The sequence below is a fragment of the Sinohyriopsis cumingii genome, chromosome 4, assembly GCF_028554795.1.
Source record: "Sinohyriopsis cumingii isolate HCF-2022 chromosome 4, ASM2855479v2, whole genome shotgun sequence".
Lineage (NCBI taxonomy): Eukaryota > Metazoa > Mollusca > Bivalvia > Unionida > Unionidae > Sinohyriopsis > Sinohyriopsis cumingii.
The window spans coordinates 78,127,534-78,415,891 of NC_142964.1; the positions used below are offsets into that span (position 1 = coordinate 78,127,534).

The 288,358-nt window shown below is 35.7% G+C and overlaps 2 protein-coding genes across 2 annotated transcripts; one reads left to right on the forward strand and one right to left on the reverse strand.

Moving 5' to 3' along the window:
* Nucleotides 1-5,542: 5,542 nt before the first annotated feature.
* On the reverse strand, nt 5,543-236,367 carry LOC149801503 (scavenger receptor cysteine-rich domain-containing protein DMBT1-like). Its single transcript, XM_089955679.1, has 34 exons — nt 236,048-236,367; nt 193,221-193,387; nt 179,546-179,714; nt 175,700-176,068; nt 173,308-173,640; nt 169,740-170,036; nt 166,628-166,948; nt 158,062-158,373; nt 154,727-154,889; nt 151,746-151,906; nt 146,730-147,065; nt 143,949-144,272; nt 133,581-133,744; nt 128,230-128,392; nt 127,046-127,357; nt 121,384-121,534; nt 118,361-118,536; nt 116,443-116,778; nt 111,674-111,994; nt 108,120-108,437; nt 102,684-103,004; nt 99,901-100,014; nt 90,919-91,137; nt 80,767-81,096; nt 77,886-78,209; nt 75,736-76,053; nt 73,246-73,572; nt 61,588-61,932; nt 58,070-58,228; nt 54,111-54,272; nt 32,857-33,180; nt 30,975-31,334; nt 24,429-24,764; nt 5,543-15,765 (listed from the first exon to the last, which is right to left on the reverse strand). The coding sequence occupies exons 1-34, from the start codon at nt 236,127-236,129 to the stop codon at nt 14,951-14,953; spliced, it is 9,429 nt and encodes a 3,142-aa protein (XP_089811805.1). The 5' UTR covers nt 236,130-236,367; the 3' UTR covers nt 5,543-14,950.
* LOC149801504 (beta-2 adrenergic receptor-like) lies at nt 46,721-50,450 on the forward strand. Its single transcript, XM_089955680.1, has one exon. The coding sequence runs from the start codon at nt 46,966-46,968 to the stop codon at nt 47,926-47,928; it is 963 nt and encodes a 320-aa protein (XP_089811806.1). The 5' UTR covers nt 46,721-46,965; the 3' UTR covers nt 47,929-50,450.
* Nucleotides 236,368-288,358: the final 51,991 nt, after the last annotated feature.

A 288,358-nucleotide genomic window follows, 5' to 3' on the forward strand; every position in this document is an offset into this window, starting at 1 on the left:
AACCCAGATAAATATATTTCACACACATGCACACGCACACACACACACACAAAATAACCCGGTTTGAAGTCTCAGTGACGCTTGTATTTTTTCACCCGCCGTAGGAAGCTTTATTTCGGTCTGAAATTTTAGTTTGTTCACTCTCTCTGTAGAGGCCTCGGTTTAGCGTTATGGACGCTTGTATTTCCCTTTTCGTAGGAAGCTTTGTTTATAAAAATGGACTCTCTATAAAATGGTCTGTTCACCCTCTTTGCTGCTTCGCGGTTCTAAATAGTGCGTGTTTCTTTGTTTCTCTTTTTATTTTATATCTCTGATTTTGGAACAATTATTTTATCAGTTTGTGCATAAAACGATAATATAAAGCTGTCATAAAAGGAAAACTGCGTGTACTTGTTTTCTTATTATTATTGTTAAACAATCAATATGGAAAATATAACTACTCTGAATCACGGGCTCCCCAAAAAATTGTTGTGATATAAATTCCAAAGGTAAATACGAAAATGGTTTGACATGCCATTTTTGCATGTATCTTTGTATTCAGATCATTAACATAATTGTCCGCGCATAATTCTTGATAGTTACACTTACACTGTACGGCTATTTAAATTGCTGATTTTCATACACAGTTCATACAGACCGGCATTATTAATAAATCCTTACTAATATGTATTTATTAGTAATATATTAAGCATTAAACTTATGTAAAATTTGTATTAGACACTATTAATAGTAAATGTTATTTTCTTTTAAGTAGTCGCAAATTTCACAATTTTCAGCTATATACGATAATGCATGTCGGTGTTTTCATTGTGTTCCGGCGTTTCAGTGCGTTCCAACGTTTCGGTGTTTCTATGCATCGGTACCGATAAGTTGATTTCATGTTGTCAGATATTTCGTCGTACTTTATTGATAAAATGTTAGACTCCTGTGTACATACACACATAGAGTTTCCTCTGACCCTTGTCACCCTAGTTTTGATATTTGGAAATTTATGTTGGGTACACCCCAACATAAATGTTCAAATAACCAAAAATGGGGTGACAAGGGTCAGAGGAAACTCGGAATGATACACACAGATATACCACCATGTCGGCCAATTCTGCGCGTTGGGTAATTCTGCGCAACGATATATCATTTCTGTAAACATTGGATCACGTATTATTTTGGATGAAAAATCCATCTGGTGTCAAGAAAGAACGACCGTACCGTACTTTAATTCAGAAAAGTGATATTCATAAAGTATACAAAAATATCCCACAATTTGACTCGAAAGGCATTAGCTACGATATCGTACCCTGAACTTGATTTGTTGTGGTTGAGGCTATGAACTGATCCCATATCATGTAATGGAGCACACACAAAAAAAAAACATCGTTAAAGTCAGAAAAACAAATAGTTTTAATATCTACTACATAAGTATATACATGTTGTGAAAGAAGTTTGGCTTATTTTGAATGTATTAAGCCCTCACATGATAAAATAAATTGGCATGGTTACACTAACCTCACCGTGTCCGCCATGACAGATAACGCGAGACTCTCGCCGCTACCTCTTTTCTATATAGGACTTGCCAGACCATATTTGGATATTCTACGCTATGATATTATCAATCAAGTGGCGAATGACGGCTTCTTAGTGGAATTTCAAAGTTGTCGATAAATCGTATTTACTTTTAATGCGCAGAATTTCGGACTCCAACCGCGCCATATTTTTGCTACGATTTGTTTACGTTTCTAAATAAGGCCTCAATGTCCTTCTATGGCACAAAAACAGTCGAGGCTGAGAACGGATGTAATCATTATCTGAACTAATATGGCGGACGACCTAAACAAAAATATCGGATAAGAAAGTAAACGAGATTTTACAACTATTTCTACAATGATTTGCGATACTTCTGGTATTAAATAAGAGGACTACTCAATGTGGTTCATTATATGCAAGGAATATGTTCAAATTGTTGATATCAGGCTAAAAGAGCGCCGGATGTTAATCACACCCGGCTTGCTCCATTGGTACATATATGCTCATGCTAGTACCCTGTCCACGAGGTAGGATCAGGGATACTAATATTAGTACTAGAAATGCATATGAAAATGTAATCTCTAAATGTCAACATGAAAACCCCTCCATGACCTTCTTGAATCTGTAAGATATCACGGTACCAATTGTTTTTCCACAGACCTCAATGCTAATGTTTTGTGAAATAAATATACTTTCTATCCTACCTCAGCATGCCTGTCACACACTGTCATAGGGAACAATGTTAGATTGTCAATTTGACAAGGGCAAAACTAGGTACTCCATTGCATTTAAGAGGGTTAACTCTGCTGGACCTATACACGGGTAAGAGTTATCTAGTCACAACAGACATTTTCAGTCATGTGTACCACATTTTACAAAAATCATAAAAAATACAAAATATGATCTATATATGAATTAACACAATCTCACATGTTGTCAAGAGGCTCAGCTTTTTTTAAGCACAACAGAAAGTACAACTCTTATATAATGCACCAATCACAGCTAGTCTTGTTTATTTCTGAATACAATGTTCCTCCAACTTAAGCTCCGTCCACCTGGACTTTTATAATTGGTACCGTATTAACTGTAACCCAGAAAATACTATTTACTATGTATCTTTTAGAATCATACAAATAAATACATTATTTTAAAGATGTAAATGTTTACGTTAACAAATTCAGTATCTTAATCCAAGTTTCCAATTTTGCAAATAGTTGTCCCACATATACAGAATCGTCTGCTACCCAACATGTCAACTTTCCGTTAGAATGGGATTCTCAAGAAATTACCCGGCGTATAGTCTGTGTCTCAATTCTTTATTAGTTTTTCCCCATAAACGAGACTTAAACACATTACATCCTATTCATTGTTGGTTCTCTTCAACACAATAGCAGCTTTTTTCTAAACTGATGATCGGTTTAGTTTGCTTAATATCTCTTGCCATTTAGTGGCATTGCTACGTTGAATTTTGTAAAACTAGCTACATACCTGACCTTATTACTCGACTGAACTGCTGAAACGAAACAGTCCAAGGTAATGTGTTTCATTTCTATAGGCGGACGGACAAACATTACATCTTTTCAAAGCTGTGTGCAGAACAAGCCGACATCTCGCGAGTCATGAAAACACGCGGGAGGGGGGTATCCCGTGCGTCTCAAATTAGTATTATTTTGAAAAATATTCTGGTGACAATTGCCTCTTTTTATATGGTAAGCATTGCAGTATTTTATTTTCGTCAATCAGTCGAATTCAGTATGCGTTTTGCTTCAGTATTGGTGAAGGAAACCTTGGGTGCGCAGAAATGCCTGATCATATTGGGCTAATTTTTAGTCTCACTTCAGCTATAATTGGCTGATCCTCTCTTGAGGTTAAATGTTTCTTTCAATTTTCAACCAGATTTCACTATTGCTGCCCAAGCTGTGCCTTCATAGTGGAGCACAGTATTGTGCATGGAAACCTGAGTTTTAATTGTCATATCACATGAAGAAAAAAAATAGACAACGAATACACTGTATTAGACTATAAGAAAGGAAAATGCCTATTGTGTGTAGATTCATTTGAAAAACAATTAACTGAGACTAACATTCAGCTCATATAAAAAGGGCAATAATTCTTGCAATCACACTGAATATCTTTAATTACGGTGTTGTCCTGCAGGACTATTTGAAATCACAGGGGCCCCGAGTGGCCGAGTGGTCTAAAGCGCTCTTCGTTACGGATCACTGCCATCTCACCTCTGTCTGCGGCGGTTTGAGTCTAAGATTCAGCCAATGTGGGCATGTGAGAAAGCTTGCCAGTAGCTTCTCGTGGGTCGGTGGTTCTTTCCGGGGTTTTCCGGGTTCTTCCTCCACCATTAATACTGGCCGCCATGTATAGCCTATCGTGCTGAAAAATGGCGTTAAACCCCACAACAACAACATTTGAAATCACAAGAATAAATCAAATATTGTGTAGCCAATAGTAAATGAAAAAGTGCTGTCATAGAAATTAGATGATAACCATTCTATCTGCAGTGGTTCTTCATTGTATTACAGTTCCTCAAAATATAATTACAGAATTTTCAGACCACAATAACCAATCAGGGTTCCCAATCTCTAAACCCCTTTTATAGTTTCCCATGATATTTTCCCCATAGGAGAGTTCTTGCAATCATGTGCACCCATGATTGTAAACTACGTGGGCCCTTGAAACAAGGCTCTGAGACTGCAATGACCAGTCAGGGTTCCCAGCTCTTAAAGCCCCTTTAACTGCCACCAAGCAAAGCTTTTCATGAGAAGTGAAGATTCCACATGCATGTATCTGTGACAGTAGTCTGTCGCAAAGATCTGAGACTGCTGACTTGGCAGTTTTCAGCCTGCATAAAAATGCTTAACATTTTAAATGGTCAAGAGTCATTGGACTCTATTATTACAAAGTACTCTTATTGGCAAAGCTTGTGAAGTCTACACTTCACTATTGGTACAACAAAGTCCTAATGATGTCATTAAGGAATGTATCTTAAAAGGTTATGAACTGGTACCTGAGATATACTGGCAAAGGTTTAGGAACTACAAAAAGTAAAAACTGCACAGACCTGTGTCACATTTGCAAGAGGATTAAAAAAAATATTTGATAGTTGGGGCTCAAGCCATTATAATTGGTCAAGATTATGATATCATCAGACATTGGTTGTAGGGTTCCAGAACTGTGCCATTAGTCACATCAAGACCTGCCTTGATGAGCAAAAGGTCAACACTTTTTAAGATGCTGTTCATATAGCTGACGATTTTTTCTTGACTCACAAAGTTTCATATTTCAATAAGTCTTCTTCTCAGCAGGTTTTGGGGTAAAAAAAACCCATCTGTCTCAGAACAGCACATCCAAAATCTCAATCTGGTGCAACATTTAGGAATCAAATTTCTAATAAGACTGATCAGAAATCCTTATGTGACATGATCTGCAGAGCTCCACAGGTACAGGAAGAGTTTGTGGCCTGGCCCCATTGGAAAAATTTGACTGTACACTGCCCTGTCCTGTCCGGAAATGGTTTAGAGTAGTCTACAGATCTTGTGGAAGACCTCTCATCACCCCATATTGAAATAGCTGTCATGTCCTCTGACAACAGACCTAACCAGACTGGATGTCCATAAGCCAAGCAGACAGCTGGATGTGAAGTGATGTGCATGTACAGTGGAAGTTTATCACTGGCATAGACCTTAACCAACAATTTTGAAGTTGCTTCCAGGTGACGGAGATGAGGAGGAGGAAAGTTGCAGAGTACAGGCAGCCATGGTAAAGGAGTAGGACGTAGTGTTCTAGAGGTTATGTGCATTGCTGTGTTGAACTGGATGTCAATTAATTTGGTATGGAACAAATGAGCCCAGACAGAAGCACAATACTTGGCACTTGAATAACAGAGGGCCAGTGCTGATGTTTTGAATGCCTGAGTATTAGCACCCCAGGCTGAGCCAGCCAGTTTGCAGAGTAGGTTATTTTGAGCACTAATCACTTAATGTTAAGTTACAGAAATCACTTGCATGTATATAATTTAAAATGAATTTTAATCTCTCCAACAGAAAATGAAAATGCTTAATATGTCTCTTTTTTATAAACAAAATTTAATATATACAAAATTCCATTAAAATTTTTTATAGACAAATTATGTAAGTGTTCTACAAAATAAAAATTTAATAAGTAAGCATGGATGAAATTTGACTATAGAAAAATGAACAACTGGACATCAATAACAAGATGTACAAGAGGGTTGCATATTGTTCACCTGACATACACTGGTCTAATGCAGTAGCAATATGGTATATAATGTGTCTTGGAAGACATACATGTTAGGATAATTTCCAAATATTTAGTTGAAATTGCTGGTATTTTACCTGTTGTTTAACTTTTCTACTTTGAGTAACTTTCAGTTGTTCAATTCTAACTTAGCTAAGGAATATTCTTATCATGTTTGATTAAATCCCTCTATCAATTTTGAAGAAGTTGAAAATAGCACACATTCTTGCAAAATATATCCTAACAACTGTTCCTATCCAATCTGACCAAAACTGACTCTGAAATTCCAGAGAAGGACTAAACCAAAAGGGTTTTCCACCTGGTGCCTATGGAAGTGCCACTGTTGCTAGGAGAAACATCATAAATATAGTTCTGGTTCTAAAAATGTTGAAAATAGGTGTTCCACCTGGTTGCTATGGAGCAACTATTGCTAGGGTACCATCATGGAAATAAATGTGGTAGGGCATGCCATTTGAATTGTTTGTACAAAGTTGGATTAAAATGGCCTCGGTTGTTCTAGAAAAGAAGCTGAAAATAGATATCGCTGCTATAGAAGCCACAACACTGCTAGGGAAGATACCAAAAACATAAAATCTGATAGAGCATAACCTATGAAAAACATTTCTATCAAAATTCATCAAGATTAAGTCAGCCATTCTGGAGAAGATAAAAATAGGTTTTCCATTGTGTTGCTGTGGAAAACATATTATTACAGGGAGCCACTCAGATAAAATTTTGCCAAGTGAGATTAAAATTGGCTAAACTGGACAAGAGAAGTTGAAAATAGGTATTTAATATGGTATCTACAAGTCTACACTATTGCCAGTGGAGCCACTCTAAACACAATTTTAATATAGCATGTTCTATTAAACACTCCACAAGTTTTATGAAATATTTGTCAGCTGTTCTCTTGAGAAGTTAAAAATAGTTTTTCAGTCTGGTTAAAAGGGATGGCACACCATTGCCTGGGGTGGCTATATATACACACACAATTTCATTAAGCTTACCCTATGAAGCATGCCAACCAAGCTTTAGCAAAATTGCTTCAACCATTTTGGACAAGAAGTTAAAAATAGCTTTTCCATATGGTTGCTGTGAAATCTATTCTGTAAATAGGGGAGCCACTCCAGATCCAATTGCTAGAAAGCATGAACATGTAGTAAGAAACATTCTGACAGCAGAACTGAATTTAAATCCACTATTCTAAACAAGATGAAAACAGGTGGTACACCTTGTTACCACTGCAGCCCCACCAATGCTATGGAGCCAACTACAACAAACATTTGACAGAGCACGTCATAAGAAAACTCCAATCATGTTTAATTCTTTCAGATATGCTAGAGAAGCTGAAAATAGGTTTTTCATATAACTGCAATGGAAGCCACACCATTGCTAAGGGAGCCACCCAGAATATACTTTTGGCAAAGCATATCCAAAGAAAAATTCTGCTAAGTTTCATCCCAAATAACCCCAAGGTTTTGAGAAAAACTGAAAACAGTGAATGTGGATGGATGAACTGACAGCATGCAAGTCCATGCTACAAAACTAAAAATGAACTTTTATACGAGTCCTGTTTCATTATTATTTCAAGTTATATATTTATGAATTGGCTAAATAAAGTTACAGGCATCAATGTTGGCTTAAAAATCATACAATCTCCAAAATTATACTGTATATATGTGTGCAAAAATCCATTTCAATATCAAACTCCACAGAGACAGATCTACCATTGCATAATGCAATGGCAGATACAAGTCTATGCAATTTGTTAGGTACAATCAGTTGAACAAGCAACACAGCCTCTGTTCTGCAGGCACAGGAGAGACCTATTTGCAGTTGGATTCAGTTTATGAATATATATAATAAATAAGAGTGACAAAATTCATACATAGCAAATTTCAAAATGCACAAAAATAACATTTTTCATAGAATAAAAAAATATCAGAAACCCGAATCATTATTCAAATTAAAGCAATTATGTTAATATTCTCTTACATTTTCAAAGTTATGTGACACTGATAATATCATCTGCAGGACAAAATCTGCCAGAGATTTAACATTTGAGCAAAATGCATTTTTTTATTTACAAGATATTTTTTTATAACCTAAACCAAAACCATGCCAAAAGCCAAAAGCCAAAGATGATAAATGTTATGAGAAAATGAAATAGTCATTATTTTTTAAGTTATAATTTTATAAAATCATTATTATAAACTGATATCATCGTGACTACATAATAAAGATTTCAACATAATTTAATAAAAAATATGCTTTTCAGATACAGTGATAACTATAGACTATAGACTAGAATTATTACCCAAGGACATCTTAGTGCTATTCTTCATTATGGACATAAGCCCAATTCTCTGATGAAGGGTTTTAATTCTGAACTTGTTTAATACGTTTCCTTGGTGATGGCTACTTTTCAACACTGAAAAACAGTTTCAGTCCACTCATGCATGAGAAGACAGAGGAGGAGAAGGCCCAAAGCAACCATTAATGTTTCAAATACAACATCAGCATTACCATCACATTGTGAGGAGTCAAGAATTCTAACAAATTTTACTAGAGAAGAAATTATTTTTCATGTGAAACCTAAATGATATTGATGAAAACGAATGACATAATAAAAGATGCCTTTCAAACTATCATGAAGACCAACAATACTGAGATGTTTTACTAAATCAAGATGGAAACATTGATAGAACACATCATTCTTGAGTATAGGGTGAAATGAAATTACAATCCACAGCCAAGAAATACCAACAAAAGCTGATATAAGCAGTCAGCACCTGCCCTACTTAATTAAACAATTAAGACATTGATTCAGATTGTTTCCTTTGATATCTAGCACCTTGAAATCTCATGAACCCACTTATAACAATGGGTCAGGCATGGATTCAATTTTTTTTAAACTGTAAAATACCCCCCAAAACTGGCCCCATTTTATGGAACATGATGAAAATTGAAATCAAAATCAGTTAATGAAACCTTGCTGGATTGCTCATTTTATCAATGAAAATAGTGGCTAGTACTCAGAAATTTGAATCAACATGATGAAATTCCCAATGTTTAATGAGAAGTCATATATTTTGTTCAATTTTCTTTCCAATTAACATTCTCAGTACACTGCAAACAGTAATAATTTATGAAAGTTTTATCAATGAAAATGTCACCAATCACTACTGGTGGCAATGCTTTAATAAATAAATACAAATTATGTAAGTTTTGTCAAATGAAATTCATATTTTAGCTGTATTGTTGAATTTGGTTTCTGTATACACATCATAAACACAAGATACCATCTTCTGTCCAAATGTGAAAAATGTTATTTTACTATAACGGCCAAGTCTGCAAGTGATTCTATGATAACCTAATTAAGTACTGCCCAATTTTAGATATCTGACTTGCAGAAGTATTTGTTGTAGTTTTACACTCATTTAAAAGCAGACCTGCCTTATTGTTGGTTTGGGCTTGATGCTATTGTTCAGCACATGGCAGCCATTATATCTGGTGGAGAAGGAACACAGGAAGAAACACCTACCCATGGCAAGCTTTATGCCTATGTTGGCTAAGCCAGAGACTGAAACCCATGCAGACAGAGTTGAAATGTCAGTGATCTGTAAAACTGAGCACCTTGGACTACTTGGCCACCCAGGGCCCCCTGATCTGTTTTGTTTTATCAGGTAAATTATTTCTTTAGCATCAAATCAAAAAAGCAGTTTGAAATGAACAAAAAGTAAAATGGCTTGCAAATCCACCCTGCATAAGGGTTAGCAGTCCCAGGAATGGCATCCCCTTCTTAATTTTTGTGAGGTCCCTTGGAAACTCACTCTCTATGTTGTGGTCTATGTTTTTGGACCCTGTTGTGTGCAAATTATCTAGCAAGAGGTGAACAGTGCATTCATTAATTATTATTGATGGTGTGTTTACTTTTTGGTTTCAATAGACACAAATTTTAAAACCCAATGATTTATTTTTTTATAGAAATCCTATCCAAATCTACAAACTTTAAGTGCTAAAAATGCACACACAAAAACGGATACCCATAATAATAAATGAATTTGCAGTAGTTTGTACCAAATGGGAATCATATTTGCAAAACCAGACTCTATATTGGTCAGTCTTGCATTAAGATGCATCAATATATGGAGATTCATAACAGAGGTACAGAGTATTTTCATTGCAAATGACTAGACTGAAGTTAAATACAATTAAAATTTGCATATAAGTGTTAATGAGCTTGAACTACTACAACACACAAACTAAAATCAGTGTCATCTATCTATAACATCTATGAAATATTTTCAAAGAAAACAGCACTGATAAATCATTAAAAAAATATCCATTGGTTTGGAATGCTGAAATGTTGGAAAACAAATTTTTCAAAGTCAATGGTATGAGTTTCAAATAATTTAGAAGTCACTGTCTGGTTACATACATATCCATTGGAATTCATGACAGTATTAAAATAAAGATTTATGCTCCTGCATTTCATAATATTTTTAAGGTTGATAATTACTTTAAATAATGTATCCCCATGCCATGATTTAACATAGAATATACCATTAAAACGACAACTCCATATTCCTTGCCAGCCACTAATTATATACCCTAATTAAAATCAATCTAATACATTGTGAAAGAGCTAATTCAAAGAAACACATCACGATGTAACTTTATATTAAATGTGTCCAGTGCAAGATTTAGTGTATTACTGTTTGTACAATTCTTAAACAAATACTGACATAGCAAGAGGGTAGAGAAAATACTGCATCAACTTTGTCTCAATCTTACAAGGATGGCATTAATTTCTTACAAGTAGTTTTGTAAATAATTATAAAAAAGTTTATTTTCATTCAATAACAATTACATACAAAATAAAACTAAATAAAATTTAAAGTACCTGCATAAATAGGCCATTTTATTTGTCCATTTGAATTTCCAAATTATGATTAAACTATGGTGATATATTTTTTACTTTGAAAGCTGTGCCAATTTTATGAAGTCATTGAGTGATGTAATAAAAATAATTTCATATGTTTTACACAGTCATGACATTTTTTGTTTTCTGTATCGAACAGTCAGTATAGTCCATGCAATAGTTTTGATTTGTTAATTTATTTCCTTTTTGTTCTACATAAATAAGAATTCACAGTCTACATAGATCATGAAAAAATTGATTTTTGTATTTTCTAAATTTAAATGGTATGTGTATGTACAAAAGCATGGGCAATACAAGTTAGTACCAAAAACAAAAACAGTAATAATGGAAAAATCCTAAGATGCTGAAGGCTTGTTACTAAAAGAAGTACCTTGTTAGAAGATCATATAAATTATAATGTTCATTTAAATATTTTTGTTTGCAGCAAAACAAGTGTCTGTGTGATTTGGACATAGCTTTAACATTTTTTCAGGCATACCTCTATGATGTCTGCAGTGTGGCAGTTTATTGTGGTGTTTAGCACTGGAGCATTGTGCCACAGATATGTAACATGATGTCTCATCCAGTTACATGATGCTGACACCAGGATGACCAGTCCTAACACTGACCTCTTAATGCTGAGTGCCTAGTGAGGCAGCTGTTAGTACAATTTTTATAAGCAGCAAAATAAGTAGTGTGTGTGTGTGTAATTAGGATTTTTAACAGTGTGGCAGTTTATAGTGATGTCAAGCACTGGGGCATCAAGCCACAGACATGTAGCATGATGTCCCACCCAGTCATGTTATCCAGACACCAGGTTGACCAGTCCTAACACTAACCTCTTAATGCTGAGTGCCAAGCAAGACAGCTGTTAGGACCATTTTTGTAAGTCTTTGGTATGACTCGGCTGGGGATGCTCTAACCACTAGGTCACCGAAGTGGTCGCAAAACAAGTAGAACAAACGATGTTTTAAAGCATTATCATTTTATAAATATTAACACTGAAATATATGTACCAGGTTAAATGCTGAAAAGTAAATCTGGAGAAGCAATCATCAAAATTAATGCTGATCAAAAACTTCAATATCATAATTATTTCTCCCTTGTAATAATCTCCAATGTTGGTAAGCTATTACTATATTTTTCTTTTCTTCCATCTTTTTTATTTTGACCACAGTCTAATTAACATAGCTACATGTTTTATTTCTTTGTTTATAATTCCTGGAAAAAGAACATCTTTAAAATAATGGGGCAATATGTAATTATTGTTTACTGTATTAAAAAAGGAGTGGATAATCCATAGCAATTTGTGTAAAATTTCTAAGCCCAATATTTTATTTTATTTAAATATCTTATTTTTGGAACAGCTCATAGTCAATTGTTAAGATACATTTTTCATATAAAGATAACGATAATATGGAAAAGTTTACAATCAATTTGAAATAAACAGAACAGCTTGGGTACACTTAAAACAAGAGTAAACACAAACAGTACATGATAAGCATATTTTGCAACTTTTTCCTACTTTTGATTTTGCCATCCAAGTTGGAGACTTGATGTTTGTGGCTCTTGGTAAAGTCCCATCAAAGTGCATGCAAGGTTTACAGAGTGAGAGCTTGGATAAGAAACAGACCAGTGACTTATATTATTCCTTTTTGTGACCTGGGGGGGGGGCAAGATTATGACTAGATGATATACAGACACATCAAGATATGTAACAACTAAAGTTTCATTGAAATATCTTTGTTGGTTCTTAAGTTGATCCCTTACATGGACAGAGGTCACTGAATGATATTTTCCCTTGTCAAAACTTTAACCTTGAGGAAGAAAAAGCTCCCTTAATGTGACCTTCACCGTGAGGCAGGAGACAAAGCCATGGTATGTGATACACCATATATGCATGATTTGTTAATACCTAAAAGTTTAACTGTAATATTTCAGTGGTTTAAAAATTATACACCAGACAAGGATACAAATCTAATAATTGTTTTCCCTTGCTGTGACTTTAACCTTATGACATGTGGTATGATTACTGTATGCAACACACCTAGTTCAGAAGACACATTATCTGCTAATAACAGAAATATTCACATGAAGTGGTATAAGGGAAAGATATAACATGGTTGAAATATATTCAAATAAGTTTTATTTTCCAATGAAACCCAAGTTATAATCACTGGTGAAAATCAGCTGTACATGTTGGGAACTAGCAAAGAAGTTTACAAACCTAGGGGTCTAGGACTACAACAAAATAATGTTTGGGTAGGTGACATATTTTTGTGATGCATAATATATCATAGTGTTGATGATTGGGTCCAAACTGAGGGAAATATTAATAATAATATGTACATTGACACTCTTAACTTGTATTTATTGCCTGTTGTTATAAAACATCTTGAAACAGTCCTGTCTTGTGCATGTAAAGAGGAAAACAATATTTGCAATCTTCATTTGCCATCAGTTATCTGACTGCAACATAACTGAAAATGTATGGCACATGCTCAACATCACAGATTTGTATGCAATTAAAACCTCAACAAGATCTAGTGATGGCTATTGGACATCAATCACTACAGATTGTATAAAATTATTTTACAACAGAGCAGTCCCAGGAGACCCGAAAAAGCCATATGGTTCAGAGGTCATATTAAAAAACACTGAAATCCCAAATAAGTGCCATACTCAGTTTTCAATTTATTAATTTATTCTTTTTTAATACTGAATATTAGGTTTCCTGACATCAACATTATCAACTGTGACATACATCTTTTGTGGCAAGTCACTGTATATATCACAGAGCTTTGAACAGCACAAAATATTTCTGTAGTTTGTGAAGAAAACAAATTTGTAGAAGTTTCCCACAGTATATACTATGAGAAAAGATCAAGTATCATTAGTTAGTCATTAATAAATTCATATATTATTTGCTGTAAGCATAATTGCCTAAATTTGCCCAAGAAAACTGTTTGAAATTTCTTAAGTAAACTGCCTTAAATTGCCTTTAGTGGATTGCCTAAGTTTGCCCAAGTGAACTGCCTTACATTGCCCATGTGAACTGCCTAAATTTGCCTAAGTGAACTGCAATAATTTGGCAAAGTGAACTGCTTTAGTTTACCTGAGTGATTCTGCCTAAATTTGCCTAAGTGAACTGCCTTAATTTGTCTAAGTGAATTGCTTAAATTGGCTTAAGTGAAATGCCTAAAATTTGCCCATGTGAATTGCCTAGTTTGTTTAAGTGAACAGCCTAAATGAACTTCCTGAATGTGCCTAAATGAACTGCTTAAATTTGCCTAATTGAATTGCCTTAATTTGTTTAAGTGAACAGCCTAACTTTGCCTAAGTGAACTGCTTTAATTTGCCTCAGTGAATTGCCTAATTTGCTTATTAAACTGAACTGCATAAATTCGTTTAACTTAAAGGACACTAACATAGTAGTTAATTGCACGTACACATGAACAGCTGGTCAGCTTTGCCTCGTACTTTCTTTTTACAATAATTGAAACAATCACTTCATGGAAGGATACCGTCATTTAAAGTAAGAATCAAACCAAAATTTACATATGAATCTTAATAAATCTGCCAAAATGACCATTCTTTTTATTTAACTTTTATAAGAGAGTATTAAATGGTAGGTATTTTACATTACAAATATTATAACATACAATATTCATCCATACTGCACACACCACTCTGACAACTTCTCATGTGGACAAGAACTCATATACATTATAATGTTGAATAATACAACCTGCTTTCCCTAATGATAGATCATACCAATCTGTGTTTACAAATGAATAATACAACCTGCTCTCCCTAATGATGGACCATGCCAACTTGTGTCTACAAAAATATTTAGATAAACAGCAGATTTATCTAAAGTCCTCTACAGGAATATTGTTTACAGTATACAGTCACTTATCAGTTGAGTCCAAATGCAAGGCAACATGAACCTTGATCTGGCCCTGCATAATACACAGAAGATCGGGGACTTTGTTTTATTTTTCTACTGATTACTCCTAATAAACTGCCAGTGCATTATGTGACAACAAATATGGGTCTATGAAGTTTGCTGCTGGACTCAACTTATAAGAGACTATGTTTAGTAAGTTCTGCTGTGCTTTGCATAAGCAAGCCTAAAAAAACAGCAAGACATTCCATTACTGTCTAACAAAATCTTTTTATGTACTATATACACATCAGCAATGGAACCACCAACATTACAAATAATGACAAACTTCACGTTTGTGTTTCTCTTTCATCATTCATGGAAGAAGCAGCAAAACCAAGTTCCTCATTGACAGGCAAGGTTGCAATATCACCATTATTCAAATTTGTCTCCTGTGCAGATTCATACAAAGGATTTGTAAATGCATTAGAATCCGATTCAAAATGTAAAGGTGATCCTCGCGAATAATATGCATTTCCATTTTGGGAAATGGTCAATTTATCATCTGGTGGAGAGTGAGAAACTCCATTTGCAGAGTGCAAGTCAAACAACTGATTGCTTGCAATAATGCTGCCATCATGTCCATGATCAATGATTGCATCATCAAATCTTTCATGAGGGAATCCTCTCTGCTTCACTCGCCGAATCTTGAAGAGAAATACAAGTGCAAGTGTAATGATGATAGCAATAATAATGACTACTGGAATTGCCACAATCATGGCAAGTTTTGGACCTTCCTCACTTCCGTGTTGAGAAGCTCCAGGAACAGGTTCTGCTAAACTGCTTGAACTTGGTAATGGTGTTGTAGAAGCTGTTCTCCTTGTTGTTGTTGTTGTGGTTCTTGATGTTGTTGATGTTGATGTTGATGCTGTTGTTGAAGCTGATGTTGATGCTGTTACTATAGTTGTTATATTTATTTTTTCTGTTATTGGAATTGTGGTTACATATGGTTTAGCAGTGGTTGTCCTTGTGGTTGTTGATACAGTTGTTGGCTCAGATGTTATTGTGGCCTTGGAGCTAGGAATGGTTGGCTCTGTAGTTGGAATCTTGCTGGTTGCCTTTGGAGTAGTATTAGATATTGCTGAATTGCTTGTTGATGCTGGTGCTGAAAAATACATGAAATTTTTATCATAAATTATATTCTCTAAGAATACTTATCTGATGACATTTAATAAAAGGGAAATAACTTCTGCTACCTTCTGTACAATGTTTCTTTGGCCTCTAAATACAATATCAATTATAAAAACAGCATCAGTCAGAAGGTATAATCTTTCATGATACTACAACTGTCATTACCTAATATTTATGGTGTTCACATTATACTGGATGTACTTCAGTTTGTTTAATTGATATATCAAAGATCACTTGTGTATGTGTGGAGGGGAGGGATTGTTTAATTATGTAATTGGGTAAGTATTCTCAGAGAAACATAATTTATAAAATAAACTTTCTTTTCTATATCAAATGAATTACTCAGTCATGTTGACATTAGGTGGATAAGCAAGAGAAGGACGTTCATTAGCATCCATCTTCTTATTTATTCACCCTTTAGTAATACATATATTATGGTTTGGGTCCAAAAGTGAAAGACAAAAGTACTCTCCTAATGAGAGAAGCACAAACAAGAGATAACTAGCATTATATCCTTATTTGAAGTCATCACATATATTTTCTTCTTAAGGAAAAACTCTCCTTGGATCCAGTGAAAGCTTTAGACCATGATTGTGCTGGCCTTAACAAGATCTATTGGATGTATGGGCATTGTCACTAGCCAAGGTTCTGATATGTTAACCCTATCTACACCTTGGCAGATAATTAAAATATTTCAGAGCTTTGTTCTAGCAACATCTGGTGGAATTACGAGTTGTCTCTCTTAGCATGTAATGCCAACTAACCAAAAGTGTGTAACAGTGGTGCATTGTACATTGGCCAAAAATGGTGGAGACAATTGATTTCAAAACGATACTTTGTAAGTTTAATATCAAAAGTAAGACTATATACCAGAGAGAAACCGTTACATGTGTATTTGAGGGAAAGGATGTATTAGTACAAACACAGACCAGCAGTGGAAAATTGTTTATTTCCAGTTGTGTGCTCTCAATGTCTCAGTCTCGCAGGATAAGTGTTCAAATTTGAACAAACTAATTTTGATTGGATGATGCGGCTTACTGCTGCATCATTTGAAATTTGCAGACACATATCACTAAAATAACTGCAAGATGTAGATAGGATTAGTGACACATCAGAACCTTGGCTAGTTTTGTGAATATGGATGTTGAAGATAACAGCCTGAGAAAGTCGACTGTAATATTGTCCTGAACAGAAAAACTGCAGTGGAATGCAACATTCACAGAAATGGCTCTAATCATGTGTAATAATACTTTCATGAGGTGCATCTGATCCTGCAAGATCTCATAACATGCTGAGTGAATGAATCACTTGATACGAGAGCTAAAACTTGAAGAGTTGTCTTGCATTTCTACTTTCACCAGTAGAAAAAGTTCTTGTTGCATCTGAGAGCAAGAAGTGGATCTTAGAATCTAGCCTGTGTCGAAGGGCCTGTTGATGACAGTGAGCAAATAACCACCTTATTTACTTGTGGATAGCAAATAGTAAATCTCTTGACCATGAATCCTGGTATCATTCGAACCAAAGATTTGTATGAGCAGAACTGAAGATAATTCAGTTTTTCAGAAAGGGCATGCAAATTGACTAATCCTGCAAGCTGAAGTCAAGGCCATCTGGAACACCTCTTCTAAAATAACATATTCAGTGTTATTTTAGTCTAACACATGAAAGATTCTATTTGAGAAACAGTATGTCTAACCAGGGCCAGTAGAGAGCCAAGTTTAGAGAGACCCCTGTCATAGCTTATAACTGGTCTCCCATGATGTTTAAAGGCGTCAAAAGTCATAGAGCAGTAGTCTTTAATCATAACTGAAGAAAATGTATTTCTTCTCTTTGAAGAACCTGGGAAGATATAGGCCACTTAGTAAAAGGGAACATTGTTGTCCCAGCTCCAGCATATAAAAACACTAGACTTTTTTAATATGCTTTCAGAGTGCAAGGTCTTTTACTGTATGCAACCCTCTCCATTACTTTATTGCTGAACTTGCTACCATGCAGGACTTTTCTGGTAACAACGTGGTCCGAAAGAGAAGTCTGTTTGGACGGGGGTGGAGACCTATGATCTCAACTGTCTGGATTTTCCTGGCAATGCCCATCATTAGATGGCACACATCACTAATCCAAGCTATCTGAGAGATGCAATTAGAACTACTTTGCAGGTCAGAACCCTTTTATTCTGAACTGCTCTCAGAAATTGTAGTTGTTGATGTGTAAGCCCAAGTCACATTCCAATTAAATGAGAGGGCAACCACTGTCCAGGCTTCTGGGTCTATTACCAGTGACACAAAGGCAATGTAGTTCCACTTTGTCATGAAAAGATTAATCACTGGCCAGCTCCAAATAATGCAAATGCAATGAAAGACTGACAGGGGGAGAGATCATTTGGTGTGCTGCATTTGATCTGTGATAACAATTTTGGCAAGGACATTCAGCCTGCTCATGGGACAGAGGAGGTTCAAAGTGTCAGGAATGAAAAGCACTAATTATGAACTTTTTCATGAGTTGCTCTTTGGAAAAATAAACAAGCCCAAATGGATAGATCAAAATGTTGGAAAAGTAATAACAGAAGTGTAAAAAGTTGTTTTATTGAGTAGAACATGTCACAAAGTAAACTGACAACTTGCAAATAAATGACTAATGACAACAAGTCACCCCTTCAGATGGATCAGACTTGCAAAATACACTATGATTTATACAAGGGTCAAAGAGAAATTGGCTTTTTATAGCCCTAAAAAGGGGGTGGGGGGAAATTATGGTTGACTTGACTTATAAGTGAGTATATGAGGCAGGGAACAGATCAGATGTATCATTCATTAAAAAACTCAAATGAGGGATAAGGGTGGATGAGCTGTTCAATTTATCTTGAATCTGAATCAGATTCACCATGCAGTCTGTAAAATGTTAACCATGTAGCTGCTGTAAAGGTTGACCAAAGTGTGTAAGGACACAGTCACCTACAATTATGGTGAAGACCCATCGATGGATGTTGAATTTGAACAGGAGTGTTAAAAACTGATACACTGTCCCTTGGAATGCAAACCAAAGTAATAAGTGTAAAGATAAATGAATTGGTATGTGAAAGCATACACCTGTTAAGTATAGACTAATCACAAAATGGTCCTTCTTTATGGAAAGCCACCAGCGGCTTGCTGAACAAAGTCAAAATCACCTTTAAAATGAATGCCTTCTTGGGGTTGGATGGTACATGTGTTACATAAGTGAAGAATAAAAGGGGAGAGGGCTAGATGTATGAAATCCGTAGCCTCTCCAAAGTAGCTTGGTTAACCCTTCATTGACCAAATGAAGGAGCTTGGACTATTAAGGGAGGAGAAAACGTACTTTTCTTCACATTTTAAAACTGATTTTAAAGATTGTTGCCATCTACAATGCTATTGTGGGTGAAACCGTTGCTGCTAATTTGGGTCCATCTGTCTTCTTAGTAATGGTCAGCATGCCTTTGTAGCTGAGATTGATACAAGTGAAAAGGAGAGAGCAAGGTCAGCTGAACAGGCAATTCATCTGCATCCCACTTTCTGACATCCATAACACAGCCTCCAAATAACAAGGACAAACAGTAAGATAATGACTGCAGCATGACAGAATGAAGGAACTTGAGTGAAGACGTATGAAGGAGAGCATCTCATCTCACTAAATCCAAGTTGCAAGAGGCACTTAGGGCATTCACTATAGTGTGGTTAGCTACCTTCTCGCTGTCTTATGCTGACTCCTAACCAAGATCATTACCAGGTATTTCAAACAAAAACTAAAGATTGTGAGTGAAGCCAAGTTAAGCAAAGACAGGGGACCTGCAATATTTCTAACTAACTTCATTCCTGCCTGAAATACTTGATGGTCTGTTTGAGGTAGATATACGTACTGCCACTTTATCTATGTCCAAACTTGGCACTTCTGTACAGTATAAGTATGTGTGTGATCTAGATATTTAATGTAGCTTTAACAATTTTTCCGGCTTATCACTACGATGTCTGCAGTGTGCCAGTTTATAGTGATGTCTAGCACTGAGGCATCATGCCACAAACATGTAGCATGATGTTCTACCCAGTCACATTATCCTGACACCAGGCTGTCCAGTCCTAACACTAACCTCTTAATGATGAACGCCAAGCGAGGCACCTGTTAGTACCATTTTTTAAGTCTTTGGTATGACTTGACTGGGGATCGAACTCATAACCAATCACATCTGAGGTGGACGCTCTAACCACTAGGCCACTGGAGTGGTCAGTATAAGTATGAGTACACTCTGTGCATCAAGTGCAAAATGATACCTGAAGCTGGCTTTCTGAGAAAAAGACATTGGAGCTTATGAGGTCTCAAATATTGTCAGGCAGAGGAGTGGTAATTTCAATGATCTTAAGAGACTGTACAAGTGAATGGAAGGAGGGATGGTCATCTTTTTCATCCACCACAGAGATTCGGACCTGGTACACCAGATTTGAAGAAGGTGGAGACAAAATGTTAAAGATCTCTTCAAACACAGCTTTAAAGGTAAAATCAGTCCTCTTCATGGTATAGTCTGGGTTTATCAGTTGATGGACTTTGTTTCTATATTCACTTGATTGTTGGTTCTCCTCATCAGGCAAGACATTTATATCCAAGAAGATCATGCCTAGAGGAAGGGAAGAAGTAGCTTCATCTAAGGGTGTGTTCTGGTATCTGCATGTAGGTTAAGACAAGAAATGTTGACCTGCCATCTGAACTGATGCCAATCAGCAAAGCTTGCATGGTCAAGGACCCTGTGCTTGAATGGACATATGGACAGACTGACCAGATGGATTTCCATAATAGGCCAGAATGGTTGACTGGTTAGAAGCCCAACTCATTACAACCAGCCATTGATCTAAAGTAATAGTAGCTGACTGGTTCATAATCTAATGAAATGGCTGTGAGCTGGGATGATGGCAGACAGCACATAAAGGCAGCAGAAAACTCACAGACTGGCATTGAGGCTTTGTAGGTTAAATGCTATTTTTCATCACAAGATACATGGCAGCCAGAACATTTTGTGGAGGAATAACTATGGGAAAACCACAGGAAGAACCAATGGCCCAAGGGAATCTACTGGCAAGCTTTCTTACATATCCACGTTGGCCAAGCTGGGATCAAAATCATGCTGACAGAGGTGAAATGTCAGTGATCTGTTAAAGCAAGTGCCTTAGACCACTTGGCTGACTCAGGGCCCCTCTATGACTGTGACCTTGATCCATGGTAAATGGGGCTTGCAAGCATGTTGAAGAATGAATCATCTTAATCTATTATTCAGTTTAGGAGATCCAAGCGAATAAAAAAACAACTTTTACCAATACCTTAACAATCAACTGATGCCATGCCACTTGCTGGCGAAAAAGTTTCCACTATGTTCATTGCTTGCTGGCGGAAGAATTACCATATTGTCTCACTTCTGATTAATGTGGATTTGACACTAAATCCTTTTCTACTTTTAATACTCCCTTTTTTTCCATCACCATATATACTTATGTAAACACACCCAAGTTTAAACAACATAGACTCAGATCTACTGTCGTACGTGCATATCTTCACCATCATAATTTCTAGCCCGCAGCATCAGTGCTGATCTGCTTTGACATTACATGACAAAAGGAAAGGGTGTATGCTGTGCACGTCACTGCATGCATTGGAAATAACAGTCAAACATCCAAGTGATGAGGAATGCCATGTATATTAATTACATGTTTTTAATAATTTTATTTTTAGATTATTCTTACAGACAGGTTCCAGTCTTTATTAAATATCTCAAAATTTCTTGCTTACTCTTGTAATATTAATCATACAATGAAATTTTTCCTGATCATTAAGCACGAGTAAAGATAAATATATATATTATGTCATAATAGCTCTTCTCTGAAGAAAATCTTGGATTTCCTAAAATTCAAGGAATTCATTAATTCCTTCTCTTTAAAGATTAAAAGATTTCACTGTTTACAATTGTTAAAATATAACTTAGTTTTTATCCATTGTACTATTTCTTAGTAAAATCCCTCTATTGCCAGAAGTATCTACTGAAAAAGAACATGAATTCTCAATTCAAGGAGAAATGATGCAAAAATCATCTGCACTTTTCAATCATGTTGACTGACATTGTGTTGTCCATTAAACACATTAAATATGCAGTAAGTAAAGCCTAGGAAGCAAGCACGGCCATCTTTGCAACAGATCTGAATGAAAACATGTGACACAATTGAAATTTGTCACACTGACATGTGATTATTGTTTTCCTGGGCAAAAGAAATAAAACTGCATTAATTGGACTGCAAATTTTTGTTGTCAATGAATGCCCAATATTTGTACCTAGAAAATAAACAGAGTTATTAGACCTTCTAACTACAACCATAATGGAAGAATCATAAACAAAAAAGTTAGAGAAAAGTTGGATATTCAAGAGACATAACTCTTAAGCAATACCAAAAATCCAGTTTAATCAACTGTGTGCCAAAATTGGTTGATATCTGATGGTCCTTGGTAAAGCATTGCTGTCTAAACAAAACCCAGGAAGACAATGGGGGGTGGGATGGATCATCATATTGTTACAATGTCTGTAGTGTTGTAGTAGTTTATAGTGTTGTCTAGCACTGGGGCACCATGTCACAGACATGTAGCATCATGTACCAACCCAGTCACATTATCCTGACATGAGGCCAATCAGTTCCAACACTATCATCTGAGTGCCAAGTGAGGCCACAGCTAGTACCCTATTTTTAAGTCTTGGGTATGACTTGGCCAGGGTTTGAGCTCAGGACCTCCTGCATCCAAAAAAGGCAGAAATGAAACTGTTTCAAGATCTTATCACTATAACACTGCATGCTACATCTGAGTGAAATTCAATAATTCTTTGTAAAGTTATCAAGGGGTCATAACTCCTCTAAATGATGTCATAGAATGATGGAAATCTGACTCGTCAAAATGTACCTGCAATCTGTAGCAAAGTTTTTATATGGAAACACAAATCAGGACAAAACTCCTGTAAATTAATGCTTTGGAATACTGGACATAAATAAATGCATTCAAGGTCTTGTCAATGTGAAATGATTAAGAAATCTGGTCAAAATCAAGAAAACCTTGGCAAAGTCATGCTGTAAAAGACCAAAACTTATGAGGAGCAACAATCCAAAGTCAAGAAGACAGTGCCAATCTGGTGCCATAATTCCTATAAATGATGTCAAAACTAATTCCAGATCTCATCATGAAATGTTCCATGCTAAACTGGATGAAACTCAAGAAGCTCTGATTAAATTATATTGCAGAAATTAAGCTCTGATGGACACAAAACCAAAGTCAGATCTGCAATCAAATACCATACTACCTGTAAATGATACTATGGAATGCAGGAAGTCTAAAACATTCAAATCTTCATCTGTATAGAGCTGCATACTAAATTTTGTTAAAATCCCATAATTCTTATTAAATCTTAAGATGTGGAAACTCAGTTAGCTGGAAGTGCATCCAGGAGCCATAACTCAACAAAATGATTACTGGTACACAGAAAGCTGGAAATCAAATTCTCTTGAGAACGAACATTTAAATTAAAGGATTGCCACTTAAGTGATCTTACAGAAACCAAGCTGCTGACAGATGGGCAGCCTGCTGACTGACTAGATGGACAACATAATTACTACAGGACTGCACAGATATCATCAAGCATGGTCAAAATTATTATTATATTCAGAATGTTTAGACTGGTTTAACAAAAGTTACACACTACATTCCATTGGAGAGTAGAGGTCATGATCTGACCAGTTTATTGATTCTGAGATATTCAGCTTTGTTGCAACATTTCAATTTCTCCTGGATGCAAACTTCCTGTTGATATTTTTTTATCGAATCATACACAACTGAAAATCTGAACATTGATACACATTTTCATGAAGATCAGTCTAACAAAAATATATAATCTGGAACAGGCAAAGCCTAAGACGAGCATAGGCAACTGACTATTGTGATGTCACTGACATCACAAGTGACACTGTGGAGATGTATTGTAACGCAGCTTATTAGTACTTTTAGCATCATACAGGAATTTATCCTATGTTGCATACTAAAAATTGATTCTTTTTATTATTGTCAATTTTTTTTATACAGAGAAATGAATAAGTATGATTGTTTGGAGATTTTCAGCTTTTTTTCTTCCCAAAAATCAACCCCATTTCATGATAAACTTGTAGTTGATAAAAAAAACTTTCAAAGCATACACTATGAAAAATCTGTCTATTAATATACACGCTACCACAAGGTCTCAGGTCATGTATCTTGGTTTTACTTATCATTAATTAGATGATTAATTCTGGGGGCCCAATTCTCTATGTTCAGACCTATCCACCACTTGCTGTCCATTAATTTTTGTAAATGTAAAATTTCAAAGAATCAATGACCAGTTTCATTGTTGGCCATGTATGACTCATTCCATAAAATCACCTTAAATATTCCTTCAATCTAATTTTGAGTCATTTTAGCTGTTATTTAATCATTCATTGATTTGAACACGGTACTTGTTTGTTATAAATACACACCAATGTTGACAGTTGTAACTTTTGATGTTTAATATATATAAATTACCACCTTTTCATAATTTCTCTGTTTAAAAAATAATCAGACATATAATCTTACCAGAGCAGACCACACCAACATCTTGCAAATGTGAGCAGCTTTTGGATGGACTCTTGGTACCAAGTTCACTGAGTTTACAGTCAAACAAAGTGGGCTCTTTCCCTGAACAGAAAACATCCTCATACCAAATAGGACCCTGGCCTAAACTAAATGTGCCTGCCTTCGCAACGATTCCTCCAGAGAAACCAAGCTGCCGACAAACCACTGCTGCATCACTGTCACTGAAATACTTATCACAGACTGTTCCCCACTGATTAGGTCCCTCTACAAAAACCTCGAGGCGACCAGAAAGGCTGTTGTTTTTGTCGTCACTTATTAGTCGTATCTTTGTTGCCTCTGAAAGAGATAGACTTAAACTTTAAAGTCAGGAAGTTTTATATTTCTGGCTGCTGTTGACATATTTATGGAGTGGCAAGTAGTGTTGCACATGTCTGTCTGTGCTGTTCTATACTGTCATACTGATCTGTCAAAATTTTTGTTTCTACTCAATAACCCACATTTTCTGTGAGACTTTACATTGAAAAGTCCTAGGTCAAGTTGGATTTTCATTAATTTTTGACAAAATTTAATTACAGTTCCTGTGGAACACTTGCCATGAACTGCATCACATTTGGTGCATGAAATCAGATCACTGTCCATACAAAAGACTTAGGCTGATTTCGATTTCTACCATTCTCTGAAAAAAGTTTAACAAAGTTAAGGCTCCTGTTCAACATTAAACTTAAATTGCATGCATTCATAATAGCCTAAGTCTCCCATCATGTCATACCATAATTACATACAGTAAAACTCATCTTGAAAGACCAGTGTTACATGGGATCACCTGTCTTGCGGGACTATTCTCAGTGCACAAAATCATTGATAATATATCACTGAAACATGTTATGAGAGACCACCTGTCTTGAGATACCAAACTACAGTGCGACCCCACCATAATGTGCCCTGCAATAATGCGAATTCAGATGTAATGCAGTCGTGGAACAGCTCCCAAATTTTTTTATATTCATTCGCACATGAAAAATACTTTTTGTTCAAAGTATGTGAAATAGTGTACAAAAAATTATTATTATTTTGGGAACAGATTGCATATGAATTCAAATATGATCGTGGCATGATTCCTGAAATTTTAAATACATGTACATGTATTTTTCTAGAACCATTAAAAATGTTTTTTTTTTAAGTATGAGAAATAGTGTGTAAAATGTTTGTTATCATTTTGGGGAAGAGTTCGCATATGAATTTCAATATAATATGATCGTGTCATAGCCTCTGAAGTTTAACAATCTCACCAGGTTCTTGAAGTGTTATGCCAAAATAAGCATTATTGGAAATTTTACTTATTACTGATCCATGAGTAAAGCCAGTAAGTCGTCTTTGTGATTGTCTTCAATTAATTCTGTATACAATCATTGCTCAAACAATAGCCAACATGTGTTTCTTCTTTAGCTGCATAAACAACCAAACAGCAGACAATGCAGTGGTTGATAAAAGATTCTCACAATTTAATAAACACCAAGAAATGAAAGCCATCAACATGTTTGCTGGTCTTGGTGGTGTTATTAGATGCAATCAGTTGACCAGTAAATAATGTCTGCTATATTAGCCAGAAACTGAAAGGGTATGAAATTGTACATGCATTGAGCTTAAATGTTTTTTATAAAAGTGACTCGTGACTATTGCAGGCCTACTGAACATAGTTTTCGGGTTTTACATGTGTATGGTGTTTGCTTATGAACTTGTTATTAATTTCCTATTTTTTATAAAAATATTTTACCACTATGGAAAAGCAAGTTCACAAATGCAAGTAGTTCTCTGTACTTTGCACAATGATTAGTACAGTAGTTTTCACACGTTTCTTTCAATATTCACAAAATCTGAAGTAAAAGTTATATGCACACTGAAAGCATGTGTTGATTATTAATTATTCTTGCTGTAGTCATTCAAACGAATAAGTGTACAAGCGTTAATTAATGGAAATTTACAATGGATAATTTTTTGCAATGGAATTACATGCATTATGGATTAATTGCAAGACCTGACGGTACAATATCAGATGCCAAGTAAACGGTGTTAATACTCTGTTCATGCTATATATTAGACATTGAATTTAGACACAACGATCTGGGACAAAATTACTGAATACTGTAAATCTGCGTGCAATTTTTCAATGCAAATACAGTCATTATGGATGAACTGCAGGCTACAATGGCACGATAGTAAATGGTGTTGATACCCTATTTGTTGTATACATTAGACATGAATACATGTTTATATGCCAATGAGTTGTTCTCTGAAAAAAGTAAAATACTGTAAAACCCCACATTACCGCGACCCTGCTATTAACGTGATCCAAGTTTTTGGACCCCAATTATCGTGTTATAGTGGGGTTCTACTGTATTTGGGCAAAAGTCATGGACATTCAAGACAGGTTCTACTGTATCAGGAAAACACATGGTTCTGGCAAATTATTAATTTGTATGAACCTAAGGTTTTGAATATCAAAGTCCTACATTTTTGTTAACCTAATACAAATTTAGTTTCACTCTGGTCAATTTATCTAGAAGCTTTACTTGTTCCCAAACATTACTCAAAAATATACTGACACTTAAAGGGCTGTACCTAAGATTTCATAGTCTGGAGTTATGTTACGTTACTACTTGAAATATTTAATAAAGTTTCATCGTGGACTGTCATTGTATATGCCAAAGCTTGTTATTTCAGACAGAAAGCATCAAACATCAGTGTTTGCTGGACATGAACTACAATGAATAAATAAAAACAAACACCCATCCCAAAATTGTTGTAGTAATTGGCAGATTATTTTGCTGCTGAAAACATTTCATTCATTATGTATTAAAGGAATTCAAGTTTTGGATTCTATTTATTGTGCATCTGTAACAACTCTTTGTCAATCCTTGATCATGTTGCAAAGTGACGTTACCAGTTTTATGCTTGGACTGTTCCAGTAAAACACGCATCCAGAGAAGGAACTTTTAATGCTGGATAGTCATCCATCAATACAATTTAGACATTCTGTATCATCATCCATAGATGCAATTTAGACATTTTATATTATCATCCATAGATACAATTTTGACATTTTTTATCATCATTCATAGATATAATTTAGAACTTTTGTATCAATTTCACATGAACTCTTTGGGTAATCTGAGGACACTGGCAATAATAATTTCAAAAAAAGTGCCTAAGTCTCTGGGTATCATGTATATATAAGCAGAACAACAATACTGTGTGATGTGTGATATAGATGATGTCATGTAATGAAGTTGTTAATACTAACAAAATATTATGATAAAAATCATGCTGAATTTCAAGAGAAAATACAAAAAAAAGGCCAAATCTCAGTGATGCAACGAGCTAAGAACTATTTGTACACTAGAGAAGACTTCTTAGTTATTCTGTGTTAGATTCAATAGCATCAGAAAAACAAGACTTGTACCTGGTGGGAAGCTGTGAAGAGACATGGTGTTAAAATAATCAATTTACCAATTACATTTTATCTTGTTGCAATTGATATTCATATTTGAGGGGATTATCTTCCTAAATACTTTTACAATTCATTTTTACATTTTCTGAGCTTTACCTTTAGCTGGCAGCAAAGCCACTATTTTTCCAAAGTGCTAATTAAACACTACTATCTCAATATATACCAATTTATCCAAGGTGCTAATTAAACACTACTATCTCAATATATACCAATGAATCCAAGGTGCTAATTAAACACTACTATCTCAATATATACCAATGTATCCAAGGTGCTAATTAAACACTACTATCTCAATATATACCAATGTATCCAAGGTGCTAATTAAACACTACTATCTCAATATATACCAATGTATCCAAGGTGCTAATTAAACACTACTATCTCAATATATACCAATGTATCCAAGGTGCTAATTAAACACTACTATCTCAATATATACCAATGTATCCAAGGTGCTAATTAAACACTACTATTTCAATATATACCAATGTATCCAAGGTGCTAATTAAACACTACTATCTCAATATATACCAATGTATCCAAGGTGCTAATTAAACACTTATCTCAATATATACCAATGTATCCAAGGTCCTAATTAAACACTACTATCTCAATATATACCAATGTATCCAAGGTGCTAATTAAACACTACTATCTCAATATATACCAATGTGTCCAAGGTGCTAATTAAACACTATTATCTCAATATATACCAATGTATCCAAGGTGCTAAAAAAGCACTACTATCTCAATATATACCAATGTATCCAAAGTGCTAATTAAACACTACTATCTCAATCTATACCAATGTATCCAAGGTGCTAATTAAACACTACTATCTCAATATATACCAATGTATCCAAGGTGCTAATTAAACACTACTATCTCAATATATACCAATGTATCCAAGGTGCTAATTAAACACTACTATCTCAATATATACCAATGTATCCAAGGTGCTAATTAAACACTACTATCTCAATATATACCAATGTATCCAAGGTGCTAATTAAACACTATTATCTCAATATATACCAATGTATCCAAGGTGCTAAAAAAACACTACTATCTCAATATATACCAATGTATCCAAGGTGCTAATTAAACACTACTATCTCAATATATACCAATGTATCCAAGGTGCTAATTAAACACTATCTCAATATATACCAATGTATCCAAGGTGCTAATTAAACACTACTATCTCAATATATACCAATGTATCCAAGGTGCTAATTAAACACTATTATCTCAATATATACCAATGTATCCAAGGTGCTAATTAAACACTACTGTCTCAATATATACCAATGTATCCAAAGTGCTAATTAAACACCAATATCTCAATATATACCAATGTATCCAAAGTGCTAATTAAACACTACTATCTCAATATATACCAATGTATCCAAGGTGCTAATTAAACACTACTATCTCAATATATATCAACGTATCCAAAGTGCTAATTAAACACCACTATCACATTATATATCAACGTATCCAAGGTGCTAATTAAACACTACTATCTCAATATATATCAACGTATCCATGATGCTAATTAAACCCTACTATCTCAATATATACCAATATATCATGTACATCTGACTGTAAAAATCAATGACTCAGACCTACCAAGACATAATATGCTGGGAAATCAAGGTCTATGCTGTTCACCGTAAATTATTACTAAGCTAATTTGGTTTTGATATTTGGTGTTTTACGGCACATCAACCCTCTGAAGGTAATATGCCAAGGCATGTAAAGTGCCCTGCCCACAGACACACCATGGTAGCTGATCAAGTCTGATCCAGTGGTTGGAATCAAACCTACACCTTTCTGATCACGAGTCCAATGTCTTAATCACTAAGACACAGCAGCTTCTTGAACAGAATACTCGGATCAGATCTGAGCTGACCCTCTTAACGTCTGGATGCATAAGAAAATGGCAGCATTTGGCAGAAGTCACACTTGCAAGAACTATATTTCAATATTTTATCAAGGATTATTTGCAGAGTTGTTCATAAAAATTTAATAAACTGGATACCTTACTCCAAGGGGTGGAGGGGGAGGGGAAGGATAAGTTTAATTGAGAATAATTCGGGAATAATGTAAAATAAAACTTACATTATGAGGCTGAGTCCTATATGCTGAGATGTTAATCAATATAATTTTAAACATGCATGGGAACAACTGGAACTTAAAATGATTGTTTAGTTTGTATTGACTGAATGTGCCATCATGTAACATGCTGACAACTTTGTGCCATGTGCTTTGCATAAACTGAATGTGCCATCATGTAACATGCTGACAACTTTGTGCCATGTGCTTTGCATAAACTGAATGCATTAAAAATGTTTATCTTGTACTTTTAGATGAAGTGTCTCAGAAAATATGCAGATATGCTGCTTATCTAACGCCCTGTGTTTGCATCAATTATCTCACTGTTTCTAGCCGAAGAGACCACCCATATTCCATCTAAACAAGTGAGTGGAGGCAATTTTCATTAACAGATGAATAATTTGAGTGATGAACAGAGGTTTTAAGCAAAATAAAAGAAACTGTCCAGATATGTTAGGTTTGAATAAATACATCTGGAATCTAAGCATGTTTTTGCTGGCAATAAATACAGCAACAGGGTATGAAAAATCCATTGTTCATCCTCCAAAGTAAAAAAAAATGAGCTGGACAAGTAATTATTGTCCTTTCTTTATGCGTGTGTTTGGGTGGGTGGGTTGTAACAGTCTGAAGTCTGGCTAAAGAGACAAGGTATGGATATATTGTTTCGAGCCCTGAAATACTACATTCTGCTTGTAGATAATGTCCATCCAGTACCAAACAGCATAGGTGAAGAATTGCTGTTCAATAATGTCCACACAGATCTTGGTCTAGATTGTTCAGCAAATCAGGGTCTTTGATAGTTTACAGATCTTGGTATATATTAAGGATCTATGATTGTCATTAAAATTTGTGCATCTTCACAGATGGGTTTGTGGGTTAATACAGCAAAATCCAATCAAGTTAAGTTCCAACACACTTACTGATGGACACATTGTAGCAAGAGACATATGTGCCAGGATCATTCACAATACACTGGTTCCCCCAACCTGTGTATGGGATAGACTTGTTGAGTCCTGTATTAAGACAAGTCATCAGAGTGGCTTCAGTTCCTTCACAGTAGAAAGCATCAACAAATCTCAAAATCTGTGGCAGGGAATTATTGTAGTTATAGGAGATTAGGCCACTGGTAAAATTCATGCTTCTACACACAACGTTAGCCTCTGGTGTGCGCCACAGGCCTGAGCAAACTTGACCCCATTCATCCAGAAAGTTGATTTCCACTCGTCCAGATGAGTTGTTGGGTCCTCCATTTAGTCTGTAGGAGAAGCCAGCTGTTCCATCTGAAGTGTATGAAAACAATTATGAACAAGACTGGTGAAAACAGTAAACACACCCATCGTGTACCAAATAGTATTATAAAACTTATTTTAGGTAAAACTCTCTTTCATTAATTAGAATCTGAAATCAATGGATGTTGTCCATACCTTAAATCCATTAAGCCACAAAATTTAGTCAAGTTAAAAGAAGGTTTTGGGCTGAAACATTTCTCTTCTTTCAAGAGATGGATCTGCAACTTCAAGGTCAATCCAACAGATTGATCATACCTCATATGTCTGCAGAGAGTTGCCATGTGAACCACCTCAACTATTTATAAAACAATGGTTGACAATAAGTCACAAATGCATCAAACTTTTTTTGAAATTCGTAACATCATGGTTAATCCTGCAGTCAGTCTGATTATATAAATAGCTGCAGAAGCCCAAATAACTGCTATATTTCTAAACAGACTGTTGAGGGGTGTTTGAAAACTCAGTGTTTTTAGGTTCCCTCCACCTGACCCCTCAAAACACAATATTGTCCAATCTACAATAAGCTCTCTTTTCATACAAATCCTATATAAAATGGCTGCAAATTCAAATCAGAATAAAATGAAATAACTTGTCTGTTTTTCCTTACATTATTTAATAAACAAATAATGAAAAAATAGTTGGTAGTTTTAGATTTGTCAAATATATCACTACACTGCTCGCATACACATAATCACAACAAGTCTGACATTAAATAAAAATATACACCAAGCTTCTGTCTTCTCTAATCCAATGGATGGCAAAATATAGGCTTAATTATATGCAGCTTTTGCTGATCTCAATATCTCAATATCATCAGTATCTCAATATCATCAATATCTCAATATCTCAATAGTGGGTTTGACAGTAATGCAAGTGTCATTCTTGTTTATCTTTGCAGTTATTTGGGATTGGATGGTACTGCTGTTTAGACTTCCCTGCTGGATTCTCTGAGTGAATCCTGCCTGGAACTGAGCTGTTCTTGCTTCATGGCCATAAAGTTAGCATTGTCAGAATACTGTATTGATGCAGTTTGACCAAGAGATATGCTTGTCTCTATAGGAAAAATAAAATATACATTACCTTTGGGTCTAAGTAGCCTTTCCAGTGGTGGATGAATATAATTTGTTCAGGATTGATAGGGATGTGGAATACAATACATGTATTAGTGAACACCCCTATCTTTTATCAACACAAACCAACTATGTAAACAAGAGCATGTGCTTATTCTTGTTGTTTGATCAATCTATTTCATGGCTAAAAAAGCATGGTTTGATTTATACCATATGCACTCGCTAATAAACAGCACACACCCATATCCGCCATCACATAATGAGCTGGCAGATCTGGTTCTGGGCAGTTTGTTTGGAGTAATCACTAGAACAAACAACACAGACCCTTATCTGCAGGCACATTATGATATGGAATATCAGAATCTTGGTTGTTTGCAATTTGAGTAAACTTATAAGCAAGTATATACGGTAGCCATGAACGAAAATCATCCTGAGTAACGTACTTGTAGTATTATAGCAGATGACCCCAGCGTCATAAGCCCCATGGCTGCAGTTTGCTAGATCCACTTCTTGATTTCTTGGACAGTCTAAAAGTGTAGACTCGTTTCCTTTACATCTCATGCCCCTTAATAAAAATGGTCCTCTGTTTCTCATGATGTGCAGGTAAGCAACTCCACCATCAAATCCCATCTGATGGCAAGCCACATGGGCATCTTTGTCATCAAACTCCTTCAAGCACACCCGCCCCCAAACTCCATTCATTTTCACTTCCAGGATACCATGGGATGGACCTGACATCACATCTTGGGCAATGTGTATATCAAATCCTAAGAAGAAAAAAAATTTATTACATTGTGTGATAAATTCTAGAGTTCTAATTGGCTAACATTGATTTTATTTTAGGACAGTATGCATTATTCCTGACTCTGAAATTCTGCGCATTGCTTATAGTTACCACTGTTCCAACAGACTCTACTGTTACAAACTAATATGATATGACATCACATTATGTTACCTGGAATACTAAATTTTAAATTTTGTATAGCTATCTCCCCTTTGAACTCTTCTACGTCATTGATTGGTAGGCTATAGGGGCTCAGACTCTATACCACACTAATGTCATATGACATCACACTATGTAATTTGGAACACTAAAAATTTGTCATTGCTGTCTCCTGTTTGTGTTGTGTGTGTGTAAATAGGATTTTTTAATGTAGCTTTAACAATTTTTCAGTCATATCACTATGATGTCTGCAGTGTGGCAGTTTATAGTGATGTCTAGCAATGGGGCATCATGCTGCAGACATGTAGGGGCACCCAGTCACATTATCCTGACACCAGGCCGACCAGTCCTAACACTAACTTCTTAATGCTGAGCGCCTAGTGAGTCAGCTGTTAGTACCATTTTTGTAAGTCTTTGGCATGACTTAGCCAGGGTTCAAACCCATAACCTACTGCATCCAAGGCAGACACTCTAACCACTAGGCCACTGGAGTGGTCTTCTCCTGTTTGAACTCTTTTCCTACAGTGTTGTCTGGTGGGGTATAATAGCTCTGGCATTATACCACAAATTGATGTCATATGACTTTGCATAGTGTCATGCAGAATAAAAAAATCTGTCATTTCTTTCTCCCCTGCAAACTCTTTTCCTACAGTGTTGTCTGGTTGGGTATAATAGCTCTGGCATTTGGCGCTCTACAGTTTCATATTTTGCATAGGGTTAGAATTTTAAAGAAAAAGAATTTCCCCGGCTTTCCTCACTGGTTATACTGACTATTTAAAAATAACCTTGTATATCTTAGGTATAATTCAAAGAACCTTTAATTCCCTTTATTTTGGTGTATGATTGATGGGTTATCGAGTATACAGCTTGGCCTTACTCCAGATGTGCTCCTTTTAAAAAAGTGCTAGCTCCACTTAATCATTTTGACTTCCTAAACTTCAGAGGTAAATTGTATAAAAAAGAGACGATAACTTTTTTTACACTTTATATATTTGGTAATTCATTCATTGCACTTTTCATAAGCTGGTGTTGTCTAGTCTGGCAAAATTCATTTTCCCTATTTTAATAGCTGCTATGGATAGTGTACTTTAGACTAATTCAGGCTGATAGTTTAGCACAAGGGAGCAGGCATTTTAGTTAGCAGTGTGCTTAGATCATGTACAATTTCCAAAAGTATAATAGCCAAAGAAATATCATCCAAATTACATTAATGTAGCATATAGGTATGCCAACATTCTCTCCATTGTGCATGTTTTAAATGCAGACAACTTCACCTTACATACGTCACTCTCTCAAAAGTACATAATAACTGGTGAGCGCCCCCTATACCACACACTGATGTCATATGACATTACATTATAAGTGTCATGTGGAATACTAAATCTGTTGCTGCTTTTTCTTCTATGAACTGTTTTCACCTTCACTGTTATCTGGTAGTTATAGTGGCTCAGCACCATACCTACCACACAATAAAACCTTTCTAATACCATTTTAAAAGATGCATTTATATTATGACATTCTGCCATTACACAACAGACATCACATGGTCCTCTGTAATATAGAAACTCTATTATACTCATCTGTTATATACATCTTTTGTGTGCACAGGTTTTGAAGTTGACAGTGCATCACTTTGAAACAATATTTGGTGAATTTTGGGCACCTGATGGTATCATTGTTGTATCAATTCAGGTCTCTTCCAGTGAGAATTACAATATCACAGATCAAGTAAACAACAATAATTGCTTCTCTTTTAAAAGTTATTCCCATTTTGTATCTTTTGATGCAATTTTGAGTTTTTTCCATCTTGTATGTCCTTCCTTTTATAATTGTTCAATCCACTGGAAAATGCCTAAGAACGAAAATAATGAATTTATTTTTCAACAAAATCCTTATCTGTTAAACAATGGGCCCAAGTGGGCCTAATATGACTCACTGGTTATTTTTCTTGAGCTACATTATAATAATAATAATAATAATGACGTTATTTAAAAAGGGTAACACAATTAGCTAAAAACTAATCTACCTTGAGGCCCTCATACAAAGGAATTCATTTATTTAAGCTGCATCTCTGAAGCCACTGGATATATTGGGTTTGGAAGAAGGAAATAGAGTGGGCATTTCTAATCTCAACTGGAATACTATTCCAGAGCAGAGTTCCAGAGTATTGGAAACTTTTTTAAAATAACTCCTTATTTGGTTTGGGAATTTTATACTGTTTGGTAGACATGGATTGCAGGTGGGGAGTATTACCAGGTAGCCTATACTGGAATAGTGATTGTAGATATTCAGGAGCACTATTATGAGATAATCCTGTACATTACAAAACGTTAACATGTGCCATGTCCCTCTACCCTATTTTCAATCTCTGGTACCAACATGTGCATGGATAATTGGTCGGTCATCCATCTGAAGTAAAGTTACTAGCAAATGGCTGTTTTGGCTACCAAAATGGAACAGACCAATGGCCTACATACATTTAGTTATTACCAGTATCCTGAAAAATACAGTTTAACAAAGGTCTAAATGAGTGAACATCTCTGCAGTCCACTGAGTTCAGATAAAACCATTATAATCGTTGGATCAGGACAGTAATCAAAATTAATGGAGATGTTTTGGTCTTGTCTTTAATGATCCATAAATTGTACTTCACCACTAATTACAAGCAACTTGGGTTCAATTACACCTCAATATATTTAATACATCTCAATATTAACACCAATCATGTAGTTTCACATGAGTTGTTGAAATGAATGTATTTCATACACATAAAAGATGTTATCTGCAGTTGTATTTTAGCGATTTCCTTGTGGGACATGACTTCAAAAGCTTTGCAGACTTCATCAAGATGGTGATTCATGTGATGCAATAGCTAACACTGAAACAACAACTTGATGACTCTAGACTATGTTGTTACACCTTTAACATTACCGTACAATATAATAAATGACCTAGTTGCCACAAAAAAATGTTCCAAAAAATAAAATACAATGACTTTATGAATTATTTACATGTTGAGCATTTATTTAAACCACACAAAAGAAATGCATTCTGAATCATGCATGATTCCTGGCAATTTCCATAAGTAATTGGAACATGAGCAGTGTGCAACATCAGAAAAGTTGCTCATTTCCATCGAGTCTCAATTTGAAGTGGGCTATTGGCTACAGTGTCTGCAACAGATGTGGGAGGTCATGGGTTTGATCCCTGGCCGAGTCATACCAAAGACTTACAAAAATGGTACTAACAGCTTCCTCACTTGGTGCCCAGCATTAAGAGGTTATTGTTAGGACTGGTCGGCCTGGTGTCAGGATAATGTGACTAGGTGCGATATCATGCTACATGTATGCAGTATGATGCCCCATTGCTAGATATCACTATAAACTACCACACTGTAGACATTGTAGCGATATGACTGAAAAATTGTTAAAGCTACGTTACAAATCCAAGTCTCTCTCTCACACACACACACACACACACACAAAATCAATTTGAAGTCATCAAAATGCACGTCTGGTCAAAATTTCAATTGGTAGCATCATATAAGAGACTCATATGACTACATCTTATTTGGATTACAATAATTTGCCAAAGTATTGAACTGTGGCCCAGGACAACACAAATACTTCTCTGACATGCCAAGCTGACAAGACTGCCTAGCTAATTAATTTGCATGACTTGGTTTGGTCTTTTGTTAAATTATGAACATAAGTACTAACCATATGAAATTTCTTATTGCTGCCAGTGTGAAGCAATAGTATCAACAAAGTACACGTATATGACAGTCACGGCCAAACTTGTGTGCAGCACATTGTATTTTTCCAGTATATAGCCAGATCTGACCTTGCAGACTGGTGACTATGACCTTGCAGACTGGTGACTATGACCTTGCAGACTGCTGACTATGTCAGTTTCCTGCCAGCCTATAACCAGTATATTGCCACTGTCATTCCAATGTAACCAGTCTGACATTTCTGTCTGCCAATTTCTGGTCAGTATATAGCCAACACGTTGCCACTTTCTTTTCAGTTCATCACCAGATCTGTCAATAAGCTGGGGCTCATTCATGTTGGTAAAGTCAGTCTTTATTATAGTATAAATATATCAGGATTTTTTGTTTTCAATTTTCTATGCTGATGACACAAGCATATTTCTCTCAACTACTCCACTTTTAAAAAGCATGGTCTTTGAAAAAACGATTGGGAAGCAGACGACTGGTGCAAAAGTTAGAATCTGACAATATGACGGCAATACCAGACTGACAATGCAATCACAACAGACCTATATTTGTGATCAGGGTGTAGTACTCTTCATGATCCATTCCTCACCAAATTTCCTGATTCCAGATATAACATGATTCTAGGAAAAACAATATATATGCTGGGTGTCTGGAGCCTATTTTTTCATGAGCTAATACAAAAACTGATCGCAAACTAGTTAATTATGAATGTAATCAGATGCATACAATCTTCTACGTTGATGATTCTAGCATGAAACAGGTCATGAGAAATAAAAATAGAAGATACAATTTAACAAAAGCCATTCGTTACAGCATGTAATGGGGGGGTGGGGAATTTTTTAAATTACACAATACATACCAGTTATTATTAGTATGTTTTCACTTTTCTTGGAAATAATAATAATAATAATAATAATAATAATAAATCCAGTCCAAGGTGAATTTTCTCCTAATATTTATGACTTAAGTAGAGCCACGGTGCTGGATTCACAAATGAGTGAGGGTGCAGGTTCCAATCTTTCCATTGGACCAGCCTGGATCAGCTACTGTGTTGTGTGTATTAATGGGCAAGGAATTTTACTGAGACTGCCTTAAAGCACCAAAAAGCACTGACTCAATGTGTGCACATGCATTCATGTGTGTGGGTATGTGATTTAGATTTTTAACGTAGTTTTAACAATCTTTCAGTCATATCACTTAGATGTCTGCTGCAGTGTGGCAGTTTATAGTAATGTCTATCACTGAAGCATCATGCCGCAGACATGTAGCATAAAGTCCATCAAGTCACATTATTCTGACACCAGGCCCACCAGTCCCAGCACTAACCTCTTAATGCTGGTATGACTCAGCCAGGATTCAAACCCATGACCTCCCTCAAACTGGGAGGAAGGAGGGAATTTGGTAATATGGTAAAACCTGTCTTGAAAGACCAATGCTATGTGAGACCACCGGTCTTGAGGGACTGTATTTCAATGCACAAATTTATTGATTATAATCATCAAGACCACCTGTCTTGAAAGACAATACTTTTCTGGCAAAAGTCATGCTCTTTTAAGACAGGATCTACTGCAATAACAGGCATGCATTATTCCAAATAGTTTTACAACAGGAAATTACATTTTAATAGCAGTGATACATTAGCTGTAATTATTAAATTGCTAATTTTTCTAGTCCAGAGGGAGACTGATGTCTACATGACTAGCTATCAGAGTGAATATACAGTAGAACCTGTCTTGAAGGTCCATGAATTTTGCCAGCATAAAATGGAGAAGCCTCATTTGAATTCTTCAACAGGAACTGGATATTTTGCCATTTTTACAGTTCCTAGGTGAAAGCGGAAGCAGTGAGCAGACACTGAAGTTTTGTCTGAAACACTTTTGTTATGAGGGACAGAATCTGTGTGATTCTGTTAGGCAGAACATGAACTGTCCATTGATTTTTAAGTAAATTCATCCCCATTTAAGTGAAATTTGAGGCTGAGTTAGATGTGACTTCTGGTTGGGGATTAATCCCAGAGGAGTCATTATTTGCCAAGAGAGTGACAGATCGTTTAGTAAAGCATGCCTCAACAATTTTGTCAAGCAGTCACTGAAATACTGGTTGATGGAAACTCCTAATAATCTAAAGCCAGCTGCGGCCTCGTAATTGCCCAAAACTGAGAGACCTCCTTGCCCAGACAAAATTGCACAAATTTCTTGCATGACAGGAAGATAGAGATGTGTAGGTAAGCACCCTTGAGGTCTCTGGAGACCGTATACTTGTCCTCCCTTATAGCATTCCAGTGACAGAGAAAAGACATCATCATGAAGCACTCTTCTTGAACAAATATTTTAAAACTGGAAAAAATAATCAGGCAAAATGCCCCCCACCCCTTTTTTTTGAAACCTTGGACTGCCAACTAGAACTAGGAAAAGTGAGAGCAATGTAATAATTGACAGGTGATATATTACAGTAATTAAAATATAGGTAGCAATGATCTACTTTTGTGATATGAGTGTAGTACTCATCAAGATGCATCCAAATCAAAAGGGTTCATGAATCAAGGTACATCAGATTTACTGAGGGTGCAAATAACTTTGTTAATGGAAAAAATATAACCCATGCCATAAAATTTAAAAAGAAATTATGGCCTTCTTTTGTCATGTGGGTGCGGTACTAGTAGTGATGCATGCAATCATCTAGTCTGATGATATCAGTATGAACAGTTTCACAAATAAAACAAACATTTAATCAGTCTTTGAAGTATAAATTAAGGGTCACAATGACATACTTTTGTAAAGAGGGTGCAATACTCATTAATTTTCATAACTCTGACATTACTGTTAAAAGTTTACAAAAAATCTAAGCAATATGTATGTATGTAAAAACTGATTCATATATGTACAAATTTAGCCCCTCACTCCCAACCCATCACCCAGTCCCCTCCACAATGAGTGGGTAATATGAAGCCCACTCAAAACTGTTGCTAGGATCGAGGAAGAAATAATGGTTGACATTTTAGTGAGGCTGTGATGGCTGCTACCACCACTGTCACCACTGGTTATGAACGAAATTGCTCACCTCTACAAAGTATTAAAAAATATTAAACTTTTACCCTCAAACCAATGGCTGTTCCACCTAATCAAAGTGCAATCTTGTGAGACCAACAATGCATTGTTCTTGACATAAATCTTAGAGCATCCTGTTTCTGATGATGTCATTTATCTGAAATCGATGGTCTGCCATGAGAATAACCTGTTGTACACTGATATATATTTTTCTCTTTGATCCCCACCCTATGATCAGAAATCTTAAACCAATGAAACAATAAAGTATAACAATGGACCAAATCAAAAGAAATAAGACCAGATTAAACAATGGCCTTATGTATCTGCTAAAATGTTCTCCCTCTCACTCACACCTATATCGACTTCATACCGTATGTACTCGCTTATAAGACAAGTCCAAGTGCAAACTGCACAGACCCAGATCTGACATTGCATAATGTTAGGAGTAATCGGTAGAACAAACAACACTGACCCTGAATTGCAAGTGCATTATGCTACTGTAGACTTGGATCTCTGTGCTTCACAGTTCGACTTTACTTGTAGAATATATGAAGTATGACATTTACAAAAATCTTTGTGATGAAAATTACCTTTTTAGAAAATATTTAAGTAGTATACCGGTACATTTGATATCCAAACTTAAAAATTTTAATATAAAAGAAAATAATAAAAATGTAGATCTCATAAAATCAATGTTTAGATAAAAAATATTCTTTTTTCATATATACAAATATACTAAACAAAAATGGGCAATATGAATTATAGGTGATCAGTTTTATAACTCTTTGTAAGAACCAAATTAAATTGTAGCAATTTAGGCAAGAAAATGGTACATTCAGACAGTGCAAGACATCAAAATAGAAATTTCTCATCTCAGACTGGATTTCTGTCCTCAACCCTCCCTCTGTTGCTATGTGCCAAATGGCATTTTTACAACCCAGATTCAGCAACAGAAGGGTTACTCCATTTTCCGGTCACAGCAACACAACCCAGACTAGATGATCTGGATGTTATAGTCATTTTTGAGTTATCATAAAGGATTTCAGTTCTAAATCCCTTCAAAAATATGACCAAATCACATGATATAATTCAACTAAGTAAATAACCAAACTTCACATTTGATCTACTAAACTGTACACTATCATCTAGAAAGGATTACCACTTCATTAGATTTGATAGTGATTCATTACATGTCTAAGAATGACATGAATTGTGGAATTGTTTCAAAACCAAGTCTAAACATAGTGTTGGAAGTGAAAAACACTACTCTGGAAAAGATGCATTTTTTCAACATACAACAAAACAGAAAACTTTAAAGCATTACAGACAGGAGTTCACTTGTCATTGATACACACATATTTTCAACAGATCAGAAAAAGTGTTTTACTTAAGGTAAAATACATTCTAACCTTCAACATATGATATGCATGAAATTAGAACAGAAAACATCTGTAGTCATCAATAATGACAAAGCTTTATTACTGCAGAGACTGTTGTACCTGTGTCGAGTTACCTGCCTGACTAAAATCAATTATCAATAATGACCACTACAGGAAAGAATAAATCAATGCAAATTGCATGAAACTCACCTGGGAAATCTAAGAACATACCACCAATTATATGATAAAACTCACAAATAGCTGACAATACAATGGCGATCAAGTCTATAATAAAACTGGTGAATTGAACCATATTGAGTTTAATAGATTCCAGTGTACTGTCATTTGATCAATCCAATTATCAGTTACCAATTAAAAGAAATGCCACATGCAGTCTGTATTGGTAATATACTGTATCGATCAACCAGATTCTTGTCAGTGTAAGTTCAGAATAAAACAATTTCTGTATCTTTGCCAGCAAGGGAAACTAACACTACTAATGAAACTAGTGTTAATTATACCAGTCTGTTGCCAGTATCTCTATTGTCCGATGTGATTTTGTTCTACCAGTCTATTGTAAATGTGCTGTCGGTGTATCGCTAGGTAAATTACACAATAATTTTCCAATAAGATGCACTACACTTTGGAACTTCATATTTCTGAACTTGGTCTCATGTAAATGTATTATTCACTCTCACGTAAATTTATTACTCACATATTACCACAACCCTTGCTCTCAAATATTTTTCTTTTCAAATTAATAATTTTTGGATTTAATACTAAATTAGTTTCAGCTCACTAATTTTCAAATGGTAACAATTTTTAAAGAGCTTTTGGTGGCTAGAAACCACAATTTAAAGACCCAATGAACAAGAATTTATCTGTAGAAACAATAAAATCCCTTCCCAAATCAACAAATTTTGATACCAATAAAAATGAAACTTTTCATAAAACCACAAAAACTGACAGTTGTGAATTCACTCAATGTGTGGATTTCTGAAAGTTTCTTCCTCAAGAAAATGACATTCTTTCATAGTTTATGAACTCAACCTTGAAAATACGTGAACTAGTGGTTGACTCTTTGGACAATAGTAAAAGCCTTGATTTCCAACTGCCACAGATTAGTTGTTTAATTAAACCAAATGGCCATCTGAACTGATTGCCACTGGAAATTTTGGCAAAACTAGTGACAACATAAGTTTTGTCAGAAAACCCTATTTCAAAATTATACTACAGCATTTTAGATTGATCTTGATTTGCTAACAAATCATCCAATCACAAATCAGGGTATGTACTGTTTGACTGAAATCACTGGAAGAACACTAACAGCATAGATTCCTATTTGCCAGCACGTAACAGTGTCTATTTTGTAAAGTTAATTTTGTAGTATAGTATCTCAGAAACTTTACTTATCTGACTTCCTAATGAACTGGTTTCCACTTAACATGTAGAGAGCAAAATGTACTTTTCAAACTGCTGGAGACAAAATATGAACAATAAAAAAGAATTTTGTCTTGTTACACCAACCAGGCATACGTTATCTCCAAAACACGATGTACATATACTAATTCAGTAATAAGAAAGAAAATATATTTTCTAATCTTTGATCAAATCCAAAATTTCCCATCAGTTATTTTTGTGACTTTTAGGCAAAACCTCTAAGGCTACTTACATGTAATTGTGGACAGTCAGGGCAATACATGTACAGTATATCACCATAAATAAGTTCCTAGATACATATTCAAAATTCCTACAGACCTCCATTATTTTAAACGATATTTCAGAAGAAGAAGAAAAAAAACCAATAAATAATGTTAAGCAATGTGTTTTTTTATAAACATGTAAATGATGTTGTTGTTGTGGGCTTCACGCTATTTTTTTGTACATGATAGGTTGTATATGGTAGCCAGTATAACTGGTGGATGGAAAACCCTTTGAAGAATGACCAACCCCCAGTAAGCTACTGGCAAACTTTCTCACATACCCACATAGGCAGAACCTGAGACTCAAACTTCTGTGGACAGAGGTGAGATGGCACTGATCAGCAAAGGTTCACTTTTGACCACCTGGGGGTCCATATTAAATGAAAAATGATACATACATCAAAATGTTCAGCTTTTCAAATAAACTGATTCACAAAATATGTTTTAGTGTGTGTGTGAGTGTGATTTGGATTTTTAACGTAGCTTTAACAATTTTTCAGTCATATCGCTACGATGTCTGCAGTGTGGCAGTTTATAGCGATGTCTAGTACTGGGGCATCATTCCACAGACATGTAGCATGATATCCCACCCAATCACATTATCCTGACACCAGGCCAACCAGTCTTAACACTAACCTCTTAATGCTGAGTGTCTAAAGAGGCAGCTGTTAGTACCTTTTTTATAAGTCTTTGGTATGATTCAGTTTGTGTTTGAACCCATGACCTCTTGCATTCGAGGCAGATACTATTACCACTAAGCCACTGGAGCAGTCAAGAAGATGTTTTAGAATTATATGAATATGCATTAAGCATACATAATGGGCTTTGATTATTGATAATAAATCATACCTGAATTTTCAAAATGGAGGCAATAGCTCACTGACCTCTCAATACTGTATGGTTCATACTCTTCATCATCTGTTCCCAATGGACTGGTGAATATTTATACAAATAACAACAGCAAATTTGTTATTAATCCCTCCAGTTTCTAGGAAACCAAAAAGAAACTTCAATGCTAATATAACCTGTTTGTAAAGCAGTCTTGTCAGAATGGTGCAGTACTCATCGAGTACAGATGCAACCTCATGCCATGTTATAAATGACTTAACATTTTTACCTAGAGACTCAATATCATCCACAGATCTCTATGCAGATGCCACAACATTGTCAGACTTCCAAAACACAAAGCATGAACTCGAGATTTCTTTAAAGGATGCCCTAAACAAACTGGACAACTGGTGCACATGCAGTGGCATAGTGTTAAATACTGGTAAAACTAAAATATTACTAATCTCAACATGGCATAAAAGGATAAATCTTTATAGTGATGAACTATGTCTGTCACGGAAGGATGAAATCTGCAAATAGTCTGTCATGATTGACTACTTGGTGTTTTGGTAGATAATAACCTATCATGGACTGAACTTATCAAACATATCAGTAAAAAAAGTCAATTAAAGTTTATGGAGTCGCAGTAGAATAAGACATTTTCTCCCTGAAAGGCACAGAAAACTATTTTATAACAGTCACATACAACCCTATTTAGACTACTGTATGGGGTAATTCAAATGATAAAACAGCAAAGCTGGCACATATTCAAAAAAGAGCTAATATCAATCCAGAAAGAAAGCAATGAAAATTTATCTGGTAAGTTAAAAATATTACCTATTAAAGACCAAATCCATTTGAGATAAGCCAAATTAGTGTACAGGATATCCAATACTATAGTACTATACAGTCTCTATTCCAGCATAGGATACCTGGCAATAATCCCCACCTGCAATCCATGTCTACCAAACAGTATAAAATTCCCAAACCAAATAAGGAATTATTTTAAGTTTCACATACTCTGAAACTTTGCTCTGGAATAGTATTCCAGTTGAGATTAGAAATGCCCACTCTATTTCTTTCTTCCAAACACAATATATCCAGTGGCTTCAGAGATGCAGCTAAAATAAATAAATTCCTTTGTATGAGGGCCTCAAGGTAGATTAGTTCTTAGCTAATAGTATTACCCTCTTTAAATAAAGTCATTATTATAAATTATTATTATTATTATTATCATCACCACTGGTGTGTGAGGTGTCCTCTCTCTCTCTCTCTCTCTCTCTTTTACAAACTGAACTAAATGTAAAACTGAGTGAAAAACAAAGTTTGAAAAAACTGGACTCACCCATTAGTTACCAATTTTGTTTTGGAAAGGTGACATATGAAATATAACTAAATGCACAGTAATTCCACTTCCCTTATCTCATAATATAAATTTAAAATTCTGTCTATGCACAACAGAACTCCATGAAAATGTTGAATGTGGCAACTCACTTATGACTGAATACTGTAGTTGTAAATACAGCAGCGGCACTACATTTATAGCTGTGTATTTATCTCCAATATTTAACAGTTAAATGGAAATTGATCTAGTAGCAATGATTTTCATACTGAAATAACACTCACTGCAGTGCTGAAGTAATTTTCATATTCAAGACTGGAAATCAGGTTTGGCATACTTTAACAAAATTCTTTGAGACAATACAATTTGCTTGGTTGAGGATTGTTTTTTCAACTTCAACCACTGCATGGCTTCAGTGATGATGTAGAGCAATTCAACTAACTCGAAAGTTGCCCTAGACAACAGAAAATCTTGAAATGAGGATTTATTTAATCTCTTGCACTGTTAAGCCTGAGATGGGTGAGAATGAATCTGGACTCAGATGCCTTTCTTTTATCTTAATGACATTTTTTTAAGGTTCTTGTAAAAGCGAAGTAACATCCACCATGAACATCAAGCTGATGTCTGACAAGATTCTGGTTGGTATGAAAGAAAGTTGCTTGAGCCATTTTAAATCATACTGATGTCAGAGGGGATTTAGTCTGCGTTGTGATCTTCTATAAATGTGAGATCTTTAAGGTTGGTACCATATGTGACCTATAGAAGTGCCAGCTTGAAACTCAACTTGATATTTGGAAGGATTAGGACTGCTGCATGAGTTTCTATTGTAGTGTGAAATTCTTATGGTTGGCTAATACCAGTAACCCATGTTATAGCCAGCTTAGAAATCGGCATGATCATTGATGTTTCAACTACTGGCAGCGAGACATTTTCTAATGTTCATAATAAAAGTGGACATGTTACAAATGGTAGTCAGTTAGAGAACCCATCTAAATCTCTTTGGAGTTTTTAAATATGTTTTCTGTAAACAATAAGTAGTTATTTTACAGACTTAAACTGAGAAAAGTGAGCAATGAATACTGACAATGAAAAGGACAAGATAAATGTATCATCCGACTCAGAATCAATTCTGAGTGACCATTTCAAACAGTTTAGCATTGCTCTATGGAATGAAACACAGAAATAAAGATTCAGACATTAAGTTCTAGCATTTTGATTTCTGATGACATTTTTACTGTCAATTTTGACAAAAGAAAAGACAAGCTTGAAAATCAACTTGACTATACTTCTTTACATTAGAATCATATAGCAAACATTAACTAAATGAATTCTAACAGAGAGCAAGAAGACTGTTTTGATATCTAGAAATTAAAAAATGTTATTAATTAATTTATGATCATGCTGAACTTTGGGTCAGCAACTATTCAAACAAAATCATTGAAGAACAATTGAATGGTCTATACATGGTTTCCTAATGGGGCAATTTTGAAAACTGAATACTGCTCAGCTGCTTGTTGAGGCAATTTGTTAATGCAGAAGAAAGAACTAAATTAGTGTTAAACTGAGCGAAAATGTTGGATCTAAACATGACAGGAATGGATTTTGCACCAGATATCATGACAGCTGCCATATGGACCCTAATGATTATAGAGGGCACACTATTTTTACCAACAGTATTTGGAAATAGTCTTTTATTACTCTGCCTCCTAAAATTCAAGAGCCTTCGAGTGAACCCTATGCACAAACTCATTGGATTTCTAGCAGTGTCTGACTTGTTTGTAGGACTCTGTGTTGTGCCTGTAGATTTCATAAACATATTCACTTTTCACTTACACCGGTCCAACTGGTTCTGTCTAGTCGCCACCTCCCTCCCTTTGTCATCTATGGGAATATCAGCAACAACAGTAACACTTATTTCTGTTGAACGATTTTTGGCTATAAAGTTCCCACTAAAGCATCGGTTCTACTATTCTGGCAGAAAATTACATGTAATTGTTCCAGCAGCTTGGATAGCCAATATTGCATGTGGTTTTATTCCAATATTTGGCTGGAACAAATACAAGACAGATCAGCCCGTATGTTTGCCTACACTAATCCGGAGCAAGGAATACCAATGGTTTATTATTGCTTTTGTCACCATACTTTTGCTGCTGAATATAAGTCTGATTATATGTGTTGTGCAAACTGTTATACGACACACAACAAACTTGCAGCTTGGACAAGGAATAACAGTTCACAGGAAGAAAAGGAAAACTAATGACATGGCAAAGGTTTCCACCTTCATATCTGGAACGTTTGTGCTGTGCTGGACACCATTTTTAATACTAATTTTTATCACTGCTATAATGGATAATTTTGTACTGACCCCCTTTATGGTATTTGCAACAATTTTGGGTCTGATGACTGCATGCTTTAACTGGATAATATATGGAATACTAAACCCTGCCTTTAGAAAAGCTGCAAAGTCCATAATTTATTGTAACAAGTCTAAAAGGAGAATTGAGCTTTACAGACTAAATGATTCCAACCATTGAAATTCCTATTTCTATCCATCTGTGAATTTTGTGTGATATTTCAGTAGCCTAGCTTTTGGCACTAATTAGCAATTAACAATGGCTTAGACTTCTCGACAAGCCTTAAACACTGAAGCCACACTGACCCTGTTTTATGCTGATGTCTAGTAACCCAACCATAATCAATTAATGTCTTAAATACCTTTGCAATCCTGTCTGATTTCAAAGATTATAATCTATGTTGACAAACTTTAAATGTTAATGCTATGCAACTCTGATGACAGATTCAAAATCATTTTAACCGTTTTAAACTTCTAGAAATTAACGATGCAATTGTTCACAGACACATGATCAAAGGCTGTATAATTGTAAATATACTTCAATGGAAGCAATTTGTGAAAAATTTTTAAAAAATCAAACTTTTCTATAAAAATTTTGTGAATTCAATGCAGATTTCAGTGAGTGACAGGAGAGACTGGAGATAACCCTCATCTTGGGACCTTTACCTGTACATTCATATGTAAGAATCAATACATTGTTTCTATGCCCAAAAAAAACTATTAAATGTATGATAATAGTAAATATTGTTAAGTATTTCTCATTTAATATGCATCAGGTTGATAAATGTGTCTGTGAAATTTGTGGTTTTTGCACTATTTTCTTCAGATTTTTTACTTGGTTGGATATCGCATCATATGGTACCATATGGTGGCACTTTGTGGACCCAGACCATAATGTTATAGTGGGGGTTTCACTGTACAATTAGATTATTTACCATCAGCTATAGATATAGATCCATACATGTCAACCTCACAGCTGAGAGGTTTTCCTACCAAGACAATGGGCGTCTCCACTCTCCCACATTGCTCATAAAAATATCCTGTGTAAAGAAAATTAATACTGAAAATTTAGATTTTTTTCCATTTGTTTTCATACATTTCTTATTTATGGTAACCAGGTAAGACAAATTAGTTGCTAACTTCTAGCAGCATAAAATAATTACATCCCTTGATTTTGTTGGCGAGGTTGGAAAGCTTCAGTGTTTGAAGTTTGTCAACATGGATTATGCTATTTGTGATCAGACATCATGGGGGAGGGCTGATTTATTGGCCTTCATCTGGTCCTGTTGAAGAGTATGGACCTGACCAAGAAAGTCCTGTAATTCTCTGAGTGAAAGGTTTATTGTAATCTTCAGCATTACTCTCTTGTGAGGATTTTTTTGGAGGTTTTGTGCAATGTTAGATATGTATGTGACTATTTCATCAGATTTCTTTACATGTTTAAAATAACTTCTTTTTTGCCAATTATTTCTTTGTACCACACTTCATATCAATTTAAAACAGAAGTGAGATTTCAATCTGGAAACAGAGGATCTCCATTTTCCTCTGGCTCCCTCTAATGATTTTGATGATGAGCTCTGGCTTGTTATGTGAGGTATTTATTCAGATTTATTAAAAAAAACAATGGTTTGGTGTCATGTTTGGGAACTGCTAAGTTTCAGATATTGTATGTCCCAACAACATCAAGGAGCATCTTTGTAAATAGGGGTATCTGACACACTAAGCTAAAATATGCACAACATGCTTAGTCCTTAAGCAGAAATGGTGGTACACATTGTCAACAAAAATATGTGTTCACAAGGTTGTATATAAACTCTGAGCCATCTAGATTTTGCCACGATTGGGCCTTCTGCCTGTATAAGGTACGGTTCTTACCATTTAACTGTTGGGGTGGGATCAGAGCTAGGTTTTCTCTCTGAGATATAATTTAGTATTTTCTTTCCTTTAGCTGATAACAAAACTGAGTTTAGATATTCTATTTTTGTGATGATAAAATACACACTCAGTCATCGAGCTGCCAACTTTAATCATTCATTCACTAATTGTTCTCATGTCCTCTGCTGTTCTGATCATTTCATGTCCCAATCATGGCTAATTAAAAATAGTGACATTTACTTTTAGATGCAACTCTGTGTCCTGCAGTACATTTTTCAGAAAACCATTCACAAAATGGATTTTTTTTTGTTTCGACATAAATTATATGATGTTTGAGACTACCATATCTCAGTACTCAAAATCTCTCTCTCCACATTGTGAAGTGAGACTATGATTTATTTTATTTTTTGAAAAAGGGAAATATCCATGTAAATATATTAATATACATGTTGCTAAGAATGTCTTCACCAGCAATAGGTCTTAAATGTTGCTGCAAATGCTTCAGATAAGCATGCATGTGGAGAACTATGATTTATTAATCTGATCACACATTTTTCCTTCTTCAATATCACTTGTTTATGAAACTTCTCCAACAAATATATGACATTGTTTACATAGTCATTTTTGGGAAAATGTATATATTGTGAAAATATGAGTACAGATTTACATGTCTTCAGCAGTTGTCAGCACATCACCTCTTTCTCTCTCTTGCAAATGAGCTGATGATTTGATACAGTGTGCATCTTTTTTCATTTAACATTTAGTGAATAATGTTGATGTTGTATAAACTATGATCTGGAAAAATTAATAATAAAAAATAACATTGTGCTCATTAATTTACCTCGACAACAACAACCTCTCTCTCTCTCTCTGGCCTGAGAACATTAAGTGCATGCATGATTTTAAATTATATTACTTTTTTCAAGTTATGATTATAAGCAACAAATCACATCAGTCCAATATTAAAGTGAAGGCCACTGATACAAAACCAGATTACTGTTAAAGCTTTGTGCACCTGAGAATACTGGTATTATCTGAATTATTAAATTACTAATAAAAATCAAATGAAATCTCAAACAATAATTCTGACTCACCATAGCAAATGTTTTATGCATCTGACATCAGCAAATTTCTATTAGATTGTTTATTGTTCCATGCAAATGTAAACACAGTCTGGAAGCATTGAGTAAACAGATTACACAGGCAGTATTGCAAAATCAATACATATGTACCAAAATAGCTTTCATTTCCAGTGCAAAAAGACCCTACATCTTCCTGTATTTGTTACATACTGTAAGAAAAACATCATAACCAGAAGTCTGTAAATAGTTTTCTTTTTGTCTTTGTATACCATGTGGCCTTGCAAAGATGGAATAGCAGAGAGGATTTCACTTTTCAATATATAAAATGGAACTTTACACTTTTTGGTCATTGTAATTAACAAATCTTTTAATTTTCAGTAACAGTGAAAGTCAGAAAAGCAGATAAATATATTTGACTGAAGGGGAACTTTAACACGTTTTTATAATATAATTGATGTTCCTCATAATAAAATTGCTGTTGAAAGTGGCAAAAATTGTATAAGATCAAAATCAAAATCATTTTTATCACCTATTGCCTTTTAAGACAAATAATTTTGATACGAATTCAGTATTTTGTCAAATTTGAAGTGAAATTTCTTCAAGAATGCTTTTTATGTCTTTTATTTTAATGTCATTGTGATAATAACAGACTGATAGCATTATATGGTCATGAATTTTCAACACAAGTAAACTCCCTTTCTTTTGACCCATGGCATTAAATCCTTCAGAACACTTAACTTTTTAAGTTGTAATCCCTTTTAGAACAGAATCCGGTGTATCCATCAGTTAATGACATGAAATTTTAAACTGCAGATGGATGCATTTAGCAGCATCACCCCAAGTAAGAGTAATGCATGGAGACCATTCAGCGAAGACTTTATCAACAGGAATGTAGATGGTGTCAACATATTACCTTACCTTGGAGTGATGCTGCTACGGGTCAAATGCCCAAGGATTTTACTTACCATCTACATATAAAGGTCAGTCAAAATAAACTTATTAATTACTAGTGAGGGGCCAACAGTATGACAGGACAGGAGTCTAAAAAAGTCCATCACAAATAGGGCCACACATCACTGACCTCTGTAATGACATGAATCTCTTCAAGCAGTTCCAATAAAGATTTTGAATTTGCTATAAGAAGAGGCTATTATTAAAAATAAAAAAATAAAAATAAAGAATAAGCCATTTTTGTAATACTTAAAAATAATAATCTAATGTTATCTCACAAAGTCTTGAAAATTTTAAAATGAGGCACTTACTGCTGGTAGATTTACAAACAATCAGACTCTCATAGCAAGGAAAAAGTATACAGATTATATCCTACAGGACTTACAGTGTCTAACCTTCAAACAATTAAAAGAAATCTTGAGTCTGAACAATGAGTTTGCAGCTTACAAAAGGTCATGATAGTGTCATGTAACTAAACTTTAATCTGCAGGATTTTAAGTGTGATGTTGCCACTCAGGTGGCAAATGATCCAACAACTCATGATCTAGTGTGGCTTACACTCACTGATGAGTTTGCTGAATAAACCACTCCCTCTTTCTACCTTGCCTCATAAATTGTGAACCAGTTTAATATGTGGAGGCAGGTATGGATCCCATTTTTCTTACAGAAATGGCAAGGATATTTGACAGCATTGGTAAACTGTGGTTTGTCTGTGATTTGGACTTTTCAATGTAGAATTAACAATTTATCAGTCATATTGCTATAATGTCAGCAGTGTGGCAGTTTATAGTGATGTCTAGCGCTGGGGCATCATGCTGCAGACATATAGTATTATGTCCCACCCAGTCACATTATCCTGACACCAAGCCAATCAGTCCTAGCACTAACCTCTTAATGCTGAGCACCAAGCGAGGTAGCTGTTTGTACCATTTTTGTAAGTTTTTTATATGACTTGGCTGGGGATCGAACCCACAACCTCCCACATCCGAGGCGGATGCTCTAACCAACAGGCCACTGGAGCGGTTGACTGGTTTGTGTACAATAATTTGGAATTGCCATGAAATTTACAAATCTAAAAAAAAAATCATGTATTGTAACAATGTCATTAGAAAAATATTTTCTCAATAAGGAATACAATACTGCAAGAAAAACTGATGATCAATGAAAATGATGGGATATGCCTTCTGGTGGCATCAGTGTAAGAAACAAATACATTTTAAAGCAGTCTTGTCAAGTGAAATTCATATTTTAAAATTTGTTGTTTGTTCTAATCATTGTACATGTAACATGACCTCTTCTATTCAAACACGAAAAGAGTCTCAGCCAACTGTCAAGGCTTTACTGGATATCACCTCTCTGAGCACCTAATTAAGTCCTTACTCAGCAACTAAACTGGATTTATTTTGACAACTGTTAAGAATTCAACTGTCCTTTAGCATGATAACATGAGTTAATTAACAGACTGTCCCAGCCAGTTACTATGCAGGAAATGTGCTGATAACACAGTAACATCAGTGTGTAAGGTAAGTTTAAAACACACCTCAGACAACTCCTAAGTTATTGATGTTAGCTTATCTGTGAATTGTTCTTCAAATTCTGCAGTGGTAGGGTCAAAAATAAACTTCCAAGTTCTAATAAAAAGCACCAATTTGTTTCTTTTCTCTGTTTTTGGTTGACTTGTTCTTTTGATCCAGGTTTAGCATTCCAAGACTGTGCAGCTGCTGTATGCCAATTCCATATAGGGTTGTATTTAGTCAATGACTTGTGCTATCAACCAAGTAACATTTGAAATCACTACCATCAAAAATTAACCAGTGCTAAATTATTGAAATGTTTGATTCTGGTGGCTTGTGAGTGTAATCCAAGATATGAATTCTTTAGTTCCTTGAGATTTCTTACAATGGATAACACATTCTGACCAGAAAAGGGAAGCAACTCCAACTTTATGATATATGAATTTGTGAGTAATGCATGTCAACTTGACCTATATTAAAAATTGGTCATCAGTTTCTTGACTTTAATTGACACCTTCAGATCTAATAGCCATATATCAAAATCCATTAGGACAAAGGAGATTATAATTCTCAGGTATCAATTAAGGGTTCCAGCACCCCATACCATCTTCACCAAAACTGTAATCCAAAATTTTTGTCACTTTTGCTAATTCACACCATCGTCTATGCCACCGTCACTGTTTATGGACCCCTTCACTTGCGAGTGATTGAGGAAGCAACTCTGTATATAGGTTATGGATAATTCAGCACTGTATCTTGGGTAATCCTGGGGACATTTGCCAGCTTACAACTCTCTGTGCCAATATCTGCATATCAATCATGATCAAGGAACAAAATAATTTAAAAGGTCTCCAAACAACTCAGTATAAGTGCAATAATGCCCATATTAAAGGGAGAACAACCATCTGAAAAAGAAAGAGGATATATGTGGATTATCTTACCTTTGTCTTCAATGGTGACATTACTACACACTACTGAAGCATAGGTGTTGGAGATACAGGTGGAATTGAAAACATATTGACATTTTGAGAGGTCTTCTTCTGTCCCTTGACACTTGATTGTGGAAATTCCAATTGGAACAGTCATATTTCCAAACGAGGAACCTGGAGAGACAAGATCAACAATCTGTATCAGCATAGAGGTTCTAGTATAAATGTGAGAACATGGTAGTCAGCATAGAGGTTCTAGTATAAATGTGAGAACACGGTAGACAGCACATTCTTGACTAAATTATGAATATCTTACTTATTCTAATTTAGGTTCTGCTCCAAATATACTAATATTCCATCAATAGATTCACAGTCAGTGCTACACCCAAAATTGCCAGATAATGTGCTGCCTACAGAACTAAAACACCAATTCTTTTTGTTGCACTTGGATTTTGGCAAGCAACTATTGCAAACCAAGTTTGTTAACAGTGGCAATGTTTCTCTGAAGTCATATTTTTCTCTACATATAAAATGCAAAGAATAATTATTTCATTTGTCACGAAAGTGTTCAAATGTGATACATTTTTTAAGAGTGATTCAGGAAGAAATAAGCTATCAGAAAAGCAAGCAAATCCTAGTGAAAATACATTTCAAAACTCAGGAATGATAAAGTTTAACTTTGTGAAGCACAGCAGCAATGGGCAGCATTTCATTCTTCGTGTACACTACAATGGGGAGCATTTCATTCTTTGCACATACTGCAAACATATCTACATTCTGGAGCACATGGCAGCCATTAAAATAGGACCACCACCTAAGGTAACCTATCTAACACACTGAACTGAACATCCAGATTAGTTCTCTTTATTATTATTCATTATCATAAAATACTATTAATTGACTCATGCTTTTCAGGATGATTTTAACCATGAAAATAAGCAACCAAAAGAGAATGATAAGCACATGCTCATATTTACACAGCTGATTGGTGTTGATAAAATGTTAACACCCAAACTGAATAGAAAAATGTTAACACCCAAACTGAATAGAAAAATGTTAACATCCAAACTGAATAGAAAAATCTTAACACCCAAACTGAACAGAAAAATCTTAACACCCAAACTGAATAGAAAAATCTTAACACCCAAACTAAATAGAAAAATCTTAACACCCAAACTGAATAGAGGCATTTATTGCTGCTTTATTATTTGTAATTCTGCCACAGAATCCATTGCCTTCAGCAAGTTCCTTTGTGATGCTTTTCAGCAAAGAGGCCTTCTAATTTGTTCCCACATGTTTCCCAAGTGAGTGGGCCATCATCATTATTGGGGGGTGGGGGTGGATTACTCATCGCTATTATCAACTTGGGATATTTGAAATGTATGCTTGTGCATCTGTGCATGTGCTTTTTAGAAGATGTTACACTTGGCTTTGAAGTGATACCTTATTACTACAGAGTTTTTGTAGGAGATGAGCTTGTTGCTGCCACATTTACAACATATTTGTCCATTTGCAGCACACTGGTTATTTATCTGGTCAGTAAGTGACCGTGTTTGTGTCATGTGACCCACATGACATTGCTTGATGGAAAAGACTGCTCCGCAGTTTCATGAGCTCCAATGACATGCTCAACCTCCAAATCATGAACCATATCGATACTATAGTTGCAGTGGGTTTCCTACAAGATTTAAAGTCTTTGTTCATCTCTCATTAAGTTGCTCAAGGTGGCGACGGTGATTCTAGCCCTGTCGATGGTAATAACCGTTCTGCTGCACCAAGGCCTTAAGCAACATGGTGCTGATTCTTGGCATCATTAACCTTATGTCACTATATGTCACCCAACTTGAATCTCTGAAACAACTATAACTTAAAACAAGTGAGTTCAACTGCAGCAGTCTTGAAAGGACTTAACACATAACTCAGGCTATTTTCAGCCAATTGACATCTGAAATATAGTGATTGTTTATACCTGACTTCTTTGCTTTTTCATTGCCTCTATGACAATTTGCTGTACAAGCTGTCCTATGGATATTTTTACACGAGGTATAAGCAGGACTGTTTACCATTTATACATGCTGCATGTTACAGTATATAATAAATTGTAGGGGTATGTTGTTTTTTGTGAAGATTACTGAAAATCATGTTTTTCAAAACATGACCAATTGTCAGGGGGTTTAGGAGTAAAACGAATTTGTTTTTTGCATGATATGTGTTATGGCAGATATGAATGAGAACACTACTACCTTTAGAATAGATGGTGACTTTTTTAAGCAATCACATAAAGGAAATCATTTGATTAAAATCTGCATAGCACCTTATGCATCAGTTAGATGACTTTGTACAGTCACAACTTTTGTAGATATTTATATAAGACAAACAGTATTAGGAATAATGAAACCAAATTATTTGTTAGTTTTGAGGCCTCTTTCGAGCAGTAAACAGGGACATTATTTCAAGTTGGCAAAATCCACCTTGCAAGCTAATGGCATCAATACTAATGTTTTACTCTACATTGTGCAAATATGGCATTCACTAGTGCTACTTTTTTGAAGAAGTTGCCTTTGGCTGCAACATTAAAATGGCTGCTTTGAACTGAGACAGTACGTTCCTAAAATATTGTTAGAAACACACATCTGACTTGACATTCACTGAAAACCTTTTTGAATCATCTCTAAGCCATTGCTGGTAAATTCATCATATGTTTTTATCACATTGAGTTGAATTTGTCTCCATAATAAATTCTCATGATTTAAAATCTGCACTAATTTGCCCTTTTTACCCTACAAGGCATCTGTCACAGGATACATTCTAAACATCTTGTGGAGTCCCTTAGGGTAACAGAAGGTTCAATGAAATATGAAAATTAAACTTGTTACATGATAATTATCAACTTGAAGTCTGATATAAGTTATATCATAATTTCACTGAACCCGTAGCATCATTAGTCATCACACCCACACCCAGCCTCCCTGTCTCCCATCTTGTATCCTGTGACCATTCTAAAGACTAAACAGTTACATGACTTATTCAACATCATGTATGACCCCTAATGATTCTACATGTTCAATGAAATTATCATCAAACATACATACATACATACATACATACATACATACATACATACATACATACATATACATACCTACATACATACATATACATACCTACATACATACATACATGACTACTGCTCCAAATGTAATTATTTATATTTCAGGCAATAATGTATGTTATGGTGGTCCAACATCTTCAACACTGTGGGATACACACACCAAGACCATAAAGTTTGTGTGTGTGCACGCACGCATGCACACATACACCCACTATAGTAATATTACTATAATTATAAACTTCATTTCAATCATCTTCCAAACACATTCTTCATCTAACCACTCCAGTGGCTTAGTGGTTAGAGCGTCAGCCTCAGATATGGGAGGACACAGGTTAGATCCACAGCCGAGTCATAACAAAGATTTATAAAATGGTACAAACAGCTGCCTCGCTTGGCACTCAGCATTAAAAGGTTAGTGTTAGGACTGAAAAGCCTGGTGTCAGGATAATGTGACTGGGTGGAACATCATGCCACATGTCCGTGGCAGGATGCCCCAGTGCTAGACAACACTAAACTGCCACACTGCAGACATTGTAGCAATACAACTGAAAAATTGTGAAAGCTACATTAAAAATCCGAATGATACACACATATTCTTCATCTGTTTCACCTATTCAAACTAAATTATTTCCATACTGATATTCTGTGTTCAATGTTCACAGTCCATTTGCTCTAGTTAGGAAATAAGCTTGAACTAAGCTAGTTAGAAATCTTTTAATACTCTCAATATTAAGTTATCTAAACTTTATTCAGTGACAGAGAAATTAGCCAGGTAAGCAAATAACTCGAAACAGATCTAGCACGGACACAAATAAATTTACCATCTACAATAAATATCTCATACTTGTTCACTATTTACCTCCTACAGGACGAGCATCAACATATTTTTGGTCGAGACTTCTACAAGCCACTCTGGCAGCAGCGATGTCAAAGCCCACATCACAAATTCCATACCATTTTTCTTCATGGTGCATCTCAACTCCACCCATATTGAGATTGGGGCTCTGATTAAGTCTCACTGAAATCAAAGACTAAAAATGTATTTATGTGACATGGGTGTACCCACCAAAATGACACTAATGAAGGTCAAACTTCTACCTCAAACAGGAACCATAATTCCCTTCAATTTCTTAAGAGCATAATAAATTGAAATTTACCTACATTCTTACTAATATTAAGTCTCTTAACCAAATTTAATATCCAAGACATATTTAGCAGAAATTAAAACCCTGGGAAGAACCACCAACCCATGAGAAGATACTGGCAGGCTTTCTCACATACCCACATTGGCCGAGCCTGAGACTTGAACCCATGCAGACAGAGACAAGATGGCAGTGATCCAGAATGGTGAGTCCTTTAGACCACTCGGCCACTCAGGGCCCCCATTCAGGTCTGAATTTCAACTAAGCAGTTTATCACATACTATAGTAAAGTCATTTTGTAAATAACTTAATGCATGTTATATCATATGAACATAATATTATTTTATATACAATTGTCACTTGTGTGGCCTGTGTGAACAAATCGTTTTCCAGCATTATTCACTATGCTTAAACTCTTTCTTTCCTCCTTGCTGTCCTTAACTTAAACTTTTAAAAAAATATTAATTTGGTAATCTAACTGCTCACAAATATTGTACTTAGTTTTCTTGTTATCCTCTCATACACACTTCATCACAAAATGGATATCATATAGAGTCTGAGCTATATTTATTTTATAAATCTTTCTTATGAATCTTGAATATTCAATATATTATTTCTACATGAATTTTGGTGACCCATTCACTAACTATATACATATTGAATGACCATGCTTTGATTTAACATGAGTGACCTTACTCTACATAAATTTTGGTGACCCATTCACTGACTATATACATATTGTATGACCATGCTTTGATTTAACACGAGTGACCTTACTCTACATGAATTCTGGTGACCCATTCACTGACTATATACATATTGTATGACCATGCTTTGATTTAACATGAGTGACCTTACTCTACATGAATTTTGGTGACCCATTCACTAACTATATACATATTGTATGACCATGCTTTGATTTAACACGAGTGACCTTACTCTACATGAATTTTGGTGACCCATTCACTAACTATATACATATTGTATGACCATGCTTTGATTTAACATGAGTGACCTTACTCTACATGAATTTTGGTGACCCATTCACTGACTATATACATATTGTATAACCATGCTTTGATTTAACATGAGTGACCTTACTCTATATGAATTTTGGTGACCCATTCACTAACTATATACATATTGTATGACCATGCTTTGATTTAACACGAGTGACCTTACTCTACATGAATTTTGGTGACCCATTCACTGACTATATACATATTGTATGACCATGCTTTGATTTAACATGAGTGACCTTACTCTACATGAATTTTGGTGACCCATTCACTAACTATATACATACTGTATGACCATGCTTTGATTTAACATGAGTGACCTTACTCTACATGAATTTTGGTGACCCATTCACTGACTATATACATATTGTATGACCATGCTTTAACATGAGTGACCTTACTCTGCATGGTGTAATTCCTAAAGTTTTCATGCAATTCTTCGTTTTTAATTTTTGTAAACTTTACATTTATTGGCACCATGTAGCCATAGCTATTATTGTGTTGATGTGCCATTAAATATTAATTAGTACATTTTATCACGAAGGATCTTGTTGAAAAGTTGACACAGTGGTCCTACACAAACTTAGTCAAAAACAATTTCCATCAGTTAACAAATAATTGCAGTTAAAACCAAGTCTATAGAGTTTACATGTTCTGGGACCAGAAGGAGGCTGCTAGTTTACAACACTCATGAGGTCAAACAAGTATGTCTTCATTTAAAGCTAACCTGGAATCGATGCATGTAACAAAACAGGAATGGAGCAAGATTGATTTTACCCTCAATGTCCTGTAGTCAAATATAACATACCAAATACTGCTGTAGATGCCAGCTTGGAGAAAATACACTGACTGGTACATGATACGTCTTCACAGTCCAACATTTAACTTCAAATCTGAGTGTAGTCTTGTGGGCAACCAGGACAAGAAACTTATAGCTGCTGCAACAGCTTTAATTAAATAGCCCAAAGAAGAAACCTGATTCTGAAATTGTTAGCTTCAAGTCTTGTTAAAGCTTAAAATGTTTAATTAGCAATTATCATACACTGTAAAGTATTTCTGAAGGTATGTTTTTAGAAAACAAGTGTTCTGCATAACAAAGTCTTTGATCTGCATCCAAACACTTGTCAGAAAAACTACTGTGTCTGGCTTCCATAAACATTACCACAAAATATTTTGATATTGGTGACTATGATGCTGAAGAAGGTAAGACAGAAATTCGACACAAATCAGCATACAGACTTCAATCTTATAGTAATATAATCTGAAAGTTGCAGCTGAATACGTCTACTGATGTCCAAGATATGTTACTTTCATCAATTACAAAATTGTAACATAAAACTATACCATTTGTACAGCAATGAAACATGCCTTCTGCTCAAGCTGTGAAGACATAAAAGGCAGAAACTCCTACAGAATTTGCTTACCCTCCCACTTGTTTGTAAGCCCCCTACTGACTTTAAATTGAAAAAGCATCAACCATATAAAAAAATGAAACACTAATTCATGCCATTCTTAAATTTTTAATTTTTAACCTGTCACCAATATTCTTTATTAACATGGCCACCATATTAGTGTGAGTAAGTCTTTTTCTTTCATACAACTAAAATGATTTTCTTCATTGTGATAAGTGCCAAATAATTCCATAAATTTCAGTTACTTTGGGATCAACATGCTTTTGAACAAATGTACAAACAAATTACACCACTTGCCCTTTCCATTTTCTTTCTCAATTTATTTTGAGAAATATTAAAGCTGAACACTGCAAATATTAGATGCAAACAACACAGATATATCACTGAAAAAGGACTTTCTAAGAACAAAAAACAAACAAACAGCAAGCAGGCTCATTGTTTGCAGGAAACTTCCATTTGGTTTGAAATGTGGACAAGATGACCAATTCCTGTCATTCACACAAACTGGATGGACAATGATGTGACCATGATGATAACTCCTCTCAATAAAAGAGATGATCTTGATAACTTCATTTTTGCTGCAATGACAAAATGGTTAAACACTGACTTCAGGTTGGTCAATGTAGTAAGAGTTGACTGTGCATATGACAGATTTATTATCAAAAACCTAAATGGCTCAAAACAGAATCTGAAAGCCAAAGCATAATGTTTGCAGCGATATTCACATTTTCTGCCTCTGTATTTTAGTTCAAGGTTTAGCTTCCAAAATTCCATGACATTTGGGAAAATGTGTGCACAACTTACCATGTTTGTAGCAGTAAACTGATGCATCAAACTTATGAGTCTCACATGGCATGGATGGTAACAAATCCAGGATGTCACTGTCCTCACTATTGAAACCTCTGTGAGGACACTCATGAAGGTTACTCTCTTCTCCTGTACACTCAAGATGACTGAGCCATATCGGTCCTTTGCCCTCACCATAGTATCCTCGTGGCTGAACATCACCATCCGTATAATTGAGCTGTCGACACAAGACTTCAGCTTCTCGTTTATCCCAGTATGAGTCGCAGATCGTACCCCAAACTCCTTCAATAGCTAACTCTACACGACCGTGGTGGTTTCCTCCAGAAATTTTGTACTGGATACCTTCATAAATAAATAAAAGACATTAATTTATGGTTTATATAAGAAAAAATGTATATGTGGCATTAGTACTGGCTCAAAGTTTCAGTAGAACATATTAAATTATGTACAGGACATAAGACAGCTCAAACAATTTTTAATTTCTCCATATATTGATGTAGGATTGGTGAGAGCAGGAATCAGGAAAAAGATTCTGTTTAAAAGAACGAGTCCTGCTTCAACCACCTAAACAGTACCTAATAATTTATTAGTAAACAATAAGTTTTTTAAGTTTGCAACTTATTATCACATCATAAGGAATTTTATTTATTATAAATAAATAAAATCAGAATTTGAAATTAATTTTTTATCCCAAAAATGTGATATACTTAGAAAAAAGAAAAGTTGCTAAAATGCTACAATGAAACCATTGATGAAAACCACATTTACTAATCATAGGAAAACCAATGTTTCCCAGTAAAATATATTTCTTTGAAAATACTTATCCAATTATAGAGAACTACCATTACCTCACAAATCCAGCCCTCCCAGAAATCTGAAGAAAGTATTACTTGAAGAATGGTGAACACATAAATATACCTTGACCTCTTCCCCCATATAATTATAATTTGGCTGGTTGTTGGATTTAATGGAACTTTTAACAAACTATTGGCTATTGCATGCCAAGGAAATGGAAGCTAAAAGTTTTTCTCAAGGACACAGGACAAATTATCCAGGATAGAAAATGTGGGCATTGTACCCACAACCATTGAATTAATAGTCCAATGATCTACCAACTGAGCTACCATGGCCACACACCCCACAATGGACAAGAGTACCATGATGCCCACAATTGACAAGAGTACCATGATGCCCACAATGGACAAGATGTATCATGATGCCCACAATGGACAAGAGTACCATGATGCCCACAATAGACAAGAGTACCATGGTGCCAACGATGGACAAGATGTACCATGATGCCCACAATGGACAAGAGTACCATGATGCCCACAATGGACAAGAGTACCATGATGCCCACAATAGACAAGAGTACCATGGTGCCAACGATGGACAAGATGTACCATGCCCACAATGGACAAGAGTACCATGATGCCCACAATGGACAAGAGTACCATGATGCCCACAATGAACAAGAGTACCATGATGCCCACAATAGACAAGAGTACCATGGTGCCAACGATGGACAAGATGTACCATGAATAGCATATTTATTTCAAAATTTTCAAGGTTTATCAAGGCTCGTTTATGTAAATACAATTAAATACTTACTATTAATTGATACGAGGAACCTTTCTTTGAGAATTTAATTTTTTTTAAAATGCAGTCAAGAGTATGATGTAATTGTTCTCATTAACTATGCAACATAAATAATGTACAGTCACTGAACAATGTTCATTTTACACTATCTACACAACACTATTTTCCAGGAGTATATGACCAAAAAGCACTCCTTCTTGTTGTATGCAAATCAATATCCTTCTGGCATGATCTGCATTTTGCAAAGCTGTCTGAGAAAGATCTCATCATCCAAACTTTATAATTTTCATCATATAGCCACTCATGTTGGAATTGGCAACGAGCCATTTTCAACTTAGCATGAGAATTATAGTTTAAATCATGACAACTTAATATAAGTGGAAGTTGGAAATGTATCACTGTGCACTGATTAATAGTTGCTGGAGATTTTTGTTCTGGCAAACAATTATCAAGAGATCTTTTTTTCCTCTTTTCTTTTTTATTTAAATCTGTAAAACTAAAACTGTTAATTCTTTCAGTCTGGAAGAAAATTATGGCTTTGCAAGGCACCCAAACAATTTCTGCACTTTTCAAGGTGCTTTCAATGCCTTGATGTACAAATTCGGTTTTCAAGTCTTTCTCAAGGTTTTCCAGGATGCCTATGGAATTCAAGGGTTTTCAAGGACCATTATGGACCCTGATCACTGACATTTTTGTACAAAAGCCATTTTCCTTCTTTTAGTTGCAGGGGCCTTAACGATTGACGCCAAAATTAATAGGCTTCTTCCTTATCACAAGTGCAAGCCATCAACAAAGTCTGTGATGTAGAACTCATGTCATTTTGAACCAAACAATGTCTGTTCTTTCAGTCACAGAGACATTTACCTCAGACGTCATAACATTTGACTTCAAACATCAATAGGCTTCTTCCTTACCCCAACTGCAAACCATCCATAAAGTTTGGCTAAGGTATGTGATGAAGAACTGATGTCATTATGCAGAAAGATTATGAGTTGTTTCAACCATGGTGGTCTTGACGTTGACCTTTTGGCTCTAAAATCAATAGGGTTCTTTATCCCACCCCAAATATAAGCCTTCCATGATGACTGTTAATTATAGATGATGCAGAACTCAAGTTCTGATCCCAAAAATGATCATAATGAATACATTCAATGAATATCCCAATATGAAAATTTGGTGGGGTTTTTTTTCAGCTCTAAGTTGCATTTAAAAACTAATGGGGGCCCTGAGTGGCTATGTGGTCTAAAGCACTCTCCATTATGGATCACTGCCATCTCACCTCTGTCTGCATGGGTTTGAGTCTCAGATTCAGCCAATGTGGGTATGTGAGAAAGCTTGCCAGTAGCTTCTCATGGGTCGGTGGTTCTTTCCAGGGTTTTCTTGGGTTCTTCCTCCACCATTAATACTGGCCGCCATGTATAGCCTATAGTGTGCTGAAAAATGGTGTTAAACCCCACAACAACAACAACAATAAAAACTAATGTAATACATTGCAGCCAGCAGTTCATCAAAATAGGCAATATCTCTTACAGACATCTAGACAATGATTAACACAATATGTACATCTGTAAGCGATGATCATAACATGACCCAAGTTTAACAGCAATGCATACTAACCTGCAAAGCAAGTTGTGCTCAGAAGATTCTGTTTTACACTGCAATCAACTGCAAGGGCAATAACTCTAACAAAAACTGACAGAACAAAGTGATTTGCAGATCTGCACATATTCTGATGAAGACCATAATATTTACCAAAAATCTATCAAAAATTGCAGCATATGACAATCCTATTAGCACAACTAGAGTTATTGCCCTTTTGTCTTGTAGCCTAATACATGTTATTATAATCTCATTAGTGCAACTATTCTGACAATTCTTTGGATGAATTGTCTTCTTTATTATTGTTATTATATTATGGTCATTACTTAAAGATTCACATTTTAACAGATCGTTGTTTCCCAAGTTTTTAGAGTTATTGCGATTTTTTGTAGTGTATTCCACATTTTTTTAAGCACAACTAGTCCTGCAATTTTTTATAGATTGCCATGAAACTTGTTAACCCTATGCTAAATATGAAACTGTAGAAAGCCACCTTAAAACAAATATAAAAATGTATGCAATTATTTTTCTTATTTTCACATCATTATGCATGACGTTCTGAATAAAATTATACATTATGTTTGATGTTAAATATGAAAATAAGCTAATTATGCTCATTTTGCTCTTGCTAATTTGCCACGAGGCATGTTTGTGTGAGTAGTGACCATAATTATGAAGAAATTAGAAGTCTTAGAATATAGGAATAGAGTGTGTGTGTGTGTGTGTGTGATTTGGATTTTTAACATAACTTTAACAATATTTCAGTGATATCACTACAATGTCTGCAATGTGGCAGTTTATAGTGATGTCTAGCACTGGGGCATCATGCCGCAGACATGTAGCATGATGTCCCACCCAGTCACATTATCCTGACACCAGGCCGACCAGTCCTAACACTAACCTCTTAATGCTGAGCGCCAAGCGAGGAAGCTGTTAGTACCATTTTTGTAAGTCTTTGGTATGACTCGGCTGGGGATCGAACCCACAACCTCCTGCATCTGAGGCGGAAGCTCTAACCACTAGGCCACTGGAGCGGTTAGGAATAAAGTCAACTTAAAAATTTAAAACTGTTGCATTAAGTAAAAGAAATATATATTGAAACTGTTTCTTTTCATGTATTGCAACGAATTTAAAAACTAAGTGATGACGAAGCAAATTCGCTTCTTCCATATTAAACAATAGGCAAATATTTTACCCTTTGACCTTTGACCTTTATGAATCTCATCTGTTCAGTTCCTTTTCAAACTGTAAAATTTATTGCTGACATCTCAGGAATAATTCTGGCTAGTTTCATGTTCCTGTCTTTCAGCATAACATTAGTTGCTATGTTGATAAAATGTAATGGGCATTTTGTTAAAGAGCTCACTTTTTATCAGGGGAGGGGGTTAGAGACTCTGACACTAATAAATACTGTTCTGTGAGGGGAAATACAGGAGAATTATTCAAAAGAACTGTTTTGATGCTTGTGACTTAAATGTTTCATCCATACAATCAGAATTAAATCATACAATAATAATGCCTATATTCTCTTTAAGGGGGCGCTCACCAGTTATTATGTACTTTTGAGAGAGTGACGTATATAAGGTGAAGTTGTTTGCATTTAAAACATGCACAGTAGAGAGAATGTTGGCATACCTCTATGCTACTTTAATGTACTATGGCTGACATTTCTTTGGATATTGAACTTTTGGAAACTGTACATGAACTAAGTACACTGCTATCTAAAATGACTGCTCCTTTGTGCTCAAAAAATCAGCCTGAATTAGTCTAAAGTACACTATCTGTAGCATCTAATCAAATAGGGAAAATGAAGTTTGCTAGACTAGACAATACCAGCTTCTGAAAGTGCAATGAATAAATTACCAAATATATAAAATGTAAAATAAGTTATCAGCTCTTTGTTATAAAATTTACCTCTGAAGTTGAGGAAGTGAAAATGACCAAGTAGAGCTAGCACTTTTTTGAAAGGTGCACATCTGGAGTAAGACCAAGATGTATACTCAATAACCCATATTACACCAATCAAACATACACCCAAATTAAAGGATTTAAAGGTTCTTTGAACTATATCTAAGATATACAAGGTCTTTTTTAAATAGCTAGTATAACCAGTGAGGAAAGCCAGGGAAATTCTTTTTCTTTAAAATTCTAACCCTATGCAAAATACGAGACTGTAGAGCACCACCTAACCTACAAGACAAAATGGGCAACAGCTCTAGTTGTGCTAATGGGATTGTATTGCACTGAATTAAGCTGCAAGACAAGAAGGGAAATAACTATAGTTATGCTAATGGGATTATCATGCACTGCATTAAGCTACAAGACAAGAAGGGCAACAACTATAGTTATGCTAATCCGATTGCCAAATGCTACATTAAGCCACAAGACAGAAAGGGCAATTACAATTATGGCAGGAACAAAGTGAGTTGTCAATATTTTTCACTTATGACCATAATATTTACCAACTTTCATGTCAATCCATCCAATTACTGTAGGACTAATTGTGCTAACAAGATCGTGCCAGATATAAGGAAGGAAAGACAGATTCAGTTATCACTATATACCCATGTCTTAGTAATAAATTATAGAAGAGAAGAAAGCACACCAAGTTAAGTTACAGTTAAAAGTGAATGTGAATATTACCATTTTTAAATTAATGTTTGAAAAAAAACATCAAATGATTTTTTCACATTATTTTCATGTAAATATGATAAAAGTGGTTTACAATTCATGAAAATATGATATAAATATGTGTATATTCTGTCCTTTCCTTTGTTTTAAATAGCAGTGGTTGTTATTAAGAATTAAGTTGTGCATATTTCATTGGATTACTCTTCTTTCCTATCAATGGGATAAATATAATCATCTCAGAGAAGCTTCTCATCAAGTTAGTTCAGATCTTTTTGAAATAATGTGAAAACGTAACATTTCAGAAAGAGCCGCTGATATTGATGTATAAACTCATAACATCATTATTTAAAGATTTTTTCACATCAGCTGTGTAGGAGCTTATCAAATTTTTCTAAACATCCATTCACTTTGAAATATTATCTTTCTTGTATTTGCTAAATGTATAGTAATCTGCATAAATATGATTCTCCATTTAGTGTCTAATTCTTAATTGCTGACATCTCAGTCTTCCAACCACTCTGGTGGCCTGGTGGTTAGAGCATCCACCTCAGATGCAGGAAGTTGTGGGTTTGATCCCCAGCCAAGTCATACCAAAGACTTACAAAAATGGTACTAACAGCTTCTTTGCTTGGTGCTCAGCATTAAGAGGTTAGTGTTAGGACTGTTCGGCCTGGTGTCAGGATAATGTGACTGGGTGGGATATCATGCTACATGTCTGCAGGATGATGCCTCAGTGCTATACATCACTATAAACTGCCACACTGCAGACATCGTAGCGACATGACTGAATTTTTTTTAAAGCTACGTTAAAAATCCAAAGAACACACACACACACATACAGTCTTCCATATATGGTCTTCAAGCATTTACTGTTCAACTGTTAGTCACGCTGAGGTCTCCCAGAGGTGACAGAGGTTTTCAATGCATGCCCATGTACAGTGGTCACTCATGAATAGTCCCCATGATCAGCAGCCACCCAAATGTTATGGCCAGAATCCCTTGGCACCAATGACTTTGTGTTCAAAAGTTCCCCTCAAGAAAGAACACCTTTCTAACATTACCAGCAGCCAGCATATTAGTGCAAAACTATAAAATGTACCCCTTACAAACTGCCATATTTTATTTTAATATGTGTCCAGAACCACTTTTTAATTCATACAGTAAGGTAAGTAATCCGATTATCTTTACTGATCTCTGTTTTCAGATGTCAGGTTTTTGTTACTGAAAGAAGTGTTGGCTAAAGTACTGTACCAATAAGACTAATATTATGACACAAATGCCAATGTTTACAGGAAATGGGGTCAACAATGTTGTTATACAATTTTGGGCTTTGCACAGCTGTTGAGCTTCTTTTCTTTGATCATTACGACCGGACGTAATTGCCAAGATCATCAAATGGGTAGCATAGAGATTTTGTGGATTAACACAGGGAGAAATTAACACTGAACAAAATAGGGTACCAGACAAAGACCAAAAAATCACAGGACAGTACATGTATCACTTCCTTTACAGACATGGAATTTCGTTCACTCTATAAAATATTTGTCTCACTGATTAAATTGCAGCACTGCATAATTAGCAACATAGGAATAAATTATTACAAAACTTTAAAATGTCATCACATAAAGGGAGAATTTTCACTTTAGAAGAAAAAGTAAAAGTTACATGACTTGACAACAATGGGGAGATTTCAAGATTTCTTGCAGAAATATTTCAAACAGATAAGGACAATATTCTGCAGTAGTGGGAAAATAGAGTAAATGGAAAGAGAATCGTTTTAATTACCAAGCAATGTAAGTACCAAGATTTAAATATTGTTTTTGACTGATTTTGCAATGGGCATGCCAACAATACCCCACTCACATTTCACACTTAAGAATAAGAACTGTTTATGTTAACTTGAAATAAGTCAGTTCTTGAGACAAGAAGAACCTTTTAATAATTAATGCTACTTTTAAGTGAAGACATTAAATGCTTTGAAGTTATTTGTAGATTTCAGACTACATACACATACATACAAATACTTCTCACAAATATAATCCCCTCCAGAAAAGCCACCCATCTTATACAGCCACTTCCTGTTGCAGAAGGGGTGGCTATATAAGAGGGCAACCACTGTATTCAAAATAATTAGCCCACAAATGAGTTACTAAATTGTGGCTGCCCAATCCACTATGCCACTTCAACATGAAGCAAGTATGAAGTAACTAACATTAGGTGGGGATATAATAAGTCATGAGCTATACTGTACACATGCATGTATGCATGCACATGTACGCACACGAGGCTTTCAAAACATTTTACATGACATTAACATACATGGTGAAAAACACTGCCACTGGAAAAGCAATACCATGTCTTACCATTTGTAGGTGAGATCAGAAACCAAGTTTATATGAGTCACATCTTTTATAGTATTTTCCAATCTAAAACACCAATGGAGAATACCTCTATTATCATCATCATGTGACTGTTGTCTTACATCAAATGATGTCAAAACAGTGTTTTGCCCTGCACATCACCACTCTGCTCTGGCTGTTTGTTTACTTTTGTCTTACATTACATGATGTCAAACCAGTGTTTTGACTGGCACATCACCACTCTGCCTTGGCTGTTTGATGACTTTTGTCTTACATTACATGATGTCAAACCAATGTTTTGACTGGCATATCACCACTTTGCTTTGGCTGTTGGATGACTTTTGTCTTACATTACATGATGTCAACCCAGTGTTTTGACTGGCACATCACCACTTTGCTTTGGCTGTTGGATTACTTTTGTCTTACATTACATGATGTCAAACCAATGTTTTGACTGGCATATCACCACTTTGCTTTGGCTGTTGGATGACTTTTGTCTTACATTACATGATGTCAACCCAGTGTTTTGACTGGCACATCACCACTTTGTTTCGGCTGTTTGATGACTTTTGTCTTACATTACATGATGTCAAACCAGTGTTTTGACTGGTACATCACCACTTTGACTTGGCTGTTGGATGACTTTTGTCTTACATTACATGATGTCAAACCAGTGTTTTGACTGGCACATCACCACTTTGCTTTGGCTGTTGGATGACTTTTGTCTTACATTACATGATGTAAAACCAGTGTTTCGACTGGTACATCACCACTTTGACTTGGCTGTTTGATGACTTTTGTCTTACATTACATGATGTCAAACCCGTGTTTTGACTGGCACATCACCACTTTGCTTTGGCTGTTGGATGACTTTTGTCTTACATTACATGATGTCAAACCAGTGTTTTGACTGGCACATCACCACTTTGCTTTGGCTGTTGGATGACTTTTGTCTTACATTACATGATGTCAAACCAGTGTTTTGACTGGCACATCACCACTTTGACTTGGCTGTTTGATGACTTTTGTCTTACATTACATGATGTCAAACCAGTGTTTTGACTGGCACATCACCACTTTGCTTTGGCTGTTGGATGACTTTTGTCTTACATTACATGATGTCAAACCAGTGTTTTGACTGGCACATCACCACTTTGCTTTGGCTGTTGGATGACTTTTGTCTTACATTACATGATGTCAAACCAGTGTTTTGACTGGCACATCACCACTTTGCTTTGGCTGTTGGATGACTTTTGTCTTACATTACATGATGTCAAACCAGTGTTTTGACTGGCACATCACCACTTTGACTTGGCTGTTTGATGACTTTTGTCTTACATTACATGATGTCAAACCAGTGTTTTGACTGGCACATCACCACTTTGCTTTGGCTGTTGGATGACTTTTGTCTTACATTACATGATGTCAAACCAGTGTTTTGACTGGCACATCACCACTTTGCTTTGGCTGTTGGATGACTTTTGTCTTACATTACATGATGTCAAACCAGTGTTTTGACTGGCACATCACCACTTTGCTTTGGCTGTTGGATGACTTTTGTCTTACATGATGTCAAACCAGTGTTTTGACTGGCACATCACCACTTTGACTTGGCTGTTTGATGACTTTTGTCTTACATTACATGATGTCAAACCAGTGTTTTGACTGGCACATCACCACTTTGCTTTGGCTGTTGGATGACTTTTGTCTTACATTAGATGATGTCAAACCAGTGTTTTGACTGGCACATCACCACTTTGCTTTGGCTGTTGGATGACTTTTGTCTTACATTAGATGATGTCAAACCAGTGTTTTGACTGGTACATCACCACTTTGCTTTGGCTGTTGGATGACTTTTGTCTTACATTACATGATGTCAAACCAGTGTTTTGACTGGCACATCACCACTTTGCTTTGGCTGTTGGATGACTTTTGTCTTACATTACATGATGTCAAACCAGTGTTTTGACTGGCACATCACCACTTTGCTTTGGCTGTTGGATGACTTTTGTCTTACATTAGATGATGTCAAACCAGTGTTTTGACTGGCACATCACCACTTTGCTTTGGCTGTTGGATGATATCATAGGCATCTTCTCATGATTGTTATTCTATCACTGTAATTGTAATAGTTATCTAATCTATCTACATTTTATTCTCATTTCCAAGTTTACACCAAATTATTCTACTGTAAATCAAACATATACCCTCTCTTTAAATACGTAAACATTTTAAAATATTGTTATGTATATTTAACTTCTATTGTGACCATGAGCTTTCTCTGTGACTGAGAGTAGAGTTTTGGTCTATGGATGAGGGTTGTGCCGACCTGGTTTTTGTCATGTTGTTTGCTAAAATATAAGTTCAAACTTGACCTTGTTTACAAGTTAGTGAAGTTATCCAGAAAATATTATTGAATCATAAGTCAGGATGTAGTAAATAAATAAGTCATTCCTGTTTAATGTTCAATCTATGCAATCATTTACTGTTGTGTTCAGATTATATCTGAATTTATAATTTAAGAGGAATTATTTATTTGAATTAATCACTGGAATTAAAAAGTGCTCATTGAGTCTTTGTGATAAAACACTACTTTAGTATTATTGTGAATTCATTCAAAGACATTAGCATATTCAATACTACTGGTACATCAGCACATTCAAGATTAATGAAATTCATTATTCGTGGACTTGTGATAGAATATTTAGTATTATTTGGGATTCAGTTCATAATACTGTAAGCGATTTTTGTGAATTTTCACTTTGTATCCAATGGAAATAAATTGTTTGTTAAATCTGACCAAACTTGTTGGTTTCATCTTTCTTTGTTACCTAGTTTTAGGCCATATAATCATAGCAGTATATTTGTCCTTTTTGTTTTATTTGAACCAAGTGGGTAAAATTTTGTTTATAACCTATGCTTTGTAACCAGGAATGTGAAGATAAATAATCTTTCATTATGCAGCAGTGTTGGATACAGATATTCCATCAAATTGACCACAATTTTGTATCAGACCACTGTGCTAAACTTCATTCCTCATACAAAAAGTTGTGACCATCAGGTGGAACATTCATGTCCTACACCAACGCATATGAAGAATTCTATTAGTACTAGTGTAGTGAAATGGTGTACTAATGAGTCAACAGACAGAATGTAAGCATGCCATACATTCCTGCTATCTCAGTAAAGAAATCAAATTAGTTTTCAACTTAGTCTTCCAAAGGAACAAAAATATTCTATAGCTGTCAAAAGAAAACCTATAAAACATAAAAACAAGTCACCTGATTATCAATTATGAGTCAGTGTGAAATATCTTGCTGAAAAGGGTGTTAGCTAAACTATGACCAAGCCTGGATGACAGACCCTGACTTGTCAACAGCATAAAAATGGAAGACCAGAGTATACTATTGTTTGACTGATACAGCTAAACCATAAATGCAGCTGCAAATGTATGGTGTATCCTTACCATTTGTTCCATTGTAGCAAAGAACTGAAGCAATATTAGAGTTAGAACAGTTGCCCAAATCTGTGCGATCATTATGTGGGCACTGCATAAGGTTGGTCTCATTTCCTGTACAGTTTAATCCAGCAAGCCAGTAGGGACCACGAAGTATCTCTAAAACAGTACTCTCTGAATGCTGGTATGCTATCCCATTGTCGAACCCAGACATTCGGCACATAACAAAAGCATCTTTGTCATCCCAATCTCGGCTGCAGATTCGACCAGTGATCCCATAGTGATCAACCTTCACCTGTCCATTGTCCTTTTTCTCCAAGCTGAAGCTATACTTATCTGAAAGACATCATAGCAATAACTTTAGTTTGCTAACATGCTAGCACCATTTTATCTAATAATAATAATAATAATAATAATATTATAATGACAATAATAATAATAATAATAATAATAATAATAATAATAATAATAATAATAATAATAAAAACAGTAATAATAATAATAATAATAATATTATTATTATAACAACAACAACAATTTTATATAAAGAGGGTGACACAGCTTGCATGGAACTAATCCTCCTTGTGGTCCTCTCTTACATGCGTATTTAGATATAAGTAGTATATGATTCTACATAATATAAAAAGGTACACACATTTCTTATTCTTTCAATAGACTCTCCCCCCTGCAAAAAATACCAAGAAAAAACAAAAAAATGTCAAACGCAACTTTACAATGAAAACCAAAGACAAAAATAAGGCATTAAAAATAAGAAATTTATGGAAGAACATAACAAACAGAAAACTGTATAACATTATGCTTTTAAATAAAATAAAAAATAGTCAACAAAAATGTGGCAGGTTAAAATAAATTGCAGCATATTTCCCAAATCAGACAGTTCCAATTTTCATCTTTTGAATAAGATCATAATGAAATGCATTTGCACTTTTCTCTAATTGCCTCTCTGGTTATGTTCCAAACTAGTGACCCCAAACACTGGAAACTCTAATAATTTGCTTTGCAATTCTTTAAAAAATTAGTAGCCCCAAAACACTGAAAAAACTCTATTCCTTTGGGATTTTGTTAACAATTAGTAACACCAAACACAGACAACACTAATTTCCTTTAGGATTCTGTTAACAATTAGTAGCTCCAAACACTGAAAACACTAATTTTCTTTGGGATTCTGTTAAACGTTAGTAGCCCCAAACGAATGAAAACTGTAAATTTCCTTTGGGATTCTGTAACAAATTAGTGGTCCCAAACAAGGAAAACTCCTCTTAAGCAGTTCTTTAGTTGGTTTGGTAATGGAATGACAATTAGCTGAAACTGTTCTTCAAGTGAGAGTTATGTCTTAATTCAATGTTTTCTAGTATGAAACAATTCCTTGAAGCATAAAAGGGCTATAATTTTGGAAACTCTATGCACAAATGTGGCATTTCTGAAAAGTTCACTTACTGTTAGCATTTTAATATCATTCATTGCAGTTGACATGTTTTCAGCATTATCTAGGATGAGCCTGTTAGGTACTATTTCATTTGATATTGTAATGATCAGAATTTTATATTGGATAGAATTTTCTCTTAACATTAATTTCTTTCTTTGATGTTATTGGAGTTATAACAGGTTCCTTAATTTTGAAAGCTATACGTTAACGAAATTCATTAAATATGTGCTATTTTTACATCCTTTTTAATAACTTGGCCTTCCTGGTTATGTTATTGGATTTTGGATGACCTTGGCATCTACAAAATGTTGAAAACTTTCAATACTGAATTCTTATGGCAGTTATTTTCTATTGCTGACTGACACTATTTCTTTGCCCCAATATCTTTTTGGTTACTTTATTTATCCAGTTTTTGTCATCTGCTTGTTGACAATCAATCTGAAATAATCACAGGGTTTCAAAGCATCTAGAATGTCAGGAGTTAACCGTCAAGTTGAAAGTCCTTTTTTCCACACTATCTACTTTTCAGAGGTACATGTTTATCTACCACTTGCATAAAGCTGGGTCCTTATATCAAGATCATCATTGTCCGCATCACTATTCTCCAAGGAACATTACCAAAATCTTCCAGAAATTTGTTTTCATCAAAATACTCAAAAGACCTATATGTTAATGACTTTATGAGGTTTTGGATTTTGATCAGCTGATCTTGAGTTGAATTTTATGCTCAGAAAAAATATGGAAATGATCATAAAGACCTATCCTGAGAATTGTTTCATATTTTCTTCTATATTTTTATACAATATGATCCATTTAAGTTTCTGAGTAGTTGGTTTCTTGTCCTGGTTGGGTCAAACTGCAAACAATAAAGATCCTGATCTGCCATAGCATAATGTGCCTGCCGATATGGGTCTATCAACTGATTACTCCTAGCGAACTGCTCAGACCCAGATCTGATGGTACATTATGCAATGTCAGATCTGGGTCTGTGCAGTTTGCAGTTGGACTCATCTTATAAGTGAGCAAATATGGTATTACAAATTTCTACTTACTTTCCTCAATACTGAAGTTAGAGAAGCAAACAGCTGATGCATAGAAGCTGGAGTTGCATGGCTTGTCTTTGATACATTCTGCTATACTTTTGTCATCTCTATCACAATGCAATGTATTATTAGTGATAATATCACTATACGTCACTCCAAAGCTGGAGCAGCATATTGAACGTCCATCGACAAAGCCAAGTTCCTCACAGACCTTCTTGGCGGTGAAATCATCAAAACCATCATCACATACACGCCACCATCGACTGTTTTTGTAAATTTGTACAGCTCCACTGCTGGCACTCTTACCAGACAGAGTGGAAAGTTTCACTGAAAATATAGAAAGACAGTACATGTACATGATAATTTTAGTGGAAAGCTTTTCAAAAGATTACAGATAATTATCAGCTTACATGAATGGGAAACAAACAGCAATAAATTCCCTACTGAAAATGTGACTGAAATTTCAGTGAAATCTCAGTGAAATTTCCATGAAATTCAATGAAATGTACTTTTCCACCAAAATTATGGTATTTCACCAAATTTTGAAATTTCACCACGATTTTGCCAAAATTTCTGAAAATATCAGTGAGATTTTGTGATTGTAATAGCACTGAAATACCAATGAAAAAATACTGATAAGAAACTACTTTACTGATATAAAAAAGAAAACCTAACTCCGTACTGATAAAAAAAATAAATTGTTTCTTGTACATTTTTAATGATTTTAAGCAATACATATTTCACATTTCTGACAGATCTAATTTTATTCTTCATTCTGGGAACAACAACTTCTGTCCACACCTTTCCTTGCTATTTTTCCTTTTCTTTTTTTTGTTTAACTTGAATTGGATTTAAATGCACCAGATGAAAAATTGTTTCCATTTTAAAGCAGAATTCCTGTTTATATCCTGATCTCAATCTGATATTCCTTGATATGGATGTTTTTTTTAAATATTATCTCTGAAACTGTTTGTCTAGTCCCATTCTGCAAGGATCCTTACAATAGTATTCATTCCATGTATTATTTAGCAGATGATTGCTGTGAAGAGCTTTCTCATTGGTCAATAGTGTGTACCTGTCCAATGAATCTTCACATAATGAAAACTGATGGGAATAAGCATGCTTGCCAAACATGGCGATTCAAAGTGGATATGAGTTTGAATAACGGTTTGAAAAATGTGCCGAAATTAGAATGGCTTGAGCACAAAGTTGATGGGAATGTAATGGGTCAGTCTGTAAGAAAACTGAATTCCAGAACTAGCATTTTGTGATTTTTGCCAAAAAGATTTGAACTACTATTACCAACTCTTCATTAGCTGCAAGCGTGTTGAATGAGAAGTTATATGATTCCAAAAGTGAAGATATTATTGCCAGATACCCATGTCTATCAAAGATGGTCATATCTTTGCAGAGTTTTCATGGCCCATATGAGAGTGACATAACTCAACTGAATAAGTGTGTGTGTGTGTGTGTGTGTGTGATTTGGATTTTTAATGTAGCTTTAACAATTGTTCAGTCATATCGCTATGATGTCTGCACTGTGGCAGTTTATAGTGATGTCTAGCACTGGGGCATCATGCTACAGACATGTAGCATGATGTCCCACCCAATCACATTATCCTGACACCAGGCCGACCAGTCCTAACACTAACCTCTTAATGCTGAGCGCCAAGCAAGGCAGCTGTTAGTACTATTTTTGTAAGTCTTTGGTATGACTTGGCCAGAGATCGAACCCACGACCTCCCGCATCCTAGGCGGACGCTCTAACCACTAGGCCACCGGAGCGGTAACTGAATAATTGTAACACATGCAAGCACTAAGTAAAGGCATACATGTGACAAATTTCTGAATAAGTCATGGCATGCAAGAGTAGGGCTGGAATAACAGATGAGACTTTAGAAAGCTGTTAGGACTTAGCAAACAAATTGAGCTTAAATTTCAAGGACAGAAACAATGCGTAGAATTATGTTGTTGTTGCTATGGGGTTTAATGCCATTTTTCAGTGCAAAATAGGCAATACATGGCAGCCAGTATAACCGGTGGACGAACAACTATGGAAAACAGAGGAAGAACCACAACCCACAGGAAGTAACTGGCAAGATTTCTCATGTGCCCAAATTGGCTGAAGCATAGAATTATCCTTGGTTTTATTTACATACCATTAGAATAACATGAGACTCCAACATCATCTTTGTGCATTTCACATGACCATCGTGTGGCAAGCTCCCATCCTCCAAGTATACACTCATCCAGGTCATTCTCATACCCAGTGCACATAAAATGTGTATCCCACACCTTTCCTTTAGCAACATCAGTATAGGTGCCTGCATAAATCTCCCCAGTCGAGAACCCCAGCTGTCGACACATGACATCGGCTTCACGGCTGTCCCAGTTACGATTACAGATAGTGCCTTCCTCTCCATTTATTACAACAGTAACTCTTCCAAATCTGTCACCTCCACCAGTAAGCTTGTAGAAAATTCCTGAAAAGAATCAAAATTTATCTAAACTGTGTTGAAATTTATGACTCTTCTTATATACACATTATCTAATGTATACTCTATTAGTCTTTTTTATAAAAATTTAAATGCTAACATTTAACAATTTTAATTCAAAACAGAAGACAAAAATAGGTTGATATTACTTGTAATCAAGCAGAAAAAAAACGTTTAATTGTGAAATTACAATACTCTCTTAAGTTAGAAAAAAGATGCCCGTTCCTGATGACTGGAATAAATTTTTTAACAATAATGTTAATCTAGGGTGTTGATGACTGGATGGAGGGTACACACACGGGTGCCCAAGTGATCCCTGTGTCAAGCTTCCACCATGGTAGGCTAGAAATATTTTTTTTTAAAATAAAAAAATAATATTCTATATAAGTAGAAATTCGGATCGCAAAGATCCTTGTTTTTTTCATATTGTGCTATATTACAATGATCCCTTTAATTTCAAATGGAAAATAAGACAACACAATTGAAGCTTGCAATAAATAATAACTGGGACCAACAACGAGTGAATGAATTACGAATGATATATTAAGTCAGAAAAAAAATTAGAGTCACCTACCATGTAAATGTGTGCACTGAATCATCACATTAAGCAGTGAACCATACAAAATAAAGTACAAGTTGGATCCAACAGCAAACAGATAAACCCAGATCTGTCTTTGCATATTGCTCAGTAGATCAAGGTCTATGTTACAGTTCTCCATCATTTTAAACTGATGTCAGGGTCCATAACTGCAGACCACATTATGTACTGAACTATGGTAGATTGAGAATCACAACATGTATGGAATGGCACTATACTGAGAATCACAGCATGTATCGAACTGTGTTATACTGAGAATTGCAGCATGTATTGAGCAGCATCATACTGAGAATTGCAGCATATATGGAATGGCATTATACTGAGAATCGCAGCATATATGGAATGGCATTATACTGAGAATCGCAGCATGTATGGAACTGTGTTATATTGAGGATTGTAGCATATATGGAACAGCATTATATTGAGAATCGCAGCATGTATGGAACTGCATTATATTGAGAATTACAGCATATATGGAATGGCATTATACTGAGAATTGCAGCATATATGGAATGGAATTATACTGAGAATTGTAGCATGTACTAAAAAGTGTTATGTTGAGAATCGCAGCATATATGGAACTGCAATAATCTGTATTGAAAATAGCATAATATACTGAACACTGGTATTCAATCATTATCAAAATTTGCTTATGATGTTCTGAAAAAGAAATGAAGAGACAAGACTAAGTTTCCCCTTGTTTTTTCTTTCAACCCATACTGTTAAACATTTGTATGGTTTTTGTCACATGGTCCATGGCAGTATCCTGTTACATGTGGAAATGCATTATAATGATTGATGTGCATTAAAACCAGGAAGAACTGTTTCCATTCGTGTGACAGATGATTTCACAACAGTAAATATACAAATCTTGATCAGTGGTTGGCTTGTAAACCAGTATGCTTTTCATTGGCATAAATTTTATATTTCAAGGGGACTGAAAATAATACAAGCATATCTTTTACCATAATATCTATTCTCTTCATACTATAATAAAATTTTTATCACGAATCAGATTCAGATTTTGATGGAAAATATTACAATAATAATTATTGTAATAATTGTTTAGCTGGAGGCATCTTAGCATTGGGAAAAAGCATGCATTTCAAAATTTTACATGAATTTTAAAAAATAAAAGAGCTGTTCTTAAATATTCCTCTTAAACATTTTGAACAATACAGTAACAATTAAACAAGACAAAAATCAAAATAATTCTTCTAGTGTGTCTGCCAAAATAATTATGTTTGGTCGTCTCTAGATTTCATCTACCTTCCACCAAAGATCAGCCGATTTTCATCAAAGGCATAGAAGACATCATGGACCACCTTTTATCTGTTTAATAAATATAACATCTAATAACACATCCAGAATTTGGTCTTAAACTCACCCAATTCTAACATTACGGTAATCAATTAACAGCTTGCTGTATACATGTCAGCTAATCTTTAACAATTTTAATCCTCTTGCTCTGCCAAGCATTATCAAACTGGTTGTTTTACTGGTGGAACATTTCTACAATCAGAACATCATCAGCCTTCAACACATGTGGTTCACAACAGACTGGTTTGGCTGGTTTCTTTAATGTGTTGATAGAATGTGTAAAAATATGGTGTTTGGGGGAAATTGTTTTGCTTAAAATTTCTGTTAATTTTCAAACCAACCACCGATCAAGATTTGTAAATCAACTGTTGTGAAATCATCTATTACATGTATGGAAACAGTTCTTACATGTCAACTTCTAAACACTATGTGCCATAGACAACCTTTAAAGCAGTATATTTTGCCTACCACCAGTAGAATCATATGTATGATTTTGCTTTGCTAATCATCAAAACCCCACAGAAATGAATCATGTAAAATACTTAAAACTTAACATATAAAACTTTTAATATAGCTTAACATCTTACACAGTTTTTCAATGTGTTAAAGGTAAATACTTCAAAATACCTTTGTTACTGTAGCAAAAAACTCCAGCATAGTGGCGGCTGTCACAGACAGTAACATTTCCAAATCCTATGTGTTTACACTCAGACAGACGAGATTCATTTCCCGTGCATTCCACCTGACTTGTCCAATATGGTCCTTCATACTCCAAGAATGTGAAAGGTGATTTGTAGTGCAAGTATGCCTGGCCATTTTGATAACCAAGTTCTCTGCATGCTACACTGGCATCTTTATCATCCCAGCCATCACTGCAAACACGACCAGAAACTCGAAGGTACTTAAGTGCAAGCTGGCCAGTGTATGGCTGTTCCCCAACGATTGTCAAAGCATGATCTGAAAAAGTCAAGTAATTGTGTTAATTAATTAATTAGAAATAAAATCTCAAAAAATCCCAGGAATTCAAGTAGCAATGATGGAATGTGTACCAAACAACCCTAATCCAAACCTAAAAGATCATCAGAAAGAATTTTTTATATATAATAAATTATCATGTCATTTATGTTAATATATTTGTATCATAATTTATATATATGTAACGTGTAATAACACCTCATGGCATCACAAATTACATAATTAGATCATACCACTGAAAGGGGTAATGACTGAATCATCCAAATATATTTTAAAGTCATATCACAATTATTATGAGGTCCAATAAAATCGTTATTTTTTTACATGTAAATAAATAGATCCTTTCATCTGTGCTTATTCCAAATAAAACGTTATGAAACTCATAGAATAACTGCAATCTATTACTCACCAAGATTTGCAAAATTAGAAATTTGTTTACTCATTTCATAATTTCATTTGAAATGAGCACTCACTGAGGGGTATCTCTATTCCAACACATCTGCAAAGGTAACATGCTTTTAAATGTCAGCATTTCTGGCAGTATCCATGTCAAAATTTTTTGAAAATTTGGCATGGTTGTAAATTAGTTCATGGCTCTGTCTCACAAATTGTTCAAACATTACACTAGAATGGGGATGACAGCACTACTATCATATATGCTAACCTTTAAGTCGAGTCCAAGTGCCAACAGCACAGACCCAGATCTGATGTCACATAATGGATAGATTTTCTGCAGTTTACTAGGAGTAATAATCATTAGAAAAAAGCATAGACCATGATCTGCCAGTGCATTCTGAGATGGCAGGGTCTATGTTATTGCAGCTGCAGTCAACTTTTACCCAAGTATATATGGTATGCTTTCAGATTTACTAAAATATAGCAATAATCTTAATGTTACAAATTTAACATTGCCCATGAAACTACATTGTAACTGTATAACCACTAAGATACATCTGCGAATCTGACTATATGGTACAGTTAACCCCTAAAATGAACACTGCCACTCAACTACACATAAATTATTCTGGAAAACTTCTTTATTATCTTGCAACACATTGAAGGATTCTAAAATTCCATTATGAATAATATTTACATTATGAATAGAAGATGGCCAGTCATATTCATGTACAGTCCAGCCTCCCATAGTAGTTCTTAAAAAGCCATCTTCCTTCTTATATATACATTTTGGTTGTTGTTGATGTAGGGTTTAACGCCATTTTTCAGCATACGATTTGGCTATACATGGCGGCCAGTATTAATGGTGGAGGAAGAACCCGGGAAAACCCCGGAAAGAACCACCGACCAACGAGAAGCTACTGGCAAGCTTTCTCACATACCCACATTGGCTGAATCCGAGACTAGAACCTACGCAGACAGAGGTGAGGTGGCAGTGATCCATAATGGAAAGCGCTTTAGACCACTCGGTCATTTTGGAACCATATTATCCTGCATTCATTTTTGAATGATAAGGACTTGTTTTGCATTTCAGAACTAAAGAGTGGTTTATTCCTTGCCTCAGAAAATGTCATGACATTTTCTACACTGAAAACACTATGAAATTTTTTTCAACTTTGAAATGAAAAATCAGAACATAAGGTGTGATCTGCAGTTAATAAAACTGAATGTCCGAGAAGTGTTAGTGTTTTGTAGGTTTAAAGCAATTTTTTCAGCACACGATGGACTATACATGGCAATCAGTATATTTGGTGGAGGAAGAACTCCATAAGACCCACTGACCCATGGGAACCTACTGGCAAACTTTCTCACAAACCCACATTCACTGTTCCAAGACTCAAACCCATGGAAACAGAGGTGACATGTGAGTTATCTGTAAGGGCAAACACCTTAGACTACCTGGCACTTTTCCAAGTAAAACAGGCCATATGAATCACTTCTGGACAAAAATGTATGCCTACAAATGCCTACATATTTGTGTACTTCTTCACCTACACAGGAAACAGTTAAAGCATGCATACGTAGTGAAATTTTATATAAAAAAAACACGGTAGGAAAGGAAATTGTTGACTTGAAAATCGATCGATAAAATGATGGACGACAACTCTGATGTAAACATGGATGTTGATAGCGAGGGTAGTGACACTGAAGTTGACAATTTGGATGATTCTGATGATAATATTGACTTAAATGATGAGTTAGAATTGAATAAAGTTGATGAAAGAGATGATGCATGGCTTCATGCACTTTTTGACAGTAATTCGGAGAATGAAGCTGACTTTAAAGGTTTTCAAGAGAAATGGGTCTGGGATGATTTTTCGCTTCAGATGCAGGCAAGATTTAAACTGATGGAAGGAGCAACTGTTCAACACCCAGAAGAAGTCGATGCACAACATTATTTTGAGTTACCTTGGGATGATTTAATCTGGAAAAAACTTCAAGCATTAATTTGTGACAAGTTTTCATGAGAAACTGCACGCTAAAGTATATGTTCCAGAATGTGAAGTAAACAAATTATTTCATGTGTCATGTTGTCCAATTTTAGTAAAATTATTATAACTTTTGAACTAACAGTGCTAGAAACTTCAAATTTGAACCAAAATACTAGAAACTGAATTATCTTTATTTTATTCAATACTATTAGAAGCATTTCATTCATCTTCATGGACAAAAGATTCAATGAACATCATGGTAAGTTTCTGAATTTGTTTTTTTTTCTTTCTTTTAAGTCATATTTCAAAATATAGTTGTGAGCATGTACATTGGTAAATGATAAGAAAACATATATCACTGTGTTGCAAATGTTATTACCTTTTCAGAGATATATAGTTTTATATACTTTATAAAAGAAATAACATCGTTACAACATTTTTAGTAAACATGGTGAAGGTAGTCACACTTTCAGCAGCTGCTGCTGTATGATGTTCCGTTTTACCACAATGTATTTAGAATTGCTTCTCAGGAATCAGGCACTGCAGTTGAAATTGGTAAACAGGATGAAATGGGTTAAAACAAATAATGTTTGTCATTACCAAAACAACTAACAAGTCTATTATTTGAATTAAAAAATTGACTTAATTTTGATTGATTGATATGGGTTTTACAGTGTACCATCTCAGTTCAGGCATCATGGTGCCAAACAGGATCACAGATTTTGGTTTCACATCTTATTTACATGGAGATAAAAATATGAGATTAATAAACCAAAATCTAAATAATTCTTAGCATTCATACACTTTAACCACATCTTAATGCAACACAGTGGTCCCAGTTCTAATGCCCTGTAACCACACAGGTCAACTGTAAAAATATATTTTCTAACAAATGATTCAAAATTAAAGTCTTCAATGCTTAGGGTTACATGACATCTTTCTTAACATTTGTGTTTGTGCATTAGTTACAAGAATAATTACCAGTACCAGTTTAGAAGGATAATAAACTATTACAGTATTAGTGTAAAAATCTTTTCTGAAAAATTGTATGACACTTTATTTGTCACATTAGTTACGATAATAATAATTATAAATATACAAATGAGTCTGAAAGAAATTTCTAGGCAATATTTTAATTTTCATATTTAATATGACAGCTGATAATAGCACAGTTATATGGAAGTTTAATCCCTTTCAAAATGATTTGTGAAAAATACACCAAACACTTGATTCTTTTTTCTGACAACAAAAGGGGTAGTACTCTGCTTGTACAACACTGATTCTATCTCTGAAACACATATAATACATCTGGGGATTTTAAAAATATTAAACTTTACAAAGACAGTTGGCTTTTGATATTTAAATAACATGAAAAATGACCTCCAAAGTTATTGAAAAAATAAATCTGAACAATGTTTTCACTTTGAGTTTAAACCAGTGTAAAATCTTTTTTGTTTGCAATTAGTTCATATACAATTCAAGTATTCATGAAATGTAGACAAACAAGGTACTTTAAAATGCATTTTACAAGTAAAAAGGCAACATTTGTAATTCTCATTTAAGCTTTGCAAAGCCACATCTATCCTTTCAGTGATAAAGTAAAAATGTATGCCAATAGTTAAATTTTAGCTAACTTTTGAGTGGTAAATGATCAAGTAAAAAACACAAGCTTGTGTTAATGTACTTGTAGTTGATAAAGATTTTAATTTATACACCTACATTCTAACATCTGAAGATGAACTCTTCCCTCTATATTTCCTATGGTCACAAATAGTTTCCCAACTGCAAACACATGGCAAGTTTATCTGTGGAGAATGTATCTCTGAACTTCAATAGCTACTTCTCCAATTTATTCTTTTCTTCAATTGCATTTGTGAATGAATTCTGCTTCTTAAAAACACTGATAATGTCAGTGCTTTGCTAAAGCCTCCTTTAAACATATGTTTATGAGACCAACCCATCCCATCCCAAGTGTACTTACTATTGCACTGGTACTAAGGACTTCAAGTTTTGTTGGGATTTTTAAAATATATTTTCATTTGTTTAATTTTTAACCCAAGGAAAAAGTGCTAAGGTTAGCTTAAATGGCGATGGTTGGCTAACCAGAAATGTTTATTTGTTTTTTTGCCTGATATGGCACTTCTGGTCTGCGGACGATCGGAATCTGGGAAATAACTTTATCTTATAGAAAAAATTTTAGATAACTGAAGGACCCTATGTAATGCTTGTAGCAGGTGCTTATATAATTACTGCTTTTAAATTTAAAAAACACTGAAGTTCTGGGAAATATTTGTTTCGCATTCATTGCTTGCAGAGCATGGAATTATCCAATCACAGTAGCCGATTCATCAATCAATCTTGTACACGCCATAATAATAAATTCGAAAGTGGTCAGTTGAAAGCCAACTGGTCTGTGAAAACTTGTGTTATAAAGGAGTGGATTCATCGCTTGCCATAACTTGTTTGCATTATGTATATGATAATCCTATTACAGGAATTATTCATAACCTCCTAAAAATAAGAACGGCACTCGAAGATTACGAAGTTGGAGATTTGGTGCATGCAAGGTTGCAGAGTTTTGGGATTACAGAAGGAATTATTGGAAGGATTGGAGGTAAGGTCGTTACTTTTTTTATCATATTACATTAAATTTGTAAAAGATAAGAACATTTATTGGCTCGTTTCATAGGACGGCTGTACACTGCATCAGTTTTTCAGTCGATTGCATCTGTTTTTGGTGGAAATGGGGTTGTTTGGTGAACTATAAATACTGTATGATGTCATTTATCCACTAGGCATTGTGCCGTCAGCTGTACTGTTTTTGGACAAACGTGTAGGTGTACAACATTCAGTAAATTTTATTGTTGTTTTCTTCTTTATCTCATTGACAGCTTGTGTGTGTTATAGAGGGATTTTTAAAAAAATAATTGTCATGAAACAATGGTATGGAAATTGGACTGAGCATTCCTGATTCTATGCAGTGTTTAATCCTTACAGATATATGATAATAATGATAATAATCATAGTAATAATGATGATAATAATAATCTAATAATATTGTTGTTGTTTTTCTAATTTTATCTTTGTACGATTCAGTTGTAATTCTTTGGAAGTAAATTACAACACTATAGTACATTTTAATGACAAAAACTATTTAACTATGCCCATTTTGAATAGAGCAGAACAAACTAACCCATTAACATTAGTTGAATTTAGAAGAAAAGAACTAATGGTTTTAATTATTTTTTATTAAACATGAAAATGAAGTCATGTTTAAAATCGTTGAAAGAACAATAAAATATTTAATGACTTGAAAATGGATCTTAGAATAACTGTGTACATAATTATTATATTGCATTATATCAGAAGACTAGATTTATGAATAGTGTTAAAGACATGTAAAAATAGAACAGAACATCCATGCATATAGGTTGTTAGGCAGCAAGAAAAATCTACAAAGCAATCTATCAGGTTCATTACTGTTTCAGTATATTGATGAAAAGCTATATTATATTATCCATTTTCTTTAAGTACAGTATTTTATAATTTAAATAATTGTACTGGCCTGCTATATTGTCATGTGTTTGTCCGAAATTGATGCTGCATTCTGCTTTGAGATAAGAAATAGTGATTCTTTACATCACATGATGGCCACTGTTTAACAACTTTATAGACTTTGCAAACCCTAATAGTATATGCCCTTCATTTTGGGTTTAAATTTGTGCATCATATTACACCAAATCTACACCACTTCCAACTACCTTCTCTCCAGTCGACCTTCCGGACATGTTTGCAAATTTCTTCCGTGACAAAGTACAAACCATTAGAGATAAGCTTGACACCATAATTTCAATTGACTTGTCACCATACAGTTGGGATACATAATTTGAACGGCAACCATTAGCAGCATTTGAACCTGTCTCTATGGATATCGTACGTATAATCCTGAGGAAGAGTACACCAAAGTCATGTGAACTTGATCCTATTCCAACATCACTGCTGCTTGAGTGTTTAGATCCAAATATTGCCTTCATTAACTGATGTTATTAATACTTCTCTCTCATCCATGGAATTCCAATCATTATTCAAAACTGCCATTGTAAAGCCTCTGCTGAAGAAACCAACACCAGACCATAACGATTTAAAGAACTACCACCCAGTTTCTAATGTCCAATTCATATCAAACTCTTAGAAAAGGTTGTTCTATCCCAGCTTGTATCTCATCTAAATCAAACAGTCTTTTTAGCAATGTACAATCGGCACATCACCCTTGCCACAGTACTGAAACTACTCTTCTAAAAGTAGTTAATGACATTCTCTCTGCGTTGGATAGCGGAAAGATTACAGTCCTCACCCTCCTTGATTTGTCTGCAGCATTTGACACAACAGACCATGATATATTACTTCACTGTCCCCAGCATGTATTTGGCATTCATGGTACAGCCTTACTGTGGTTCAAGTCCTACTTGGTCAACAGGACACAAATTGTATCTGCAAATGGAATACACTCCAGCCCAGTTGATCTATGTTGTGGTGTTACATAGGGGTCTGTTCTTGGACCTGTTCTCTTCATTCTGTACACTCAGTCGTTCTCAAGTGTCATAGATCATCATCCAGTGTCTCACCAAATGTACGCTGATGACACCCAAATATACAAATCTAGCCACCCAACTGAAGTTGATGCTATCGTCCAAGGTGTAGAGAGGTGCATTTCTGATGTGAAATCATGGATGACATGCAACAAGCTGCAGATGAATGATGATAAAACTGAGGCCATTCTGATCACAACACAAAGACTTTCTCATTCACATCCTTTACCTCAAACAATAAATATCAGCAATGCCAACATTAAATTCACACAATCAGTATGAAACCTAGGTGTTACTCTGGACAGTACTCTCACACCAACATGTCATGAACATATGCAAGGCTGCATATCTTGAGCTGAGACACATCAGCTCAATTCGCAAATATCTTTCAGTTGATGCAACTAAAACACTTGTGTGTTCATTAGTACTTTCAAGACGGGACTATTGTAACTCAATTCTGTCTGGTTCATCTTAATATCTGCTCCAGAAACTTCAAGAAGTTCAAAACACAGTTGCTCAGATCATACTTAGAGTACCACGATCAGAGCACACCTCCCTGCTGCTCTGTATCCTACACTGGCTATATATCTGATCCAAACTCAGACACAAAATTTGTTCTCTGTGCTATGTTTCACTGTCGGACTCTAGTCCAACATACCTATCTGACCTCACCCATACAAAGTCCTCATTATTATTATTATTATTATTAAAATGATTAATGCTCATGCATATCATACGCTGATGATATTAAATAGTACTTAAATTGGATTTCTTTTGTCTAACTGAAAAGAAATAAGGCGTCCATGATACGAATCTCATGTACTATTCTACCTGTTCCATATGAATTTGAAAAAAATGCAAGCATCACTGAACTCTTAACTTTTTAAAGGATGTCAGGTTACACAATTAAAATGATTATTATTTATATTTTTAAAGGCCAACATGGTAAACCATATTTTTTGTCAGGAATAAACATGGATATATGTATTTTTTCCCCAAGTAATCAATTCCCATCACTAGTAAATGGCATGGAATGTATTGCATATTATTTGAAAAGTTTGCACTTTTATTTGTAAATTTAGGGTTGAAACAAGTAAAGATGAGAATCCACAATCACCAAATCCACCAAAAACAGCTAAGACAATAGCAACATTATTGACCACCAAGATGGCAACACCAAAACAGACTAAGTAACGCCAAAAAAGTCCAAGGTAAGATAAAGATGCAGCAATTTTAAACTTTCTACAAACTTTATAAGCAAAAAGCATTGTGATGTATCTTTAAGGGTTGATTACAGTAGCCTGGAATGCTGTATTATTGCGGTACTTAATGTTGTTAGCAGTGCATATTAAAACCAATCTGTTATTGCTGTATTGTTACAAATTGTAAAGTTTCTCTGACTTTCCCTCTTTCTATTCCTACAAAAAATCTTGGTCAATCCAATCATGTTAATGTAAATTAAACCACATATGGCAGCTCACCCAGGTTATAATACCATGGGGGAACAACTCTATATTATCATGATATGTATTTAACTTATGTATGGTATCATGCACATATGATAATAAACATAAATTTTAATTTAGTGATAAGATGGAATGTCCACACCTGCACTGGCTGAATATTTCCACCAAAATAAAGGATGCAATGACTCAGTTGAATACACTTATGTCCATTAAGTTGAAATCCACGATAACAACAGCAGAAATTAAAAATGAAAAAATATGTATCACTTAGTCTGCATTTTAAGTGCAATGTGGGCAGAGAAATCTATATATACAAAAGAATCTATTATTAATTTTATTATTAATACTGAAATATTACCGATTTCAAAAAGTATTTTAGCTATTATTGCTTTCCTATTTATGTTTGATAAGTAGGATCATAAGCATTGTTTTGTCAATTTTGGTCCATATTGGCTACCATGGAATGTAATTCCAAGCGTAACTGTGTAAGGATGTGTGTGTCACTATCAGAAATAGAATATAATCTTGACAGTATTTGTCATAAGTTTAGAATGATGGTCCCAAATTCAAAGAACAGTCAGTTATACAAATATAGCATTTTCAGGTTTAATACCTTGTCTTCAGAACTAAAGGATTACAAACATGACTTGTAAATTTAAGGCTGCCGATGACAGTTATGTTATATGCATAACTGATCCAAAATAAATGGCATAATATCAATGAGGCAATGATAAACAAGAAAATCAGTGAAGTACTAAAACCATCATGAAACCAGTATATAGATGGATGGATTTTCAAAATTAAATAGACACTTTGGTACTAAAGGAACCTCATGGGAAGTCTTGATATTTGGACCTTTTAACAATTTTATCTGTACGTGGTGAACAAATTAAAAATAAAATGTATTCTTATATTCTGTAATATTTGCTTCATTCTTGTTGGTCTGATGTTTTATTCCAGGGAGGTGTCTGAGGAATCCTCAGATGATAAGTCCTAGGAATCCTTGGACAATATGTCCTAGGAATCCGAGGACACCTTGGACAATATGTCCTAGAAATCCGAGGATGATATTTCCTTGGAATCATGTCCAAGAAATACTCAGAATGTTTGAAAACCATGGGCATGTCCAAGGATTCCTAGGAAACCTTGGAGTATTGGTTACAAAAACCCTTGGAAGTCCAAGGTCAACCTCGGACAATTGACAATAAAAACCTTGGACACTGGTTTTTTAAATTTTTGTCCTTGGACTATTACCTCGGAAAGTCAGCAACCAATACTCCGAGGTAATAGTCCTCAGAATATGTACTGCTGCATACTTCCTAATGATCTGCTATTCAACTTAAGGCAATTGCTCAAACTCACCATCAACAGGCTGTGTTCCATTATAGCAAGACACAGCAGCATAACTTTGGTAGCTACATGCTTGGTCATCAGTCTGGACAACATAATTACAGTCTGTCAGTTGTTTCTCTATGCCTGTGCAGTTGATATTCAGGATGCTGTGACTGCGGAAGTTGTGACCATATGGAGCGCAGCATAGTGGTATTCCATGTTCATGTCCCAACACTTGACAGGCCACATCTAAGGAAAAAGATACAATTAAATGTGTTCATTAAAGATGAATGCCCCTGCATTCACTTTTTGCTCAACTTTGTACTTGAATGTGCCCCACAAACTGACATGAAATTAAAAAATCTACCAGCCACTACAACTTGAAATGAAGAATACAGTGACCTAATTTTGGTATGGTGGTAATCTTATACTCACTAAGACACAGCCACACAAAGCTGCATGGATTTATGACTAATTACGCCTAAGAAATGGACTTAAATGAAAAACTTGACCAACCAAAGTCACTGGAATGTGATGTTTTTCAAACTGCATATAGCTATAGGGGAATCCTTTTATAACGTGCTTCATTATAACATGAAATTGAGTTTAACACAATCATAGCATGAACTGCAAACTTATACAACCTATTCACAAATTTCTTCTGAAAGGTTTTGAAATTGCAGTAAGGCTTTATTGCCTAATAAAAAAAGTGTTATCTTTCAATATAGCAAGATGCATACTATTCTTTAAAAATATGATTCTCTTTCTTTCAATACAAATATGTTCTATTTCTGAATGTTCACTGCATTTCTGTCAATTAGCTTAAATTCTTTTTAACAAATCCAGCTCTTACAAAATGCTCATAACTATTAATCTAATTAACAAATAATTAATAATTCTTCTTTGATTTTTATTTTGTCTACAGTGCATTGTATGCATTAGTTGTTCACCAAAATAATGCCACTGTTGAAGTATGTGTATGTGTGTGATTTAGATTTTTAACATAGCTTTAACTATTTTCCAGTCATATCGCTATGATGTCTGCAGTGTGGCAGTTTAAGTTATGTCTAGCACTGGGGCATCATGCCACAGACATGTTGCATTATGTCCCACCTAGTCACATTATCCTGACACCAGGCCAACCAGTCGTAGCACTAACCTCTTAATCCTTAGCACCTAGTGAGGCAGCTGTTAGTACCATTTTTAGAAGTCTTCGGCATGACTCGACCAGGGTTTGAACCCACAACCTCCCACATCCGAAGCGGACGTTCTAACCACTAGGCCGCAAAAAGCGGTCACACTGCTGAAGTAAGTTTCTGACTCCAATTGATAAATTAATTTATTTACCTACTGTACCTACATAATGAAATGAATTTCCATGACTCCAAGATAAAACTGTAAATTTTTTTTTAACTGCTGAGCATGGAAACCATCTCTGATATTCAAGAGAAGTACCTAGATTTTCAAGATGGCCAGTGTGATGGCCATAATGGATGCAAGATTGGCAACATTTTCATTTAGGACCAACTAGACAGCACAAGAAGAGTGGATGTTATAAAAGTCTTTCCAGTAACCCTTCACAAACTTGAAGAAATAAAGTTGGGATACATTTTTTTTTCATAAAGAAGGGAAAATATGGACAATATATGAAGCACTCTTGAATTAAATCTAAGTACATGACTGAAAATAAAAAAATCTGGCCTAATTTACCTCCATAAACAAGAGCATGCCCAAGCTATCTATTTCTTTAGTTCAAGTTGGCTTGATCTTCTAATACACCTAGCTCTATATCACAGAGACAATATCCTGAACTCACATTGCTCGAACCATTCATACAATGTGTAAGAAACTTTCATCATAAAACTGAAAGGAAGGTAGGGATAGTACAACATTTTTGGAGAAAAGCAAGGAAATATTGAGAGTCTGACAAATTAGTATGAAAAAGGAGGAAAAATATATTTTAAAAACTAGAGCAACTGGAAAGACTGAGATGGCCACCATGGTGTCCTTACTGCATGTTGGATCAGCATCAGTTTCATTTAGAATCAATTAGGCATGACACAAGTCTTCAGATGAATTAACCCCATGTCATTATGATTTTCCATTCAGAAGTAGTAACAACAAGATTTTCAAGACGGCTGCTGTGATGGACATATTGGTTGTCAGATTGACAGATTTGTCATTAAGGAACAACTGGACATCAAAAGAAATCTTTCTGGCAAAACCCCATGTTAATATGAACATTTACCCAGATGTAGTGATAACAAGATTTTCAGATGGTTGCCATGGTGACCATATTAAATGTAACAATGGTACGATTTTCATTTAAGACCCAATAGATATCATAAGAAAAAAGCCTTTCAGGTTAAACCTCATACTGATAATAACCATCATTCAAAAGTACAGCAAGTACAAGATTTTCAAGATGGCTGCTGGCTATGTTGGATGTCTGAGCAATTAGGACCAATTAGACTTTGGGATGAATGAGTGTGTCAAGTTTCATAGAAATCTTCCAAGTAGGCCAGGAGCAGAAATAACAAACTTGTTGATGTTGATGGACAGTTGATGGAAAATAGGAAATAGAACGACATCCCTGGGAGTAAGGTGCTAACCCACTCCAAATCGTTAGCTAAGAACAAGGAACAAAGAATGGCTGAGATTCAGTGAAGCTTTACTTAGGTATATGCATCTCTTTTTAAATGAACACTGACCATTGGGGTAGTACAACGGCATATTGCTACTTTTTAGAGGTCAGCTAATTATCAGCTACGCACAAATGCATAACTTTCCTTCCTTGTTGCTGGGTAAATAAATTCGTGAAATTTTTTTTTCATGAAATCTGTGATAAATACACAACACCTGTCTTTGTATGTGATTTTCATGTGTAGTTTTACATTAAATAAAATTTTTTTAGAAATGGTAATGGATGGATTTTTTTATTTAACAAATCATTATGCAGTGCCAAATTTTATTTCTGTACTTCAGCCAATGATCACATGTTTTTATAAATTATGTCAGATGTCAGCAAGTGTATATACTCCACATAGATCATCTAGCTAAATGTTAATTATCTTCAAATTACACTTATTTAATCAGGATATAAATTGTAGACAGAAGAAGCACCTAGTAGAAGAAAAAAATGTCTTGACCAACTCCAGTGACAAACAACACAGTTTTCATCAATCAGTCAAAATAAAATTGCATTGTGCCTAACTGACACAGCTTATTTCTTTTAGAGGATCAGCTGGCCTTAAAAGTGCCATTTATGCTGTAATCACTGTGATAATGAAAGCTCTGCTGTGGCAAATAATGCATGAAAAACCCCACAATGTAGCTGAAAATTTAATTGAGGTCACTTAGGTGAAATGTAGGTTACAGTGAACTACCTTTGATAAGATAATGTTGTACAGACTAATACGCATTTACATACCAAGCATGAATGCAACCAATGTCAGAGAGAAACTAACAAATTGAAAACAAAAGTCAGTGAAGTAAAACATCTAGGTAACAGTGACCTACTTTTGGTACAGTGATCTTGTATTCACCAAGATACAAATATATACCAAGCTGCATCACTCTAGGCCAAACAATTCATAAGAAACTGACCTAAATGCAAATCTTAACCAAAGTCACTGGAGCATGAAAATGAGATAAACAGTGATCCACTTTTGGTGGAAATGTGTGGATTTGGAATGCCTGAAAAATTGCCCTTAGCAATATTTAACCAAGGTGTAGCAGATGAATGGACGGCCAGCCAGATGGGTGAACAGATGAATTAGAGTAACACTATTTACCTCTATTACATTTGTTTCAGGACATAACGAAACATAATGCTGTGTTTAAAAAAAGGTTTGTGGCTGAAACATAAAACACTGTAATACTTTGTTATATGCAATTTAGATTCTTTTAAATGATGTGTTTTTAATAGAAAGGTAGTACAGTCCTCTCCCTAGATAATTGTTGCAAGTGAAAGAGTCCATAATCATCCTTAACATAGCATAGGCTAAGGTACGAAAGAGTGAGAGAGACATCTGGGGGAAAGACAAGTGGTGCTAAACATAATCTCTGTGTCATACAAAATACATACATAATCTGACTGTCATAATCTGACTGTCATACAAAATACATAACCTCAGTGTCATAATCGCAAATGTGATACAAAATACATACACAATCTCACTGTCACACAAAATACATATATAATCTCAGTCATATAAAATACATATATAATCTCACTGTCATAAAAAATACATACATAATCTTACTGTCATAATCTCACTGTCATACAAAATACATACATAATCTTACTGTCATACAAAATACATACATAATCTCACTGTCACACAAAATACATACATAATCTCACTGTCACACAAAATACATACATAATCTCAGTCATACAAAATACATACATAATCTCAGTCACACAAAATACATACATAAGCTTCCTGTCATACAAAATACATACATATTCTCACTGTCATACAAAATACATACATAATCTCACTGTCATACAAAATACATACATAATCTCACTGTCATACAAATACATATATAATCCCACTGTCATACAAAATACATACATAATTTCAGTCATACAAAATACATACATAATCTCACTGTCACACAAAATACATATATAATCTCACTGTCACACAAAATACATACATAATCTCAGTCATACAAAATACATACATAATCTCAGTCACACAAAATACATACATAAGCTTCCTGTCATACAAAATACATACATATTCTCACTGTCATACAAAATACATACATAATCTCAATGTCACACAAAATACATACATAATCTCAGCCATACAAAATACATACATAATCTCAGTCACACAAATTACATACATAATCTCACTGTCATACCAAATACATATATAATCCCACTGTCATACAAAATACATACATAATCTCATTGTCATACAAAATACATACATAATCTCACTGTCACACAAAATACATACATAATCTCAGTCATACAAAATACATAAATAATCCCACTGTCATGCAAAATACATACATAATCTCATTGTCATACAAAATACATACATAATCTCAATGTCACACAAAATACATACATAATCTCAGCCATACAAAATACATACATAATCTCAGTCACACAAAATACATACATAATCTCACTGTCATACAAAATACATACATAATCTCACTGTCATACCAAATACATATATAATCCCACTGTCATACAAAATACATACATAATCTCATTGTCATACAAAATACATACATAATCTCACTGTCACACAAAATACATACATAATCTCAGTCATACAAAATACATAAATAATCCCACTGTCATACAAAATACATACATAATCTCATTGTCATACAAAATACATACATAATCTCACTGTCACACAAAATACATACATAATCTCAGCCATACAAAATACATACATAATCTCAGTCACACAAAATACATACATAATCTCACTGTCATACAAAATACATATATAATCCCACTGACATACAAAATACATACATAATCTCAGTCATACAAAATACATAAATAATCTCACTGTCATACAAAATACATACATAATCTTACTGTCATAATCTCACTGTCATACAAAATACATACATAATCTCACTGTCATACAAAATACATACATAATCTCACTGTCACACAAAATACATACATAATCTGTCATATAAAATACATGTATAATCTCACTGTCATACAAAATACATACATAATCGCACTGTCATAATCTCACTGTCATACAAAATACATACATAAACTCACTGTCATACAAAATACATATATAATCCCACTGTCATACAAAATACATACATAATCTCACTGTCATACAAAATACATACATAATCTCACTGTCATACAAAACTATTGATCTAATGTATTTTAACATTTATGGCAATTACATCAAAAGAAGTCAGATAAAGTCAATAAACTTATGAAATGCTTTTAATATAATCAAGTGGACACAATTTTGAAATGTTTTTAATATAATCAAGTAGACACAATTTTGAAATGCTTTTAATATAATCAAGTGGGCGCAATTTTGAAATGCTTTTAATATAATCGAGTAGACACAATTTTGAAATGCTTTTAATTTAATCAAGTAGACACAATTTTGAAATGCTTTTAATATAATCGAGTAGACACAATTTTGAAATGCTTTTAATATAATTGAGTAGACACAATTTTGAAATGCTTTTAATATAATCGAGTAGACATAATTTTGAAATGCTTTTAATTTAATCAAGTGGACACAATTTTGAAATGCTTTTAATATAATCGAGTAGACACAATTTTGAAATGCTTTTAATTTAATCAAGGGGACACAACTTTGAAATGCTTTTAATATAATCAAGAGGACACAATTTTGAAATGCTTTTAATATGATCAAGTGGACACAATCTTGAAATGCTTTTAATATAATCAAGGGGACACAATTTTGAAATGCTTCTAATTTAATCAAGTAGACACAATCTTGAAATGTTTTTAATCAAGGGGACACAATTTTGAAATGCTTTTAATATAATCAAGTGGACACAATTTTGAAATGTTTTTAATATAATTGAGTAGACACAATTTTGAAATGCTTTTAATTTAATCAAGGGGACACAATTTTGAAATGCTTTTAATATAATCGAGTAGACACAATTTTGAAATGCTTTTAATTTAATTAAGTGGACACAATTTTGAAATGGTTATAATATAATCGAGTAGACACAATTTTGAAATGCTTTTAATTTAATCAAGGGGACACAATTTTGAAATGCTTTTAATATAATCAAGTGGACACAATTTTGAAATGCTTTTAATATAATCAAGTGGACACAATCTTGAAATGCTTTTAATATAATCAAGGGGACACAATTTTGAAATGCTTTTAATTTAATCAAGTAGACACAATCTTGAAATGTTTTTAATATAATCAAGGGGACACAATTTTGAAATGCTTTTAATATAATCAAGTAGACACAACTTTGAAATGCTTTTAATATAATCGAGTGGACACAATTTTGAAATGCTTTTAATATAATCAAGTGGACACAATCTTGAAATGCTTTTAATATAATCAAGGGGACACAATTTTGAAATGCTTTCAATTTAATCAAGTAGACATAATCTTGAAATGTTTTTAATATAATCAACGGGACACAATTTTGAAATGCTTTTAATATAATCAAGTGGACACAACTTTGAAATGTTTTTAATATAATCGAGTGGACACAATTTTGAAATGCTTTTAATATAATCAAGTGGACACAATTCTGAAATGCTTTTAATATAATCGAGTAGACACAATTTCATGGATTTGAAACATTAAAGCTACTTCCCATTTAAGGTCAGAAACCTGGTATTCATCATAAGCAGAAACACAATGATCAACTGAAGCTTCATAGCTAAAATTAGATTAATAAACAAAAGGAGCCACACTCAACAATATGTTTTCTTTGGCTAATGTCCCCAAAATAACAATTTTAAATATCACCATAAAATTTTGTGTCACTTATAGTACATGCATTGAGTACAACCAGTATACCATTTTCACTATTATCTAAATGCATATGTTTGCAAACATGATTAAATTTATTTATCCAGGAATACCAATAAAAAGTTCTATCACATAGAAACTGTTCACATATTTGAATATATAATTGTATTAATATATTTGTGTGTGACCCATTCTCCCATGATGCCACACCTTTCTTTATTCCTTTATAATTTCACATGTCAAACAATGATTACTGCCAATCATTTAAGTTCCTAAGGTAAATCAAGTATCATTTCAATTTTCTTTGTAAGTTTCATCTGATGCATGAAATAGAGTGCTTTGTATTTGTTACAGGAAAGGCTTTTCAAAGTTCTGAAGAACTTGTGCCTAACCCTTTTACTTTTCTAATACATGTAATAAAATGTGTTTAAATCCAAAACGAAATTCATCGTACCTCTACGTAACACTGCTTTATGAATACGAAACACTCATCATGACCATATTGTCTTCATGCAGTTTTTGGGAAATTCACTTTCATTTAGAGTCGATGTCAAAATCCAAGCAAGTTTTAACTCAACTGATTATGTAAATGAAGTTAAACAATAGTAATCATTTCAATACTGTACCAGTTGTGTCCACTAATGGAGTACACTAAACCCTGACTCTTGATAAATTATTCCAATCTATAATACTATATATTACAAGCAATACCCTAATGTTAGCATACAATTACTGTTATTATTATTACTATTGCTACATACAAGTTAGCCCTGAGAAACTCCCATGTATTTGCCAATTTTCTGACCCGTAAAATACAGACATATTTGATGATTTGGTTCACCAGAAAAGACTGTACAAAGGAATTTTTCATTCCAGATCCAGCTTTTATTTAATGTTGCTCTTACCCAAAACGTTGCAATATTTTCCATAATAATCTCATTTTTCTCTTAATTGTTTTTCTCTTCAAACTAATCACTCAATGATTTAATACTAAATTATATATCCGCTTCAGTTGTGGGAGGTCACGGGTTAGAACCCCAGGCCAAGTCATACCAGCTACATCATTTGGTGCTTAGCATTAAGAGGTTAGTATTAGGATTGGTCGGCCTGGTGGCAGGATAATGTGACTGGGTGGGACATGATGTGCCAGTGATAGACATCACTATAAACTGCCACAGTGCAAACAATGAAGTGATATGACTGAATTTTTTTAAAAGCTACGTTAAAACCCAAAACACACACTAAATTATGTCCTTAGGCAATAAGTGTCTTCCTTCATAAACTGAACTACTACTTTTATTCACTTTATGTCAAAAAAATATAACAATATTGGTCACAAGTAATTCTGCTCTAAAACTTAGCAGACAAAATACTTACCTTGAAAAATTTACTAGTGAACTCAGCTTTTTTAGTTGAAAGGATTCATATAAAAAAAAAAAATTATTTCCTTTGCCAAATTTTGTACTTGCTGGAACCAACATGGCCTAGATTTCACAATGATCGTTCTTACCTGCTTCTTTCCTGGTAAAACCATTAGCACATATAGTACCCCAGGCTCCATTTCGGAAAATTTCAACAATCCCATTTGTCTTTGAGGTCAGGAAATCTCCACGGTTAAGACGCACTGGAAAAATAAACAGGAAAGTCGGAAAGTTTTCTACCTAACTATTGTTCATGATGAATTAATGGCAGGCTTTGAAACTCAAAAACTTCTCAACTATCTTAAGATCACTCTGGTGGCTTAAGTGGTTGGAGCGTCCACCTCAGATGCGGGAGTTTGCAGGTTCAAACCTCATCTGAGTCATATCAAAGACATATAAAAGTGCTACCAGTAGCGGCCTCATTTGGTACTCAACATTAAGAGCTTAGTGTTAGGACTGGTTGACCTGGTGTAAGGATAATGTGACTGGGTGGGTTATGATGCCACATGTCTGCGGCATGATGTTCCAGTGCTAGACATCACTATAACTGTGTGTTATTAAGATAGCTTTAAAAAAATTTCAATCATATCAGAATGGTGTATGCAATGTGTCAGTTTATACCAATGTATAACACTGGCATATCATGCCAAAGACATGTGGTAGACATCACTATAAACTGCCACACTGCAGATATCAAAGCGATATGACTGAAATTTTTTTGAAGCGGAGTTAAAAATGCAAATCACACACACACTCACACAATTATCATTAGTGATATCTGAGATGAACAGCATTTACACTGCATTAGCTACACACCTATCTGATCAAGTGTCTTGCAAAAGAAAGATTTTATTTTATTCGCAATCAACACAGCTTTGTTTATAAAATCATAAAAAACTTTTCATTCTTGACACTCTAATGTATGCCCATAATCTGTAGCCTGTATCAACAGTTCATGTACTGTAACAGTTGTAATCTAGACAGCATACTGTTACCCATAGGCATTTTAGATAGTTAACTGTCAAAGAGGTCATTATAAGATACCAGTGGTCAGAGAAAAACCACCACCATTCCAAAGATTACTTAACAGATTAACAACAGCTGAAGTGAATTTTCAGTTAATATTCCTTTATGAGCACTGCGTAGGTAAAGTCCACAATCTAATTCACTTTAAGTTCAGTAAGCCATGTTAAGAAACAAAAGTTCTTACACTTTCTTCATTTTATTAAAAATATTTAAGCCATCGTTATTAAAGATTACTGGATAGTCTGTGATAAGCAACAATATTTCTGTTAAGTCTGATTGAATTCAATACATAAAATGCAAAACAATGCTATTTCAATAATTGGAATGGTAAAGTTAATAGCGTTTAATTGTGGTTAATTTTTTAAGGCAATGTTGGAACTCAGGGAAGGATGAAACCATCTGTGAAACAAGCAAAAACTAAATTTCAGAACACTTGGTTGATGGTTGACACAGTTTTACTTTGTAAAGTTAGCAGCAATGTTGAGCATTCACATACCATAAACAACCTTATCAACATTTAATTTAGTAGTTCTGGAGTACTATATGTACACAACATCTGTCAATATAGCAACACTGCCCTGTATCAGCACAGATGTAGAAAGAGCATTTTTGATGCTCAGAAAATTTCAACTAGATCTTCAGAGAAGTTTGGACAACAGTACCATCAAGTGTCTAATGCATGCAAATATGAAGAATAATGACACTAGTGCCACCTTAAAACCCTCCAATGCACTACTGAGGGCAGCCAAGTCAGCAACTACAGTTATTGCAATTCAGAAACTTTGTGGAGTTTTGTCCATTTAATATGCATACATTGGTGATTACTGAGTATTTACAACAGATTAAGGTACATGGAAATGCATATGAGAAAATTTTAGCAGTATGAAATTTGTACAGACACCGTTCATAGACCCTGGAACATAATGAATCGTACATGTGGTTTGTCTTTCTTAACCTAATTTTGCTGTTAATTTTTCCATTAAATTCAGACACATAATGACCTGTGACAAAATTACTGAATAGTTTAAATATATATGCAATTTTTTGCAATGGAATTATATGTATTATGGATTAATTGCATGCCACGATGGTACAATATCAGATGGTAAGTAAACAGTGTTAATACTGTTCATGCAATATATTAGATGTTGAATTCAGACACAATGATCTGTGACAAAATTGCTGAATATTTTAAATCTGTGTGCAATTTTTCAATAGAATTTCATGCATTATGGATGAATTGCAAGCCACAACGGAATGATAGTAAATGGTGTTGATACCCTATTCATGATATACATTAGACATGAATAAACATATATGTGCCAATACGTTGTTCTTTGAAAAAAGTAAAATACTGTAAAACCCCGCATTAACACGACACCGCTATTAATGCGATCCAATTTTTTTACCCCAATTATCACAGGGTTCCACCAACTAGACATCATAAGAATTCTTTTAATGAAAACCCCCATGTTGACATAATCATCCCTTTAAAAGGAGTAATGATACAAAATTTTCGAGATGGCCATCTTGATGTTATATTGAATCCTGACAGAAGAGAAAGAGGATAAATAGACTTTTCCAGATACAACAATTTCATTTCAAAGGTACTTAACTGTGACCCACATTTCACCAGCAAAACGATTAATGCAAAATTCTTTCTTGAAACATCTCACTGTGGTCTACATTTCACCAACAAAACTATTAAAGCAAAATTCTATCTTGAAACATCCAGATGTAGCAGCACAAATGTTTACTGCCTTCCCTTGCTTCCACTTCTGATTAAATTTCCTTTACAGGAGAAAAAGATGGAGTTATTCTGATTATAATAGTCAGAATTTCATACCTGACTGGTAGCAAACAACTCCAGCATCATTGTAGTGAGAGCAAGATGACACTTTCTTCTTGTCCCATGTTGCACGACATTGACGGAAATCTGTCTCTTTCCCATTACACTCAACTCTGTTCATCCAGATATGCTGGGCCTCACTACCGCTGTATATGGCACTGCTTTCTCGTCCACCAGCATACCCAATTTGCCGACAAAAGACATCAGAATCATCATCCTCCCAGAAGATATCACAAATTGTGCCCCACTTTCCATTAAGATATACCTCAGCACGGCCTACATCTTCTGTCCTATTTCCAAGGCGGTACATAACCTTTTCTGAAACAACAAAAATTTTATTTTAAGAAAAACATGTCATACACCCACACCCACCCCAAGACAAACTATTGATATATCAAAGGGAAAAACCCTTGATCTAATGAGATCCGAACCCGGTATATGATGTGAAGGTAGAGATTTTAAGGTAATTTAAAACTATGTATTTTTATATACCAAATACAGTGCAAACTGTATAAAGAACTACTGGAAATATAAGTGACGGACTCAATGTCCCTGTCCAAGAACAAATTCCATGAGCAGAAGTGCAGATACAATGTGACAAGAAGGTGTTATGGACGTGTATTGGCAGCTTTAATTGTGTTGTAATATATTACAATATAAATGACTGTACCATAATATTTGTCAATAGATACCGCTGTGAAAGTTTTCCCCAAAATAAGGAGAAACACAGCTGATAAAATGTGTTATTTATTATAATACAACTTAGAGGTTCAGCAAAGTCATATTGACAGTTGATATCACATGGATTTTCAAAACAAAGAGGGATGATGGATCGTGTAAAATGCCATATATGAAGTGAATTAAGTGAGTGGTTACTAAAACATCTAGAAATGAATATAATTAAAAGTGTCCTACTTCTTGTCTCCCAAAGGCCCCATCTGCTGACATATATGCATAGGGACAAAAGCAGTATAGCAAGAAAGAAAAATTTGTGATCATATAATATTTCAAATCTGAATTAAATTCAGTAACTGCTTATTAAAATATAAGAACTGGAAACAAAACATCAATGCATGTACTTAAAAATGGCAGACATACTGAACAACCAAGTGACTTGACCAAGGGGCAGATGGGTAAATATGTGATATCATATTATCAGCATGATGCAAACTGGGTCAAGTTGCTGTTGTTGTTATAGGGTTTAATGCCATTTTTCAGCACAAGTAAGGCTATATATGGCAGCCAGTATAAATGGCAAAGGAAGAACCCTGGAAAACCTGGGGCGAACCACCAACCCACAAGAAGCTACTGGCAAGCTTTCTCATGTACCCACATTAGCCGAGCTTGAGGCTCGAATCCACACAGACAGGTGAGATGGCAGTGATCTGAAATGGTGAGCGCTTTACACCACTCAGCCACTCAGGGCCTCAAACTGGGTTAAGGAGTTCTAAAAATGTAAATGATAGAAAATTTTAATCAAATTGTTCTACATGCATTTCTTAACTTTATGACCCCACAAATCAACATAACCCTGGCACAGGAAGAGTAAAATCCATGACATATGTGTGCTAATGTTACATTTCAAACATATGAAGCACTTTTGTGGCCTAGTGGTTAGAGCGTCCGCCTCGGATGCGGGAGGTCGTGGGTTCGATCCCCGGCCGAGTCATACCAAAGACTTACAAAAACGGTACTAACAGCTGCCTCGCTTGGCGCTCAGCATTAAGAGGTTAGTGTTAGGATTGGTCAGCCCGGTGTCAGGATAATGTGACTGGGTGGGACATCATGCTACATATCTGCAGCATGATGCCCCAGTGCTAGACATCACTATAAACTGCCACATTGCAGACATCGTAGCGATATGACTGAAAAATTGTTAAAGCTACGTTAAAAATCCAAATCACATCACATTGTCAAAGGGCTACGGAAATATAGTTGAATTAAAAACAATAACCAAAATGGCAGAATCCATCCCATACAGAGAAGCAGCATAGATGTAAGGGTATCACATTATATTATAAATATTACATCAATAGGGTAAGAAGTCATAGAAAAAACATGTTATAAAAAAGAAGGTTCAGCCAAAATATGCCCCTTCTGTAATTCTTGCCCCCACTGCTTCCAGCAAGCTGTAGAACCCTTGTGACTAAAGGATTATGTGACTACTGTATATACTCCCATTCACGTATAAGGCGACCTCCAAAATGAACAGGTATAGAAACTAAAAAGTACATGACCCACGCATAAGCCGACCTACAACTCTGAGACATCTCAAGATGCATGAGGTAAGTTCTAAATGCATTTTTTAGGCAAACTTGTATTTTTAAAAAATTACATTTATACTTATCTTGACGTTGGAGTGCATGATTATTAAAACGAAATGGTATGAACTTGTTTGAAAAGTAATTTATTTAATTTTCTGTTTTCTTATTGTTTCTGCCTAATTTAGATTTGTGTATAATTTGATCAAAAGATGACAAGAATTTAGCAATTGCGAACTGCTGTAGCACTACCTCTCTATTTACATTTGATTGTTTGTTGATGAAATAATAACTTTACTATAAAGAATTTGCTTCTTCACTAAATAAAATGTTATGTTTAAACATTATTCATGTAAAATAATGATTTTTTTATCTCTACAATAATACAAAAATAAAAAATAAACCAGAACATAAAAAAGAAAAAACCACAACAATAAAATCGTCCACAATTACTTTCAATTCCAAGAATGATCACTATGAATGCTGTAACTCCATGTGCTGTTGCACCATTCCCATGAAAGAAACTTACACGAGTGAACACCTGGCATTTAATATACTGTATATACCAACGATAATTACCACCATTAAATTAAAAGAAGGCATGAAAATACATACCAAGCAGCAAATGTGTCCTCAAAAAACTAATTCAGAATACATGTCTTATAATAAACAATACTAAATGCTTTACGAGTTGACAATAAGGGAATAAGGTCAGATATACCATGAGCGGAAAAGAGTTGCCACATGTACAGTACCATGAGGCTGGCTATTTTGGTACCTTTAGTTCAACAAAATTGGGAATCCTTTGCTGGTGCTAGTGTAACACACAATAGTGTAGAACATTGATTTCTCTGAATTACGATGGAGGGCCAATCATTTTCATAAAATAGTTGCATGGATAAGGATTAACTTTTAATTTGTCATGCTGGCTTTCTTGCTTATTTAAAACTAATCTTTAGCTATTGTGCCATTTGACCACAGCTGACCAGAATATGAAAATAGGACATGTCCTGGGGGAAAATAAGGCATGTCACAGGAAGAAACAGCAAGTCATTTTTCATGCATATTGGACAGGGAAGATTGACCAATATTTAGTGAAAACAAAGCTGTAAAAATGCCACAAAAAAAACCATCTCGATTTTAGGTCCCAATCTCTATTTTTTTTTAATTCAGTCTCCCTATTTGGCTTGTGAAAAGTTCATAAGTATACCTTACACTCCATTTTACAAAACTACATGAATAGTGCTAATATTATGGAATAAAAGGCAATTACACATCAATGTACTGGTATAGTTACCAGTCAAACTTCCCTCTTATCACAAGCCAGTTTCAGGGTTTTAATGATTAACTGGCCTGTATTGCTGTCACAAAATGAAAGACAAATTCGCCGACTATCAACATAGGAGACGCGAAACATCAAGCTTTCCATTGTGTGGAAAATTATGATGTTTGTTCAGCTAAAACACAAAACTAAATTTGATTGATCTTAGTTGATCTGTATGAGAATTTTAGCCTTTATTATTACCACTCTTCTTGAACATGTAAATTATGCTTGTTATACAATTAAACGTGCATACCATTTTAAAAATATTACCTCAATTTGTAGGATCATTATATCATTGAAAAGGAGTAACTTTTGACCGCATTGTTCAACGTAAATGAAACAGCTATTAAGGACTAGCTGAAATGTTATCTGGAAGAATGCAATTTGGTCGAAACAATGAATAAAGCAAAATCTGCATCTAATATGTTTGGGAATAAGTAAGGATTTAAGTGATGCTATGTACACTTTGCACTGTGAAATTACTGTACATTATAGTTTAGCATGGTGTCCTTGGTAAATTCCACCAGCCCGCGAATTATGAAGTCTGTATTTACCTTTATTTAATTTCGTGTTGGAGAAATCGGAAAATATGCACGTGCAAAAAAATAACAAAATCAATCATAGTACTTAATAACATGGTAATAACTGTCTGTAGCTAGTTCTGTAACTAACTGAGTTACCTTCCCTAAATAAAGTCTTTATTATTATTATTATTATTATTATTATTATTATTAACTCCCATATCTCTTGCCTTGGATGTCATATAATTACAACATCTGTATTTTTTTTTCATGCTCACTTAAATATCATCTTGGTTAATAAAGTCCTGTTTAATTCACATCCATTATTTTTTTGAAACCTTCTAAAATGTCTGAAAAACTATTGAAACATCAATAAAATACTATATAATGATCAAAATTTTTGTGAAATCTCACGACAGTTTTAGTCAAATTTTTTACAAATATATCAGTGAAATTTTAGTGAGATCTCACCACCATTTCAATGAAAGTTTTGGTCAAAATATTTGTGAAATCTCACCAAACTTTAAAGTGAAATAAAAAAGACTTAATTGATGCCATCATGGATTAGGTTTTGTATGCAAGAAAGAAAATGAGGACAAGAAAAACCTAAATCTTATTTGATAATATCTGTCAAAATAAAATTTATGATCCATTTTCAAAATTATTGTGAATATTTATCATTGATTCCTAACAATGTCTAAGAATCATTAGGCAGTTTAATAGATATCTGAAGTGTATTTTATTTGGTTTAGGCAGAAAGCGCTTAAGAAACCCAACCAAAATCTGCCTTGACATTTTCATTATCAGATGGGGTTTCTGCAGGTATTTCCATCTAATTAGGCAGAAGTAAAGATTCCACGTAGTAACAGAGAGAGTAATTTGCATGTTTCGAGCTATATTCCGCCCTGAATCTGCCTAAAAGTGATAATAAGGGGAATCTAGGCTAAATAAGCGGAATAAACATTCTCCGCCTAGTAGATGGAATAAACAAATTCTGCCTAGTAGGCAGAATAAACAGATTCCTCCTAGTAATAGACAGTAATTTACATATTTTGGGCCATATTCCACCCTGAATCCACCTAAACTTTATAATAAGTGGAATCTAGGGTTTAGGTGAATCCGCTTTAAAATTTCACCTGTAATCTGGTTAAAGTCAATGCGGAAGTTTTCATACGGGTAAGACATAAACAAAACACACTAACTGGATAGGACTTAGAACTGGAACAACCCTTATATATTATAATATATCATTATCTTGGCTTATTTTCCCAGACTAAGGTATCAAAATATCAACATACTAGTACATCGATACACCCCTAGTGCTTACCATTTGCATACTGTGAACAGACAACTCCAGCCTGTGACAGCCTCTCTGTACAATTATGCCCCTTGATAAATTCATCATATTTACACTGATCTAGTGATGTCTCTTCCCCAGTGCACTGGATATTTGAAATGAGTATGGGCAAAAGTCCTGTGTAGGTTACATTAATGGCAAAACCAGACTGATATCCCATCATTTTACATGTCACATTAGCTGCTTTGTCATTCCAGTTCATATCGCACACTGAACCAATTATCCCAAAACGGCGTACCTCAAGGGAACCATAGAAAAGTCCTTCAGTAAAGTTGACTGCAGCAAAACCTGATAAAGAGATGAAATATAGGCTTATTACAATGGTCATAAATGTTGATTCATCTTTGAAATAAATAATAATAAAGTAATCTGGCTTAAAATGATACCATTCTGTCTATTACTACTAAAGTATATATTAATGGAAAGGATGAGAATCAAATGGAAGTCAGTGTTGTAGATTCATCTATGTGATGAATCGGCAATGTTTCAGATTCAAAATTTAGATCTGAATTGAAGGGACATTTGCACACATGTGCTTGTAGCATGGAGATGAATTACCTAACATAGTTTTTCCTGTTGTGATTACATGTTTGAAGTATCAATTTAAGATAAAAAATTCTACACATATTTCGATATACACCATATTCATGTGATTAATTGTCTAACTTCCAGAATTATAGAAATTTTCAAAAATACATTCAAGTTACTTAAAAAACAAGCTTCTATGTGAATTATGTTTATGAGAATATTTACCTGATCAAATTCAACTTTAGGATATAAGCCTGCTACTCCAAATCCACCCTACTAAAAGGATGAAAATTCATCTTTTCTGTCCATAGCATATTGAAAAAAGGCAATAACTCTTGCCTATTAACTCCTCTTGCTGTCATCAGTTGTTGCTATAGTTTTTAAGATGAGCAAATTACCAACAAGGATGCTCACATGGTGGGAGGGCTTTTAAGTAAATCGATTGGGTAAGTATTCTTGGAGAAATATAATTACTTGAAAATTCACTTTCTCCTTCAAATATGTTGACTTGATCATTGCACTGACATTAGGTATCCTTGAAGGGAAAAAAGGCTGGATACCTTATGTGAACAATAACCTCTTCTCCTAACTGGAAAGCAACACAACCAGTGGTCATATATCTGGTTAAAAAGAGGCATGATTACTGATTCTTCTTACTGACACAATTTCAAATGGGTCTGGTGGTCATCTGGACCACAGCAGCAAGACCCACCAGATTCAGAGTTTGTCTCTGCAAATCAAAATCTGAGATAAAAACTCAAAAAGGTTGACTCTGTATGCCAGCAAACAGTTACTATCACGTCTTGGATAGAAATGTTGTGTCCAAAAGCAAGGCTCACAGAGATCACTCTAATTTCAAAACAGCAGAAATCTTCATAAGGTGATTCTGATCTTTTGAGACTTCTGAGTATGCCGAGCATATAAATCACTCTGAGTATGCCAAGCATATAAATCACTTTTATTTACATTTGGTGCTGATCTCTTTTGATGAAAAGTTCTTTGTTGTTATTGAAGACTGTAGTTGGCTTTCTTTCATGAAGGGATGTTGTTGCTGTTGTTGTAGGGTTTAATGCCATTTTTCAGCACACAATAGGCTATACATGGCGGCCAGTATTAATGGTGGAGGAAGAACCCGGAAAAACCCTGGAAAGAACCACCGACCCACAAGAAGCTACTGGCAAGCTTTCTCACATATCCACATAGGCTAAATCCAAGACTCGAACCCACACAGACAGAGGTGAGATGGCAGTGATCCGTAACGGAGAGCACTTTAGACCACTCGGCCACTCGGGGTCCCCATTCATGAAGGGTACATGTGTTATTGAAGTTACTGCTAAAAGACAGCTTTGGAGGACCAAACAAATGTCCACATCTTATTGTAGAGCCAACATCAAACAACTGTAGAACATTGGTACAGACTGAATATTTTTTTGCATTTGCTTAGTATTTATACAGAACAATTGGTGTTTCAAAGGTAATAAGTTTTCTCTTAAGTTTCAGCAAAACGATCTTTTCTGTGTACATTGTATATACAAAAGAAATTAGCCATTTGTTGGTTGATTGTAGCAGTTACTGTTCCTGCCTTCAAAAGTTCATCAATTGTAGCTAGTCCCAGTAGCATGACTATTGGATAGACCAACAAGTAGATCTCTTTTTTCTCTCTTTTTTTTATAAAACATTTCTGGTAGTAGAGTGATGCTGCCTTCATGCATATATCACAAATTTAAAAAAAGACCAACAGGTGTTCTGTTGAGACAAGGATTACTTTACTACACAGAGTTAGTGTTCTGAAGAATTTAATTATATGAGTGAAAAGAAGTAGAATTTTACTTACCATCCACATACAAAGATCAGTCTAAATAAATATATTAATTACTAGCGAGCAGAGTGGCTAATAGACTGACACTATTTTATATGTACAATCCATTACAAGGTAGTGCCTTTAACGGTTGCTACCAGAAATGTTCACACACAAATAAAATGTGGAGATCACACAACATACAGTACTCAGGCCAGATGTCAGTATATTAAGTGGACCATGATATAAAGTTGCACTGTTAAGATGGTTTGTCAAAAATGAACAATGAATTAGTTTATGTACCAATAAATAAATTTCGTTGCATTTTACATCAAGTTTGTGACTTCCTTTCATGGTACCTCTGAATTTCATTACTCCAAACCCAAGATTCAATATACAAGTTCAAATGGTCAACAATGTCACAAAAAAACTCCCCAGATGGTATATTATGTCAACAGCAAGGAAAATAAATTGCAATTTTGCAACATTGGTGAAGCAAGTGTCATCTCTGAATAAACTCTTTACATATTATTTTTTGTATTTTAAGAAGAAACAAGCTTGTACGTGTACAAGAAAAATACATGTATATGAATTTGCATGAGCCTTGCCACAACTGCCTTATATTAGAATTCATACACTATCTCATCCCCAAAATGATAATAACCTTTTTACATGTTACTTTTCATATTTTTATGAAAGAAAATAATTTTTTGCGTGTATGAGAAAAATACATGTATATCAAATTTCAGAAGCCATGCCAAAATCATGTTATATCCAAATTTGTGTAATAACAGAGCATGCTACAGTGGGGTCACACAGTATATGAACATGGCAACAGACTTCATCATTAAAAGAGGTACCTTGATCAAGTATAAAAAAGAGTTCAAAGTTCAAAGATACTCAACACAGTTCAAATGCACCACTTCATGAAATTACCAAAATATTGTAAGGACACCAACTTGAGCTCCAAAGAGAAGTGACTAACTATTTACCTTCAAAAGATAAAAAAAAATCATACCCATGCGTACTAAAACGTTTAATTTTCTGAACAAATAATGGAAACTATTTGTTTTCTTTTCTTTTTAAGTACAGCACAAATGCATCTGAGATAAGCGGATAAAAAGAGGCTGAGTATAAGTGACTGAACTATTATGTATGTTTTGACAAAGCAAACAAATATACATCAAACATTGATTACCTTCTACAGGTGTAGAGTCCATGCTGCATGCCACAGAGACATAATTCCCTGATGTACACTGTCCCACGCTGTAAATACACTGATCGAAGTTAATCTCTGTTCCCTGGCACTTCACATTTATAATGACGATAGGATTATACTTTGTCATTGTGGTACCAAGTGCAGAACAGCACTGAGCTTTGCCATTTTTGTGACCAAGTGTTTTACATACAACCTCTGCCTCCTTGTCTCCAAATCCTTGGTCACACACCGAGACCCATTGCTTATCACGTAGTACCTGCAACTGACCATAGCTAGGGGAGGTAAATCCAGAAAGACGCACTGTAAGAGAACAAACATGGCTCCAGTAATGTTCTAGTGGCAATTCTTGTAATCCTGAATGAAATATACATGATCTATTTGAATTCCATAATGAATACCGTAACAACATACTCACTGATAGCCATGCCAGATATACTATACTTGATACACATACTGGATTGAGAAATGTAATTGAGGGATAGACTGCATAGTTCAAAAGCAGTTCTGCACCTCAGACTAGCTAACGCATTTTATTTTTTGCATTACTACCCAATCAAGCTTGAAGTTAACTTTTACCTTAAAACAACAATTCTGAGTTAAACATCTTGGCTTTTAAATAATTGATTCATAATGCCTATAGTCTTTGTCATTTTTCTTCTTCCCTTTTTGTTTTCAATTATTTTATTAGTTATGTACTACCATAATCGGAAATCTTAAAAAGGACTGAAATGATCAAAGAAATCCCAGATTATCAGGCTTCAGCATGATGGGTGATATAAATTTATAACTGAGTTTTTTAAAGTCGTATATATTTATATGATCAAGTTTTGAAAATGAGGCGAATTTATAAAAAGAGGTGACAAAGAGTGAATTTAATCTACTAAACTTTGATTCTGGAGCAAGTCTGGTAAAAAATAAAAATAAAATTTTCTTTTCCTATGTTAATATTGGATATATTTCATCCTGTAATAGCAAAAACTATGTTTTAAATTGTGGCTTTGCCACTCATTAAATTATCATGTTTTTGGTACCACGGAATGAAATATATGTGATATTATATTAACAAAGGAAAAAAAATATCCTCTATTTTCTTGTAAACATGTGGAGCTAAAATAATAACTGAAAGAAAAATAAATAGTATTTTGTTTTTTCTTTTATCTTTTAATGGAACTATCCCAAACCAAAATGCATGCTTACCACAAGCTTGCTGCAAGCTTACAACAAGCTAGCTGAGGTTGCACAAGCTAGTAAGGGCACTCGCACAAGCTTGCAAAATGAATTTTTTCAAGTCTGCAAGCTTGCAAAGTTTAAAGGCTTGCAAAAGGAGTTTTTCCAAGTCTGCAAGCTTGCAAAATCTAAAATACTTGATGTAAACTTGCAATATTCACCCATAAAAGTTTAAAGCTGGCAGTTCTGCATGAGATCAGTACTTCCTTAAATGTTGAAGAATATATGCTGGACTAGGTCATGCTCAGTATAAGAAACTACACTGTCAAATTAAAAGACATTACTGGTAATCTAGTTTTTATTTATAGCATCTGATAATGTGATTGAGTTACATAATATACATTTTCAGTGTTGCAAAATGCTAAGAACTTGAATTACTTGTACTTAGCTGATACATAAATAAAACATATTATTCCAACATTTCCCTATGTTTAAATTAACTTATAAACATTATTAATATATTTCAAAATAAACTGAATTATCTTGACCAAGGCAAAATACGAAATGTTACTTTTTCTACAAATGTCTTTTTCTAATTTTCAAATTTTACAAATATTATAATTTAGTTTTTTTGCATAAAGAAATTTTTTTAAGTGATTATGTACTCATTTAGATATGCAATCATTTTGTCAGGGAATGGAAGGCTGGATAAAAAATTCCATTTAGTTAAATCCTGTAAAATAGATAGTAATTGCTGATTGCAAAGTTATTTATAGACTAATGTAATACAGCAAATTTTTATGTCTGGTACTTGTAAATGCTATTTACCAACAATGTATGCACCATTGAATATAGTCTCTGTAAATCTTGTAATATTAAATTCTGGAATTATGTTTTTGAAAGAATCGTTGTCTATTTGTTTCAATGACAATCTGCTGCCAGGAGAAAAAAAATAATTGTCAATTATTTACATACTAATTAAAAATTAAGAAATATATACAATTTTTGTTTTTCTTTGAGAGAGAGAGATGCATCCCATTCTGCCAACATTCTATAAAGAATTTAGCTTTGTGAATTTTGCTTGTTTAAAAAGAAGTAAAAGATGAAATGTGGTTTTCTGCAACAGAGACTTAAATCCATGTTGAGGCATTAAAGGCGGTTACTTCCCCCTTTTTACATTCAGCAGACTGGTTTATGAACTCTAAATATATACACAATATATTTGAGTCATAAGAACACAAAACAACCATTGTAGCATCGCGTTCAAAATTAGGCGCAATTTTTAAGGTTGAACCATCACAATTTAGCTTATTAATTCGGGAAATTTCATTGTCTGCAGAACCAATATATGTGTAGTAACCAATCCTATAACCTGAGAGACAATTTGAAATCAGAGTTAAAAAAAAGAGTGTGTTGTATTTTGTCAGTTTTCGGGACTGTAGATTGGCAGTGGTGTTGTTTCACTTTTATTATTTAAATACGTCAAAAAATGACTTTGTAATGTTGCTTCACCCAATAATTGAGATGACAACTCTGCAGATCATTATTATTTATTGCTGCACTTACCAAACTGCAGTAATCGATGCAATGCCGTCAATTATCGACAATAGGGTTACGAGATTATAAAATTACATGCACGCTTGTTAATCTCATTTCTGTTATTCTTAGGGTCTTTTTTTCCTCTCGCATATCAAATTCAACAATTGTTCTGAGGTTGTTACATTTAATTCTTTCCATCCTCAAAGGAGAGGGCAGTTATTTTATTTCAAAATGTCTTAAAGTATCTAATCAGTTTCATCGGATTTTTTGTGCCTAAAGCTCTTGAGTACCATTCATTTGACATGTGTCATAGCCCTTTCAAAATGGATGGTAAAACTAAAATCTAGGAGCTCAATAAAGGATGATCTTGAATAACACTTACTCATATTTCTTGGTCTTGATAAGTAATTTCGGAATGTTGAACTAAAAATGAAATGCTTTTGCCAAAGAGGTAAATACTCAGTTTTCTTCCTGGTTACATAGTACATGTTGCTGTAATCCATTTCAGTGGATGATACCTGAATCATACCAGAAGCAGAGGAGGCTGCAGAATTTTAATCTGAGGATTATGTTTATAAGAGATGGTTCAGAGTAATTCAAATGGAAAACATTTTTGTTTTTCACCTAATAGTTTATCATTTGACAGATGAGAGAGGGAACCTAACCATTTGACAGCATCTTTCCCCAAATTGATTTCTACATGATTGATTTCTACATTGATTTCCTCACACAAATCCCATTCAAATGATTTGATGGCTTCATTCTTTTCTTTCAGTAAGACCTCATACTAATTAATGTTCACCAAATATTAACATTTTCATTTTAATATTTTATATTACATACTTTTCGCACATCATGGGCTAGAAAAATGGAGGTATGTGACCATGTATAGAATAATTTAATCGATGCCATATCAGTTCTTCTGATGCAGCTAGCTAGGTCAGCTTTGCAAACTTGCGCAAGCTTGTAATTAGTAAGCTTGTAATTGGTAAGCTTGAGCAAGCTTGTAATTGGTAAGCTTGTGCAAGCTTGTAATTGGTAAGCTTGCACAGTCTCAAATCTAAGCTTGTGCAAGGTTATATTGCAAGCTTGCTGCAATCTTAAAAATAAGCTTGCAAGTTTGGTTTGGAAAAGTGATTTCATCCAACTTGCAAAGCTTCCCTTGCAGAACATACAAATAAAAAAGGCAAAATTATTACAGATGTCTTCATGTGCAGATGAGATTAAGAAATGGCTGGCCACAGTATGAAGTAAGATTAGATGGGCAATTCTATATGGGCATAACAAATATTGTAAGAATTCTGTTGATGGGCTACCATAATACTGGGTTTGGAGTACCACATAAATTCAGGTAGTAAAGTGAGCTGCCAAACGAAATTGTAATTTTTCTATAAAAATGTAATAAAAAAAAGTATGCAAAGGAGAACAATTATGGATGGTTCATGACAGTAAAGAAAGCAAGTCCTTAAATTCAAAGAGCATGTTCAATGTCTATTCTGGGCTACTGCATTAAAGCTGGGCTATGAGATTCTTGTCAAGTAGTCTGCAAGCTGGATTACTGAATTTAAACTGGGCTATGCGATTCCATTTCTGTAGCCTGCCAGGCAACTGAATTTAAGATGAGATTTACGGTTCTTCCACTGTAGCCTACCAGGCTAGGTTACTGAATTTAAACTGGGCTAATATATTCTTTTGATGCCTGCCAGACTACTGAATTTAAGCTGAGATTTACAATCCTTTCCTGTAGCCAACCAGGCTACTGAATTTAAGTTCAGATTTTAGATTCTTTCACTGCAGCCTGCCAAGCTACTCAGGTTACCAAATTTAATCTAGGCAAATATATTCTATTCCTGAAACCTGCAAGGCACTGAGCTACTAAACTAGACAATGAAATTCTTTTCCAGTGTAGTTTGCCTGGCAACTACCTGATTTTAAGATGTTTAAAAGCCTATTCATATCAATACAACTAAACATAATTCATCTGATTTTTATGCTAAAATAATTTTAAAAAATGGATTCTGGCATTATATTGCAAGACTCACCATGAGCATAACATTTGACAGCCAGGTCATATCGATGTGATAAACAAGATTCAGTCGGTTTATCTCCAAAGCCTGACAGTGGACAATCAACAATGGATGTCTCATTTCCTTTGCACTTCATAAAGTTTATAGCCACCTGTCCATTTAGGCTGCCAAAATGATGGTACCGAATTCTCGTTCCATATTTAAAATTGTTCATGCGACACAAGACTGTGGCCTCATCATCAGTCATTGTTTGTCCACAAACGCTGCCCCAGACACCTCCAATCCTGATCTCCACTAAACCTTCCCCTGGAATGTTTCCTCCATTTACCCTTACTTCAAGTTTGCTGTCCTCTGTAAAAGCAAAAAGCAAGTTCTATAAAACTCTACTTTTATTCCTGAATGATATTCACTCTGAAATTGGAAAGGGTTCCCATTGATGACAAAATACACAGCAAACTGAAAAGTTTCAAGAGACATTTTGGTTCTCATTGTGAAAAATTTGTTCTTCTTCAGAGCTGTTCAACTTTTTCCATCAGGGAACTGACAAACATGCAGATTATTTCATTTTTTTTAATTCTGCATATCATTTATGTTTCTATAAAAAAGTCCAGAAAAAAACCCTATCTTACCAGTTCTTATAATCAGTACTAATGATCTGGCAAAAATCTAGTTTATGTGCCTTGAGAGGGAAACTCACTTCACCTGCTGAAATAACTTGTTCAGTTAGAAACCATTAGGACATGTTAAAAATGATGTGTATACTAAATAAGTTTCTGTAGAATTCTATACTTGTTTCTGTGAAAGGCACTGTTATGACACAAATAACGTGCTTAAACTGAAAAGATGAAATCCCTGACAGGGTAAATTAGGGGCTAAATTTTAGGAATACAGAATTATTGTACCAAACTTCCAGTTTAATACAGCCATTGTATTCGAATGAATGCTAGTACTCTCAGGATGAACTAAACTGACTCTTTTTCTATTTTTACTTACAACCATAATTCCAAATTTAGAACAACCTGGCAAAACTTTAAATTGGAAAATTTTCCAATATAAAATGAACACTATATGAGATCATATGTGCAATTATACAAGTCTAATCTGGGAAATGCTTAGGGTATACAAAGATTTTCCATGGACTACTGCACAAAAATGGCATCTAGTTCAGAGAGTAATTTCCAATTTCTGGGATTGTCCCAGTAAATTTGCGAAACCAATGACATTATAAAGCATGCTGTACAACTGGAACATCCCAGCGTGCAGTTCAAACATGGATGCAACAGCTGCCATCATTGTTTCTCTTAAATGTGGCATAATTCTACCAAGCTTTGCATTTCCATGTTATCAATTGTGAACAGAATGACTAATATAATTTTATTTTACAATGGTGTTCCCTCTATCCCACCAGCCAGCCAGCCAGTCAGCCATTTTGCCATCCAACTTTAGCCAGCCCAACCAGCCAACCAGACAGTCAACCACCCAGTTTGGTTAATTGTTTATGTTTCCAAAATGCAAATTGGACTCACTGATGACAAGGGATGGATCTGAATTGCAAACTACACCCCTACTTATAGATGATTCAAAGAGGAACTGACTTTTAATTGCCCTGAAAGAGGGGGGATGCATCTTATAGTCAAGTTGACTTTTAAGTGAGTAAATAAAATATATGAAACATACAATATAGCTCACATACATAATTATCATGGAAAAACACCAGTACAAGTCCATTTACCACAAACTTACAATATCTGCCTCAAAACTTGAACACAAAATCTTAACACTGATATCAAACTAAAAAAAAAACTGCCAGCGAATGGAAACGTGTTGTTTAGCCATATATTGTATGGATGAGAATATGATTTCCAGTTTGAAAATAAATATTTAAAACTTCATGATTAAAGTGAATTATGCACATTTTTATCAAATTACTTACCCTCCTTCATATAACAGAAAGCTGCAGCATGACTGTCAAAAGAACATTTCTTTAGTTTTCCCCACTTTAGCGGACCACATTCCTCCAGATGTTTCTCTGTACCATTACATGATATACCACTCACCCAGTGAACCTTTTTAGTTGAAGTCAAATGACTTGTCACTCTTTCTGCAGATCTGTTTAAAAAAAGATTGAGTTCTGATTGACATGAAAATAAACTTATATACACAAAAAATGCCATTTTATTCAGTTCCATGTAGGACTGCTAATGTCAAATTTGGTTAACTTCTGCTGACTAGTTCTAGCGTGAGAAGTAGTTAAAAGTTTTTTTATATCCAACTTGCAAGGCATTCTATCCATACTACTTTGTCAGACTGGTTGAATTCTGTTCATGGGTTTTTGAGAAATTGTTTAAGCATGCACGTGAACCTACCACAAAGTAGGATTTTTCTCATGAGATTGGGGGTGTCTCCACTCAAGTAAAAAAATTTTTTTTTAACATTTTGGCTCCAGCATAGTATATTTATGGTATAATACTGCATGTGATCATGCCACCATAAACTGAATTAAACAGATATACAATTTAGTTGCTAATTTTACCCTTTGATCCTGTCTGCAGGGTCCACCGGGTTCATTTTTGAAGTTTGTTTTGAGGTGGATTATATTCTGTGTGAGCAGAAGTAACTGAGAAAGGATTAAAGACATGAATGGATTATGGTTTGGTTACCAAAGACCACAATCAGCATAAAACAATAAACGTTAATTCTCTCCACAAGGTATGTTCTACTTTTGTGCTTAGCATTGTTGAGATGGAATCTGAACAAGGTTATCTCCCAATGCCAGAATACCAAAATCCAAGCAACCAAAATAACAAACAAAATTCATGGAAGGCTGGAAACAAGAATTTTATTGGTTGCAATCAAATTCTTAGGGACATGAATATGTATTCTCAGAGATTTTAAAATCTGTTACAGTGGCAAGTTCAAACATGGAAACTGAACAAAATGTTCTCAAGAAAACATAAAAATAATAATAAATATAATAATAAAAATAATAATACTAAATAAATATGAATAAGAATCATATGACATCACTGTCATGACTGACCTCATGTAGAACATGACCCGCGACTACAATTTTTAGGCAAAATATGCATTTGACACTGCTACAAATGAACGCATAAACAAACCCTGATATAAACATCACTGACCATGATTTAATCCTTTAATCCAGATTAGATACATGTCACTACCTGTAGTCTCTAATGCTTAGGATGAATGAGGTCTTTTTCTTTGTCTATAAAACTAGCAAGTGATATTTGATTTCAGGATTTGATTGTCATCTTTAAAGAGTGGAGTTAACAATGATAATGATGAAAACAAAGGTGTCTGCAAATCAGGCTTAAAGTTACAAAGGGTGTGATGGTATAATGTATGAGTTAGTGCTTTATGTGGCATGTCAGGAGGAGTAGTAATAAAAATAAAATTTTATGATGGTCACCATGTTCATTTAAAGCCAACCTTAAAAACTGTTCTAGTGAAATTCCATGTTGATCTGATCGTCCAAACAGAAGGAGAAACCATAACAATATTTTCAATATGGCCACTAGGGAGGCCATATCTTAGTAGACTTGGAACTATTATCATTTAGAACCAACAAAACATCATAAGAATTGGATGTCAAATCAGCAACATTTTTATTTAGACTCCAAACGACTCAATAAAATCTCTTTTAATGAAAACCCCATGTTGATAGGAGCAGTAGTAATAATATTTTGAAGATGGCCCTTGTGGTGGCCATATTGAAGTCCACATGTCATCATTTCATTTAGGACCAACTAGACCATAAGATGAATGTGTGTGAAAAGTTTCATAACAATCCTCTAAGTATTTTAGAAGGAGCAACAATAACAAACTTTGCAAATGAATGCATATATGATGAACAACAGACCATATCCCAGAAGCTCTTCTGCTCTATGACCATGAGTACAGCTAAAATAAAGTAGTCATTTAACAAAGACTACAATTACTAATTTGAATTACCCTAGCGATTACATGCTTGCACTAACAGCTGGACATGTGAAGGATGGATGATAGATGTTGCACAACAAACTTCTTGTCTATTATTAAGACAGATAAAAATTTCAAAATAAGTTGCTTTCACAATATTCTGTCTTACACTGCATTCATCTGCAAGACAAAAGGGATATAACTCTAACAAAACCATCAGGAATTTGTCCATATTGATATGAATATTTACAGATGAAGAGAATAAAATGTTGAAAGTTTCATGTTCATCCACTGAAACTGTGAGACTGCAGTCAAACCTATCCAAACAGTCACCCGAAAAAAAATGTCATCTGGTCACAACAGCAATTCTAATTTCCCACTTCAAATTTCCTTCACACTGGGCATCACTATTAGATATCGCAATATGAACCACGATGATATCCATCTTATGAAATCAACCATGTTAGACTGAGGCACCTTATTTAACACTGACCAAATACCTAACTACTGATAGCATTAAAATTTTAATACAAGACTGATATAAGGTTTACTACCATTCACTAGAATTTCAGGAGTTCAAATATGCAAGGGACCAATCAAATCAGTTTGATGGATCTACTGTATGGGTCAATGAAGCTTAATGTAATTATAAACATTGTCAATTCCTTAAGAAACGCTGAAGCAATATTAAGTGTTTGAGTTAAACTAGTTCAAACTGAGAAAATACCGTATATTTCAAGTGAGTCATTCATGTGATACAAGCCATTTCTTTAAAGCATGGTATCTTATGACCCAGAAATTTCTTCTCTCAAGTGTTTACTTGAATTATTATAACTTTTTCTATACTGCAGCCTTAAAAACTATCATGACTGTAATATATTTAGCCAACACAATCTTTTTAAAAAAGAAACTTGTTTAGTAAAACTACAGTAATATGATTATGTATATGTTTGTTTCTTTCTTTACTTATGTATGCCTACCTGTCTATCTTCATGCATGTTATTTTTTACTCACCTATATGAAAATCCTCCAGAGTACCCCAGCTGTTTACATGTGACATTAGCATCTCTTGCATCAAAACCTTCAGAGCAAACATATCCCCACTGGTTATACCATTTCAGCATAACGAGACCAAAGTTGTTATTACTTAGCTGGACATCAAACTCTGTAAATAAATTATTATTTCCAGCATACTTATTTATACAAAATTAAACTTAATACAGAACATTATAAATTATTTAGTTTGCCATTGATTTTTTTCTTGTGTTAACAACCTAAGTATTGCAAGCTAAACTGCTTGCCAATGCTGACAAACAGAAGTGGTCTCCTTTTGGATAGAGGAACTAACACCAAATCCTTTCACTTCCTATGCTACTACTGGAGCAGGTGTGTATGCTCTTCCAGTTAAGTAACTGCTGGAAGGGCTTGGGAGGGTGTGGCCATATTATGACTGTGTAGGAGTTAGCAAAGAAACACATGTAATAATAAAATTAACTTATTCAAGTATGTTACCTGATCATAACACATTAGGAGGATAGGTAAGTGGACAAAGTTACATCCCTTTAAAATGAAACTGGCCCTGTCTCTGGTATCCTAATATAAGTGAAACAGCTTCAGGTTGTGTGAAATATGGGTTTGGGGTAGCACATGGTTTAGTTGCAGATGTGGCTTGGATAAAACATTTCACTCCTAATAATCCAGTGGAAGTAGACTACAGAGCCATTTCAGATGAAAGAACTCTATCATGGTACAAGCTAGAGGATGTTTTCTCTGACCTCTGTCCCAAAATTTGGATGACGTTAGATAGGAAGAAGCTGTGTTCAAATGCTATAATAGGGATGACCACTTTATGAGCCAATATGCACAAACTTCTTCATTTAGCTCGTTAGAAGGTGAACAGATAAATTCATCATACCCAATACAATGAAGCCTGAGCTGAAATATCTCCCTATTTGGACTTGTACAGTTCAAATTTATGTACCATTTCAGAATCGTGATGGGGTCCTGAAGATGTCCTTAGGGTCCAATAAAGATAGGTTTCATGATAAAGGACTGATATTCATAAGCTAAAGTATGTTACTGACATGAAAGCATGGAACATCATAATGTAAAGTGATCCATTGCAGAAATGCAGATGGTTATAGCTGACATACATTTTATGTATCTCACCGATCCTGCTGCAAAAGCTTGAATTACTGGGAAGTTGGTTTTTTATGAAAGGTGATTTAAAGAGATCTAACTATAGTTTGAAAGTTCCCTTATTCAACCAAATCTGAACCTAATAAAGATTTGATCTTCAGACTCTGGTCCAAAGCTTTTGGTCAAGGCAAGTCATAGTTTGCCAGAAAACTGGAGAGATTTTATTCTGGCTTATATACCCCCTTCTTTGAGGTTGGAGTGTCTCAAAAATTGTAGAATGGCAACCCATCACTGTGACAGGAAGCTTTTAAAGAAAAATTAGTTTCTGTTCACAACACTGGGAGAAAACTCCCCCTTTTTCCTCATATGCTTTCAAACTGATAGACATCCTTGCTTGACAATTCTTTCCACCACATGTTCTGAGAACCATTTCCTTTTCAAGTGCTTGCTTGACATAAACCAGGCATGCAGTTTCAGAATCGTTGGGTTCCTGATAGAAGAGATGCATTTAAGGTAGCTTCAACAGGCTGGGGAAAAAGGCAGGATTTCCTTGGAAAGCTCTGCTGCAAATTGAATAGATCACTGATCCATTCTTTTTCCAACAAAACCTGAGGGGAATAATCAGAATCAGAAGGCAATCCAATTCCCTTGCTTTTTGGCAAATTAGAGGGATTGGAAGAGAAGTGTATGCACAAAAACCAGTAAAGTTCAGAGAAAGAGAATCACATATGCAGGCTTTTTGGATGTGAAATGGGAGAAATAAGTACATAAGCTTTTCATTCCACTTCATTGCAAACAGATTCATAAGGAGTTGACACCAACAGGCACAGCTTTGAGTGAAGACTGAGGGGTGAGTGGACCATTTAGTATGAAATGGCTGATTGTGCCAGGACAGAGTCCACTAGGTCACTGAACCAGCCCAGGATGGGATGGGCTTGGATGTGGATTTTTCGACAATGACAAGACCTGAGAAAACATAAAGCAGAACACACAGATCTGGGGACTTTATTCCCCAATGTCTTCTAATAAAATTCTTGACAATAGAGTAGTCAGGTACTACGAGACAGACCTTTCTAGTCATTCACTATGGCCTTCATAACAGGAGAATAATCAGCAATCTGAAGGGAAGAAGCCCTGATGACTTCTTGAACAGAGAGAAAGAGATGGTCACCTCAGCCTGCCATGCTGGCATGTGTGCAAAGTATAATCTCTGATGGTTAATATGTCAAAAGGATGTATCCCAAAAAGTGAGGTCACTTGGTCCCATTCACAAAGCTTTGTCAGCCACTGGGATAGAAGAATCGTCTGCAGTGGCATCATGAACATGTAGCCCAGGAAGTGAAGACCTGCTGCGAAATTGAGGAAACCAAATACTAAACTTCAATTCTCTGAGCAAAGGAAGACACTTCTGAGATGATTTTCAAAGACTGGTTGTAAAGAATATAGGCTCAGTTCAAACAGGCTTCTGAACTCCTTACCCAATTAGGTAAAATGCTGGGGTGTAATGAGATCAAATTTGTCCTTCTTGACAAGGAATCTGAGGAAAAGAAAGCAAAACAAAAGATTTCATGTCTATATATAAAAGATAACTCACTTGATTCTTTTAGGCAGTTATAAGTCATGGATGTCAATTTGGTTCAGAGATGCAACATGACATGGTCTTTAGCTTTTGGTAACATCCGAGCACTGATACTAAGACAAAAGGGAGTGCTCTGAACTAGTATACCATGTCTCTAGAAACCATTTTAAATTTCCAAGGAATTTCTGGAAATACTTGTAGACTGTGGAGGTAGGCATTTTGCAGATCTAAACTGACTGGAAATTCTGCCTCCAGAATGGTGTTGTGAACTGATCTTCTGGTTTCCATCCAGAATGGTGTTGTGAACTGATCTTCTGGTTTCCATCCAGAATGGTGTTGTGAACTGATCTTCTGGCTTCCATCCAGAATGATGTTGTGAACTGATCTTCTGGTTTCCATCCTGTATCATACTGCCCAAATGAACCGGCTGAGAGAATTTAGATTTATGACCAGATAAAAGTTGGCCAATGGCACCGGCTGAGAGAATTTAGATTTATGACCAGATAAAAGTTGGCCAATGGCATTTGGGGCAAAGAACAGTCTGGAGCAAAATCTGTTAGTTTACACTGTGAACATTGGCTATTATGGGTATCTTATGACACCTATAGTAAAGAAGCATTTGACAATAGGGAGATTCATCATCCAAGGGTCATTGGAGAAAAGTCGTTTCTATTCCATAACAGCAAAATGCTGGAATCTGCCTCCCTTCTGTGAAGACTGAAGTATGGCATAATTTCCTACAATTTAAGGGTGTCAGGGAAAGAAACTGGGTCAAAAATGATCACTGACTCCCCATGTCTTAACATCTGTGGCCCTTGAAGTTTTCAACGAAAGGAAAGGGATTTCTTGATAGTTTGTTTACATGTTTGTGCCCTGAATTGTGGGGGGACTTCCTGGTTTTCCATTCTCTCTTCAAGACGGAGGTCTAAGTTTTAGACTTCTACTATCTGGCCTTGAAAGAAAAAACTGGAAGAATGAGGTTACAATCTGAAGCATGAATGTGGTGATCTTTCAGGAATATGTACATGGAGAGAGGCATCTTTTGATGCAGCTATAAATTAACAGCTGCTGCTGTGGTATGGATCCTATGATATTAAAATCCAGTTCTTTGAAATTGACAGTGTGAACAAAACTAATGTGGATGGCACAATATACCTCCAACCCAAGAAATTTCTGTACAGAAAATCATTTTATTCTTTCAGTCAGAGTGATCTTGAAATCTACCCTTTTGAACCTGAAATCAACAAGCATCTACCTGAACATGAGTGCAAGCCATCCACAAAGACTGGGCAAGGTCTGCAATTTAGTACTAATATTGCTGTGTGGAAAACATGTCTTGTTTTAGTAAGTGACCATGACCTTTTCACCCCCAAATCAACAGCTTTCTTCCATACCCAGTGCTGGCTATCCACAAGGTTTGTTTAAAGAATGTCATGAATAACTTACATTACTGTGTGGAAACCATATTTTGCTTCTTCTGATCAGTGACCTTACCCTTTGATCATTTATCTCCAAAATCAATCAGGTTTGTCCTTGAACCAAATGCAAGCCATCCACAAAGTTTGGTAACCATAGGTGATGAAAACCTTGAGTTATTGTGCACACACCACTTTTCTTCTCTCATTCAGTGACCTTGACATTATCTTTTGACCTTGAAATCAATAATGTTCTTTTTTACCACAAATGCAAGTCATCCACAAAGTCTGGCAACTGTAGATAGACAACATCATAATACATTCCACCTTATGCTGGGCACATAAAAACCACAATGTGCTTCAATATGTGGATTGGACTGAACTGGTGACTTGGGTAATTGCAAACAAGTGCTGAAATACATTTTGTACTTCCAAAGGTCATAAGGTTACCCATGGCCATGTTTGATTTATGTTCCTGTAAAGTTATTATACATATGTTTTTAATATAAGCTTGGTCCTTTACTGGCCATGGCCACTTTTCAATACCAATGTCATTCACTATCAGCTGTTAATTACTTAGATATGTAGACAAACTGAATTTAACAAACTCCTGATGAGTCATTCATCTGGTGACCTTCATTATTTTAATAAAATATTGGCAAAAGTATATCGAAATGGTTTTTACTTTTCACTACATACTGGGCAGACCAAGAAAATCTGAGAAGATTGGTTGCTCAAATATTACAGTATTATATAATGTTTCCAAGTGCTATATTTGGAAACCAGTCAACCACGCATTCGTTCAATACATGATTGTGTAGTGCCACAAATTATCATCAACTGGCTGCTCTAAATGACTACATCTTGTAAAAATCAGTGAGTCCAAATAAACATTTACCTGGTTGCAGACCTCCGACCACGCTATAATCAATCCCTTTAATAGTTTATTATGCCAATTAATAAAAAACAATGTCTTCTTTAGCTTAGGAGGGATCATTTTGCTAGGTAGTAGATTTACTCCTAAATGCAGTATGATCAGGTAACATATTTGAAGAAGCTGCCTAACAATACTGATAAACTAAACTGTTTTGAATATAAACAAATTGCAATTGATTTCTTCTGGTCTAACTAAATAAGGGCCATATTACTAACTTAATAACATTGGTTTCCTGTCACCTCAATCTTACTTATCATGACAACCCATTCCTTACATCACCTAAATCTAAAGTGATTTCCATGACTATTTTTACAACTTGACATTTCATGATTGCTAGAGCCAAACTAAACCATCTACATTTCATTTATTGTCAACACATCAGTGTATCCCATAAATAGTAATGGCTAAACAATATCTAAGTAAGTGATCTAAGTACAGTAGTCCACATTAATTACCTACAAGCAAAATTTGTTAACAAACTTTTTTAAGCTAAAGCAGGGAAATACAAACAAATTACTGTTAGATCTGGAATACAAAGATTTATTTCCAGTTATTCCCTAAATGTGAATTCTATATAAAAAAAATATAATAACAGTCAAGTCATACCAAATTGTGGCTCTGTCTTGGAACAAACCACTGAAGCGTATTCTTTGGATTTGCAAGTAAGGGCACCATATTCAAAAGGACACTGAGTGAAGTTCACTTCTGTACCAATACAGTTTACATTGGATATTAAAATTGGACTGGAATTCACATCTCCAAAAGCTGAGCAACATAGACTGGTCCCGTATTCAAATCCCATGTTTCTGCAAGCCACCTTGGCATCTTTATCATCAAAGCCATCTGAACAAACTGCAGAATACTTCCCATCATTCCATACACTGACAGGCCCATAGTTATCTTCTATGTTTGTCATCACTGAAAAAAAGTTTAAAATTCAACTGAATAAAATGCATTAGAATGCAAAGCCAAAAACATCTATTTTTAAAATCAATCATAGTTCAAAATCATGTCAACCTTAATAACTGAAGATTCTGATCTTTGTCCATGATTTTGGATAGTTTCAGTGTGTACCTGATTCCTCCCATGGTTGTTTGCTTGTGTTTAATTATAAGACTCAGCTTTAATTATGACCTTATAATGTTATAGAAATAAATTTGTTTACAAATTTGATTGGAAAGCAACACAGATACTGGTCATTTTATCAATAAAGTTATTAATTTCTATCTTAACATCAGTCTCTGTGGAATCAATTTAAATTTTGTTCAGTCATAATTTGAGAGGAATTATTTTAATTACTACAAAGTGCTCATTGACTTTTGGACTAAAACACTATTTTGGGATTGTTGTGAATTCAAAAATGTTTGATTTCAAGACTCAGTCTTTGTGAATTCAAAGACATACTGGATTATATCACTGTGATATAACAATACTATTGGTACATCAGAGCATTCAAGGCCATTGGTACATCAGCACATTCAAGTCTTGTAATTCATTTGGAATATTCTACATTTTTGTAACTGTGATAGAACTTTTATGGTTATTTCAGATTTAATTCACAATACTGTAATTTCCACTTAAAATTTCGTTTGATAAATTAGAGATATCAATTATTTGCTGAATTTTAAAAAATTTACTAGTTTTGCTTTTTCTGTTGCTTAGTTTCAACTATAGAGTTGAAACAATGTATCTGCTAGGATGTGGATTTCAAAAATGCAAATACAGATACCTAAGTATTCTATGCCTAAGAACTTAAAACTTTTACATGCCAGCCCAACTTTTCCACTCACCTTCCCTGTAACAGTAAACCGATGCATCCCTTGTGTGATCTTTACACATGGAATCCACATTTGCCCAGCCTTTATTAGGGCATGCCAGCAGGGTAGCCTCCGTAGAGTCGCACGCCATATCTGACAAATACACTGGCCCTGAGCCAGGACCATAGGGTGAACTCTAAAAGTAGATTTTAAATGCTATTAATTTACAGCCAAAATGTGTTTAGAAATGAAAATATTTAGTTTGCATTGCAAGGATGCAAAATTTACCAGCAAAAATAAATATGTATTATGGTCTAAAAATTTGTTCAAACTTTGTTCACATTGATATTCATCCTTCTACATGTAGCAATAATTTACAAATAATGTATTGGAACTCTGAAGCACATTGTTAGATATGTCACAGATCTGTTAGCCTCATATTTTCTCAATGCTAATTATTAGTAAAATTTCATTAGAAGAAATACAAATGTAAAGGTTGCTGTACTTCAAAAACAATCAAGAGCAAATCAATAAGCAGTCTTTGTTTTCTTACACCATATCGAGTTCTTAATCATAATAAGACCTTATTTCAGAAAGGAAAAAAATAGTTTTAATAATAATAACACCAACAAAAATAACAATAATAATAATAATAATAAACAGCACTATTTTATGAGGGTAGCTCTGTTAGTATAAAATAATATTCTCCCTTGAGGACCCCAGGATACTGTAAGCACAAAGTGTATATGATATGCAATCAATAAAAAATTGGAGAGCATGTATTTCAATATTTTAAGTGACAACTGCCCTTCAATGTACTAATCATTATACAATTTTGTTTTGAACACATGTCGATTTGTTTCTAATCTAATGACTATGAGGAGTTCATGTCATAAAATAGCACCAGAATAAGCAAATGATTTTTTTCAATATATTTGTTTTGGGAAAAGGTATCACTGGTCAACAGTGAAATCATTACTGACTTGAAAAGGCCCTAATCTGTAGTATTTTGGTGTGCCGAACACGAATATAACCGTGAAAAATTTGTATTGGCTCTCGTTTTGAAGATATTCATATACCTCATTTTCTATGTTTCACTGTGTAAATTTCTCCAGTAGGACTGCAGCAACATCCGGAATAATGATGTAACATTGCATAATACCATCATGCTCACATCATCCACAGTTGATTGCATCATTTTCTGATGCAATGCAATACTAATGCCATGCGGCTGCTGAAGTAAGTTGACGTCAGCAGTGTACTATACATGTGTAGGCCTATTATACTAATGCCAGGCGGCTGCTGAAGCTGACGTAAGCAGTGTACTATATAAAGCCCAATCAGATAGGTTCAGCATTTAAAATATTTTAGACGTTGTGCGAGACAGTTCAAGCTACTGTTACATAAAACTTATTATTTTATCCATTTACGTACAATAAAGAACAGTAATGCCTCGAAAGTGTGTTAATACCGCGGACAATTTTTGCTATATTTGTGGGGAAGTGACATTTGCCAACCAGAAGAAAAGTATCAATTCTCAAGTGAAGAAGGCATATCATCTTTACTTCGGATGCAAGGTTGGTGACCAAGACAAGCCTTGGGCTCCGCATATATGCTGTGCTACATGTACAACACAGCTTTCACAGTGGTTGAATTGCAAAAGGTCATCAATGCCGTTTGCAGTCCCAATGGTGTGGAGAGAGCCAAGCAACCACCTAAATGACTGTTACTTCTGCTTGGTTCCTCCTCTTTCCGGCGGAATAACGAAGCGAAAGAAGTCGAGAATAGTCTACCCAAACATTCCGTCTGCATTGAGACCAGTTCCACATGGTGAGGGACTTCCTATTCCAGAACCTCCAGCAGAATATTCTCTTGATTCATCTGACGAAGACAAAGGTGAGTCGACCTGTTCTTCTCCTGGTCCATCAGCATGCAGTGATCCAGATTTTCACTGTGGTGCATCATCAACCCCACACAGAATAACACAGGAAGAACTAAATGACCTGATTCGTGATTTGGACTTATCAAAGAACAAGGCAGAATTGCTAGGATCAAGACTCCAACAATGGAATCTTCTAGAAGTAGATGTCACAATTACTGCATATCGAAAGTGCCACCAGCAATTGGAGCCTTTCTTCAGAAAGGAAAGTAATCTGATATTCTGTTCCGATATTGAGGGCCTCATGAATGCTTTAAAAATCACTCATGACCCACAAGAATGGAGACTATTTGTGGACTCTTCGAAACTGAGTCTCAAGGCTGTGCTTTTGCACAATGGAAACATTCTTCCATCTATTCCAGTAGCGTATGCTGTCCACATGAAAGAGACATACGATAACTTAAGGCAGCTACTGAATTCCATTGAGTATAACAAGTACAGCTGGCACCTCTGTGGTGATTTGAAGGTAGTTGCCCTTTTAATGGGACTGCAGCAAGGATATACAAAATACATGTGTTTCTTATGCGAGTGGGATAGCCGAGCAAGGGAAATGCACTACATGAGGAAGGAATGGACTCACAGGCAGAATGTAGCCATTGGAGAGAACAATATCCAACACCCAGCTCTGGTTGAGGCTCAGAAAATCTTGCTACCACCCCTTCACATCAAACTAGGTTTGATGAAGAACTTCGTGAAAGCCATTGACCGGACTTTGCCAGCATTCCGATACCTGCATGAAAAATTCCCTCGACTCAGCGAAGCAAAGATTAAAGAGGGAGTTTTTGTGGGTCCTCAGATTCGAGAGCTTTTCAAAGATGACCGGTTCAACAACTTGCTGGAAGGTGACGCGAAACAAGCATGGAATGCTTTTCGCCTAGTTTCTACAAACTTCCTCGGAAATGTTAGGGCAGAAAACTATAAGGAACTAGTAGAAGACATGTTGATGAAGTATAAGAAACTTGGCTGCAATATGTCTCTAAAGATTCACTTCCTTCATTCCCATTTGGATTTCTTTCCTAGCAACTGTGGTATTGTTAGTGATGAACACGGCGAACGTTTTCATCAAGATATCGCAACAATGGAACAAAGATACCAGGGAAAATGGTCCACTACAATGCTGGCTGACTACTGCTGGACACTCCTCAGAGATGCTCCCGAACAGCTGTACAAGAGACAGGCGAAGAAATCTAAGATGTAGTCAATGACTTGATTTTTTATAGGTAGGCTATTACAGTTGACCTTTTACTATTGGAATGCATTTCGTTATGTAAACATTAATTTCTTGCAGATTACAAAAAAACTAGAGCCAATTTTGCAATTTGACTGTCATATTCGTGTTCAGCACATAAAAATTGATAAGAATTGACTAATTTTATTTCAGTAACATGACTTTTGTAAAAATTTGTTGTCCAGTGTTATATATTCTGCACTGATCATTTGTAGTTGATGTCAGTTTAGCTCCTTGATGTTGTTTTTCTGACTTAAAATGAAACATGCCATGCAAATATTGAGAACAATTCATCAATTTGAACATTAATAATGACTTGTGGTAGGATTATCTGCTTTTCAATTTTAACCATTTCCATTCTGACAATAGAATTTTTAATGGTATATCCAATGGTAAATTTAGGATAATTCTTGCTGCCTTTCTCTTTTAAGTTTGTGGATTGTTTCAATATTGGTATAAGTTGTATTTCCCCAAACTGTGCAGCAAGTAGTCCAGAAGAGGAAGAATGAATGAACTGTTGAATAAATTCCACTAGTTGAGTGGTAGGTAACTTTTTATCCTTTGTAAAAGTTAAATTCTTGAGTTCACTACAGAACAACGTGTTTCACTGATTTGCATAATTTGCACCAGACTATATTCTTGTCAAAATTTTCTATTCAATTATCTTCAATAAACAGTTCAAAATTTGGATATTTATTCAGATAATCTTTGACTTGTTCCAAGCAACATTATCTTGGTTTTGAGGGGATTGATAAACATTGTTATTAAGTGAGTACTGATGTTCGACTTCAAATAAATCTTTACCCAATTGTTTGTTTACTGTTTTAACATTAGAATCAGACTTACACAAAGTAGTCTCATCCGCATATAGATAAGTTTCTGAATTTTGTACATACAGGGGTTAGTCATTTATAAACAATATGAATAATACAGACCATAAAATAGAACCCTGTGGAACTCCTTTGTTCATGGACATTAGCTCTGATTGAATGTTTTTAATAACAACTTGTTGGTTTCTGTCATGGATGTATAATTGAACCATGAGAATGATAAATGAGAACACTTGTACTTTTCAAGGCTCCATGCAACTATTGGATGGTCAACTAAATCAAAACCTTAAAATTAAAATACATATTAGTTCCAACCAATTCTCCATTGTCCATATCAAGCAGCCAGTCATCAGTGAGTTTTGCAAGTGCAGATTGACAGGAATGGTTCTGTCTAAATTCTTGCAAGGAGTGATTTAAACAGTACTGTAAAAGGTAACCAGTGATGATTGGAAACATGTATTTCAAACAGTCTGGATATTGTTGGCAGAACAGATATTCTGGATTTGATCTTGAATCCATTTTTGTAAACAGACATAATCTAGACAGACTTCAGTTGAAATGGAAAGATGAAAGATTCCCTTAGCAATGCTTTGATTAATTATGTTGGTAAGAGATGGAATAATAATATCTGCATGTTTTCTAAGATGAATGGACCAATCTGACCAAATCCAGTTGATTTCTTAGAAAATAACATTTTCAATTCACTTATTACATCTAAACATGGCATAAATGGAATTGTGAACTGTACATTTTCAGGGATTTTAGATTTAATAAATTCTTTTTACATGATATTTTTGCAACAGTATTCAATATGTATATGTAATAAAGTGCTCACTGAATCTTTTAACAATATCATGTATATCATTGATAATTTTCTCATCAATTATTAGCTGATTTGGTATCTTACTGTTTTTGTTGACCGCTTATGTGGCCTAGTGGTTAGAGCATCTGCCTCAGATGTGAGAGATTGTGGGTTCAAACCCTGACCTAGTCATACCAAAGACTTATATAAAAATATACTAAAAGCTGCCATGCTAGGTGCTCAGCATTAAGAGGTTTAAGTGTCAGGCCTTGTTGGCCTGGTGTCAGGATAATGTGACTGAGTGGGACATCATGCTACATGTCTGCGGCATGATGCCCCAGTGTTAGACATCACTATAAACTGCCAAACTGCATACACACACATACTGTTTTTGTTTGGTCCATATTTTGGTTGGATTTTCAGCATTTTCAACCGATGTTTTATAAAATATTCTTTTCTCAGATTGAGTCTTAGTAGTACATCTGTTATGCACTGCATGTAATTATAAATGGTCATAAAATTTTCAAGGTAAGCAACATGTTTCCATTGCATTATATACGCACTGAAATATAGTAAAAACTCTACCTTAAATGCTATCCCATCCTTGAACCCCTGTTGGCGACAAAGAACTCGGGCATCAAAAACTGACCATCCATAATCACACACTGTACCCCATCCTCCTTCATACTGAATTTCAACACGGCCATAGTGGTCACTCCCATTTGAATTGGCTAATCTTACTTTAATCTCTGTGAAATGTAAATAAACCAATTACACATTTTTATCTTAAACACCTTATAATATTTAATTTGCACAATGAAAAAAGCAATTAACAGCAATCATGATCTGTAATGCTGTGATTGTACTTGTGGCGATAGGTGTCTCATCCCGATACAATACCAATTGAAGAAGGAACTATATCTTAGACATGTAGCATAATCTAGATTTGGGTTTCACAAAATAATTTTTCTCCTTTATGTGTGATACAGCATGACCATGTGAGAAAGCCATATGGGAAACAATTATCCCATATGAGTGCACTTGTTGACACTACTGATAATTTCATTATGTTCTTGATGTCAAGAATGTCTCCAATATTTCTATCATAATTTTAAATTAATATTGAAAAGAAATTTTTCCAGAGTATAAATATAAATTCTTGTTTATAGTAAATTCTTTGTTTTAAACTAATTTGTTATGTTCTATCCAAAGATACAATTTTTTAAAAGAAAATATTTATCTTTATCTAGTTACACTCATACTTATGATCTTTTTTTTACCACCACTCTATTCTAATCAGAAATTAAAGAAAAATATTCCGTCATATGCATTGGTGTAAGACAAAAAAAAATCCCATCCTGTGGGATCAGATTTTGTGTACAGGAACACATTCTGTCACCCTTGGACAGGATTCCCCTATCATACATTATTGCATATGATGGATTTTATTATCATCACCTATAAACAGTGCTATGACAAATACAAATCATAGCCGCCAGAGCAAGCGAGACAGGAATCCTAGTTTCAACTGAATACAGAAACAAATGTATACAGGAGATAACTTTAAAATCTTTTATATAAAGTCTTAATACAGACAACACCAACACCAACACAGCTAATGAAAGGTGATATCTGTGTCTAATTGAGCATAATGGTAATGTCTGACCAAAATACTATCTTTTAGTGGAAAGACCAGTTGAAATCAATTTTTTTCTTAATAAAATGTTTATTCCTTAATACTTACCTAACACCCTAGAAAACTACTACTACCTCCCAAATCCAGACCTACCAGGCCTGAACCTTTCAGCTAAAAAGCTATAAGTTATCTGTCCACATAGGTGGCAGTTAGTGATCTCCCCTTGAGACAGGAATTGACACCAAATCCCATGAATACTTCAGTTATGACTGGAGTTGAAGGCACATTCTCTATATGGATGTAACTGCAGGGAGGCTCAGAAGGTTTATGTTTATTATGATCAAGTAAGTGTTATTGAAGAAACAAATTTTACAAGAAAAATTCTTTTCTTCTTCAAATACTTACATGGTCATGTACTACCTCAGAAGAATAGGACACAGATAGTCAGAGAGATACATACCCTTGCCCTGGAAAGACCATCTCCAATACCCTAAGTTATGTGAGACACCTTCTAGATAACCTGACTGGAGAATAGACTCCATATCTTGGGGAAGTGGCTTCAAAAAGGAAATTTTTTCTCCTGCAACATATCCAGTGGAAGCTGAGAAATCATGTCCTTGTGAAGGACCCAGAAAGGTAACCTCGTGTACACAGCTATAGGTCCTACCAGATCAAGTTGAACCCATAGCTTCATGAGCTGAGATGAGAAGCAAATTCTCTGGAGCTATATTCCAACACGTGGAATAAATAATTCACTTCATCCAGAACGAAAGTGTCTGTGATGATAAGTTGTCCTTTCGCTCTGTGAGGTTTCAATAGAAGGGCATGATCTCCGTCAATGAAATGACTCAGTTCTCAAGTACCACCTTAGTGCCTGCACTGGGTCCTGTAGATGACCTTGTGATGAAATGTCCATCATATACAGGAATTTCATTACAAAAGTCTGATTTGCATGAACTGGAGCCTGTTCATGGCAATGACTGCTGAGACCATCATGACTGATACTGACCCACCCTGTCAGAACTGCAGTTATTTTGGGTCCATGGACAGAACAAGTATTTTACTTGTTTTGCCTTCCATTCACTAATGGAGTGGGGAAGGAGGTGTTTGATAAGAGATGAACCAAAAAGGTTCTTGAGAATAGATCAAATGGAGTCGTGCTCAGCCAGATTTGTACCCATAATAGATTACACCTGGGCAAAGAGCCAACATCTTCATATGTGTGTAATCAAAACTGGACATACCTGTCAACTTTTCAAAAGCCTGACAAGTAGGAAGATTGAATAAAAAAAAGGGAAATTGGGACCTAAAAATTGGGCTTTTTTTTTGGACTACATATTGATTGATGTACTGTGTCTAATATGAGTGAAATCTTCAAAATAATGCACCGTTTCTCTCTATGACATTTCTCATTTTCCCCCAGGGCATGCCCTATTTTCATATTCTTGTCAGCTGTGGCCAAGCTGCACAATAGCTACAGGTTAGTCATAAATAAATCAGCAAGAAAGCCAGTGTGACTTTTTAACATTTAAACCTTATCATTGCAATTATCTTGTAAAAAGGACTGACCTTCTAACACAATCCAAAGAAAACAGATTCTTCAGTGTGTTATGTAAACACCAGCAATTGATTGGAAAATAAATGATGCCCTATTTTGTCATAACTAGAGGCGCCTAAATACACAATTTTGAAGCTACCATACATGTGGAACCCCCCCCCCATTTTTTATCTCAAATTTTGTCTATATTCTGAACTCAAAATGCATTTAACACTGTTTAATAAATAATATATTATTTTGAATTACGTTTTTTGAGGGCACATAAGCTGCTTGTTATGCTTCTTCATTCCTTCTTCTAATTTAATTAATGTTTCTATATACAGTACAGCAATGCCTGGTGTTCACTCATGTAAGTTTCTTTGATAGGAACAGAGATAGTGAAGCATTCATAGTGATCATTTCTTGGGATTAAAGTTAATTGCTGACAATTTTATTGCTGTGGTTTATTTTCTGATTTTAGTTATGTTCCAGGTTTTAAAAAAAATCATAAGTTGACATCAATAGTGTTTAAACTTAACATTCTATTTACATAAAAAAAAATGTTGGTAGTGTGATAATAATGATTATGTCACAACAATATTCATGGGTGATAAAACAGAACAAGGCTTCTATGGATTGCATAAGATACAACTATTTGTGTAGGTTTTCTTTAGGAGTAATGAAAATAGACAGGCATAATGTAGTTGTTTTTGTTGTTGTTGTTGTTTAATGCCATTTTTCAGCAGACGATAGGCTATACATGGCGGCCAGTATTAATGGTGGAGGAAGAACCTGGGAAATCCCCAGAAAGAACCACCGACCCTTGAGAAGCTACTGGCAAGCTTTCTCACATACCCACATTGGCCAAATCCGAGACTTGAACCCACGCAGACAGAGGTGAGATGGCAGTGATCCATAACGGAGAGCGCTTTAGACCACTCAGCCACTCAGGGCCCCTACAGGCATAATGTAATAATCGGGAAAACTCTACAAATTATCAGAAGATATTATGAAATCGGGAGGTAGGCATAGAATAACCCCAAAAATCTGGAGTTTTTTCCTCCCAGCATGAGAGTTGATAGGCATGATAGAAGATCAGAGAGGTCTTTGTTTTTTCTGATATTTCTCTTCCATAATGATGCAGGGTATCAGTGACTGTGGAATGGTAACCTTTAATTGTGATTGGTGCTAACTGTTTTTCATCAAAAATCCATATTAGGAAGTTAGCTATTTGAGGTACTGATGCCTGCATTGGTATAATGTGTTCTTGGGCACTCCAATGTGTGAAGATATTCCTTTTGCCTTTATATGCTTGTAAAGAGATGGGCCATCTTACTTGACTGATTTATCCACCACTGGTTGTGAGAACTGTAAAATGTTTGTTCCTGAGTGTTTGTGTAATATGATGCAGACATGCAGATTCATCAACTCTGGGTTGGGATGAAACAACTGCCATTGTGGTTCCTTGAGCAGATGAGTGACTCTCTTGATTTTCATGGAGATTAACTGATGCACCTTTGGAATCAGTGGTATTGGAGGGTAAGTATATGCATCCAGGCAAAAAATGTACTGACTGCTCTGAGGCCTTTGGATCTGGGACTGGTGGGACAAAGATTGGGAGTTTGGTATTCCACATTGTCACAGATAGGTCCACCATGGATCACATCAGGCACATATCTGAGTGAAAACCAAAGGATAAAGAGACCATTCTGTTTGCATTACCTGATTCTCCCAGGACAACAATTGCACTAACACATTCAGTTGGCCTGGAATATTACAAACTTGGATGAAGATTTGACATTGAAGATGTCACTTAAGCAAATTCCAAGCAAGGATGCAAAGGGCTGGAGGCTTGGTTCAACTTGCCATTTGAGATAAATCACCACAGTGGAGTTGTCAGACAGTGTGATAACTCCTCTCTCATTTACATCCTCCTGCCACCAATGAAAAGCTTTCAAAATGGCTTTCATCTCAAGAATGTCAATATAAAAATGATGATCCTGTGTGTGGGGCCACACCTCACAATCTTCCTGAACTGATTGAAGGAGGTGTGCCCTACTAGCCTTCTGTGCTTGCATCAGTACAGATTGTGATTTCCAGAGATTGTACTACAGAGGAACACATAACACGAGCCAAGTGAGGTTGTCCATCTTCTGAGATGGCACTATATAAAATGTGCAGATTGTGAGAACTTGGTCTAATGGGCAAAGTCACAGCCTCCATTCAACAACAGAATCAGTTGTAATGACCTAGGACTTCCACTACTGCACTAAGCAAACCCAGTAGGTGAAGGAAATCTTAGGTGGGTAGATAGTCCCATATAAGCAAGGAACCACTACAATTGTACTGAATTTCAATACTCATTCCTGAGGGAAACATATTCTGTCCTTAACTAATTGTTGAATTCCATACTTAGATGAACAAATTGTTGATATGGTACAAGGCTGGACTTGCCCTTGTTTACAAGGAAACCAAGATTGAGAAGGACAGTAACAAGGAATATTATATCTTGCTCCTAAATATAGCTCACCTGATGATTTTGTTGAATGTAGCCCAGGTGCTGCCACCATGCAGGTTGACTAGACACGGTGGCTGATACTGTACAATTGACTGTGATCATAACCCATAATGATCAGAGGCATATGGGAGATTTCTGTCACGTCAAAGGTTGCCATCTTGGTTGACATGATGTTCTATAATTCTGATATGCAAGATGATAACTGAGACTTGTTTGTTCTCCATCTCACTATTCGTTATGACAATTACTGGTAAAATGGCACATGTGGCTGCCCATGCAGGAATAGCATTGGAGCATTGCTATTAATATTTACAAAGTGGATGGTAAAATATCAATTCTAATAAAAGTTACCAGTAGTACAGACCAGCTATCTATACAAGTAAAATCACATAAAGATTGCTTTTAGAAACTATGAAGTGGATGCTAAATTGTGCATAGAAAACTTACCTGCACATATCTGAACACAGACAAAAACTACACAGTAACATAATTGAATTTTCTAAAGTAGACAACATACTTGCACATCAAAATGCACTGAGGCATCATTATTGATACTAATACAATGTGGATGCTATAATATTAATTGTAAGATAATGTGTTATGTATATCTATATTATGCATATTATCATCCATAACTGTAGCTTGTATGGGTTATTTAGTTAATAATATTTTAAATACTAATTTCCCTATTCATCATAAGTTTGTACTCTTAGATGAGTCAATTATCAAATGCATAGATTAATTCATAAGTTCCAAGGTTGAATCCAGACAAACATCACATGCTGTGAATGGAGGTCACAACAATTTTTTAAAGGATAGACTGACCTAATTCTTGGTTAGTTAGTGTAACTCTCTGTTTACCAGTTCAATTTGCAATGAATATGAGTCAATGAACTATCCTCATGTTTTAGCATTTACGACTTAGCATTTTATTTAAGAGAATTTTTGCATGGAATTAAGCATTTTTAGTAGTATTACCAGTCTTGGAATTGTTAAATAGAGAGGAAATCATTATTTGTTAATCATTTGTTGGAATTACAGTGCTCAAAATTTAAAGATTAATTGAAATTTTAGCTGTAAGGAATTATTGTGAATTCATTCAAAAATATTTGGATATAAAAAACCTGTCAATGGATTACTGTGAATTCATTTAAAGACATTTGGATATATAAATGCTGTCAAGGGATAACAGTGAATTCAATTACATATATTTTGAGATTTATATCATAGTGATTCTTCTGTACTGTTGATGGGGCCCCGAGTGGCCGAGTGGTCTAAAGCGCTCTTCGTTACGGATCACTGCCATCTCACCTCTGTCTGCGGCGGTTCGAGTCTAAGATTCAGCCAATATGGGCATGTGAGAAAGCTTGCCAGTAGCTTCTCGTGGGTCGGTGGTTCTTTCCGGGGTTTTCCGGGTTCTTCCTCCACCATTAATACTGGCCGCCATGTATAGCCTATCGTGCTGAAAAATGGCGTTAAACCCCACAACAACAACAACAACAACTGTACTGTTGATACATCAGTACATTACTGACCATCATTTCAGATACCTTTGGAACCCATTTAGATTACTCAAAACTTTTGGAATAGATAAAACTATTTCTGACTTTAGGATTTCATTCATCATACTTTATGTTATATTTTTAATTCTTTCATTTTAAAATCAGGACAGTGTCATGTATATAACTAAGAAGTAGATGCTAAGACTAGATTAATAAAGAAAATCTACCTGTATGTACCTAACTGTAGTAGACATTACACAGCAATATTCTATATCAATCACAAGACCTGCACCTATTTAAAAATAGCTGTAGCAATGTGAGGGGAGGCAATCATGACCACTGCAGGTATGTGCCAAGGTATGTGCCAAGAGCATCTAAGTGTGTGAGGATGGCAAAGTGATGATACTGAAAAGCCAGAAACTTTGTTATCGAATAATGAAAGAACAGAAAAGTAGGAAATTTATATACAGAGTATACTTCTCTTTGAAGAAAACACTCATCCAATTTGCTTTAAGGTAGAAAACTTCATACACAGTATGTGGATTGAGAGGCTTCTCTGTCTGAATGATTAAGTAAGGCCCAAGATGCATCATTATGACATCACCAAGAAGCTGTCCGGCAAGTACAGCAAAACAGGGAGACCTGTAAAGGACAAGCAGGGAAAGACCACAGCAAGTACAGAACACCAAATGAATAGCTCGGCAGAACATTTTGAAGAACTGTTGAACAGGCCAGCACCACTAAATTCCCCAGAAATCCACCCAGCCAACAAAGATCTCCCCATAAGCTTTGAAAATCCCACCAGAGACGAGATAAGGAAAGCCATCACCCAGTGAAAGAATGGCAATGCAGCTGGAACTGATGACATCCCAGCAGAAGCCCTCAGAGCAGACCTAGAGGCTTCAGTGAAAATGCTATACCCCCTCTTTGAGAAGATCTGGGAGTAAGAACAAATACTAACTGACCGGAAGGAGGGATACCTCATTAAGATCCCAAAGAAAGGTGACCTCAGCAATAGCTCCAACTACAGACGAATCACACTCTTTTCATTACCAGGGAAAGTTTTCATTACCAGGGAAAGTCTTCAACTGGGTCCTCTTGGAGAGGATAAAAGAGGACATTGACCCCCAATTACAAGATGAGCAAGCAGGCTTCTGGCTGAACAGATCATGTACAGACCAAATAGCTACTCTTTACATCATAATGGAGGAATCATTGGAGTGGAATTCTTCACTCTACATCAACTTTGTCGATTATGAGAAGGCATTCGACAGCGTGGACTGAGAGACAATCTGGAAACTTCTTCGCCACTACAACATCCCAATCAAGCTGGTGAACCTGATCAAGAACAATTATAATGGAATGTCCTGCAGAGATTCATTCATGCAGGACAGCACACAGACAGCTTCCTAGTGTGGACTGGCATGAGGCAAGGCTGCTTGCTGTTGCCACTTCTCTTCCTTCTCGCCATCGACTGGATTATGAAGATGTCCACCAATGGGTGGAGAAATGGGATCCTGCGGACATTGTGGAGTCAACTTGAGGACCTGGACTTTGCTGATGACCTAGCTCTCTTGACACATAGTCAGTAGCAAATGCAGTACAAGACTGACATACTGGCAGCCACATAAGCACAGGTTGGCTTCAACATCCACAAAGACAAAACGAAGATCCTTAAGATCAATTATGTCAGCAACAATCCAGTCACACTGCATGGAAGCATCCTGGAGGAGATGTAGCCCTTCAAATACCTGGGCAGCATTATCAACCAGCAGGGTGGCACAGATGCAGTTGTCAAGGCAAGGATCGGACAGGCAAGAGCAGCTTTCATAGAGCTCAAGAACATCTGGAGCTCCAAAGAAATTTCCTTGACTACCAAGATCAGACTGTTCAACTCAAATGTCAAGTCAGTTCTACTGTATGGAGCAGAGACCTGGAGAACCACCAAGTCGACTGTAAAGAGAGTTCAGACCTTCATCAACAGCTGCCTAAGAAGAATTATTCAGATCCACTGACCAGACACCATCAGCAACAGCAACCTGTGGCAGAGAAGCCCCAGCTTCCAGTAGAGGATGAGATCAATAAGAGAAGGTGAGGTTGGATAGGACACACCCTATGTAAGCCGCCAACCAACATTACCAGACAGGCATTGAGGTGGAACCCTCAAAGCAAGTGAAGAAGGGGCCAACCATGAAACACCTAAGCTGGATCACACCTTGAGTCAGCTCGAGGGGATGGCACAGGACATAAGTCTCTGGCAATCTTTTGTGGGCAGCCTATACCCCAGCAGAGGTGAGTGGCAAAACTAAACTGAACAAGCTGCAGCATGCTACATGGTACAAGCACAACTAGTATGAAGGGTTTGGTGCCAATCCCTGTATCCAGAGTAGATCACTCCATCTAGCTGCCACCTAAGCATGCAAATAACTTTAAACTTGTTAGATAAAAGGGTATAGCCAAGGAGGCTAGAACTGGACGGTAGTAGTAGTTCTCTAAGGTATTATGACTGGGTAACGTATTGGAAGAAGAAACATGCTTTCATCCTAAGCATGATCTATCAAAGAGGAAACTGAAAATGAAATTCCACATGAGCAGATTTTGAGAAAATTTGACTCGTGAGTACTCACTATGAAAATCTGGCTTGGTGAGATATCTTTATTTACCTTCATTAGTACTTGTTGAGCAACATCGATCAAATGAAAAAGGTATTAGGTTCAAGCCTACTATAGTGTACAATTTACCCAGACATAAAAAAACATTTACAAATTTTCTCACTTCTAATCAGCAACCTTCATTCTTTCCAGTGTGGCATTTAATATACCACTACACATAGACTGGTCTGTAGACCACACAACATTTTTTATTGCCTATGCTATGCCTGCATGACAATTATATAACCAGTCTGTCTGTTACAGGCAGGCAAATCAAATTTACAATGAATGTATGTCTAACTTTTGTGTATCCTTTGAAAATCTACATTATAGAAATATTACTCTTCTATCAAATGTGTTTTTTTAGCTCAAAACATTTATAAAAGCATCATGGATATTGTGATAATCTCTGTCTGTCCAATAACACATCTCCTAAGTTGATAGGTGAAATTTTAAAAAAATCATTGCAATTCTGTTTGCACTTGTGATAACCACTTGCAAAAGGTGTGTCATCTTTGGCTCTCACCCTCAAAGGTCCATAGAAGGGAGGGTAAAAAGGTCAAACTGTAATTAAATCAACAGTTTCCTAATCAAACGTGTTATATATGTAATCATAGCATTAAGACTCATAATATAACAGTCAGATTGAATATTATCACTTTGTGTCACTGTCTTGGGGTAGGGTTGAGTACGGTGGGGGGTGGTGAAGTGTTGAATATAGGGTAGAAAGCACAGGAATTTGCAATGCAAGCCACTCCAGTTGTTCTAGTTCCTCTTGATGAATGAATACCTTCTTATGCTTACTTTTGTCAAAAACATGGAACCTTCAATTATTTCAGGAAAGCAATGCATAATTATCAAACATTCCAAAGAAGATCTATTATCAAAACAATCGCTTTGTGGAACACTAGGTCTTGCTATGATGAACTCACCCTGAACGTGACTTCTAGAAACATTAGCACAAAATGTTATCATGAACAAAACAAAGAGAACAAGTGAGCTGAAAAAAAGATACCAGTTTCTGGTCTATACTTTGCAACTGATACAGAATTTTATATTATTATAATTTTCAGTTATTGTAATTCACTGATTCTGATTATTCTTCTTACCTCCAGATTTATAGCACAGTACACTTGCAGATCTCTCAGAGACTGAGCACTTGCTGCTTACAACACGACTCATTGGACAGCTTTTAAGGGATGTCTCATTACCCGTACAATTCACTTCCGTGAACCACACTGGATTCTCTCGAACATCAGTGCCCTGATTGACCGGCACTCCAAATGCCACTCCTCCTGCATAACCTTGCTGCTTACAAAGAACCTTTGCATCCCTGTCGTCCCAACCATCTGTGCAGATTGTTCCCTTCATACCAAACTGCTCCACCAAAACCTCTCCATGGAAGATGTTATTACTTATGGTGAACTTCAGATCTAAGAATGAAAATGTTTCAAGATGACGGAATTGACTTGCCTGGATTTTTTTTACTTCATACATGAGCTCACCGAGGATCCCATATTATTGAGACTAAGTAGTATACACAACATTCTGTCTTATATGATATCAGGTTACAAGATTCAAAGGACAATAACTCTAACAAAAACATCAGAAGCAAAGTGATTTGTCACCATGTAAAGTGCATATCAACAAATCACTTTGCTCCTGTGATTTATATAAGGAGTGATCATAACAGTTTCTCTTCTAAGGTGATGGCAGTTAGTTCAAGAGAAGGATCAATCATTACTGGATCAAAAAGTAGTTTAATATCATTTATGCACAGGTCAAGCTGCAGAATAAATAGATAACCTTACTGTCTAACATTTCCTACTATGTTAAATGGTCAGCAATAAGAAGAGAAAACCTGAATAGTCTCAACCAGTAATAGTGCAGCCAAGGAATTCTACACAAGAAAAACACTACTGCATTAAACTTCTTTGCTACAACTCATCTTTGGATGATTATAATTTCCATGACGACCCATTTATGCCTCCTCTATCAGAATGATGATAATGACCTGGAAATGTTGATGCTGATAATGACCTAGCCATGTTGATGCTGATAATGACCCGGCCATGTTGATGATGATAATGACCTGGCCATGTTGATGATGATAATGACCTGGCCATGTTGATGATGATAATGACCTGGCCATGTTGAGACCCAACACTAACAGTAGTACACAGAAATTAATTTGTTCTAAAAGTCAAACGATGGATACTTTCTTCATGAGTTTTTGTTTCAGCTGGTGTGAAGTGTACATAGTACAAGGAAGGAGACCCCCATCAACAAATCAGTCTTGCATAAATAATTTCAATGCAGGAAGGAAAAGTTCACCAACAGTTCAATCAGGAAAATAGAGTTCTGGTTTCCAGCAATAGCTGCAGATCTAGTTTCCAAAATGGCAATTCTATTTTTTGTGAAATTTCATTCATGTCTGAGGATGACAGAAATGAGTATGGAAATACAAACGTTGGCAACTATGGACAGACACTTAGAAAGCAGCCTGCCCTCATTGATAGCTGAGGAACTCCTTTGGAGTGGGAAAGATTTTAGATGCAAATCCCTCATAATTCACCAAAAATTAACATGTCACATTATTCAGAGTGGAAATAATGACTTTATCACTCTGACAGCTTTTCCAAGTTGCCAAAGTCATAGTCTTACTTCTACTCTAGGTATCTATAGTTGAAAGGGATTTTAGTTTTCAAAATGAAATCAAAACTGCTGCCAGAAACAGCCTGTCTTCTGAGAGACCTAATACTTGAATGCAGTTTTTTAGAGAGCAGCGATGGGGATGTCTGACTTCAGACAGCTGGAATGCTTTAATGGTGGACCAGAATCATTTTGTACATGTTTTAAACCTTTAATACAAGATGCATTTTGTCAGGTCTGATCAATTCTATTTAGCAGTTTTGAACAAGAAGTTGTTTTTTTTTAAAATAAAGATTTTTCTAATTTTAGTAACAATGGCTTTTCTATTTTAAGTAACAGCAGAGATACTTAAAGACAGATCAGCATTTGCAGAAACTTTAAAAGTCTATCTGCCAGGATGTTTTCTGTAAAATTTGATCAAATTCTATTCTGTAGTTTTTGAGAACAAGTTGCTAATTGGGTTTTAAATACTTTTAGCAATAATGGCCATATTTGATGATAGATAGGCATCATCTGCACAAGTCTGAAAGCCCCTCATGCTACGATGCTCTATGCCAAATTTGGTCAAAATTATTCCTGTGTATTTTAGAATAGGTTTACAATAGCAACTGTTGATACACACACAACACAGGGCTGGTGCAGGGATATAAGTGAGAGAAACTGGCCAGACATTGACGATTTACATGTCCCTTTTATGAGCTGGATGACACAAACATATAACAAACACAAAAACAATACATATCATTGTCTTATCACAAAAACAAAAAACAAATAATCTAATAAAGACAAAACTGAATACTTTGAATTATTACACTAGCTAATCAGGTATTCAAATTTGGCAAGAAGACTATTTTGTGGCCCAATTTCTGATTGGTTCAGATATGTTAGTATTAGAGTCATTGATTTCGGTTTCGCCCTAACAAAGCTGTGTGTAAAAAGACATTCACTTTCCATATTGTGCTTGCAGTTGTTATCTGTTTTTGTTGTTGTACTGAACAAAGGAATCCACGGATATTAAAAGTGCTTGGCCAGTTTCTCTGCCTTGCTACACAATATTTTCTGTCATCTTCAAATTCTCTATAATGTTTCCTTAACAAAACAAAAAGATCTCTCAAAGATCCAGTATATATATATATATATATATATATATATATATATATATATATATATATATATATATATATATATATATATATATATAAAAGCAACAAAAAAAAGAGATAAAAAATTTGTCATACTTGGGTCAGATGCTGACTTGGAGCACAATACACTGGCTTGATTCCTTTTGGGGTCCTTACAGAATCCTGCTTCAAATGTGCAATCCTTATGTGTGTTGGTACCACCCTCTTTACACACCATACCTGTGTAATATCTCCACGAACTCGCCTCACCAAATGACACTGGGGCAAGAATCTGAGCAAAAGGAAATCCCAAGTCTCTGCACACTGTGTCAGCATCACTCTGATTGAAGGAAGTTGCACACACTGTTAGCCAGTTGTTTGCTCCAGACACATCCAACACTTCTAGACGGCCAGCAATATAGTCTGCTGAGCGTGAACCACCCATAAGACGAACTGTATAGAAGACAGAATAGACCTTTGAGGTTAAGTGAAAGTTAAGTGAAATAATGTAAAAAAGTGCAATTTCATGATAAGAAATCCAATACTTCCGTAATGGCAAACACATGATCTAAGATAAACTTAATTACACTGCTAGATAAAGCTGGTATTCCTAGTAAAGGTTGTTTTCAACTGGAATATTTCTATATTTTCCCAAAATAAATTATCCCACTAGTATTCTATTTAGCTGCAAAGTAATTAATTTTTCAATCTATTTTTGTCATGGCATTATTGGAAAATATACCCACTCCTTCATTTCAAAGTTTAAGATAAAATACTGGTTCACACTCCTAAACAAGAATATATAGAGAAACATGAGTACCATAATTAATGAAAATATCTGGACATTACAAAATAATTACTTTTCTCTGTGTGTGTGATTTGGATTTTTTACATCATGCTTTAACAATTTTTCAGTCATATTGCTACAATTACTGCAGTGTGGCAGTTTACTGTGGTATCTAACACTGGGACATCATGCCACAGAGATATAGCATCATGTCCCACTCAGTCACATTATCCTGACACCAGGCCAACCAGTCCAAACACTCACCTCTTAATGCTGAGCGTCTAGCAAGGCAGCTGTTGGTACCATTTTTAAAAGTCTTTGGTATGACTCAGCCGGGTTTCGAACCCACAATCTCCCACATCCAAGGAAGACAGTCACTTTTCTCTATGTACAATTAATTTATATATTAATAAAATTACATTTTTTTTTCTGAATATTTTGCAACGAAAAATTTTACATCCACAGTCAGGATTTTGTACTGATGCAAGTTCAATGATTTTCAAAAGTATGGGTAGGTAAACTTGGTTGCATTCTACCCATGATTGCCACTAAAGAATATTTACATGATAATGTTTACTTTAACAAATAAAGAACCACAACTTTTGGGTTTGTTCTTTTGATAATAAAATTATGTCAGTCTGTTCATATACATGCATTGATATTAGTGCATATTATTTAAATACTGCCAGTGATCAGCCCATTACGACATATTTTAATTCCTGTAAATTCTGGATAAGTTCATGAACATTGGAAAATATTATGTTGCTTAACGGTCTAAATAGACATGAAGTATTAACAAAATGTGTGCGTGTGTGATTTTTATTTTTAACACAGCTTTAACAATTTTTCAGTCATATCACTACGATGTCTCCAGCGTGGTAGTTTATAGTGATGTCTAGCACTGGGGCATCATGCTGCAGACGTATAGCATGCTGTCCCACCCAGTCACATTATCCTGACACCAGGCCGACCAGTCCTAACACTAACCTCTTAATGCTGATCAACTAGCAAGGCAGCTGTTATACCATTTTTATAAGTCTTTGGTATGACTCAGCCGGGGTTAGATCCCATGACCTTCCACATCCAAGGCAGATGCTCTAACCACTTAGCCACCAAAGCAGTCTATTACCAAAATCAATTAAGATCAAATACTTCTTAATTTATGCTAGAAGTCGACCTCTACCATATCCAGAGTATAATAATATATGCAACTTCTGATTGAAGCAAGTACCAATACCATTCCAAAATGTGACAACATAATGTATGCCAAAATGATATATGTCCATTCAAGTTATCTCACCATAAAGTTTATTCATATTTTCAGTTGAAATTTTTTGTTACCATGTTGACACATCAATTATATAAAGATGGAAATAGCAGAAGGAAATCGAGGGTCATGGGTGGAACCAAGTATTTGAAAGTTACGTTCCTTCTCTCTTATATAGTATGATAGAGAGGGTCCTATGTCAGAACGGGTCATGGGGGTAATCTAAGATATTTTTGTCACTCTGTATGATTTATTTTCCTTCAGATTATTGGGTTTTTTCTCAACATCAAGCTCACATCAACATCAAGCTCATGTTGAGCACCTGTAGTTTCAACAACCATCATCACTGTGTATGCAAAAAATCTGTGTAATACGTCACTGCTTTTTGTTTTCTTGATAAGTCTGGTTCCCATAGTGGTGTTTAATAGTATCCTGCCAAATCGAGAGTCCACAGAGCGGGGAATGAGACTAACTTTTTTGTTGATATACCACCAAACAAGATTCCTTTTTCTCAAAAACATGCGACATTTGTTTTGTGAGACAATCATCTGCGTCAAAACTCAACAAATTTTGTATTGTTTAATTAGTACAATATTGATGTCGTGATTTCATTGGAAGTATAATAATGAAACTTCTTATAATCCTTAAGTGCAAGTTCAAGAATTCTCTGAAACTCGCTTGCCTACAATGGTCCATATCTGTGAAATCAAGCTCTTTTATTTTACAAAGTATTCATTTCGCTTGGCTGCCTTGTTATCTTTGATCACAGTTATGAAAGAGCCAGTTAATTTAATGTAGTTTATGTTACATACACAATACCATTTATAACAGTGTTCGATTGATCAAATGAAGTGAGTTCACCCGACATACGACCGGGGCCCACTAGATTTTTAAGTTTGTAGGATTTTTATGCCTTTTAACTTCTCTTTTATTCCACCTCCTTTATTTGATTCAAAAGACGTAACTAACATGAAAATACAAAGGAGGTGAGCTTTTAATTCAGTGCAACAATACAACAAATACTTCCGCAAGTCAGTTATCAAAACATGGTCAGTACTTAATCAGGTTCTCAGTGAAATGTTCGCGGACATAGCTGTTATGGTAGATTGACACATTTTACGTTTAAGTACAAGAGGACAAATTGCATTTATGACGATTACACATAAGAGGATTTTTGTTGCTGTAGGGTTTAACACCATTTTTTAGCACAAGATAGCTATACATGGTGACCAGTAATAAGGGTTGAGGAAGAACCCGGGAAAGAATCACCGACCACTGAGAAGCTACTTGCAAGCTTTCTCACATACCCACATTGGCTGAACCCAAGACTTGAACCCACGCAGAAAACAGTGAGATGGCAGTGGTCTGTAACAGTGAGAGCTTTAGACCACTGGGCCACTTGGGGCCCCCACATAAAAGAAACTAAAAGATAACACTGGAACACAAATATCAACTGATAAACAAATTATTTAATTTGTATTTATTTATTAAAGTAATGCCTCCACTCAGCATAAGTGACATTACCATTTATCAAAATTTTCTTACATATCATTAATTGCGGTGTACTAGGAATGTCATTGGGAAAGAAAATGTAAAAAATTGTATGACCAATTTTTAAATGTGATATTTTATAATGTTGATTAAAATTTCCAGGTCCTATCTACCACTTTCAACGATAAAACAAATGATGTATCAAAGTTTCTGTTACCAATTTTGATTATGATTTTCATCAAGTTCAACAAATAGGGATCAATTTTAGGGGTATTTTCTGGTTTAAAAAATAGGATCCATTCCTGATATTGCATTATAAGCAAGTTCACAAGTTATCAGGACGCGTGTTATCGAGGGAGTGGTGTATATTTAAAACATTCACCCGTTTTTGACAAGAGTACTGTGAACATCACATTATGTGCCAGCCCCATGCTTATTAGTCCCCAACAGCAACTGGCTTTCCCATGGCCTAAGTGTAAGCGATCCACAAAGTTCGGAACAGGTCTGTGATTTAAAACTGTTGTTAATATGTTTGGAAACTATTTTTCCTCTTGCATTCACAGTACCTTATCCTCTGATCTTTTGAGCTCCAAATCATATTTTTTTTTCTTACCCAAAGTGCAAGCAATCCATGAAGTCTAATCAAGGCATGTGATGTATATTAAAACTACTGTAATATTATTGCACAAAAATTATTACTTCTTTCAGTGAGAGTGACCATGACATTTGACCATCTGTCCCCAAATCTGATACAGTTCCTCATTTAGGGCCATCACAAAGTTTGGTCCAGGTATGTAACGTGCAGCTAATGTTACTGTTCTGGGCCATTTTTCTTCTTGTAGTGACAGTGACCTTTACCTTTGACTTTTCGAACATCAAATTGATAGGTTTCTTCCTTACTGAGGTGAAAGCCACCGACAAAGTTTAGCAACTGTTGATGGTGGACAACTCAGGTTATTGAGCATAAGCAATATTGGTAATAGACAAATGGACAGACAACATTATAACATTTATATTAAACATTATAGCACATACATAAAAATGGAGTGGAGAATTTCTTCCAATAATTCTCAGTTTTAGAATTGATAAAAAAATGTATAAAATGTATTTGAATTTTGTTATCAATCATTCAGAAACCAAACTGATGGCCATAGACTGGCCTGGTCAGACAATAGTTAACTTAAACCAGTCTTCCAACAGTTATTCATTATCATCCAGGTCATGTACTGAAATTTCACAGCTTTCCGATGATGAATTGTTTTAATCGTATCACCTGATGTTCAATACAGCTGTACAATACAATTTTTAAAAAAATAATCCACATTGTGACAAAGTTCATAATATGTTCCAGGTTTCCAAGAAACCCATGGAGAAAAAAACTGCAAGACAAGCACATGCAGTTGTTTTCACAAAATTCTCTTATATACCACATTTAGTATTGTATAAAAAAAATTCAGTAACTTGAACAAAAATTGCAGGAGCATAGAGATTTATAGATGACAACAAGTAATAACCTGTAACACATCCAATGCTACATATTTGACAGACAAAAAGAAACAAAAAGGAACAAGGTTATTCAGTATTTTACCATTAGAATAGCAGTAGACCCCAACATCCAATGAATGCTGAAGACATGAAGTCGATGTAACTTGCTTCCAACCTTTATTGGCACAGGCAAGGATGGAGATCTCTGTCCCAAAGCAACTTGGTTGTGACAGCACAACATCACCATCAGCCGGGGGAAAATTTCTTTACAAAAGATAGACAAAAGATAAAGAAATGACAGACAAATGATAGACAAAAGATAAAGAAATGATAGACAAATACTTAGATGCATAGTTTTAAGAATGTTTATTATCTTTCAAACAATATTTTGAGGATGAAACTTGTGGAAATAGATTAATATCTTAGATTAAAGTGTCCTTTTAACACATTAACCCCTGGAGGTTTTTGTCATTTTTGCCTGAAATTTGAGTAGGAAATACATTTTGAAAGCTATTTCTGAATACATCCTAATACATTAACTTCCAGGTGATTTTCAAATAACCTAATGCCTAGTTGTGTTAAAAACATCGTTTTGCATTGGCAATTTGGCTCGCGCATGAGCATAAGGGTACAAGTTGGAATTTCTTTTTTTGGCGGGGGGTAACGGACCCATTATTTTTCATATCAAGACAACTCTTTATTTCAAATGCCCATCTTATCCTACTTTTTGCAAAGGTTCATCTGTCTGTTTGCAGTTCATACCAGTCTGCCTTAGATCTGAGGCCAAAAAGTCTAAAATCTGGACACAAAATCGGATTCCAACCATGGGTGAATTTTGGGTGGAAAAAAATCGGGTCCAAAAAATGAGGATTTTCCCTCTGTATTTTGTAGTGCAACTAGAACTTCCAGATTATTTGGTATCATTGTAGAGCTACATCTGTCTACCTTTCTATAATACCACCCACTTTAGTGTATCGTACATGACCCTGATGCTACAGAGCTCAGCAGTAGGCTACTACCTGACCTGCCAAGTAATCTCATCAGCAGGGGTTAATGTGTTAAATAAAATGCAGATTACAATTGCCACATAACCCCTCCCTCTCTCTATCCATTTCCCACATCACACACTGTAATAGTACCAAAAATCATCGCTATGAAGACACACAGTCCTGCAAAGATTGTTTCATACATATCTCTCTCTCATACACAGACACATTCACTAATAAAACCATCATAATCATACTGCCAACATAACATACCATAACAGCTGCAAAGAAATACTGCATTCAATACACACTGACACAACGTTATCCTTCACACACACTCAACAACAACAATAACAACAACAAAATCTTTTAGAGTTCTTTTATTTTTTAATGTAGTTAAATTCATGAGGTTAATGTTTCTGCCACGGAACATAAATTTTATGTCAAACAGAAAAAGTATCTGTCTGCAATACACAAGTTTTTTTTAGTTATTAATCCAGGGTTCACAGCAGCAGAAAAAAATAAAATATAAGACTAAGTTGAGGTTTCATAATGGCATTATGGTCCCACTTACCTGCACAAAAATTATTAAACTCATTAAAATTACAACAATAGATCTGAAGTAAATATTCATAAATGAAAGCAACAAAAAATATGGGTCAAAATGAAGCTGCCAATGCACAAATACTGGTACCCAAGCATGAACTGTTCACACCATTCCATCATTAAAATTTTTATCTCTTTCAATTTTTCATCCAACAAAGTATCTAATTTTTCTAATTTCATCTCCCTTCTTTTTTTCAGTCCTTCACAAACTATTGAATTTTGCAATGCAAATGAATTCCCTCTTTATTTCTGCATAATCTCCAAATTCTTTAGCCGGCTTTCCTAGAGACACCAAAACCCATTGTAGACCATGCTTTTTCGCTTTTTATTGTTGTATTTTGGCATCCACACATTCTCTTTTCTTAGCCTTATCTCCTTCTTCAATTTTTTCTCTTCAAGTCATCCAGGTACATGTTGTAATAAGATCTGTTCTTAGTTCAAACAATTTTTCGATTCCCATGGATTTTCTTACTGCCTTTTCTGGAAGGCTGGTGTTTATCACCTTTAGCATGTGACTTTACAGCAGATTCACCATGCCGCCTTATGCTAAATGTCTTCCTGCACAAAGTGCATCTTGCCAAAAATATGCAAATTTCATCTTTGCCAATAAAAAAATATTCTTTTTTTGAAAGCCACAAGTTTTTTTGAAATATGTCTGACTAGCCATCATCAGCGCTAACAAGAATACTTAAGTGTCCTCTATATCTCATACCAAACATACCACTCCAAATAATGCTTCTTGCTTGAAATCACAATATTAACATTTATATTTGTTTTTAAAAATTTTACCATAATGCTTGTAAGCATCTTAAAATAAAGCAATCCCTGCAAGCTTCATCTTTGACAATCTAAAAATATTCTTTTTTGAAAGCCATGAGTTTTGGAAATGTGTCTGACTCACCATTGTCAGCAGTAGCACAAAAACTTTAGCATCTTCTTTATTGGAAGCTATCATTTAATTAACAATATCAAATGTACTATTCCAAATACTGCTTCTTGTTTGAAATCACTTTATGTATATTTAGATTCATCTAGCATAACACCTGTATGATACTTAAATAAAACAATCCATGACTGATTTTTAAAGCAAACATCAAGCATGGTTAAATTCTGATGCTAATTTATGGGTTTTTAGGCTAATAGCTACATTTTATGTTTTTCATTGTTTGTTAGGTTAGCTATGAACCCTGTTAACCATTCATTATTCATTACTTATGACTCAAGAACACGTCAAAAGAATCATGAACAAAATGAGACAAAAAATTTCCACTTATTGTTTACATTAGTAAAATTAGGTCAGCAAATATTGCAGTCATTATGATCTTTATCTGGTCTGATCTCATTATTTTTCATACATTTTCATACATGGACAGTACTCCAACATTATGTTTATTTTTATATATAATTAACTACTCTTGAAAAAGAATAATTATTTTAATTTTCCTGTGCAAAATAATTACATGAATGACAGCAAAACTAAAGTTAGACTTACAAATATGGTTCTCCTCCTGTGAAGTTTTTGTTGAATTGCTTACAAATGACCATTGCATCATTCTGTGTCCAGGTGTCATCACAGATTGTTCCTGACTGCCCATCCACATCTATTGAAACACGACCAAAGTTCTTTCCACCACCGACAAGGTTTATTACTGGCGCTAATCAAAAGGAAAGAAAACGCTTTTGATAATCATCAAAAACTGCATTATATCTGAGTAAAATGTAATTTGTGTATATTTTTAAGTCAGTCCTAAATCGTAAGTGTCATTGATATTTATCATCAGACCTCAAGTCCAAATCCCCTTTCTATATAAAGTTGTTCACTGTGCAAGAGCTATGAACAAAAATCTGCTTCTGTGGCATGAAGCAATATTTTCAGTAATGTTGAATGAATCCAGGTAAGTAGGGGGATCTATTTTTGTGTCACAGCAACCCAATGTTTGATGTACCCTAGTGACCCAGTTTTGATGCTATGCACCAGCACTGCAGATGTTTTCTGGCTAATGAAGTGAATAAGTACAGGAATTAGAACCTACACACTGTGAATTTTGAAGCAATTTTGAATTGCTGTCTCTAGATACGTATTGAAATGAAAGAACACAGTTATCATATAACCAGAAATATGGGTATACTGCGAATGTGCTAATGTGTGTGTGTGTATATATATGTGTGTGTGAATATATATATATATGTGTGTGTGTGTGTGTGTGTGTGTGTGTGTATATATATGTGTGTGTGTGTGTGTGTGTGTATATATATATATATATATATATATATATATATATATATATTCTGAAGCGTATATTACTCAGTAACAATAAACAATAATGGTCTTGATAAATTTTCTTCACAGCAAATAATTGCATGTAACTGGATTGGTGAGAATGCCTAGCTAGACCACTGATACAGACCACAAACAATATTATAATTTCTGCAAATATGAAATTGACACCTGCTGTGGTCATGTTTATGAGATGTCTCACACGTTTTCTCTGTCTGTCAACTCTTGTAGCAAGTGCAATACAATCAGTGACATGTGCCATAAAACCCACAATACCTGCATTAAATCCATGACATTGTCATGGATACAGATTTCTAGTGAACAACCAAATCTGCTGAAACTCCTTGTCTCTGGTGCCCATGCAAAACTGTAATCTTGAATGGCCAAATAGAAATCTAGGATGCATGTACTGAATGCAAAATCACAATGGCAGACACTGAACTAAAATGTGGCTTTGATATACCCCTAGACTTTCCAAAATTTATTATAAAGCAAATGACAAGAAAAAGAATCTCGCAACATTTGCATGTCATTTGGAAGGAACTTCTTTACAAAATCTCAACCAAATAAAACATTAGGGAGAACAATTATTATTGATCTGTAGTGGAACCTTAATGTTGAAGAAAAATACCAAAAGGCAAACTGTTCTTAAGCTCCATCAAGACCAAAAACATTTTGCCCACAAATTGTTAAAGAACTAGCTTTTCAAGGTTCAGCTAGACCTCATATTTTAGATAAATGCTTTTTATAGTTTTGCCCCCCACCCCACCCCAAGAATTACAGGATCAATTCTGAAGCAAACAGCTGAATCTGCTACACCCAATTATGACCACACGATAGAAAATATAACCTCAGTAGTAATTTATTAGGCTGTCATTGAAGTCTGAAAACCAATCAAAATGTAGATTGGAAAAACATATCATTAACTTTTTACAAAGGTTAAAAAAACATTCCAAAAATCCCCAATTACAATTTGGCAAGATTAAAAAGAACAAGCAGAATCAACATAAATACAATTATACTCTAACTATACCCACTGCTTGAACAGATAGATACAAATTTAATTTTTTAATTTTTTGCCCAAGAATGTCAAAAACTTGAATGTGGTCAACTTTTTCTGAAACTTGTTTATTAGCAGTTCCTGGTACATTGATGACATTACAATAATGCACCTTAGTATTGATGATCACACGTATCCAATATTGTATTTTAGAACTATTATAGGTTCATATACACTCTGCCTCACTAGACTGAATAAGTACAACCATAGGTGGGGGAATCAGGATGTTAATATGTGAAACACACCTGTGATCAGCCATCACACAAAATCTACTTTCAAAGTCATCATTTGTGAATAAAATGGATGGGCCCTAATGAAATATCCTATTTCACCTTTAAAATATCATGGGTTTGTCCTAGTCCATTGTGCAATATCAGCAGGTACATGTATGAAAACAGTATTAAACAAAATGAATCTATGCACCCAAACCTTTTTTGTACATTGCTGTAAAAGTTGTACTCACAAAAGATGCATAAACCTGAATTTCAAATTGCATTTTCTACAATTAACATGCATTTCACAACTCACATTTTGCAGACATACAAATTTTAAATTCTGGCTCTTAAATTTTTAACTAGGTTTTAATCACTTTCATTCTTCAAAGTAGTAAACTATAAAATATTCAACTCATCAAGTGCGAATCCCTGCAATTATAAGTATACTTTTGAGTTGCTAACAAAAGAATACAGCATTATGGTCTTGTTGTCAAGAGTTGGTCTATGGTATGTCCAAACATGTGTCTAGTATTTTAGGTCCACAGTTTCATGGGAAATTTGACACATACATGTCTACATGGAATGAATGTGCTACAAAGAGGTTGATACTGCACTGGCAGATCTGGGCCTGTGCAGTTTGTTAGGAGTAATCAGTAGAACAAACAGATAGACTCTGATCCGTAATGCACTATGATTAGGCAGATCAGGATCTCTGATGTCTGCAGTTGACTCAACTTATAAGTGAGTACATACAGTAACTGAGCAGTCCATGTAATCAAGTTCCAGACTGCTACAACATTTCATTTTCTTCTCATATTAACAGTTCATTCTTATTTACCCTATCCGCGTGGGTTCGAGTCTAGGATTCGCCCAATGTAGGTATGTGAGAAAGCTTGCCAGTAGCTTCTCATGGATTGGTGGTTCTTCTCAGGGTTTTCCCAGTTTCTTCCTCCACCATTAATACTGGCCACCATGCATAGTCAATCGTGTGCTGAAAAATGGCGTTAAACCCCACAATAACAACAACATTCTTATTTACCAGTTTACACTGCTTTAATTTCTTTTGAAGTAGGATTTCCTACACAAGTAATTCACAATTAGAGACAGCAAATACAATCGTTTTACCATTAAACTTTTCAAGCTTGGAAATACCTAATTATTCTCACAGATCAGTTCTTTGCATGCACTGTAAATTCCAAACCACACTTATCCTCAACAAATCTCAGTAAATATATCAGATTTGAAATTATCCCCACTGGGATATTCTACCTTACCTGAAACTTTGTAGCATAGGGCACCTGCACTGTAAGATGAATAACAAGCAGTGTCGACCCTTGTGCAGTTTTCAATTGAAACCTCTGTTCCTTTACAGTCAATTTCCCCAATTATGGTTGCAGTATTAGGTATTTTAGAATAGTACAATGGTACACCTCCTTTGTAATTGTTGCTCAAGGATTTGCAGAAAATGGTTGCATCAATTTCATTCCAGTAAAGTCCACATATATCTCCCCATATGCCATGATCATAGTAAAATACTCTTCCATAGTCAGATGTTGGCGAGGAACCTTGCAGTTTGAATCTGAAAGCTAGAAAATGTATTAACGAGGATTAGTACAACTATATAAATGCACAGCAGTGTGAAAATTGACGGGGAAAAAACAATTCACAGAAATTACTACACATAATGTCATATATTTTACTAAATATATATGCAGATAACATGTCTCTCAAATGATTATATTTGTTGATAAATTCCCTTAAATTTTGAGCAAACAAAGCAAGCCATCCAATATTAAGCTATTTTCAATGTTTTGAAAATTTTTACATTAAAATATCCTGCAAAGAACATCATTAAATTTGTGTAGTATATAAAATATTTTGTCTGTACCAAAAAAATAATGTCTAATAATTCTGTGTGAAATTTCTCAAAAGAAACCATATTTCCTCTTGCAGTCACAATGACCTAAACCTTCAATATTTTATCCATAAATCAACAGGTTTCTTCTTAACACATTAACCCCTGGGGCCGCGTTTATGTGGCAGAAGTAGTAGCCTACACAGGGCTCGAAATTAGCGGTAGTCGGCTAGCCCGAGGCTAGCAGATTTCCTGTCAGACTAGTAACTTTCATAATGTTAATAGTCCGATGGGCTAGTAAATTTCAGTTATCAATAGTCAGCATTTGTTTACACCATTCCCTAATAAAAACTGGACTTAGCAGGTGTTCTGTAGAATCAAAGCAGTGGCCATTGTAAACACAGTCATAAAATATTAGCATGAGAAGATGAAGTCAATTTCTGCCTTGGAAAGGTGCATTTCTATAACAAGAATCCATCCGAATTTGTGCATTTCACTTAACAGTGCCAATTATTGTCCCGGCATTAACAACGGAAGTTTGGTAATTGATCCTAATTAATCTGATAACGAATTAAATGACGTGGTATCACACTTTATTCACTCGACCACAGTAACAAACTACAAAGCGGTATACCACACAAAAGAACACAGCAAAAACTATTCAAAGAAATTAGTTTGCACGTTTTTTTCTTTTGTTTAAGGTACTTTTTCTTTTTTTTCCTCGCTACCCAAACGCTCCAACAGTCACAAACAGGAAACTTCATATTTTACATTTCCATCGAAATAATTATAAGAATTAGATCCAATTTATTACGATTACATTATTGACACATCCTTTCGATTCAACTACTTTTTCTATGATGATAAGAATAGTTTTTATATTTTTCCCTTAAAAGAATGAACAAATAATCGAATACACGTGGAGATATCCAAGCAGAATTTCAACAATATATTGAGGTTCAATTTAGGAACAATTACCAAACTTACGACTTATGATACCGTAATTGGAGCTGTTAAATACAACGCGCCGAGTGTCAGATGGCTTCGTTTGGTGGGAACACACCTTTTCCAAGCTGAAACTAACATATCTTCTCATGCTAATATTTTATAACAGTGTTTACAAAAGCCACTGCTTCGATCATCCAAACATCCGCTGAAGTTAAGTCTTTTTTAGGGAGAGGCCATTTAATTGTGGGAGGGAGCAAAGACACATGTTTTGAAACGTGTTTCTTGCTCTGACATTTTTTTATATAAAGGACAATGTGCCATTCCTTTTCTTGCTTTAAATAATTTGCATCAGCTATACTATAACATCTCGTATTTCAAAACAAGGCACAATTCCCTCCTTATAAGACAGGCAAAATGTGGCATTTGATAGAAGGTGTTCAGCCACTGGAAAAAATGCAAAAGTTGAATGAGAATGATGAGAAATAATTCTTATGATAGGGAAATGCATAATGGAAAATTTCAGATGAAACGGACAAAAGACAGGGAATGGCTGAATTATGATGACGAAAGGAACGTTATGTGGTGTAACTGGTGTATGCAATTCGCAAAAAAACAAACACACAGAAAACATCCAGTTTTGTTGCAGGTTGTTCGAGCTTTAAAACTGAACTGGTAAACTTACATGAAAGCTGTGTGACATTGTTTTGTGAACAGGACTAGTAAAGATTTGGCAGGACTAGTAAATTTCTCAATATACTAGTCCTTCTGGCTACAAAGAAATTTGTGTTAAATTTGAGCCCTGCTACTGCCAAGCACTGTAGCATCAAGGTCGTGTAAGATATACTAAAGTGGGTGGTATTACAGAAAGGTAAACAGATGTAGCTCTACAATGATACCAAATAATCTGGACTTTATAGTTGCACTACAAAACACAAAGGGAAAAACCTAATTTTCTGGACCCGTTTTTTTTTCCACCCAAAATTCCCCCGTGCTTGGAATCCGATTTTGTGTCCAGATTTTAGACTTTTTGGCCTCAGATCTAAGGCAGACTGGTCTGAACTGCACACAGACAGGTGAACCTCTGATTAAAGTAGGATAAGGTAGGCATTTGGAATAAAGTGTGGTCTCTGGTCATGCACAAGCAAAATAACCAATGGAAAATGATGTTTCTAACACAACTAGGCATTAGGCTAATGGAAAATCTCTTGGAAGTCGATGTATTAGAATGTATTCAGAAATAGCCCCCAAAATGTGTTTCCTACTCGCATTTAAGGCAAAAACAACAAAAACCTCCAGGGGTTAATGAGTTAACCATAACCATAAGTGCAAGGCATTCACAAAGTTTGGTCCTAATCTATGAAGAAGAATTAATATTATTGTATGAAGCCATTGTTTTTTTTTCTGACAGTGACCTTGACTATATTTATTCTTTCTGCAATAGTTATATTGACCTTTTACCTTTTGACTCCTAAATCAATAGGAATTCTTTTCTTCTGTAAGTGCCAGCCATCTGTTTGTCAATCTCTCTCCTCTCCCTCTCTCTCTCTGTATATACCGGCCAATGTAGGTATGTGAGTAAGCTTGCCAGTAGCTTCTCGTGGGTCGGTGGTTCTTTCCGGGGTTTACCCGGGTTCTTCCTCCACCATTAATACTGGCCACCATGTATAGCCTATCATGTGCTCAAAAATGGCATTAAACCCCACAACAATAACAACAACTCTCTGTATATACATACATACTACACATATATGGGTCAAAATTAAGACTTTTCTTCATCTGCAGGATCATCAAAATAAAAGGTTTCCTGATCCTGCCCATATTTCACTGACCCTCTTAAAAACAAACAAAAGTTAGTTTCAGTTTCTAATTCAAGCTTGATTACTCTTTAATATAAAATGAAAAAATGACTTTTTGTCAACAAGACTCATAAATGAAATATCCTGCACATTTTCAAATTTCTCCAAATACTCTGTGCAGAAAGTGCACAACATTACAGCCTCTCCAATATAATACTTCAGCCATTTGTGTCCACATTGACCTTTCATTTGGGAGAGAAAATCATTTAAATAATTTAGTAAAATCAGCAAGAACTGGCAAGTGCTAAAAGACAAAAGGCCATCCTATATGCTCTTGTGGTCTATGAACAGTAGAGATAAGAATACACTCTGCCTTATGGTGGACATATAAGAACAAACCTGCTGTATCACTGTGACCCTGACCCCACAGAATGAACTGCCTTGGTTTTTGAATTATTCATCCCAGGTATGAACAAAACCCATCAATGGGTTTAGGAAATACAACCAAACTTAAAGAAACACTTACCTTGACCCATGAGAAAAGGGCTCATCAGTGTGCCACAAAATAAATTTTATTATTTTCATAATAATGTATCCCAAGTATAAACTAAACTCGTTAAGTGATTTAGGAAATACGAGCAAATTAAAAAGCTTTAATGAAAACCTAAGCCTATTTTCCATTAATGTGACCTTGACCCAAGGTAAAGGACTAATGAATTGTCCTAATTTCATAATATTTCATTCCTGTTATGAACAAAAACCCATTACAGGCTTATGGAAATACAAGTAAAGGAAAAAAATGCAAGCAAAACTTTAAAACACATTTTCTAAGGACTGTGACCATGACTACAATGTCAAATGGATAAATGATCATGTCAAAGAATGAATTGCCCTGACTTCATATTGATTCAAGTCAGGTATGCACAAAATCAATCAAGGAGTTTAGGAAGTATAAGAAAATGCAAAACTTCTTTGACCAAAACCTAAACACAAATTTTCTGTTACTGTGAATCTGACCCAAGACAAAGCGGCTAAAGACTTTTTTTACAGCATGAATAGTCTCAGCTTCATAATGGCTGAAGCTGGGTATTATGAGAATCCATTAAGGATTCTAAAATTACAAGCAAGTGAAAAAACCCTAAACAAAAACCTTAACGCATATTTTCATTGACCGACACTAGTCAATGAAACTGCCTTGGATTCAAACTAATTTACACAAGTATGAATAAAATCCACCATAGGGTTTATGGAGTAAGAAACAAATGAAAACACTTTAACCAAAACCTCGACATAAATTTTCTGTTGCTATGACCTTGACACAAGATAAAGAGGCTATAGTGAGTGTGTTGTAGCTTCGTAATAATTCAAGAAAATGTATCATGGGGCTAAGGAAAAAATGCAAACTGTATACAGTAAGCAAAAATTCACTGCTGATGACCAAAGTGACAGAAAAATTGCTTTTATGTCTCACTTCCCACTAATATAGGCTTCACAAAAATGAAAACACCAGACCTGGTAGGCAAATTTTTTTCAACAGACAACCATCAGAAACAATTTTCCCCACGAAGACTTTCAAATGATGTGCCCTCTGTTGGAGATTACATTAAGTAATGTGTCTGCATCTTAGGCACTATCCCAGTCTTTTTAGATTAATTGTTTTGCCCAAGAATACTTAAAATGTGTTCATAATGGCAAGTTTCCAGTTCATGTGAACATACGTTTTCATGCCCATTGACTATGCAATGAATTTCAGGGTTTTACATAAGCACCAGCTGAAATCACTCTTTTCTGCAGTCATGGCAGCTTGCACTTTTCATTCATTTTCTCTTTAACAGTTCCAGGGGTTAATGTGTTAACAGTTCCAGAATAAAACTGAAAACAATATGCTCTCTAGAAGCTTGCATTAGCAATGAAGAATACAATCATTAAAACTAATTACTAAGAAGCTTGCATTACCAATGAAAAATGCAATCATAAAACTAGTTAGGCAGAAGCTTGCATTAGCAATGAAGAATGCAATCATAAAACTAGTTAGGCAGAAGCTTGCATTAGCAATGAAAAATGCAATCATAAAACTAGTTAGGCAGAAGCTTGCATTAGCAATGAAGAATGCAATCATAAAACTAGTTAGGCAGAAGCTTGCATTAGCAATGAAAAATACAATCATAAAACTAGTTAGTTCAAAGCTTTCATTAGCAATGAAGAATGCAATCATAAAACTAGTTAGGCAAAAGCTTGCATTAACAATGAAAAATGCAATCATAAAGCTAGTTAATCGTAAGTTCCATGGCAAAAAAGTATTTTTCATCATTGATCTTCAGGTCAATTAGCTAATTTAGTCAATAAAATAGAAAACTTTTAATTAATTTTCTTGAGAGCAATGAAATATATTAATGTCAATCGCACTGAGTAGGACGCTAAAGTGCCTGTCACTTATGAATCTGGATCATCAACTTCCATTAATGAATGTAATGGGACTTTTAGCCTGCCAACCCCAACCCCCCCAAAAAAAGAAAGTTTGCATCCATGCAATTTCAATAAGTAGAACACAAATTTAATTTTTCTGAAATTGGATTTAACTGATTTAAAATATTTGGGGGAAATCTTATAGTACCACTCCTGCTCTTCATAAGAACATGAAATCAGAGACCCATTTTGGCTTGCTTCTGACCCCACTACTTACTTCCAGTGTAACAGCCCTACACTGAAAGATGCTGAACAATAATTTCAAAAGATGTAATCAGTATTAATTTTTTTAAAAAGCTTTTTGGCACTACTTTATTTTATTCATTGTTTGGTCAGAAAAGAAAAAATAAGCATTACTAATAAAAAGGAATACAATGAATGACACATTATATGTGACCCTGAGCCTGTGTTTAAAGGATCTCAATGCAGATACACTGTACTGTAAGGCATGGCAGACTCTGGTAATTACTGACCAACAGGTGACCTGGACTTTTGGTCAAGGCATGTGGTCTTGAATTGGATTTTCTGTGCAGAAACCATTTTTTCTCATTAGACTTACCATGACTGCTACCTCTGACATTTTGACCCAGAATACATAGGTTTCTTTATTGGCCTAAGTTCAAGCTACCCACAAAGCCTGGTTAAGAAACTTATGCTAGAACCTTTTTTATCTTAACAACAATGATTCTGACCTTTCAACTTTTGACTCCAAAATAAATAGAGCTCATCCATACCATAAGTTGTTGTTGTTGTTGTTGTTGGGTTTAAGCCATTTTTCAGCACACAATAGGCTATATATGGCGGCCAGTATTAATGGTGGAGGAAGAACCTGGGAAAACCCTGGAAAGAACCACCGACCCACAAGAAGCTACTGGCAAGCTTTCTCACATACCAACATTGGCCGAATCCAAGACTCAAACCCACACAGACAGAGGTGAGATGGCAGTGATCCATAACAGAGAGCGCTTTAGACCTCTCGGCCATTTGGGCCCCCCATACCATAAGTAAAGCCCTCCACTAACTCTGGTCAAAGTACATAGACTAGTCTAGAAATAAAGATACTATGCTAAAGCCCTTTTTCTTCTTTCAGTCACAGTAACCTGGACCTCCAACCTTTGACCCATCTTCTTTATCCCAAGTGCTAGATATCAACAAGGTTTTATAACTGCACATGGTGGAGGACAATGTTATTGTGTTGAAAAACTAGTACAAAAAAGAAGAATGGACACTGTGCATGACACTGCACACTGCATGTAAAAACTAAGAAGCGGAAGAAGTATGTTGGGTGATAATTTGAAGTCAAGAATATTCTTGTAATTTTACCTAGTTATTGGATCTTGCTCAAATAAGACTAGTTACTGCTGTCATGAGGAAGAGAAAGTGACCTACTTTTATGCTCTAGTTTATAATCACTAAATAAATTCTGTCAGACCCAGTATCATGTGTTCAACATACATGTATATCCAACTGATTTTACATGCCTTACATCAGGTGATTAAACTGGCTGCCAAAATCCTTTAATAAGCAAATTCTGCAAGTTTATTCCTATCTTGAATCATGTTCTACAAAGAGTTTTTTCCTGAATGCAGCCAAGAGTTCACATCAAAGAACTCTTAAATGTGCATGCCTAACAGAAGCCCTATCAATGTGTACAAAAAATTCTCATGTAACAATTGAATTCTGCAGCAACATGGGATTGAGACATTCTTAGCCAATAGAAAATGCTGTAACAATGAGCAAACATGACCTGCACACACAAAAAGCCAATCAGATGAACGTTCACAATTAAATGGGTACATCAGCATCATCGCAGATGAAATATCTTCAAAACGTAACACACTCTCAACCTAGACATGGAACAAATATGGAAGTCTATGACATCATATAACAAGTCTCTTGAGCACTGCCATGAAGTTCTGGTAATCCAAGATAAGATTGTTTCTTGTTTGTAAAAGCAGAGTGCTAAAATTATATCTCATATTCCTGAGTGATAATAAAGTTTTCAAGATGGATAGTGGCAACCATACTGTGGCAACCATATTGAATGGAAGTTTGATCATCACCAGTTTCATTTAGGACCAACCAGGCATCACTGAAAGTCTTATCGTCAAAACCCCATGTCAGTATGACCAACAATGCATAAGGAATTATCAGTAATGAGATTATGAAGATGAATGATCATCACAAGTTTCATTCAGGACCTAGTCATCATAAATAAAATGTTTTCCAGTCAAAGCCCAGCCACGTCAATATGACTTACCTTGTTGGAGAAATGCAAACAAATCAACATTTTCAATATTGCTGACATTTGGCCATATTGCAAGTCAGATTGGCATCAGTTTCATTTAGGACCAACTAAAATTTGCAGTAAGTCTAAATCCAACTGAAAAACTCAAGCTGATGTCACCATCATTTAAGAAGTAGTGATGTGGTTGCCATAATAGACCTGCAAGCAGCATCATGATAATTACCAGTAAGGTCTAACTAGACCTTCTTATGAACACATCTCTAAGGTTTCATTGCAATCCTCCAAGTTGTTTAGATGGAGAAACAATAACAAACTTTTGCTAACAAATGGATAACAGGCCATCCAAGACACAAGTCTGACCAATGGTCAGCAAAAATTAAAACTGTGGTGTACCTTTTATACATCTCGATAATTTTATACATCTACTCTTAATGCAAGAATTGTATACATCCACATGCAGCAAAACTTGTTACATATTATATTATTTACAGCGTTATAAAAGAAACCATTTTGATCTTAGAACCTACCTAATGATTCGGTCTGATTGTAGCAGGTAACGGATGCATAGTCATACTTGAACTGGCCACACCTTGACCGTCTGTTATAGCTGCAGCCATGAATGCTGCTCTCATTCCCTTTACAAGAAATATATGGTCTAACAAGATCTCCATAATAAGAACCAAATGCTCCGATCGGCAGCGTACTTCCATTCTTGTAACCTAGCTCACGGCACACCACTTGGGCATTAGTGTCATTAAATCCATCATCACAGAGGCCATCCCAGGACCCATTATTGTAGATCTCTACAATACCACTGCCAGCTAAAGCATTTCCCTGTGAAAGTCGCACTGAAAAATAATTTTTAAAATAACGTGCATGTTTATTTGCATCAAATGAAAAATGGGGTCCTTGTAAAAACTGTCAATGTCAGTATTTTTTTGTAGAAATTGGTTATTAAAACACTGAAGCAAACAACAGACATTCCTGGCATATCCAGAGTACAATTAACACAGATGCTGTTTATTGCTTACTGACCTTGCTTGAAAATTTTTTATCTTTTTAGCTTACAAGTTTATCTGATGCCTGAATAAATGTAGGTGTGGTGTAATTCATCTGTCACATGTAGGAATTGGTTGAAATGAAAAAAATCTGGACAGGTTTATCATATCAAAATATAAATGAAGTGCAATGAAAATGTATTTCCCCTGCCTGGTGCCTCCTTTAATTACCCTCTCCCACCAAACAAAAAAAACATTAACTTAGTCTATATTCCAAATAGTACTACCCAAACAAGACATTAATCTTCTTAACCCAATAATTAGGCTTGATGAAAACAGCTTTCCACTACTTTTTCCATCTTTATTTGTAAATATATTAGACATGTTGTACCAACACAATTTAAATTAATATATCAATTTTGCTAATACAGAATTTAAATACACCTTGGAAAGTTATTGTAATGAATCTAGTATAGATATTCATAACAATTAATGATGTATGTGTCAACATTATGAAAGTCCTTATTAATAAGAACTTCATTAGGAATCTTGTTTATGGTCTTCAAGCAACCAATTTATCAACATAAAACTAACTCTTTGGAAAGCATGCAGATCATCTCCATTCAATCAATGTTTATCAAGAAAACATATTCTAATCACAGCAATGAGCACAAGGGTGCAATTTGTAAATGCTATACAATAAGATATTGGATCTGGTTTATTAAAGATAAGGTTTTAAATTTTTTAAGAACACAAAAATGGAAATGTAAAAGCTATCTTTCATATATTTTTATTATATTATTTTTTGTTAAAAGGTGTTTTTAAGGGCTTTGAAAAATAATGATGGTATATATTCCATTGATAAAGCCAGCAATGATCCTGTTTTAAAATTCAAACACAGCTTTTCCTAGTTGTGTAATTCTTTTTTGAAAAGAAAAATCTAGAATTTAACAAGTGATATATTTTATTTAGTTTCCATGTTTTTGTGTATCCTTATGTAAATTCAAGGAGTTTTCATTAAACTCAAGGACTTTTCGAGTATAAAATATTTAAAAAGTTCATGGAGTTTTCAAGGTCACATCTTAAATTCATGGAATTTTCAAATTTTCTCCTTGAAGTTATATCTCTTTAACAATCTTAACAACAATGCATAAAAATCCGGTATGCTGCTTTGCTCAATAGGACTAGCTTTTGCGGTCAGGTACGGTAAAAGATACTACAGACTGGTTGCATCAGATTTGGACATACCAAGCCTATCAGTCTCTCAGATCTCTAATACATTTTATGGTCAGTCAAAAGATGTGATTGAAACAGGTGAACTTATGACAAATGGGGTGGGTGTGCTGAATAGTGAAATTAATCTTCAATAATGCATACTAGGTATATAATAACAAAAATCTTTTTTATCTGCATAAATACAGGATATATTTCATCTTGTGGTACCAAAAAATGGCATTTTAACATGATGAAATACACCTGGTATTAATGTAGGAAACAAAAATATATATATATATACACACACACACACACACATATGCACCTCTCCCTTGATAATTTGTACATGGATAACTCTCAAACCCACTTAAAATGCAGAATGATGCATGGACCCCATTGTTTTTAATAGAAAATACCAAAGGAATTTGCCTCTATTTGTTGAACGTGATGAAAATCGTAATCATAATCGTAATCGTAATCTAGTAAAGAAACTTTGATATACTGCTCATTTTACTCTTGAAACTAGCATGCAGAAATCTGATTCAACAACAGGAAATTTGCAAAGTTTAATAAGAATATATTTTGTTAAACTTCTTTTAATAAAAAAGATTTTTCAGCACAGTTTAAAAAAACATCACAAGTATTCAACATTATTTTGATCCATAAAAATGTCAGTACATGTATACGCCTACTGGTGGCAGCACTTTAAGAAATAAATACCAACTGAATAAATCTTGTCAAGAGAAATTTGTGTTTTAATTCTAACTTTTAGTTCAATTTCAGTGTAATCATCATAAACACTACATGCCCTCTTATTCATGTCGTAGCCATGTCTATCAGTGTTTCTAAAGACTTCCTTAAACACCAACTGTCCAATTTGAGGAAGTGTTTGTTGTATTGCAATAATAATAATAATAATCTTCCTTGTTACACTCACTTAGAAACAGACCTGCTTGGTATTATTTTATTAAATATGTCTTTTTTATGAAATCAGATAAAGGAAATAGAATAATAATAACAAAAGTTAAAAGGCATGCAAATCCTGCCCATGCAATTCTACCCATACAAATCCTACCCATGCAAAAGACTGGAGAAATATTTTAACAAACAGGGTAGAGACAAATATGACTTAACATCCGAAAGTTTGCATTTGAAATTAATTAGTATTGTTTGCAATTAATTGAGTTGGCAATTAGTCACATTTAGTGAAATAAGTAATTAGTTAATAAAAATATTTTGTGACTAGCTTCAACTGAAGTTTAATTAGCCACCAATCTTCAACGTTTTGGGCTCAAGATGGGTTTGCCAAGACATCAAGTTGACAAAATGAATTGATCATTAATCAAACACTGATTCATTAGTAAAAATACTCATAATAAATAACAAAATTGGAATTGATTCTAAATGCTAGAAACTGCACACTTACCATTTCTGTAGCATGTAACATATCCTGCCTCATTGCAATTAGTAACTGCTTTCCAACCAGCATTGGCACACATTAACAAGGACTTTTCAAGCCCATTACACCTCATTCTATTCATGAAATAATTTCCTGTGAATGAACCATCTGATGAGTCACCATCTATGTAACCAAGCTGCTGGCAAACAACTACTGCATCAAAATGACTCCATGAATCTTTACATATGGCTCCTTTGATCCCATCATATGTAATTTCAACACGGCCACGAACCGGGGAGTCAGCCACAATGTTTATGGATATGCCTGGAACAATTCAAAGTAAATGTTACTTCTATGCATTAATAAATTCACAATAACACTTACATTATTTCTGTGTATTTCCTCTAAAGGCTATTCCATAATAATTGACCGAAGAGCATCGAAACACATCTTCACACCTTCCACCACTAACAGAAGAAACAAAGATGAGTATATCTATGCTGGATCTCTTAAATAAATCCATCAAACCCCGCCCCATCCTCCAAATAGTTATGTTTGATCCTCTTTAAAACAATGAAACAAAACAGAGTCAAAATCATGAATTTCAACAGATAAATGTTTTACCATAATGATGTCAAGTTTTCTGACAGGAAAAAGTACATTTGAAAAGTATAATTTTGTTACAACACCTACAGACACAAAACTGTCATGACCAAATTGGCAAGAGCACCAAACGGCACACAGCTAGGCATTTAAAGTTTCATGGCCTAAAATGTAATTATTGGTGATTTTTAATGAGTTTAATGCAATAATGCAGACACAGACGATATTAAACTAAAGCAGAAACAGAAGTTACTGTGTTAAATATGGTTACCATATTGTGCTAATGTTGAATGCTTGTCATCGTCTGAAGAAATTATACAATGGTCCCCATCTAATAAGCCCACCCCTTCTGCAGGAAACTGCCTTGTAAGATGGGTGGCCTTTCTTAATGGGGATCATACAGACTTGCGTAATAACCATTTAATATTTTCATTTAAAAATCTAAGAAATATTGTGCTATCAACTTAATGACTAATATCATCATGCTATGGACTTGATGTGACTAATATCAATGTTATCTGTTTTTAAATAACAATTAATGAATAATCTTCCATTGTGGAAATCTGGGCACAAAATATGGTTGTATCTATCCCTGTACATCTGTCGATTCTGCCTTTCCACTCACTGCTGATTGAATTTATACTGACTAGAGTTGAGTGCCACAACAAAATTTGTACCATGGCATAACGCAGTACATGTATTTCAGAACATAATGCAATTTTTTTGCAATATGGTATATCACAATTATATTAGGGTCCAACAGTTTATTGGTCCAGGACTAGGGCCTGACACTTTAAGAAAACAATCTCTCTCAATAGCTTAAAAAATTATTTGCCCTGATTTATAGCACAAAAAACATCACATACATTATATTATTTGAAAGGAACAGATTTATTGTTTGAGAAAAAAGAAAGCATAATATCTCAGCTCAAAAGAAAATCACAGCTTCCTTCCCACCTAAATTCCAGAAAATAAGATGGTCAGTACCTTACAGCATATTAATTTAATACATGTACATTTTTAATTTAACTGTTGTGTAAGTTGTCATCTAAAACTCAAACTAAAGTGGGACAATTAAGCATACTATAGGTCTCTACCTGTAAGAGATGTTGTGCTCACATTCGAGAGCTTGTTGATTAACACAGGATGTGTTGACAATGCAACTTACTAACTGCACTATTCATATAACAGGCAGGGAAACTTTGAGTGGGATGCCATCACCTAGGCAAGATATTTATCAGACAGGGTCAGTAAACATAAAAAAACTTACTCTATAAATGTAAAACTATCTAATGGACTTCAAAATGATATAAAATTTAAACAGAAGACAACTGCTCTTCTGAAAATCTTTGGATGATTGACAATTTTTCAGATGAGGATATGTACTTAACACATTAACATAGGCATAAAAACTTTTAAAAAATGACACTTTTAATATGTAATTTTTCCGCAATTTAGATTTATCTTTCGTAACATCTTTTTGTCCATCACATTAACATATGTGACCCATGTCAAACATGTGATTGTTTAAAGATCATAAAATATAACAGTCACTATTAATTAGGGTCAAATACAACTGTTTTGTAAAAAGCTGATAATTTAGTTCAGAATCTTAACCCTTTACCTCATAGAGCATAGTGACAAAGTGCAGCACGCTATAAATAGAACACCTGTTACCTAGCAGACCGCATCCGCATAGGCATGCCTGTGAATTGTTAAGCAATGTAGTGGTGTTACGTTTAACAGCAGTTTTAACCATTTTACGTTTAAGGTAGACGTCTATTATATATGGAAAAATTGAAGAGTAAAGTCCGATTCTTATAGCTGTGTAATTATTTTTCACAGAAGAATATTTAATGTGCTTTAAAATCGAGAGAGAACTCATTCACCGTCATGTCCGTGAGGCCGCGTGACCGACCGTAGCTGCCATTTCCCATACTCGAAATTTACACGTTTTTCGTCTGCGTCTACATCACTAAGTCATCTGAATTTGATAATCAATAAAAACTAATTGCTGCTTACATAAATATCATAGCCTTTACCAAAGTTATTGAATCTTTCGTGGTTGAGATTCTACTCGTGAAAACTTCGTAAGTACTGAATGAAATCCTGCCTGTGAACTGTTAAGCAATTTAGTGTATGTTACGATTAACAACAATTTTAACCATTTTACATTTTTGGTGCACATATATTATATGTGGAAAAATTTAAGAGTAATGTCCGATTGTTACAGCTTTGTAATTATTTTCCACAGAAGAATTTTTTTATGTGCTTCGAAATCTTGAGAGAACTCGTTCACCGTCATGTCAGTGAGGCCGCGTGACCAACCGTAGTTGCCATTTCCGATACTCGAAATTTACAAGGTTTTCGTGTGCGTCTATATCACTAAGTCATCTGAATTTGATAATTTATAAAAACTAATTGCTGCCTACATTAATATCAGAGCCTTTACCTAATTTATTGAATCTTTCGTGGTTGTTATTCTAATCGTGAAAACTTCGTACGTACTGAATGAAATCCGCGGCTGCCATTTTGGAGAGTGGAGATTACGACCCAGTTACTTTAAATAGCAGATATCGACCAGTGCATGAATAGCGACCACGTGATCTGACGTAATTGTCATTCACAAAAATGAATGTAGTATGTAATAGGGGGGTTTTCCCCGAAGGTGGCGCTACGAAAACTATCTCAAAATGGCTGATGTTTACAGCAGGCGTCAAAAGGCGCTTCTATGCGAATCTTGCAGAGGCGTCAAAAGGCGCTTCCATGCGAATGGAGTAGAGGCGTCCAAAGACGCTTGTATGAGGTAACGGGTTAACATTGATGCCATTGTTGCCAACACTGGCAGAACAGTGAAACCTATATATCTCATAATGATTACACAGGTGATAGAAAAGCTATCAGTTAATTAATTACATAACATTAGAATACAAGAAATTCAAATTAAACCACTACATTAGAATCTTTATGTAAAACCTAGTTTAAATGATACCTGAACTGTTGTAGCAGAGGACATAGGCAGGCTGGCAATTAACGATCTTTCCTTGGAAGCTAAATTTACATTCTTGCAGGGTGTTCTCTTTGCCATTACAATCAACATTATTTAGCCACTCTGCTGTTAGTGTTGAAGATTCAATGCTGCTTGAATTATACAAAGGTCCATAAGCTTTCCCTCCGAGGTATCCACTTTGCCTACAGACTACAGAAGCATCCCTGTCATCCCAATTATCCTTGCACACATGGCCCCAAATGTCCAGGTAACGAACTTCCACTCGACCCCAGTATGATTCATTATTATTCTTGGCATTTATCCTTACTGCAATCGCTGTGAAAACAAAAGTCAACATCGGTGAATTCTACATAAGATACATCAATGACTGAGCTAGGTGTTTGCCTCATTTGTATTATGTATACTCATCTATATGAAAACTATATATATTTTTTTCTTTAAAATGCCAGGATACAGTGACAAGTCTGTTGATCCATACATACGTACATGTCTCTGAACTCGTCCTATACCATTAAAACGAGGCTGTAAGGGTGCAAATTTCTGTCAATTTATAAAGAGCACATCAATTTGGGCAAGAGAACAATTAATTAGATTTATGGGGACAGGTGTGTGTTAAATCGCTATAATGCAATGATTTGTAATCTCTGTGTCATAAGAGGAAGTGATTCTTAATTAAGCCTTCATTTATTTAACCTTCAGACAGACTGGAAAGAAATGGTTAACTTCAACCTTTGTATTGAACATGTCAGAGTTGAAATTATTAAGAATCAGTTAATTGGAAATCTAGAAGTCAGGCTGACCGCAATTGTGGCACCTAGTTATGAAATGCAGAAGATATATTTAATCCTGAATGGATATGCTAAATAAGGGGAATGTTTCCCACATGAAATTTCTTGGTTTTAATATGCCCCATTGAAAAATTTAGTCAGTCTAAGTTTAATATAATACAATCATGATGTGGTTCCTGAAATTTCAAATACATGTACATGTATTTTTCTCGTACAGGGATTTTTTTTTTTAAAGTACAAGAAATAGTACGTAAAATGTTTATTATCAATTTGGGGAAGAGTTTGCATATGGATTTTAATATAATACAACTGGAGCGTTGCTTCTGAAATTTAACAATTTCACCAGGTTCTTGAAGTGTTATCCCAAAATAAACATTATCGGGAATGTTACTGATTACTGATCCATGAGTAAAGCCAGTAAGTCATCTTTGTGATTGTCTTCAATTAATTCTGCATACAATTGTTGCTCAAACAATAGCCAGCATGTGTTTCTTCTTTAACTGCATTCACAACCAAGCAGTAAACAATGTGGTGGTTGATAAAAGATTCTCACAATTTAATGAACATAAAAAAAACAAAAGCCGCCATCATATTTGCTGGGCTTGGCGATGTTATTAGATGCAATCAGTTGACCAGTAAATAATGTCTGCTTTATGTCTCACCTATGCTTTGCAGGTGGGTCAAGATGAGTTCTGAGGTGAACAACAAAAAAGTGAACCATCTGAGCCCTTTGATCTCAAACACCTGTGTGATCACAGATAAAATTCATTGCAATTTTTAACTTTCATAGGTAAAATATCGTACTTGAATCAAGTCTTTATAAAACTGAATTGAAATTTTAATCTTGCAGTATTCGCCTCCTCTACCTCACTTCAATTTGGCAGTTTGTAGCCCATCTTGCAATTTTAAAAAAGAAAAGCATCAAGAACATAAAAAATACAAAGCACTTAAATGTTTAATTCATTATCATTTCTAACCTGACGGTTACTAGGGGCTTCTTAACACTGTCATCTTGTTCATATTCTTGCCCAATGTGAGTTTTCATTGTAAACAATGAGCCTGTTGCTGGAAAAGTCCATTTTCTTTGAAGGGGTGTTGTTCCAGAGACCAAATATACACAGACATTGAAAACTGTGTTGTCTGGATCCAATATTTGCAATATTTAGTTCTAAAACATCTCAAAATAAAACCCTGAAGAAATTAAAAAGGGAAAGCAGCTTAATGCCTATGGATATGGGTTCAAAGGGATTTAACTCCCAAAGTTATGCAAATTTTCAAAATTATTTGTTGTTTATTGTAGACAAAGAACTGCAGAAATTTCAAAACTAACTGACCTGCCCACATAAATATGGATGCCATGCTAGTACAGAAACTTATGTTTAGTTTGCGATGCAAGCTGAATGAAAGTGTTAGGGTCATGCTGGTGACAATCAGGTTTTGAAATTACAAAATTCATAAATGGAAAGACTAAATTTTGTGCATTTTTTAATATTATTTAGGCTTTTCATTTCTAAAATTGGTAGAGGTTACACATTACCGGGGGTACGTTGGGGTGGGGTGTGGTAGGTGAATACTATACAGCTTACATGTATTGACATTCTCCTTTGTAGTATTGTAACAAACTCCAGCTGCATATTTTTTGTCTCCACAGCCTTTTGTTAGAACACTGGACTGGGGGCATGCTTGTAGGTCAGTCTCGGATCCCTGACAACGAAACCCCGCGAGAGATATCTGCTGAGTATCCTTGTCAGCTTGATTAAAGGGCCCATACAAATTAAATGAGGAATTGTGCAAAGCTACTCCATACACATATCCTAACTGTTTACACATCACAGTCGCATCAAGATCATCCCATCCATCATCACACACATGGGCCCATGTGAAATTGTTTGTTCCTGCTTGTAAACTGTATCGAATCTGGATTGTTCCCAGGTTAGTCTTTCCTGCAAACTGCACTGAAAAAGAAACTGAATGGAGTGAATGTCAGTCCTCACACATAATTAAGTTGATATGTTAGCACTATTTACAATATCATGAAATACCTTAAATTGTTTTGTAATAAATTTTATATGATCTTTAAAATAATATACCATTTGGGATTTTCAATGCTTCTTTAAACTGGTATATAGACTAAAGGCTATTATAAAAAATGCAATTGCAGGATTCATGTGAATTTCACAATAATTATGCTATAAAAAAAACTGAATGCATCAAATTCAAATACTTTCAAACCATACCATTATGTCTTCATTAAATTCATCCTATATTTAGAAAATTCTCCCTCTTTTCAAATGGGGGGGGGGGATTTCCCCACTATTTTTTTAGTTATAAGAATGGACCCTATCTAAGGCTTTTAAAATTATTTTTTTTGCCATTTCTGACTAACATAAAAAAGATACTGCAACTGATTCATTGCCATGACTGCATACCTGTTACATTTTTGGCATACTGCTAATGTATAGCTTTTATAGTTTCTTCCTGTAATATTTTAAAGTCACTACCTGACTCAAATACACAAACACACATATGCAAGGATGCAAACTTACTACCAATTCATGAGTACAACTTCTGGGTTGGTGTAATGGACAGCAAGCTATGAGCATTTTTACAGGACAACCGTATGCAGAGGGAGATAAGTACCATTTAAAAAAGCTGATGCTCTATAGATATGTTGACTGCCAGGCTCTGTGAGTATAATGTTTTGCAATTTCTAATATTGCCACAGAAAAGGAAGAAATTGGGATAACTATTTATGCTACACATATATTTTACACATAGAGTTCATTCAAGCTCTTGGATTCCAATCTTTGCATACTGTTTGCATACTGTTTGCATACTGTTTCATTTTCTGAAGTTCTTTATTACTCTTCATTACATTACCTGCTTCATCATGTACAGATTTTTAGACTTCCAGAAACATAAGGTCTATGGCTTATGTCAACAATCAGTGTCAGTTTAGTCTCCCTAATCTGATGTCCATGTTCTGTATTAATTTGACCATTATTCTGATACGAGGACCAGAAAAAGAAAAACTGAATGGAAGTTAAAGATTTTATCAATTTACTTGTAGGCAGAAAAATCAAATCCTACAAAATTACTTTTTACATTGGAATAGCTGGTAACATGATTTTATTAAGTTCAGTGATGCATATACCCAATTTTAACTAGAGTCCAACCGCATATGGCACAGACACAGATCTGCCATCACATCACATGCTGCAGATCTGGATCAATGCAATCTTTTAGGAGTAATCAGTACAAAAAACAACATAGACCCTGAACTTCTGGTGAATGCAGATTAGAGTCTATGTTATTTGCAGTTGGACTCAACTTAGAAGCAGGTTATTTTAACTGCCTGCATTTACCTTGGATTCACTCTTTTTCACTGAGTAAAATTTCTGTGGATTCTGTGCTGCCTACAAACCAGACATTCAAGGGGCTCCAGGTGGTCAAGTGGTCTAAGGCACTAGCTTTTATACATCACTTATACATCTCATTCTGCCAACATGAGTTCAGGACTCAGCTTGACCAACATGGGTATGGAGAAAGCTTGCCAGTAGCTTCCCATCAGTCAGTGGTTCTTCCCAGGTTCTTCCCCAATCAAATATACTATCCACTATATCCTATAATGTACTGACAAATGGCATAAAACAACACAAAACCAAACCATACCATGAATTCAAAATAATATAAACATACACTAGTTGTCTTTTTTCTCATGAGAAATCTTATTAAAAGATCAATAATTGAACTTAAATATGCTTATTATTATTAGATTTGAATTTTGATCTTACTCTGTTTTAATTCTTGTAAAAGTTGTATGTATTTAATAAAAACTAAACACTATAGTTGGGGTTTTTTTGTTGCAAGATCCTGCTCATGTTAACAATTCCTGCACATATGATTTTCTTGTTAGAATCCATTTGCTCATGTGAGTTCTACCTAATTTGCATATTAAAGTGCACGTGAGACTAACCTGTGTTAGATCTCATGTGAGAATCTCATGTGCAGAAGGGTAGGCCTATGAACAATGATACTGCTGTGGAAACAACAGAACAATGATTCTTCTGTGGAAACAAGTAAGGACAATGACCCTTCTGAGGAAAAACAGAACAATGATCCTTATGTGGAAATAATAGGACAATGATCTTTATGTGGAAACAATAGAACAATGATCCTTATGTAGAAACAACAGAACAATGATCTTTATGTGGAAACAAGAGAACAATGATCCTTATGTGGAAACAATAGAACAATGATCCTTATGTGGAAACAATAGAACAATGATCCTTATGTAGACACAATAGGACAATGACCCTTATGTGGAAAGAATAGAACAATGATCCTTATGTGGAAACAATAGAACACTGATCCTTAAGTGGAAACAGTAGAATAATGATCCTTATGTGGAAACAACAAAACAGTTATCCTTATGAAGAAACAATAGGACAATGATCCTTATTTGGAAACAATAGGATGATGAACCTTATGTGGAAACAATAGGACAATGATCCTTAAATGGACACAATAGAACAATGAACCTTATATGGAAACAATAGGGCAATGACCCTTATGTAGAAACAATAGGACACTGATCCTTATGTGGAAACAACAGAACAATGATCCTTCTGTGTCAGTTTGATCTTCCAGTGTCACTTCAAAACATAAGGTCATTGGCATAAGATCATGAAAAAGTCAACAAGATCACTCAAATCCGGTCCTAGGATGTGTGGGGCCCAAGGCAGCAAAAGCAATTAGCTGGGCCCCAAGCAAAAGAACTGCAGAGTTGATATCCTGAAAGTGCTGGGCCCAAGGCGGTTGTCTTATTCACCTTGCCCTAGGGCCAGGCTTGATCATGAACAAGTCAACAAGATTTCATAACTGTTTCTTCAACAATTCTTGCCTGATATGTGCTTAAGTGCCTTCTTGCTGGAACAAACATTTGTGTTGATGAATGGTACCTAGCAAAAAAAAATTTCAATCCCTGTGATTTAATGGCATAGTAAGAAAAGGAAGTTTCTAATTATACCAGAATATCTTCATTCAACAGGCAAAAACAGTAAACCTTCAAAAGCTTGAAGCACTGAAGGCCCTGATGTTTTGAATTTTGAATTTTCTTGAGACCCAACAAAAGAATGCTGAACTTATAATGGGAATATTTGAGTCCCTCAAGTGCTAAGTGATTTATGTTTAAGTTATCAACTGTTTTATTGTTTGTATTGGTTTTAATGGCACATTTAACAGACCATCATCTAAATCATGCAGAGATAATGGAAGTAACTGGTAATTGCTTTTCCCAAGAACACACTGATGCAAGTGACTTGGACTGATGTGGGTGTGTATTGAATCCGTGACCTTTGGATTACATGTCTGATGCTCTACTACTGTGTCTTCCAAAAGTTATCATAATTTTACTGAAGAAATAAAGGTACCTGTTTGGTTATAACATGTGACTGCAGCATCTTCATCATGGAAGCAGTCATTTTGTCCCCAGCCATCATGGGAGCATTCTGGTAGGGTTTTTTCTGTGCCTTTACAGTCCATACTATCATAATAAATGTTCCCTGTTCCCAAACCAAATCTGCCTTCCCTATGGGCCTCCTGCAGCAAAAGAAGCGAAAAATCTGTATGCACACCAGGCAAACGTACATGAAATCTGCATTATTAAAAATACTGTAACTCAATTAGCCATAGATACGGTTTTATGGTTCAAGAAACTTATAAATTATTAAATTATTTAACATTTTGAAAATGTATTATTTTTTAAATAGATAAGTGTCATAACAATTCAAAGTCAAAATAAAGACTAACAGGCTTGTGTGTATTTTCTTGTATGACCTGTTGATGAATATCTATCACCAAATAAATATCATTAAACTGACAATTATAGGAAAAAGTACTTGATCACTAATTGCCCATAAAAAATAAAAAAGTTGAACGAGTATCAGAAAATTTATCAAATTTGCACAGGATGAAGATTATAGCCTTGTCTTGTAAAATACATAAGCAAAATGGGCATAAGCAAGTGAATATTTTCAGTAATTGTGTCAATTACTGAGATCAAATTGATTTTCCACAATATAAAACTTCCTGTATATCCAGCTGGTTATAAATCACTAATAATTGACCAGGGTCTCTTATTCTTTTTCTTTAAAAAAACTGTTATTGCACTAATTTAAACTGTATAAGCATTTTTTTTATATTATGATTTATTAAGACACAGAAATCACAACTGTGTTTATGTCTAATCTATCCCAGAGTTCATAGCACTTTGTTACACTCAGAAAACAAGTGACATCATACTGATGATATAAAAATGTAACAATAATGTCAGTTTAAGTAACACTGATTTTATAAAGTGGAGCAAGGATGCATCATTATGTCACTTTGAGCAACCTGAATTTTATAAAAGTGGACATCCTATAGTTTGTACAGTAATATTGAGTAATGGTGGAGCAAGGGTGTATCATTGCATTTTGAGCAACACTGATTTGATTAAAGTGGACATCCTTAAGTTTATAATATTGAAAAATGCTGGAGCAAGGTGTATCACAATGTTTTTTTAACCACAAAGTCAGATTTGAAAAAGCCTATGATATCATATGCAAAAAGATTGGTTGTAATGATCAAGTCGAGAATAATTTTCTTTACATTGGACACTGTCAACCACTTACTGGGTGCTGTTAAGCAACATAGCACCCAATAAATTTGTTACAACATAACATGACATCAGAGAAGCAACTATAATTATAATGCAAAAGTGTCTAAAATATGCTCTGTCATGCCAATTGCATGACCACTTTCCAAGAATCTTCTCAATTTGGCGATTAGAACAATTCTAACAGTCTGGTTATGATAAACAGGTATACAATAAATTAGTGTTTATACTGTTGGATACATTGTGTTCTTGGCCAAAATATCCAAAAATACCAACTTTATAAACCTTATTACATTCTATATTATGAAACCAGACTGCTACTGATTCTGATCAGTCATGAATCAAAACAAAGTGAAATAAATTAAGTAGCAGTCTGGCAATTTTAATGTGATTAATTATCATACTCATGATATGCAACGGTCACAAAATGTTGCTCTGGGATTTAATAATGAGGGATCACTAGGATGGATAAATCAGAAAATTGCAAATTTCCTTGATTGGAAATTTCCATAAACATTTTTCCTTTTCCTTCATATTTCATATGAAATTATGGAAATGTCGCAAGAAATTCTTTTTGCCCATAATATTTTTTAACTTGTTTCAGGCTTGTAGTGTTGTGATTATAAGCTGATGGAGTGCCACAAAAAAATGTCTAAAATGTAAGGGAGATCACTAAGTTTATAATACTGACAAGGTTCTTTACTATGTTAATGAAAACCTGCTTGTCTGTAATTTAGAGGTTACCCCCTTGTAAGATCTTTTGGACTATGAATGCTGTACACAGAAGAAAAATAAACATATCCTGTTTTCTCAGATGGAATGGGACTTGTAGACAATTATGGTCATTTTGCCATATGAACACACATATGGGGGGGGCTTTATCTTTTTTATGATGCAGATTGGTATACTTTTCATAAGAGGGGCTCAAAGGAGAATGGTCCTTGTCTAAATGAATGGCCTTAAATAATTTATTATTATTATTATTATTATTATTATTATTATTATTATATGTATTATTATTAGGCACAGATTATACAAGAGCTAACAACACTGTCATTGATTTTGGCAAAATTGTCCTTTCTCTTTCGAGAAAAAGACTGAAAATATTAGCTGTGACAAAACCTATGCTGCTCAGCCAACCTAGAATACATAATTTGTGGCAAATTGTGAAATTACACAAGTATTGGCATACAAGATCTTGCAGAGTTGTTGCAAAAATGATATATCTTGCCAAATCTGTTATCACTTGCAGTCATATCCCAGAGTACCATATATACTCAATTATAAGTCAAGCGGTGGCATAACTACGGGACCCACAGCAAATTTTTTGTATGCTCTCTCCCCCTTACTGTCAGTTTATGTTTTTTCCTGATTGAGCCAGACTCCCAAGATGGCCTGTCTCAACAGCATGGCTGTACCTGCTACCACAGAAGTTATGCCACTGAAGTCGAGTCAAATTGCTGATTGATTGATTGATTGATTGTTGTTTTTATGGCGCACCAGCACTGTTAAGCTATTTAGCGCCATACAAATGGTTATATGTATGATCATTTAAAAATGATAAAAGGTTTTATATTGACCAGCGATATCAAAACCAAATAGTTTAGAGTAAATTGATATGATGGTTAAGGGCATATCTATAAAGCTACTGATCAACGGGGAATGGAAATGGTACATGTATATGTTAATAAAGTTGTTGAAAATAAGAGACGGTAAAAACATTACATAAAAATGCTCAAGGTGATGGCATACACGTTATAGCTTTGAGGAATTCTATAATACAACTGATGTTTATTGTATCAAAAAGTTCCTTCATGTCATGCACATTGTAATACTGATCACACGTATGTTGCAGGCTGAAACACTCTATCATAAAGTGCTTAACATTGAATGGTTCATTACAAGAAACGCACTCTCGTGGGTATACGCCTTTTAGTATGTAGGAGTGGGTTATATGCATATGACCAATTCGAATTCTTGCAATGACTACCTCCTCCCTACAGATGGTTCTGTAGAAGGAGTCCATTATCCTTGAGTTGGCTGATGGCGTGAAGTTTATTATTCACTGCTTCATTCCATGATGCCTGCCACTTCTGACGTAAAGTCTCTTTGATACTAGGTTTAAAATCAGAATGAGGTATTTTAAAATTAGATGGTTCTTGAGTTAGGGCCATTTTAGCAGCAAGATCTGCTTTTCATTACCTTTAATACCTTTATGGCTAGGTAACCAGCAGTATACGATATTGTGGGAGGAACTCAGCTTAGTATTTATGATGAGAACATTGGTCAACAATGGGTTCTCCAGTTTTCTATTGTGTTGTGACTGAAGTACTGATAGGGAGTCGGAGAAAATGATGCTGTTTAAAATACGTTTGTGTTCGATATATTGCAGAACAAGATCTATATCTCTGATTTCGGCTGAAAAAATTGATGAACCATTTGGTAAGCAAATTTGTGTTGTGTGTTTTTCACTAACGAAGGCTGCAGCAGCCTTTCCTCATCCATTGATCCTTCGGTATAAATTCTTGTGTAGTTTTTAATTTGGTGAAGAATTCATGATAAGAGTTGTGGAAGATGGAAGGGTTTGTCTCAGATTTTTTCCATTGTGTAGCGTAAAAAGAACTTTTGGTTGTTTAAGTAGCTAGAGAGGCGTTTAGGAGATGGACGTTTTCTGAATTTTAGAAAAATCAATTTTTGTACTGTCAAGGCTGGATGATATTCTAATGCCAAAGGAAAGTATGGCATTTGGGTTTTTTTCCTATAAGGTTTTGTATTTGGGTTGAAAAACAGCTGAAAATGCTGAGTTCAGAGGTTTTGATCTTAATTTGAGAGCATACTATGCGGAAAGCATTTCACTATGATGTGATTAAGGTGGTTTGTTCGCTTTACCAAGGAGGCTTTCGAGGCCCTGAGTGGCCGAGTGGTCTAAAGCGCTCTCCGTTATGGATCACTGCCATCTCACCTCTGTCTGCATCGGTTCGAGTCTAGGATTCGGCCAATGTGGGTATGTGAAAAAGCTTGCCAATAGCTTCTCATGGGTCGTTGGTTCTTCCCAGGGTTTTCCTGGGTTCTTCCTCCACTATTAATACTGGCCGCCATGCATAGCCTATCATGTGCTGAAAAATGGTGTTAAACCCCACAACAATAACAACAACCAAGGAGGCTTTCACACGGATGTTTTAAATGCTATCAGAGCGAGTCTTATTCCTTGATGATGAATTGGGTAAAGCATCTTCAAATATGACTTCTTACCTTCACCATAAACAACTCAACCATAGTCCAGTTTGGAGCAAATAAACGTTCTATATAAATTGAGGATGACTTTTCTATCAGCACCCCAGTCAGTGTGCGCTACTACTTTGAGTAGATCTAGAGCTTTCAAGCATTAACTTTCAAGTTCTTTAGGTGTGGAATAAAAGTCAATTTTCTGTCAAAGATAATACCTAAAACTTTGTTTCCTTGACAACTGGAATAGGTGTTCCATCCAGTATGAGTTTAGGTTCATCATGATGTCTTTGTAACTGACAGAAATGCATAAATACAGTTATGGATTTCAAGAATTTGAAACTGTTAGTACTGGCCCAATTTTGAATCTTGTTGATATTTTGTTGTAGTTGTCCTTCAATTGTATGAATGTGCTTTTATCGATAACATATTAGAAAATCATCAATATATAAGGAGCAATCCACACCAGGAGCCAAACACTTGGTGATTCTATTGATTTTGATGTTGAAAAGCGTCACAGATAGAAAACTGCCCTGGGGCACACTCATCTCTTGCTCATGCAAATCTGAGAGGGTAGAGCCCACTTGTACCTTGAATTCTCTGTCTTAAAGTTTGATATGAAAGAGAGCAGATGGCCCTTTAGACCCAGATCATGCAGGTCATTTAGTATCCCATCCTTCCATGTCGTGTCATATGCCTTTTCTAAATCAAAGGAAACCGCTACTAAATGTTCCTTCTTGATAAATGCATCGCGAATAAATGGTTCCAGTCTAGCCAAATGATCACTGGTGCTCCAGCCATATCGAAAGCCACTTTGGAAAGGAGATATTAAATTGTTAGTTTCCAAGTACAATACAAGCTGAGAATTGATCATTCGTTCCATTGTTTTGCATTCACAGCTTGTCAAAGCAATGGGTCGATAGTGTTAGGATCTGCACTATCTTTACCTGGTTTGGGAATTTATGGTATTAGTGTTGCTTCTTTCAAACTTTTTGGTACATTACTAGTTATCTATAAACCATTGAAGATTTCCAGAAGAACTGTTCATGATGGTTCTTGGAGGTGTTTCAAAAGCTGGTAATGTATTTCGTCAGGCCCAGCAAATGTATCATGGGCCTTATTCAAAGATTCCATCAGCTCAAACAGTGAAAATGGTTGATTATAACTTTCTGAGTTATTCAACGAGAATTTCAACCACGTCTTTTCTTTTTGAGTTTTTAATCTTCGGAAGGCTTCTGAATAATTAGAGATGAGGAAATTTTAGAGAAACTATCAGCAAGTATATTAACTATGTCATATTTGGAATTAAAATTCTTGTTCTTTTGTTTCAGATGTTGGAAAGAAATGAGTTTTCCTTTTCTATTTATTTTGCAGATCGTGTCACAAACTTTCTTTATAGAGAAACGAGAATTTAAAGTTGAAACATATTTTTTCCCTGATGCTCTTTTACTTTCTTTAATGGTGCATCGGACTTTTGCCCAAACAATACAGTACATAGTTAAATTTTTCGCGAGTTGGACGATTACTAAATTTTTTCAGTACTTCTCAATGTTGTCTAATGGTCTCTTTACACTCTTTGATGAACCATGGCTTTTGGATTCTTTTACAATTTGGCGAGGACTTGGGAATGGATTCTTCTGCAATCTCGATTAAAACAGAAGTAACATATTGACAAGGGTTATTGTCATTTAAAATGGTATCCCTGTTAAGCCTAGCTGTGCAAAGTGTTTAAATTTGGCCCAGTTGGCCTTCTTTAAATTCCATTGTGGGCTTGCTTCATCAATTGTAATGTTGGTGTTCTTAAGAGAGATTAGAAAGTGGTCACTGCTGTTAAGGTCATCAGCGACCTTCCAATTAAAATCCAAAAGTAGCGAAGGAGAACAGATTGTCAAATCGTAACACATGATTGTACCCATTCCTGGGTGTAAATATGTTTGTGATTTGGTGTTATATAGACACAAGTCGTGTCTAGAAATGAAATCTTCAACCTTTTTGCCCCTGTCACTTATGTAGTTTGATCCCCATAAATGTTATGGACATTAAAATCCCCGAGTAGAACATATGGAGCGGGCAGTTGTTGAACAAGGTTGTTTAAGTCATTTGGTATTAGGTTGGTGTGTGGTGTTAAATAAATAGAGCAAAAGAAAATCACTCGATGTAGTGCGATGCTTACAGCAATGGCTTGTAAATTTGTGGTTAAAAGAATGACACTATGAGGAGCCCTATTGTTTACAACAACGGGAACTCCTCCTGATGCCCTGTCACCAGTTTTGGAGTAGGTGATAATAAAGGAGTAGTTTTTAAGTGTGATGTTGTCTGTATCTTTTAAAAAAGTTTCCTGCAGGCATAGTACTGTAGGATCATGTTTGTTTAAAAGCAGAAGAATGTCACTGTAGTTGATTTTAAGTCCTCAGCAATTCCATTGTATGATGCTGTTCTTCATTATGGATCTTTCTGAATCAGAGCAGATGCAACTAGGTTAGAATTTTCATGGATTAATATTTGAGTTTATTTCTTCAGAGGATGTGTGATGTGATTTGGATTTTTAACATAGCTTTAAAAAAAATTCAGTCATATCGCTATGATGTCTGCAGTGTGGCAGTTTATAGTGATGTCCAACACAGGGCATCATGCCACAGACATGTAGCATGATGTCCCACCCAGTCACATTATCCTGACACCAGGCCAACCAATCCTAACAATAACCTAATGATGCTGAGCGCCAAGCGAGGCAGCTGTCAGTACCATTTTTGTAAGTCTTTGGTATGACTCGGCCAGGGATCGAATCCACAACCTTCCGCATCTGAGGCGGACACTCTCACCACTAGGCCACCGGAGCGGTCTTTCTCCAGAGGAAGAAAGAGATTAAATTTTTTGGTTTTAGGTCTGGGACCACCATGAGGACATGGAGCAGTTTCTTCTGCATCCATATCCTGAAAGTCTCCAGATCATCAGACCCCTTTTGCGACTTTCTTTTGCTGTTTGGTGATTATGGCAATGTAATGTTGTTTGAGTCGATATTGAGTTTTTCAGAGGTTTGCAATGCGGAATGTTTGAGCTGGAAGGGGATTCAGGTGGGTTCGTTTGGGTTTGGGTGTCTAATTTCATTGCTTATGGCTTGTTTTTAACTACAGTTGAGAAGGTCAGGACGAGTAGGGAAGTTCTAGCTTGTACAAGCTTCCTGGCTTCTGGATATGGGATGTTGGAGGTGTACTTAACTCTCTGTATTTCCTTCTCCTGCTTCCAGGCGTCACAATCCTATGAATTAGCATGGTGCTCCTTACAGCAGGTGACGCAATGCGGAGTGGCTCTGCATTCGGTTTCCCAATAAGGGTCTCCGCATCGGCCACATACTTGGCTTCTCGAGCATCGGTCTTCATGATGGACATATTTTTGACATTTGAAGCATTGAAGGGGATTTGGTGTATATATATATATCTCAACCTTTACCTGTAAAAATCCAACTTTGACTACTTTAGGTACTGTAGGTTTGTTGAAGGTGAGTATAATGACGTTGGTGCCCTGCAGATTGTTGTTTCATTTGATACGAATTCTACAAACTGCAGTGACACCTTCATTTTTCATCCCTTTGATGATTTCACTGTTGCTGACTCCAGCCAAGTCATGGCAACGAATGACACCTTTTGATGTGTTCAGTGATGTGTGTGCGAAACAAGTTACTGGAATGTCATGAAAGGTCTTAATTTTTGGAAGTTCTCAGTATGTGCTTTACGTTCGCACTCCACAAGCAGATCACCTGAGTTAAGTTTATTAACACTTTTTGGTTTGCCGACTAATCCAAGTTTAGTTTTTTCAATTATAAATGGCAATAGCGTGGCAAGTGGTTTAGCTTCATCTTTGGACTGGATGACCATGAAGCAAGGAAAAGATTCCATGCCACATGGCTCATCGTCAGAGTCTGAAACAGTTTTTGTTTTGTTGTGTTGACCTTTTGTTCATTTTCCATTTTTTGCTTTTTTGTTCTTTTGTCACCTGTGCTCTCCCACCTGACACAAAGTCCAACAGGGGGACACTTTCCAAGTGCTAAGGATACACAGTTGGTATGCTCAGTAGGTAAGATTACCTCCCAATTGACCCGTTGAGCCACCGCCTTCTAGGAAGTCTTCTGAGAGTAGGAGAAAGGAAAAATAAAGGGGCAGAAAGATGGAGCAATGGTGGTATCAAGAGAGATACATGGAGAAAAATAGAGAAAGTGAGCAAATAATGACCTCCTATGGATTGGAGTGACCAGCTGATTAGTCAAGACCGGGTCCATCCTGACCACCCGTCTAGAAGAAGGAGAGGCCAAAGTAGTGTATTGCATTGGAAAGCCGCAGCTCAACTACCAGGATCCTTTCCTCCCCCAACATGGGATGCAACTCATGGCAAACTGATTGCATCAATTTAGTCACCTCTTATGACATGTAGCGAGGCAAGTTGGGCCAATTCTACAACCCTGGACTCACTGGGGGAGTCAAATTGCAAACAACAAAGACCATGATCTGCCATAGCATAATGCTATTTCTCGATAATTTCATGGAAAAAGGGCATTGTTTCAACTGGATTGTAAGCATTCTAAGTTAACAAATACTGATGTAAATTATGAGAGAGGCTGACTATCTTGTTTTCCACTATATTTTGCAATATATAGAGCTATTTTATCCAATGTTTTGGCTTTGGATATATGGGTTCTTAATTGCCTCTTTGCATGTAATCATATCAGTGTTAATCACCGGTATTTTTCAAATGTTTACCTACATGTAAATAAGTTTTATGAACTGTATTCAAGTATTTTAACTCAACTGCTTGATTAAGAAAGGCCAATTTATTACTCACTTGCCATCTTATCCACTTTTTGTTTTCTATTCATTCCAAAGTTGACCTGTTATTTTATCACCTTTTTCACCTAAGCATTGTATTTTTGTTACAATATACCATCTATATATACATCCTTACAAGTCAAAATGCAAACAACAAAGATCTTGATCTGCCATAGCATGTGTCTGCAGATCAGGGTCTAAGTTGTTTGTTCCACTGATTACTCCTAACAGACTGCATAGATCTAGACCAGCACATTACATGACAACAGAGCTGGGTCTGTGCAATTTGCAACTGCCCAATTAACAGCTTATAAGCAAATATATACAGTAGTCAACATTTCACTGACATGGTAGCATGATACGCTAATTCAGCTATTACAGGTATATTGTCTGCAGTTAACATTCATTCAATTTGGCAATAATGTCAAAATGCCTTACATTTATTTTAATTTGTAATTAAGAAATGGTATATGGTATTAGACTGCTGGTCAATTTCTCTCAATTTACTGACATTACCTTTAGAATTTACACTAATACAGATTCATGCCTGTTATTCTTGTTGAAAAGATCATTGTGTCTTTGAGGTGCCATGGACAAAATGTCTGATTCTCTGTGCTACCTATAGGATGTCAGTGTATCATCTCTCTTTAATTGTTTATTCTTGCTTTCTGAGTATGGTTTTCTACTTGACAATTTTGCAATAGATTGTATCTATTTTCCTTTCATTTATGATTTTTTATATATTCCCTTTTTGGATAAACTGATGCAACTGTTGTTTTTTCTGACGGTGTGAGTTTGTGATTACAGTTTGACGAGTGCCACAAAAATATTAGTAATCCAAGGGGAGTAACATCTGTAACTAAGACTGACACAGTTCTCTTCTTGATAAAATGACAACATGTATGTTTGTTGTTTACAGTTATTTCCCTTGAAAGATTTTGATAGATGCAGAAAGTTGTACACAGATAGAAAACAAAACAAAGGAAGTTACATCCATGCAAATATTAACAGATAATATTTAATTCCCAAACTAAACTATAAACACAACACCTAAAAAGGTTATTTTTTTCCATTCTGGACTATCGTAAACTTGTATGTAATTACATAATCTGAGACCATGCAACATGGTGATATTTTTTTCTTCCAAAACACATACTATTAAAATAAAATATTAAATAACACCATTACACTTTATAAAATCCAAAATTTAAATTCACTTTTTATTATTATCATTATTATTATATAGTAAGCAATAATTCATAAAGTATATGTGAAAATATTGGCATAATAATAAATAAATCTTACATTTTGGAATAAAAGCCTGTTTGAATATTGTACTACCTAACACTGCCAGAAATATACACACATCATATTACCATAGAATGTCAAACATCACCATTTAACATTTTCAAGTCAGAAAGCATAAATTTATGAACTATAAATATAATTATGTTAATGTAAATGTAAAAGGTGGAGTTTTGGAATACAAAATCTAATGTTACAGGACTAAATACAGATTAAAAGAATGATGCAATTGGAATATATAAACATACCTGGGAAAGAGGAAGGGGAGGGTGTGGGAATTAAGACTAGACTTGGTGGAACATTTAGATCAGGAACAGATTAATCAATCAAACTTGTTTTTTCCAAAAATACTTTGTGTGATTAATATATAAGCTATGTGCATCTAGAAGAGGTGATATCATTAATTAATGCATCAATTCATAATTCATCTTTCTGCAGTAAATTTGCTTGGAAGGCACTACATCAATTTATCAAGGAAAACCTCTGCCATGCCATATGACTTGACATGTGTTATGTATATTTAATTTGCATTGTTTGCTTGTTTTTTTAAAAATTCATTATATGCTATGGATAACTGTATTTTGGACTTTACCTTGTCCAAAAAATCAAGTTCACTGTATACCTAACTAAAGTCCATCATTCTATAAACAAATAATAAATAGTTCATATTTTCCCTATGAGTGTGGGTTTAGTATTAAGATCATTATCAGTAAAAGTAAACATATTTATTTGGGTCTGGGTCATGGTTATTGGAATTGCCACATACAAATACCTAGCCTACCTGATGTTTATCACATTCTTTATTATAGTTTTAGTAACAAAATCTTGTAATATGATTGTTTAATAGAGAAATGCTAATTGTGATCTAGGTCAAGTAGACGGTTTTATAATCTTGTTTACTAGAAAAAAAATATTTTTTTCCTGCAATAACATCTGAAGCAGACATCAGTCTTATTGCTGTATTCATTATTTCATTTGGGTGGAATTTATTTATTCAAAGTATTTATTCACTGGCAATACACAGTCTTGAACAAAGATATTAACTGGGAATTATAGTGCATTCAAACAAGGACATCTCAGATTATATAATTGTGATTCATCACAAGACTGTTGTCACATCACAATGTCACAGGCTACTACAGACATATTAACACCTTCATCATTGGATCCTATTTGGGATACTGCTGGAATTTAATATAGCAAATTATTCATTAGGACTGGTGATAGAACTGTTTGGACTATTTTGGGATTCCATTTGCAATACTGAAATTTTTTTAAAACTTACAATTTGTATTCTAAGGAAATAAATTATTTGTCAAATTTTACAAAACGTTTTGATTTTCGCTATTTCCTATTACTTAGTGTAAGACCATAAAATCATATGAACAATACAACAATAATGTATTTTCTTGCTCTTGTAATAATTTGATTGATAAATACAACATCTGGAATTTCAGTACTCCAATTATCCATCAAACTTTAGTTGTGATTTCAAAGTTTATATCGTTAAGCCCTAATCACTTGGTAACTTTAGACACTGAGAGCATAAGTCAACTGAGTTTGCAAAAATTAGTCAGGCTAAACAGTAATTATAAAAAGGTTAAGATTATTTTACCAGTATCTATTTAACTCATTACAACAACAGAAACGTTTTTAAACGTACAATACTGGAAATTATTTATTGCTGATATAAAATTTACAGCATACGGTAGTGAAATGCTACTGTATTCCATTAACACGCATCAATGCCTGTTACAATCACAAGTAGGTGAGTAGGACCGCGCTACCTTTAACTCAATTAACACATTAACCCATGTTGATGTGTTTAAGTGGCAGGAGGTAGTAGCCTACTGCCGAGCTCTGTAGCGTCAAGGTCATGTATGATGTTGTTGTTGTTGTTGTTGTTGTAGGGTTGAACACCATTTTACAGCACACGATAGGCTATACATGGCGGCCAGTATTAATGGTGGAGGAAGAACCCGGGAAATGCCCGGAAAGAACCACCGAACCTCGAGACAAGGTCACGTATGATACATTAAAGTGGGTGGTATTACAGAAAGGTAGACAGCTGTAGCTCTACAATTATACCAAATAATCTCGAATTTCTAGTTGCACTACAAAATACAGAGGGAAAAAACTCATTTTTCAGACCTGATTTTTTTCTACCCAAAATGTCACATATATATTAGGACAAACTATGATGTGCAAACAGTCAGAAGGATGTATACGATATCTCCTTGAAATTGGTTCTTTTTCTTCTGATGTTGGAAAACTGAGGGACATATATATTAAAATCCTGATGTTGATTATATCATACATTTTGGTATCACTTATTAAGAAATTAAGTTAATAATTTGATTTTACATTTGCTGCAAAATTTTACTCCTGTTGATTAATAATTAAATGGAATTGAATTTGTGAACTTTTTAAAAATATCTAAGGAACACAACCACTAAACATCACAGATTTTTTATTTTATATATCCAGTGGGAAATCATGCTTTTTTATTTTATATATCCAGTGGGAAATCATGCTTTTTTTATTTTATATAATCAGTGGGAAATCATGCTTTTTTAAATTTTATATATCCAGTGGGAAATCACGCTCTTTTTTATTTTATATATCCAGTGGGAAATCATGCATTTTTTTTATTTTATATATCCAGTGGGAAATCATGCTTTTTTTAATTTTATATATCCAGTGGGAAAATATGCTTTTTTTATTTTATATATCCAATGGGAAATCATGCTTTTTTTATTTTATATATCCAGTGGGAAATCATGCTTTTTCAAAACTTATTTAGCCCATTATATAACAAAAGTTCTTGAATAATTTTGATTATTGCAATTTATGGGGTAACCACAGAATTTTACGAGGCAGCCAGAAAAATATTTTTTTCATCAATCAGTTTTTCAAAGCTGAGACATCAATGGACTTTCAAAATTGTGTTCTACCCATGTGCAGATACAGATCAGTTCTCCTTTATCCTATCTCTGCCTATATATATATATATATATATATATATATATATATATATATATATATATATATATATATATATATATATATATATATATATATATATATATTTATACTCACTCCCCAGGCAAATCCCAGCTGCCTGCAGGCCACTGTTGCATCCAGAACATCCCAAGAATCATCACAAACTGTGCCCCAATCCCCGTTTGGTTTTCTAACTTCTACTCGACCAGAGGCAATTCGACCTGGAACATTACTGGAACCACCTACTAACCTGATTTCTATTTCTGTCAAAGAAAAATATAAACAAAGTTAATGGCTTAAAATGGGACATGAAAACACATTTAACGACTCTTCAAGGGTTTTCTATTTATTTCAATATTTATAATTTTCAAGACCTGTGTAAACAATGGATAACAAACAGTTTATGGAAACAAAAGATGTACACACTTCATAAAGCTTACACCAATTTACCTCAAAGCTAAATTCGAGTCACCCTGAAGTCTTGACATTCGATCTGTCATCCACCAATCACACAGCTGAGCACTATGTCCTTGAACTTTGACATCGTGACTACAAAAATTCCTAGAGATGTTAATTGTTGAGTTATATGCAATATTAAGTCAAAATTCACATATGGCACAATATTGACAGATTCAAATCCTTTACACAATATTCCTTGTGACCTTGAGCTTTGACCTCATAGGCTTTAATCTCTTTGCATGATCTCCCACACCACTCCACACCCGCCGCCAATAAACTGCAAGCATGTCTGATGTAAATCATGATGAAGGCAAACTGGTCATACTGCTCATAATAATGAGTGCATCAAATGCACTCACTAATGTATTTTTTCTTCTAAAATCAGAAAATCAAAGTGCAATGAACTTCATAAGCAGCATGGTGTGTAATCAAAACCACATATTAGCAGTGCGCCAACCATTTTAGACACACAAAGCATTAATATCTATATACATACATGCCAATAGTCGGCTAGGAAGAAGAGCTAGCCTCCCATAGCAGTAGACATGTGGGTTCAAGGCAAGTAGAGTATCTCAAAAACAGCTTGGATGACAACTATTCTGAACTGCATCAAACTATTTAGTAGACAATGTTTTCAAAATTTTCATCCAGGGAAAGAGCTTGCGTTTGCACTGTGAGCACCACATGCTGTCAAAAATGGCCTGGCTTTGGATGTGAAAAATAGGGGATGGGGTGCATAAACTTCTTCTGCTATGAACTGCCATTGACTTCTCTGGTCAAGTGAATACTATTCTTATGCTTTGCTTTAATATAGGTATCTAAAAATATGGACCTTTTTGACCTCACTTGTGTATTTGATTTTTTATGATTTTTTATACTAGGTCACTGATTGCAGTATTAAATTTGTACCTAAAAACTGGTTCCTGCCCCTTAAAGAAAATTTATAATTTTTTATGGTGCAGTCAGCCACATCTTTTATGCTTTTCTGTTTCTTTGTGTACATTTAAATAATTTTTATGCGTTAGCTTTATTATATTTCCTTCCCTTTTCCATATATCACTTAGTGTTGTATGTCATGCTCTTTGGAGAGGGAGGTAACTGTGTTTTGTAACTCAATGTGAGATCTGTTTACATCATGACAAAGTAGCATATTTTGGACTTAACTTACTAAATACGGGAACAAAATGGTAACTATAATGTATTGTCTTGTACTTTCTGTAGCTGTCAAGGTTTGCACCGCTATTTTTTAAAGATAATATTCACATTTCAATACAGACACATAAACAATTGCATAGCATGTCAACATGTATTCTTAAAAGTAATTTTACTCCACAGGAGCAGATAGAATTCAGAGGAATCATACATAAACCTACTGTTGTGAATACTGAATGTCACCAGTGAAACGGTCTTTAAAATAATGATGCATATGGCATATTGCTTGCTATATTTTGGTGAGAAGAATGAAAGTTTTAGAACACCGACATAGTTTCAACCTTCATGACCCCACTGTGAAGTTGACATAAGAGATTCATATCTCACACTTGGGTGATAATAGGAATTGTTTCAGTGTTATGCATATATCTTGAAATTTCAGGTTCAGTTAACAAAGGGGGAAAAGCTTAAAATTAAATGGCAGTTTCATGCATTTGACAATACACCTACAGATTATCCTCTGAAAGTCTTATGTTTTCACTGAATGTTAAAAGTATATCAATATCACTTGTTTCTTTTCTTTATGCAGGTCTCAGTTTGCATGGTAAGAGATTAGGATTAATTGGTTAGTCATGCTGAAGGAAACAATAGCTTCAATCTCATCCACATACTCATTCTGATCTAAGTGCACAAGAGAGTGACTTTGACGGACAGATTTAGCTTCTTCAGGAGTTGTTTTATGGTATGTACTTATCAAAAGCCAAGCCAGTGAAATGCTTTTTACCTTGAACTGAATTTTCCACTGTAAATATTTGTTCTATACCGTATCTCATTATTTACTATGATTTTGTAAACTCCAGAAAACGTTAAAGTCAGTTGCAAGTAAATTGGTGTCTGAGAAGAAATTTCTCTGTTAAATTGTATTGAGTAATTTGTATATATATATGGTCAATTTCATTGGCTATGTATCTATGAATTTATTTGATATGTCACTTTGTAAGTTTTAGGGTCACAAACATCAGTATATCAATATTCCAGCAATGGCTAATGTTAATTGATTAAACTATGACTTCTCCAGACTAGCCAGACTTGTGTTGCAATTACCCCCCCACACACACACACACTGACACAGCACTGATGCTATTAGCATCTCCAGAATGATAATGAAAAGTTAGGAACCACTTCTTTTATATCAGTCTAAAAGTACTTCTAAAGCACATGATTTACTTAAATGTGTGATTTCTTTAAGTTTGCTAGAAGAGTTTATAGCAACGTTTCACTTCTGTCACTGGCAACTAACATAGCATTTCCGTCATTCCCTCCTAAAATTTATAACTGCCAGATCTCTTGTTGACATTCATGAAACATTATAAAGGAATTTTGGTTCCGTACTGATGCTATGGTGGTAAACAAAGACCAAAAGCATTGTAGGTTGCAAACAATTTGAAATCTTTCAAGAAATGCAGTCATAATTCACAATGTAAATAATGCAGTGCTTTTTGCCGCAAAGTAGTAACTTTTTTAAAAACATAATAACATTTATAGTTTTGTGCACAAAAAGTTTTCCTTTATACCATTGTACTAGATAATGTCTAAATATGTGATATGTACACAACTTTTGATATAAACCATTTTCAGCCAAATTCCTAAGGTGCCAGGGTCCAGTTTCATAAATTGGCCCCTGGCAAATTTCTTAACTTAAGGCTATGGTGTGACTTTTTCAGCTATTATTGTTTACTATTTATAGATATGGATATATTTGTCAACTAGGTGTTTCGGGCTTGTGTTGTTCTTGAAATTGATGTCAGGCATCTACACCTTCCATAGTTGCTCTGCAGTATGTTGATAGTGAAATACCAATAGTCGGCTAGGAAAAAAAGCAAGCCTCCCATAGCAGTAGACACGTGGGTTCAAGGCAAGTAGAGTATCTCAAAAACGGCTTGGATGACAACTATTCTGAACTGCATCAAACTATTTAGTAGACAATGTTTTTCAAAATTTTCATCCAGGGAAAGAGCTTGCGTTTGCACTGTGAGCACCACATGCTGTCAAAAATGGCCTGGCTTTGGATGTGAAAAATGCATGTATAAAATAGGGGTTGGGGTGCATAAATTTCTGCTATGAACTGCCATTGACTTCTCTGGTCAAGTGAATACTATTCTTATGCTTTGTTTTAATATAGGTATATAAAAATATGAACCTTTTTGACCTCATTTGTGTATTTGATTTTTTATACTAGGTCGCTGAGTGCGGTATTAAATTTGTACCTAAAAACTGGTTCCTGTCCCCTTACCGGGCTTAGGTCACCTCTAAGAGGCAGACGGTTGCATTAGGAGGGGGAGATGGCATACTATTACTTGGACTATTCCATTAATATGCCCAGTATAGTCTTTTGACTGAAATAAACAGATAAATAGACCTTTGCAAGTATAAAATGCGCATACTGTGCAAAACATGCCGTCACGTTAAGTCTTTTGCTTAAATTGTTAACTAAGATGCTTTTACCAGTGCCAGCCTGTCCTAATATCATGATATTGTTGCCTGAAATTGCGGCGTGTACGATATATTGCATTATGCACACACGTGCCAGCATCAGCTACATTTAGATCCCAGTGAAAACACCCGCCATGTGTTAATATATTTCAGCCAATCAAAAAATTACGATTAAAAATCTAAGCTATCATGTGTCATTTTCGGTTGGCCAATGAGAGTGCAGTATTCCATTCAGCGCGTTGTTCTTGAATATTAAGCGGCCGCGATCAGGACCATGTCGAGCGGTACCGTGGGAAAATGATTTGGCATTACTTAAAGATATGATGTTAAGTCAAACTTTTGATAGGGATACACAGTCGAATGCCTGAGCTAAAATATCGGTTCCAAATTTGTTTAAGCTACGAAAAGCGTAGCTTGAAACATCAACGTTTAGTCTTAAATGGGTCGCGCGGAAAAGGAGAGAAGTGTCCTCCCTCGTAGTTATCATATAGTACATGTATGACAGGTCAATTGTAAGCAACGATACGAGCCCCTGTGCTACCGGGTACACATGGTGTGAACTATTGGAAGTAGTTATGGTTTTATTGAATTAACAAAGATATGGCTTAGGAAAGAAAAGTGTGAATTTGCTTTATATCATGATGTAAGAGTCAAGGATACACAAGTTCTTTTTCTGTCGGCAGAAGGGACAGCTTAGAAACTGGGGGAGTGCATATAAAATTCTCAAATTAAGCAGTTTTATCCTTGGTGTTTGACATGTTTCTCAGAATGTGCCCATCTGACCCGATCGGAGCTATGCCCCCCCCCCCCATTGATAAGCAAGAGAAAGATGCAAAATAGTCCAAATCTGGAGAACATACATTTATTGTCGGTTGCGCTTTTAATTGCTGAATTGCATGATTGCACAATTATATCAAAGATGGACAAGAAATCGAAGCATTTACGGCTCCTGTTGTTTTTGTTTTTTTTGTTTGGTTTTTTTTTTTTTGTTTTTTTTTTTCTCTCTTCTTTCTTTCTCTGTAATATTAACATGCCTAGAAATAATATGAACTTAGTCGTCAACAGTTTTGGCCAAAATCTGATATAAGTTTGTCTGAAGAAATGAACTTATTTGTTTTGAAGTTGGGGGGGGGGGGGGTAGAATATTTGATTTAAACACAATCGTGGCAACATGGACGACTATGTTCTGACCCATTCTCTAAATATTGTCAAACAGCTTAGAATATTAGTACCATAATACAAGTCGGAACACTGTCCCGTTACGACTTTATCTGTGTTCAGCATGTAGTGTTGATATCTGGACCTTTCTCGACTAAAGAAGACAACACAAGCAAGTTTCTTATAAACATTTATGCAATATCTATAAATACATTTCAAACGAAGATTTCCAATTTGGGGATCCGTTGTAGTTCAGACGGCATTGCGTTGGACTTGCAATCCGATGGTTGCTGGTCTGATACCCGTAAAAACCAACTCGGGTCACCTGCCATGGCGTGTCCTTTGAAAAGGCGCTTACCGTCCGTACTCACTTATAAATTGAGTCCAACTGCAAACTTCACAAACCAAAATATGCCGTCGCATCATGCGCTTGCAGATCTGTGTCTGTGCAGTTTATTAGGAGTTATCAGAAGAACAACAATAAAGACTATAATCTGCAGGCACATTATGCTACGGCAGATCAGGATCTTTGTTATTTGCAGTTTGACTCTACCTATTAGTGATTACGTACGGAAGTTCAGAAATCCTCATGTGATATTGCCAATAATCAAAGTACCGTAAATACTATCATCACAAATGTTTTGTGTCCCTACTGCAGTGAAAGAGATTAAATCAATAACACGATCAAATTCTTCCCATACACACTTATTAAAACAGACATTATATCATTCCTAAAATATAAAATAAGATCAGGAAGCAAATAGATTTGTAATTTGATGAAGGTAAGTCTGATTAAAATCAGATCTCCACTGTTATACATGAAGATCTGATAGCGACCGCTTAGGGGTCATGTTCTGGTAACCTATGTTATTACAATAATCGCTTGTTTATCAAACAATCAGATGAAGTCTAATATCTTCGCGCTTGGAGACAGAGCACTGTGGATGAAGAGCATGAATGATTTGATTCACTTACAGTTTCTTTAAAGCTGCATTTCCATTTGCTAATTTAAATGTCACTAGAACACGACCTTGAAGCTATCGTCGTCAGATCTTCACGTAGGACAGCGGAGATCTGATTTTAATCAGTCTGAGTAATATTCTAGTTCATAAGGCAAAAATTACTTGAAACAAAACTCATTCGATCGGTCTCTACATCGTAGATTTTGCACTATCAGGAACAAATACAAAACGTCTTAAATTTTAAGACTCGCAATACCTTATTATTATATTAGATTGCTTGAGGAATCAAATCCCGCGTGAGTAATGGTGGCCTATTTATCTGGTAGCTGATGGTGAGCCTGAAAAGAATTCCCGAATTCCCAATTCACGTGTGGAAAAAAACACTTTACAAACTTGAACGATTATTTTTCAATACTACCAAACAATAACAATCTCGATAAATTAACTGAAACTGAGATTCAATACCTCGCTATTACATCATCTCTCCTAACCAGTTCTAATACCAATATTGATAATGATTAGGTTGACGATGAAGAACAAAATGTCATGTGATTAGTCTAAAAAAGTAAAAGTCCCACGGAACAGACATCCTATGACTGGAATGATACAATGCTCTGTATATATATATATATATATATATATATATATATATATATATATATATATATATATATATATATATATATATATATATATATATATATCTGTAAAACTAGTGACCATGACCTCATAATCAAAAGGTTAAAAAAAGAAAGCATATCGCTGAATGAATTGTCATAACTAAATAATGATTCATCTTAAGTATAAACAAATACATTTACGGGTTTCTAAAATATAGGCAACAAAGTTAGCAAAAATGTTAATATAAATCTCCCGGGACCATGACCCCATAACACTGGTCAACAGTGAAATCATTACTGACTTGAAAAGGCCCTAATCTGTAGTATTTTGGTGTGCCGAACACGAATATAACCGTGAAAAATTTGTATTGGCTCTCGTTTTGAAGATATTCATATACCTCATTTTCTATGTTTCACTGTGTAAATTTCTCCAGTAGGACTGCAGCAACATCCGGAATAATGATGTAACATTGCATAATACCATCATGCTCACATCATCCACAGTTGATTGCATCATTTTCTGATGCAATGCAATACTAATGCCATGCGGCTGCTGAAGTAAGTTGACGTCAGCAGTGTACTATACATGTGTAGGCCTATTATACTAATGCCAGGCGGCTGCTGAAGCTGACGTAAGCAGTGTACTATATAAAGCCCAATCAGATAGGTTCAGCATTTAAAATATTTTAGACGTTGTGCGAGACAGTTCAAGCTACTGTTACATAAAACTTATTATTTTATCCATTTACGTACAATAAAGAACAGTAATGCCTCGAAAGTGTGTTAATACCGCGGACAATATTTGCTATATTTGTGGGGAAGTGACATTTGCCAACCAGAAGAAAAGTATCAATTCTCAAGTGAAGAAGGCATATCATCTTTACTTCGGATGCAAGGTTGGTGACCAAGACAAGCCTTGGGCTCCGCATATATGCTGTGCTACATGTACAACACAGCTTTCACAGTGGTTGAATTGCAAAAGGTCATCAATGCCGTTTGCAGTCCCAATGGTGTGGAGAGAGCCAAGCAACCACCTAAATGACTGTTACTTCTGCTTGGTTCCTCCTCTTTCCGGCGGAATAACGAAGCGAAAGAAGTCGAGAATAGTCTACCCAAACATTCCGTCTGCATTGAGACCAGTTCCACATGGTGAGGGACTTCCTATTCCAGAACCTCCAGCAGAATATTCTCTTGATTCATCTGACGAAGACAAAGGTGAGTCGACCTGTTCTTCTCCTGGTCCATCAGCATGCAGTGATCCAGATTTTCACTGTGGTGCATCATCAACCCCACACAGAATAACACAGGAAGAACTAAATGACCTGATTCGTGATTTGGACTTATCAAAGAACAAGGCAGAATTGCTAGGATCAAGACTCCAACAATGGAATCTTCTAGAAGAAGATGTCACAATTACTGCATATCGAAAGCGCCACCAGCAATTGGAGCCTTTCTTCAGAAAGGAAAGTAATCTGATATTCTGTTCCGATATTGAGGGCCTCATGAATGCTTTAAAAATCACTCATGACCCACAAGAATGGAGACTATTTGTGGACTCTTCGAAACTTAGTCTCAAGGCTGTGCTTTTGCACAATGGAAACATTCTTCCATCTATTCCAGTAGCGTATGCTGTCCACATGAAAGAGACATACGATAACTTAAGGCAGCTACTGAATTCCATTGAGTATAACAAGTACAGCTGGCACCTCTGTGGTGATTTGAAGGTAGTTGCCCTTTTAATGGGACTGCAGCAAGGATATACAAAATACATGTGTTTCTTATGCGAGTGGGATAGCCGAGCAAGGGAAATGCACTACATGAGGAAGGAATGGACTCACAGGCAGAATGTAGCCATTGGAGAGAAGAATATCCAACACCCAGCTCTGGTTGAGGCTCAGAAAATCTTGCTACCACCCCTTCACATCAAACTAGGTTTGATGAAGAACTTCGTGAAAGCCATTGACCGGACTTTGCCAGCATTCCGATACCTGCATGAAAAATTCCCTCGACTCAGCGAAGCAAAGATTAAAGAGGGAGTTTTTGTGGGTCCTCAGATTCGAGAGCTTTTCAAAGATGACCGGTTCAACAACTTGCTGGAAGGTGACGCGAAACAAGCATGGAATGCTTTTCGCCTAGTTTCTACAAACTTCCTCGGAAATGTTAGGGCAGAAAACTATAAGGAACTAGTAGAAGACATGTTGATGAAGTATAAGAAACTTGGCTGCAATATGTCTCTAAAGATTCACTTCCTTCATTCCCATTTGGATTTCTTTCCTAGCAACTGTGGTATTGTTAGTGATGAACACGGCGAACGTTTTCATCAAGATATCGCAACAATGGAACAAAGATACCAGGGAAAATGGTCCACTACAATGCTGGCTGACTACTGCTGGACACTCCTCAGAGATGCTCCCGAACAGCTGTACAAGAGACAGGCGAAGAAATCTAAGATGTAGTCAATGACTTGATTTTTTATAGGTAGGCTATTACAGTTGACCTTTTACTATTGGAATGCATTTCGTTATGTAAACATTAATTTCTTGCAGATTACAAAAAAACTAGAGCCAATTTTGCAATTTGACTGTCATATTCGTGTTCAGCACATAAAAATTGATAAGAATTGACTAATTTTATTTCAGTAACATGACTTTTGTAAAAATTTGTTGTCCAGTGTAATCCATTTGGTGAACGAGTGTTTCGCAAAAAAATATTTTCTCAGCTTCATAATGATTCATGCCATCATGAACAAAATCCGTCAAACGGTTTCATAAACAAAAGCAAAGAGAAAAATATAAACTTTACCAATAATGGTATCGCAGATTTTGCATACTTGGGACTTTGATCTTTGAAATTAGAAAATCCGCAAGGAAAGTAGTTGTCAAGTTCGACAATCTAATTTTTTATATGCTGAGTGTTAACTGAAGGAAGGTGTACGACATATACCCAGACTGGAACGAACGCACTGATGAAGAGAACCGCTGTGATTTTGGAGTCTGGATCTTGGGAATGAAACTAATGATCCTGAAGAGGAAGAGAGTGTTTTGCACTTACCACTATGGGCTGTTCACCAGGACCTTTCAAAGGACAATGATCCAACTACCTCGGTTCAGAAGTAGAGTAACTCTGATCGTGTTCTCAAATGTCACACAAACCGTTATGTACCATTGGAATCCGATCTTGACGCAACTAATGGACAAGACCAGGGGATGGATGATGATACGATAACAGATACTGATCGTATCGATGCTTCAGGACTGACGGCTTTATCGAAGGCTCATGGAGCTCGGCAGAGAACGAGCAGCATTAATACCTCTGCGTCTCTGAAAGCGATGGACCATGGACGTGCAGCATAAGTACCGAATAAAGGCAAGAGACGAGTTTCTAGTATCAATAAAAAGAAACAAAAGCCAGAAACTTCGGTCCAGTTGATAGACTTTCGGACAAACATAAACAAATGCTTTAAATTCGTGTATGTCTTCACAGACGGTACCTAGACAGATTGTCCCCAATAATTATAATGAGAAAAACAACACTGGGAAAGATAATAGGTTTCCACCAATGCTACAGGTGACAGGAGGACCGACGTCACAAAACCAATGCATTAGCAAACATGGGAAAAGACCTTATTACGAATCGAAATCCCTAAATAAATTAGAACTAGAAGAATTTAAGGTATTGTTTAAAAATATTGTATGGTTTCTTTTACGGAGACGTGGACAAATTAACTTTCAGAAGTGTATGTTCCAATTTTAAGCTCTTCAGAATTGCATCGAATTCAAAGAAAGTGAATGAGGAGGGATACTGAAGGATTACAATTTTATTTCAGAAATTCACTTGCAAATTGTAGAGAAAATAAATCTATTCCAGTTCTGATTATTTAGTGTGTTTGTGTTACGCTGTTCCCAAAGGAGTAAAAACATGATTTATATTTGTGTATTTAAAATATTTGTCACATATAGATACTGAAAGTTGGACGAAAAATAATTGCAGGTATTTATTATGCGGAGACTTTAACGCTTTGACTAACACAATGCTTGATTTTGTAGCAGCCGACAACACAGTTTTGATTGTACAAAGGCAAACCGTTACCATATGAATACATCACCGATCATCTCATGCATCGAGCCTCGCGGGACTATAATCAAGTCAACGCATAGGTAATGAACTTTCAGAGCTGTGTTAGAAAACATCCCTTTGAAAAAGCTAACGGGCCAGTATCTCAGGATTCAAATATAGGTGAATTTACTTTTTGTCAACACAAGCGGTAGAAGTGTAGTCGCTTATAAATTATGTAATCATTCACTGTTTACCTTTGTTTGATTCATTTCTTGTAAGCACATCGATTTCTTATTATCATTGTGCTATAAATTTAAATATGAAAGTCAATAATTATCTTGTGATATTAATTCTTCTGACAAACGCACTAGTACATGCAGTGCCTGATTAAGGCCTTCTAGGTCCCTACGCACTGAAAATATTGGTGGTGCCCCACCCCAAAATATGTCAAACTGTAAAGAAAAAGCTAGAAAGGTGGGAAAAGACCGTGCTATCATCATCCACCCCCAATAAAAAAGCTGCAAGTACATGCAGATCGAAATTTTTTGTTACAATTCATTTAATTTTAACATCATAAGTAATTTAATTTTTCTGGTGCCCTAAGCACGTGCATAGTGGGCTTAATTGGTAATCCGGCACTGAATACATGTGATTCAAAATATACTTGTAAGATTTATGCAGTGAATGAACTTAATAATTAATTACGCTTCCCAATAGTTTAAATACCGATAAACCCGTCTTGCAATAATATAAATCCAAAAACTTGTAATGAATCGATTACAGAATTCTCAGAGATAATTAGTTCGGTAGCAATGTTCCATTTCAAAAAACCCAAACGCCTGAACATATTCAAGAGCATAGATGCTCGATTTCGAGTCCATCTTCGTTTGATATATATATATATATATATATATATATATATATATATATATATATATATATATATATATATATATATATATATATATATATATATATATATTACTAAGCAAATAAAATATCTTCTATATCAGTAAACGAATAGGAAGCTTTTTTCAATTGTGCAAGACCGACCATTGACTCACCTTGTCCTGCTAATGACAAAGAGACAAATTGTTATATTTATTATTTACAGGGAGACTTAAAAATTCTGTGTGATGAATTTAATATTGCTATTTCGATAATAGAACAGATAATAGTAATTAAAGAGTAATGGTAAAGACACAGACACTCGGATAACATATTTAATGAATGTTTGTGTATATAGAAAGGATGTACTCCAGTCATTAATCTATTAAATCCTGTTATTGTTTTGGGTTGTTTTTTTTTTTTCAATGTAGGTTGCTTTCCAGAAATTGGTATGTGGGCATTAATATAACTATTCATAAGAAAGATTCTGAAAATAACATTAAACGATAGAGATATCGCCTTTATGTGTGCCGTGAGTACATTGTTGCCTAGGATTTCCAATAAATAACAAAACGGTTAATAGGGAGGTTGATCAGGAGATATTTGTTCAAGCGCGGCTGGTTTTACGAAAACATTTGCCCGCAAATTGATAATATTTTTACATCACATGGATTTTTGACTCGTATTATTTTAGGCAAAAACAATGCTTTGTGCCTTTGTTGATTTGTTTTTATTTTATTATTAGGGATATTTCTGGGTATAAATTCTTTAAGTTAGAAACAAAAGATACAATATTTAATACTGCACATTCAGTGTATGAAAATGTCAATGTAGGGCAAGGTTCAAAACTATATTTTCAGAAGAACTCTAAGAGTAACTGGCGTACGTCAAGGGGAATGCTTTGTCTTCCTACTTAGTTTCTATATTTATTAACGACGTTGGAAGAATAATTTGTTATCCCTGGCATTCACATTGCTGACGCAGGTATGCTACAGCTGTGTGTGATTTTATATGCAGATGATCTAATTATATTTCCTGAGTTTAAAAACGGTCCGCAAAAGGGCTTAAAGTTCTGAGTAGATATTATGAAAAGAGGCGCCTTAAAGTTAATACAAGCAAAACAATTATGGTTTTTCGGAAGGGAGGGCAAAAAGCAGATAATAATATAAGGTTTAGAGTCAGAGGTTTTTAAGAAATCTTTATTTCTTGGAATTGCTTTTACAACAGAGGGGCTCTTTCACACTTTCTCAACAAATTTTAAGCGCACAGTCTTCAAAGGCACTATTTCCAATGGATACATATTTATAAATTTATTTTGAAAATGTGCCGCCAGGGATAACGTGCTTAATTTTTTACACTAATTTCATCGATTTTTAAGTATGAATCAGACGTTTGTGGATTTAATGAAGAAAATATTCTTGAACTGTTGCTCTTGAACTTGAGCAAACATTTTCTTGGGGTTTAAGATATACCCAAAGTTATGGGGGTGGGGGTTGTAAAATAAATAAAAATATGTAAAAAAAAATTAATATGGTGAATTGGGCGGGACATGCATACATATCAATATATAATACCGCTTTCTGAACTATTGGGCTAAGTTTATCTCTTCATATAATAAAACATTCATTATCGCCCTAGAGCGGGCGACTTATTGTGGCAACTTTGAAAGTTGTTTATGGAGTAACTGGAAGGATCATCAATTATTTTAATAACATTGCCGAACATAAAAGCTTTAAAAAAATGGCTCTAGCTGTCATATAAATATTTGCTATTACGTAAGAATAAAAAGAATCGTTCTAGTTTTAAAATGCATTTAATGAAAGATAGTGAATTTCAATTGCGCGATTTATTCCGTTTGTTTTACAAAAATAATTTTTCCCAACTGTTTGGAGTGGTTGCCCATGGGGATTTGGAAAATCAATTATTCTAATGAAACTGCCAAACGTTAATACCTCACAAGACGATTATGCTGTAACTAAGGTATTTGTTGAGTATCAGCAAAGCCAATCTTCATAGTTTCAAACATATTTTTTAATCAACTATAGTCAAAATTTTAACTGCACGATTTAACATGTTGTTTTAAAGTAAGAATTTTCTCCCTACTCAATGTATTGTAACCAATATTCAGTCACTGCAACACCTTGTTACGGGTGATTTGATGCTTTGCGTCAATGCTATCTTGTGTCTGCCATATATGTAACATAGTGCTTACTGACAGAAAGCCGTCATGGCAAGAAAATTTGGGCATCGTTAGTCCGGAATGTGTTAAATAGTCTTGGTCTAAGGATAATGCTGATAAATGAAGTTGTTGGAACATAAAGGTCATCTTATTGTTGGTCATAAATACTAGCTGACTAGTTTATCCCAACAAAATTGGAAATCTGGAACCAGACAGTCTTCAAGAATTGGATTATATATAATTTATTTATAATTTGTTTTTATCACATTTTGGCTATAGGGAGTGTTTGGATATATGAACAAATACACAATTAAAAATTCACATTCAGAAATAAGGATGTCTGTCCATACGTTTCATGTTGAATCAAGGATATGGAAGAGACTACAATACACCCACAAACCAAGGACTTGTATTGTTTGCAACGTGTTGGAAGATGCATATAGGTTTGTGTTAGGATGCCAAATTTATTTGTCTCTAAGAAATAAGTATATAAATTCTTATCTTTTTGAAAGGCCCAAGTATGTTGAAACTTATTACGTCACTAAATTCCACGAAATCTACCGAAGTTAGAAATCTGGCAAATTATATTCATAAAGCACTATTTAAAATTAATAATTAGATGAATGCTACCTAAAATTAAATAAATAAAAAGTAAATTAATTAATTAATTTATTATTATTATTATTATTATTATTAATCCCACGGGAAGCTGCTGGGTTTATCTATAGAAAAAGGTGGCATTTTTTTGGTATTGATTTAGCTTTTTCTGCCTCTTTGGTTATTTTGTGTGCCTCTGTCAGATACATAATACTTCTTCGTAACTATATAGCCAGAATTGTGTTGATGAGACCCTACACAGATATGAATGCTACGTATTGTGACATGCCGTGAGACTATCCATACCTTGTGTTACTTATTTTGATGTGCCGTCAGACCCTATACATACAGACAGGCTTTGTGTTACTTATTTTGATGTGCCGTCAGACCCTATACATACAGACAAGCATTGTGTTACTTACACTGAGGGTATTATTTCATTCGTTACCAGATTAAAATAGGATAACGATTAAAAAAAATATACATGTTTATAAAAATACAAAGATAATATATACTGCCATACATGGCTCCTCCTTCAATGACTAGACTAAGGTTTAATAAACTATGTTCTTATCCGCGTTTAACGGTCTGACTTGGGTTGTCGTGTAAGCTCGATGTATAGACTAAGATAGATGTATATGTGTGTGATTTGTGATTTAGATTTTAACGTAGCTTTTAACAAGTTTTCAGTCATATCGCTACGATGTCTGTAATGTGGCAGTTTTTAGTGATGTCTAGCACTGGGGCATCATGCCGCAGACATGTAGCATGATGTCCCACCCAGTCACATTATCCTGACACCAGGCTGACCAGTCCTAATACTAACCTCTTAATGCTGAGTGCCATGCGAGGCAGCTGTTAGTACCATTTTTGTAAGTCTTTGGTATTACTCGGCCGGGATCAAACCCACGACCTCCCGCATCCGAGGCGAACGCTTTAACCACTTGGCCACCGGAGCGGTTATATAGACTAAATTAAGACACAAAGATGCATTCAACATTTATTATCATTGTTTTCACGAAATGTTGCTTTTATAATGAATTAATGAAAGAGGTGTACTAGCTATAACGAGAGAGAGAGAGAGAGAGAGAAACAGACAGACAAACAGAAAGACATATACACATAGACATAGACAGAAAGCAATGTAATAATTTCGTTAATGTTTATTCATTACACTATCCGCACACCACTAATGAGATTTTGTACACGTATCCATTCGCTGTGCACATATGGAGGATGTCTGCAAGGAATTTTATCATCAATCAATTAAGCAAGAACATAGCCCATGGGTTGTCTGTGTCTGTTATCACGTGATTCATATTGCCTCAAACTATTTCTCATCATGATCTATATATATGTCCTTTATGATGTGAAGATATATCCTCATGGCCAAGTCATAATAAGCTATGTATTAGATCAGTATATAAAACATTTATTCCAACTGGTTAAACGATAGCAGCTCTTTGTTCATTTCTCGATATAGAAGATATTCGTCTAAAAACTTGTCTTTTTCTTTTTTCTTGTGCGTGTGTCTTATGGTTTTTGTAATACATGTACGTACCTTGACACCACTGTCTCAAATATCGAAGTATTTGAGAAGTAACCCTTTCAGCGCTTTTCGCGGATAATAAAGATATCCACTTTATAGTCTAAACAACAGTCGCCATGCATTTGGTTATTTACGGAGTGTTTTCATGTTTATATATCCGTTTATGACAGGTCTGCTTCTAAACCAAAACGTAGTCAACGATTACACACAAAATATCACATTGACAATATATATTGCAATCATTATTTATTATGCAGAAAATACTAAAATTATTTTGACAGCGAAATGTTAGCACATGCGACAGAGGGTAAAGGACATACAATATTTATTTTAAAAAAGAACTTTCTTTTCTATGCTGTCAAATTAGAGGTACTATAATGAGTTTACAGAAGCAGAGATGACGTGTTTTTTACTCGCTGTTCTTAAAGTCTGCCCCAGTAGATGTTAATATTATCCACCATCGAAAATGAGGCAAGTCACAGACGTAGGGTAACCTTGGAGTGACAGCTACGTCAGCCAAATGACCTCTATTTGATCATTCATCAATAATTACATTGATTAGCCACTACCGCTGAGGTCTGCTATTAAATGTATATAGTCCATATATCTCCATCTAGCTACTATACTCATTCATACGCACAATGCACGGGTAACATGTTGAAAGAAAAAACTATCACTACACGATATGTGTATTTATTAATTCTTGATACGATAGTATGTATCCAGCACGCACAAACAAACTCTCTTTGGCCATGAGGCCATGATCTTAAAGTTGCCATGACCAGTAAAATGTGAATGTTGTAGACACTGCTTTCTTTTTGTACGATCACTAAAAATGATGTCTACAGTCATCTGGTCGATTGGTTATACGATGTAAAGCTGAAACACAAAATTCTACCCAAATCAGCTCATTGTGAATATGGGTCACAATGCCCTGCGTTTGTAATCAATATGCACTCCCTCGCCATGTTTGATTCCAGGTAGAACATTAACTACACAAACCATAAAAATACTAATGGGGTCAGGAGCTAAAGGCAGTGCCTTAACCGAAGCCAGTAAAACGTTTCAAGGTTGCACAAATCTTATAGTTCAGCATGAACAGTGCTTGAAAAATAAACATAGCATGTATAATTGAACCCAAATCAACGAAATATAGGTTAGTATTGGCCAACTTTGTACCGATTCAGCAATAATGACAAGATGCACCTTTTCACCAAGTTTCATGATTCCATTTATAACAGTCTCTGTATAGCGTGTAAAATACCTGAGATAAATGTAGTTCTTTAAGAAAGAATGCACAACTGATGAATATGTATGTACAAAGTTAGTACTCTCCCCAGAGGGTATTTGCTATGAAACCCACTCCTAACTGTAACATGGGACTTGAAAGAAACGAATGGTTGAAATGCATATTGACATATGTATGTACTTTTATAAGGGCGTGCGCAGATGATACCAATGTAAATACAGCAGCTTTCCTCAAGTTTGCAAGGACGAGCTAAATTAAGGAGAATGACAACTTTGAAAATCTTTGTTTATTTTCAGCATTTTCATAAGTTTCTGCACCAACTAGATACTGACTGCACAAACATTGACCGTTACATGTTCGAAGAACTCGCTCCATATTCTATTTCTAACTCTTATAGTGTGAACTTGTTGCAAGTGGTGAAGTGGAATCGAGCTCAGACTGTTTATAAACACGTGAACTGTTGAAGATGTAAACTATTTTAGTGGAGGTGGTATTATTGTAATGAATCATTAAGTCATTTCATTGATTAGCCAAAAGCATGCGCCCACCCCACCCCACCCCGGCTCTTTGTTCTTCCCAATCTATTACATAGCTTGCACATCCCAGTTTTTGGAGGGGGGCCCGAGTGGCCGAGTGGTCTAAAGCGCTCACCGTTACGGATGACTGCCATCTCACCTCTGTCTGCGTGAGTTCGAGTCTCAGGCTCGGCTAACGTGGGTACCTGAGAAAGCCTGCCAGTAGCTTCTCGTGGGTCGGTGGTTCTTCCCGGGGTTTTCCAGGGTTCTTCCTCCACCAATTATACTGGCCGCCATGTATAGCCTATCTTTTGCTGAAAAATGGCGTTAAACCCTACTACAACAACAACAACCAGTTTTTGGAGGCATCTACCATTTTTATGGTTTCACATGATTTTCTAATTTCATCTAATCATGTTGTTTGTGGATCTACATTAGCTCTGGGGACTGCTTGCCCTTCACAAGTTACTTTCAACAAGTTTATGTCCTGTTTCATAAATCTCCATTAACGTCAAAGCTGACTTAAATGTCACGAATATATATATATATATATATATATATATATATATATATATATATATATATATATATATATATATATATATATATATATATTGTATCACGGTGTACCGCGGTATTGATGAATGTTCCGCAATTATTTTATGGAAAAACAGTGTTCAATTGTTCTGGGGAGGGAGCCTGACATCGTTTAGTTGAATTTCCGTCTTAGCGGGAAAAAATACCTTGCTCTGATTGGTAACAAAATAAAAACCATATTATGTCTGGGATATTATTTGGAAAAAAATGATCATGATCATGAGATAAAATTTTTAAAAAAATTGCTAAGCTAAAAAAGTATCACAGCTACACCCACCCACCCACCCATCCAAAATAGTACCTTAATGTAGATGAAGCTGTATATGTTAACTGGTGTATACGATGTATTCTAAAAGCTTTAACTGATGTGCCATGATTAAGATTACAATATAGCTGATATTATGAAGACATTTTTTTTTTTATTAACCCCGTAATAGGTTGACCACTGGGTCGGGGAACCATCCCAGGATCACCTTACAATCAAACATTTCTGGTTATCAGATAATCTAGGGATAATAAATATAATCTACAGAGAAAGTAAAAAAGAAACACACACACACACACACACACACACACACACACACACACGCATATACACATGCATATGGCACAAAATCTAGGTGACATGGCTTTTGTGATATTACAGTATTTTGTTCCTGTTTACCCTCAAGTCAGAGACAAGTTAAATGTTCATTGTTGAGGTCCATTTTTGAAGAAATTGGTCCTCTTTTTTATTTACCTTGGCAGTGTAATTTTCAATGTTCTTATGCATTGCAACTATTTGCTTAAAAGCAAAAATAGAAGGATTTTTCATATTGAATCTGCAAGTATAAATATAATATTTTGCCAAAATAAGCAGAAAATTACCCAAACTGTCCAGTTGTTCACTTCCTAAAAATGTTTCTTTTTTGGACAGATGTACAATATTTGGGCAAAAAGGTGCAAAAACTTCAATAAAACGGTACCAAAACTGTGAAGTAATACTGCAGTCATAAAAGAGATGCTCAATACTTTCAGTTTCACTCTTACAGAAAGTACATTTGTTGTCATCAAATATGTTAATTCTTTTAAGAAAATCATTAGTAGCGATTATTCTATGGATTAATTTAAAGTTAAAAGAGATCAACTTGCTATCCTTGGTACAGCATTTTGCCCGGCTATATATATCAGACCACTCCTCACTACTTATATTTTTATTTAATACTTGCATCCAAGTTTCTTGCTTCGCAGTGTGTTGCCTTTTAGCTTCCTGTAAAAGATCTTTGTAAATAAACTTGAGTGAATCTTGTTTTCGCAAGTTCGTTATTTTATCCTCCTGCTTATCAAAATTATTATGTACTAGGTGGTTTTTTATGGCATCTTTCCATGCTTTAGGAATTCTGGATATTAAGGAGAAGTATTTCAAGAAATCATCGCTTCCAGTTTTTTGTTTTATTATCTCAAAAGGTATTAAATTACCGTGAACATCTACTAGATCGTTCAGAATTTCAAAACCAGCTTCTGTCCAGGATTTGTATTGATAGATCATTTTAGGGGGGACAAAATTTAAAATACTCATGGATAGATACTCGTTAGGATTTTGCGGTTCTTCTTTCCATTTAGATACTGCCAAAATTACATCTCTCCAAAAACTGTTTTTAATGAACTTACAAAATTCTTCTAATTTCCTTCTCCCTAAATTCCAAATATCCTTTTTATTTCTGAGTATAGTTGTATTGACTAAGTTCTGCCACGTTCCATTTTCCTTTTCCAGCAATCTTTTAACCCATCTTATCTTAATATACCTAATGAATGAAAATATGTGTATCATATTTAGTCCTCCCTCGTTTTCTGGGGAAACTAGTATATCACGTTTTATTCTCTCTACTTTTCCACCCCATACAAATTTAAATAACATGCGATTTAGTTCTGCTTCAACTTTTGCTGATGGGTTAGGAAGTGCTGAAAAAAGATGTATGAATATGGGCAGAACAAGAGTCTTTACAACAATTACTTTACCAACTATTGATAGATGTCTTTGACTCCAGCTTGCCAGTATTCGTTTTGCCTTTGTTAGTTTCTTCATATAATTGATTTCCACCATCTGTTGTAAATCTGGAGAAAATTCTATGCCAAGGAGTGTAAAGTTAGAAGAGGACCAAATTAGGCCCATTTCGGGACATATTCTTTCATTAGAAAATTTCCTGTTTCCAATCCAAATAGCTATTGTTTTTGTTATGTTACATTTAAGTCCCGATAATAGAGAAAAACCTTGCAAGATATTCATAGTTGCTTCAAGAGAAAAACTAGATCCATCAAGAAGAATAAAAGCGTCATCGGCATACTGACCCAATTTATATTCACTGGCGTCAAAGATTACTCTATTATGAAGACATCGTGTTGGCGTTAGCGAGCCTACTGATAAAAATATGAAGGGTCGATACCGAAGCCTACACTTTTCTTTTCAGCTACATTATAAGTAGGGAAACATGAGATGCCAAATCCCTGGCAAGATATTTATCAGAGTGGACCAGTAAACATAAAACACACATACTTAGCAAACGATAACATTTTTAGTGGACTAGAGAAAATACGTATAGTTCAGATTGAAAAAACAAGTGCGCTCATGAAAGAGGATGATTCCAAACTTTACAAAGTAATATATATATATATATATATATATATATATATATATATATATATATATATATATATATATATATATATATATATATATATATATATATATATATATATATATAACCCATTTGCGTTCGCAGGTAAATGACTAATACATGATTTTGACAGATACAATCATTATGTAAAAAGAATATAATTTTTAAAACTATTTTGTCATGAATATTGAAAACATGCTATTAGATATCATTCAACCCGTAACAAGGTTGGTCGGGACATTTCTGGAACTTATAACAGTATCGTAGTACATACCACCTGGAAGAAATGTCGCTGTAAACCGGTGTACCGATAATACTAAGCACGCGCTGATATATATATATATATATATATATATATATATATATATATATATATATATATATATATATATATATATATATATATATATATATATATATATATATATATATATAAAAGCCTGGTCACCGAGCATGAAAACTGTTTAAGCTATAATATTTATGATAACAGATCAGTTAACCTTACAAGCTCGTTTTAAATTACTTAATCTGAAGAAACTAACACTAGCAATGAGATCTGAGTTGAACCCAGTATTATAAATGCAGTAGAACCTGTCTTGAAAGAACGTTGTTTGCATAAAAGAAGTGTCCTCTTAAAGCAGAGTCGTAATAATCAATATTATATATAACTCTTCGTCCTCTACTGGGAGACCACCTCTCTTCAGACTAGTTTTTGCCTAATTGTAATAACTTGTGCTTATTGTAAATATTTATAGTGTGATGCTGCTGAATAAGTGTGTTTATAAAACAAAACAATTCAGTCTGTGACGGATAACTCAATACAGTATTACACCGTACTAATGTTTTTATCCAATATCTACACTATATCATTTTATTTTATCTGCTTCTATTTTGTTATTCATTTTTTATTTATTGTTCACAATTATAGAGATGATTGAAATGTTGCTTAATATTCTGATTGACACAAATATTACACACTACCATAACACATAAATAATCAAGTATGACACAGTGTAGTTGTTTTGACCTTAATTTAGCAACTGGAAGTTTGAATTGCTTCTTAGAGCATGTGTGTTATACATGAAGGAGTGTTGGCGGCATGGTGTGTATCTTCAATTACTGTATAAACAAGGTTACGAGATATGCATCCTAGAAGCAAATGTCAAGTATCTCTTTATCACATTATACTGTACGCAGAAGGACGTGGTTTTGACAAGAATTTAGCAGGTACAAATGTATAAGTGTATAAAAACTAGACATAGGACATACAAGTTATGGTCCTAATTCCTGTAGTAAGAAGACTTCTGAATTAAATAAGTTATATTATGACTTGTTGACCTACGTCTTTTTCATAACTCCAATAAATCTAGGTGACATTTTGTCCTGTCACTTTGTTTTACGACTAGTCTTGTTCAAGAACAATAAAATATGTTCCAGGACTAGTAGAGGTATGGATCCCTAAGTCTGTTATCGGGTCACTTTTCAACGTTACTTTCGCATTCTCGCACTTGAAAAGTTGTTTGTGGGTTGGGGTGGGGTGGGGTGGGGTTGAGAGGAACACATTTCAGTGTCATGGTCATGGCAAGCAGGTGTTATTCACCCTTCTCCCAAATAACCAGCTTCAATAAACAAATAAAAATGACCCATATTTTAGATGTCTGGTAGAGAGAGAGGGAGAGGGTTCGTTGTAATTAGGCAGGTCTAATTTTGAACTATCATGGCGAGTTTACATGAAATACATCAGCAACTGAAAGGAGTGATACTAAATGAGAGCAACACGAAAATCTCAGTTACCATCTTCTCAACGGCTGATTGGTGACTGACACAGCATAACAGGTATGATCTGGAACATTATATTACCTTACAAACGGCACCCAAATCAAACCACATTACTGAAAGACATGGCACAATTAATTTAAAAAAGAAACCAGAAATACGTTCATAGAACATACATGACCCACCTTAGTGCCTAAGGTTGGTCTAAACGTAAAACTCAAATAAAGGTGTGACGGACGGGCAATGGCATAAAAACATACCATAAAATGACGAATACTGCCCAGAAAATAATGATTTGATAGCAATCAAAGGAACACCACCATTACGATCGCTAGTATCAGTGGGAAACAACCTGAACGTTTTCTAGGGTAAGTAAATTTTGTATTTATATTGCCAAACTCATGCCCTAGAAATGCTTAATATGCAGAGACTTCTGAACCCCCACAGGGGTTTTCGACCCACACGCTTATTACTTACATGTTTAGCCCGAACCTCATCCTCCACCCCAGCGAGCAATTCTAAACGATAGTTTCGGATTTGCCCTTGGTAAAGACAAGTCTTTTCTTACTAGGGAAATGAGACAAGTTAAGAAAGCTGGACTTCCTTTCGTTGGCACAAGACAATACAATGGTCAATATTACTTCTGCATTCAATGTCATTAACATGGATATTGTCCTTTGGTTGATTATACTGCATCTAAACATCTATCTGACAAGAGAGGACACATTTCTATGATATAAAATGATTTTATTTCAAATAAAAAGACACTCACCAAGTTCACAGACCGTTGACCAGTTATGCAGCCGTCGCATATGCGTCTATCTATAGTGATTCAGTTATTTGTTTTTCTTACAAAATATATAGAGGACACTATTTGCTATAAAGGATATGTTGTCAACCAATAAGCCAGTTTTGAAAGATAAAAGGGTTTATTTGGGACCTACTGCCAATCATGAAATTCAAGCTGTCATCTTATACAAACAGATAAACACAAAAATTTGTGAAATTACAAGAAATATAACAGGTTCTTTTTCATGATATTGCGAGAGGCTGAACGATAGTCTCGAAGGGACAATATGTTAAACCTAGGACGTCAGAGAACATGGCACTGAGATACAGTAATGTCAGGGTGGACAACCAATTATCTAGGTCTGTGAGGGTGAAATATATACGTTATTTTGCCGATGCCTTTCAAATATTTTTACAAATAATACTTTGTCTAAAAGAACGAATGCTAATTGGCAGTCCGCCATGCTAGGATAACTCTACGGTTGGTAGTTCAAAAGTAATCCAGAACAAATAATCGTGAATCAAATATCCGAAAAATCAGTGTGACACCATTTCCAAGGTCAAGGTCGCGTGTCCAACGTAGTAGAATATTCCCTTCGTATTTAAAATCCAAATGTTAAAAAAGGCAAACAGTGCGGTTATTTACAAATCTATACATTTATATCTGGAGGTTAAATAAAAACTTGTTTGATTTGTTTTGACGTATTATTGTGAACTTAGCCATTTGTAAATAGCAAAGAAGATATTCAGCAGAATGAGAACGCGCGACCTTGACTTTGACCTTGACAGATACACTACCATGGAAAAACTATTGTCACTTATGTGAAACAAAATTAAACTATTTCGCACGATGCATAAATAAGAATGCCACATATGTGAACAAATCTAATTTTTCCATGGGTGAGCTTTTTCCACATAAATACAACTACTTGTCAAATATATGCTACATATGTGAAAAAGTCTAATTTTCCATGGGTGAGCTCTTTCCACATAAATACAACTCCTTGTCAAATATATAAATGTTTCAAACATGTAAGAAATAAATCACTTTTTCACACATGAAGAAAGAATGCACATAAAAGATATTTTTACATACGTGAAATATAATTTCATATATTTTAAAAATGAGTCTTTTTCACACGTGTAATACTTTTCCACATACATAAAATTCTACATCGCTTATGTGAAATAACGTGTGTGTGCATTAAATGATTTATTTCACATGGAACTAACGTACACACTAATATGTTAGGCCAGATTCCATATGTGTAAAACAAAAAACAAAAAAAAACAAACCACTTTACATATGAAGGGTTCTTTCTGGCATATACACAAATTAGTATGCAACATGTGGATACAACGAAAACGGCTTGCCAAACAATCTCAGACTGATATCCCAGGAACAAGATAATTAAAAAATTCTTGAATTTCCACCCGGCAGTTTAGAAAGATATATGGCAATGGATAGGTATTACAGTATCCCCACCCTTCTCATTACGTATGACGGCCAGTATAACTGGTAGAGAATAAACCCTGGAAAACCTCGGTAAGAACCACAGGAAGGTACTAGCAAGCTTTCTCACATACCGATATACGCCGAGCCCGAGGCTCGAACACGCACGGATAAAAGTAAGTTGGCAGTGATCGGTAAAGGCAAACACTTTAGACCACTATGCCACCAGCCCCCGCCCCATTATCTCCCCTTGAAAGTACTACTTCTTCGAGTACTCTGTTTTTAGACAACTTACATAACTTAGAACCCATCGAGCCACAAACACTCGCTCAATTCACGACGCTTACCATTGCCATGTGTTAAAACTGGATCATGGTTAATTTACGCGCATGCGCGTTTCGCATTGGCCAAAACAAGTAAGAACGATTTGTCAAATTTAATGATCGTGAGAATTTTATCAACGTTTTAATCAACTGGAAAACCAATTTGTTTTGGATCAGTTGCTTACAGTTGAATTGGTACCATAACAGACCCTTAAGATTTCTTCAACATACCCGTAAGCTGTCATATAAAGCAGTCGCCAGCTTTAATACGGAACATTATGTTAAGCGTTTTCGTTCCTCTTCTTTAAACAAAGTACAATATTTTCGATTATATATAAACGGTTTCGGAGTCTTGCCCCGGTAATTAAATTGTAAATAATTGTTGGAAGGACAAACAAATCGGATAAAAACATTAAACGCTGAAACTGACAAACTATTACTAGCAAAAGTCAATTGTACATAACTTTTCTACAGTGAGTGTCAGATTTCATAGATATCTTCCAAGGTTTTGGAATTTTACCCGGAAATGAGATGGTGGACAATGGATGGACAACCGGAGAACAACAACAAAGATATTTTAAAACTGAAGAATTGTGACTTGCGAAAGATATATATATATATATATATATATATATATATATATATATATATATATATATATATATATATATATATATATATATATATATATATATATATATATATATGGACCACTAGCCCAGTTCACATGCTTGAGAGTTAAGTTTGCTGACCGACAGACACAGCGATAGCTATATCCCCTCTCCACCCGGGAGAAGTGAGTGAGGTGGGGGATGATAATAACTGGTTCCTGATTGGTTACATGATAGTACTCATGATACTACTGTGGTTCCTGGTAACAATTTATTTTAGAAATAAATGCTTATTAAGTAACTGCATATCTATACTAGATAAATAAATTCAACTGTTCGAAAGGTCATCTTCAGACATGATTATAAAAATACAATATTCTGATGGTTTAAAAATTGGTGTTATGCCTGATTATTTCGTAAAATAGAACCTATGTGAGTAAAAATTTGGTATAAAAATATTTTATTATTAGAATCAGGCATTACTTTTTAAACCTATATAGAAGGTTTGTCAAAGAGTATGTTGTTTGTGAGAAAATAAAGCTAAAATGTAGATTTAAATTTTCCTAAGTGTCATTTTCAAGACCTTTATTTTGTACAGCGGTGTGTTTTACATAATGATAGTGGTAAAGGTACAAGTAAATAGTATGAACTTCTAAATTAACTGAAAAAAGTACAGTCTCCGACAAAGGTATTACATTTTACTGTTGGACGTTTTCTGTTGGGGGACAAAGAATATCGTTGCAAGAATGAAACTGATTGGAACGGTATGGAAAATGACGTGCGTATCACACAAACTTGTATGTCTTTATGACTGTCTTATTAACAGCGTATGCAAGAAAGTCGTTAAGTTAATTAACATCATATAAAAGAAAGTCATTAAGATAATCTTCAACTTGCAATTGAATGTAAAACCCTAATGCTGATTATTTTTATTGGCGGTGTACCTATTGCTGCACACGTTTCAGTTTTTATTATCATTAATGTCATGTTGTACGTTGTCAGGACACGTGTTTTATCGGGAACAACGAGAACAAACATGTTTATTATCTGCCTCTTCGTGTCTTCCCTTGGTAGATGCAATAAAACAAGATGACGTAATGAGTCACAGGACACCTTTAATATACGTATGTACGTATACACTAACAAGTACATAATGCACCGACTTGATGCAGCAACGATAACCGCACATACTTTTCGCCATGTGAGGTATGCGTGGGTGTGATTGCTGCAACAGGAATATTTCTAAATTCGGCAAGCGAGAGTTTAAAGCCCACATTGTGGTAATATTGTTGTAATGTTGTTTCCCGAGTCTTATTCAAAAATTGAATTCTAAGATTTATAACAGAAACAACAGCAACACAACAATAATGTTTTGAGTTTTCGTGCTGCAAATGACGATGATGATGACGATGATGACGACGATGATGATGATAATAATAATAATAATAATAATAATAATAATAATAATAATAATAACAATAATAATGACGATGGTAGTGGTGGTGGTTTCGATGACTACAACGACAACGACGACGATGATTAATAGTAGTTGCAGTAGTAGCAGCAGCGGTGGTGGTGGGTTAGGAATCTTCCGAAACAGGTGACTGCAAGGCAGCTATGGCTGCTTTATCTGCCCTTTCATGATCCTTAATATCAATTTAACTAGGCAGCCAACAGTACAGACTACTTTTTCAGATTGTATGAGCAAATAATTTTTTTTAAAGATCTAAGATATTAACCGATTGTCAAATTTAGGATTTGCGAGGTATTCAGTGTGGAAAATGAATCTCAACAGATGATTATATTTGTTGTTTTGTTTTCCAATGCTTTTTGTTGCAAGATTTCTATGTAGTCCTCAGACTTCAGTATGGGTGTGATATTTAGAGGCACCTAAATATACTGAGATCACAAATTTAAGTTTCACTCTCAGACTTACAAAAGTGATGTTTCAAAAGTAAACTCCTCTCTGATTGGTTGACACAAACTCTCAAGCGCAAGCTCAACTAACTAGTTGTATGATCTACAAGCTACGTATAAAAAGTGGATTACTGGTTGATATGTTAACCCAGCATTAAACGGAAGTAAAACTTGCTGTTAAAGTCTCGGTTCGCCCTGAGGTATGTTTTGTCGTTCGGATCAAACGAGTCTGGTCTTATCCAGATTTTACGATAACAATATATGTTGATGTCTACGCGCTAAAATAGCTTTCACTTAAATAATTTTTTTTTAAAAAAAAATGTTTGTATCAAAATTTTATTCTATCTTTAAGAAAGAAAGAAAATATTTTATAAACTTCATTCAATTTTTTAATGGTTAAATGTCTTTTTTGCTCGTATCAAAAGGTACGCACATATTCACCGTCTTGCTACGTCATCATAATCGAGGGTAAGGCCCATTTACACACTGATCAAAAACTGACGTCACACAACCACTACCACGTGCAATTTATCCCAAAACAGCCGACAAATAATGAAAATGAAACATGTCGATAGAACCTACTCTGCTGTCATCCCGTCTGGTTTTGATTGTTCTTTTTTATTCATACAAATTTCTATAAGACTAAAAAGAAAGAAAAAAAAACTAGCATATGGATTCAATGGACAATAATATACGTATGCAATATTCTTGGTTAGCCATGTATAAGAGCTATTCCGTTGAATCCGACTGTCCTTTCAGCAATATTCATCTAAATCATGTCTACATGAAGCCTTTCCGCAAAACTAATTGATTAACACAAATAAAACGCTGGGCTTAATTTAATGTTCTGACCATCTTCGCGCTGATAGAGGAGCGTTATATTAAATCCACAAAAAGCAACGAAAAGTTAAGGGAAACGTCAACTCCTGAGATAGATACATGTGTACTTCGTTGTTTGTTCTGCCTCTTTGGTGGTGGGGGAAGCGCTGACAATTATTTTTTTAATGCGGATGGTCGTTTTTGATATGTTATTTAATGCACTCCCGCCATATTCTATGGAGAGAACATAAAGTGTTACCCATGTTTGTCTGTCTGTCTGTCCACCACGTCATGTTCCTTCTAAGCATAGTTTCCATTCAATAACTTTTGAAAGACTTCACGGATTGAAAGAAAGTACAGGGCCGTATATTAAGAAAACCTATATCAAATTCGATTTTCGTTATTTCATTATAAAATCTTACCTTTCTTTGAATTAGAATTTTTCCCTTTCTCACTGACCCAAGTTTTCTTTAGTTGACCTATTTTGGTGGGTTTATTAGTGTCGTATGGTCACATTATACGTTTTATTTACTGGCCGCCATGTATAGCCTGTAAAGTGCTGAAGAATAGCGTTAACCCCACAAGAGCAAAAACAAACCACTCAGAATTTTGTAAACCTCTGTTTCAGTTAGATTGTGACTGCATACGCAATTTAATCATTTTGTCAAGTGTTTTGAACATATACTTTGAAACTTTACTCACTTCAAGCAATTTTATGTTAAGTTCTCTTTCACAAAGAGAACGTGCGGTCTCAAATAACGGTTCTAATTAGGCTCAGTTTGACCTGGTTTAACAGGTGCATGCATGTGTTTCATGTTCACGCGTTGTTATGGAAACTTTCTAGCTTTTAGTTTCATCTATCGACTTTTGATGAAATGGTCCGAAGGCATGCCATTGTTAAAATGTAATTTAATAATAGGATTCCATCTAAAAATTCACTCTGAGACGAGAACCTGAAAATTATATTGTTCTCATTCTAAATATCCGTCTGTCCCGCAGTACCCTCTCGCCTGCATGTGCGTTCCTATTATTGAGAGAACGAACAAAAGTAAATAGTGAGCGTAGAAGAATCATTGAGTATCGTCCATGGCTTCAGAAAAACGGTATTTTAACAAACATGTGACATGGCCTGAGATAAGATGCCGAGATATCAAAAGGCTTAACCCGATGACACCAGCGGCATGACCCAAGGTCAGGAATGCTGCATGAAGTAATGGGAAATTACCGTTGCTTTATATTACAAATATGATTCCAAAAATATAACGAAAGGGAAATCTCATAACGTCTGACCCAATAGCCACATTTAAGGACGTAACCAAAGGCAGGATTGGTGCAAGATGATAAGTCAGAATGTGGCCGTCTTATATTATATTATATAATATAATATATTATATTATATTCCCCAAAATTCTCAATGATAATAATAATGAAATGTCAGACTTCATGACCCCATGACCACACCCAGTGACATAATCCTGATAAAACTCCGGTAAAGGGAGAAACGGGGGGGGGGGGGTTATATAAGATCATATATTATTCCAACTATTCAGTTACTTATGCTCAGGGACCACAATAGGAGGGGGGAGCAACCGGGGATATATCCTCGGGGCCCGGGACCGTAAGTGGGCCCGTGCCGAACAACACTTTTTAATTTTGTGAAGAAAAAAATTTGTTTCAGCAAGAACCAGGAGAGGCCCGGATGCGTCTTACCCCAGGGCTCGTGATCGGTCTCTAATGCCCTGCTTGTGCGATTGATTACTTAAATAAAGGCGGCTGAGATCATGTACTGTTCCGAATTTAAAATCAACTGAATGAAACGTCAATTAAAGTATAAGCGATGGGAACAATCAGTTTTAACAAAAAGCATGTCCCAAAATAATGCACGTATCGCCATATGTCACTCAAACCTTAACATGTGCGGATACTTAATCGACTGCCGACCACTACCCATAGTAAAGGCCAGAGGATCACGTGATTTACAGGCACACTATGAGGTCGACTTCCAGAACTAATTATGTCAGTCACTTATCCGACTGCCGCTGTTAATCACATACTCACACAAATTCAAATCGCTATATAATTTAAACATTTGTCAACCATGTCAAGAAATACTCAGTATGCACTACAAACTTAGCTTTAATTCACTTGGTCAAAGTGTCAGCATAAAATACTTTGATGTGATATGTGATATGCTAACGAGAAGCGCGTGGTTGTGTCTGCTCTGGCGGGAGGTAAGTTCTTGACCCCACCAAGGTCCCATCCAAGGGCAAAATCGAAGACCACAAGTATTACAGACCGAAGGGAATTATGTGTTGATTCTGAGGTGAATTGGTGAAAGGAAATATATGTGCCAAGAAAACTAACAACTTTAACCAAAATGTGTCCACGTTAGAACCCTTGATACCATTGTCCAATGCAAGGAAACAGTCCAAGCATGAGTGTTACTAATAGAAAGGGAAAAACACGTGATTGTATTATGTTCCAAATATTGTGCAAATCGGGTTAGGGGTTATAGAAATATAAGAGGTGCAAAACACATGAACCGAAAACCTTTCTCAAAATGTTTCCCAAATATAAGTTTTCATCCCATGGCCCACGCAGAGCAGAACAAATGAGCAGGAGTGGTAGACATAGCCAAGCTAGAGTAGAACCCACGAGCAGTAGTGGCACTGGGGGATGATGTTATATTCCAAACACGAAAGGGTTAATCACCAAAATATGTGTTGAAATAAATTATAACCGAAGCTTCAACCAAACTGTGTCCACATTAAAATTCATGACCCAAAGACCCCACACTGGGCCATGAGTGGTCTAGATAGTAAGGTCATATATGATTATATTATATTATATTATATTATATTATATTATATTATATTATATTATATTATATTATATTCCATTACATTAAATTACATTATATTATATTATATTATATTATATTATATTATATTATATTATATTATATTATATTATATTATATTATATTATATCATTTATGAAGCAAAGTGGGTAAAAAATTACTGGGACACACTGCTGGGAAAAACCACTTTAATAATCAATGCATACAAAGTCACCCTACCCACAAAGAACCCAAACGATAGATTCCCCCATCTCTGAGGCATAAATATGACCCCAAGAAGAAAGCAGGACCAACTATTGGGCGTTTGCATGCGTAATCAAATTAAACATGTGACCCACCTCACTTCTCTTTCGTATATAGCATAACATATTTGGTGTAGCTACCTGTAATGTTTACATACAATATTGTTTTGCAGGGAATTTTCAATAAGAGTATTTAGAATGAGTGGTACCCTTTAAGAAACTGTTTTCATCTTTAATTGTGTAAAGATTTTAGTGATCTGCCTGTACATTTATATGTTCGTGGACTCGTCCTTTCGGCCTGCCGTACATTTTCTTGTAATCTGAACTCCATCGTTAAAAATTGCAGTAGTCATCATATGTTGTATAATATTTCACAAGAACAAGTAGATATAAAAGCAAGGAAGGTTATGCATACTAAAACAGCCCCCATGGCAGATAGTGAATTCTGAACATATGGAGAGAAAGAGATATCATATTTGACATGATGTTTTACAACAATGAGTACGCCATAGCTAAAAATGCAACCCAGGTTGAAGCGTGTAATTTTCATAAATCATAAAAGCGCGAATATTTGCGATGGCTTCTATCTCTAGTAAAGAACTTGTATCAAGACCTTCATTTTATTTTATAAACCTTAACACTATATATCAAGGACATCAAAGACACATACAAAATTTTGTTCTATCGGCAGATGTCTTTTACGTGCAGGATTGCAACGAGTTTTGCGTTAATACACGCCGAATGCATCTGAAGGATATTTGTGCTATTAACGTTAACATTAGCATTGCCATTATCATTAACGTGGCCATTAACGTTAACATTACCATTAACGTTGCCATTAACAATATCATTGCCATTACAGTTATCATTGTCATTAACTTTAGCATTGCCATTATCATTAATATTGCCATTAACATTAACATTGCCGTTACCATTAACATTTCCATTAACATGGTAGAATTTACTTTATGAAATTCTAGATTGCCATTAACGTTATCATTGCCATTACAATTTAAAATTGCCATTAACATTACTATTGCCATTAACGTTAACATTGCCATTAACATTAATATTGTCTTTTACATTAACACTGACATTAACGTTAACATTGCCATTAACATTAACATGGCCATTATCATTAACATGGTCAGTATCGTCAACATTGCCATTACCATTAACGTTAAAATTGCAATTTACATTAATATTATCATTAACGTTAGCACTGCCATTAATATTGATATTAACGTTAACATTGCCATTATCACTAACATGGCAAATAACGTTAACATTGACATTGCCATTAACTTTGACATTGCCATTACAATAAGCACTGCCATTAACATTAAAAAGTTAACTATATAAAATCGAGATTTACAGGTGTAAATTATGTGTCTTTTTTCTAATTTTAAATCCGAAAGTACAATTTTTTATATTAATAGCACACAAGCACATATACAATTTTGAATGATAAAGATTACATTTAAATTACATGCAGTAGTCATGGATATTTTAGACAGAACCAATTTGTTTCTGTCCACATTCAATCCCATGTTTTTCATTTTTAAAACAGGGATTACCTTTGAAGATCAATGAAAATGTCCTTATAGGTGTTGTTAGACATACAAGGGTGTCCTTTAACGCAAATTTTAATGCATTGCAAATGTATGTATTGCTTTCAGACCTCATAAAATATCACAAAATTCTTTCAACACATTGATAGTATGATCTAAATATGATCTTCAAATTCCTGTAATTTAAAAAAAATATTATTAAAGAATACCAGCGTGAACCTAGTAGGGCTAAAAGAGACTCTTTTCAGTTACGTCTTTATTAAGTCTGGTACAGTCAGAAATCACTCAACAATTTTTTTTTATTAAAAAAATAAGAAACTAATTTACGACGGATGATGATACAAATGATTCTTTATCGCCACATTTTTGTATACTTCAACAGAGGAACTTTGATACAGAAATACAGATCTTGTGCAGATTCTATAAATAAAAGGAAATTCGTCGCAACATTGCATATTTGATTCCTATTTCCACCAGGTAATTTATTTGATTATTAACGATAGTATAAGATACACTTGCTGTTATGGCGCAGATATCAATCGGCAAAGCCTTAATTTGGCTATGTTTTCCCCCGTACAGAACGCATATTCGATTGCATACTGCTTTGAGCCCGATATGCCTCATTATGTACCGACATAAAAAAAACCTCTATGCTGTCCGGTTTAACAGGTGCGTGATATATAAAGGAACATACGGTTAAGCAGTGCTTCTAAGACGATGTTTTCAACTTTATATGGAAATACGCGACAAGACATTTTTTTTTGTATGGTAAAAAATGTAATATATACTCATTTCTACATTTAGTAAAACGATCATTAATCTCGCTCCACACAAAATCTGAGGACATGTTACCACATTAAGATTCTGTTCAGCCGGGTCAAAATATCATAGGAACGAAAAAAAAAATATTTCCCGACATAACGTTGAGAGTTTTAGTAATCAAAAGAAAAAACACCCATAACAAGCACGCATCAATCATGTTAATCATGTATTGTCACAAGCATTTACAGCCTTCTGTAAAACGTATGTCTTTATATGGATTTCATGTATTACGATTTACCTTTTGATATTGTTTCATTTTGACTAAGCTTCACACCTAGAACGTCATTTTAACTTTTTTCGGGGGGGGGGGGCAAGCTTGATGGAGGGGACCTGATTGGGGGGGGGGGAGGCAAAACTTGACGGTCTTGGCAATTTTTGTTTATAGGCTACAGCAATTTTACAGCACATGCAAATTCGAGGGAGGGCTACCCTCCCCCCCCCCCCAGTACTTGCTTCACACCACTTTTTTTTCTTTCCTTGTATATCTTTATTGCCAGGACAATTCAATAAGCTTCGAACCAAGACAACGCCAAACTGCATCACATTAGAATACGTTCAGTGTTGTAAACAAGCTATGTGTAACGTAGCTACGATGTCGTAGCCTCAACTTGATTTTGTTGTGTCCACGAGGTACGAGTAAGGGTACTAATATTAGTACTATGTGTAACGTATACACTGAAAGTGTTGCCCTCACAAGTAGGCTATCGGAGATAAACGGACAATATCCACACGGTTTTAAAAATATCTCTAAAGTGTTTTTGTTTGTTTTGTTTAAAATGTATTTTCTAATAAAGCCCTGAATAACGTTGGAATAAATGTCACAATGCTTACTTTGACTCGGAATTCCCGAATTTATAAAGCAGCGCTGTTTCCGAATGTTATCGATGACTGAAGTTAATGACGTCATAAGGAAAGCATTTTTGAATGGTTCCTATTTAAATATACATGGCGTTTGAATGCAAACAAAGAAGTCGATGACATCACGTACAGGACCCCTAAGGCAAATCAGTATTGAGGAGTAGATAACGATTCCCATTTACTGATACTTCAAATCATGGCAGTTTTCTTGCCTTAGGAATGGTTTCTCCCAGCTTTTAGAAAACTAAATATTGGCCTAAACCACATTTTAGCCTGTTATCAAGTATCAGCGACTTGGATTCGTGTCTATATTGCGGAATAAATTAGGAGGCGACACGGTCAACGAGTGAAGATGGACAATATTTCAGAACAATGAGACATTAGTGACAGAAAAAATAAAATAACCATAAGATTCAATCCTCAGATAGCGCCCAAGATTGATGGGCTGACATGTATGTAAAATTGATTACGTATGTTAACGAAACGATTAGGGAATAAATCATTGTGGGATTGCTCACAATGGCGCTAAACGAGATGTACATGCCATAATGGATTGCATCTATAGGTAAAACCTAAGTCATGCTTTCTGATGTTAATTCTTTTAATGTTTGTTTTAAAGACAACAAATAAGATCTTTGTATTACGGGTTTAATGGGCGTAACCATTTGTGTATCACATGACATTTCTCCATTACAGTACTGATACCACCTAGCGTACCGTGCTACGGAAGTTATATAAGTAAACAACTGCTGTACATTTATCTACATAATCATTTAGCATAACAGTGCATCACTGTCAAAATATTTAACGAATTGATTACCCCAAAATTATATTTTTTTGGTTACACATTAGAACATTCCATGAGCAGTTTTATATAACTGGTTAGTACGGAATAATTCTTTTTTCGCTCAGTTATTTATTTCTTATTTATAAATTTCATATCAAAAGGGTGATTCTCTAGTTACCTGTTGCATCTGGGTCACTTTTCTTTTCCAAATAATTTCAGTGGCGACAGGAGTGGAGTCGGGGTGGGGGTGGGGCATCGTTTGGATTTTTTTCCGTTTGCAGTTGAAATTTTCGTAGTATTTCATGTCACCTCAATGTAACGGGAACACTTCTTCACAAAACGACTATTTAGAGGAGGGGATGGAAGCTTGCAAATGGCATAAAACTGTTCTCAGGGGCAAAGTAGAGGCACCATCTAACCCTCGCGCTTCCACTGGAAAACTTGTCAAATTTCAGAATTCCTCAGCAAGTTAACACTGGACAACTTTTATAAAAATGAAATTTTCCATTTCAGTTTAACGTAAATGGAGAGTAATTAATTCAGAAATAAGACCTTCATTTTGTGAACACGTATCCTGATTGATGTACAGTTTTTATTATTTATATTATGATGCCGTTTTCTGTAGTATTTGAGAATACTCATTCGATGATTTTTATGGAAATAAAGTTGACTTTTAGCAATAAAGAAACATGGAGGTCTTTGCGGTATGCCTCGTCTTATTCAGTCTTTCTCGTGTCATGCATATATAGAATCAGTACCTGTGATCAGTTCCTTAATGACAAGTAGCGCACAGGGGGAGGCAAATATGGAAGAACAGTCCACTGCAAAGGTAAATAGATCTTTTCGAAAGAATGTAGTGAATTCGCAAATTTGAAAAGTCACGATTTCTTTTGTTTCGCATACAAATAATGGCCATATATGCAATTTTTCCCTAATTTAAATAATATTTTCTTGTGCATTGTAATTCTTGTACCGTGCACTTTGTGTGCAACATAAACACAGTCTAAAAAATGAGTTACGTGTTGATTTCTTTCGACAACATATTATTTCGTTCTTAAATCTATTTTAATTAATTTTAAGAATAATTATACAGCGACTTCAGCAGCAAACGTTTAATGTGTTAACACAAAAGAGGCAATAATAAAAATATCTGCGTGTGATGGGTCTTTATTTTTCTTTGTTCATATATGAACCAACTCATTGTTATTTACATCAAAAATCATTTCAAGGACCATGATGACATCGCAGCGCGTTAATTTCAGACGATCGATCAGCTCAGTTGTCGTTTACGTTGTATTAGGGGACATATAGCAATAACCTCGGACCTTAATAGAATGTTCTCATAAACATGTTTATCGTGTAGTAATTTAACGTGGCACTGCTGTTGGAGTGGTTTGACAGGGTTACTGAAATGTCAAAAGCACCAGAAAAAAAAGAGCACGGTCTGTTTTACAAGTAGAAAGCGTATGATCCATTTGTCGTAGAGAACATTTTCTAACCAAACCCCATCCATTGTAACGGCTCTTTTGACAAATGTTCTTTCCGTCTATTTTAACGGTAAACTTAGAAAGAACAAAAATGTAGAGTATTCATTTAAAAGCGATTTGACAGAGTTACTGATATGTCAATAACATCAAGAAAAGAGCACAGTCTTGCTGACAAACAGACGGCATGCGATCCATTTATCACATAAACATTTCTATCCAGACACCATCCATTTTAACGGCTCATCGTATGACAAATGTATGTTCCGCCTATTTTGGTGGTAAACTTTGAAAGAAAAAAAGTACAGTATGTATTTAAAAGCGAAAATTCGTCAAATTATGTAAATTGATTTGCCAGCGTTGCAACCACATGTCAAAGAAAAGTGTACATATATTTCAACTGAAGAATTAATATCGCAGAACACATCCTAATAAAGTTCCAAAACACAATACGGGATTATAAATATTTGTCACCGTCATATCTTATTTAAGATTTCTATTTTTAAATTATCGATAAAAAAAGTAACCACACAAGAGAAGGAAAACAACTGATGAGAAACGTACAAACGGACAGACCGTGGCAGAAAGAGTGCCATAAGCAGTACATCGCCATATAAATTGGTGCTTAAAATAATACAGTTAATTGCGAAGGCGAGGTTATAAATTTTAAGGAATATTTGAATATCACAAGTATATATGGATTTTTATTCGACAATATCTGCACATTTTACTTTAAACTTGTCTCATAATTTAGATTGCAGAGCCTTGAGCAGAATTGCAGAATATTTGTCATACTTTCCTTTTCTTTGTGTGGAGGCAATGTTTCCCACAAAGTCACATAATCCGCTCAAGGCAACTCCAAATAAACATATATGTTTATAGCGGAATAATGCCCTTTTAAATAATGTCATAAAAAATTCTTTTTTAAAGAAGCCATTTATGTAACAGTTCTGACCCGACTGCACAGAGGCAGTTATAAACCTTTCTCGAAAGGCAGTTCAGTGACACACCCATATCCGCGTATGGCTAATCTAAAGTAAACTTGATCATTCCTTATTGTTAAAAAAAAGTCACCTAGGCTAAAGCAATTATACAGTAACCTTTGCGCCACGCCCCCCCCCCCCCCACTTCAAACCTTCTCATTTTCCCCGCTACAAACATTTGATATGTTTGTAAATGATTGGCAAATCATATGACTGTCAAACTGTGCCATCAATCAATTTTTTTTTTACGGTAGGGGTGATGGTTGTTACCATAATGATTATACTTATGAGGATAATGATGCTATAACAGTGGTAGATTTTAAGGAGGACAATAGCAATGTCAAAGCAGAAGACAACATTGATCACGACGACGATAACGTAGATGATGTTGACAACGAGGATGATGCTAGTGGCGATTGTTTTGGGTTATAATTTAGGGGCAGAAGTGACAGCGTTGGTGAGGATTTGATTTAAAAAACAATATATATCTCAGTTATTGATCTCATCTACAAAATCATACTCATTATTTCCAAGATGTTGTGTTGCATTTTCCAACCGCAATCTTGTACAACTGACTGTAGGTTGTTGTTTTTTTTTTTTTTAGTTTAACGTGATTTTTCAGCGCATGATAGGCGCCACTGTAACTGGTGGAGGAAGAACCCGGGAAACGCCAGGTAAGGACAACCGACCCATGTGAATCTTTCTCACATACCCACATTGGCCAAGCCCAAGAATCGAACCCACAGGAACAGATGTGAGATGGTAGTGATCGGTAATAGAGAGCACATTAAATCACTCGGCCACCTGTGGTCCAGAGCTGAGTGTGAAATATGCCCAATAAGTTTTTGACAAAGAAAGGCTTCTTACAATGAGATAATTATTTTTTTGTTATAAGGACCATGATCCAAAGACGTGTTTTCGTCACAAATAATGTTTCATAATGTCTGCATAAAAATATACGCTATTTAACTGTATTAGTTGATGAAAATGTGTCAGATCACACAACAGTGTTAATTTAGGTTATATATTCTTCCTATGGGTAAATTTTGTTCAATATTTGAAGTGTGACTAAATAGACACAGAAAACGTGCTTTAACGTTCCTATAAAAACTATCAAATATATCCATTTCTGGAAACCTAGCTATTCTTTTCCTTAGCAAAGATAAATATGTAAAATTCACATAGGTAAAGTTGATTTTCTGTCCATCGAAATTTATATGATATACAAAGATATAGAGGAATTTCTTTTTAACATTAAAACAGTCCTATTTAAAATAGTCCTATTTGGAGAGAGAGAGAGAGAGAGAGAGAGAGAGAGAGAACGAAAATAAATGCATATAATTAGAAATACGTGATACATAATCCATTTATCGATATACTAATGATTGTATGTATGTATGTATGTATGTATGTATGTATGTATGTATGTATGTATGTATGTATGTATGTATGTAGGTGTACCTTCATGTTTATTATGAGTACGTGCCTTATGCCTGTACCAACTAACAATGGTTCCCTGGTTATGACAGTGAAATTACGTTATTTATTGAAAAGATTTTTAAAAAAACTATACCTTATACAAAATTTGTATCGCTTCAACTAGACAAGAAGAAAGAGGCATTAAAGTAATTTTGTTTCATTGTGTAAATTACACTTCTAATTAAGAGGTTTCAAGCTAGGTGACAGGCATCAAATCGTTATATTGGAAAAGAAAATACGTATTTGCATGAAACTTTTATTTTTTCAATATTTTTGATGAACTCTGATCAAAACCGAAGAGTGAGAGTGGCAAGACAATGATCGTATTACAAAAGTATTATGGGATTACACCTAACATACTCTTAGATTTGTCCTTGCGTGCTTTCCTTCCTCGTTATACGATCATGATAGGTTAACGGACTATGACAAATTAGTCCTGGAATGTCAGATTCCTAAATGAAATGGTGAATGATTGTTGACTTATGTAACATTACTAATGACTGGACAGAGTTCGATGGTCAATGATCTAAGAGTCGTTTATCCAACTTCCTGATATGATCAATATCAAAGTGATCCCGCTTCCAATACGTGAGGTATTACGAACAAGGATTTAGATAAAGTTTGCGATCTACCTGCTTAAAATATACGGTGATGTAAAATTTGTCTCAACGCTTACTCGACTTTAACGAAAAATTAAATTCAGAACGACTAGATATACGAAACACAGGTACTTAATAAAAAAGTGACATATATAGAAAAGCCCCGTGAGCCAGTCCGCCGCCGTTTATGTAATTGTGTCAACAAGCAGCTTTTGCCTAACATTTCTGGTCCTGAAATGGTTCTGCGTGGTTTTGAGACCGAAACTATTTCAACTGTTGTTTGGCGGTTTAAAATAAGTGCCGTCATTAAAAATACTACTTTTTAAAATTAAGGGGTAATATTTTTTTTCTTCAGTAGTTGCACAGGCATCTAAGCGGGTAGAAAATCTAACGATGCTGTTTTGTGTTTAACTAGTTATCTCACAGCATGCATAGGAAATACAAATTTGGTTCCCATATAAAAAGATAGATCGACAACATGCTAAGTTGTGGACTGTAGGTTTTTGTCTTTTTTTGTGTGTATATTCTCAGCGATTATGTTGCTATAGTCTAATTTAGAGGTTTGACGAGAAAAAATATTACACCGTTCATAGTTTTGGGTCGTGCATGGAATAATATAATGACGAGAGAGAGAGAGAGAGAGAGAGAGAGAGAGAGAGAGCACAACGCCATAATTATCCATTTATCCATTTAAAACCGACAGTCCAAATTTGGCAGTCATGAGCACACGACATACGGAGTTTGTCAGGCACTAGATATTTAAGTTCCTCGTTTTTGAAGAATTTAACTTGTTAACATTTGAATTTATAAAGGATATGAATGATTTAAGTATTCAATTTAAAGTCTTTATAAAACAGAACTAGTTTCTAATCATAATTTCAGGAAGAAAAAAAAACCACATACAATTTACACTCTACAAAATCAGGAGCTCAAACTGATACACGATTATACAATGGCACGGTGCCACTTCAGTTCCGGGCAAGGTCGCGAAACGACGCAGTACCGCTTCAAAACCAAGTAAAATAAAGGAAAACTGCCAGGTGTAAACCCCCACCACCACCACCACCCCCAACCCAAAACAAAACAAACTCAACACAGAATGTTGCCCCTAAGTAATAATTTCTGTAAAGCTATATGTAAGGTCACTGTCTCAGTGTTAGTGTTATGTGTTTTTTTTTCTCATATATATCGACTCTTTAATGAATATTTTTCAAAGGCAAATACAAACTTAGACAAGACAAACAAATAAGACAGAAAAACGGTTGTTTGCGAAACTTTACATGGCTGTTTCTACAGAAATTAAACCTTTTAACTTTATTATGTTTCAACTAGTTTATTTCAGCTTGTTGCTGATACTGGAAAATATTTGTATTGACCTAGAAATTGATGAGCCATAACGACATCTGTGCACTTGAAAGGATCGTTATTCGCCATATGGTTTGTATTATATATATATATATATATATATATATATATATATATATATATATATATATATATATACACACACACACACACACAACATTAGCATTGTTTGTTTGGGCTATGCCCCTTGATATCATTTTGTCTAAAAGCCATATGCCACACCACATCTGAGCTCTAACATAAACAAAATTGCAAAAACCATGACAACCAACACGCTTATAAAACATAAATATAACTTAAATACAAGTATTCTATTACAGTTCACAAACAGTTAAGCTCAAGAAGTTTTACTAAAGTTGGACCATATTGGGATCGTCAAAATGTGCTGATCCCCCAACATATTCAAGCTTAGAAATTTTAATGTATTTATACATAAAAGATTCAAAATGATTCATATGGGGAAACCCTTTATGGATTAAGTATCTATCCAACATCCAACATCGTTTTAGTGGGTTAATCTACACTGTAAACATATTTGTGATATGGACTTTCCTCTGTATGTATGTATGTATGTATGTATGTATGTATGTATGTATTCCAGCAAGCAACCTACCAATCTATTTGTCGATCAACGCATTCATAACGATAAGAAAACGAATGGTACCCACTTAATTTTTGTTTCATTTTTCAATTTATTTTCGTGGAAATGTCAGTTTACATTTTCTTGGCATCTACGTCTTGATTTCAGTTTTAGCGACCCTGCCGGTTCCATATGTTGTTATTTACCTTTACGATTTCTGTGCAATATTTCTAATATATTAGGATGCAAGATATCGCGATATTTTACGTTCTTTAAGCTACTCATGTACAGTGGTCACGCTCGCATCTAAAGATTTCTGTAAATTTAATCTAATTCATTTTCGTTTCGATAATGTGTTTACTGGACTCTCGAATCTGCTGCTGTTGTGTCGTTTATACATGTGCATGCATAAATGAATATCTTGACATTATACACATGTCGAAATTAAAAAAAAAAAAAAACACTGAATCTACTTACCTTTGGGATCATCTGAGGGCGTACGTCCGTACGTGCAACCGGCAAATAATAGATACACACAAACTTTATAAATAGAGCACATGGTAATTATGTCCACACCGATGAACTGTTCTTATTCATGCAACGATGCATTGAATATTCATCACCACCAAAATGTGAAACTTTAATTTTATCCTCTAGAATGAAAACCAGTCTAGCTGTCAGTGTTGATAACAATTTTGATTTGTTTCTGTTAACAAAATTAACATGTATATTCCAAGCTGTAAAGCACTTTTTTTAAAAAATAAAAAAAATAAGTTGATCCTTTTCCCAACACTGTCGCTGCATACAGCTGGAACTTGAGAATAACTCAAGTCAGATTTTTACCTGTATCGTCAAGCTTAACTCGATTCGCTTGACCAATTGTACCACACAATTCACCAATAATGAAATGGACAGGTAATAGCGAAGACAAGCTATCTCTGTTCCACTGCGTATAATCTGAATAATTGTTTGAAGACGTTATTATTACTATGTAATCTGGATCAACTATTACATTATTATTGTATCTGAGGCAACAAATTTAGTTGATAGTAACATAATGGTGGATTAAGAATTGGTTGTGTACGGTAGCCTAAACAGGCACAGCCCCAGGGCAATGTTGGACTCATCAATGATTTTTGACAAGCAGGCGAAACATCAGCATGTTGTTTTAAACTTTGGAACGCATGACGTCACATACAATCTTCCGCAAGGAAAAAGCAAAGATGTAGAACAACAACAGCAATGACAACAACAATATGTAAGAGTGAAATCAACGTTAATTAGCGCACGTTGCAGAACGTTAACGGGGCCAGGACTCTTATTTTCTTGTATCCCATGAAAACACCTTCAGGTTTTTCTCACCTTCTAGAAATAGATCTTAATCGTGACTTTTCAACATTAAATTTCTGATAATTCAGTTCCATACTTAAACGTTTGATCTCTATATTTCAGCTCCATATTTAAATGTTTGGTCTATATATTTACATTTCAGTTCTATATTTCAACGTTTGGTCTCAACATTTCAGTTCTTTATTTCAACGTTTCGTCTCAACATTTCAACTGACACGAGTAAAATCTCTTAGATTATTATTGTAGTCCAGTTTTCTGCTTCATCTCAAATTTCACTAATTGTAGAAAAAAAATTAAAACCATAATGGTTCAATTAAAACCATAATGGTTCAATATAGTGTAAGAGGGATGTCTGAAAAATTCAGAATATTTTGTTTGAAATTGTGTTGTTCATTGAACCTATCAATTAAGGGTAAGATACACTGAACCAATTTCGGCCTAATTGTGAAATTTCACCAAATGTTTTCTATATAGATTCATCAGGCCTTTTTGTTCAAATTGATTAATATTTTGTTAAATTCGGTCGAGGCAGTCAGAGTTGCAATCTCCTAAAACGATGTTAGTTTCAGTTTATTGTAGTCTTGCATTTTCTGTACTCGGTTTTAAATGTTGATTTATAATTCATTAGAAGGCAGTTTGAAAAGAAAGATTTAATTTGCTTTTTGGAAGATGATTACATTGTGATATGTATGTATGTATGTATGTATGTATGTATGTATGTATGTATGTATGTATGTATGCATGTATGTTGTTGTTGTTGTTGTATGGGTTTAACGCCATTTTTCAGCACACGATAGGCTATACATGGCGGCCAGTATTAATGGTGGAGGAAGAACCCTGGAAAACCCCAGAAAGAACCACCGACCCACGAGAAGCTACTGGCAAGCTTTCTCACATACCCACATTAGCCGAATCCGAGACTCGAACCCACGCAGAGGTGAGATGGCAGTGATCCGTAACGGAGAGCGCTTTAGACCACTCGGCCACTCGGGGCCCCTTATGTATGTATGTATGTATGTATGTATGTATGTATGTATGTATGTATGTATGTATGTATGTATGTATTCATGCATGCATGTATGTATGTATGTATGTATGTATGTATGTATGATTATATGTATGTTTGCTTTTTGGAAGATGATTACATTGTGATATGTATGTATGTATGTACGTATGTACGTACGTACGTACGTATGTATGTATGTATGATTATATGTATGTATGTATGTATGCATGTATGTATGTATGTATGTATGTATGTATGTATGTATGTATGATTATATGTATGTTTGCATTTTGGAAGATGATTACATTGTGATATGTATGTATGTATGCACGCACGCACGCACGCACGCACGTACGTACGTACGTACATATGTATGTAGCATGCATGTATGTATGTATGTATGTATGTATGTATGCAGGGGCGGATTAAGGCTCACTGGTGCCCTAAGCACTGACAAATCTTGGTGCCCCCCTCCTTTCCACGTACACCTGGGAAGATAACCCTAGGGTGCACCATGATCAAGAAACAGAACATTATGATCAATTTGCACTAGTTTTATCAATTTTTTTTTACAAATCTTTATTCGTTTTTTTTCCTTTCACCCTTTTCTCAACTTTGTGGTGCCCCCTTTGGCCCTGGTGCCCTAAGCACGTGCTTAGTCTGCTTAATGGTTAATACGCCCCTGTATGTATGTATGTATGTATGTATGTATGGTGTATTATACAAGTAGCTATATTTTATCGGTCATAGGAGATCCTGGTGAAGCATTTGGACTATAGCTGTAGATGACATGACTCTTTTGCACAGCATGATCCTTCAGCAATGGAACGGCTGTTGAGCAAAGTGCTTACCTCGCAAATGTTGGCAGGAAAAGCACCATCATGGATGCCATTGCCCTGTACGACATATGAAGGTAGACTCTAGCAGGTTTCTTAATCAGTCGTTGAAAGTAATGTAAATTATGTAGCGTTATTTGTGATTTTAATGTAGGATAGATTAGTACCAGTTTGATGTTCTCGCTCGTGTGAACCTTTTCATTCATCGTCCGCTTTATCTCATCAGCAATTACATCATTGGTTAGCAAAGTTCCAGCATCGTTGGCAAAAAAAAAAATGCTTTAACCTACTAGGTGTAAGATTTATAACGAGTTTCTTATTTCGCCAGAGATCAAATCAATTTCATACCGAGTGTCCTTTGACGATTCGATAAACATTTTGATTCAGACGATAAAAGTTGCTTCCTTAGGCTGACTTAGAGTCAATGAAAAATATTTGAGACATCTTTCCTATATCAGGCCTTCGTACAAAACCTTCTACCCTGTTCTACTGAGTATTTTTTGTTGTTGAAGCAGATAACCTATTATTTCTGGAATGTCATTATCTATTTCAACACCAACATTGCCTGCATGTTTGCTGCTAACAAGTAAGTTAATACGCTCAGAAAGCTCTGTTTTTCTTGTAATATTTTATATTTGTGCCTGTTGTTTTCTCTTTTGTAGTAGGCTTAGTCTGCGTCACAGACTTGATAGTGAGAGGTGGCCATGGTAACATTGTAATTAAAGATGTTTTTATGGACTGAACTGAGGTAATTTCGTTGTTGGAGGCGCTCCTGTCTGTTTAGGTGGAGCTGAAGCAATATCACTTGTAGTGAAGGTTTTTCTGTTGACTACTGAAGTGATGATAGTAGTCCTATATTCACCCAATGGATGTCAGATGACTACCGTTTCCATGAAATATAAGCTTACACGTTATCACCAAACATCACTGGTTCACCACTTGCGTCTGCTGTTACATGTCGTTTTTTTTTATCAAGGTCATGTGCATTATCTCGCAAAATAGGTCCCATGTTTTTCTTTTGTCTTTATATAATTTGCGGGATATTATAGTCATTTTACCCGCTTCCAAAGTTTTTGTTGGACTTGGCCATTTCCTTTCTTGCCTTTTCAGTTTGTTCGAAGGTATAACAATCCAGCAGCTCATCTTTTCGTAAGTAGTTGTGGTCTTCTAATAACTCATTTGCGTTGATTCTCACCTCAAATATTTTAAACATTTCTTCTGCCATCGTCTGCAGCGCAGCATCAGCACCATCTAAGCCACGAGCAAGTTCGCCCATTGTTGCTTGTTGTGTTGCTAGGTCTTCAGATCATCGTTGCTTGCACTTCTTTTATAGTCCCGATAATTTCATCATGCCTAGCATCTTGGCCTGTAGCAACCTGTTCTATCCTCTCTTGGACTGGTTTTAACAGTTTTTGTGACACGTCGCGCTAAAATACTTGTTTTCTACTTTTCTACGAGAACGCGACCACGCAGTTGCTGTTGCTTCTCAATATATTTGCGCATGATTTTACCTCTGTCTCCCTGTTTGTCCACACATCGAAAGGGCATCACATGCAAATTATTTGCATACAGCAGTTTTTCAATGATGCAATCCTTTTTCTATGCTAATCAAGGAAAATAGATTTCATCAAGGCGTTTGCGTTACATTTCAGGAACGGGTTCAGCATCTCATAAACTCGTGTTTGCTACCGCTAGTAGCTTCGCGATAGCATTGCTTGAACTTTGCAGCATCTATGCTACAACAATGAAATCTATATTGACATTGACCAGCCAGAAAAAGAATACAAGGGAACTAGTGTTAGTGAGAATATATTCTGGTATGTCCTAGTAAGATTGAGCACAGGAAAATGCAATTGCAGAGTTTGTTACGTACAGAGATATGCATTCCTTGATATTATTCATGCTGTCACAATCTATTTTGACGTCGTCAACTTTGATGGTAGAGTTCTTGTTTCCGTACTACTTTTCTAGGAATCGTTTTGCTTCTGACTCGAGTATTGTAAAAGTTCTCGTATCGCCTGAAAACGCTTCGTCAGAATCATCAAACAGTCTGTACTTGTCATGGCTAGGATTTAGCGTATAGATGATCACGTTGTCGTAGCTAAGCCCGTTACTAAGCAGCATATTTTGAAGTATATTGCTTTTACTGAAACCCATGGGACCAACGATCATGTAATGACAATCCAGCAATAAATGGTGCCTTGATTTTCTGATGTCTTTTGAGTCGATTATTATGATTAACATTCATTTAAACAGAAGATCTTTTATAATGAGTCATTATACAACTATTTGCACGCTTCTCTGAATTTGCAGAACAGGTGGCACTGTGACAAATATTATCTACGAAGCAGGTCTTAATATGCGCATACTAGAAACTGGTGACACCATGTCAAGAATTCAAATAAGATCACGAATCTTATCAAACTAACACATGGTGCAGATGCGGCTAACAAGGGCTATATATAAAGTATTCTCTAGCAAGAGTCCTGGTAACTAAACTCCTGAAGTATAAATATTTTCTTCAGAAGTTGAGCTGTTGTTACAAGTCACTGATAATGCGATGACCATACAATCGTCATCTGTTTTTAACAAGACCGTTTGCACCATTTCAGGTGACATTAACGTCATCTGTTTTTAACAAGACCGTTTGCACCATGTCAGGTGACATTAACATCAATTCCAGAGTGTTGTTGTTGTTTTAGGGTTTAACGCCATTTTTCAGCACACGATAGGCTATACATGGCGGCCAGTATTAATGGTGGAGAAAGAACCCGGGAAAACCCCGGAAAGAACCACCGACCCACGAGAAACTACTGGCAAGCTTTCTCACATACCCACATTGGCCGAATCCGAGACTCGAACCCACACACACAGAGGTGAGATGACAGTGAACCGTAACGGAGAGCGCTTTAAACGACTCGGTCACTCGCCCTCCCCCCCATTCCAGAGTGATAGCTTTCCTTGTGCGCCAGGTACAGGCAATAATGACACAGCTACAAAAATGTATGTGGAGTTCGACTTCGTGTTAAGTTCTTCAGCGACTGCAGGCAACATATATATTGAAATCATTGGCGAAGTCTCCATAGGCAAGTCTTTTTCTTTCGATATTTGTTCCCAATCGAGATGAAGTTTTCTTCAGATGTTATTTGAAACAATATGCAACAACATTTGATTATACAAGCAACAGAAGGTTTAAGGATTAATACAAATGGAAATTCGATTATGTTTGAAGTTACGGACGCTTGATATATCACGAACTTTGCTCAGATACAAAAAATGTATACGTGCCAATGGATAATAAAGATGCAACAATAAAGCTGTATGTAGATAACAAGTGGACACAAAATAATATGGAACACTTTCGATTGTTGTCCAGTTCTGATAATATCAGCAGTTTTGTATTGTCAGTGTTATTGTAGTATTTAGGAACCTTTAAAGTATATTTTGCTTTTGCATTCCAGATGTCTACTGAATCAAGCAACAAATGGGCCACGGCATGTGTTACTAGTAATGTTTTGGAAACAAATCAGCTGTCCCGTGGCAGCTGCCCTACGGCGGTTTGAACAAACAAGCAGATCGGTTGCAACAGAGTATATTAATAATTGGCATCTAGAAGCATCCAACGACGACTTCATCTGGGTTTCTCTTTATACGAGTCCAGCTATATTTGGATCGGCTCTGGCTACGTTTGACATTGAAAAAAATATCGCATCTCCAGATTGGTTTGCATTTTTTCAATGCATTCCATTATTGGTCTAAGTTAGTTAAGATTTTTATGTTGAATGGTGCTATTTAAAATACTTAAAACATGTCTGAAATAATCAGAATCAACAAGGATCTTTACAAGTTGGTGTTTGATTAGCGTACAACGCTCCACCCCAAAACGCGACAGAGAACTTACACAATGATATAATTAAGCATCTGGACAACTCTTGAAAGGTCTGAAAGGCTTGTGACAGACGATATCAAGCAAAACTAGTTTTCTGTACCTAGAATGCGCCCAGTACATCTAGGATCAGAGCTTGAAGAATACTAGGTCAAAAAAATTCTTCAATGACAAGGGTTCAGACATGCTTGAAAAAAATAGAGATTCTCCTTAACATTGACCAAGTTTACCCAGATATTGTCACTGCATGTATCGATTCCAACAAGATCAAGATCATATCATTTAGGACTCCTGAAAATGATAAAGAACACAAGGCGGACTACAAGTGCAAAGATAGTCACGCCCGATGGTATAACTTGAGAAGGAACAAGCCTCTGCATAATAGAATCAGAAAATCTAACTTTTTTGAGGTGAATGGCTTGCAGTTTGCAAATACTGTATATATAACATTATGCAAGTAATGGCGCTACGTCACAAACTGGATGAATCACCGCAGCCCGATATTGTTGACAGTCATTGTGTGATCCAGCTGTTGAAAAAAGAATCAGAGTTACTACAGCTTAAAGACGACAGCCCCTTGGATGGAAAGTGAACAGGTTATTTAGCCGCTGAAAAACAACCGGAACCATCGTACCCGCAAGCTGATATTCCAGAAGATCTTCAAATGATTGTTGATGCATGCTATGATCCTATTGAAAAGTATATCCCTAAGCAAGATTTCGATGCAAACATATCTTCAGCAGCATGGGATTGCATTAACACATTATCCCATGGTCATAGTCTCGATGTGATGCATTTCAACAATTTCAGAGAAGCAAAAGTACCAGAAGGCAATGTTGCCAGTTCCCAATTCCATTTATCAACATAACATTATTCCAAAAATTCTGGGGTATATAAGTATTTTGCGGAACGGAACGGAACAAATTCAACAAAGACATATCAGTGCTATCATACATTTACAAAAATGTACGTTTTCGTTTACATAAGTCTATGTGCATACTTGCGTCTGTGCTCGAATGGATGACTGTAGGTACAAAATTTTATTTCCAGTGTCAGTAAGTATCGGAATGGAACAATTTTAAATAAGGATATATGAATGCTACAATATATTTTATGCAAATAAGTTTGATTTCTATTCTCTCTGACTGTATGAAATTGCAAAAATTGATGTGCATATATATATATATATATATATATATATATATATATATATATATATATATATATATATATATATATATATATCCTATGAAATGACTGTGAGTTGGTTGTACGGTTAGTTAGACGCATGATTGGAAATTAACGTTAATCCGCTATCCCGCGTTTAGTGATCTTGCCCATGGATCACTCAGCCCAGCCGTCACTAATCCGTTGGGGCAGCAGCAAAATAAATACCACCGTTACTATCATAGCAGTTAAGAAATAGCCGTGAGTTGGGTTTCTTATTAACGGTTAATGGATCTGTTTATTGTGTAAACGAAGTATGTAGCAATATTCTGTACTTGACGAAGTTCAACAAATGCTCGCGGCACAAATGGTCAGGTGGTTAACCACTCATCTTTACATCAAGTGCGATTATTGTCAAAAACGTCATTGTGCACGTTTATTGTGTCTGTTGTGTCGCCCCAAGCATTGATTCTGATGATTGCAGTAGGTACAGTGTCTCAGGCAAGTGTCAACCAATCAGACAAGGTCGCGTTCGCTGACTTCAGGAATAGTCCAGAATTATACTAAAATGTGTTTTCAAATTTATGTAGCTGTTGATAAAAAAATTCAATGAATTGTGCAGTGACAATGGTAAACATATAAAAGTATTTGCATGGTGCGCAGCTGCCGCTGAAATGGCATAACTTTGAGGATGGCTGCAGAGACTATGGCAATACCTTTTGGATCTTGGTACTTTGCGCAATTGAAGCAATTTAATTGATTGTTTAGTATTGTCATATTTTAAGGACACTTTTAACATTTTATTGGCTTTATCATGTATGGAGAATTGGAGCTGATTGCATTTTTTTTCCTTGGAAACACCAAAGTAGTCAACTCGGGATGGCCTGGCAATGAATGGAACTTGCAGCTATTTGATTACGAGTCCAATGCTATACCAAATGGACTTCTGAAGCTGCTTGGAATCAGTTTAATTAAAGACATATATACGCTATGATATATCTACGTAAATGCACGTGTCCGCCATTATGCTCGTATTTAAAACATGAATTGCAAACAATTCCTAGTGTTGCGAAAATAACTGATCTTCCTAGTGTGACGACCTACATGGTTGGGTTGGGTGCTCCCGATATTTTATTTAAACTATTATAGACGTCTCACCCAGGCTCTATTTCGTTGGAAGTCAAATTTAGTGAACGATAGCTGTAAAGCTTCGAGCCTCCAGTCAGCAATGCCGACGGTTAGATGGTTCAATATACAAAAAGGTTGAAATTTAATGAATAACAATTTAATAACAATTCAAGAACCAAATGACTTAAATTTACAATTACACTCATTCCTCTAGACCCTTTAATACGCTTGTTGCATCACTTGATTATCCTTTTCCGCTTCCTGCCCGACCTTTCTCCAAACTCCTTCTCGTCCTCCTCCTCAACTTTCTTTAGACTCCTGCTTCTACTCCTCCAATTTCTCTCCCACGACTACACTTCTATCGACTTCGACTGTTTTGGCTACAGTCTCAATTCCGTCTCCAACTCTTGAAGACTTGGGACCCAGTGGAACCGGAAGTTCTCTGTCCACTTAAAAGATTCCTGTGAAAACACAAGGACGGTAAAATCTCTTTCCTTAGCCCTCGCATCTCACACTACACCCAGCCTATCATCAGATCACGGCTATTAAATGTCTTTGGTCACGCATTCGTTCACATCGAAATACCTATATGTTCTTGTATGGTAAAACAAACATTATAATACAGTACGGTATCAGTTACTTCTTATACATACATCAACAAAATCTGTTACGTTAGTACATATTCCTCATCCAGTTATTTGAAACAATTTCACAATAATCAGACGCATTTCTTTACCTTACAGCTCATACAAAGTACACAAATATTCAAATATCCATGCTCTGATATATGCATACGTCCATAGTACCTAATCTGATATACTTCAACCATGTTTCTAAATGCACTATTAAAGCATGTGTATATTCTCACATAACGCATTAATAAGTGCACTGGTTTACTACTAAGTAACCTAACAGCAAATTACAAAAGTAATTCTGACCACAAACTGACAATCTACATAATTCCGCCACGCATCTAATAATTCTCTATGTAAGGCTCAAGCCCATTGCTCTAATACGCACGTAAGTGAAAAACTACAAATGTAATTCTACATACCAAATAATCCTATCATTAAGTGTACATACTAAAACAAATACAAGTATGATGCCGTAATATTCTGAAAAATCGAGCAAATAACTTACTGACCTTTTCAAAGCTTTGTCTTTCCTTAAAATCTACCTCTAAGTTCTGCCGCTAGATTACGAGTGGCTTCTTTCTCGGAGTAAACCCTATTGCTATGCAATCATTCCAGGCGAATACTAAATTACTTTTACGATTTCAGAAGTTATCATTCGGGTCCGAATTGTATTCACGCCCTCTATCTCAAATTTGATTGGATCGCGCTGTGGACATATCCAATCAAACTTAGCGGATAGTGTCCCATTCGCCGTATGTCAACGTTGGGACTGATAAGAACGCGCCCCGTTCACCCCGTGGACTTTCTTTTTGATCCTTGACCTAACCTTTAAGATATATTTGTGATAACGGCAATCCTCTATTAAGTGACGCAACCGGTCGCCTTTGCAGACTCAAGTTTCCGGTCTCTGGCTGCTCATGGTAACCTTGTATAAGAGTTCAACACTAACCCCGTGGTAATCTTTAGGGATCAAACTCAAGGCCGTGGTAATATTCACGAGACAGGTAGATTATAGCTTGTAAATGACTTTAGCTGGGTGCTTAGCAAACGTGACACCCACCCCCACTATCGAGATTAAAATCGGGATTTTATTCCCCAAAAATAGCTCCAAATGCAAATGTGCGTTACTGCAAGCAATAAAAAAACCTCCAAAATTATAACGACGCTATACGTTGACTACGGACATGAATATACACACAACATACGGTTATCTATTGAGCGATCTATGCCGTTCAGCGCTTTTGCTCATGAAATCGGTACCTACGTTCTCGGTTCCTTTAACGTATCTGCTCTGCATCTGGTACTCTTGAAAGAAGAGCAACCATCGCATCAAGCATCCATTCGACGATTTCGCCTGCGCAAGATACGCGAGGGGTTGGTGGTCGGTCTCCTTTTCGAACTGCTGACCGTATACGTACCGCTCGAACCGTGATATGCCTAACACGATTTCGAGGCATAATCTCTCCACATACAGAGTAGTTCTTCTCAGCAGCGCTTCAGCTACGGTTTCAGGATCAATATTACGCAATGCGATAGCCTCTGGATAGCGTGTAGCGTAATAGTTAAAATATACCGATTTGCTTGTGCCGACGCTTGTTTTATCGGTCCGATCAAATCCATCACGACGCGTCAAAATGGTTCGTTGATAAGGGGTGTATTCCCCAAGGGAACGATTCGATTTTACGTTTTTGGTGCCATTCTCTGACATTTGTTACAGGAGAGACAGAACCGCTTAACATTTTCTTGGACCCATGACCAGTATAATCCCTTGACAAGACGACCATGAGTCTTGGCAATTCCCAGGTATCCTTCCATGAAACTTTCATACGCGAGTTTCACCTCGCATTTCCTTTAGCACGACGACTTGCTTGAAGTGCTCCTGTCCTTTCATGGCGTGGCGATACAAGATCCCCTTCTTGTATACGAATTTCACCGCGTCATTCGGAGTTTCTTTCTCCCTTCCTTCTTCAGCGTATTTATGCAACTGCGTCAGAGTTGCGTCTTCCTGCTAAAGCTTCCTCAACTGAGCCGGAAGTACGTTACTGTCAAGTGTTGACGTAACTTCCATCGGTGTCGGTTTCATTTGACGACTCATGGACATGGTTTCCACAGCACTCACCGGCGTCAGTGTGCCAGTTTCGGGGTTCGGTTGCGGAAACACATAACGATATCTCAGCATGACGTCATGTGATATCCCATCCAAGCATGCAGCTTCAACTTTCTCCATCATGTACGGTGAATACGGTGAATCGAGGTCAATGCCAGCCACTGGCAACGAGTCACGCTCAAAGTTTGCGTACTGGACCTCAAATACCTCCCCTGTGTAGTCCTCACGTATTTATTGTCGACAAGGGCGGTACCGCTACACCCAGTGTGGTACATATAATGCCAGTTTCCTGCGTTAGGGGAATCATCTACGCAAGTTCATTCCGTATGAAGTCACATCGAGAATATTTGAGTTTATCATTGCCAGTAAAAAAAAAAAAAAACAATTGACTAACCGACGTACTGATGCCCTCAACGGCTAAGACCACGTCCGCTAGTGAGTCTTTGGCTCCAACGCCTGGATACGCGAAGACTTTTTCCATTCTTTATGCGTCTCCAAATCGTCTTTTTCAGAGTCATTCTTGATGCAGCTTGAACAGCCCTTAAAACAGCAGCTTTTGCAAACACAGTATTCGCAGCCTCTAACAACGCTATGAATATCCACGAGGAATGGAAATTTTCCACCGGTCTTCCGTCTTAGTGCCAGCTCTGATTAGGACAGTTTTAATGTCGTCGAGGTGTTCTTTCGTTTGGCCGCATTATCCCGATTAAGTTGCGTTTGGGTCAACAACAATAATACTTCCAGATAAATATGCCTATAAAGCTTCCACGCGACACCTTAATCGTTTAGCAGTGTCCTTTAGTATTACAAACAGCTTTCGACTAAGGCCAACAATCACTTCGTGACATTATTATTTTCAAATCGTGACAGGTTTAATTACCATGTTTTGACTATAAAAGTTCTCGACAGATGCGTCAATAACCCTCATTCGACCGCATAAGACCTGCAACAACATTGTCCGGTCAGAGCGGATTACAGCACTGCATTTATAATCTTGGTCACCGGCGGCTTCTGTTACGTGTGCTTTGAAATACATGTCAACGAAGGATTGCTTAGCTTGGTCTAGATGATCCAAATTAAAGTTATAAATCAACTAAAACGTACAAACGTTTTGCTAGGAAAGTTGCAAGTATGTGTCAACATTTTGGTGTTGATTTTGTGATTTCAATAGCCGATGATGCACACGAACAATTTGATTGTTGTGAAAGATAATATCAAAATGTTTTCAGTGGGTTTTTGTTGACGTTTTAACCTTGGCGAGACCTTAGTGTCTACCAGTGGTGCAAAATATTGGAATTATCAGCTGATGTTCAAATTGTCTTCAATTTGAAATACTATAAAAGTGTGACGCGATGCGCTGAGATCATGTTGTGCAAAACGTACGAACGTTTTGCTCGGAAAATTGCAAGTATGTATCAAAATTTTGGTGATGGTTTTGTGATTTCAACAGCAAATGATGCACACGAGCAATTTGATTGTTGCCAAGGTAATATCAAAAAGGTTTTCAGTGTTTTCTGTGACATTTTAACCAAAGCAAGACCTTAGTGTCTGCAAGCGGTGCAAAATATTGAATTGTCAGCTAATGTTCAAATTGTCTAACATTTGAAATACTATAAACGCATGACGCGACGCACTGCGATCCTGTTGTGTACTATTGTGACAGAAATTCTCATCAGACGTCAGATTACTTAGAGTCAGTGGTCATTACAACAAATGAAAAAGCAGACGTTCGCCAGACGCCATAAATGATATTAAACGTGCTTCTGTGGCCACTGATGGACTCATTCATGACATCCAAAGATAACATTTAAATAACATAATTTTACAATCAGCGAAACCATGCCAAATTGCATCAATGGTTTTGCCTTTTCCGTTTAACGTGACTCTGTGTTTGTCCCCGAAAATAAGCTTGTGAATGTATCTACAAAACCAGAATATGTGCGATATTGGTTGGAATCGTGCAGGAAAACTCGGTCGTTAAGCTGGACTCGACGCTATGCAAATCCACTACTGGAAGTTGGGCTGGCGCCTGTCACATCAGGTGTGAGTACCGAGGCACAAAACCATCGTGATGAACAACAGTGTTGTATATTGTGCATGATAAATATAATTGCTTTTGTCTTTAAGGAGCATCATAGACGGGCTACTTAGCCTTGCGTAATCGACACTGTAACGGACAAGTTGGAAAATTGTTGTGTTGATGTCAAGAATTGATTTATTTTCAATCGGTGAGATAAAACGCGTTGCTAAACATTGCGATGAAGCGGTTGTTGACAAATCTGAGTTTGTTCTTGGCACCGTATGCATAGCTCTTGTTGTCGCATACAAGTTTTCGGGATATGTCATAAATCTGAAATGATATTGACCCTTGTGTTATGTATGTTGAAACTATATTGTTTGTTAGGTTCTTTTTAATCATTATGTGCTTTGTATAAGTGTAATGTTTGATTGATGTCCAAAATCAAGTTCATTGTGTACATAACTAGGGCCAGTTGTTTTGGTAAACAACATGATATATCACTAAAATTTCTCTATAAGAGTGGACTAAATGTTCCGATTATTATTAATGTTAGCATGTTTATCTTAATCTTAGTCTAGGGCACAATAATTTCCCCATGCTTCTCATATGTTTATTACAATTTTAGTAACAGATTTTATCTTGTTGACAACTTAGAATATTCTAGCAATGAATGCTTGACCCTCACCCTGGTTCTACTTTTGTGTCAGTTTTTTATATATAGTTGTTTACTTTAGAAATTCCACATTCTCGCTGTTAACATCTGAGACAGAATCAGTCTTATTGTTGTGTTCGGAATTTAATTTAGATTTAAGAATTTATATAAAAAAAATTCACTGGAAATATAAAGAGCTCATCTATAATATTCTTGAACTGCAACATTAATTTGGAATTATAGTAAATTCAGACAAAAGCATGTTTGGATTATATTATTGCGATACATGTCAAGACTGTTAGCACATCGCCACTTCACAAGATAGTTGCAAATTAGCATATTTAAGACCAGTTACATTAACACATTCAATTATTAAAAATTATTCGAAATACCAATAAGTTCATGAATCATTGTATCCAATACGAGGTTTATCTATATTGCAAGTTGTATTGTCTAACATATGTCTCTCCTGATAAACAAGGATGCAACGAAGTTTTGTCAAATAAGGATTGCTGCATGGAAGATTCAAGATTAACAGGCCTGGGTTTGAATAATGTCAAATCATCTGAGGACTACATTGGGGCACACCCAACTAATATATAACTGGGAACCTTGCTTTGCCAAAGCTGGGGCTTTATTATTACCACTGATGGCCTTACAGATTAAATTAAGCTGAGTTGGTGAGGTAATTTTAACAATATCAGACGCGATATTGTAACTGGTACAACCTGGTTCTGAAACGCAGAAATCGGGAATCTTTTTAATATTTTTAGGTCAACTAAGAAGGTTTTTCAACGACGAAGGTGCAATATCAACTGCGTACCTTGACGATTTGATTGAAATGGCAGAGTTGAGTGCGTGCTCATGTCCGCGTGTAGCGATTTTAGAATCTTGCTTGGTCATCGATTAGATCCTTCATCGGGTCTCTTCATTGAGTGATTCAATCTCGTTCTCGCCAGTGGGGAGTCCAACAACATTTCAGGTACATTCTCGACCAGCATTTGCCGAAATCACGAACGAGTAATTAGAGTTGTAGACCCAAAACTAGAGCAATTGACTATTAAGCCAACTGCAACGAACACGTAACGACCCTAGTACAACCTCGAGTGCACGGGATTGGCCCGCGGTGATTGGAGTAAGAGAAGGGAGATAAAATTATGGTTTGTTGACGACATTTGTGACCATCAAGGTAACGCTAAGGGTTGTATTTTTTCAACCAACTGCTGAGTCAAAAGATTGATATCGCGATAAACAATGAAATGCACCAGAACTTTACATTTGTTAGTCTGATACATAATCGACGTCTTAGATAAGTTCATGCATCAACATGTAACACGTTTCCTGGCCCATTTATGAAACCGCAACAATGTGCAAGGTATTCGCAAGTAGATTTGCGGTGTTTCTTAGCATACCCTACAGTGACATCTCTGGTTATTTTCTCTGTTTCAACATTGCAAATATATTTTAAAACCCGCACGATGCTTTTCTTGTGAGGCAGAGCCTTAATTCAAATCAATAGTACGGAAACTATACGGATATTTGGTGACGTACACCTACATATTCGAATTTCATCCCATGAGTGATCGGCAGCACACAATGTCCAATTAATATTTTTTTCAGGCCATGCGCGTCAATGCAACGAGATTTCATTAAAATGTCACAGTGGTCCTGGATGGCTTATGGTACGTGTGCGTATCGTTGTCTTACAGAGAATACGGGGTTGTCTTGGTGTTAAGCATTTCATAAAAGCTCACAACCGGATTATTCACCGTCCGGTCAAGATCATTGATACAAGCTTCATCAATTGAGAGGGAAAAAAATCAATAGTGGAGGAATTTTATTTTTCTACATGCCTTTATATTGTGTGGATGCCGCATCAAAATCCAACGCAGGTTCATACACGTAATTGTCTAACTTCGATCACTGGAACTTGTGTTCGATGTGAAGCAAAGAAGTTTACGTTTACTAGAACCTTCTATTCTCGACGAGGGCTAAAAATGTCTCATGCGGTGTTGTCGCTGCTGCATCAGCGACGCTACCAGGGACATTGTGGAGTAAATATCTTGGTGATGAACACATTCCCGGATACAACTGTTGCGGAACTGGAACACTACTGGATATACGACTCGATTTTAATAACCAACTAAAGCCTAGAGAAGCACCTACAAATCTTGCCGATGCTGAATGTGACCGACCTGATATCGCCTACGAAGCTTCCAGTGATATCCGTTGATATAGATCTCATCCATGACCTAAATATGATCAATTCTACACTCTGAGAAAGAATTTCATTAAAGGGACTAAGTATATTACCGGAGGTAAAGCAATAAAATAGAAATTTCCGCGACATATTACAGTCTCCGCGTTTATTGGAAAGGTGAAGCTGCCGTTGAAACGTTAGCGAGCACTGCAAAGATCACCCAAAGAATTGTTTGAGAATCGTTCGCGAAACAAGAGTTGTGGCAAATTTACATACCCGCATCAAGAAAGATTTCTTGTCGGTGGTCTGATGTGAGGACAACCAATGAACTTGAAGGGTTTGACCTAGATCGGTAACAAAAGTCCAGAATCATTATTATCATTTTACTATCATTTCTCTGAAAACTGTTGAATCAACAATATGTTGTTCTGCTCCATTGTTTATGAGGTCCACTTTTTTGCCGTTAATTTTTTAATTGCCTGAATGATCTAGTAATTTTTAAATTGTGAAATGATGCCCTTAAATCTTAATAGTCAATTAATTATAAAGAAATAGGTGAATTGAGAACACTCTAATTCGAATTTCGGAAAATTTTGGGATGAATATATTTATTTAGGCATTGATAAAGAGATTGAAGTGTTTTAAATTTGGTTACGGTCCAGAACACTCCTTGTACTTCTATTTCTAACCGTTTCGTGTGAGATTTATCTTTAATAATGACAGTCAAATTGCGATGTTCAAAGTTAATTTAACTTGAGGATTTAATCTGAGGATTTGAGTGTGTGTGTGTGTGTGTGTGTGTGTGTGTGATTTCGATTTTTAGCGCAGCTTTAACAATTTTTCAGTCATATCGCTACGATGTTTGCAGTGTGGCAGTTTAAAGTGATGTCTAGCACTGGGGCATCATGCCGCAGACATGAAGCATGATGTCCCACCCAGTCACATTATCCTGACACCAGGCCGACCAGTCCTAACACTAACCGCATAATGCTGAGTGCCAAGTGACGCAGCTGTTAGTACCATTTTTGTAAGTCTTTGGTATGACTCGGCCGGGGATTGAACCCACGACCTTACGCATCTGAGGCGGACGCTCTAACCACTGGGCCACGGGAGAGGTTTGAGAATTTGATGAGCAACGGCAAGGACGACAGACAGAGTAGGAACAATAACTTGTTCGGCACCTTTCTGAGAGGAAAGCCAATCAAACAAGGAAAGGACCCATAAACAACCTCTTCACTCCAAGCAGCCACTTTGAAATGACATATAAATAATATAATAGACAAATATACGATCCAAAAATGGTGAAAACATTACCCCGGCTCTGCCTGGACCTACTTGGCTGTTATCGTGAAAAGTTTCTCCTTGTCGAGATCTATTATACCTGATCGGACTCAAGGCCCAGTTATTAACTTCATGGCCAATACCTGAGAATCTAGTCCCCGGATACTTTTAGAGCCTTTTGTCCTTTCTAAGTCTGGTGATGATCTTTGCATTGTTGATATTGATTTAAAGGAAATCGCTTATTCTTTAGAATGTGAGCATTATGGTGTCTTTTTGTTTATTATGGCAACAGTACACAGTTAGTAATCAGAGACTGATGCTGGCCCGGAAGCCAAATCTGTGATACATTGAACGTTACTTTATACAGCCTCGACTCTAAAAACATACAATGCTGGATAGCCTACGAAGAACTACGCCGTGAGAACATCTTTGAATATACTTAAGATTATCATATGATTCATTAGGATTTGGAAACATGGGAAATTTCAATACTGACAAACACATGCAGGGACTATATAGAGGACAATAATTGTAATCCGAGCCAAATGTCCTTGGTAACTACCTGACAGATATCCATACGCACTGATGAACAAGCAACGCTTGGATGGTATAGTACAAGGTGAAATTTGATTAATGTCGTATTAATTGATGCCAAATAATTTTTATTCAACTTATTCGACAAATATCTGCACGAAAGGACCAATCGAAACTGGTCAATTTTCTAATACCATTGTTGATGAGGGTAGATGAATGAGTCACCTACTTGACCAGTCACAATCCAACCGGTCCGTTTCAACAACTCAGCCTATTTATAAACAATATGTCAATCAGTAGGAACAGGAAATCAGAATCATTTTTAATTGTCACATTTAGTTGGCGAATGCATATTCAATAATAAATAAATTTAATAAAATGCATTCATCAAATGTCAATATTTGTATCCTAATACGGCTTTTAACAAGGAACGTGCCGCTCAGTGCCGACTAACAAATTGGGCAGTTGAATTAATTCACATTCTGCAAAAAAAAAAAAAAAAAAAAAAAGAACTGTAAAATATAGTTTGCTATATAAATGACTGCCATATGTTATTTTCAAAACAAAGCCATATCGTTTGTTTTCGTAAGCCTATAACATGTTCCAGCCAGTGGCTTCATAAGGGGGTTGCGGGGAATGCGGATCGCACAGGGACACAACATTAGAGGGGGTGACACAAATAGGACTGTCCATGGGACTGTCTATAAAAAAAATTGAATTTTGTGCAGGACGGAGGTCCGTGAGGGTGACACCATGAGTTCCCGCACTTAGTGACACCAACCTTTGTGACAACACTGGTTCCAGCATTATCAAATGACTAATAACCACAAATTTCAAGTGTAATAATCAGAACATGAGGTACCGGATGTACCAAACGACATCGTCTTTTTACACACTAGTCCGATAAATTAACCCCACAAATCCTGTGTTGATACTGATGGACGATGTTGTGGGTCTGACGTCACCTGTTCATTAAAATATGCAATTTTGCGGCATGAAAATCATTCCTGAACAAACCCGAGCACACTTTAGACACATACCAGTAATTGGTAACAGCCATATCAAGCGCGAAATTCAAAATGGCCACAGAACAGATGCCTGTGTAATTCCAGGTGGATTTACAAGTCACCAAACATATGATTTGCTCAGGAAATATAATCTACATGTCACAAAAAGAACCCTTCAGCCAACGGTAGCTGCACAGCCACGAGAAATACCAGTAAGAGTATAAAATACTCATCGATGTGTGCAGCTAAATTTGAATGCAGATAATTGCAGCTTTTAATGAATACGTGATATCAGCCCTTCACCAGAAATTCAATATCATCACGGGTGAAGGGCTGATTTATCGGCCTATTTACACACATGTTCAATCACTCCCAGATACAGTGCATATATCAAAGCCATGGAAGAGATTAAAGGGCAATACGATGACAAATATTAACAGATCTTGATAGGAGCTTGTGAATCCTACATGTCGAATGTTACGTTGTACAAAATAGCTGATGTGCCGGATTATCCTAGTAACAAGAGTAACATGTACTACGAGCCCCGCACTTTCAAGGGACCCGCGCGAAATATTTTCAATCTATCAATTACCTACATGTAAATAATACTATTACTGAAATCTCAGACATATTTGTTGTATTATATGGCTGTATAGCAAATTAAAAAATTACTTTACTATGTAGGTTAAAAATGTATGTGTTTTAATAATTATGTGTTTTTTAAAAAATAATTTAGGGACCCTTTAGCTACAGGCCCGCACTAGCTTGATCCAGCACTGCATAGCTGTCCGTATCGTGCACCTCTGCCGTAAAGTTGTACACCATAGCTGTCCGAATCGGGCACCTCATATGCAAAATACCTATGTCCAATTCATTTATCTCTAGTCAAATAATTGTATCCAATTCATATATTTGTAGTCAAATACCTATATCCAATTCATTTATTTGTAGTCATATACCTGTATCCAATTCATTTATCTATAGTGAAATACCTATATATAATTAATTTATCTGTAATCAAACACAAATATCCAATTCATTTATCTATAATCAAATACGTGTATCCAATTAATTTTTTTGCAAACCTATACCCATTTAATTTATTTGTATTCACATGTTTATATCCAATTCACTTACTGGTCGTCAAATACCTATATCCAATTAGTTTATTTGTATTTACATGCCTATATCGAAGTCATTTATTGGTCGTCAAATACCTGTATCAATTCATTTATTTGTATTCACATGCCTATATCCAATTCATTTATTGGTCGTCAAATACTTGTATCCAGTTCATTTATTTGTAGTCAAATACCTATATTCAATTCATTTATTTGTAGTCAAATACCTATTTCCGATTCATTTATCTGTTGTAAAATACCTATATACAATTCGCTTTATACAAAATGTCTTCGCAATCGTATTTGGACAAGTGAAATGCCAACCACTTTCAGCACAATTTAATCTGTTAACTGACTGATATGTGTTTACCGCAATGATTTCATGTACAATGACAACATGGTACTTGCCCATCTACCACCTTTCACACATCCTGATTTGACAACGAGGTACTTGCTAATCAACCACCTTTCACACATCCTGATTCGACAACGAGGTACTTGCCAATCAACCACCTTTCACACATCCTGATTTAAAATGTTAGTAACTTTCTAGGTATTGTACTCGGGACCGGCCTTAGGCCGATTGGACCGATATGGCCCAGTCGGGACCCTCGTTCACAGGGGCCCCGCGTGTTGTAATTTTTTTAAAATATATCCATAGAAAGAAATTTAAAGCGATGGAAGAAAAATTTGAATTTCAATATCATACAAAACTTGTTTAAAAGTTTATTTCCAAATGCCGTACTCACAGGGGCCGCCGCGCGTAAATCGTGGGGGGTGGGGTGGGGGCGCCAAAATGATCCAAATCGGGCTCCGCTTCTGCTAAGGCCGTTACTGATTGTTCTAACGTGATCGTGTCTACTTCATACATTTATTTGGACATTAATTTTATTTTCCTTCAGGTAAAGTGATGTAAGAAAACGAATACAAATGTAACAAGTAAACATGTGCGCTATAGTGCAATTTAAAAAAAAGAAGATTATTTAACCTATGTGACACCAGCAGAACAGAAAGACAAATTATAATGCAACGATGACAGATATAACAATAGAAAATCCCTCCAATTACTTAGTGAAGTGCAAGAGAAAGTTTCTCTTATCGTAATGTACTTTCCATAAAGTCTCCGTTATAGTTGTCGTCTTCGTACTTTTTGGTGCAAATTATGTCCGGGGTGGGTGGCGGGATTCTGCATATTTCATTTAATTGCGCAAAAAAATACTTAAATATCCAAAGGCTTATGCTTCATCTTTCATCGTCTATTTTGGTTTGCGTTTGTAGATGTGTGTGTGTGTGTGTGTGGTCATTTTACTACCTATCCAATGTACCCTTATTGTATCATCTAATAAAAGGAACTTCATTTTATGTTCTCAGGTTTGCTTTGCCATTTATAACAATCATGAATCAAGTGCTCAGTTTAGTCGAAACTAATGTCAGAAAGCTTGCCAGAAGCTTCCCATTGGTCAGTGTTTCTTTCTCCATTAAATACACTGGCCGCATGCATACCTATCAATGTGATGAAAAATAGTGTTTAACCGCACAATGGGACAAAGAACACAATTAATTTTACTATTTATTCTCTACACTATTTTCTCAGTACTGACCTTTCCACTGTGTGACAATCAATACACATCATATGTTAATCTAAAATACCTTCAAAGATGACTTCATGGTGAAGTTATTGTCAAAGGTTCACAGGCATTTGTTTTGAGAGGCTGGACTGTAGACAAAGCATCATACAATGGAATACGGATTTTGCTTCCGGATATCATAAAGGCCTTGCTAGTCACTGTGCACTGTCGCCGAAATACACACAGACAACCACACCATAAGCCCATATTCTCAATAATAAACAATTACGTTTAAATCCCTACCAAACATGCATAAATATAACTCTTCTATCACCACCAAAACAGAGGAATAAATGTTCTAAAAATAGACTAGAACTACATTCGTGGGTACTGAACTGGATGTACTAATTTGTGACCCGATTCCAATTAGCTTAGTCGAAACTAATGTCAGAAAGCTTGCCAGAAGCTTCCCATTGGTCAGTGCTTCTTTCTAGTTTCTTCCTCCACCGAATATACTGGCCGCATGCATACCTATCAATGTGATGAAAAATGGCGTTTAACCGCACAAATCCAAATCCAGCTCAGTAAATAAGCCGTATTTACCAGCATCGAAAACACAAGTAGCATCTTAGACACATGTCTGTAATTCCATAATGCACCCGGAGATCACAGTCTGAGTTAATTCAATTCTTTTTGCAATTTGTACAAAAATCATTGACTCTAATATGTCGGTACATTATGTAACGACAAAGTTGTGTTAAAGACGTTAAAGCTCTTTGCAGTTGGTTGCCGAGTTTTAATGGGTAAATGAAAGTGCGTCCCACCTGCAATCTGCACATTTTAACAATTAATTAACCAAGAAGAGTTGGGTTTAGAGATCTCTAAAATATATCTCAGTATTTACTAATCAACATTTTTATTACATTAAACATTAAAATCATAACTGATGTTTTTAAAGCTAAGTGTGAAAATGAAACTCTATTGGACGTAAACCTATATTTTGACGGTGTTACAGTGTTTCGTGAAATGGCAAACACACTTTTTATACGCAATTTTGGTCAAAGTGAATGTGTTCTCTGACTGCTGATTTTTTAATATGTGCAAGAAATATATTTCCATCAATGCATAAATGTATTTCTAATAAGTCGTCATGTAATAGATCAAACCAAAGCATTGTTTTCCACAATTTCCTTGTTTTGTAAAATAACTCCGTCCACTCTTGATCTGTTAATACATGAACAGTGGACACGATTATTAAGATCGGGAATGAAATTGTACCCCCCCCCCCCCGAAAAAAAAATATAAAATAAAAATAAACAAATAACTAAAGCAAACACAAAATTACAGTGTTCTGGTCAATCTCAGCAATGTCTGATTCAAGTTGTAAAATGTTGAAAATGTGCAAAATTATTGCAGAATAAAATAATAATAGGCACCACTCAAGCACCTGTTATTGAATCTGTCTATGGAGTGATTATTATAAGCCTATCCATTCCAATAATATGCTATTTATACCCTTAACATTTACTCAGAATCCACAAACTTGGGCAAAATCTTAGATTACCACTATATTTCGTCTAATAAAGGTAAACGTTTACACCACAAAATCTGAAATGTTAAATGTATTGTACAAAATGTTATATTTTGTATCATCTATATTTAAATTGGTAGTAAATGCTCCCTTTAAACTTCCATCCAATGCTAAATCTCGTACGACCGTTTTAACATGTAGCCAAACTTTTACGTCATAAAACTACTACTGCCGCTACTACTACTACTACTACTACTAATAATAATAATAATAATGAGAACTTTGTATAGCGCCTAATCTTTAGAAGCTCTAAGCACTTTACGACATTAGACAACACCTATAACATAAAAAACATACAATGATATGATTGCAAAAAACAAACACCATGAAAGTAGAAAACATAAAAAACATGCTGAAAATATTTCAGGTGGACAAATTTTTTTGGTCATTAAGTTTGTTCTTGCAGTCGATATAAGTGAGTTGTAAGAGCATTCTTGAATGGGATCACTGGTCTTTGTGTCTAAGTGCAGTGGGCAATTCATTCCACGTTGCTGGGCCCTGGTATGCAAAAGAACTTTGTCAATATGACTTTTTTCATAGTATACGATTGTCAGAAGAGGAGAGTAAGTATCTTGTTCGTGTGTACACACGGGTGAGGTCGGATAGGTATGTTGACTTGAGTCCGTCAGTGAAACGTAGCAAAGAGAACAAATTTTGTGCTTGATTCTGGATCGAATGGATAGCCAGTGTAGGGTACAGAGCAGGGGTAGGTGGGTTCTGATCGTGGTAATCTAAGTATGATCCGAGCAGCTGTGTTTTGAACTTTTTGAAGATTCTGGAGTAGATATTGAGATGAACCAGACAGAATTGAGTTACAAAATTCAAGACTTGAAAGTACTAATGAACACACAATCGTTTTAATGGCATCAACTGAAAGATATTTGCAAATGGAGCCGATGCGTCTCAGCTCAAGATATGCAGCCTTGCATATGTTCGTGACATGTTGGTGCAATGTGAGAGTACTATCCAGAGAAACACCTAGGTTTCGTACTGACTGTGTGAATTTAATGTTGGTGTTGCTGATATTTATTGTTTGAGGTAAAGGATGTGAATGAGAAAGTCTTTATGTTGTGATCAGAATGGCCTCAGTTGTATCATCATTCATCTGCAGCTTGTTACATGTGAGCCATGATTTCACATCAGAAATGCACCTCTCTACACCTTGGATGGTAGCATCAACTTCAGTTGGGTGGCTAGATTTGCATATCTGGGTATCGTCAGCGTACAATTGGTGAGACACTGGATGATGATCTATGACACTTGAGAGCGGCTGAGTAAACATAATGAAAAGAACAGGTCCAAGAACAGACCCCTGTGGAACACCACAACATAGATTAACTGGGCTGGAGTGTATTCCATTTGCAGATACAGTGTGTGTCCTGTTGACCAAGTAGGCCTTGAACGACAGTAAGGCTGTATGATGAATGCCAAAGACTTATTGGAGAATAAGTAATATATCATGGTTATTGTGTCAAATGCTGCAGACAAATCAAGGAGGATGAGGAATGTAATCTTTCCGCTATACAAAGTAGAGAGAATGCCATTAACTACTTTTAGAAGAGTAGTTTCAGTACTGTGGCAATGGCGATGTGCCGATTGTACAGTGCTAAACAGACTGTTTGAATTCAGATGAGATACAAGCTGGGATAGAACAACCTTTTCTAACATTTTTTTTTATATGAATGGGAGATTAGAAACTGGGCGATAGTTCTTTAAATGTTTATGTTCGAGTGTTGGTTTCTTCAGCAGAGGCTTTACAATGGCAGTTTTGAAAAAATAATGGGAATTCTCCGGAAGAGAAGTATTAATAACATCAGTTAGTGAAGACATAACTGGATCTAAGCACTCAAGCAGCAGTGATACTGGAATTGGATCAAGTTCACATGACTTTGGTGCACTCTTCATCACGATTGTATGTACGAAATCCATAGAGACAGGTTCAAATGCTGCTAATGGTTGCCGCTGAAATTCTGTATGTATGGTGACGACAAGTAAATTGAAATTGTCTTGTCAAGCCTATCTCTAATGGTTTGTATTTTGTAACGGAAGAAATTTGCAAACAGGTCCGGAAGGTCGACTTGAGAGAAGGTAGTTGGAAGTGGAGTACATTTGTTCCTTGACATTAGCTTGTTAGTAATCTCGAAGAGCTCTTTGCAGCTGGAACTTTCCATGATCTTAGTACTGTAGTGGGCTGATTTCGCTGCATGGACTATGTTTGTGACGTTCTTCTTAGCGGCTTCATAGATTTGCTTATGAATAGTGAGTCTGGTGGAAAGCCAAAGCCTCTCAGCTTTACGGCGGTCTCTTTTGGCAGTGCAAAGCTTGTCCCTAACACTGCTATACCACGGAGAACAGTTTTGAACTGATACTATGCACTTGGTTCCTGGGGCATGTTTGTCGAGCAATGAACACAGGCAGTTATCAAGGTGTGCTGCTGTAGGAGGTCATACGTGTGTTTACATATAATGATATTTAAAATAAATTTTTACCTGTATCTGAACTGCCCGGAAGAATAGCCATCAAGACTAGCCACCAAGTTATGAACTTGTCATACAGTACTGGCAGGACGTCGACTTTACCAAAGACAAATATAGTATAGGCATATCATTTCAATTTGCACAGTATGCCGTCTTTCTTTCATTATCAACCTTGATTGTATTTACATACACTGATTTTTAAATGGAAATTATAGATACCTTTAATTCTGTCCGTTAACATTATAGTATATTGTAACATTCTCGATAATTTTAACCATCCGTTGAATTTTGAAATGACCCCTGCTACGCACACAGGCATGCACATGCATTCGCTAAATCTACAGACCACAAAGCCAAGTTAGCTATTGATGTGATGTGATGTGATGTGATGTGATTTTGATTTTTAACGTAGCTTTAACAATTTTTCAGTCCTATCGCTACGATGTCTGCGTGTAGCAGTTTATAGTGATGTCTAGCACTGGGGCATCATGCCGCAGACATGAAGCATGATGTCCCACCCAGTCACATTATCCTGACACCAGGCTGATCAGTCCTAACAGTAACCTCTTAATGCTGAGCGCCAAGCGAGGCAGCTGTTAGTACCATTTTTGTAAGTCTTTGGTATGACCCGGCCGGGGTTCGAACCCACGACCTCCCGCATCCGAGGCGGGCGCTCTAGCCACTAGGCCACCGGAGCGGTCTAAGTTAGCTATTGAAGACGTGGGCATGAACTGCGCATACACCAAACAGAACGGAAAGTGCTATCCCTGAATTCTACAGGATAATGCTTGATAATACTTGGATATTTTTTTTTTTATTATGAATGCGAGTAAATTCCATTGTGATACAGGATAGAGATTATTTTTTTAAAATCGTACTCTGATGAGATTCGAACCGAGGTCCACAGATAAACGGCACCCATCGCCTTGCCTGTAAGCAGTGTCTCAAATACCATATCGACTCCTCAAATGTCCCAAAAATGATGTTTCAATATACAGTCATCGGTGCGGAGCAGACACACCCATATGTCGACCTAGTAATTAATTCGCATCTGAACACAGTCATTTCGGATTCCTAATACAGAAATCAAGGTGTATAGAAATAATTATAGATGACTACACTTCATATCTGAGAAAAATATTGCTTATTACATTTAATACTCTTTGAAATCATTTACCACTCTTTCATACAGTGCCGGGTTAAACCCTGTGGAGGACCTTAGGCAGTCAAAATATTTGAGACACCCACCCACCCCGGCAAATAAATCGACTAATACGTTTTAATCAATATTATTTTGATCCGTTGTCGCAGGGTCCCTAGGCCGGTGCCTACTCTGTCTATTTGATAATCCGGGACTGCTTTCATAAAAGCACAAAGTTTACTTTTTATAGAACTAATTAAGTACTTTCATGTGCTATTTATTTGTCTGCTATATAGCATAATACTAGTAGATTTAATTGGAAAGTTTTGATAAAGAACACAATTATCCGGGAAGTGCACAAAAGGTCCCACAACTTAACGTTAACCAAAGCGTTTCAAATTATCATCGATGATTTGAAAATGATAATGTTATTGTATGTGGTGACTGTAGTCTTGTACAAAAATTCAGAGCATTTTTTGACATAACAATTTATATTTTATTAATTACGAAAAAAGAGGAATTGCATTTGAAATAAAGGCAAGGTTTAGACTGATTGACTCCAATAGAGTGTAAATCCATTACGTAGAAATTTTAACTGTCTAACTACAGATCGGACCATTCAACAGTTTCATTATATTTAAACTCTTAACTTTGGGAGGGGAAAAAAAGCCCTAGAAGTGTACCGATAGTGTTGATAAGTTGATGTTGTATTTGTAAGACCGTTGAAGACTGGAACTAATAGAGTAAAAGTTCAATATAACAAGGGGATCTGAGTGTTCTGGAAGCTTAATCTTACCAAGGGAATCAGAGTGATCTGAAAGCTTAGTCTTATGAACTAAATCAGGGTGATCTGGAAGCTTAGTCTTATCAAGGGAACAGAGCGATCCGGCAGATTTATCTAATGCAGAAATATATTTTTCTATCAATGACAGTCAATTTTTGGATACACGTTTGATGGAAATACGAGTTGTATTTTCATCAACTTCATCAACTTGGCCAGGACAACTAGTTTCAGAAAATTCACATGTCAAACATACCTTTTCACCTCTAGGCAAAGTTTCAGTCACTTGCCAAGATTTGATTAAACAAATGCATTTTAATTCACAGAGCAAAAAATGAAACAACGAGAAAATAAATACGTGTAAAACATACTCATTTCTTCAAAGGTTCTAATTTTTCAAAAGCATATGTTGATATACATTTTGCTACTTTATGTCATGTATGTTTTAGAAGCTGGATTTTGAAAGAATGCCCGCCACTTTTACCAGCAATAAGCCAGTAGTTAATAATTATGTCTGAGTTGAAGTCCTCAAGCTCTGTTTCAGTATCTGAAATGGTCATAGGAGTTTCAACACTCTCTTGATTGAAAAAAATTCTTGTTGATTATGTTCATCAAACTAAATGCTTCCTCAAACATTTCAGTGAATGTCTCATAACAAAACACGAATTCCGCGTCCTAGTTATGTAATCTCTAATGATACAATTCAACTGTACGATGCTCAACCATTCAGTCTTGCGTTTAACGGCACCTCAACACAAAAATAGATATTCTTTACTTAAAACAATTTCCTAGGCTTAAGAAAGATAAATATATATTTTAGAAAAAGAAGAAATTTCGAGCCTTTTTTAGCAACCATGTGTCAATGTTGCTTACAGTGTCACACTACATTTCCATACCAAAATGTTGTTTTCCATTACTGGCTAGGATGCAGGCTGTGTTAAGGAGAGCTCTAGTTTTTAAATTTCATTCTCATTTAGTTTTAAATGGCCTTTCCTAGTAGAGTGCCAGCAATTCCAGCCTCAGGGATTTTCAGCATGTGCTGAATTAGCGTTATGCATATGCTGTACTGCAAAAGACTCTTATGAAGTCCAGAACTGTCATGATACTTTGATACTTGACTGGTTCTAGCCTGCATTTGTCAGTTCTATCGACTGATTGTCATGTTTAACATGTTTTAGTTTTGTAGCAGAGTCTGGTTTGTGTCTCTTTGGATAAATAATGATCTCATAATCAGTGGCAGTCTTCCGTTTTAATCCTTCCACTTTCATGCCAATTTTCATTCTCTAAATTTTTCTTATGACTTTCCTTGCGGAAATAATTTAGTAATTTCATTTTATCTACATATTAAAGATCGCCTCGACCGAACAATATTTCTGAAGTGATAATAAATAGATCTACTATGTAGGAATCTAATGCAAGGCTGAAAAGCTTTGCCCAAAAATTTAGAATACAGTACATTAACAAGCAGACTGTTTAGATTATAAACCCCAGAAATGAAAACGTCAACGATTTCGGAAAATTTCAAAGTAAGTGCTCTTGGCAAACACTTTCATAATTCAATAAATGAACATGCTGATCCTTCGTTATTATACGCGAGGATAGAAGACGTTTTTTGATGAACTTAACGGATTTATAAAGAGTGAAAACTGGTAAATAATCAAAACCTGGAAATAATTAGCTATTGCTGTATGTATATGGCCTTAGTCTTTATTTAGCTGTATTTTGTATTCTGGTATATTTCTTCAGGTATGGTCTGAAGGTTATATCAATGTCGGTAGAGTTCCTTTCGTTAATTTAATTGCGTTGTTTTACTTGCTTGGAATCAATACATGATCCTCTAGTTAATGTTCAGGGTTAATTATGCATATTATAACAAGGTTGTGTAAACTACTGCTAACCAGTCATACCAACTTTGTTTAGTCTGAAGTGTACTGATTGGTTGATAATTCCGTCGCACAACATTAATGCATTCAAGAGGTAATGTCCTCAGACGATAATTAACCCCAACCTACACCTCTTGTGATTGATCAAAATTTGGAAGGTATTCAGAACAAATAATGCCTTGTCTGCATGGTTTGTTCACCACTGACTTATTTGGTAAAGTTTTCTGCTTTAATATTTATGAAAGGGTAGACTTTAATGTTTATAAATTTTATAGAGAGTTGGGTTTGATTGCTTTTATTAAGAAAAATGAAAACAGCAAGAAGTAAATCAAATGTAAAATGCCCGTTTTTTCTGAGTCACATAGATGCTTTTTGGTTCCTTTATTTTACTTCAGTTTATTTACTTTATTATGACCTTACTGAATACATTGCGTATTTGACACTCGACTAATTTTTAAAGGGAACGATCCTAATACATATGCGTCTTGTGTTTATAAGTTTACACATAAACTAAATCTGCATTTTGGCGTCCATTAGTTTGAATCTGGCTTGGATTGGTTTGCTTAGTATCTACCATTGTAGCTAAACAAGCACGGGAGATCAAATGTGTCATTTGGGCTTGGAAAGAACGGTAAGCTTGATTTACGTGTCTAATTATGTCTGCAGCAGATGTAAACATCTGACAATTAAGATGACTGAGGGTAAGCTGAGAGGCATGACAATTTGTTATGATAACAGTGAACTTCAAATTTTCATAGGGTTCATGCTGTTGTCAGATCCGTATTGTCAGAGAAATATTCAAAATACCTCTGACTGTCGCGAGTTAAAACTATGAAAGAGGTGTTGGGTAGTGTTTTTCAGTTGTACAAGGAGTTAATCTGAAATCTCAATTACAGTCTTACAAGCACCCTTTCCGCAAAAAGCATTGGCTAGTTTGTATTTGTCTCTTTAATTTAGAACTATTCTCATATTTTCAGCAATCTGACATTGGTCCATGACAATTCACGAACATAACTGTTTAGGAGGCTTTAAGAAACCGTCACTTTTTTTTTCTTTCTTCAGTCTTCGTAAATCTCATTCACTTCGACAAACATTATTTCCTCATTATCTCTGTAGCTTGAATCTGACATATTATTCTAAACGAACTTCCTATAGACATGTTAGTGATAAGACACAGTCGAAGAAGGGAACTAATTCAGTCGTAGCGATGACAAATATAACAATGACCCCCACCCAGTTCTCTTGAAAAAGCGTCTTTAATCGTAATGCATGTTCCTAAACGTCATCGTCATCAACGTCGTCGTCGTCGTTGTTGTCTTCGTAAATTTTAATGAAAATTATGTCGGGAGCGAGTATACGACTTTGTGCATAATTTATTTAACAGAGCTCAAAATACTTAAATATTTTCAAAGTCTTATGCGTCATCTTTTATCTTTACATTAACATCGTTACATTGGTGTGCCGTTTATTGCACTGCCAACACGATATGCACTTTCTGTATCATCTAATAAAATGAAATTTTATGGCCATTCTCATATTTTACCTCTGCCATTGATGACAATCGTGGGTCCAGTCCACAGCTTAATCGAAACTACAATTCACCAAGAAACCTATGTACATGTATTTAGCACACTCCAGCGGCCTAGACTTAGATCTGCTACCCCATGGTTGTTGTTGTTGTTGTAGGGTTTAACGCCATTTTTTAGCACACGATAGGCCATACACGGAGGCCAGTATTAATGGTGGAGGAAGAACCCGGGAAAACCCCCGGAACGAACCACCGACCCACGAGAAGCTACTGGCAAGCTTTCTCAATACCCATATTGGCTGAATCCGAGACTCGAACCCACGCAGACAGAGGTGAGATGGCAGTGATCTGTAACGGAGAGCGCTTTAGACCACTCGGCCACTCGGGGACCCTACCCCATGGTGCACATGGATATCACGGTGTAAGCTCTTTTTTTCTTCCAAATTTTATGCGAAAAGAATAGACCCTAACTTGTCGGTACATTATGCAACATCAGAGCTGGGTTAAACTGTTAACGGTCGTTACATTGGGTTGCTCAGCATTAATGTTTAAACGCGGAGTCCCAACTGCAAGCTGCTCGTTTTTTTTTTGACAATGACTTAAGCAAATGGAGTTACGCTCTGAGATCCTCAAAATATCTTTAGAATTTACTGGCCAATACATCTGTTACATCACAAGTTAAAATTATAATTGACTTTTGTTTGAAGAGATAAGTGTGCTGGTAAGACTCCACTCGACGTAAAGATATGTTTTAACGGCGTTAATCTTTCTTGATAAATGACATAAGCCTTCTTAGTCTACCCAGACTTGACCGAAGTGAATATGCAACTAAATATGCGCTCGGATCTTGGATTTATTAGTTTGTGCAATAAATATTCTTATTATATGCTCGTTTTGTTTCTCCGTTAACTTTACATTGTCAGAATCGTTAAGCATTTTACGATATTGCACACCTTCATATTGCATTCACGTGCACAAAGGAACTATTTTCTACTGTAAACAAACAATGGACGTAGACGCCAGCACTTTTGATTTGTAAACAACTCATGTACACTCGCGTAGTCGGCGCTTTACATTTTGATTGATGAAATGTGTTTCTGAATGAACTAAAGCAGATGTTTCGTGGACTGCCACATACCCGCTGCTTTGTCACATTCTGCATTAACTTTTCTGATACAATGATTCGGATTTAGGCTAGCTTTACAGTAGACGCTAGGCATGGTCCTTAAAAAAAATGCAAGTGACAAGGCATAAACTTGTCTTCTTTAGCTGGTAATAAGAATGGCAAAAAATATACATACAGTTTTACGTCATGAATTTCCTCAAAAAGTACTTTCTTAGTTCTGCAAATCCGAAATACATGAGACATGTCATGAGTTCTCAAGCTTGATTACACATTTCGAAATTGTACTGTAATTTCTACTATATTCCAAGTGCAATTACATCCTCCTTACTGCACTCAGAATGAAATAAACATTAAATTCAATAGCGTCTTTTTTGCTAATTGCAATTAAAATACTTCATATTTTCCCCACATTATCATTCCAATTAGTCAACGACAGAACAAACACACTTGCAGATGTCAACAAGCTTCTCCCGCTCTGCTTCAGTCCGATATATTTCATGTACAATTTGCACAGATGAATCCAGTCCATAACCACGAAATTTCGTAGAATCGACAAACATACAAAAATCTATTCATTCCAGATCAACTGGAAAACTTGTTGCAATGCGCATTTATTCACAATATGACTCCAAATTTCAATTTTAAGTAGACAAAAACGCCATTTTCTGTCGAAACTTATGTCTAGCGCGCGACAAGTTCAAATTTATCTGGGCGGAGTTATGTGCGCATTAATAATGTTGTTGTTGTGTAATGATGAATCTGCGATTGTGTATTTAGTTTGGAATACGGCATACATTAATTTACTTTTTTCTTGTAGTGTATTTTGTTTATATAATTAAGCCTCAGGTAGAATAGGTAAATGAGCATATAATAAAAAGGTTACCGCATTTGTATGGGAAAATACGAACTCGTTTGGTCGAATGGATATACCTTACTCCCAAGGTCGTGCAATATTCCATCCGCAATTTTTTATATATATTTTCCCATACAAATGCAGCAACCTATATATATTTCGAGATTTATGCACGTGCACTTTGAATTAGTTGCTTTGGCGCCAGACTAAAGCAATATTTTCCAGTTACCTTATCCTGCAAAACAATCTTGTTGACTGTTGATCTGTTAATAAATGAAGAGTGCACACGGTTATGAAAGAAGGCAAGGAAATTGCCAAGCAAATTAAACCAAAAAAAAAACTGTCTTATATTTTCACTCAGCAATGTCTGATTCAAGTTGTTTAATGTTGAAAATGCTCGTAATTATTGCAGCAATTAATACGCTCACGACCCAAGCTTCTGTTACTGAACCTCCTTTATGGAACGAATATAAGTGTCAAGTCCATTGATTCCTCTCATAACTTAGTTTATTTGTCTTCTTAATGGTTACCCAGAATCGATCAGCTGGAGCAAAATTTGAATACCTCTAAATAGTGTCTAATTAAAGTGCACAATTAAAAAAAAAATCTACATGATCTCGGTTTAAACTTTAGTTGAATGCTACATTGACAACTTTGATAGCATACGTGTGTTTAAACATGTAGCCAAATTTGACCTCATCCGTATGTTTGAACATGCTTTTGTTTAAAAAATACTTCAACTGGAACGGACTCGCCCTAAAGACAAGTCACCCTAGTTACGATTTGGTCATATAGTCAGTACGCGGATTTTATAAAATGCAAATCGTTTTAATTTGCCAAGTATGCCGTCTGTCTTCATTAATATTATTATTATTATTATTATTATTATTATTATTATTCTTGTCCATTTTCATTCTTGTTTATTTTAACTATTCGTTATATTTTGAAATAATCTCTGCTACGTGTTCAAGCACGCACAAGCTACGCGTATTCACCCATTAAACATTAAACTTTCCATGGCACAAAGCAATGTGCTTTTTAATATGGGATCAGAATCGGACATCGAAAGAACTGGGCATGAATTGCAGAGAGAGAGAGAGAGAGAGAGAGAGAGAGAGAGAGAGAGAGAGAGAGAGAGAATTACTACTCAGAATATCAACATCTAAGAAGACAACATTTCTAACGTAAACGATGAAACATATCCAGGGCCTTCTGGCTAACTTCGTAAGCAAAATACACTGATAAATGTTACGGTTTACAAATTATTTTTTTATATATGTAAAAGTTGAAAAGACTATACAATAAAAGGGAATTAAATTATCATAATTGAACTACAACTTAAATCTACTCTTAATAATTGAACCAGTAATATTACAGTATTCATCCTCGCACCAAAATTTCAAGCCAGTTTATTCCATCATTGCCAAACAACATACTATTACTGGGAGATTAGAGGATTTTTCACAAGTATGAAACGGGCCGAGTGGTCTAAAGCGCTCTTCGTTACGGATCACTGCCATCTCACCTCTGTCTGCGCTGGTTCGAGTCTAAGATTCAGCCAATGTGGATATGTGAGAAAGCTTGCCAGTAGCTTCTCGTGGGTCGGTGGTTCTTTCCGGGGTTTCCCGGGTTCTTCCTCCACCATTAATACTGGCCGCCATGTATAGCCTATCGTGTGCTCAAAAATGGCGTTAAACCCCACAACAACAACAACAACAACAACAAGTATGAAACGAGACAGTCTACCAAGGCACAACACTCTTATTAAATTAGTAAGCTGCGGTAGATCACTGAGCGTCAGACACGTAATCTGAGGTGTCGCGGGGTTTGATGCCCGCACTTGCCAGTTCGGGTCGACTGCCTTGGCATGTCCTTGAGAAAGGTACTTAGCTCCTATGCACTTGGCACGCTCTAGCCAACGATGTGTCAAAAGTGCTGTGAAAACCCACACATACAAAATACAGGATCTAATTGTCCACAAGATTTGTATAAAATGAATAATAGGTAATACGTACATTATGTTTTTGTTCCAATAAGAAAATTTATTTGGAAAAATAATGAAAACCCATCTTGAATTTCTTTTTCTTTACTATATTTTGGCTTTTTATTATTCTGACACTATCGAGTTCTTTGTATTGATTCTCTAGTTCTCACCTTTCTTTCATAAGTGTAAATTAAGATGGACTCTGAAATTAATGGAGGAAATGCAATAATTATGTATTCATTCTTTTTTATTTTCTAAATTTTAAAATTTTAGGTGATTAGTACAACGAAAGTGTGTCTTTCGAATAAATGGTTTCCAATACTGATATTATGTATTTTAAGCCGTGGCGTACAGTGTTAAAATGCCGCGGGGGCGGAGGTCCGAAATGCTGCCGTCTGCCGCTTTTTTTAAATTTAGGTATACCCTTGTTAGTTATTTGAAAAACATAACCATTAACAAAGAAAACTGTGTTAACAACATTGTAATTATGTATGTCACAGTGTCATTATACATTGTAATTATGTATGTCATAGTGTCATCAAACATGAATCAGTAAAGGTGGCCCGGAAACAATTTCCAAGAAGTACAATGAATTCATTCTGAATATTAGGTGAAAGATGTGACACAGCTAACGTCCCATGCGTAATGTGGTGAGATGCTCTCTCATAACCGGATGTATTTTTCTAGCTATTTCATCAATTTGAGAAACATTCATGAGTTCCTGTCACGTTCGAAAGATAGAGTTTTTCTGTGTCCTCTAAACGGGAGGTTTTGTTTAAGAAAAAAAAAAGAAAGAAACAAAAGACGTCATGCCATCCAAAATTATTTTGAGAAGATATCTCCATTTTGCAGTTCTCCAACAGTTTGCTGCTGAACTTGTTCATCAATCGTGGCACCAACTTTTTGGACTGAGTTTTCTCCAAGCAGTGAAGCCCTGGATTTTGTAAAAAAAAAAAAGCACCCTGATTTAAATTAAAAAGTCGACAACAAAAATGAACTTGAGGGGGAATAAAACATCTAAGACCTCAGAATATTCTCTCCGTTTCGTAGTTTTAATAAGAACCAATCTTTTGACAATAATCTGTTCTCATATTCACCTTCACCAAACTCGCACTTAACTATGGCAAATGGCCCATCCATATTCTGGAGAGTTTCAGAGCCTATCAAAACGAGCTCCGTTCTAAGTTCATCCCTTATAGTTTCGGGCCAATGACCACGATCAATGAAAACAACCAAGGCATAGGTAGAGTTCTGATTTACACTTATTTTTTTATTTAAATATTGCCGTGTAAGTTGTTGATATTGCAGTGCAGAAATGTTTGCTGGTATTACGGTATCAACTGTACAACCCCCAGGTGGGCGGAGCTTAAGGTGTAGAGAACATTGTATTCAGAAATAAACAAACTAACTAGTTGTTATTGGTGCATTATGTAAGAATAGTAGTTTCTGTCAGGCTTAAAAAATGTTGATTGTCCTGGCAACATGTGAGATTATGTTATTTTATATCTAGATCATATTTTGTATTTTCATGACATTTTACAAATGTCATATACATAATTGAAAATGCATCTTTTGTAACTGGATAACTCTTAGTAGTAACTGGACCTCTATGTTAAACTTGGTGGGGGGGGGTTGTACCCTGGGAACAATGGGAATTTAACATGGAGAATTTTAACATGGGTGGGACTATAGAGGGACATATATAATCTATGTTGGGGTTTGGAACACAGCGTATTTTCTTTTTCTCACCCAATAACTTATTTTTAAGTAAAAGAGAACGTCTCACTTTTGCATTAATACAAATGTGTTTATGAGGACTGTGACGTGACCGTGTCATCCAAAGTACACAGTTTTTATGCGTGAGTCCCCCCCCCCCCCAACAACATAAAACCTTGCATAGTATTGAGGTATTATCACATTTAATATATGGATGTTATATGAAATTAACAATAAATAGCTAATATTTATTGCAAGAAAATGTTTCAATTTCATCAGTTCCAATTTAGAAAATTATATTGTAAATAATGGAACGATACTGGACCCACACCTATGTTGTAGTAGTATAGGCTATTATTATAACGAAAAGTTACATGTAACATGAGTGTTCATGCTTGGGTTATTCACGGGTAATTAGTGATCTGTGTCACTGTCGTATATATCTCTTCTTTGGAGGAGGTGAAACTGTTTGTGACATACTTGTGTTGTCCTTAATATTGATTGTAAAACTACCTCATGTATAAAATACCCTCCAAATATGGACCCTAGCGGATAACCATGTGCGAAATGTTCAAGTTAACTGATTCTTTGAAAATTTATTTTTCTGTCTTGGAAATATGGCAAGTGCTACCGTGAAATTTGCATATGGATTAATGTGCTGACGGATAAATGATTCCTTCTGGCTGGTAAGTGAATTATTTGCCATTAAATATTATAGTTATATTTTTGATTCAACTGGAGCACAAAGATCTCGCTTAACAAAATTAGAATAAAGCATGTTTGACATAACACATTTTCTGGCTGTTAACTACGTTTTCTGTAGTTGTTAAGCGGGTTGGGAGGCTGTGAAGTGTATTGGTCTATAGTCTATGTGCATGGATCAGAGTTTTCTGTCATAGTTCATTTCATACAGCATTGGAAATTTATTCCTATCTGTAGCAGTCATTTTTCAGGCCAGCGTCATTAAATGTAGCTAACAGTATATAATTTGTTTCACACGAAGTATTTAAAACTAGTTACGTAGCTTTAGCTACATTTAGAGTCTGTGACCTGAAATGTATTGAGCTAGACCTGCATATAGAATAAAATTGACCATGCTGTGTGGAACGAAATAGCATAATAGCAAAACGTTCGACATTGTATGCGCGTGTGTCTTTGTCTCTCTCAAAATGTTTTGGATGTTGTGTTCTCAAAGATGGATTTACCTTAAGTTTGTATGTTTTTGTTATACATTTGTTGTTGTTGTTGTTGTTGTTGTTGATTTTATAACAGCAACGTCAGGCACAGCAGAAGACAACAAGGATTTCTTTTTTAAAAGTCGTTCTGAGCGCGTGAACACCTTGACTTGGACGACTGTTCTGAGATGACTAGAAAGAGATAAGAAAAGTAAGGTTAGCAAACAGCTATATTTCTCAGTCGCATGGGTGAGAAAAAAGTATTGGGACTGTATAGGGACAATAGGATTGGAGCAGGTGAGGTGACGTCACGGTACTGAAGGTTGGTAACAATGTAGCGAAGGGCTGACCTCAATCAGACCAAACAGCGGGGGAAAAACCTAGAAGTTTGTCGGGACATAGACATATATAACACATAAAACATACATACAGACATAGATGGATGAACATCAATCTATCACACAAACAACTATACTATCGACTAAAAAAATGTTTTAGACAAGAAAGCAAATCACTTCGAGGCATATGAGTGGCCCTAAAAAGAGTGTTGGTGTTTTGTTAACATCATTCCGTTAACATAGAGGGCATCGCTTAGGTCTTATTCTCTTCCTCAAACTTCTTCTGACTTCTGGACCATAGATGATAACTCGCTTTAGACAGCCTTGTCTCTCCACATAAATTCTTCTTTTCCAAAAGCTCGTATCGGTGAACCGGATAATTGTCCACGATGATTTCACATACATGGACAAGTCCGTACGGCACAGCATCGACGATACGAGAGTAGACGATTAAACACTAGTCCACATTTTGTGACGAGAACAAGTGAAGGGAATGCAGTGAACGATGTTATTTATGGTGGAAGAGCGGATCGAAACGAATTGAGTTTTCTTCATCAATCCATACACGCGTAACAAAATTCAGTTACATTGCGGAGTCTGTCTTCCAATCCGAAGAGCTGACTGTGATGTCACATTCCCTATATAGATCCGCTAGTGTCTGTGCGCAGTGAATCAATGCGACGGAGGTTTCAAACATGACGGAAACTAAGAAGACACTGAAATGGGATGCACCGGCCATGGAGACGAGATGCGATGGCATAGCATCTGCTACCAAAGTCAACACAGTGTAACTTCCAGAACAGACCAATTTTAATTGGGATTTTATTGATTTTCTGTCTTCGCAAGAATTTGTTCCGATACCAGTACCTTCGCCACCTTCTCCTTTACCACACGTCGAGGATTTTAAACAGAGACAGAAAGAAGAATTGGAATTTTTAAAAGAAGCAGAACAAGTTTTTCTCCTTCAACAGCAACAGCATGAAGAATAAGAAGTAAGAAGAAGGAAAAGACAGAAAAGAGAATTAGCAGCAGAGAAAAATCAAAGTCTAGGAGAGAAGGAGGACAGTGAAAGTAAAGCGGTGACGGTACTCTTAGACATTTTTACAGAGTTAAGGAGTCTGAAACAAATATATCAGACCTCTTTAATGCGACCCAAGAGAAAAAGACTTTCCTGAGACAAACAGTCCAATCCTGTTGCAAAAACCTGAGATACCACCCCTCGTGATTTCTACCAAATCTTTGACAGGAACAAGTCTAGAAGTAGGCCTTGGCCGTGGCAAAGGTTTAAGGCAGCTAAAGCGGATTACGTCCCGTTCCTGAGATTTTTTTAACAAACAAACACCCAGCGTTCCTTTTCAGGGCCACCCACTTCTCTCGAAAAGAGATATCATTCATTTTGCCAAAATCAATTAAAACTCAAAATCCTTTTTTTCCCCATGATGTACGTGTGTGAATGTGTGAGTGTAGGTTCTTATTCTACAAAATCAAAACCAAGAGACACTTACGTTTTCTGTCTGGCCTATTGTTTTACAAATTGTACAATCCAATTCACAACACAAAACTTTAAAAAGTTCATAGACTTCTTCTGTGTTCACTTTCTGTTTTTTTTTTTATAAAAAAAATTAAATTTCTTCACTTTCACAGGTTTTTCTTCCTCTTCTTCCTCACTTTTTCCTCGTTTTCGTTTCTTTTTTTTTTCTCTCTGGATGTGTCTGGATTCTTCCTTTTGGGAGGGTACCTCTTCTTTATGCTCTGAACCACTCTCTTGCTCATGTTATATTTTGTAGAGCATTATGAAGAAGAATGTCCTTTCTCTTGACAATGATAACAAGTATCTACGTTTGTCTCTTCTGACACCTGTCTTGCTTTTTTGACGGTCTGGACACTCTGTAACCCAATGCCCTTTCTTCTTACAGATATAGCAAGTATCTTGACTTTTATCTCGAAATAACGGGGAGTAGTCCGTCGGCTTGTCTGAAGAAAACTTTTGCATGACACATCGCAAAGGTTGGATCAGAAGTTTAATCTGCGTGGGCTCTTCCATGGTTCTGATCAGTTCGATAGTGAAATGAATACAGGGAGGGAAGACATTGACCCTTTATATAGGGAAGACACTGGTCTGACATGGACATAGGGACCCATAGCGTTTAAAATGTAGTCATTTGAATTTTTGCAGTCAAGATAAAAAAATCGCATCATTTCTTGGAGAAATGAAACGAAAGTAAGTGGTAGAAACGTGATTTATCGCCTCGCACAGTTGCTGAAGTATTATCTCAAATTCATGCCAGCGATTTTGAAGATGACATAAGTGAACCAGAATCCAGACGCAGAGAGTCTACATCCAACCAAAGTTCACAACCATTAACTCCTCAAAAGTACTACATATTCGAGAGACGGAAAAGCGCTACTCTAGGAAATTTAGAACTACGGCTTACACGTACTCGGTGAAGTTTAAAGATTTCATCATCGAAGTACCGTTGGAGAAAGCAGAGGGGTTCATAAATGAGGTGTTGGATTCTTTGTTAACCACACTGAAACGGCAATGTGAAGTCAAAGAAGACGATCGCTTGAGACTTTCCATTCATCACGACAGTTTGAAGTCCTTCGTTTTGATCGAGTTTAGCAGCCCGGCAGAACTGACATCTTCCAAAGTCATCGACAAGATTCAACACATGCAACGATCCAACTACAAGTTTCACATCACCGATGGAAAAGCAACACTGTTCATGACCCACGTTTCTCTTCCCCAAGGGACACGACGCCAAAAGATGATATTGGTTGACGAACTTCTCAGCATCAAGCGTAGCCTCGTCCAAATTAACAACCCTCAAGACAAGATGTGTTTAGCCCTTGCCGTCATGGTGGGACGAACGTATGACGACAAGAACGACACGGCAGAATGGAAAAGATCCTTTGCGAACATTGGAAAACTGAACCGAGCCAAACAACAAAGTGAAACAGAACTCCTGTTACAACAAGCTGGCCTGTTCAAGGACACACCCTGTGGCATTCCTGAAATGCAAAAAATTGCAAGACGTCTTTGCTCCACGCTACACCTTGAAAGTGCACCCTCAAGACGTGCGTGGACCGTTGTTGTTTTTAGGCAAATTTTTCATGGACGGAAAATATATTCACGTCTATCATCACGATGAACATTTTGATGCCATCACTATTATCACTACATTTCTCGGATACGGTTATTAGTGTGAGAAATGTGACTATGGCTATATCAATCCAGAGCAGCTCAAGCATTGTGGATCGAAATGTAAGAGATGTTTTTCCTCTAAACCCTGTCTGGAGGAAGGACAAGAACGAGTGCATTTCCCTGCTTGTCAGCGCACATTTGCCAGTCTAACCTGTTACCAACAACATCTAAATACACAAGGTTCACAGCAGAAAAGTGCTTGCCAACTCCTGATTTGTGACCTTATTGTGGACAAGGCATACGTACCAATAGTGCCAAGGTACACGTTTGTCGAGGAAAGAAACGATGTCATATTTGTCGCCAAATCGTGGACTTGGAGCATGAATGTTACATTAAAAAATACCGTTCTAAACATCAAGTGTACTAAGATGACCAGAACAAAGTGAAATTCATCTTTTTCGATTTCGAATGCATGCAAGGGTCTGGCATTCACATTCCCAATTTCTGCGTGGCTCACCGAGCGTGCGAGAAGTGCATCCAAGAACCTATCTTTAGTCATTGCTCTCACTGCAGCAAGATTCCTGGAGGACGTGAAAAAATCTCTCGGGCACCAAACCCGCTAGCCGATTTCGCCCAATGGATCTTAGACCACATCGACGAGACGTGGAGCCAAGAGGACATCGAACTTTACGGAGATTGCCATCGCCATGTCACGGTGATGGCTCACAATTTCTCGGGGTATGATGGACAGTTTCTTCTCAGATACTATACGGAACAATGTAACGTCCTAAAGTCACTTTGAACGGAGCCAAAATTACTTCCATGCACGTGGAACAAGTGCAGTTTAAAGATTCGATGCGTTACTTGGCCATGCCATTGAGCCGAATGCATAAAATGTTTGGAATGACAGAAATGGCCAAAGGCTATTTTCCACACTTTTTCAATACCGAATCCAGTCAACACGTCGTTCTGACCTATTTCAATGAGACTCAATACTACGACCTCGACAACATGCGCTCCGAACAACGAGAAGCTTTCTACGCTTGGTACCACACTCACGACTCCGACCCCATCGACTTTCAGGAAGAAATGTTAAAGTATTGTCGTTCCGACGTGGACATTTTGCGGCGTTGCTGTGGAAATTTTCGACAACAGTTCATGGAACACGGAGAGATCGATCCTTTGAAAGAAACCTGCATCAAATGCCAAAGCAAGTTCCTTAGTATACCGCCAACGATTTATGCCCGAAAACACCCTGTCTGTCATAAGCCCTCAAACGACGAACTTTGTCAAACGTCAATTCTCGTTCAAAGCCATACTCTGGCTACTTGCGCGACAATGAAGACAAATGGATCCAAGATGTCCGCAACGGGGGAGGCGAAAAGGCCATCGGAATGTATTCTGTGGATGGTGGATGTTGGGTTTTAGAAAAGCCAAAGATCGCGTACGAGTTTAGCGGTTGCTTATTTCACGGATGTCCCCTCTGTAAACCTGAACGTGACACTAAAAAACAGTTTTTACAACGGACCATGGAAGACTTGTACGAGGCCACTTGTCAGCGGCGATTACAGTTAGAACAGCAAGGATACCAAGCGGTGGAAATATGGGAACACGAGTACAATCACAGTTTGAAAACCAATCCCGAGTTTAAACGTATCATAGAATGTTACAAGCTGGTGGACAATGTGAAATCCGCGGAACAGTTTGTATGGAGGACGGACGAATGTCATCTGTTTGCTGTACCAAACTGACGAGGAGAAAGGAGATTAAATCAAATACTTGGACGTGTGTTCGCTGTATCGCTTTTTCGCACGGCACCCTCAATTGCTGACGGAACACATTGACCTGGACAACATTTGACAATACAAGGGATTGATCAAGTGCAAAGTCTTCCCTCTCATGGATTTGTACCATCCCGTTTAACGTGACGTCCCATGCTCGCTTGAAATTGTACGAAGCTTTAGAACTGTTAGAAGATCGCGATCTGTACTTTGACACGGACAGTTGCATCTACGTCAATCGCCTGGGTCAACGTTACCCTGACATCGAAGGAAACCGTTTATGAGCCTCGACGGACGAGGACCTCGACGACAAGATTATATGTCTTGCTAGTGGTGGTTCTAAAAGGTACGGCTACGAATACCGGGATAATTAAGAAGTGCACACCGAGTGTAAAGTGAAAGAATTGACTCTCAGTTGTCACACCAGTCGAGTGGTGAACTTTGGCGTTCTGAAAGAAGCGTCGCAGTTTGGACAGGATGGACACTTTGAATCGATCACCTGGGAACCGAACAAGATTGTACGTTTACCCACTCACCAAATCGTCAGTCGAGTTTTTAAAAAAGTGTATCAAATTAGGTACCAGAAGAGAGTCCGGGTTCCCAACATCTTCACTTTGCCGTAGGGACATGTCGATATTAGTCGGCATATAAAAAGGGACAAGATCCAAGGTCGATAGTTCATTGTAACTACCAAGACTAAGCGAGAAAGATAAATCCATTTAAACATACATCATTCTAGTTCGGTGATTTTCAAATGGAGTGCTATGCTGTGCCATGTGATGAGAGCGATGCCGTACGCTGTGACCACAGCGATTCAGTGACACATCACGGGAACATTGCTATAACTACTACTACTACTACTACTACTACCATACCTACAATGGAAAGTGATGCTGTTTGTGTCAAACCTGATGGATGCAAAAGCGATGCCACTCATTTGCATAGATTCTTGACTGGTTTTCATGGTGGATGGCATTCTCCACCTGACACCACGTAGCTATCACCTTACGGGTGTCATCCACAAATGAGTAAATTCTTACTGATTTCACCGGAGCCTCATCGAAACGAACCTGTGAAAGACAAATATTCCTTCCCTGTGCGTTTGCCTGAATACTGCGACTTTGAAAGTCGATCCCAGACTTCCAAGGAAGATGGCCTAAATATCTAGGAGGACCTACCCCGAAGAATTAGCCAGAGCCAGATTTTTCTACTTGGACGAGGGGGATAAAGCCAACTGCTTTAGTTGCGGTGTGTCACTTCACCAGTGGGAGCAGAACGATTCGGCTTGCTAGAAACACGCTCGATGGTCTCCTTATTGTCACTACTTACCTTTAGTGGGAACTAGTCATTGAAGTGGCATATCATGTCGTTTAAGAAACCAGCTTGGCTAGGAGTCAAAAGTTGGACAAAACCGAGACCAGTATTTAAACCCCATTTGAAGACATTTGCAACTATTACCAAACGAATGCAAGAGAAGATCTACAAGGATGTTTGGCAGGGACTTGCCAGAGCAAAAACTCAATTGGGGACTGTATAATGTTTTGTCAAGAAATTCACAAGAGGAAAGTGAAAAAAGTCAACAAACTCCTCAGATTTCTTTGGATCTCCTCTTCGTTCATCCGATTATTCCGCTTTAGAGCGTTTATTTTATTGACATTATTGACCATTACTCTGAATGTCAGTGGTCAGAAATTATTCACTATTCACTATGTCCATTATCTTCGTTCTAGGAGAAGATTTTACATAAAATAAGGACAATTAGAAATCAAGTATGATCATCTCTGTGCAGAGATTACACTTATTGCCTGAGACAAAAAGAGGTAAAAAAAAACGGGCTACTATGCCACGATCTTTATCAGTGATGATACAACATAATTCGTGGAAGGAAACCGATGAGAGTATTCAAACGGTGGAAGGTTACCAGCAATTATTATAAGAAATGTGTCCCATGAATTGGCTTCAAGGATTTCGTTTACCAGTCGATTCCTTTTGGACTCTTTACGAACAGTACTTACTACCAAATAGAACATGAAAGTGGTCCCTTTAAATGTCCACGAGAGACTAATTTTGTTAAAAGCTTTGCGTTTTAATCTGCATACTTCTCGACCTCTACGTGAAACAAGATTTGTCAACTTTTAGGTACTGAAGATGTGTGCGACGGTGTGTGTGTAGCTTGTAACTTACAGCCTCATTGGACAGATGTACATGACTGGAAAAATTGGGGTTTTGATGCTTGGACAAAAGAAGTGGCCGATTATGCTCAAGAGTTGTGACTCTCAATTCAAACATCCAGTGAATAAAAGTAACTTTTAAACCTGTTTTAGTGACAGTGCTAAAAAAAGAACCCGGCACCGAGGACAACCACTCACTTCAGGACAGGACTGTCATAGACATTGCCGAAAGACCATTTTGGGAGGACACCTGTGTAAACATTACACACTGTCCCTAGGACACCTTTGTTACCAAAATAATGTTGTACAGTGATTTGTTTATATTCCACTTTGATCGTTTTGATGTGTAATGTATTAGTGTACTTAACCATTTGGTTTTTATGTATTTTTGTCTTTCGTTTTGTTCCATTTAAACAAAATCAATAAACGTGTCTTAAGAAGTATAAAAACTCTTGTCATGTTTGTCTTCGTGACAAAAGTGACATTCCATGCACTATAGCTACCTCTGCTGTCTCGGCTCCATCATCCTCCACTTTCAAAGTCATCGACGAAAATTTAGGTCGTGCCATTTGGGAGCAATGTATCTTCGCCATCCCTTTAACATGTTAATTGCAGGACTTAGCGGATCAGTCGAAACCGAATTTGTCAAACGTTTGATCGAACGTAAACATCATTTGATCTATCGTCAACCGTAACGGATCATGTAGTGTAACAAAGAGTGGCAATCGGCTTACAGCCTCGTGAGATAATCTCAAGGCGATTACATCGTATTTGTGAAAGGCATTCCTGGCGAAGACGACGGATTCGTGTCTGACCCCAGTCAAACCCAACTGGTCATGTTTGACGACTAGTTAGGGGTGGACGAAGAAGAAATTAAACTGTGGTTTACGCGCAAAAGGCATCATCGTAATGCCAGTGTAATTTACATCACTCAAAATTTGTTTCAACAAAGTAATGCACATCTCACTATCAGTCTCAATGCTCATTATGTGGTCTTGTTTAAAGGCCCTAGAGATAAATCGCAAGTGCAAGTCTTAGCCAGACAGTTAGGATCGCCTTGGCTGACTCAAGCGTACGATGATGCCACTCAAACCACAAACGCATATTTACTCGTCGATTTAAAACCCAACGCCCCCGATTATTTTCGATTTCGTACCCATCTGTTTCACCACTGCTGCCAAGAAGGGACGGCATGTCGTCTACACGTCTCAGCGGTCGATTTAACATAAAATCTATAAAAACCTCGGACACTTCGGGTCTGTCTCATACAGCCTAATCATGACGTCCCTTCAGTCTCATCTTCCCGTCAAATTGATTGGTGCCTTGTACGCCATCAGTCGCGAACAAATCCACAAATACGTGCTCGTGTCTTATAAACCAGTCTAAAAAGAGATGGTTTACGGTGACAGCACATCTATTACTGCAAGGCATCATTCACATCCCTCATCAAACCAAACGCTTTTGTGACAGAAACAAAGTAGCCTTGACGCAACTGGCTGATCTCCGCATCGACACTGAAACCAAGAAGCAAATCATTTTGAAACCTGGAGGTAGCGGTTCATAGGAGGTGTCATCATTCGCTATCTCTTAAAATGGGATCATAATGCCTCCAAAGTTCTCCCCAAGAAAAAACCACTCCCAAAAAGGTCAAACGAACCCCAAAGAAGAAAAAGAGCAGCGGTGTCAAGACCAGATCACAGCCTCAGAAAACAAAGGCCCACAGATAAAGAAAAAGAATGTCCCCCAAAAAAGAAAAGCCCCCAGAAAACAGCTTCTGTCCGCAAAATAGACACTTCGGCCAGGACGCAAACTTACATTCGCAAACCACTACTTGCAGCGACGGTGACTATGCCTCCAGGAGCCTCGGGTTCTTCCACTTCTTCGTTGCAACAGATGCCTGCCAATCCCAATCTGACTCCCGTTCTTCCTCATTTGATGAAACAACGGAAACCCGCGTCTCCAAGAACTTCTCCTCCAGTAGTGACACCCTCCTCTTCTTTAGCTGCAAAATCAAAGTCGAAGACAGATCGGGCATTTTACAGAGTTGACTGGATTTATCAAAGCAAGAACTGTCCCAGTTTAGTCCGTTGCGAACCCCTCCACGACGTGTGATGCCTATCATCAAGTTCATACGACGTAAAGACAATCAGTGGCGACACATTCCAGCATAAAAATGACCAGAGGCAAAGGATACGAATCAGTGTTTGTGTGCTCCTAAAAGCTCAAAGTTGTCACCCCCAGAAGCCATACCTCTTCTAACCCCAAAAGAAAGAAAAGGAAAGGACTTCCTCCTCGTTTAGTAAAATATGGGGACATGTTGTCGGTTCTGTGCAACGCTTCTCCACCCATACGAATAAAAGCTCATTCAAACAGCAAATTTTGTTCGAACGCCAAGAACGGCATTATACATTTGTCTAAACACCAGAAAAACAGCCAAACATCATCACGTTCTTTGCCAAATGGTTCAATAGAAAATACCCATTCTTCAAAAGAAAAAGATGTTGGTACAACGCGAATGAATTTTTCCCATGATGTTAGTGCCCTAGCTGAAAGGAGTATTGTGAACAATGCTGGGAGGACTCATGGGCTGAAGATAAAATGGACCAAGAAGATAAAAGAGACCTTTTGGTTCCAATAATCTCAGACGTGACCTCTGAAATTTAATGGAATGATTAACATTGACTTTCGTGCCTTGCATACGATGGATGAAATACCATCGTTGGCAAGAACAACGAACCCCGTATTTGCCTCCTAATCCCCATTTAACCGAGATGTCCCATTTACAACACGAACTGTAGTCGTTGATAGAAAGCAACGATTTGTCTGAAACAGAAAAATTGCAAATGTACGGTCAACTATTGCAATGACCGCAACTCTTTCATCAGACAGCTTTAGACGAAACAGATCTGCCCACTCTGAAAGATTTTAAGACCCTGATGAAAAGTCCATCACCGTCACCTCCACTACCAGACGTCAAGACTAACGCAGCCCCACGAATACCTGAGGAAGAAGAGGCATGAGAAGTCCTTCAAACACCGTCAGCAGCTCCCATTCCAAGTAAGTTTGCAACGTCATTGTTGACCCCTTTTCCCGCTCCCTGACTGGATGAACTGAAAGCTTGGGTTAAAAAGATGATGTTCACTCCTCCTTCGACTGAAGTGAAAAAGAAAGAAGAGAAACCAGAGGTGAAAAAAGAAAAGAAGACCAAAGCCATCCCATTACCACCACCACCGCCACCACTACCCTCGACGTCTACTCACGTAGCACGTCGGACACGTAAAGCCGTTTCCAAACCACCATCTCGTCCCACCCAAAGTATCATCAGCAAAGAGTGGGTGACTTATTAAAAAATGGGGAACGTGTTAGCCAGCATTTATTACGATCGATCCCATTCAGCAGGTTACAGAGGAGTTCAGAAATTGCATTGTGCTGATAAAAAGCGACTGAAAAATCTCCGTTTACCTCAAGTGCAACTATGGTTACAAGAACAAGCCACGCTCACTTTACACAAATCCATTTATCGAACATTTTCCAGAAGTCGCACCTGAGTGGAGGGCATCTATCATCAATGGCAAGCCGATTTAGCCGATGTCTCTCATTTGGCAACCTACAATCGTGGCTACAAATATTTGTTTTGTGTCATCGACGTATTTTCCAAATTTGCCTGGGTCGTGCCATTGACTTTCAATTTGATCAGTGAGTTTGTGCGAGTCCTCAAACTGGTGTTGAAACAATGTGCTCGTCACCCTCTTCTATGGTTATCCGACAAAAGCACCGAATTTCTGAACCAAGCTTTCCAGAAAGAATTGAAGAAACGTGACATTCATTTTTTCACTACCGAGAATCACAAAACCAAAACCAGCATCGTGCAACATTTTCAACGCACCTTGAACGACCGCTTGTAAAAATATTTTCCGCATCAACACACCCTCAAGTACACCGACATATTCCACACCTGGTTCAAGCGTACAACCAATCTTACCATCGAGGCATCGGTACCTGTCCCCAAGAAAGGTGGAGTGTTGGCAGCAGGAGATTGGGTGCGCATTGGCAAAAACAAACGCACTTTCGACAAAGGTTAGTTACCCAAATGGACCACCGAATTGTTTCGCGTCAATGGACGAGTGCGTGGCGGTCATCATGTCGTCTATAAATTGGAAGACATGACCGGGGAAGTGTTAAAAGGAACGTTTTACTTGCCCGAGTTACAACGCGTGACCAAAAAAGAAGACGAAGTGGACAACATTGAAAGCATTCTCGAACGAAGAACCCGTAAAGTGGGAAAACGACGTGTCAGTGAAGTCAAAGTACATTGGAAAGGTTTTCCTCCCAGTTTTGATACTTGGACCGACGTTTCGAAAGTCATCGACTATAAAAAGAAGTGACCATCATGTCCTTCCATCCAGCCTCAGCTACCGCAACAACCGCATAGACCACTCCTTCACCGATTTCTTCTCTGCAAGATCTCCCAAAGCAACCCTTGTGGGTGTGGTGTGGAGAACGAGTACCTTAAACGCAAATTGTTTTTTTCTGCCAACTTTTTTGTGGTGTATTGTGTCATCGATGAGGGTATTTACCATCTGAGTTTGTAACAAGGAGACAAACAATTGTTGACCATTTTACTGAGCGGTTCCATCGGTTACATTCTTCTCTATCTTTCCTTGGAATACTCCTCGAACGGGAACAACGGGAGCCTTGCGTCCAACGTCAGTCACCTCTCCAACAAGAACAACCCTCTTTTAGACACTCCTCTGACTTCCAGTGACCCCTCGGACAGCAGATCTATGAAAAACAATAACCAATTCTGCTTAACGCTACCCAGTGACAGTTCCATGAAGGTTTTTCCCAACAACACTTTGTGTTGTTACACGGCGAAATTACCTCAGGCCATCCAATTAAATCACGAACAGACCGCATCAGCTAAAAACAATAACCCACGAACAAATAACTTAGCCACCCCCACCCCCATCCCCTCATGAACAAGCCCACATTTAAAGCTCACAGGACAAAATAAAGGGATAGATAATGAAACCCTCACTGCCAAACTCAAAGACAGTGTTACCCCCATAAATCGGGCTTATAAACTTAAAAATCACCTAGGACAGGAAACAAACACAGCCATTCTGGAATCAAACGCCCCACTCTCAACCATGATTAGACTATGGCACTCTGGGGCACGTCACCGCCCTGAGACCTACATAAACAAACCCAGGTTCTGTAGTAACTGCCAACACTGGGGACACTTCTCTAACAGATGTAGATATACCAAACTATGCTACAAATGCGAGGGCAATCAAAAAGATGAATGTCGTAGAGCAACACCCAAATGCACTAACTGCAGGTACCCCCACCTACCAAAATCCCACGAATGCCCCAACACTAACAAAGAACATCAAACTATATAAATCATGAATAACAAGCAAATACCGTATCATGCGGCAAAAAAATTAATCCCCAGTTTAAAAAATCACCACTATGTCATGACTCCAAAAACACCAGCAACTGAAGCAACCACAACCCAAACATCTAACCAACCAAGGTCAAACAAGGTCAACCAAGATCAAATATGCAAGATACACCTATAATCAAACTTCACAGAAACTCGCAACCTCACTCCGAGGAAACATTACCAACTCAAAAAACAAACCACTGTCAAGCCTGATACTGGAAAAGTTACTCCAAGAGATCAAAACCGAGCTTATTAACAACCACCACTCCACCGTGGACAAAATAACACAGATAGTAAGCACAATCGAATTAACTTTAAAATTAACAACATAACCCACAATACAAACAATCAATAAAGAACCACCCCAATAATGAATTACACAACAAACCGCAACATAATAATATGGCAATGGAATGCTAGAGGGCTAACAAGTAATATCAATGAACTTAAAGCTACACTACAAAATATAGAACACAAACCAGATATTATCTGTATACAAGAAACAAAAATATCAAGCCGAACTAAACAAATACCTAAACTCCCATGTTACGCCACAGGCCACTTCAAAAATCGAACCACATGACAAGGGGGGGGGGGGGCTTAGCCATATTTATAGCAGATAACATTCCAAATGCAACATAAATAACCATAATACCATCCCCAGGTAGCGATGAAGCATTTGAAGTTCAGTCCCTCATAATTCACAGAGGCAAGGGTCAAATACAAATATTTAACATTTATGACCCGGGGGAAAATCAGACACAAATAATTTAATTACATATAAGCAAATAAATGTCCACAGACGAGTAGATCAAATCGTCATCTGTGGAGATTTCAATGCCCATAACGAGCTGTGGGGGGGGGGACGGACAAAAGAGACAGATTGATTGAAGAATGGACCGATGAATCTAACCTGACCATTTTAAATGACGGCACAAAACACGCCTCAGCCCAGAAAACGGTCTCATGTCCGCCATCGACCTCACCATTTGCTCGCCATCAATAACTCTGGTGGCGGACTGGAGGGTGGATCAAACTGACCCCTTGGGCATTGACCACTTCCCAGTAACAGTCACCCTGCAGATGACGGTCCAGTACAACTCGCTCAAAAGAACCTCTAGATGGATAGACTCAGAAGCAGATTGGACAAC

Coding starts and splice junctions, on each gene's coding strand:
- LOC149801503 (XM_089955679.1), bottom strand. CDS start 236,129: ATGTGCTCTATTTATAAAGTTTGTGTGTATCTATTATTTGCCGGTTGC. Junction 176,069..179,545: donor CACATGTTATAACCAAACAG/GTACCTTTATTT, acceptor TTTCTTTTTCAG/TGCAGTTTGCAGGAAAGACT. Junction 147,066..151,745: donor GGTCTACTGCTATTCTAATG/GTAAAATACTGA, acceptor TCTTCTATACAG/TTCGTCTTATGGGTGGTTCA.
- LOC149801504 (XM_089955680.1), top strand. CDS start 46,966: ATGTTGGATCTAAACATGACAGGAATGGATTTTGCACCAGATATCATG.